This window comes from Coturnix japonica, chromosome 19 (genome assembly GCF_001577835.2).
Source record: "Coturnix japonica isolate 7356 chromosome 19, Coturnix japonica 2.1, whole genome shotgun sequence".
Taxonomy (NCBI): Eukaryota; Metazoa; Chordata; class Aves; order Galliformes; family Phasianidae; genus Coturnix; species Coturnix japonica.
This window is the reverse complement of record NC_029534.1, coordinates 6,157,464-6,445,821: the sequence shown is the minus strand read 5'-3', so window position 1 is coordinate 6,445,821 and position 288,358 is coordinate 6,157,464. Positions and strand designations below refer to the sequence as shown.

The 288,358-nt window shown below is 43.9% G+C and overlaps 6 protein-coding genes across 26 annotated transcripts in view; 3 read left to right on the top strand and 3 right to left on the bottom strand.

The window, feature by feature from the left end:
* Nucleotides 1–43,931, top strand: part of BCAS3 (BCAS3 microtubule associated cell migration factor) — a 299,242-nt gene extending 255,311 nt beyond the window's left edge. For 3 of the 9 annotated variants that reach the window (XM_015880748.2, XM_015880746.2, XM_015880747.2), the window contains 3 exons: nt 25,532–25,699; nt 31,645–31,710; nt 43,049–43,931. In XM_015880748.2, coding sequence (XP_015736234.1) covers nt 25,532–25,699; nt 31,645–31,710; nt 43,049–43,197 — 383 coding nt within the window. In that variant the 3' untranslated portion in view covers nt 43,198–43,931. Of the gene's footprint in view, nt 1–25,531; nt 25,747–31,644; nt 31,711–43,048 lie in introns of those variants that run through there. The other 6 variants (XM_015880750.2, XM_015880749.2, XM_015880753.2 and 3 more) reach the window with 5 other exon arrangements.
* Nucleotides 43,932–46,069: 2,138 nt separating this feature from the next.
* Nucleotides 46,070–61,781, top strand: TBX2 (T-box transcription factor 2). Of its 2 annotated transcripts, XM_015880758.2 has the most exons (8): nt 46,070–46,198; nt 53,070–53,478; nt 53,866–54,133; nt 55,999–56,145; nt 57,218–57,294; nt 57,372–57,541; nt 59,050–59,660; nt 60,374–61,781. In XM_015880758.2, the coding sequence occupies exons 2-8, from the start codon at nt 53,114–53,116 to the stop codon at nt 60,818–60,820; spliced, it is 2,085 nt and encodes a 694-aa protein (XP_015736244.1). In that variant the 5' UTR covers nt 46,070–46,198; nt 53,070–53,113; the 3' UTR covers nt 60,821–61,781. The 2 variants fall into 2 exon arrangements, with proteins under 2 accessions (XP_015736244.1, XP_015736243.1); XM_015880757.2 differs by lacking the exon at nt 46,070–46,198 and having other exon boundaries at nt 52,244–53,478.
* Nucleotides 61,782–81,120: 19,339 nt separating this feature from the next.
* On the top strand, nt 81,121–104,299 carry TBX4 (T-box transcription factor 4). The gene is made up of 8 exons (XM_015880611.2): nt 81,121–81,458; nt 82,227–82,321; nt 91,410–91,529; nt 93,026–93,173; nt 100,262–100,414; nt 101,784–101,872; nt 102,210–102,451; nt 103,654–104,299. The coding sequence occupies exons 1-8, from the start codon at nt 81,303–81,305 to the stop codon at nt 104,274–104,276; spliced, it is 1,626 nt and encodes a 541-aa protein (XP_015736097.1). The 5' UTR covers nt 81,121–81,302; the 3' UTR covers nt 104,277–104,299.
* BRIP1 (BRCA1 interacting protein C-terminal helicase 1) lies at nt 92,526–210,316 on the bottom strand. Of its 11 annotated transcripts, none has more exons than XR_004309329.1 (28): nt 210,203–210,316; nt 209,111–209,236; nt 208,589–208,700; nt 207,845–208,033; nt 207,440–207,567; nt 206,868–206,996; nt 203,083–203,376; nt 202,247–202,468; nt 201,712–201,911; nt 198,621–198,753; nt 197,974–198,125; nt 196,723–196,894; nt 196,487–196,624; nt 195,936–196,097; nt 177,623–177,782; nt 176,762–176,883; nt 166,682–166,794; nt 164,329–164,411; nt 163,333–163,659; nt 161,786–162,601; nt 160,401–160,474; nt 159,566–159,641; nt 157,763–157,984; nt 155,892–156,049; nt 109,264–116,995; nt 103,456–105,784; nt 102,515–102,655; nt 92,526–95,793 (listed from the first exon to the last, which is right to left on the bottom strand). XR_004309329.1 is itself a non-coding variant. In XM_015880606.2 (25 exons), exons 2-25 carry the CDS (start codon nt 209,201–209,203, stop codon nt 116,903–116,905), a joined length of 4,368 nt encoding a protein of 1,455 aa, XP_015736092.1. In that variant the 5' UTR covers nt 209,204–209,236; nt 210,203–210,316; the 3' UTR covers nt 106,114–116,902. The 11 variants fall into 11 exon arrangements, 2 of the variants coding, with proteins under 2 accessions (XP_015736092.1, XP_015736095.1); XR_004309328.1 differs by having other exon boundaries at nt 102,515–103,561; nt 103,695–105,784; XR_004309331.1 differs by having other exon boundaries at nt 102,515–104,889; nt 105,327–105,784.
* A 215-nt stretch (nt 210,317–210,531) lies between these two features.
* Nucleotides 210,532–224,733, bottom strand: INTS2 (integrator complex subunit 2). Its single transcript, XM_015880610.2, has 24 exons — nt 224,403–224,733; nt 224,119–224,257; nt 223,334–223,436; nt 222,965–223,078; nt 222,234–222,364; nt 221,954–222,127; nt 221,296–221,522; nt 220,537–220,662; nt 220,352–220,423; nt 220,147–220,261; nt 219,673–219,741; nt 219,194–219,328; nt 218,836–219,012; nt 218,040–218,148; nt 217,851–217,955; nt 217,273–217,437; nt 216,857–217,058; nt 216,223–216,348; nt 215,291–215,480; nt 214,395–214,640; nt 213,377–213,484; nt 212,529–212,634; nt 212,197–212,373; nt 210,532–212,092 (listed from the first exon to the last, which is right to left on the bottom strand). Exons 1-24 carry the CDS (start codon nt 224,693–224,695, stop codon nt 211,923–211,925), a joined length of 3,579 nt encoding a protein of 1,192 aa, XP_015736096.1. The 5' UTR covers nt 224,696–224,733; the 3' UTR covers nt 210,532–211,922.
* Nucleotides 224,734–226,375: 1,642 nt separating this feature from the next.
* Nucleotides 226,376–275,687, bottom strand: MED13 (mediator complex subunit 13). 2 transcript variants are annotated; one of them, XM_032448468.1, is made up of 31 exons: nt 275,012–275,687; nt 273,055–273,289; nt 264,321–264,489; nt 251,925–252,070; nt 251,429–251,479; nt 250,650–250,847; nt 249,563–249,757; nt 248,846–249,008; nt 248,435–248,545; nt 246,753–247,451; nt 243,093–243,309; nt 242,121–242,205; nt 241,770–241,891; nt 240,578–240,668; nt 240,193–240,407; nt 239,608–239,804; nt 237,493–238,409; nt 236,051–236,218; nt 234,778–235,001; nt 233,997–234,186; nt 233,017–233,479; nt 232,531–232,750; nt 232,076–232,267; nt 231,697–231,920; nt 231,152–231,294; nt 230,789–230,947; nt 230,524–230,709; nt 230,183–230,331; nt 229,741–229,914; nt 229,230–229,330; nt 226,376–228,489 (listed from the first exon to the last, which is right to left on the bottom strand). In XM_032448468.1, the coding sequence occupies exons 1-31, from the start codon at nt 275,075–275,077 to the stop codon at nt 228,357–228,359; spliced, it is 6,603 nt and encodes a 2,200-aa protein (XP_032304359.1). In that variant the 5' UTR covers nt 275,078–275,687; the 3' UTR covers nt 226,376–228,356. The 2 variants fall into 2 exon arrangements, with proteins under 2 accessions (XP_032304359.1, XP_015736091.1); XM_015880605.2 differs by lacking the exon at nt 251,429–251,479 and having other exon boundaries at nt 275,012–275,683.
* Nucleotides 275,688–288,358: the final 12,671 nt, after the last annotated feature.

The window sequence follows — 288,358 nt, the reverse complement described above, 5'->3', positions numbered from 1 at the left end:
TAGCACAGGGGGAAAAAAATAAAGAAGTCCAGAAAAGGATGAATTCGTTTGCATTCATTTCAGTGAGCAATGCTTCTGTTTTTAGACACCCTTTGGCATAATGGGACAGTTCAGAGCCCTTCCTTGCAGTGGGAAGGGCACGGGGTGGTGTTACAGTGCTTGTACCATGAATATGCCTTATTTGGAAGAATCAGAAATCAGGTTATCCCTCTGTCATTGATGATATATTTTACACAATCCCTTTTCATCCCACTCTAGTTATGGCTGTGTGGTGTTTGCAGTTCAGCCCTCTTCTGTTAGTGCTTATTTACTCATAACCATTTGCTGGGCAATAAAGTATGAGTGAAGTCTGTGGCCAGAGGATTTTTATACAGCTGTCCAGGACCTAAGAGCATTTGAGAACATTAGGTGTTGTGCAAATAATAGTAATATAATTTCAGGGATCAGCTGCCATTTAATCAATGTCCGGAAACTGTCAATTGCTTCCATGATTTATGGCTGTGAAAATAACAGAATGGTTTGTGGAATAACAAGAAGCTGACTTAAACTGCATCCCCCCTGAATGGGGTACGTTGAAAGCACCACAGACTGAAGCACAGAACTATTTTGGAAGAATTTTCTCAGGATTTTTAAGTGTTTGCCTTCGCACTGAGCTCCCTGTTGACATAAGTGTTCCTTAGTCCTTTGCAGGTGCTGCCATAGTCTCATGGAGATCTTATGAACCCATTACAGTCTTTTGGCCTCAAAAAAAAAAAAAAAAAAAAAAGGAAAACACTTAAAAACACTGAGTGGCTTCTTCAAAGCCAGAGCACCCTGATAAGTAACCTAAGTGTATGCTTTTCCATGTGTTTTAGCGCTTTCTGCAGTGTAAGAGTCCAGGCCCACAAACACTGCTGGGCTGCAGTCTCTGCTGCCGGTTTCTCACCATGGTAATCGCTTGCCCTCAGCTTGATAATATACTTAAGCATATGCTTAACTTCTTCCATGCTAAGGAGAGCATTTAAGCATGGTTCTTAAATCTCGGTGGCTCTAAATCAAGCATATCTTTAAAGTGCTCTTCTCAGTTGGCTAAGTGTCTGGTGGCAAATCTTTAAAGGAAAGGGTTCTTAAGGACTGTATATAAATAAAATATTGCATACCTTGCAGCAGACCCTTGTACAAGCAGGCACCTAAGCTGTTTGCTGGGCAGGATTCTTAGCTTGTCTATAAGCTCACCCCTACCCCAGGGTGTATCATTTTAGACTCTGTGCTGGTTTGCCCATCTCTGAAGTGGGGCTGATGATTGTATTTTCATACTGTCCTGCTGTTATTTTAGGAATTCATATTTATAGAGTGCTTTGAGGTCGCCAGGTTCTCACCAGATACAGTAAGTGCATACGCTTATTGTATCTGCGTGCATTATTGTATCTTCAAGATACAGCAGCAGAAGCAGCACTTCTCAAAGTAAATACAGTTGTTATTCTTCCTCCTTAGCAGTATTTAAAAGAGAAATTATTAAATTACGCAAGTATTTGAAAAGCAGTTCGACCTGTTTATGGCAGAAGATTAAAAAGCTCACCCTTTTCCAACAGCAGCAAAGCAAAAATTACGACTTGTGTTGCACTCTGCCCAATAAAAGCCCCCTGCTTCCATAATTCTCCCTCTGGTACTTCTGACACCAGCGTGCCGGGGATTTTTGTCTGCATGGAGCCCGGCTTTGGGCTCTTTCTGCAGAGATGTTTCAGACAGAATCTGGAAGAGCTCAGGAATGTGTGCTTTATTAAAAAAAATACAGCGGAGGCAGTTTAGGTATTTAGCCTCTGAAGCATTTTTTGTACCTCTTAATTACTTATAATCTGACTTTTCTTTCTAATTGAGGCTCCCAGCATCTGTCTAGCTACCAATACTCTTAACTACTAATTTACATTGCAGTTGGCACCTGACCTTACATGACACATGTAAGACTCTTAGACAGATAATCCTGGCTTCTTCTTGAGAATTATGTCGCCATGGAAGGGTCAGTGGTGTGAGACAGCACAGCTTGAGGTGCGAAGTGCCGCGGCGGCTAACACACTTTACCTAGCTGAGTCTGGGAATCCCTTAACAGGCTGATCCGGGCTTTTACGCTGCGAGTCCTCCTGCGTTTGTCCCGGGCAGGCATTTCTCTGCCTGTCACTTACAGGCCTTAAAGTGGCGTGTCTACGGTGGTTAATTTGCAGACATCAGTAGACACATTTCACACTGAATTCCACCCTGTGGGGCTGTGTCTAATTGGACAAATTTGAGCAGCAGGCAGAAAAGCCACCGCAGCATGGAGCATTGATATATGGGCACAGGCAGAGGGTTGTAGTCTTAAAGACACAGCTCCTCCACTCACCGGCCCACGTCCACCAGGCCCCCAAATTCAAGGCAGAGCTGTCACATTGAGCAAGGCTTAACATCCATACCCAGAGCATCAGCTGGGTGCTGCAGGGCTGCTGCCGCATTTCTCACCTCTTATTCACTCTGCTAACTTAGAAGTATGCTCCAAACGATCAGGAAAGTGTTTGCAACTTCGCAGTGTGTCAAGGTAGCGTTCAGTCCAGACCGAGCCTCTGAAATCAGAGGTTTGTTTGGCTTTAAACTGCACAGCTGCAATCCACATTAAGGTTTCTTTCTGGGAATTTCCTGCAATATCGCAGAAGGCAAGGTGGAGCAAGGAGGCACTGTTATTAGCAAAAACAACAAAAAAAAGGGATTTCAGATCCTTGGCAATAAAAGTGAGTTTAGGGGTTGTTTCTGGTCATAGATGTTTCTTTTCCATTTTATGTTTCTTAAGCATAATAAATGTCAGATGGCTCGAGTAGCATGTTTTATTAAAATAAGTGAATTTGGAGTTCATGAAAGAGTGCAGCATCGATAACATTGCATGCAGGATGGCTTTGTTTGTGTGGGGAATAGGGAGTGGGGTCTGGTCTGCCCCTCACCCAAACTCACAGAGACCATTTTTAGAAGGGAGAATTTAGATTAAAATCCGTGTGTTTGCTTCGTGTTTGTATCTCTGCTGAGATCACAATCAAAGGTGCCATCTAATGACAAATGTGAAATGGAACAGAAGGTTGAAGACCACTCTGTGGTTTGGTTGGGTTTTGGTTGGTGGGTATTTTGGACACTTTCATTAAGAAATTAATGGAGACTTCAACTTCTTTTCCATACCTTGTGAAAGGATGATTATTTTCCATTGTCGTTCCTGTGTGTTGTGTTTAGGGTACTGATATTGTTGCGTGGTGCTGCTCAGCAGAAGTAGCTCCTGTGAGAATTGCAATTCCCGAGTGTCTTAGTTTGGGTTTAATCAAAGGAAATTGTTAAATATCAACTCCCTTTCCCACTGTAATTGTTTCTCAGAATGCATAGCTCCATTTTCTGATTTTTTCACAGATAATGGTTGCTTGGAAAAATATCTTCTTAAGTACAAAAGAGAAGTGCTGAAACAGCTTCCCATGGTATGACTTCGGGGACAAGTTTGACATCAGTCAGACTGCTAAGTCTGAGTCTGAACAGTCTGAACTTGTACTGAAAATCTCTGTCCATTCAGGGGGACCTCTGGGTGCAGCAAGCTGCTCCAGAGGGAAAGCATAGAGGAAAAAAGAGGTGGGTGATGGCTGTGAAGCCATCTGGGCAGAGATGTGTGGTAGCACTGTAACACACGGATGCTCAGGGATGCCTTAGTGAACCATGGTGCAGAGTGTGTCCCAGGGAAGGCTCCTCAGTGCCAGTGATGTGGGTATGGTGGTAACATTTCTGCCAGATGGTATGGAAGGAATGGCTCCTGTTGGCAGAAGTAGAAATCGTTCTTTTTTCACCATGGCTGATGTGTGTTTGTATCTAATGTAGTCACCAGAAGAAAAAGGAGGTCTCTTTGTTGTCAGATTCTGTAACCTTCATGTGGAAGTGGTTGAGTGTCCTCCTCTCCTTGCAACCTGTTCCTTCAGTCCTGTAGCATAGATCTGAGGGTTTGCTTTACTTAACCTTTTCCAAACTGGAATAAAAAGTAGCTTACTTTAACTCATACCATGGGAGTACTGTGAATTTTTCCCCTCTGGGTTACTCAAACAAGCCCTAGGCCTGGCAACTCCGAGCACTTACAAGAAGCTGCAAGTGTGAGATTTAATGCCTTGTAACTTTAATCTGCCTCCACAATAAATTATTTATGCGGAGCGTGTCAGCAGCGCTGTGTTATGAGGCAGGAAGGCTCCAGTGAAGTCAGGCAGGCCTCGCCGCCATGTTGGCGCGTTGATAGGTGAGACACACAGGCCTGCATGAGGAAGAAGCCCAGTGAGGAGCCCAGCTGGAACCTGACCACGCTGTCCTTCAGGGGTGCTCAGACCTCTCCTGCCCTTTCCATTGCATTTTTCTCCTTCTATAAGTTCTATGCACTCAAGTGGCTGAGGAGGGTGCCAGGCCTGTGCCCGTGTGCCCCCTAGGCCGGCAGCCCCAGCTGTGTGCATCAATCGGAGGGTGCGTGAGTAGCTTGCATTGAGGTTTGTAAATAGGAGTCGTTGCTTAAGTGCCAGAATTATAATTAAAAAGGTTTTCTCTTTTGGCTTTTGTCTACATACTTTCCTAATATTGTCATTTGGCAGAGCCAGGGTGTCTCTCACAATGTAATTGCCACAGAACATTTCCTTGAAAGAGCAGCAACACCCCGCCTCCTCCTAACACTTGCATGTGGAAAGCACCAACTGTTTTATAGGCATTAGTGAGTTATGCTGTTCAGTGCAAGGATGTATTAACTGTCTGTGCAGCTGAGACAGCTGTAGAACAGCTTCGGAGATGAAGTGACCTGCCCAAGGCTGCACGGCGGGTGCTGTAGCAGAGGCAGGGCTGCGGTTCTGCCTCTTCCACAGGAGAAATAAAGTGTGTGCATATGTCATTCCTCCTCCCGTCCTCCTCTGTCATGGCCATAGGTTACAAACAAGCAGTAGGTGTCAATGCATAGCAGAGGACCATGCTGTATGTCCATGCTGAGCAGCAGGACTGCTGTGCCACTGTCCCACAGACAGAGCCACCCCAGCTCCTGCTGTCAGTGCTTCTCTGCCCGGTTATGGTAGGGGAAGCCACCTTGAAGCATCATGTTTTTAAAGGGCCGTAGCGATAATAGCGGAATTAGAAAATAAATAAATAAACAGGTCTTGAAAATCAGTTGCAGAACATACTTTCTATTTTTGGGCAGAACTTGGAAGATCTGGAAATTTTCCAGTTGTTTTGAAATGAAACCTTAAATTAAAACAGTAGCTTAGTGAGGGTGGGGGGAGTTGGTTTTTTTTTTGTTTAATCTTTAGTATCAAGAAAATTAATCTTTTAGACAGGTATTACATTTGTGGGAACAGTAGTGCAGGGCAATTAGGAACTTGTCCCCATTCAGACTGGTGAGAACTAAGTTTGGGTAATACAAGCTCAGGTCTTCAGCTGGCCTAAATTAGCACAGCTCCATTCTGGCTCCAGCTGCAGTCCCATATTACTGTTCCATTGCAGCAGATCTCATTTATGACATGTTTTTAAAGCAGATCTGAAATGATCCAGCTTTAAAAAAATAACACTAATAAGGGTGTAGTTACATGAGCATCTTATCCTGCAGCAAAGCCAGTTTAAGAGGCTCCCAGCCCTTCCCTGACCCTGCCTTCTCCTTTCAACCCCACAGTTCATTTCCCCTCTGCTGCTGGAAGCTTTTGGTGTTTGTGGGTTTGGGTGTTGTTTTTTTTTTCCCCTTTCTTGCATTGTTTCAGTCATCAAGTGGAACGCGTTTCCTTAACACATGTACGAGCAGAACCGTGTGGTGAGCTGTCGCAATGGGATGGCAATCAGGGGAAGGGCTGGGAAGCTCATGGCGTGGGGAATCTTTCAAACTGGCTCTGGTGCCAGAGCGGATGCTCCCGCTGCTACCACTAAACCCCGGCGGCTTTGCAGGGTTTTTACTCAAAGACCCAGCCATGCAAACAGCTCAGCGGGCACTCACTGCTGGGCAGGCAGCAGCCTGTGGCAGTGGGCAAGAGCTCACATCCCAAAGAGCGACGTTGGCTTAAGGTTTAGCTCATGAATTCAGCAAGGCATGTAGCATGGTCTTAATCAGCTCCCGAAGCTCTGATGAATTAAAGCCATAGTCATGATGAGATTATTAAGGAAATTGTGCTGATTCTTTGCTCATCACAGTGATTTGGTCTTACCAGAGCAGTGCTTGTGCTATCACTGGAGTAGCTGAGAGCAAGTCAGGATTTCAAGGAATCTAAGAATAGTTCACTGTACCAGGAAATCTAGTCTACAGGGATTCTGCACTACATAGCAATGAGATCAAATGCCTTCCTAACCTATTTACTTTAAATGTATCTTGAATGTTAGTAATGATGGAGTCAACAGACAGATCTTTAAAAAGCACGGTGCCTGCTGAATGTCTGACACGATGTTTAATGAGCTCAGGAAGGTTTTTTGTCCAACTGCCTTCAGTCTGTGGAATGTGTTTTCTCCGTGTCGTTTTGGCTGGATGGATCTTGTGGCCAATCTATTCCAAAGTAATTAATTGAACATTTGCAGAAACAACATGGTATCTTGGTCCCGCACATGGTATGGATTAGGTGGAAACTCCAAGCTTTTCTTCATATGTGGTGTGGTTATCAGTAGCCCTCCAAACAATGCCTGCTGATATCCTTCCTTACGCATCTTTTTTAAAGGAATTGAAAAACATGATGACATGTAATGAAACCTCCCTGGGGGCTGTGCTTTGTTACCCGGTGGGAAGCAGCGCTGTCTGCAGTGCAGGGACAAGGAGCTTCGCTGGGCTGCTCAGGGAGCAGGGAGCTCACTGCACCTTGTAGTACACGGTCCTGGCAACGACAACCCAGTGTGAGTTTGTTTGTCTGCTGCTTTCTGAGTGCAAGTTATATTACTTGCTCCTCTTCTTTCTTTATACATTACACAGGCAGGAAACAAAAATTGGATACAAACACAAAGTCTGTCAATGATTACTAACCTGGAAGATAGACCATAGTAATAAATCTTCTTTCTTTCCTTACACACAACAGTGCAAAATGCCATGCAACATGAGGAGAACTAAGATGCTCACACACTCAGAGGAGTGTAGAAACAGCCCTTCAGGCATCCCTTGGCCACCACTCTTGCTGCTGCTCGCGTGGGGTACAACAAGGTTTCTCAAGTGGTCTGGTTGGCCCAACAGGACTGAGAGGCAAAGCACAGCAGTTCTGTTTTAGCTGAATCAGGAATAAAACATTGAACCACACGTCCAGGTGGAGGCAATGCTTAGAATAGATCGCTAAGTACAGATCCATGCTGGTGGCTTTGCCATTTGTGGTTCTTTTAGTAATAATTTTTGCAGTAGTGCCAACGAGATTATCGTGGTAAGAGGTGCTTGTTTACATTTGGTGGTTGTTAGTGTCATTTATTTTTTGATTAACCTTTTGTGTACTGCAGCTGCTCACTGCAGTCCCGCAGGGGTTTTATGATTTGAGAATTTACGACAAAAGCACTCTAACACGAGGAACTTGAGCTCATAGGATTATGCTGGACATGCATAGGTCACTGCAGGAGCATTCGCTGGTTTTCCTTCTTCCTGTAACTCTGATAACAGTTCTGTGATCAAAAAATTCAAATGAGAGCATTAGCAAATGCAAACATGCAGCCGCGTTCTCATCATTGAGACTAATTTTAAACCTTTGGATAAAGTGCTCCGGTTTTATCAGCTCACAGATAGGGAAGTGACAAGCCCGTTTATAACTATCTGTGATACAGAGCAGCAGCATCAGAGAAGCCATGGGATTTTGGAATCGGCACCAAGAAACTTTTCCATAAATGCCAGGAATAATATTATATTTGAATATTTAACCCTTCTACAGGCAATTTGAGGACTGTAAACCATATGTGCTTTTCATAATGGGAGCCAAGATGACCCTACATAAAGATAAATATAACTACATAAAGGCATTCAGGAAGGATGGTGGTGCGGTTGGGAGCTGGGCAAGTACCGTCCAGCCGAGGGTCTGATCCCTGTGCAGCCACAGGCTTCTTGGGTGATCCTAGGCACGTAACCTAATCTCTGCCTGCTTCAGTTTTTCCATTTGGGAATGAGAGATAATAATACTGCCCCACAGCCACACTTGGGGAAAACACATTGCTGCCTGTGGGGTGTGTGCTGCAAGATGGAGCCATCAGCCCGAGCTGGATCTCACCCTGAGCCCTGCTGCCCTGGGCAGCTTCACCTCTGCTTCCTTTAGAGTCCTGCCAGGCCTGTGCAGCACACCTGGGGCTTCTTCCAGGAAGTCACATCTCCAGCAAATGTTCCTGTTTTGAGCATAATTTAAGTTCAAAAACAATGAAAGGAAAATAGGAGAAAAGGGAAATCTGCAGTAGATGAGAGTATCTGGTTTTGTTTGAGTGCTACCTAAGTAACTTGTGTTTACTGGTTATAGACGGGTGTTTTCTTTATATGGGCTCTGGCCAGGTACCTGGTGTGGTGCTCGTGACTTGGCGTCCACTTCTGGCCTTTGTGAGTGTGCTCAGGAGAGATAAATCCCAATTCCCTTACGATCCATTGGAAAAACAGGGTACTTCAAAGTAATCACTTACAGGCAGGTCTTAATGCAAGGGGGGGAATGATGCTTAAGGATGACAGCCCCACTCCGATGCCATCCATGCTCTGAGTAGGTCCATAAGAATCCAAGGAAGACTCCATGCACTGACAGCACAGCGCAAGGTGCGGCCGGCGTAATCGCCCCTCTTTGGAAGGAAGAGTTTTGATGTAATTGCACCCTTCAGCCATTGCCACACTTTCCTCTCTTTCAACTTCAGGCAGGTCCACACATTGAGATGCGATGCTGGAAATGAAACACATCTGGATATCCAAAAATGACAACAGACTTTTATTTGCTATTTTTGGTATACAACAAAAGCTTTGTATCTTGCTAATTGAACATATGGGCTCTCGGTTGCTTTTTTCCCCTGCAAAACTCCACTTTTCCATGTGTCATCGTATGATTCCAACATTTGATCTGTCGAGTCCATCTTGGCCATGTGTTTGTTGTAATCTGCTACACATGTAGGCTTGTTTTCGTGTGCGTCCTGACCTCCAGTGAGAGCTGCAGTTGTTTCCATCATGGGTAGTGTTGAGGAGTTACACATCCTTTTTATCAGTATATTTGGCCACCGGCAGCTCCTCGCAGCGCAGAGCAGCAATCCTGCCAAGCCTCTGAAAGCTCCGTGGCTGGGGCAGCCCTGTCTGTTTGCATTGTGATACCAGATGCTGCTGCTTTTCACTGGAATAGGAGTAGAAGGGAGCTCACCAGAAATAGCAAATAGCCCCGTGGGTACAGTCCAGCATCTCACCAAGGAAAGTGGTGGGGATCGGGGTGCAGGGTGAACAGGGTGAGTGCTATATCTGACATGGAGAGCTGAGACCTTCAGAGCTGTCCATGCCATGCATTCCCAGTGGGAACTTGGCCCTGCTGCTCATACGTTCTTGAGACACGATGCATTGCAGAGGCAGGATCTCTTGATTAGCTTGAGTGATTCGTCATCGGGATTTTTTGTGCCTGTGGGGGATCCACTTACTTATTTCAAACTGCAGTCCTAAATTGTTCCCATGCTTCATCGTGCTTTGATTAGCTAAGAAGTTAGAGTAACTGTTTGAGGAACTTGGCATAACTGAAAAACAGGTGATGCTGATCAGAGCACGGGCACGGAGAGGCATGCTGCTGCTCTGGGTGTTGTGTCTGAGTGCAAGCAGAGTGCCTGTGCAGCACCTCCTGAGCAGTGCAATGCCCAGTACTGCTGCATTTCATCCTCCAGGATAAAGGACAAATTGAAGCAAAAAAGAAAGAGGACAACTGTTCACTTATTTGCTAGCACCCCTGTCTGTTAGCCCTGTGCCACCTTCCAGCTGTGCTAATAGTCACCTTTCTTGCAATAAATATTGGGTCAGTTTCATCACATTTGGGTTATGTTTATCAGCACAGCGCTTAGGCAATGGGGTTTGGTTGCAGTGGGGAAGTGTTTCATTCCTGCCCAGCGGTGAGGTGAGGCGATGAGAAGCTGCATGCAACAGCGTGCTGCTGGAGGCAGCCCCGTGTCTGTGTTGCAACACTGCACCGTGCTGCCGTGAACATCAAATATTTGTACTCGAAGTCAGGGCTGAAGCAGCTTCCAGTAGGAGTATGCTGTCCCTCCCTGGTTGAAAAACATCACACACGCATCCTGCTGTCACCCTGTTCAGCTCCTGACATGCGCTGCCTGGTGATTCTCTTCCAAACTCCCCTTTTCTTTGAGCCAAGAGCATAACGTTCAACAAACGTGAGGTTGCGTTGGAGAACTTGGATGGCCTTAGAGGTCTTTTCCAACCTGAATGATTCTGTGCCTTCCCAATCAACTGAAGAATGAACTCTGAAGCAGAAGTTGTTTTTAACAAAACAAGCTTACAATTATTATTCATAAATGCACATGTTATGGCTGCAGTTGTTCCACTTCTTTCTTTTACAGCCCTATAAATTGTATACAGAACATGAAGGCTTTACTTCTTAAATAAATGTTTTGCAGCCGCCATAAATTATCTTTCTTGCATTCATAATGAAAAAAAAAAAAAAAAAAGAAAATCCCTGTTTGATGTTTTATATCCTCTTCCCTAAAATGTAAAATATGGTAGTTGGAGCCAGATTTTATCTCATTTGAAAATAAAAGAAGGCTCATTTCCTACTAATTTTTTTCAGTCTTGGGTTTGGAGTTCCCATGAAATGCTGCCCGATCTGCGGAGCAGTGCTACAATAAACTCTGCCTTATCCAAGTTTGACTTGTACCACCACGAATAGTTGTCGCCTTTAAGTGAGTTACGAACACAACCTGAACCTCCTGTATTTCTTTTAATCCCTAATGGTGGTTATATTTCATCTCCCATTGCACCCTGGTCGCTGGCTGGATATTGGATTGTTGAACTTTCCTGGACACAAACCTACGAGGACCCTGCCCCAGCATTGCCGTCCTGGAAGCGGGCCGTGCTGAACTCCCAGCTCACTGGTTTGCAAAGCAAACTTCAGCCTTGTACTATTTACCTTGGCAAGTGCCCGACCAGATTGATGATCTGTAAAGTGGATTTGTTATTTGGCTGTTTGCTTTGGCAGCTCTTGAAAGCAGTTTGCTGATTACAGTCCCAGATGTCATTGCATACATTACTGCTCTGTATAAGTTTCTTTTAAAGTTTTAATTTCGGCTACAAATACTATTAAGCTTTTTGCACCTTTCTGTCTTTTAAGTCGTGGATATTAAATATCAAGACCCGGCAGCCTTCATTTCTGTCACTTTCCCTGTTATTATCTCTGTCAGCCTCCTCTGGGCATCTCTGTAGCACCAGCATCCGGGAGGAGAGCCCCAGATCAGCACTGTCCCATCCACAGCACAGCTGTTTGCAAGTTGCTCACGTGTGCTGATTGTAGGTCACCTGAAATTTTGGCATTGCACTTTTGCAAATGGTCAGGCTTCAAATGTGCAAAGATTCAGGTCGGAGGAGTTGACAAGGGTAGTAATAACGGTAACTAAAGTTGTGTTGCACCCTGTTTGTATGAGGGTAGACAAGAAACAGAGTGTGTGTCTCCAGATGTGCTTTACTTAGCTTACATCCATCTCCTCTTAACCACGATCCAGGTCTCCAAGGCCCCCACACCCAACCACTCAGCAGGTTGGTGCATAGATGGGTGCAGTTGGGCTCAGAGAAACAATTGGGGTCCTGGTCTGGAACAGGCAAACCATGCTTCACCAACAGCAGCTTCCCTTTTTGTTTGCCGGGGGCACTTTCAGCTTTGAAATATTCAAGTTGAAGAAATTAATTCACTTTAAGTAAGTTTACTTTTCAAGAGGAGGATATCATTGTAGTATTTTTGGCCACTGCTTGAGAATTCCTCTAACCCTTTACTATAATAAGCAAATTGGGCAGATTAAAGACACATTACGCTGCCAAATGGTTTTTCTGAACTGTGCAGAGCTACCCAGGGTGACATGGATTTTTCTCTGTGGAAGAGGTTGTGGGGTTTTTGTGAGCTGCTATGCTTTTTTTAGCGCTTCCTGTTTTATTGTGTTTGAAGTGTCTTTGTGGTGACCTGTTGGGGTAAGATTCTTCCATATGGAAGTGTTTCTTCAACTTTTAATCATTTTTGTTGTTTCTTTTTTTCTTTTTTTTTTTTTTTTAAAGAAAGATTTTAAATCCGATTTGCAGATGTCTCTGCTTTGGTGTGCAGAGAGCGAGTCCAACTCACTGCAGTGTCGTAGAAACACAAGTTGTGATGAATTGATCGTAAATGGTGTAAAAATGACATCTGCGTATTTGCACCCAATTAATTAAGTTTCATCCCTTCTATAAAATCTGTTCCAAATAGCCTTAGAAGAGCATTTGTGTTTTAATCTACGCTTCTCTTCAGCAAACGGTGCCCCTTTCAGCTGTGGGGTGAAATCCTGCCCTCGCTGAGCACCTTGGCACAGCTCCCATTGGCTTCAGAGACCCCTGCTCTGTTGTGGGCATGGTCGAATCATATCGGGATAGCAAACAATTCTGTCCTTGGCCCATACCTGCAGAAAATCTTGCTGGGATTTTACATAGGGTCAGAAAAGGTTACGAGTTTATTTTTAAGTCTACAAGACAAAATTCCTCATTAATGTGCAACAGAATGCGTTTTCCCTGCCCTCACGTTGGACTTACTGCGTTGTAACCGAGTACAGGGTTTGGACCACTGTATGAGCATTACAACTGCATCCTGTTTCCTATTAGTTTTGACACTAACATCTGAATTTCAGATTTCTCCTTGTTTAGGTTTAACTGCTTGATCAGTGCTTGCAAAAGACATCCTGGGAACTCTCTGCAGTTGTCTGACTTGCGCAGGGTACGCGGGCAGAGCCTGGCATCTGCCCTGGGAGCCGCAGCAGCCCACAGAAGGGCTGGCAAAGCACAGCATGGCCCTGCAGACAGCTGGGGCTGTCCATCAGCCGTCTCCGGGCCTTCTCTCTGCATCATATCCTCAGTGTTTTAACCAGAAGAAAACTCTCTTTGACAGCATTTTTGAGCCCACATGTGAATACCACATGTTGAGGTCTCATGTCTGCAGTTTCCCTCCTAATTAAGTGTAGATGTAAGTACTGGGTATCTTATAAGGTCCTTGGCTCTCTGCAGTTCACCACAGGCATCTAATTTCCACTTCCTTTGTCTTGGACCCTTTATTTTTAGGAGAGGGGTAGGTGGACTCAGTGGTTACGAGTCGATTGGATTATGGGGCTCCTGCAGCCATCAGCCTGTCAGAGGTCCTGCAGGCAGTTGTGCTCTTGGCTCTCGCTCATTCATTATGGGTGAAATCCCCTTCCGTGCCGAAGGCTAGCCCAGGCTCTGCGCACCACTTAAGTCATACTAAGCCCTGAAAATGGATCTTAAATGGTATATTGGCCTTGTGCCTGTTCTCAGCACGGAGGTGAATTTCATTCTTTATGAACAGTGAGATTTCCAGTTCGGCTTAGGCTGTTTATCTTCACTGCTATGAGTATTAGCATGGTTTCTCTAAATCTCTCTAAAACTTTTGATGCCTGCAGAAGCGAAGGCTTTCTGACCTAACAACAGGATGGCTGGAAAAACAGCAGCTTTTTGATGTAGATGGGCACAGCACTCATCTGGTTTGGATTTTCAAGGTGTTCCTAAGTCATATTGTTAGCTGCAGGGGGTCTTCTGTGAGCAGTGATCTGTGCTGACTTGCTACTGAGCCCTCAGAGCATTCCCAGAGACTTCTTCAGGAAAACCAAAGGCAAGGAGCTGTACTGTCCTTTGTACCGATGGAGAAACAAAGGAGGAGGAACTGGTGCAACCTCTTCAGGTGGTGCTGTCTCTTGTCCCACCTGACAAACACCTATAAAGATACTGGTACAGGCGTTGCTTCCAGTGCAGTGGCAGCTCTCCAGCATGAGGTGCTTCACAGAAAGTTAGGATAGATCCACTTCCTCTGTTGTTTTCAAACAGTGTCCAACTAAATGAAAATTAGCCAGTGTTTGGTTCAGTGGAGATAGAGAGGTCAGGGGTTGGAGGTGCTGAGATGCTCATTCCCCACCTTGGAATGAGAAGGCAGCAGCTCTTGGCTTGAGGAAGCAGAAAATACAGGTCATCTGAAACATCCCTAATCTTACCTCCTGTTTTGGTTGTATATAAACAAAATCTGTGGGGATTGCAGGGAGGCAACCAGCTTCCAGCATGTGCCCCTGTCCCACCCCAGTCAGGGGTGCAGTTCAGGAAGCGGATGGAAGCATGGATGTGGTCCATGGGTCCCCGTTTGCCCTGGGTGCAGGAGGCCAACCCCAGCCTCTGCTCTCTCCACACCTCCTACCCTTCTCTTGGAATCTTGCTTTCCACTTCTTGCAGATTTGTGGAACACATGCTCTGGAGGAGTCCCAGTTTTTATTATTTTTATATTATTTTTTTTCGCACCAAGAAAAGAATTACTCTTTGCATTGTAAAATGCCTCACGGAAAAGTATGCTCCTACTTCATAACGGCCTCGTCTGGCCCAACTCAGCAATCCGCATTTCTCATCACTTCACAGTGTGCTTTTATAGGGTATAAAAGCAGTGTTATGATCCATGTTCCCAAACCGTGCCTGGGCTAGCAAGAACATCCATAAACACGGCAGACAGGCAGCAGAGCTGTGCCGCCATCTCCTCACATTGGACCGCTCCCCAGCATCACTTCTGCATCTCTGCTGCACTGAGGAAACCACTCGTGCCTCTGTTGACCTTTTTAATGATCAGAGGTACCTCATCGTGCTGGCGTGCTTAAGAGAAGCTGCTTCTCCCAGGATGTGTTTCCAGTGTGTTCACTTGTTGCACTTAGAAGTAGTTTTTCATTTAATGTCCCCCTTTTTTTTTCTTCTCTTTCCCTCGATTTAAATCAGTCTGCACACAGAGAGAAGATTGTACCTGGCATTGGCAAAGATTTGACTTCATTTCCCCCCTTTCCTTTTTCTCTCAGTCTGTGAAATGGTGATTGTTGTGTCTTTGCTTCACTGCTTGATGGCTGGTTTATGTTTGAACAGCTATGTGCTCCGTTCCAGGAAAGTCTGTCTTTGTTCCAGGGCTTCCAGAGCAGAGGCTTTTTCCACCTTGATCTTTCAGCAGCACACTAAAACATTTGGCAAGTTTTTTGTCACATTTTTTGCTGCTGTCCAGGGTTTCTGAGAGATTCCCTTTGGACGGCTTCCACCATTCAGCTTGCCCACTGCAGGAAGCACCGTGCCTGAATGTAGGCAGCCCCATGCCAGAAGCACCGTGTTGCTCTCAGGTCTCCATCAGCCGTTGCCAAACCTTTCGGGTCTCCTTGGCCATCTCAGGAGTGAGTTTCCCTCCCATGAGGGCATGTGAGCAGCTCCCGCCTGAGCCGGAGGATCCCCCTAATAGTCAGATCTCTATTCTGTGTTAAGTTCCCCAGAACCTCGCGATTAGCCCCACTTCTGAGAGTTCAGAGAGGCTTAATTCTACTGTAAAGCTGTCAGCAGTGGTTTTATTTTTATTTTTTATTTTTAAGATGGATTTTGGTTCTTGTACAGATCTACTTCTCTCTAAATTCCTTTTCAACCAAACACACTTGTCATTTCTCAGCCATTAAAGACAATAAACTCCATCTTTGGATTTTTACATGCTGAACTTAGTTTATAATGATAGATACTTGTTTATAACACACTGAAGATTTTTGTTAGCTTTCTGGCATAAAAATCAGAATCTTCTCTTTTGATTCCTAGTTATTACTAGCAGGTTTATCCTTTAAAATATGCTTGAGTTATGATTTCAGTAGAATATTTATTGCCCACCACCATGGCAGGCTGCAGCGCTCTGACTCCGTCTTGCTGTGTCCAGCAGCGTGGCAAGGATCATATCCAGCTATTTGCAGCAGTCAAGGAGAGTTTGCAGGGGGGTTTAGGGATTGCATCAGGACTTAAGGTACCTGATGGAGCTGTGGGGTTTTCATGAGGTTGGACAGCTTTCCTGCCCAGTGAAGGGACTTTGTGAGAGAGAGGACAGCGTCATCATTGGGTTTAAATGCTCTGGAAGTTTGCAGAGTTGGGTGGCTGCATCAGCCCTCCTTGGGGAGCCTGACTGATCCCAGAGTAGCTGGGAGGGGAAAGCTTGGGTCGGACTTCCCAGCACTGTGCAGGATGGGGCCTGTGGGATCAGGGAGGGGTCTGGGGCATCGAGGTTCAGCCGTGCAGACACTGTGGTTCCTCCTTTGTCTCTTTGTATCCCTGATTCCTTTGGGCTTTCAGTGGCTTCTGGTTGAATGGTCAATCCCAAATTACATTATAGGTTACACTGCTCCATAAATCACAGCAAAGCATGCCCTTGCTGTCAGTGCTCCAAAATGGCTTTTCCTGAAGGAGGAAATAAGAACGTTGGCTATAAAAACCCATTTGTCATGCTTCACAGTTAGAGCACGCTGCGTTTCGTGAATTAACAGCACAATAGGAATGCCCAGACCTTCCTCTTACACTTGGTTCCTTTGCTTTGGTTGGGGCTATATACCCACTTTCTCTCCTTCCAAGAGCAGCAGACCATATTCGCCGCAGTCCTGCTTGGGTTGGAGTTGTTGCTGTAAATTGCCGAGCGCAAACAGGAGGCATGTGGAGGGGTGAACCTCCTGCCCTTTGCGTACTGCCGTGTCTGAGGATGAGAGCGCGATGAGTTAAGTGACCGAAAGCTGTAGGCTAGGACACGCCAGCCGCAATAATTTTTTCACTCCATCATCTCACCTTGCAGTGTCACTCTGCCTTATGCAGCCAGCAGAGCTCTGATGGATAACACAAGTGACAAGGGCAGAACCTCCGGAGCGTGTTCGGAGCAGCCGTCGGGCCATGTGGATGGGGTCCCTCCATCCTGCAGCCGTCGGTGGGGAGGCAGCCCTGCTGCTGAGAGCCGCCGCGCGCTCTGGCCGTGCTCCAGAGCACATTTGAGCACACCCATAACCTTCAGTATATATACTATCTTTCAAGTCGCTGTGGCCGTTTGCATGCTAAGAATGAAGTATATACTTAAGCTGGCTTGCGACCAGAGATTTCAGTGCTTTGTAGGTCCAGTCCTTGTTGGAGCTAAGATAGCTCATGCAGCTTGGCACGCGCTTTTAATGAAGTCAAAATCAGGCCAAAAGAATTTATCTATCCTGACTTGGAAGGCTTGCATGGAAACAAGTTGAACGTTTTTTGAAATTTTATTATTTTCTAAACACAAAATTTCACATTTCATTCTAGGCCTTAAAGAAGCACTTCTTAATGTTCTCTTCATGTTCTTGGAGGGACGTACAGACTTGGGTTGGGCCATTTCCAGATCGCCCTGAGTTGGGTGGGGGTGTCTGCTCAGCACTGCATGGCCCCTTCCAACACTGTCCAGCACAGGCTATGTGGGGCACTGCCCACCCTGCTGCCCTGGGGGCTGCACCTCTATCTTCCAGCTCTCCCCAGCTGTGAGCAGCACAACTCCTTGTTTCAGCACTCATAGCTCATAGGATTTGTCTGTGGGTATGTTTTGTACACCCGCCTCCATTCTCTGCTCTTGGTTAGCTCAGTTAATAAGTAGCAAGAGTGAGTTTCCAAAGCAGTTTTGACATTGGCAGCACTGTGCTGTTACATCAGCCCTGAACATGGGCATCTCTGTCATTCCAGTTCAGTAAAGGGATCCATCTCATGCTATTTGTGAAATATTGCAGAATAAGAGCAGGGAAGCTGTGGTTCCAGCAGGCTGCACACCTGGTGCTGGATGCAGTTCTAATACCCTGAATGTTAACATGGGAAATTTGCTGCAGAAATCATCATAAGGATGGTATTTTTTCCTCAGTCATAGGCATCTGGCTGGGAGGTGCATTACTGACATGGAAACTCCTACTACAGAAGACTCAGATTCAATGGTTTCTGCAAAGGGGTTGGAAACCACAAGAGCCTGGTGCTTGCTAACATCTGGGCGCAGAGCTGGCTGTGCTGTGCTGTGCTCCTAGGCAGCAACTAGCCCAGGGCATCACTGCAGCCCAGATGAAACTGCCCTTTCCAAGTATTACATTCTCTGTTTCTATTACACAAAAAAAAGAAGATTCTCTTATTACAGAGTGAGTGATATATTAGTACATAGCACAGTTCCAATGTTTTTTCAACACTAGGATTTTTTTAATTCAAATGAAACAATCAGAATTAAATTCCCTGGCTCAGACAGTTACCACTAATTCTCAAGTAATACGACAAATCCACACTTGTCTCTCAAAGTGTAACATAAGATCTTGGTTATCCAGAAAACCCCAATGAGTTGTCAAGCCTTTAGTTACACATGGGCAAACGTGGGCCCTCTGTGGTCTGTGTCACAGATACACATGTACATGCGTGTGTGTGTTTGCACGTGCCACAAGGTTGATAGTGAGCACTGTGAGTCTTGCTGTTTTCTTAAGGGAATTAACAGTGTTCCCTCCAATGGATTTGGGCAATTTCTGCCTTGTGAGATGAGGGCCCTGGGGCAGGGCAGGGCTGCAGACAGCCACACAGAGTTGGGAAGTATGTTGTCCTATGGATGGGAAGCCAGTAGTGATCACTGCGTGCATCATAAATGGATCCTCCTTGCGTCTTACACAGTTTTTCCCATTGGAGCCAATGTAGAGTCTGGAACATCGTAAAACTGCAGGTTTTATTCAGGTGGGAAGCGAAATGAAACAGCAGCTAAAAATGCTTTCGCTGAGGTTTAATGGAGTTCATTGTGCATGTAAATTTCCGAGGCACTGTTGCAAATCTCAGCCATCAACGTGCTGTAAGCTTAACTAAGTCCTGGGTCTGTGAGAGTGGGAAATTTCACCAGGAGGAAAAAAAAAGTCACTGGATTTTCTAATTTTAACTGGGACTGAGAATTATAAGTATGTGAATACCACAAGAAAACACTTCCAACTCTGCTACAACTAAAAAGTGCCGCAGATCTCTTGTGAATCCTTTTTTAATGAAATTTCCAGAGCTGGAGGTTGCAGGAGCACCAGGTGGAGTGTCTGGTGTGCAGGGCACGGCCCACAGCCACCCCAGCCCCACAGCCTCATGCAGAGCCACCCGGCTTTGGGATGCTCCATGAGCATTGGGTTAGAGACACACTGGGGGCAGCTTGGCACTGCCTGGAGCATTCTGGATATTTTCCAGGCATTCTGATGTTGCAGAGCTGTGAAGAGTTAAAATAGGCAAGAATCCTGCTATGCCAGGGGGAAAAATATTTCCCTGATAATTTATTTTATTATGAAAGGGATATTTTGTTCTTCAAATGGTATCCAGTTCTATTGTAGTCACTCCATCCCAACAGCAGAGCCAGCGCTCACCTCCACCCTCCACAAGATAGCAAAGCCAACCTCTGTGCCACAAAGTTACAGCACAAACAGCCCCAGACCCCCATTTCTTGGCTTTTGTTCTTTAAGTCCTGCTTTGGAGGGGCATCACATCCTGCCATGGCTTTTTGCCTTGTCTTTGTGCCACCTGTGAGAAGTCTGAGCTCAGCTTCTGTGCTGAGTCTGTGGCACTTGGGGTCAGAGCTGCGGTGCCACATGGGTGCTTGGGTTCAGTGCGGTGATGCCACTCAGGTCCCTTGATCCCACCACGCTGGCATGGAGCAAATTGCAGGGAGCGTCCGAGGCAAAGGCAGCTGTAATAAATGCACTGAATCATTTGTGTTCTGACCTTAGCCCAGACGCAGAGCTGGAAGTTGGATGCGTCCTCCGTCAAGGCTCCTTTGGCTGATGGTAACGCGGGGCAGCCTTGCTCTGAGGAAAGGCAGATCCTTCAGAAAGGAGAGTAAAAGGTCAGAGCTAATCCAAAAGGACAAGCAGTGTATGTCTGTGTGTATATTGGGTTTCACATATGAAATCCAGTCATGATAAATCTGATGGCTTTAGAAACATCTACTTTGATTAATGAAAACATAGTTCCCATAGACCGTGGGTTTCATACTTCAAAGTTCTCCTGGATTTAGGACCTTAGGTTTTGCTTATTCATATAACATGCAGGAAACTATTTTTAAATGAATAAGGGAGTTTAAAAAAAAAAAAAAATAAGGCAAATGTTTCAACATCGGAGGCAGAGATAGACTGGATAATAAGGAGCAAAATTAACAAACAGCAGACGTTTTATTATGCATTTTACAATAATGTTTACATTCTTTCCTCCATATTTGTTTTTCCCTGAAAAGATTTATGTATTTATAAAAATATCTCACTGTTCCAGCTCTGAAAATCACAGCCTCTTCCCTCTGTTCTAAAGCCTTCACCGTAGCTGTGATCGCTGGCCCCATTCCTGGGCTTGGAACACTTACCCTGAGCCCAGGGTTAACCCTTTGTGCAGGAGGAAGGAGCTGGGCAGGAGGAGGAGGAAGAAGAGGAAGAGTGAAGTGAGGCAGTCTGAAGCTTTCACCTTGCAGGCCTGGGCACTGTGATGCACTGTCAGCTCCCTTGTCCCAGTGCTGCGTCTTTGCTTGAAACCCATTTAGAACCAATGGCAGAGGAATAAGTAGTGTCTTTGTTTGCAACCTGTTGTGCACCCAGGAGGCACGCGGGAGCCTCGCAGCATCACTCATATCACAGTCCAATGGGATCTGAGTGTTTGCTGCCCATGAGATCGGGCATCCCAGCAGAAAGCTCCATTAGTTAAATGCCTTTGCAGGAGACAGAGCTGGTGAGTAATGCTCTGTTCATGGCAGAAGTGAGTGGTTCTGGAAAAAAACAACACTGTGGGAGGGACAGTGGTAGGGAAATAGAGTTCCTCACAAAGGCTCTTGCTTCTGCCATCGTGTCCAGGGGCAGCGGTCAGCACACACACCTCGGTTCACAGCCAGACATGGGTGAGTTGTTGCAGTTTGCCAGCTAGGATGTGTTCTGCCCAGCAGAGATCAGCACAAAGCAGGGACAGCAGCACAGGGCACTGCAGGTCAGAGCATCCCTTCCCACCGCAGCCAAGGAGGGGATCTGTGCAGCTCCCAGGCAGCGCTCTGCGGCATTCCCCCCCGCACTAACAAGGTTATGGCATGGAAGCAAATTGGCAAACCCTGTAGGAAAGTTCAGCCACTCATATTTAAACAGGCTGTATTATAATTTGACTCACAGCTCTGGGCAAGGAATTTCCACGCATGGTTCCTAACACCCCATAGGGTTCTCACTCACAGCCGAGGCGGTGCTGAGCAGCTCAGTACATCCCCTCTGCTCCTCCATGTCCAGCACAGCAGCCCCCAGCCTACATCTCCTTGGATGCATCTTCCATTGCTTCAAATGGGTAGGTCGTTTCCTTTGCTGTTTACTCAGTTATTTTTGCACACACCTCTGTTGCAATATGCAAGGTGAGGCTCAAAACTGTCAAGCGCTTTAATAGAACCATTACAGTATTTTTGGAGAACGTATTCCTTTTGATTTACTGTTCCTCAGAAGACAGGAAATGGAGCTACTTGATTTCATACTTTAAACAAAGCCGTCCAGAGTTTTAATGAAAAAAATTTCCCCTGGCTTTCGAATTAAAGCACTATGGTGAAAGATTTAGCTTGGCTTTTTTGACTTAGAAAAATAACATACTCAAGGCATTAAAATCTTTTGTAAAAATACTTTTTAGCACTAGATTTTTTGGAGGAGAAAATAACCCAGTTTTCTCAACCTCTGTCAGTAGTTCTAGCTGTGAAACAAAAGGACGCTTCCAAGGCTGGGGTGTTTTTCTTTCCTTCTGTAGAATTTATTTTCCTTTTCTATTAAAAGCCTTGAAACAATTGCAATGTGAAAGATAAATCCTGTGCTTCTAAGCAAGGTAATTTGGTATGAGTGATGGCAGAGCCTCTGCCATTAGGAAAACGTGAGGCGTGTTGGGCAGAAGGATGGAGGGCCCAATCCCATCCTGCAGCACTCAGGGCAGCTCTGCTGGGCAGCCAACATCAGCGGGAGGATGCGGGTGGGAGATCGGAACTGGGAGGGAATGGATTCTAGTGGGAAAGTTGTGTGTATGGAGCAGGATCAGCTGGGAGTGATTGGGGCAGGGGAAAGCTAAACATGCCGGGATTGCAACACAGAGCACTTTCGACCTAAATGTTCAAGCCAAGGTTTCTGCTTGTTCCCTTTGGTTTGGTTTGACGTTGCTTTGTGTTTGTAGTGCAGTGGGTCTGGGAGGCGGGGGGGCATGGCACAGAGCAGCCCATGGTCTTCATTTCCACCTGATTTCATCCTCAGTAAGTAAGGGGAGAAGGAAACATCCTGTTGGCGTGAAAGCACCATGCCGTGGGGTGAAGCAATCGCACACATTTAGTCAATGCCATTTTATTCAGTGACTTCAGTGAGCTTTCACCAGGATTTCATAAGCTGCTTGGCTACAGTAGCACCTGATTTACCTTTTCTTGAGTTGTTTCTGCCCAAATTGCTGCTTGTAGGTGGAAGTCGTCCCGCCATCAGGTGCCAGCTTTGGGGACAGCAGAAAGGTGGGGTGTCACACTGCGGCTCATACACCCATGGCTGGCTCTAGGGTTCAGCAGTTGGTTGGGGATGTACCTGTAACCACCTGCCTCCCCTCAGCCTTCATAATCCCAGCTCTGCAGGCAGTGGGACTTGGGGAGAGGGACACTGCCCTGAGAATGATCTGTACGCTTCCCTCTGAGCAGCGATGAGGAATTTGATACGTTATCAGCTGAGATGCTGGGACTGACAAAGGGAGAGCAAGGCAGCCAGAGAGAGATTACATTTTAATAAATAGCAAAGATAGGGTTAGCCACTATCAGTTTAAGTTTAATACCATTAGCCCTTGTGCTGGTGGTAGTGATGTATGTAGGACAAAGCACCCAGAGGCTCCAGGGAGTAACCAGCCCGTCTGAGGTTTCAGGCACTTGGCAGGAGAGTTTCCCAAGGTGTAAAAACACCCAGGATGAATCAAAATGATAAAAATGATTTCCCTCTGATACATCTGCTGGCCATTGGCTCAGCAAGAAAAACAGGAAGAGCCATCCTAAATAGTCTCTTTTTTCCCCAAACAGATTTTTTTTAGTTTTTGGGTTTTTTTATACATAGGAGAAGCACAGAGGCAGTGCTTGGTGCTGTGTGGGACCTGCCTTCTCTGAGCAAGGTCCCGTTCGGTCACCCACAGCAGCTGGGGAATCATCACAGGACACCCAGATGGGAATCACGCTGCCAGACCTGTGCTCGTAACACGGAAAGGGAGTGCGAAGGGAGGCAAGATAAAAACCCGAGCGTCAGCAGCCTTTCAGTTTTTTACAAGAAAGCTTTCTGTGCAGTTAATCCCTCCAACCTGCATCTACATTAACACTTGCACCTCACACGTTGCTGCTAAGAAGTTTTGGCAGCTCCTGGCCCTGATTGCAGAGGTAACGCTACACTTGTCTCCTTTGCTCTCACTCAAGTATCTCTGGAACCAGAGACCGGCACTCTACGAAGTTTCTCCTTGTACACGTATGCAGTCAGCTTGGCAGAGCTTCAAAAGCCATTTGCCTTATTATTCATATGTCTGCTTATAGGAGCAGAAATGCTCCCATTTCTCACTTTCAAAATAAGAGCAGACCCCAGCAGAGAAGAGATTTCTCGTCGGTGTTCCTGGCACAGCAGTGTGAGCTCATCACTGCCCTGCTGGGTATGGGGAGCAGGGTTAGAAGCCCCCAACAGAAGCCAGGTGGATACATGAACGGCCTATGGAGAATACCCCAAATCAGCAGGCTCCTGGGGTATGGGCAGAGCCAGGTCTGGGGGTCTCACAAACCCCAATGAAGGATGACTTGAAATAGGAGGCCTCAAAAAAGACCAGATTTTGCTTCTTCTCCTGCAGCAAGGATAGCTGACAATGTGGAAATGTTGCAGAGACTCAGACATAATAGAAATTGCTTAGCCTCCTTACTGCATTTTCTCAAACAAACTTCAAGAACCCTTGCCTTTAAACAAATTAGGAGACTGAAGCAACCTTATAAATCCAAAGATCCATTAAAAGTTGAAATATTTGGTCATTCCTCCTCTCGGTTCAAACTGGGATTCATCCAGAGTTCAAGTGCATGTATCGCACGAGAGCCACGGTCCCATTTTGTAGAGGTCCATTTCAGTGTTGATGGTTTTCTAGTGCCAGGAATCTACTCTGCAGCCAGGCAGGGAGATAAATCAAAGCTGTGTGCGCTGATGAAATTCAGGAGCCAGAAGTCACCATTGCAGCCCATATAAATCCCTGGATGCCAGCCCTTGTGCTTTTGTCCGTGCCATTAGAGTTCAAAATTATCTGCCCCTCTTTGCTGATGTATGGATTAACCGACTGCCCGAGTGTTTACTAACGGTTATCACCCAGTACTTTGGATGTTATCAGAGGAAGGGACGCCTGCCGCAGGGCTCGGTCTCTCACCCTTTCTATTACCACCTGTCAGTGGCAGAGAGTGTGCTGTGAAGCTGTACAGTCACAGAGCACAAGTGTAGATAGTTTCTGACGGCTGATCAAAGGGGAAAACCAAAGGCCTGATAACAAGGACGTGTTTCATGTACTTTTAACTTTGAGAAACACTGGCATTTGCATTTTTTTCCCCTCTGCAGGCTGGCAGAAACCAGGCACAATAAATGCTGCATATTCAGTTACCTAATAGTGGGGTAAATGGTATGTGCTTGAAGAAACAAAGCCTGACTGCAGCCTCGCTCCAAGTGGGAATGGTTTCAGTCAGCCTCAGCGGAAGACTTGCTGTATAACAAAGCAGAATGATTTTAATTTGTACTTTGAGGTGATCTTAAATTCAGAATCTAATCTTTGCATTCAGCAGAGCATCTTACACTGCAGTGAATGAGGTAATTACTGTAAGCCAAGGGGTTCCTTTCAGTGTCTCTAGAGGTGTGTGCACTCCATCGTAGCCAGCATCCTGGTAAAGCTCTGCTGATCAAAGCGTCTCTGTTAGCTCCAGTTTCAGGTAACATTTCCCTGAGCAGGGACAGAAAATCCACACAGCCAGGTTGAAAGCGGGGCTCGCTGTTTTCCTTCAGCAGCTGTACCTCGTGCAGCAAACAAAGCAAGCAAGCTCCGTGCACTTCCCACACCGGTGCATCTCTTCACAAGAGCAAGAATGGGACAGAAACTGCAGTTTGTGGCCAGCAGAGCACAGGGGAAAGTGATTGACAGCAAAGCAGTGAAAGACAAATCAACTTTCAGATGGATTTCTACTTGCCTGATGTACTTAATAACCTCTGTGGGTATCATTACAGTTCCTGATTCTCTTGCCATTGGCATCGGGGTCATTTTGCTGGTTGCAGTGGAGCTTCTCCCAGCTCTCACTAGCAACAGACCAGAACTGGGACTGTGTTTGTGATTTAACGTATTTGCTTAAAGCTGCCGAGTACCTGGATCCCCGCTTGCTCCTCCTGTGCTGTTAACACCAACATTTTAACTAATGTGCTAAAATCAGCTTTTCAGGAACTCCAGACGCGAGACCTCCTTTCTTTCAAGTGCCGTAACTATTATACATGGAAGTGCTGTGGTCCCAGGGTCTCCCGAACATCTCCCGTTTGTTTGTTGAAGGTGCCTTTGACCGGAGCGTGACCCTGCTGGAGGTGTGCGGGAGCTGGCCCGAGAACTTCGGTCTCCGTCACATGTCTTCCATGGAACACACTGACGAGGGCCTCCGGGAGCGCCTGGCCGATGCGATGTGCGAATCCCCCAGCAGGGACATAGTGGGATCAGGAACAGGTACAAAGAAGAGGTGTGATCAGAGATCACGTACATCTCACCCAATGGTGATTTTTATTTTTATTTTAAGCTTTGCTTCTCCTTTCCTCTGCGCTCTACCTCTGACTTTATGGGGGTCTCGGTGGTGAGAATAGTCAGAAACCTCTGGTAGGTCACATAGACGTAGTCAGGGAAGCCTAAAGGGACGTGAAGAAGAACTCTGGCTTTAAGCTCCCTCGCTGTACCGCAGTGATGAGGATGCTCCTCCCTCCCCAACAAACACAGGAGCATCCCCAGGCTCTGTGCAGATTGCTGCCCTTGCCCACACTGATCCAAACAATGTCATAATCGCACACATCCTAATTTTGTGTCCTGAATAGAGCCGTTGTGAAACTGGTTCTGTAATCCAAATTAATCCATCTTCATCAGTGTCCATTATATTGATAAATTATATCATCTGTTTAAGTAAATGGAATGGCACGTCAGAGATTATGCTGCTCAGAAGGGGCCCAGCGGTAGGAGATGTTCAGAAATGTGAAAGCTCAGTTATTGTGGTTTTATTGTCTCCATTAATTCTGACTTGTGTTACAAATGCCCTCTAGTAAAAGGCCTAGGCCCATCTTTGATGTGTGCACCATTTGTGTTGTGACCAGCAGCTCACGGCAAGGGTGGCTTCTAACATCAGCTGCCAGCACACTTGTCATTCTTCTGGCAAACTGCCTGGGAAGTAGGAAAGGAGGAACTCAAGCAGTAACGTAGGGGTATGCCAACCTCCTGACATCACAGAAAGGCTGTGTAGGGCAGGAGCTGCCCTTCTTTGCCTTGCTCTGAGCACTCTTAGCTCTGCGCTGCTCCAGCTGGAAGAGGTTCAAGGGCTTTCCCATCAGGGCTTGTCCTTCACTTTGCAGATCTCACAATCGTAGCAGGTCACCATGCTGCTACCACCTCCCACCGTCTGGAGGAGATTAAAAATCAGCAGCTTAAGCCCCTGCATGTAGGTGCAAGTAGCGGTAAGCAAGCTGCCGCATGGTGCAGAGCACCCTTTGTACCCCAGCTTGTCATCTCTCAAACTCTTTCCTGAGTTGCTACTGCTGGAAAAGATGCAGTGATGGGACAGTTGAAGATTAGTATTAACAAACACTAAATATGGGTCTCAGTTACAAATCTGGTGCACGTTCTTAGTAGCTTGCTGCCTTGGACGAGGCACGAAACATGCCCATGGTTGCTCCATCACTGCAGCAGGAATAGAGATGCTTCACGTTGCAAGTGTGGAGTTTAGGAGGCTGCTGTTTGCAGAGGGCTGTGAAGATGGAAAACCAGGCTGTACAAATGGAGAAATGCACTTATTTCATCACTTATTGACCCATACTGAGAGCAGAATCAACTTCCTCAGATGGATTGGCTCCCCTCAGGTTGGGTACCTTAGGGGGAAGGTGAAGGGAATAATTTCTCTGGAAGCTGAAGCTATCTAGATGTGACAAGTTGAGGTTACCGACTGCCCCAGAGACTTCATATTACACTATAAATCAAGGATTTTGTCGGTGTATTTTCCTTCCTGTATTTTCCTTCCATTTTCACCAGTGCAGGCCAGCTAACACCAGTGAGTGCCAACTTCTTTGCTGTAAGATTAGGCTCAGAATACTGCAGGTGTAAAGACAGAAGGGGACTGTTTACAGAGATGCCATCAATCAGCTAAGATTTCCCCCTGCTATTGCTCTAGACACATAAATCTTCATAGTGAGTGTAAGATAGATGCCATCTCAAAGCAACAAATGTAATCACCATCGCACAGTAGTGAGTAACATGAGCACTGACCCAGCTCACCCCACCCCACTGCCCTGCTCACACTCTCGTCATGCTCTGTGTTCTTCTGCCTGTTGTGGGATTCTCTCTATCACTAACGTACATTATTCTTAGGATATGGGCATGTGGTGACTCAACGCAGCTGAGAAAACCTAGTGATAAGGCTGTGAACTCCCATGCCCTTTCCACTTCCATCCCCTAGCAGCTCTTGAACTGTTCTTCTTAACCAGATGCCCATAAAAAGTACTCTCCTGCTTTGCTGATACCTGGAAAGCTGCACTTGCCCAGGGAGTCGACTGGTGCTCATGCAGCATGCGTGACTGCACTCCCGGCAGGCTGCCAGCGGCCGTTTGTCAAACCGGGGATCGCATTAAAGCACTAGCATCTGTCTGCTGCTTAATAAATGGGAAAAGATAAGTTCGGAGGTCCATTACCCCTGCTTCAAAGAAGAGGTGTCTTTGTTGACTCCTAACGAGTGGGATAGTTTTAACTTCCCCCAAACCACTTACGTGTTAACAAGCACAGGCTGAATTGGATTTATCTTTGGATAACATTCTGTTTTCTGGCCCAGCTCTTCCTTCCTTGGATTCCCTTCCACCCACTCACTTCAATGAAACGATAGCAAGGAGCTCAGCAGAGAAGATGCCATAAATTTGCTTGTTGGTAGTTGATTTCTGTGTTAGTGCTGCTTCCAAAGACAGTAATTACATTTCTGCATTGGACTCAAAATTATGTAATTTATGAACCTCACTCTAATAATCCTAAAATGACTTACTGTAGCTCGGAGTTGTGCATGCCTTTAACTCTTACATGTGCTCCTTTAACTCTTTTTAGCCCTTGAACACATTAGTGGAATTTACAAAGTCTTTTTTGAACTGAAACATAATTAAATATCTCACCCTGAATGTGAAAGTACATGTCTGCATAGTGCTCAGGTCCACAGTGTGGACAAAGAAAAAATGGGCAATCGGGTGGACACTGAGACTTTATCAAGTGCTCAGCTGAGCCTGACATGCACTTAATGGCAAGAGATAAATAGATTCTTTTAATGCCTTAACTGTTAGGACATAGCTGACACGTAGATTTATATAGTAATCAGGGCTGATATGCAGCAGTAGTGCAGAGGAAGCGCATGCTCATAGTACCCAGACCACTTTGGGAAGCAGATATTAATGGTATCTTTGTTCCTTACCTACCCCATTGCATTGCAAAGCTGGATCAGCAACACCTCACTGGTTCAGCATTCCAAGCCACTGGCTGTGGTAGAAATCACCCAAAAGTGGATTATATAGGAAACATCAAGCTGGAGGACACAAAAAGCATGAGTTGTAATCCAGCCTTTGCAAGGAAGGGGAATTAGATGGCCTGATAGGTCCTTCCCATCCCTGACTCCGACTAGTTGCCAAGGGCTGTCGGGCAGTGGATGGGAGAAGAATCGGGTCTGGAAAATGACCCCCAAAAAGTCTACTTTCCTTCTGACCTAAACGATAACTCCAGTCATGCAGCTAGTTGACTTGATTGGGAAACCAGCTTTGCTCCTTGTTATGCAATTATCCAGACGACCCATGTCTATCTTAAGTGGAGTCTGCTGTACATAAGCTGTCATCCTAGATACACATTTAATTCCAAAGGAGGCATAAATTGGCAAAGATGCAAAAGCATGTTTTTGCTGTTTCACTTTCTGCCAAACTCTAACTGAAAAAAAAATAATTGAAAATCTACTCACCAAATGTTAGTGGTCAGTGACCTCTTGCTTGCAAAGCTTTGTTTTCAAGCAGCTACAGTGTTTACATTCGCAGTATAGTTTCTGAGTATGTGCTGGAGCTCCACATTGCATTTTCAATAACAAAAGCAAAGCTAGTATTGTGATTTATGAAACTGTGCTTCCAGGGGACAAATCTCAAACTGGACATGCAGAAATCTCCAGCCCAGGCTGGGGCTCTTTGCCTCCAAAAGTGCCATAATTGGTAAATCCTCTGACTCATACAGTCCTTCAACAAGTAGGTTTCTTATATTTTCAGATGCACGGTGGTCACCTTTAGGCATAGGGCTGAAAATCAGCTGTAGCACAGGACCAGGCCTTTACAGTCTGGTGGAGGGGAGGTGTTCCGAAATACACCTATGGAGGACCATTTCTGTGCATGTGCTGAACCTGACAGGACAGATTCCTCTTGCACCGTGCTGCTGGTGTGGTTTCTTCCCATAGAGGTATAGCATGGGAAGGCCTGTGTGCATCCTAGGAACCCAAGTTCATTAAGTCTTTGACCACATCCACTTTGGGTGTAGGCTGGACTTAAAGAAAAGCAGTGGATCTGAACTCCTTGGCTGCAGAGCAGCAGGAGGGAACGTAAAACCTTATGGCTGTGGCCCTAAGGAGAGGTGCTCCCTCAAGCTGGGTGTCAGCCTAGTTCCACTGTGTTCCACTGGGTGTGCTCTGCTGTCCTGTGGCTTAGCAAATCAAAACCCATCCTTTCCAGGCTTATTACTACAAAGCACACAGCACAGTGTCAGCAGGGTAGATTTATTCTTCAGGAGACTTCACCCAACACCCAAGTTTCCAATGGAGAATTGTCAGTATATACAATAAGTAAACATCACTGTGCAGGTTACTGTCAGGACAGGCAATGCTGCAGACTTTGTGTGCAATAGTTGTGCTGCTGCAGCTGTCAACCTCTGCTTTTTCTGCCAGGAACTCTCAAGGTTTGCATCTCACAACCTATGCAGTTAGTTCTGAACAGGGAAAGATGCAACCGTGGCACCGCTGTGTTGAATAAAAGCCCACAAGAGCCGAAGACTTGCCACAACATGTAAAGGAAGGTCTTTCAAGCCCTTTGTAGAGTTCCCTTTAAAAAAAAAAAAAAAAAAAAATCTATTTATTTTCACTTGAAAACCCCTGAAAACAGTGTCAGCTACCAGCAGTGGCACGTCAGTGGCAGCAGAGGTGTGAGCACAGCAGAGCCCCGTGCAGGCCCTGCATGGGAACCTTCTGGATTCCTTCCAGATGTCATCAACAAACTCCTAATGCAATGAAGGAGGCTCATATGTTGAAGCAAACTCTTTAACCTGATTAATGGGGTGTAAGTAAGTGGAGCTAATTAGAGTTGCTGGTAGGGAATGCCCGTCCGAGCGCTGAGAGCTGCGCTCAGGCCACTTTGGCTCCTGGCCGCCACACAGGGCCGAGCTGCAGCCATCCCTCTGATGGATGCCACGGCCCAAAGCCTCACAACAGCTCTTGGCACCTCCAAGCTTGGCAAGCAAAAGCTTCACTTGGTGCTTTTCCTTCCTTCCTTACTCCTTTCTTTCCTCTTCCTTCTAATCTCTGCAAGGAACACGAGAGCGCAGATCAATTGGTTTTCCCTTTGAAAAGCATTTCTTGCAAAGAGATTTCTGCATAGGTTCAATGCAAAATCAGCTCAGGCAGCAAACACAGTGGCGTATCAAATAACATTGATGCTAAAAGCAGCCTTTGAACTTTCAGAATATTCATCCCAGGGTCAGAGATTAAATTACCCCCTCAATTAAGTCTAAGAGCTCAATGTTCTTCCTACAAAAGGTTTATTTGGATGAGACTCTTTAAAAATAAATAAATAAATAAGAAATGAAACTTCAGGACTCTTGAGGAGCCGCCATTTTTAAAGTGCCAGCTAAGAAGAGCAGTGTTTGCACTATGCACATCTCAGTGTTCTTTTGTCACTTGTTTCCTACGTGCAAGGTGCATCAACCAAGGCACTCAGGGCTCTTCCTGCCTTGCTCACACAGCTGCCAGCCCCACGGCGGGGCTCTGTAGGCCAGTGGGTGCATTCAGACCCCACTGCTGCCCTGTGCTCCACTCCTCAACCAGAGCTGCATGAGGCCCACATCCAGCTTAGGGCTCAGATTTGGATTTCCTCATGGTCATACATCCTTTTGGTGGGAGGGGGAGGGAATGTGGATACCACAGATGTCTTTGGTGTGAATTCGGGTTCATTGCTGCTTGTAGAAAATAACCCACTGATGTTTCTGAGGGTCACACTGATGCTGAGAGACAACTGACTTCCTGCCATTTGATAGCAGCTTGGTTGGCTGTGCTTATTTCTTCTTGCTCGTGGTCTGGGGAGATGACTTGTATCTTTCTTCTTATTAAATCAAGGCACTTTTTAAGAAATATTTTATTTTTGATGCAGAAACAGCCGGTGAAGTAGCAGTAAAAAACATCACCGCAAAGAGGCACATGGCTTTGAAATGTTTTGGTATGTAACACGACTGTATTGTTCTCAGGTCTGAACTTCTGCACAAAGGCTATTTCTCCTTGCTATAAAAGCAAACCCTCTGTCAGGTTTCCAGGGGTTACTCACATAGCGTGGTCATAGAGGAACAAAACAAAAAAAATCTAAGTGTTTCAAATCATTTTGCAAATAACATTGTCCTGTTTCTCTCCTTAAATGAACAAGAGTTCCTTTGATATATATATATATATATTTTTTTTTTTTTAAGTCAAATTTAGGATTCTGCTGTTCAGAGCAGAGAGGTCACAAGGCCCTAATGTATTTAGCATTGACTGCCCTCTCTTGTAGTGCGTCTATTAGTCAGTAATTTGATTTGTACCTATTCATTTGCAGTCCCTGCAGGAGCTCTGAGCTGGCCCCAAGTATAATTGGTGCTGTCTCTATTTTTACATCATTAGATTAGCCCCGACTCCTGGCCACTTGTTGTCTGCGCTTGTCTGTCCATTTATACAACCTAATGTAACACAAAATTCATTACTGATCACATTACTTTCAACTCTGAAGCCAGCTTTGTGATAAACATTTTGTTAACCCTTTCTTGCCAGCACACAGACCTGGGGGATAAATGCACTTTCCCTTTGCAGAAAAATCGATACCATAATAAAACAAAGTGCAGTCACATTTCTAGATTTGTCATTCCTCCCAGAGAAAGTAATGGGGAGAAACACACACAAGATGACTAAATGTTGTCTGTACCCAGGCATCTCAGGCTGCTCTATGTGAAATGAGCTCAGCGGTGTCCTTTCTGCTGGAATATAAAGACGTGACACCAGATAGGGCCAGCACTCAATTTAAAACTTAATTTCTTAGTCATTGTTCTGCAAGTGTTTGAGCTCTTCTGTGCAGGCTGTAATCAGGTTATGACATTATTGGAACTGGACATTTTTCTTCCAGTGCTTTGTCTCCAAGTAGTTAACAGAGAAACAATTCCCTTTCTCCTTAGAGATTTGTTATTATGTTGGGGTTTGGTTTGGTTTGGGTTGTGGTTTTCCTTGCTAATGATTAAGCAAATTAATTTTCCTTCTGCAATACTCCAGCACTTCACAGAAAAAAAATATGTGCAGCTCCCTTCTGTCTAGCTTGGTTTTGCTCATGTATGAGTGTTTTGCTGAGCACCTTGTAAAGCATTGAGCTTTTTGCATCACTGAGGCTTCTGCTATTGATTTCAGTGGGAGCAAGAGGAAAGCAAGGTAGGTATTCATTTAGGGCTGATTCTGCAGAGGGCTGAGCATCCTAACAGCACTGTTTGCAGCGTCCTGACCATGAGGTGATGCTTTGATGCTTGCTATTCAGAGAGATGTGGTTTGGTGCATGCAAAAGCTGTGGATTTTTAACAGTTTTGTTGTTGTTGCTGTTTTATAATTGATTTTCTGTTTGTACAGCTCAGCTCCGGAATCTCTTATTTGGGGATTTCTAAATATTTAGAAACATTTCTCAAGTGTTTGTTAAATGTTCCCTTTAAAAGCCGGAGTTCTGGAGCTTGCCCCACACCGAGGAGTCCTGCACTGAGCAGGGTGCAGGAGGCGAGACGGCCACGTGGGATTTTTCCATCTCTAATTTCTGTAATTACCCTGCTGTTCATTTTACAGTCTCCACGTCATATTTCTGTGTAGGATACAACTTAAGGCAAGCACGTATTTCTTTAGTAAGTACAAGATCCCCCATCTCCCACCGTGTGAAGCGGGTATTTTCACAGCTGTTTGTGAGCCAAAGCATGTTGCAGCTGCTGATGTGATGGCAGAACGAGGACGAGACAGTTCCTCTCAGTCCTCCCAAAGCCAGCAGCCCTGGAGCAGCTCTGGGATAGAGGCTGGGGGTGTTTCGCTGGTCGGGGATGGTTGGGCACACTCTGCTCCTGTTTCTGCTTGTTGTGTGGTGCAGATCTGCCATACATTTGGCGTTAACTCTTTGAAAGTTTGATCCTTTTGTTATCTCAGCACGTGGCCGATCTGCCCACTCCCTGTCCTGGCCATGTAGAACATCAGTGTCACACCAGCGTTGAGGGCATCTCCTCTTCCCTTGGTTTGGGAAGCAGGGTGGCCAAAGTCATGGCAGAGCTCGCATCAGGGGAAACAGGAGAGGAAACTGGAGCACGGAAACCCGTTGCTGCAACAAATCGTTTAGTAGTCAAGCTGTTCAATGAATGCTTCTTATTAGAGAGATGCAATGAAGGATGAGTCACCAAACAGCAAAATATGCATTAACACAGCGAAACTCCCATCAGTAAAGTCCAGGTCAAAAGCTGGACCAATTAAAATGTTCCAGCATGTTCCAGCCCTTTGGCCCTGCAGCTCTCAGCCCACAGAGATCCATCACCACATCTGCTGCTCAGCTCCAGGAGGCAGCAGTGGCTCAGCACGCTCCTGGAGTGCCACCTCGGTGACTCTGAGTCCTTCTTCCATCCTTTTGTATCATTTCCTATCATCATACTGTGTTCCTGCCATCGCCTCTCATCACCCCCTACGTTTCCCTAACAGAGTATCAGACAAATAGTAACCTGATTGCTCTGATAATCTAACCTCACTATCCGCATTGGAGTCTCAGAGTATCAAGGCTGGGAGTCGTGCCCTTGCTTAACAGCTATGTTGTTGGCTATCTGATGCTTGTCTAGTGATGGTCAGACAGAACACAAGGAGCAGGGAGAGGCAGCAAGGAAAAGAAAGGAAAAAAAGGGGATTTTAGCTGGGGCAGCATTTCCTGCATGGCTCCCATGGGGGCAGGGTCAGTGGCAGCCCCAGGAGCAGGCAGTGTTGTGCCAGCCCACGGCAGTGCTTGGAATGCTTAGCTCTCCTTCAGGTATCTATCCTAATTCACAGTATGAAAATATTATCTTTCTTTCCATTCCTAGCCAGCTGTCTCCCCACCATGGATAATACATAAAACGGTAGACTTTTATTCATTAACATTTATGGGAAAATGTTAATATTAAACTGTAAGTGAAAAGCCCTATCTTATTGAATTCTTCTGCTGTGTTATTGGGAGCCTAATTACATTTTGCATTTAAATAAAAACCAGATGACGTTCAGGACGGTCAGGCAAGCATTCTGTAAGTGAGAATTTATCTTGCGATCTGGGTAAACAATGTCTCATCATTTAACAGTTATTATAAATAATGGGTTTTTAAGCACTTTGCTGGGAGTTCATATTGGCTCCACACGGGTTGCTCTGAGAGAATCTCCGTGACATCTTCCAGGCATCCGGTGAGGAGGATTCACATCTTCAGCTCACGTCTCAGGCTGCAGCAGTTTTCATCCTGCTCTCCTCTTACTGAATTCATGCACAGCTGACCAAAAAAAAACCAAATTCGCATTGAGAACAACTGCAGATCGGTTGGCAGCATTTTGCAAATGGAGGGACCAACGAGTTACATCATTGGCAACCGCAGCCCTGGTAGAGCCTGAGCCGCTCCAGAAGAAGATTTAAACTTCTTTAAAATGCAGATTGCTTTTTCCCCACTCCTGCTGTTTATATTCTGCATTTCTCTCCTGCCCCTTCAGGCAGGGTGGCTGTGCCTTTGGTGCCTGCTGCCTTTTCCCCTTTGCTTTGTGTTTCTCAGATGTCAGCAAGAGTTTTAGTGACTTCTGCTCAACGTATCCCAGCATGGAAATCTGTCCCACATAGAATCATGGGATGGTTTGGGTTGGAAAGGCCCTTTAAGATCATCTAATTCCAACCCCCATTCTGCAGGCTCTACACCTCCCACTAGACCAGATTGCTCACAGCCCCATCAGGCCTTACTCTGCATGCTGCCTTTTGAGTGAGATGTTCTAGCTCATGTTTCAAGATCAGCCTTGCAGCCAAGATACTGTATTTTGGGGCAAGGTGGTGGGGGGGAGGTTGTATTTATTTATTATTTCCTTGGTCAGGAACTTTCTTAGCATCTGCCCAACACATGAACTCTATGTTCACTTCTGAAGCCGATGGTGTTGTGAAAGACAAATTCTCTGACCATTTCCAAAGATTAACCCAGCAGCCTTCCTCCCTAATCTGGAGGCAGCAGCAGGCAGATGAACTGCATAGAGACAGGTCATTAACCTGAAGTCTGGACTTGAGCTTCAGATGTCACTTCTCTCAAGACTCCATATTTATGTCTAACATCAGGATTTGGAGCTACATAGCAATGCAGGGTGTACTGAGAGCCCGAAGCGGTAATGTTAGCAAGGAGCCCACCAGGTGGGCTGTGGTTTTCCAGCTACTACCCAAAGCAAGACTTGATTTTATGAGTGCTCCTGCAAGCTCTGAGTACCTCATAGAATTGGGTCTGTGTTTAGAAAACAAGTTTGCTTAAAGCAACTTCATCTTTAAAATAATTGGCTAAATAGACCGAATGAATTCTGTTTGGAACTTGAATTGCTGGGATGTTTGGAGTTTCTCAGTGATTCTGAGATCTGCTCGTAGGGGGATGGAAGGAGGAGACCTCTGCTCCATAGGTTCCCACCTGAGCTGCTGGGGCTGGAAAGCCTTGAAGTGCTTAGAGGAGCAGACGAGGCTCATCCTGGGTGACATCATTTGTGTGGCTGCGTGCACTTCAGAACAGACCTTCTGATTTGGACCAGCTGGGCATCTGCTCCCCCCAAACATTCAACTTCTCCCTGTGAATCAGACCCAATTTCCAGTCCATTCCAGCTTCTTCATCATCATTCCTCTGCACTGGGGAGACAGCCCAGAGCCACTCAGCAGCTTTCCTCACTGTCCAGAGATCCACTTTGTGTCAGAAGTGCTACAAGTGGTGCCAGAATGATTTTCTTTGTAATATTATACTTTTAAAATGAACTCAGCAATGTGTTTTTGTCAGAAGCACATAATCCTCCCAACACCTGCAGGGTGCACAGAGGGCCACGCACTGATGTCTACTCATCACCTTATCTTCCTCAAGGTGAACTTATAAGGAAACCCAATAACCAATGCAACCTCATTAGAGGAGAAGAAGTAGGTCTTAGACATGAAATGGAAACAAAAGAGGTTTATCTCCTCCGTAACTCCCAAAGGCTGCAGGTGCCATGGACTCCAGGCATGGTGTGCACTGGGTGTAGTGAACACACAATTCCATGGCTGCTGGGTATAGTGAATGCACAGATTCCATTTTGTTCCTGCTTCCCTTTGTGGAGGCAGAGGCTGACAGAGGGGTCACTGTTGAGCAACCCGTAACCTTGGGAATGAGAGCCCAAACCCAGGAATTTTAATACAGTGTTTTCTCAGCGAATGCTTTTGGTCTGACCTACACAGATGTGCTGCTTGCGTAAGTGAAGAGACACAATCATTTGCCTAAATACATTCACAAATGTGTGTGCTCTGGCCTGCACAGGGCAGTGTGTGCTCCGTGTAAGGCACATGCTGGGCCTGACACCAGCAACATGCTGCAGCTTTCAGGGTGGGATAGGAGGGAGTGCCTTTACACCACAACAAATGAGTGTTGGCATCCCCGTGTTTAAAACCCAACTGGAAGTCTTGCATGCGAGCTGTGGGCATACACCATGAACATGGGCCACTGTAACCATTCCAGTTCTTGAAATTACACATACTGGCTGTAATGGGCGACTCATCCTCCTCAAATGCCATTTAGATAGGAAAATACCCTAACCCTCCTCCTAAAAATATATACGGCTCAAAGGAACTTGAGATTAGTTTTTGAAAGCTCTACAGTCGCTGTGGAAGTGCCTCTCATGGAGAATATTGTCTCTCTAAATGCTCGTCCTTTATCTGCTGCACTTTTCACCTTCCATAAAATGTTTGGCGTCAGGTCTGGCAGGGTGCTGGAGCCTTGGGGCTCAGAATGCAGCACTGTGGAGCTTTGGGGTTTCTCTTCTTAAGCAAAAAACCAAGTTTTATTATTATTGTTGTTGTTGTTGTCTTTTAAAGAGTTTTGTAAATTCTTTGAAAGTTCACACACTGTAACCTTTTGTCGGTATCTCATCCATCTCTCCATGTGTGGAGTAAACCCAGCATTTCTGTAGGTTCAGCTCTGTGCGTGTTGTATGTTTGGCATCCTAGCATTGAAATAAGGCACTTGATATGAAATGTGCAGTCTCCATGGGGCTCTGATATGCAGAAGTCTCAGTCTCTGTCCCTCTGGCGATCCCCTGCCTTCCATACCCCTGCTCTACCTGCTGCATCCTACACCTGCTTTCCGAGATGCCAGCTTCCATCTCCAAGTGCATCACGTTAATGAACTCTATGTGGACTCAGCATTAGAGTTACCATAAGGTAGTCTGACAGCAGCTAATATTTTACATAGGCCACAGAGCTTCAGTGGAGCTGTACAGGCAGCGTTTGCAAGTCTTCTTGACTTTGCAAATTTAATGTGGGTGCTCCTGTGGTGTCTCAACGTTTTGAAAGGTGCAGCGGGATGAAATGCTTTTAATACAGGGATTGATTTTCAGTGTTCAGGTGCCATAATGCTGCATTTCTTCTTGTGAAGGGAGTGTGGAAAAATGAGTTCTTTGGAGCAGGTCTGCACATGGAGCACTGCAGGGAATGATCCCTGAACTGCCTCCACCTGAGTGCAGGGAGAGCGGGTTGAATGGGCTTGGAGACATGGCATTGACCACCCTCCTTTTTAAGGGTTAAAAGAGATATATTGAGTGTTCAGTGCTCGCACTTCAATATTCAAGCTCATTGTGTGTCAGTGTACCCAGCCCTGCTGGTCCTGCTGCAGGGTGCAGGTTGAATAGGGCTGTATGCTGAGCTCCCTTCTTTGCATGGTAGTACATTGCAGGCAGCAAAATGAAAATGTTTAATGTAACCCATTCATTGGGAAGCATTGTGTAAATTACAAACAGTTTAAGAGATCCTCAGGACATGCATTGTGTTAATATAAACTGCTTTTTAGTGTTGGCTCTATATAGGATCCTTTTGAATGAGAATCCAGATGGCAGAAGCTACATAATTATTATTAATTACAGTTAATAAGGAACATTCGGCAGCCCCAGTCTGCTCTGGAAGTCCCTCTGATGGGCACTGTGCAAATATACAAGTAACAATTAGTCCCTGCTGCAGAGTACTTCACAGTTTCAGTTCCAGAGAAGGAGGTGAGAGGAACCTGAGCATTCACCTGGGAGCGAGGAGCGGGCCATGACTTGGGGCACATCTGCAGGGAGTGCTCTGCCAGGGAAAGGAGGGGAGGAAGAAGTTATCTGTGGTTGTAAAATCTCACTTTGGCCTTGTACCTGCTGCTGCAAAATGTGCCTGGGGAGAGGCATGGTGTGCCTGCTGTTTCCCCATACATACCCCATGGGAAATGCCTGCTTTGCCCTGCACCCTGTGCCCAGCTCACATCCTACATCCACCCCATGCCCAGGCACAGGGTCCAGGAAGCTGCTGCCCAGTAGCCCTGGCTCATAGGGGAGCCCAAAAACTTCCCCAGAACAATTGCGATGAATGACAGCACCAAAATCAAGGAGATGCAAGCCCTGCCGGCCATTACCCCACTTCCTGCATTCCTACTTGTTAATTGTGTAATTCCTAACGAGTCTTGATGCATCCGATGGACTTTCCAATGCGCGCTCACTCTGACGCTTCCTCCCCTCCCCTCCCTCAGCAGAGACCTCGTTCCTTTAAAAACCCATCCTTAAAAATCAGAAATACTCAGCCCAGAGAAAGGAAAAGGGAACTTGACATTAGTTGAGCTTGAAAGGCTTGGTGCTGTGAAAAGTGACTGACGTGTGAAAAGAGGCTACAATTAGTTCTTTCCCCGAGCGCTCTCCCATTCAGCGCAGGGTCACTCCTTCAGCGAGCCGCGGCTTTGAGGGTAATGTGTTGTGACAGTTTGAGATGATGAAGAATAATTCTTGTATTCAGAGTTGCTGCCGCTTCCCCGCTGCCCCGACACATCAGGCTGCTGTCGTTGGATCACTCATCCCGGCCGGGGCTCGCACAGCGCTGGGGACGAGAGGGGAAGGGCGGCTGTGCCGGCACAGGGGGCTCTGGGGGGGGTCTGAAACGGTGCGTGACCGCCTGGCTTAGGGGAGGGGGCCGGGGAGAAAGGGAAAACCATTAGAAGAAATAATGCACTGAAGAGGAGATTTTTGAGTAGGCATAAAGGAGATACCACGGCTTGGAGTGGACCGCTGCGGCGAGAGCACAAATCAGAAAGGCAGCATAATTTATGAGTGTTCCGGGCAAAAGAGGGCTATATAGATTTTCTCCAGGCATTGAATTAATGCGCCATATAAAATGGTTTCACATTTAGGCTTGGCAGGACTTTCTCCTTTTCTAATCCGTTGACAGTTCCTAGAGCTTTCTGGAAGCGGACAGCAGTCTCTGTGGGATGGGGGGTCATCGTGCCCTCACACCCCAAGCATCCCAGGCTGCTCCTCATGCTCCTCATCCCCACTTCGTCTCTGTGTGCTGAGCAGGCACAGTGGATCATCTGCCAGGACAAGGACAGGATCACAAGGGGTGATGCTGCTGGTGTTGCTGCCCTGGCATCACACTCACTGCGGGCTGCGGGGTAACAGCAGGGGTTCCCCCATGGCAGGCACGGCGCTGCCTGCTGCCCTGCAGTGACTCTCCTCATGGCTTCAGCAGATGTTGCTGCTGCTGCTCCTTCATCTTTTTTTCCTGTCTGTGGTTTTTTTCTCCTTTTTTTTAGGCCAGGCAGAACTCTGCAAGCCGTTTCCTCCGGGGACACGGGGCAGGTTTTAGTATTTACGTTTCCAGTATTAGCATCTATTTGTATTTGTGTTTGTTTTTCACGGGCTTTTGAATGCCTCGGGGAGCCATTTCTGGGGCCAAAATCATGCAAGTGCTGGTCTTCTCACAGTATTTCATTTCCTTGATGGTGGAAACGCAAGGAGAAGAGCAGGTCTCATGTTATTTTGACCCCATAAATAGCTCCCAGGGGCCCCTTTCTTCCTTCTCCCACCCACTCTCCCCCCAAATCAAATATTTAGGTTTCTGCAAAGCCTGACTTCTCAACCCTGGTTATCTTGCTTCAGCAGAAGCAAATTGCAGTTATTACAAAATAGCCAGAGAGTCTATAAGGCAGAATGGGTTTGATATGATGCACAATTTGTTGGCTACCGTACAAGTTCGTTATAGTGCATCATAAGCAGTTGTTTTACTGGTACATTTAAGGAAGTTAATGCATCTCGACAGTGTGTGCACAGGGGAGCACAGACACAATAACCCTCAGACATGCTGGGGCCAAGGCTGTCCATAGCAGAACTCAGCCACAGCTGCACAGCCCTCACCGTGCGCTGCATCCTTGGCTCTCCTGGGTGCGTTCCTTCCCAGCGGGTGTTCTCCTGGCATACAGGGCTGGTGGGGTCACCTCCTCCCAGTGGTGTGAGGCTGTGCCACGGGGCTCAGCTGCTCCTTCTGATGGCCAGAACCTGAGCACCTGGCTGGAATGGTGCTGACCCTGCATGCACCTTGCCCTGGTTGTGGCAGGTCTGGGCCAAGGGCTGTGCTTGGCACTGGACTTCCTTTTTTAAATATATATATATATATTATTAATGAAATAAATGGAAGAAAAAAAGGGCTGGTTGGAGGGAACATAGGACAGCTCACTGAGGGGTCATATTAGCAGAGCAAGGTGCCCCTGGTGACCACTAATATCTCCTTGCCCATCCTGCACAACCAGGTGCCGTGGTGTGACCCATCCCTGCCCAGCAGTGCTGGCTGCTGCCTGGGCCAGGCCTTGTGCAGTGGCTCCTTGATGTCTGAATGCACAGTCCTCTGCCCGGTGTGTAATTGCTTCCAGAGTGTGCACGTTGCAGCCAGGAGAACTTTGGGAGCACTCGGACACCGTGTCCGGAGCAGTGTGTGCAGGGTCATGCTGTTGGGCTGCAGCTCAAGTATGGGGGCTGCTCCCCTCTGAACCCAGAGCGGGCTTTAGGGCTGGAAAACTTGCCTGGAAGCAGCCAGGGGAGATCACTGCACCCAGCAAAGCCCTGTGCCCATCCTGTGCCTCTCACCCTGTTTCTCTGGCTGGCATCAGCCTCTGCAGTGCCACCCCCTGGCAGGCCCCGTAGAGGTGACACTGCTGCCACAGCCCCAGTATGCAGCATCCCCACATCCCATCCCATGGCCAACAGCGAGGCCACGGTGATGTGCAGGATGGGATGGCGTGCAAGAAACGCACCCCTGCTGCCTTCTGTTCCAGTTCCTGCAAAAACAACACAAGCCTGAAAATCAGTTATAGCCAGGAAAGAGTTGGAGGACATCAGGAGCAGCCTCACAGTGTTGGACTGGGATGCAGTGAGCTGGTGGCTCTGCCCAGGGCTGCCTGGTGCAGGCGATGACGTGGGACAGTAACCAGAGCCAGCTGTGCTCAGGAGAGATAAAAGTGCCAAATCAGATGGGATAAGCACAACATTAGTGTGGGATATGCTGCTCGTTTCTGATTTAAATTACTGTTTTTACTTCCTGAACTTATGGGAGAGTGAGGATGTGAGGAAAATGAGGAGGATTATGCATGCACATTCCTTAACCAAACATTGGTGAGGAATGGTGATTAATACCACTGAGGTCATTATCAGCGCTGCTTGGAGAGTGACCCATTTCCTGCAGGTTTGTTCTCCACCTACCCTGGGCACACTGTCCCCTCTGCAGGGCACTTATCCCCACTACAGTACCTCCGGGACACAGGGCTGTGTCCCCCAGCCCTAGTGGTGGCCCTGGGGGATGCTTTTTGTTTAGGTGACTTTCTGCTTTCACCATACACTTTGCCTATGGACACATCCCTTATCTCACAGTTCCATTGCAGCAAATATCTGCAGAGAACTGTGCCCAAACCTCCAGCCTGTGCCCTGTCCCCAGTGTGTGCTTAAGTTCTGCCTGATCTCATGCCTATGTGCCTCCACCGAGTGCCGGGCAGGGTGATGCTGCCCAGCTGCACGCTGCCTCTGAGTCAGCTGTGGGGTTCAGGTGGCTCACAGAGAGGGCACGGCTGCAGACAGTGCTCTGTGCACATAAAGATCCTCCTGCTGCAAGATTTGGGAGCAGGAAGGGCTTTGGGTGGTCAGCAGGGGCAGGATGTGGCACAGTGTGTGCAAATGGGAGAAGGAGAGCTTCAGTGAGTGCTGTTTTGCTGTAGGATGCATAGCAATGGGGGCATTTTCTTCTCCCTCCAAGAAGCAGGCACTGATACCTGGTTTTGTAGAAAGTCCTTGCTGGGGAGGAAGGATGTTCCCTCGTCTGCCTCCCTGCCCTTCGCACCCTGCTCAGTTCAGCCGTGAGCACACCCACACCTGGATCCTGCAGGCCCCAAGTGGTTAACCACACTGATGCCCACCTAACAGCACTCAGGGTTCTTTAATCTGAAACACTAACCAGGGCCTCTTCTCTCTTCCTGTTGCAGAGCTTCAGCGAGAGGGAAGCATAGAGACGCTCAGTAACAGCTCCGGGTCCACCAGTGGAAGTATTCCTCGTAATTTCGATGGCTACAGATCGCCCCTCCCGACTAATGAGAACCAGCCCCTCAGCCTCTTCCCCACGGGCTTCCCCTGAGTTTGTCAAACACAAGAGGAGAGATGGGGACAGGGTAACGAGCCGCCTCTCCGCCCAAGCAATCCGATGTGCCCGCTGCCCGCTGCGCGCTGGATGGTTCTTGTTACCCTGATCGATATCAACGACTCTTCCACGTAAACCTTCCTGGAACGTACTCACAAAACCCTGACTTTGTTTTCTGTGCAATATGAAGAGACTCCATCTTCAATCCCGCTAGCTCCGCAGACGCTTTGTTCGCTGTGTTCAGGAAGAGATTGGTTGAGGAGGAACCTGTCTGAGCCGTTCTTGGCCCAAGCATGTGGTGTCACAGCCGCTCTCTGCTTTCTGTGTTCTGAGACGAACGGAATCTCTGCACTGTGGGTGTGCACCCACCAGGAGCTGCAGCCCTCTGCAAAGTGCTGAGCGGTAACGAGTCAGCTCCAGAGAGTGGGAGGTCAGGGGCGTTTGTGGACAGGGCTGATGGTGTTTTCTCTCCCCGGTTGCGCTCCTTGCTGCCCTTCTTCCCCCCATACTGATGCTGGGAGTATTACAAATGGAAAATGTTTCTTTTTGTTCTTTGGAAGAATGATCTCTCTTGCTCCAGTTTTATTCTAGTCATGTATTCTAGAAACGTACTTAAATGACTAACTGCAGTCACAGATTTCTCATCTTTGGTTATAAACGTTGTTCACTGGAACTCAGCTGTCTGTCCAGAAATGCATGTGTCATTGAATAAATCGAAGTTAAACCCAAAACTGCTCAGACGTTCGTGTTGGGGCACCGTGTGCTGTGGCTGTGCCCATTGCCGCCTGCAGCACTGCAGGGCTGCGGGGAAGGGCTGTGCACAGCCCCTAGAGCACACCACGCAGTAACAACACAGGCTCACCCTGTAACCACACGAATTCCTACATCCATCTCAGCCAGCTCCTGTTGGGAACAGAGGGTGAGCTGGGACTGTCGGCTCATGACATTTCCTTCCCACAGCTTGTTTGGAATAGACACCGTTTGAGTCATGGAAATGAGAGGAAACCATCGAAAGCCACAAATCTTTGTGCGCTCCTAAAGCCGCCTCCAGCAGCACTGAGCACTGCAGGACCGGCCACCCTCTTCCTCCTCCATCCCTAAACTCCAAAGATCAAATTCACTCCTGGGCTGGAGATTTCTCTTGTTTCAGCTGTAATGCCATTCCTCACATCTCCAAAGCTTTTTTTCTTTCCTTTTTTTCCCCCCCTCTATCTTCAGGTTTGGAAACTGGTAATAAAAGCTGTGAGTCTGCGGTCTGCAGCCACCACTTTGGTTTCTTGCTTCAGTTTTCAGTCTGTCCTTTCTCAGGCATAAAAGAAAAAAGAAAACTTCTTCGGGATGGAATCAGAGGAGAGTTTGTCCATTGGTGCAGCACACAGCTCCAGCCCAGTGGCTATATGCTATATCTGCACTCGCAGGCTCAGCTGTAATGCTGTGTTTCTTTTATGTCCATAAAGTAATGGATGGAAGCGAGCGCGCTGGAGCAGGGCTGCCATTGTGAGCAAATGGAACCGCGAGGTCAAGTCAGTCCACACCAGTTGGGGTTTTGAACACGGTTCAAGCCAAGGTCAGCTCCAAAAGTTCAAATGAAATCCAGATTAACACATACAGAAGGGATTGTGCTGTCACCGCCATCCTTGCTTCCTTTCAGCCTTCCCAAAGAGTGAACGTAAGGGACAACTTAAGGGCTTCTCCCGAGCAGCAGCCGCCGCTCGTCCTCTATGTGAGCACACGGACGGCCGGGTGGTGTCATTGGAAATGTATTTGTTGTTGGCAGGCATTAAATCACTTTTTATAAGTGCTGCAAGAAGGCCATGTGGAAATTCCCGGCCTGCGAGAAGCTCCTTTGAATAGGGATGTTTTGTTTAAAGGCAGGAGGGGGGTAAAAAAAAAACTACAAACTGGGGCTGTACCAAAATATTTTCAGTCTGGTTCATTGAAAAGAATGTCCTACATTCCCTGCTGCCGATAGCCCCATTGCCAAAGGGGGAAGAAAACCAAGAGCTTAGCAAAAACAAGACCTAGACCGGCACTGCAGCGAGGTGGCTGTTTCCCTCCGGTGCAGTGCTGGCAGAGGTGACCCAGCAAAGAACTGAGCCCAGTTCCCTGAAAGCCAGCACTGTGTTATGGCAATAGGCACACACTCCAGTCCAGCACTCTCCTAATGCTGTGCACAGCAGCAGAATGGGGCCAAATGGTGCCCTGCGCTGGGAGCAGCTGGCTCTGGGTGAGGCTGTGGTCTGAGACGCCTCCAAGCCTGGTTCCTATTGATGGAGGTTCTCAGCTCACAGACACGATGCAGAGCTCAGTGGGAGGCACGCAGGACTTCAGCTGAGCGCATCCCACAGCAGCGGTGGACATGTGGGTGAAGGTCTGCAGTGCCATTGCTGCACCCTGATAAGAAACACTGCCTCGCAAAGACCCTGCAAGACAGGAGGGACGGCGGGGTCTGAAACTGCTTCCAGTAGTGGTGAGCGGCGGCCTCCTGCCGAGTTCAAAAGGCAAAACGTCTCATTTGGAGCAGGGCAGACTGTATATCACTCCGCGCATAAAGTGGAGCTCTTCTATTAAAAGTTTGAGTTCGGGTTTCAGGAATTAATGTGAATTATTGCTTTCTCCTCCCGGCCCTCTCCCTACATCGAGCACACACGCACCGCACGCTTCGGATGGAAGCAGCAGCCCTTCTCACAGGGCTCCATCTCTCCATTTCGGAGGATCCAAGCGCTGTCCGCGTTCCTCCTCTCGCTGCTTTCCTTGGCCCGTTGCTGCGCAGGGTAGGAACGTTTGCGCCATTTCCTGTTGTCTTTCTCTTCTGCTCCTGAGATATTGTAAAAATGCTCGGTATCCTGCAGTAGGTTGTAATCACTTCTTCCCTAATGTTTCGCAGCTGCGAAGCGTAACTTTAAACCCGGCCATTTGGACGCTCGCAATTAGCGGCTCAATGGGGGCCGAGAGCGCGTCTTTGTGATTGCAAAAGGAGGAAAGGAAACTTTGTCAGGTTGGTTGTGGGGTTTTTGTTTCAATTGAAATGGGGAAGGGGGTGAACCATGGAACAGAAGGGCTGGAAGTGAGGGGTGTTTGGTGGCTGATGTGCTAGGGAGAAATAACCAAACCAGCCCTGCCCCGGCTCTCCCTGCTTCCTGCCCAGTGCTGGCACTGCTGTCCTGTACAGGGACCAGGAGAGGTGTTGCATTGCAAGGGATGCCAAAAAGTGCTGTGAGAGGCACTGACTGGGCCAGAGTGTGTGGTGTGGGGCGAAGGGGAGCACTGTGGGTGGAGGAGGGCAGCTCAGCCCCACCGTCTCCACACTGCCCAGCTGTCCTGCAGCACTGCCTCCCCATGCAGCCAACACTATGTGTGTGAGCAGAGGATGCGATTCAGAGTCACCACGGCAGAGACAGAGCTGGTGTCTGCCCATCCCTGTGGGTCACCACTGCTGCTGGGGATGAACCCAGCTCTGACCCCTGGGGATTTCAGCTCTGGATTCCAGTTTCCCTTTGTGCAGCAGTGTCCTGTATGAGCCGGATGCCACAGCACGGCCACGCTCTGCCCATGGGGACTGTCTCTGTCCCCATCTCCTGCCATCTCCTCCCCACAGCCCCTCCTCCATGCCTACCCCACCACCTGGCCACACATACTAATGAATAATGAAGCCCTGCCCTCCACCAAGGAGAAGGCTTGGAATTTCCTTGGTAACTTTGCTGTCTGACAGGTGTCTTCAGTATTCCCCCACACTCAGCCCCTCCATGGGTCAATTACACAGTGAGCAGTCAGACAGAGTTAATTTCTAATTTAATACAATGTTAAAAGGTTGTCAGGTTAAAATCTAATCTATAAACAAGGCACGAAACATCTCTTTAAAATGGGTGTCACGGAGCAGCCCTGGCTCTGACCATAGGCTGCTGCTCCTTTTATGGAGTGTAATTACTTCCCAGTGAGGATTTACAATATTATTATAGGGTCGTAAGATGAGGCCGGTGCCAAATGCACCTCGGTGCCAGGAGAGTGCCAGAGCACACAGCCCTTGTGTGGGAGGGCACAGTAAGTGAGTGGGGGACCCTGATGTGGGGATGGAGGGAGGATGGGAGACAGATGGCAAGTGGGGAGGACAGACGGATCAAGGAAAGGGTTTCAGCATGGAGGGGAAATGCAGAGCGGCTCAGGGCAGCGCTGCTCCCTGGAGATGTGAATCAGAGCAATGATGGACGGTTGTCCATGTAGTGTTGGGTCCCAGAGACTGAGAGCAGTGTGAGGACAGGTGCAGCACTGAGTGCTGTCACTGCCGCGGGCAGCAGTGATTTGTTTGGGCTGCCTTTGTTTTCTCAGTGCTCTCCTTCAAACCCAGGGCAGTGCTGTTCTGCAGCCCTAAAGCTGACGGAGAGCAAAAGAAAACAAACAAACATGAACATGATATGAGAGCAGTGGTGTCGGCTCCTGGTTCAGCTCCATCCCAGGTGCATTCCCAAATCTCATTTGGAGCAGAAGGGCCCAAGGTGTGAGCCCAGGAGCGCTGCACTCAGGTGCTGCAACTCCTGCCCCAAACATTTTGGGGTTTAAAGGGTCCGTGCCCTGCAGAGGGGCCAGGACCAGGCCAGCTTGGCTGCCGAGGGGCCTGTGGTTCACCCTCTGCCCACCACTGTCCACTCTCAGGTCCCATCTGACGTGCAGAGCTGCCCCTTTGCCCACATCTCCCATTTCTGCTGCTTTTTTTTATTCCTTTCAGCCCATCCCGGCGGCTGTTCCCACAGCGATCCAGGTCAGACTGTTGGACAGCCTAAAACCCTCACTTTTAATCCCACAGGGGAAGGGGGTGGTGGCCATAACAGCATTATTTTATCAAATAACGGTGCTTACTAATCTCTTTTATTTAAGAGATGAACCGACCACGAAGGGCAGCTCTTGCTCTCCCCTCCCGAGATGGGTTTTGCTTCGGGAACGGGGGGCTCCGCTCACCTACAGACACTGGGGTCTGGGAGGGTCGGCCGGGAGCGGGGGGGAGAGAGGGAGGGCAGCGGGGCCCCGACGGGCGGGGACTATGTGGCTGCGGTCACGCGTAGCGGAGGGTCCGGGGGATGCTCGCCCCCGGCCCCATCCCATTACGCCGATGAGGCGGCGGTAATACCATTAGCCCGGGGATTACACGCCCGCGCCGGGATGTGACACACTTTCTCAAATGGAAGTTTTTTAAACAGAGGGATTTGCATGATCCTCCCCACCTCCCCCCGCCCCGCCCCGCGCCGCCGCCCGCCCCCCGCAGCGCCGCTCGGGTTTCACGCCGCGTTCTCCCCCCCCCTGCACAGCGCGGGGCTCCCGTCGCCTTTTAAGGGAACGGGCTCTGAGCGGCCGAGGCGCCGCGCCCCGACGTGAGCAGCCCCGGGGTGTGCGGGGTTATGGCCGCCCCCCCCCCCCGCTCCTTAATTGCAAAAACTCAATCAAGCGGTGGAGCTCGGAAGGCTCCGGATCAAAGCGGCGCGGAGGTAACGAGGGCGGAACGCGGTGCAGCCCCGGTGCCGTGTAGGGGTCACTCAACGCCAGCCCCGCCGAACGGGCTGCAAATGTGTTTATACGTTGGTGGAACTCCGGATAAACTTCAGCGGCGTTCGTGGCCGCGTCTGCCCGAGTGTAGTTATTTTCCAGAAATCTGGATTACGGGAAACAGTCGGAGAAAAAAATTAAACAGGCTGAGGGTGGGGGGAGCTCAGGGGGTGCCAGGGGTTCCCCCTGCACGGACGGGGCTCACAGCGGGAGGAGTGGCTGGGCCGGGAGTCGTTATCCATAAAGGTGCATCCCACGGGACCCGGGATGGAGCGAGCAATGGGTCCCTGCCCGACCCACCTGTGCGGCCGCCGCCGCCCCTCGACGGGCACCTGAGCGCGGGGTGGGGGCGTTTCCTCGCGTCTCTTCTCCAGGTGGAGAGGGAGAAAAGTGGCAGAGTTTCGGGTCCGCTCCTCCGAGAGCGAAGGGCTCTTTCCACGAGCTCCCAGCCCGCACCTGCGGGGTTGCTCTGCACGGCACACGCCGAGGAGTCTGGTGTCCCACGTCCGGGCTGAGAAACCCCCCCCGCAGCGGGCCAGGCTCTTTCCATACCCGGCCTTTTCTCACCTCTGGAAGGTGCACAGCGGCCGCTGCTGCCCGGCCCCGTTAGGGTCCATGAGTACAACACCCCTCATCTCTGCCGAGAAGCGAACCCCGACGGCTCTCTCGCAGCGCGAGAAAACCCATTTTTGCCTCAACCCGAGAGCCACTCCAAAGGCGGCCGGCGGCGGTTCGTGGGGCGGCCCCGCACCGTCGAGGGGAGAACCCTGGGGCGTAGAGCAGCCTCAGCCCGGAGGAGCCGGGAGGAGGGGAAGACGGAGGCCCGACTGCTTGGGAGAATTGTTATTTTTCATCAATCAGCCGCAATTTGTGTAAGTGCCCCGGACAGGACACCAGCCGTCCTGCTGGCTGGGGTCACGGAGACAACGCAGCGATGGAGAAGAGCAAATTGCATTTGCTCACCAGCTCACAGATCCAAATTACGGCCCTCGCATGGCGCGGGGAAGGGAGCGAAAGGTCCATGTGACATGAGGGAAATATGAAGGACTTTGACAGGTCTTAAACGGCCTGGCGCCAAGGCCTAAGTCTACCGGCTAAAAATAGAAAAGAGATGATGAGTGGAGATGGGCAGAGATGAAAGGGAAGAGGGAGCGGGGCCGCAGCGCGGGGGCGGCTGGGCCGGGCCCGTTTCTCGGAGCTGATCCCCGGGGTGGTTCCTCGGAGGAGCCCGGCTGATGCCGCCCGGCCCGAGGAATGCCGTCGGGGCCGCGCACGGAGCCCCAACGGAAGCAGTGCCCGCGGACAGGAGGCACTGTGAGATGGATGGTGCCGGGACCTTTCTCCCCACTCATGTGGGAAAGGGCCAACGGGCTCGGGAGGGGCTCGAGGAGGCGACTCCCCCTGCCCAGGGCCCGGCTGTGGCCGAGGAGCGTGTCTCGAGGTCCGGCTGTGCCCACCCCGTCCACGAACATGGGTTCCCTGTTGCCGTTTCACAGACGGAGCTGCCCCGGGGAATAGATGCGCGGCGTCCCCGCGTGCCCCACCTCGGCTGTCGCACCGACGGGAGCTGCCACAGAGGCTCGGGGAGACGAGGCGGCTCTGGATCGGTTTTTATTCTGCAGGCGCGGGCATTCGTGTCGTTACAGCTGTACCGGGGGGGTCCCAGAACCTGGGCCCAGGGCGAGGCGACGCTTCTTTACGGGACCATGCGCTGCCCCTCAAAGCTGCGGGTTCGGTGTCCGCGGGTCTGCGCAGTGCCCTGGAGCGGGGTGATGCCGCCGTGGGGCAACGTGAGGATCCGGGTGTGCTTAAAGGGGGGAAAAGAAGGGAAAAAGAAAAAAAAGAAAAAAAAAAAAAAGGAAAAAAAAGCCCAAGCAAACCCCATTTTTGCCAAATCTGCTGTCAGCACATTTCCGCGGTGGCGAGGAAGCAAAGTCCAGATGAGGTCTAAATTTCAATCCCCGCTCGCCACCTCGCCCCGTTCAATGGTCAGCGGGACCGATCCTCCCCCCCCAGCCCGCCTCCCCCCCACACACCAGCCCCTCAGCCCCGTGCTGTGACCGGGACGGTGAGGGCAGCCCCGCTGTGTCCGCCCCGTCGGGAGGCGGCGGCTGGAGGTGAACCTGCCGCGGGACGGGGCGGGATGTGGCCGCCTCTGGTGCTTCTCCTCGGGCCCTTCACAGCACCGAGGTTTGCTGGCAGCACGATGAGCCACGATGTGGGGAGAAACAGCGGAGAGGTGGCGATGCAGAGAGGACTGCCGGGGGTTCCAGCGTCCTACCCTCCTCGGGGAGCGGCCCAACGCAGTCCCCAGGAAATCATCGCGTCGCTGCGCGCCCGCGGAGCCGCGGGCAGAGGAGGGGGCCGCCTCAGCCCCCCCCGTCCTCGTCCCGTCTGGCCGCAGTGCAGGCGGCAGGGGCAGGAACCTTGTAAGGATCGCAGGGCGCTTTTTGAAGATTTGGGGGTAAATATGAAGTGACAAGAGACGGGTCTTTATTGTGAGGGCTCAGCCGCCTGGCGCCAGGGCCCTCTTCAGCCACCGCAGCCCTCAGTTAATCAGCGCAGATCTCCAAACGGACCTCTCCGCGGGGACACCCACCGCGCCCGCCGCCCCCCCACCCCACCCCCATCCCGGGCCCCGGCGCGGCGGGACCGGCCCTAATCCCTCAGCAAACAGTCCCGGCATTTCCCCTCCGCCTTATCTGCCTCCCCCCGCCCGGGTAAACAGCCCCCTCGGGCCGGGCAGCGCAGCGCGGCCCCGACGGGAGGGCACCTCGCGGGGCGCCCCGACGGCGGGGTCCGCGCGGAGCTCCCAGCGGGACATTCCCCCCATTGGAGCGGCCTCGCGGGGCCGGGAGCGAGAGCAGGGCGCGGGTCTCCGCCACTCACCCGCTGTGGATGGAGCTCGCCGCTCCGGGCCTCGCCGCCTGCAGCTCTCCGCCGTGCTCCCGGCGGCCGAGCCTCGGCCTCCCCGTCGGTTGTCGGCGGTGCGCGGCGGGGCGGGCCCCACCTTGATCCTCTTTCCAGGATCTGTCGTAAGACGGCGGACGCCGAGCTCTCCCGGCCGCTCCCCCCCGGCCCTACGCCCCCGCCCGCGGAAACCGACGGCACGGCCCCCGCCTCTCCCCCCCTCCTCCCCCCCAACCCAACTCCCACCCCCCGGACACCCCCCGGCTCCGAGCGGCCCCGCACTCCCCGCACCCCCCGGTCCGGCCCCGGCTCCGCGCTGTCCCCGCACCGGCGTTGGCCGCTCCCCGGCCGCGGCGCAGCCAGGGCTGACCCGGTATGCGGAAAGGAGCCGGGGGTGGGATTTCGAGCACTTTTCTCTGTCATTGGTTAATATTTTATTCTGTTGACATGTTTTCTTACTGCCGATGCTTCCGACACCTTTGCTTTTTTTTTTTTTTTTTTTTTTTTCTCTCTCTCTTCTTTTTTTTTCCTTCTTCCCGTCCTCCCTCCCCCCCCTCCTCCCCCCCCCCCTACCCCTCCTCCCCGCGCCCGGAGCTTGGCCGGAGCTGTCAAAACCACGCCTATGCAGATCCACAATTGGTCTGAAACGCGTAAAATCAGCAATCAAGGGGGCTTGGCTCATTAGCGGGCGGATCAGAGCAGGAAGGACATGTGAGATAGTCACAGTTTTACAGAGATCACGACAAGATCCGACCGTTCCCCACTCCGGCTCCTCGAGCCATGAGCGGCGCTCGGCCGAACCGCGGAGCGCTCAGCGGTGCGGAGCCCTCCGGGGCGCAGTCGGAGCCCGCGGGGGTGTGAGCGGTGCGGCCCTCACTCCCTCCCTCCCTCCCTCCCCGACCGCCGTTCCGCTCCGCTCCGGCGCCGCTTCAGTGCCGGGAAGGACTTCTCCGAAAGGGTTTCGCCCCCGCTCGCTTCTCCCTTCGCCGCAACAACAACAACAAAAAAAAAGAAGGACGTAACTCTCTGCCCTCCGCAGACCGGGAGTCCCAGGAGCCGGGAGCTGCCTTGTTTTGTTTTCTTTTTTCTTTTATTTTTTTTTTCATTCTTATTTTTTTTTCTTTTATTTTTTAATATATATATATATATTTTTCCCCCCACATTTTATTCCGCTGTTTTTCACTTTATTGGGGTGTTTTTTCTTTTTTTCCTTGTGTGCGTCGTTGGGTTTGTGGGGTATTTTTCTATCAATTTTTGCTGTCCGTTTTCCCTTCCTCTTCCAGTGCGAATTCACTGGGCGGGAGAGAGGAGAAAAAGAATAGAAATAAACAAGCCGACTCGCACACCCCTTTTTGATTCTTGTTCTTATTATCGGGGTTCTTTTTTGTTGTTGTTGTTATTATATATATATATATTTTTTTAAGAAAAGGGAAACCCTCTTTTTTCTCCTGGATTTGTGGATGCACCGATGAGAGATCCAGCCTTCCCAGGGACTGCCATGGCTTACCACCCCTTCCACGCTCCCCGGCCGGCCGATTTCCCTATGTCTGCTTTCCTCGCCGCCGCTCAGCCCTCCTTTTTCCCCGCTCTGGCTCTGCCCCCGGCGGCTTTGGCCAAGCCCATGCCGGACCCGGGGCTGGCCGGGGCGGCCGAGGCCGGGCTGCACGTCTCGGCTCTGGGCCACCACCACCAGGCAGCCCATCTGCGCTCCCTTAAGAGCCTGGAGCCCGAGGAGGAGGTAGAGGACGACCCCAAAGTGACGCTGGAAGCCAAAGAGCTTTGGGACCAATTCCACAAACTGGGCACCGAGATGGTGATCACCAAATCCGGGAGGTAAGAACCGAGATTTTTTTACATGTATTTCGCTTCCCCCCCCCCTCGCCCCCCCTCCTCCTTCGCCCCCGTTCCCCATAATTATGCGCGATCCCAAATTAAATCTGTGCGCGCTCATTGAGCACCGCCGTATTTATTTACATCGCTCTCTGCCTTCTCTCGCTGCCAAATTTTCCCCACCCCCGGCCCCGGTTCCGGGAGGGGGACCCTAAAGAAGCTCAGAGAAAAAAGGATTCGCGTTTTCTTTTCTACCCCTTCATTCTCTCAATGGGACTCGGAGATTTTTACCCAAGAGCTGAGCACCCCTCGGGCCGGGGTTGGGCCGTGGGGGTGGGGGGATGCGGCCGTCGATGGTCGCTCTCTGCAGCGCTGCGTGTCTCTCCGCAGGAGGATGTTCCCCCCATTCAAGGTGCGAGTGAGCGGCCTGGACAAGAAGGCCAAATACATTTTGCTCATGGATATAGTTGCGGCCGACGACTGCCGGTATAAATTCCACAACTCCCGCTGGATGGTGGCCGGGAAGGCCGACCCGGAGATGCCCAAACGCATGTACATCCACCCCGACAGCCCGGCCACCGGCGAGCAGTGGATGGCCAAACCCGTTGCCTTTCACAAACTCAAGCTCACCAACAACATCTCGGACAAACACGGCTTTGTAAGTGTGACCGCGGGGCAGAGCGGCCCGGGTCCGTCCGGGAGCAGCGGCCGGGATTTAGCGGCCCCTTCCCGGCGTCGCGCCGCGTTGTGGTCCCCGCTCCTCTCCGGGGGATAATGAGGCCGAGCTGCGGGAGGCCGGGCCGGAGAGACGGCGGGGACGGCCCCGATGGAGCTGCCGGGCTGTGGCAGTGTGATAGGGCAGGAATGGGCAGGGAAGTCACCTCGGTCCGGGCCGGGCGGTGCGGGGCCGGAGGTGGCACCTGTGCGGGGTTTGTGCGGTGGGAGCGGAGCCAAAGAGGTTGGCAGCGGCCGCTCCACACCGGCTGTGCTTGGAAGGCTCCCGAACGCCTCTATTTCCTTATTGATCACATCCGCATCACCTTCCGGAGGGAGAAAAATAGAAAGAAAGAAAAAAATAAATAAAATAACCCACCAAAGCAAAATAATAATAATATTAAAGAGAGAGAGGGAAAAGGAAAGAAACGCAGCAATCGAAGCCAGCCGTCTTCGGAGGAGCGCAGAAAGAGGGACCACAACTCGATCCTGAGGGGAAAAATACCAGCGGGCGGCGGGGTGAGATGGGGGGCAACGGGGGCGAACGCTGAGCTCATACGGGGCCGGCGGCACCGAACCCCCCAGAAGGGACGGTCGGGGACAGCGGCCACGAGAAACTTTTCTCTCTTTCTGATCTTTTCGTACAATTTAGAGAGGAAACGGTGTGTTGGATAAATCGAACACCGCACGGCTATTTAGAGACAGCGAAGGGAATCGATAGAGAGGCTCGGAAATTGCTTTCTTCTTATTATATATTTGGATCGTGGGGAAAAAGCGGTTCGGTTCAGCGCTCGGTCCGACTCTCACATGGAAAGATTTCAGCGCCGTCTGAGCTGCGGGTGTAGGCAGTGTCCATCTGCTCGGGGAGGGAGGAGGATTTGGGTAAAGGACCGCTGCTCCGAGAGCCTGAACGAGGCGTTTTTGCACTATTTTCACGCTAAATCCCTCCTAGATGATATCGGTGTCCTCGCGACCCGACAGCCCCTCAGCAGGTGATTATTGCCGGGCTTAAAAAACACAAGGAGGATGTTGTTGTTTTCTTTTTTATTGCCTTCTAAAACGAAATGAAGTGATAATTATTCGGTGGTTTCGGACAACAATCACAGCAGATTTCGACGTTCCCCGACCCGAAGCGGAGCGGGGAGAGCCGCGCTGCGGCCCGAACTCTGCACGTCGGGAATTATCGTCGCGTTAGATTGAGGGAAGAGCCGAAGGGACAGAACTGGGAACTGCCCCAGGGGCTGAAAATGGTGTTGATTTGTTTAAAACAGGGAAAGGCTGAGTTGGGGTGACAGAAGGGTTTGGATACCTGGACGGGGAAAGAAGTCCGACCGCTCCCGGCGCCGCTCTGAGCCGCGCGTTGCTTTGCGCGATGCGATGCGCTTCGTTTGGGGTTTTTTAGTGGAGGGTTGGTGGTTTTTTTTGGTAGAAGGGGGTTTAAAATTAATTTTTTAAAGGAAAAAAAAAAAGACAAGAAAAAAAGGACGGAAATATTAAAAGAGGCTGAAAATACGTGGCAAATTCACCTGGCGTTGTCAGGGCGGTGATAAATCGGGGGGATCCCTGAGCGCTGCTTTCTTGCTGTGCCTTCCCCCTGACCTCCTTCTTTGGGGGCAGATCGGGCCATGGCACCAACGAAAAAAGAGATCTCCCTCTCTGGCAGCTGCTGCCGTTCTCTCCTCACTGTGAATTCGGAGGTTTCTTTTTCTTTTTCTTTTTTTTTTTTCCTGGGGAGAAATGAAGGGTTTTGCAGTGAGGTGGTGGCGGTGGGGCTGACCGCGGGTTCTTCTCTCTCTCCCCCCACCCCAGACCATCCTGAACTCCATGCACAAATACCAGCCCCGCTTCCACATCGTGCGGGCCAACGACATCCTCAAGCTGCCCTACAGCACCTTCCGCACCTACGTGTTCCCCGAGACCGACTTCATCGCCGTCACCGCCTACCAGAACGACAAGGTAGGGCCGGCAGCACCCGACCCCAACCCCTGTACCGATCCTCAGCCCCACACACCAACCTGAACTCCTACACCCCAACCCCTGCCCCTTTTTGGGTCTGTTTTCACGATGCTGCCCAACGCCAGTGGCTGCTGACAGAACATTTTGGGCAGAGTGGCAAAAAGGCAGCAACGGGAGAATGGTTGGAGCCCAAATCCTCAAAGCAGGCACTCTCCATATTACCATCATTATTATCACTGTAGCAATGGTTCCTGTTATTAATTTCGCCCTGGGCTCAGTAGCACCTTCCCTGCACGGGTGGCCTCATACAGAAGATGCCACGGAAGAGCCAAAAAATCAGAGCTGGAGAAGCCCATTTCAGTCACCTTCTGTGATTTAGCGATTGTCACCCATTGAGCCGTGGGGGGGGGGAGCGGCCCCTCCGAGGGCTCCATGCGCGCGTGTGTGCCTTAACCCAAAAGCTGACCCCCACCTCCCCCCCCCCGGCTGCTGATGCTAATTGACAGCTCTGTCTGAGGGTCCTGGTGGGCTTGTTTCCCTCGTAAAGTTTATGACGAAGAGTCACAATCGATTAACGAGCACTCTGTCTGCCCGCCCGCCGCACGCTGCCTGCCGGTGGGCTCCGTCGGGCGGGTGGGGGCCCCGTCGGGCCGGGCCATGCATTTTTAAAGCGTCCCTCTCGGGGCCGTGTTTCAGAGCCATGCATTATTGAGCGCCCTAATGTCGCCGGCCCCAGCAGCCCGTCGCGGAGAGGGATAAGAATAGCTTTTAACCAGCGCAGCGCGGCTCAGTCGCCATCTTCCCTCCGGGGGGCCGTGAAAAATAACTTCCTATCATTAAGACGCTATTAATAATTCAGGCGAAACCTCAGCATCATTTTTAATAAAGCATGTGCTGTGTTAAAGCGGGGACGCGGTGCGTTTCGCAACGTGTGCCTCGCACCCCCGCCCGGCCGCGACCCCCCGATGGCCCCGAGGGGACGGACGGGTCTGAGGGCGCCGCGCGGGCGGGCAGGGGGCGCCGGGATGGGGGGGGTGCAAGGAGTCAGTCGCTTCTCTTCGCGTCCCCGCAGATCACGCAGCTGAAGATCGATAGGAACCCCTTCGCCAAAGGCTTTCGGGACCCTGGCAACGGCCGTCGGGAGAAGAGGTAAGGGTGGCTCTGCGCCCCGCTCCGCGCCCGCGGAGGTCTCCGCGGAGGGCTGAGCCGCTTCTCCCCTTGCGCAGGAAGCAGCTCTCGCTGCCATCGCTGCGGATGTACGAGGAGCCCTGCAAACCCGACAGAGACGGCGGCGAATCAGACGCGTCCTCCTGCGAACCATCGGCGGTGCGCGACGCTCTGCACTCCCCCGTGGGCCCCCTCCCCAGCCCCCTGCGCCTGAAGGGCAGCGGCAGAGGTAACGCGACCCCACTCCCCCCACATCGCTTTGTCCGCGCCGTCGGGGCTGAGCACACACCGCTGCCCCACTCCCTCTCCTGACGGCGCCTGCACGGGGTGGGTTGGATTGGGTGGGAGTGGGGGAGCAGCTCCCAAATGATCAACAGTTTCAGGGCGTTCTCAGGGTTCGCTGTTAGTGGGGGGAACCAGCAAAATGCCTCCACTGTTGTGGCTGCAGCGCTTGTAGGGAAAAGCCGTGGATGGGCACAGAGGGGATGAAGGGCTGCAAGGACAGGAACAGCCCCAGCAGATGCGAATGGCATTCACGGTTTGCAACATTTTCCTGTTTATACACCGGTGTAAACAGGGAGCATTGGTGGGCAGGCCCTGTGCTGAGCTGCTGTAAGGCCTCGCTCTGCCTTTCATAGCCAGGGCAAGGCTTCCCACCCCCCTCAAAAAATTCATACATTTACAAGGGAAAATAATGCTGGAACACCAGGCCTCAGAGCTGGGCAATGAAAATAACCCAACAGTTCCCACGTTGTGGTTTTTAGATGCAGGACTTTGTCTCGCCGCGCTGTCCATCCGCTGCTCTTTCAACTTCCCACCAACCCGATTCCCTGCAAACCTTCATCAAAACCACAGCCTCCCTCCCCGCCCCGACCAGGGCTGAGCTGCTGGGAGGCTTTATGACACCCTCTCTTTTTTCAATGGGTTCTCAGTAGGTTCTCCCTGGCCTCAACCCGTCAGCACTAGGGGCTTCTGCTGGGCACAGGCTGCGGCCGTGCCGGATGGGCACCATGAGGCTCCCACCATTTCATGCCCACCACCATCCCCTCACCTCAATTCCCCCTTCCTCTGAGAGTGAGATACCCATTTTAAAAGAAACTAAATTAAATTAAAATCCCCTATAGCAAAGACGGAGGTGAATGTTTCCCCTGAAGCTCCCTCCTTCGCCTCACCCAAGCTGTGTGTTCAGAGTGTATCCACAGAGCACTATTGATCAGCCTGGCGTAATTAAATCTGTACAGTCCCACTCCTCAGCACTGTCCCGTGTTCTCCATCTCTCACCCCACCGCCCGCTTTGGGTTCACAGCTGATGGGAGCGATGCTGGAGCCTCCAGCAAACGTGTTTTTCCTGTTTGGCAGAGCAATGGGGCTGTTGCTGTTAATCCCTGCAAACCCCCATGATGACCACAGCAGGAGAGCACATTTGGTCCCTTCCAACTCCATTCCATGATTCCTTGATTTCTACTTTCTAATTTAATGAAGTTCTCCTATTAATTGCAATGGGGCTTTACCTCTGCCAGATTTCCCTAGCTTGGGGACAATCAACTGCAGGCTCTCTCTGATCTCTCCATCCCTTTGCAGGCGAGATACTGTGATTCTACAAGTCTATGATTTCTGCCTTCCCATTTAACCGAGCTCTCCCACTAATAGTGATGGAGTTTCACCTCTGCCACGTTTCCCCGTGGCAAGGTCTGTTGACCCTCTCGTTGCCTCTCTGACCTCTCCATCCTTTTGCAGAGGAGAAGCCGGGGGCTGACAGCGATGCAGAGGTGGAGAAGGTGCCCGAGGAGCGGCCAGTGGGTGGCAGCCCTGGTGGGGAGGATACATCACCCCGTGGCAGCCCACGGTGCCCCAGCGAGCAAAGCAAGGAGAGGCGCAGCCCGGAGAAAGCCAAGGATGGAGCATCCCCGGGGGACGGCCCTGGTGAGGGTCTGTTTGGAGCACGGGGCATGGAAAAGGACAAAGTGGAAGGGAGGAGGAAAGAGCCGGAGCAGGGCAAGAAGGACGCAGAAGGGATCGGGCTCGGCAAGGAGGCCTTTGCCCCACTGATGGTGCACACGGACAGCCCCCCGCACCTGAGCGCCGGGCACCTGCAGAGCCTCGCACTCTCTGGGCTCCATGGGCAGCAGTTCTTCAGCCCGCTGGGTGCCGGGCAGCCCCTCTTCATCCACCCAGGACAGTTTGCCATGGCCCCTGGGGCTTTCTCCGCTATGGGCATGGGACATTTGCTGGCCTCAGTGACCGGCGGCAGCAGCCTGGAGAATGGGGCCCTCTCATCCGCCCCAGGTGCAGCGGGAACAGCCACCCCCTTCCCATTCCACCTCTCCCAGCACATGCTGGCCTCTCAGGTAAGCACCCACCCTTGGCCCTATCCCCATCCCCATTGTGCTGAAGACCTCCTGTGTTCTTCCACCAAACCCCTGAAATCAGCCAAGCGCATTGGGGCACAGACACATAGAGTGGCCCCAGTGTGGCTCTCATGGAGCCTTCCCCAGCCCATGGGGACAGGCAGTGACACCAGTTGTGGTGTGACATGGGCAGGATGTGGGGGGATGCTCAGAATGGAGGTCCCAGAGCTGATTTAAGGAGGAATTCTGATTTATCTGTGGTTCCACCATGGGCAGGGCAGTGTGAGGAGCCTCTGCCTGCTGTCCCCATCCAGCACTCCTCAAGCTCCCCCCCAGCCCCACGGCACCAACAGCTCTGTTGTGTCCCTGTGCTGAAATGCACAAAGATACCTTGAACTCACCTCATTTCTTGATGTGACCCAACAACGGGTTGATACCAGTTGATACCAGTGATACCATGCAGACAAGCATCGGTACCGAGCTCTCATGGAGGCCAGTCCCCATTGCTGCCCTATAGCACAGTGCCTCTGGCAGGTCCCAGAGAGAACCCCATGCCTGACAGCATGTGCTCGGTTGGCAGACAGGTGTCCCCAGCCGTACCCACCCAACAGCAGGGATACCCCATGCTGCATTCACATTACTTCTGCTTTTCCACCGGGCAGGCACCGTGCAGCTCTCACCTCTCACCTCTCCCCTCTCTCCTCTCTCCGCAGGGAATCCCGATGCCCACTTTTGGCGGCCTCTTCCCCTACCCCTACACCTACATGGCAGCAGCAGCAGCAGCCGCCTCGGCCATGCCGGCCACCAGCGCAGCTGCCGCCGCCGCCGCCGGGCCGCTGTCCCGCAATCCGTTCCTGAGCAGCAGCCGCCCCCGCCTGCGTTTCAGCCCCTACCAGCTCCCGGTCAGCATCCCGCCCAGCACCAACCTGCTCACCACCGGCCTCCCCTCCAGCCTCAACCCCGGCTCCGAGGGCTCCAAGGCGGGCAGCAGCCGCGAGCCCAGCCCCATCCCCGACGTGCACAAAGCCCAGCGCCCCGCTGCCTCCCCCCCAAAAGGTTCCCTGAAGGAATCTCTCAACGAACTGCAGAACATCCAGAGACTGGTGAGCGGGTTGGAGAGCCAGCGGGATCTGTCGCCCGGCAGGGAGTCCCCCAAGTGACCGACGGGGGCAGGCAGCGCACCCGCCCCCCCCCCCCGGGGCTGAGAAGCACTGGTCTTTTGTACAGCACAGTATAAATATTTATTAAAGGTGGGGGCGGATGGGGAGAGGGCTCTCCTAAATAGCCGCCCCCCAACCCCTCCACCCTTAGTTCCACCCCCCATCCCTGCTCCCCGCCGCGGGGCACGGGGCCGCCCTACGTGCGCTGTTGGAAGGGGCGGGCGGAGCGGCCGTGGGGCTGAGACCTCCGTGCAAAGGGTGTTTGTGGGGAGGGGAGGGGCGGGCGAGGTAAAACTAAAACACAAAGGAAAAGAAGAAGAGAAGCATGGAATGGAGCCGCCTTGGAGCTGCGCTGCCGCCGCCACGCAGGGAGCGAGCGGCAGGGCAGATATTTATGAAATAAATGGTAATTTGTGTAAATAAGCTATAAGGATCCCAGAATATGCAAATTGGTATTAATTTATTCAGAGTTGTACATTGGTGTGTACATAATATTTAGAGTTTAACTCATCGCATTTAAGTTTTTGTTTTTTCCTTTTACATGAACATATATATTGTAAATGCAAACTATTTAGCTCTTTGTGATTGAAGGAGATATTGGTTTCTTTAACCGTGTTTAAAATATTGTTTATCCCTCCTGCTCTCCAGGACAATCAGTGCCACCGGTACCGCAATGTTTGGAGTCATTGGAACCAAGAGTTCAATTCTTTAATGGGCTTTTGCAAGGAAATCATCATAATAATAATTAATAATAATAATAACAAATCGAATCCAAAATGTAGGAAAATGTCCCTCCAGAGCGGGGTATGCAGAATGCAGGAATAAACCTCAGGTTTTTATTTTTCACTCCAGAACAAAGCAAAACAACAACAATAAAAGAAGAAGTATAATAAATCTAAATATCACAGGACTGTGCTCTATATTTGTTTTAAAATAAAAAGATACAATGATTTGAAACGTGCTGGTCGTTCAGGCGTCCCTCTGTTTGGTTCCATTCCCTTCTCTCGCGTCTTTCAATGTAAAAACACCAGGAGAAGCACTGCCGGCTCCTGATTCATTCCCGGTGCTGCGGTGGGATCACGCCCAGAGCCGGACCGCCCCGTCGGGGCCGCCCCGTCCGCAGGTGCGCAGAGCTCTGTTCTCCACGGCGGCGGCGGAAGGGCCGCTCTTTCCCCACAGTTCTCCCGACCCCAGCACGGAGCCGCGACCCCTGCCCACCCCAACGGAAACCCGACCGACGGAAACCCCCGACGTGCACACGCAGCGCTGGGAGGCGCTTCGGTGCTTCGGTGCTTCTGTCCCTGTCCCAGCCGCAGGTGCGCAGCGCGGAGCTGCCTGTCCGCGTAAACTCTGCGGGAAGGCACCGGCACCGCCGCGCCGTCGGGGATGGTTCCGCGGGTCGCCCCCCACTCCCGGCCCCGGCGGCCCTTTTCTTCACCAATTACCCTTCTGCGGCGCCGGGGAAGATTTACGGCCCGCGGAGGAGCACGGGCTGCTCAGCGCCGTGCGCGGGGCTCCCTCTGGCGGTATCGCCGCGCTCCTCCGTGCCCGGCCTTATAGGGGCGCTCCCCCCTGGCGCTGCCCCGGCCCCTAATGGCGGTGCGGGGTGGTGGGGGGGGTCAGGGGAGAAGGAGGGGTTTGGGCCGGGCTCCCCGACGGCGGGAGAGGAGCGCTGCTCCCGCTGAGCACCGCGGTTGTTTCTGCTGGGAGAGGGGTGGAGTGTGACAGAATGGGAACGGCTTCGACAAGGGGAGGCCCTAAAAGAGGGTTGGTGGGATTATTTCCGGATAAACACAGCTCCTGAGGAGCATCTAACGGGCTCTGGTTTTAACGGGGATGCACGTTGGGGTCTCGCTGTCTTGGGGGCAGCCTAGGCTGGGGGATACAGGAGTTTAAATGGATCAAATGCCATTTCATTGGTGGGGTGGGGGTTAATGACCTCTGCAGAGGTGGTGACAGTGACCTGGGGATGGTCTGCAGCTCTACATGGAGGTGGGAGTAGAGTGTGCAGGAGCTGAGCTGCTCTACGCCCCCCCACCATGGCCAAACCCAGGTGTGAGGAACCCACATCACTCACATTGCAGTAGGATCATGCTGTGACACAGAAGGTTTCTTTGGTTCCAGCTGAAGTTCTTACCCACACCACCGGCCTGGAACAACCCTGCCCTGTTCCATTTGTCCCAGGGGCCAAACCTGGGCAGGGATTTGGGAATGGGATACAAACCCAGCGTGGTTCTGCTGCCCTGTGTGTGTTATCCCAGCACCATCACACTCCTAAACACATTGGGTCCACATTGTGTGGCTGCAGGGGACAGGGTGGCAGCACCCATAGTGCTGCTAAGTTGAGAGGATGAGGGGGAACATCGCTTTTGGTCACTGCTCTGTGGGGTTTGTAGGATTTCACCACTTCCACGGGCCACCCCTGCAGCCCCATCCTTGGCACCGAGGGGATCACTGTGTCCCGATGCAGGGGGGTCTTTTTGTGCCATCCCGGCGCCCGCCAGCCGGGCGCGCAGCCCCGCGGCAGCCACAATGCGCAGTGTCCCCCAGCCACCCCCCCCCCCAGCTCCCAATTAGGCTCCGCTCGCTCCGCTGCGCTCACGGCCCCGTAGCCCCAATTACCCGCGGGGTCGCCGCTCTGTCTACCGGCCCCGATGGCGGGGAGAGGCACAAAGGGCAGCGCCGAAGCCTCCGTTGGGCTCCACTGCGCACCCTCAGCCCCACCAGCGCAGGGCTCTGCGCACCCGCGCACCTGTGCTCCGTGCGGGATGCGCCCCGACGACAATCCTCGGTCCCGCACCTGCGGCCGTAAGCGATATACGGGGCAGCACCCGGTGCCAGCTCGCTCTGTGCTGCCCCTGTTTGTCTGGGGAAGGTCAGTACTGGCTGCTCTGGCCCCGTTTTCCTTCTCCTCCATTTCTTTTTCCTCTTTGCCCAGCGCTGGGGTTGCAAAGCCTATCCCCGACGTGGTGGGGGTGTGGGCAGCCTGGCTTTGTAGCAGGATGTTTGGTCATGAGATGGTGGTGTGGGAGCTGCAGTCCGGGCTGTCCGCTCCCCCCTGTTCCCAGCGCTGCTTTGATCTGTGCGGTGTCAGGAATGGGGCGGCGGGGGGGGGGGGGGGGATGGAAACGCTATTTGGAAAAGATTGCTGTTTATTTGGATGTAGAGCTGCCTGTGAGCTGCAGACATGGGCTGCTCCGGCTTTGCTATAAGGATAGGGTGGGAAAGGGGAAAGGGGAGGCTCTCGGTTTATTCCCGTCGCCTGCAGCAGCGGGTGATGCTGAGGGAAAGCCGGGCACGACGCCCCGCGGCGCCCACCCGGCCCTTTCCCAGGACGGCCCGGAGCCGAGCATCCGACGGGGTTGGACGGGGGCTGCCAGAACAAAGGCTGCACTGCTCCTCTCTTCGCGGTCACGGGCGCTGCTAAGGGGCAGTGGGGCGGGAGCAGGAAGAATATATATATATTTTAAAGTGGGGTGGGGGAAGAAAAGGGAGAAAAGAAGCTTTTTCCCGCAGGCCCGGCCGCCTTACGCCGCCGCCAGGTGGTGCCGTCGCTCCGCGCCGCGGGCAGACCCGAGGGGGCGGGCAGCCGGGTGGGGCTTCCCCGATGGGGCGGACAGACGGACCTCGAGCAGCCTCGCTGTCCTCTCGCTGTGGGTTTGGCTGTGCCCACCCCGCCGCAGGGAGCAGAGAACGCTCGCTCCGAGGCAGTTAAGTGGAAGTGAGCAGCCAGAGGTGGGGCTGCTCTGCCTTCTGCACACTGGGTTTTATATTGCCTGGAGTATTAAGGGATGAAGTCATGCAGAAGGGCTGTTTTTATTCCCCATCGAATTGGCATCGCTGTGAGCGGTGACATAAGCACAGGTACAGCTGTCCTTTGCCTCCCGTTGATTTCGGTAAATGGCCGTTGCCTCCAGCCCTGGGCCTGGCATGCTCTGTAATTCTTAGGAAATGAGATCTAATTAAAATGAGACAGAGCTGTCAGGGGAGCACCTAATTGTCTTTGCAAAATGACTTTGTGGGGATGCTGGCTCCGTTCCCAGCTGAAAGGTGTTGTCGGTGCAAAATCCCGTACAGCTGGGAGAATCAGTTAAAGACTTTTGGGAAATAAATCCCTGGGCTGGGAAGTAATGAGCTGCAGCACCACTCAGCTCTGCAACCCTCCCTCTGCCCCAGGTGATGTCAGTGCTCAGGGACACCCCTGAGAATGGCTTTAAAAGAGAAATGGCACCCAGCAGGGATGGGTCAAGGTAAGCACCTACAGGTGTCTCTCCCTTCCCAATCCTGCACCTTCCTCACTCCCCAGTAGGAAATGAGGGTGATTTGGCCATTAAAGCATCAAAGTAATGGGGCTGGGCAATGGGATGAACCTCCACGAGAGGGAGTGCTTGCAGGGATTTCCATCCTAGATGTGCATTCTTTATATCTATTTTCCATCTCTTTGCTCAGTTGTTATTTTCAGGCCCATCCCTGCCCACAGCCCTATGAGCCCATTTCCTTCTTATGGGGGAAGAACTGAGCAGAAATCTCAGCTTTCCACAGCAAATTGCTGTGCTGCTGTCATGTCATGGTTGCAACACACTGGGAAACTCTGCTCCTTTGTAGGGTGGTCCTGTCCCTGTGTCCCACCATGAGGACATGATCCTCCTTTTGACCCTATTGGTCCAACTGAGGAAGAAGTCTCTTGCTGGACTTGAGTACTCCTCTGTTTTGGGGCTCCTCCAATGCCTCCAGAAAGGTGAAAGGATGGAGGTGATTGTGATCTGCTGTCAGATCTGCAGCCCAAACTCTGTGTTCTGTGGCTGCAGGAGCTCTGGGTGCTTTGTAATAAAGATGCTCAAAGGGGACCTCACCCCCTGCCCCATCCCTGGAGACTCCGCTGCCCTATCTGCAAATTGCAGAGCAGATTATCAGGCAGCAGTGAGGAGATTAGAGCCCTGTGGTCATCTGCTTCCCCCAGAGCCCGGGCTGAGGCCAGAGCAGACTGTTTGGCACCACAGGGCTGGGGCCAGGGTAACTTCTCCTCTTCTGGGAGCTCCTTGAGGAACATTCAGATTTGCAATTAAGGAGGAGGAGGGAAAAAAAAGAGAAAGAAAAGGGATTGCATCATAGCAGCCAGCTGAGTCCACCAGGGCTGGAAGGAAAGCCAGGCAGTGCACCAGCTGTGCCCTGTGGTCAAGCAAGGAGGCACTGGTGGGTCTGACCTCAGGTGCTGCAAGATTTCCATCAGGGAGAAGTCCACAGATGGGGGACCTGTGCCTCATGCAGGAGCTGGATGCAGAAGGGCTGCTCTGTGGGTGCCCAGCACAGTGTGTGTGGATGCAGTGCTTGGCCTGTGATGCTCATCATACCTGAATGGTTTTTCAGGGGATGCACCCAGAGAGAAATGGTGAAGCCACAGCTCTGCTCACTGGGTTCTCCTGGGCAGAATGTCTGCCCACTGCTTCGAGCCCAACCTGGTCTGTGGTGGGTGCAGATGAGCAGCAGCTTTGCTAGGCAGTCCAGTGCTGCAGAGCCCTGATGAGCCCTAATGGCTTAATGGGCTTAGGGAGGGGTTGCTCCTATAAACAATCACGTGCATTAGTGCAGATCTCATTAATCCCTGTCTCCTGCATTCCTAATACCTGGGCATCCCCTGTGTCAGGAGTGAGGGGTCCTGGGGCTGCCATCCCTGTGGTGCTGAGGAGTTTGGGGTTTCAGTTCAGCCATGTCCATTAAGCTTAGCTGGAGCAGGAGGAGGAACCCAAGAGGTAAAAAGCCATCTGAGGTCCTCAGCTATTTTAAACCTGGTTTGCAGCTTTGCTCTCTCTGCTAGCAGGGAAGAAGCTAATGCTGCCCGTGGGTGTTCCTGCTCCTCAGTGCTGAGCTTTGTGGGAAGGGAATTTTTTCTTCTTCCATTTGTTCAGTAGCAGCAATCAGCTCTGGCATCCTGCACCTCTGTTTAGGGTGAGCACTGGTTTGGGTAGCGAGCACCCCCAGCATCTTCAGCTGGAAGCCGTCTGCAGCCTCACCTCTGGGGAAAGGAATAGGGCAGGCAACGGAGCTTGAGCGAGCAGCTCCCAGGGGGGAGAGAGGCTCTGGCAGAGCAGCCCGGGCTCAGCAGACTGAGAGCAGCAGCCTTGGCCCCGCAGTCACCCGTTGGATGCGCTTCCGGCTGCTTTTCATCTCGCTCCGAGTTTCAAAGCCGTCCATCCCTTCCAGCCCCGGCGCTGCCGCCAGCCCCGGCATGGCTTCAAAGCAGGGATGTGTGGGGCGGCTGGGGGGGACGGCGCCGGCAGGACGGGGGCTTCAGCTCCCCCCCAAGCTGGGTGCTGGCAGGGATGGGACCCCCGCACCTCCCTGTGTGCTGGGTGGGATCCCACGGGGAAGCTGAGGGCTGCCCTCCGCTCTTGGCCTCGGGGTGGCGGTGGGCACTGCTGGTGATGCTCCTGGTCTGAATCCCTCTTGTCCTATGCTGAGAAGGGGCGCAGTGCTCAGAGGTGAGCAGCAAACCTCAGGCTGGGACTCAGTGCCCACACTGCTCCCTTACAGCTCAGTGTCTGCAGAGCTCTCAGCAGTGCTGCTCTGCTGTTTCTGGGAGCTCTTGCTGCAGCAAATCTGTTTGGAGAGCTCTCAGTGCCCAGTGACAGAACGCATTCCTGAGATGGAAAAAGCTCTTCTTGAGGAAAACATGACATTTCAATGGAAAAGTAACTTTGAGCACTGTTTCTAATTTTAAAGCTCTGCTTCGGAATGCTACCATGGACTTTGAAATCAGAGCCGGCCCTTATGCTTTCCAGGTTTTATCCACCTTTCCCATAGAATTTCAAATCACTCCCCCTGTTAATGAGACAATATTCAGTCTCCCTCAGTGGATGTTGTATCTGTTGCTCCCAAAGCTCAGCTTTCCTTATCCTGTCCCTTCTTTTTCCAGCCTCTGCCTATCAATACTTTGAGGTAGAACCTGGGAACCTCACAGGATGCTGTACCTGGCTGCTGCCCCCTGGGCTGGGAATGTATCAATGATGGAAGGAAGGAATGAAGCCCCCTCTCAGCCCAACTGCTCTCTGAGATCAACTCTCATGGTTTTATACTTCAAATCCACGTGTCTACTTGTTTTGTCCCTGTTAGATGAGGGAATTTAATGTGTGTTTACCTGAGCTGTGTTAAGGGAGAAATGCAGTGTTCCCTCTGTGTTCGGAACGCTCTCAGTTGGGCTCTTTGCAGCTGGGTGCTGCAGCAGGATGGAGCCAGCAGAGGGAATGCGAGAGCACTAGATGCAGCTCCATGGTGAGCCTCAGAAATGGCCGCTGGGTGACTCCTGTTATTATGATTATTCCTAAGCAACTGCAATCCAGTCATGTCAATGAGAGCAATGTCCCAACAGCCGTCAATCCAGTAATGCTGAGGATGCAGCTATTGGAGAAGTGGGAGCCCATCTCATAGCACACCTGTCCTAAAATTGGTGCCATCGTGACCCCCCCAGCCACAATGCCACCACACTGTACCATCCCACCTGATGCAGAGCATCCCTGTCTCCCCATGCCATGGGGCACAGCAATCTCTTTGGGGCTGAGAGCCCCTAGTAAAGCCCAGCACCCACCAGTGACACCAGTTTGGGACCCATCACTGAGGGGCAGTGGTGACAGTGCCCCTCTCCTGGCTCAGTTCCTTATATCCCATCCCTGTGGATGTTTGGGACTATTTAGCCTGGCAGATGGTATCTCAGTGCTGTCCTTTTGGGTGACAAACAGGGCCAGTTAAACGCTGTCATCCCTCAAACAGGTTTAAGTGGGTTTCACTGTAAAATAAATTTATTTCAACAAAACCTTTTTTGATAAATTAAACCAGCACCGCTCTGTATATAATTTCTATAAACAATCTTCCCCAGTGTTTACCTAACCTGGGCACACAGAAACTCTCGCACATTAAATATGAGATGAAAAGGAGCTATGAAAGCTTTACATGCATCTTTTCAAGTCGGTGTGCAATGGGAAAGTGCTTGGCTGCTTTGGGGCTGCTGCTGGAGGAGCAGGATTTCTTTCCTGGGGATGCTATGTGTGCACAGTGCCATATATCTATACCCACCTCTGTATTTGGAGCTTGCTGTGGTCACTCATGGCTTTCCCCAGCTTTATTTTGTGGGTTGCTGGTGAAGAAGCATCGCTGTGCCCTGGGCTGGTGATACATGATGGAGCAGTTCAGTCTGTGCTGGTTCAGTGCTGAGCAATTCGGGTTATTCCCTTTGAACACCGCTGTGCAGAGCACTGTTTTAATGAGGACAGGTGCTTTCCTGGTGCTTTTCAGCATTGTTTTTCACGGTGCTGTGTTAGCAGAGATCACTTCTGGTGCACAACAGTGTGTTTGTGGAGAAACCAACTGCTCAATCTGGTTATCATTGAAGTCTCTTATGTAATATATGCAGCAATTGAGATAATGACCACGGTGGTAAGTTGCGACTATATTGAAAACACAAAGAATTTTTTTCAATTTATTGGTAATATACAAAAATATTAGGGTATTTTTCTGTCCCCATTAAGAATAAAGATAGAGAAGCTGATGTCGAGGGATCTATAGTAGCACTGCTCTGGATCTTGGTGGGGTGTTTGTGGGATTGCAGATAGCAAACAGGCTGCATGGAGCACGCCAAACGCATGGATACGGAGCAAGGAATGGGGCTGGCAGTGCTGCTGGGTTGGTATGGGGACAAAGAATGGGACTTCACCCTCTGGTGCCAGCCCAGGGCACAGGGGCTGACCCCCAACCACTGCTGGTAAGTGTAAAAATCTTAATAATGCTGCAGTGGGTCTCCAAGAATGGGAATTTACGGTGGTAGTCAAAGCCAATGTTTCGGATCAATGCAACATCCCTACTCAGAATGAAAAAATAAATTAAACAGACTGTCATGTGGAGGGTATGTAACCAAATCAATCATATTTATGGCGTTTAATCAAAACTTGGTTTGGTTAAATGTATTCCATATGATGGCCACGGGTTGCGGGATGCTCAACTGAAGGAAGCCACCATTGGCGTTGCTGTTGAGCAGAGGGCTCAGCCCTGGGCTGTTGCCTTCAGATCAGGTGTTCATTTGCTGATGATGCTTATGTGTGTGTGCACCTAGGGCAATGCTGATGGACTCCTGTGGAATAAATGATGCCCATTCTGTAACTTGAGGGTGGGATGCTGCCATGCACAGGTAGGTGTGAGGGGTCCAAACCTGCAAGAATCTCCCACCCCTAACTGTGGTGTGGGCTGTGCTCCCATCCTGGAAGGAGGATCCCATTGCTCTGACCTTTCCTTTCCTCCTGGAAGCTGGATATTGGAATTCCTCCTAGCTGCATACATAATGCACAACATTAATCTTCCCTTAAAGCATGCTCCTTCCACAAAGCCTCTCTGTATTGATCCAACAAAGACAATTATATATTATAGGGGGGAGGAGGGAAGGAGCTGAAATATTTGAGATTGGCCCCTCCACTTGGATTTATGATGTGTCTGCCCCACAGTGTCTGCCTATTTTTTACTCTAAGCCTCCACGACAGGGGTCATGTCTTCTTCCACATCCAGCACCGATGGAGCTGCATGGAACACTGCACTGGTGGACTGGTGTGCCAGCAACATGTTGGATTGGAGTTGTGCAATTTGCTACCTGGGTACAGTCCCCATGGCCAAACCCAATGATGATGTAGGGCAAAAGGGTTGGTGCTCATCACCGCTCCCTCCAGAAAGCAGCCAGATAGGAAAGAAATCACTGCTGTCCCATATCCCAAAATCAAGATGTGAGGTGGACAAGGTAACAGAGTTTGTGTAGGGAAGGAGAAAATAATGTATTACTGGGACTGGCCATTCGTAAACGCACGTGAGATTAATGAGCAAAGTCTTCTCCATAACACAGAAGGCATGAAATCAATCCTGCGCCCGGAGAATAATGAGGGAATCAATAGGATTATGAGGTTAAGGCTGGAGTAAACCTGAATGACAGCTGCAAAATAAATTTTATTTGGAGGACGTGGCTGGGGTTAAATGAAACATAATAAATAATGTAAAGTATTTAAGGGGTGGGGAAATGGCTCTGAGATGTAAGGAAGAACAGAAGGCCCCACAGTTGCTAAACCTGTCCCGTTGCTATTTGCTGTGTGTGACAAAGCCCTTGGCACTGTAGGGCTGCCCTCATCCCAGTGCCACAATGGGGACACTGAATGGGGCAGCAATGGGTGTGTGGAAGCCATGGCACCCATCTGATGCTGTGGGTACATCACCTGTGTGTTACAGGATTGTGATCCTGACCCATCATGCCCTTCTTGCTCTGGGGACGCTGCTGCTCTCCTGGTGTCTGGGGAAGGTGATCCCATGTAAAGTAAACCAACAAATAATCAGTCCCTATTCAATGGCCTTGGGATGGTCTACTGTAGAGGCTGAGCTCCCTGTGACTGTGGTTTGGGGATGGGGTTCCAACTGGTGTGTGGCCCCGGGGGGGCTGTGGAGCTCAGCCCCCATGCAGCAGATTGCTTTAGGTCAGGGGCTTCCCATAAGAAGGGAGCTAGATCTGCCTGTTGCATTGGGTTGCAGTGATTTGTCTTACGTGGCTGAGTTCTGCTAATACTCCTCTCCAACAGGCTCTGTCCTGCTGTTCCCCCTGCTGAGGTGTCAGAAGGGCTCCCCAAGCATCCATCCACACTGAGCACAAGGAAACCCAGCAATGGGCTATGCATAGCCTCATGTGTTCACATCCAGCTGTGCCCCAAGCAGCAGCCCCTTGAGGTGAGCAAGCTTCCATCAAGACCAGCATCATGCAGACATGGGTGGAATAGAGTCCCACCTCCGCTCTGGGCTGGGAATGGATGGGAATCTCCACTTGAAAACACCATTTCCTTCTGGGGCCAGCTCCCAGGTGGGTCCCCATGGGTATAACCAAGGTCTGCCTCTTGCAAATAACCCCCTCTGTCTCAAGTCACCTCTCCTACCTGTAGGGTGGAATAATATAAAGATGGTAATAGATATTCAAAAGGTTATTTATTGGGGGAAAACTCACCAATACAGATGCCTCCACTAGGAAACAACGAGGCAATCTCCAAGAGATGCTGCCTTAGTGGTGGTCAGCCCTTAAATGGGATTTAGGAGAGGTTGAGTCAATCTCCACCCCTTCTGGGAGCACAGCTGAATTACTCTCACCTGTGCTCCCACAGCTGACCCTACACTTGCCTGAGCTGATTAATCAGTGGTTCAGGCTGTGATTACCAATTTCCCATACACCCACCCCAAGCCCATGTGACTATGTCAACTTCGATGCCACCAGTGAGGGCTGTGGGCACTCCATTCCAATGCTATTTGCTTCAGCCCCAACTGCCACCTCCACGAGACCTCTCTGCCCCAGGATGCAGGAAGATGCCTTTATACATCCCCTTTCAACAGCTCCTGCAAACTTCTTTCATGCTAAAGCTAAATACATATTTATTATTGATGTAAAGGAGGAGGAACTGCTGCTGCTCTGAGCAGCCTGGGGTTGTCCTTCACCATCTGGCACATATGGGGACACAACTGGGGCCAGCGATGCTGCTGAGCACCCCAGTGCAGCCCATGAGTCCTGGGGGCCAAACAGCATCCCCTGTTGGTTGGCTCACATCCCCTGTGAGCATCCCCTGTGGGTTTCACTCCAGCATCCTCTTTGCCACAGGAGAACAGCACTAAGAGGCTGTTTTGCAGGGTGTATGTTTTATTATTGTTATTATCTTCATTAATACTTCTGAAACATTGCACAGACACTCTCTGCCCCAAATCCCAGTGGGGAGTGGGCCCCACACCTGCAGCCAGCCCTGTGCTGGTGGCTGCTGCCCTACAGTGCTGCTGGTGTTTCTTTTTGCCTTTATTTTGCGGAGCTGTTTTGGAACAGAGCAGCCAAGAGTGGGGATTTTATACAGTAAACAGAAAAGCTGTTCTGAAGTTATTTATTGGTTCTGTTTTCCAGCACGTGGACCCGCGTTGATTTATTTAGCAGTGTCTCTGGAGGCTTCTTCAAGGTTAAGATGTAGACATCGCATGTTAGGCTGGGTTGAATGCTGGCAGGAAAAGACATTTGGCTCTTCTAATTGGAAAAACACGCTGCTTTTATCACCCTGAGGCCAAGCCTCTACCACAGCCACACAGCACAGGGGAACACAGCGGCTCAGCCCTGGGTCCCCAGAAAGGAGGAACTGTCCCTTTGCCGCCTTCCAGGTGCCTTCCAGCCCATGTTTTGCAGATTGCATCCATTTATTTGGCAGGGTGTGGGGCTCTCCCTAAGGCATGGCATGGCAGGAGGTGGAGGTCGGGCAGTGATGGGCCATGTCCCCTTCCCTGTGTCCCCATCTCCATTGCTCCCAGTGCTGGCGGGCTGGAGGTAGGGAGCCGCGACAAGAAGGTGCGGGCTGAGGTTTAGAAATCATGATGTGTGAATTGAAATGGGAAGCAATGGATCTCAGGAATCACCGCAACTGCTACAAGGTGTTCCTGAAGCTGTCAGCAAGACATCTGCCCGCTCGCTGCGGCCGCGGGAGGATGGGGAGTGGAGGAGCACCGAGAGCGTGGGGTCCTGCAGTGGGGCTGGGGTGACCCCAGTGGGGCACCAGTGTGGTTTTGGGTGGAAAAAGGGGGAGAACGGCTCTTGGGAGGGCCCTGGAGCAAAGCCCTGACTGCAGAGCTCACTCCTCGTAACTCATCCCGGGGCGACCACGAGAGGGATGCCACCAGCCCCAGCCCACGATTTACTGCTCAGGGGGAAAAAAATGCAGCCGCTCTGTGAATGCACTCCAAACAGCTGCTGCTGTCTTCCTCTGTCCGGAGCTCAGCATTCACGCTGACCATCGCAAGGTGGATGTAGTGGGGCATATATGGGGGCTACAGGGCAAAAAGTCAGCCCCGACCCCATCCCGCTGCACATCCCAGCACCTTGTGAGTCCCACTCCCAGGCCATGTGGTTCCATGCAGTCCTTTGACTTCAGCCATGTGCGCATCACAGCACCGAGAGGGCTCTGAGGCCACAAGGAGCAAGAAATAACCCAGTCCTGAGATGCTGAAGGGACATGAACTGGGACTGATGGCAGATCAGCCCTGCTGCGTGCTCAGCACTGTTCATGGAGCAGTCAGCCAAGCTGTGCCTCGGTTTCCCCACTGCTGCTGGCTGCAATAGGCCATGAGCTGAGTTTCAGTAAGTTCTGATTGAGAAAAGCAAAAGAGTAAATCTGCACAATGGGGTGCTGAGGTCCACCTGATGGGTGCACTGTGATTTCAGGGCTGGGGGTGCTGTCAGTGCCAGCCTGTGCCCACAGCCATCCCTTTCACTCACAGCTCCAAACAAACCCAGGGAGCACACATGACCTTCAGTGTATAGCTGAAGGCTTTTAAAGCTCTGCTCTAATTCTTCTCACTCCCCACACATCCATCCCCTGCACCAGCCTCCTCATTTCTCTTTCCCTACCGTAAACTTATCCCCTTTCTAAAGTGCCCGGAGAAGATGCTGTGGATGAAATGTTACTTTAGCTTAATTTCCTATTCCTAACATATGCTTTAATTAATGTCATTTTCTTTGATTCGCTGCCAACATGCCAGCACAGCACTTCCTTCTTTTCCCAACCTTTACCATAACCCTGCAGCGAGGAAAGGGTGCTCATGTGCAAAGCACTCACCCAAGTCTCTCAGTGGGGATTCTTGCAGCTGAAGCTTTAGTGCAGAATGGCAAAGCAGGGGAATGGGGCAGGGACACCCAGCTGCTGATTTCCCTCTGCATTGAGCACTGGGAACGCAGTGGGAGAGAACAGCACCTCCTGCCACCCCATGGACTGTAAAAATTCCATCTTATCCATTTATTTCAGGTGCAGTGTGACTAAAAAGCCCCTTCCCTGTCCATCTCTGTGTTCCCTCTGCACAACACGGATCATGCCCACTGATGCAGGCACACAGCATCCCTGTCTGGCCAGGCTGCCCCAGCTACATCAGTACCCAGAGCTACAGATACGGAGGTAAGGCCACATTTTTTGTGATCCTTTGTCCTCTGTTTTGCAGCAGCCAACTGGGTCTCCCACCATAGGCAGGGAATTGCTGTGCCCCAGAGCAGCACTGAGGCATTGTGCCATTGCCCCTCCTGACCCCAGACCCGGCCCCCGCACACAGCAGAGCCTGAAACAGCCCTTTCCCAGACATCTCTGTAAGCAATGCCTTCAATCTCTGCTTAATGACTCCCAGCCATCCTTCCTCCTTGCAGGAGCCAGCAGCACAGCAGGCAGAGCAGACCCTTCCATTCCAAACAGCAACTTTGGGGTTTCATAGCAAACCCCATCCCACCAGCAGCAAACCCCCTACTTCCAGGCCTGGCCCTCATTTGTTCTCATTTCCTTTCCCTATTGAGCCTCTCCCCAGGAATGAGAGGGTGCCTTTTACAGCCCACCCTGCTTACAGTGTGGCAGAAGCAACCCAAAACATTGTCTTCTCCTAGAGGTGAGGAGCAAAGTGCCCAACATGGAGATAAGAACTGATCTACTGCTGCTGCAGCTGAGGGGCACAGTACGGGGCCACAGCCACATGGGGACTGGGATTGAACCTGGTGTGAGAAGCCTGGGAGGAAATCCTGTCCCAGTGCCATGGGGCAGAAACCCAGTGCTTCCCCTAGAGCCCTTCCCCACAGCCCCCATCCCGCTGCCTTCCTCCCCAGTCTTTCTTCTCTCACCTTGCCTTCCTCCATTGCATCCATCCTCCTCTCTGGTGCCTCTTGCTCCATCTCTGGGCACTGCTTTCCCTTCTCCCCTCCTCCCTCCCCAATCCCTGAGCTCCAGCTAGTTTAGATCTGCCCCGGAGTGATGTAGGGGGAAACAGGGGCAGCACTGACCCCTCTCCATACTCTCAGTTTGGTTCATTGTGAGTCCTATTGGTTGGGATGTCCCTTCCATCATAGCTAGGGCTGCTGGCAGCATCTGGCCCTGCTTCAGAGAGGAAGAAAAGGTTTGCCCATGGGCAGCACCATACTGAAAAAGGCTGAAAAGAGCTCCAGATGGGAGCAGGGCCTTGTGTGGAGCTGGTGGGTGTGAAGATGGCTGAAGATGCTTTTGCCTAAAAAGTAGTGGGATGCAAAGGTAAACAGTGGGAGCATTGCTCCTGGGGTGCTGCCCAGACACTGCTCTGCTCTGCCTGTGAGCACTGGGACTCAGCCCATGCTGTGAGTGCAGCTGGTGCTGCAGAGCAGTGCTGGGGCTCACCATGCGTCCTTGCTCAGTGCCAGGCTGTGCACAATGCTGGGTATGGCTCGTACTGTTCATTCTCTGCAGGACAGGGATTGCCCATAGCAAAAAATTACCTCCATATAGCAAAAACACAACAATCTCTACAGGCAAGACTCGTTCTGAGCCCTCCATCCCAACATGGCGATGACCACAGTGCTCCCACAGCACCACAAGGCAGTTCAGTGCTCTGCTGCAGGGCTTTGGGATGAGGGTCCCCTCTTCTCCTCCTGCTCAGTGAGCGGTGCCTTCACATTGCAGCCCCAAAGCTCCGGGCTCACTCAGCCCCACGCTGCAAAGCACAGAGCCAGAACAAAGCCGTGCTGCCTCAAATTCCTCCAGCACTGGGCTCGGGGCTCTGGGCTGCTTTCATTTCCTAAAGCCAACTTTGCGTTGTTGCCCTGTCGGCCCAATCCCACGCTCAGGATCGGAGTAGCTTGAAAGATTCATTGTTTGTTTCTTTGTTTGTTTGCTATTTTAAATTAAAAGGAAAAGCGATTGCAAAGCAGAAAGGACCGTTTTGGGGGTACATTTGGCAGCGAAATCAGTGCTCAGGATGGAACCAGTGGGGCAGCCTCCCTGCGATGCTCTCCAGGCACCAATCCCTGCACCAGCCCTTCCTACACCGTCCCCACACTCACAGCAAAGACTTTTATTTTCGTACATCGAAAAAGAAAATGTACAACGGCTTGAGAAGCCCCTTTAAAGAGTAAAAATCTAACAGCATAAATCCGGAGCATCGTAACAAAATCCGACTTCTGGTTAAAAACTAAAAGGATTTTGCAATTATTTCTTTTCGTTTGTGAAATAACGAAACCCTCACGAATATTCCGGGTAGATGAGAAGTCGTTCGCCGTTTTATCTCACAGCGGTCGCACAACGAACTGAGATTCCGAGGGAGGTGAGAGCGCTCGGCCCGATGTAACTATCAAATATCCCCCAAAGATTTAAAGCAAACCACACGTGGCTGCTCCTCTCGCTGCCCCGCTGCCCGCAGCCATCGGTGCGGGACGGAGAACCGCAGCTCTTTCGCAGCGTCATTAAACATTCGTTAAAACATTTACTCGATGGTCCGTGACGAAGCGCTGGAGCTGCGGGCGCACGCAACGACTCCATCGGACGGTTCTGCGGTGCAAAACCATCGCATTTAGAGCCTCGCAGCCCTCAGTCCCCTCTCATCGCATCTCTTTCAGGCAGATGCTGGAGCTGGAAGGGCTGCAGCTTACCCCGCTTTCTGCCGTCGGTTCTGGGCGTTCCGATTTCGGGTTTCCCTCTCGGCTCGGAGCGCAGTGCCCGGCCCGTGGCATCAGAGCCCGAGGGATGGATGGGGAAAGCGACGTGAGCCGGCAGCTCGCAGCGAGGTCTGTAAGTCCTTGTATGGCAGAAATAAACGTATTACACGGTTATTAGTAATTTGGCGCTGGCCCTGTCGAGAAGCCCGGCTCTGGTGCTCTGTAAATTCCTCCCAAGAACAGAACTCAGCGGTTTCTCTCCGTGCTCGCCGCGTTTTCACTGGCCAAATCCTGCCACTTTTTCTCAGCCCTCAGCCATTCAAACCCACAGCGGCGGGGCGAACCGCTGCGTTCCCTCTCCAGCCGACAGCTCCGTGCCAAAGCGCACGGCCGCGGCTCCCCACCCCCCGTCAGGGCGGCCGTCGGGGCTGGCAGCTCCGCAAGGTTCATCGGATTTGGGGGGGAAAAAGAAACAATAAAAGAGAGCCGCATCGGTAAGGGCTGCGCGGCGGGGCATCCCGGCAGGTAGCGCGCAGCCGCAGCCCTTTCGGGTTTTGTTTTGTTTGGTTCTTTCTTTTTTTTTTTCTTTTTTTTTTTGTTCCCCTTTTTCTTTTTTTCTTTCTTTTTCGTTTCTTTTTTTCCCCCCTCCCTGCCCGCCAGTGTAATTATTAGAGAAAAGCGACAGTGAGCTTTTATTAATCGCCGGTGTTCGGGGCCAAGGCATGAGCTCGGTGACAGTGATGAGTGGTGTGGAGAGCCGGTCCCTGGAAGCAGGGCTTTATCCTCCCCCTTTGCCTGCTCCCTGGACTCGGCGATGATGAGCCACGAATAGGAGCCACCCTGCCGTCGGGGATCCGGCCGTTTATCTGCCGGGTGATGACAGTCGGGGTGGGTTGGAGCCTCGCCGTGGATTGTCGGAGCCTCTTGGAAGCACCGCGGATACGGGGACGCTGAGGTGGTGGGAACGGCCGCGGCCTCTCCCAGCCCCGACGGCCCCGACGTGTGTCGGAGAGCAGCGGAGCGCTGACCGCAGGGCGCAGGTGGACGGTGCTCCGGGCACGGACAACCCCGGCCCGAGAAAGGCCCGAAGCGGCCCCACTTCTACAAACGGGGAGTGCCGGGGCTGAGGGGAGGAGGGAGAGGGGGGGGGGAACTTCGGCTTTGTTTTAATCAAATCCTCCCCACTCGGGATCGCCCCCCCAACAGCCGTTTTTGCTTGAGAGACAAAAACAGCTCTGAACGTAGGAAAGAGGAGGAAACGCCCGTGATTGCAGCTGCGGGAGGAAGGGGTGGAGGGAGGTAAAACCCAAACAAAGCCGAGCACCGGCACACAGCCGACACCGAGATCACATCACCGCGCAGCCGCTGGTCCCGGGCAGAGCCACGAGCCCGGCTCCGAGGTCCGGTACCGCTCTCCCGGCTCCCCCAGGCTCACGTCGGGGCCCGTTCTCACCTGCCATCGGCTCCGCGCTGCTCCCCCGCCCTCACGGCCCACTCTGCCCGGCCCTGGTCGATCTTTTTTCCATTTATTTTTTCCTATTTCTTTCTTTCTTTTTTTCTTTCCTTTTTTCCCCCTCCTTTTTCTGTCCGAGTGGAGAAAAGGTTCATTAAGAGGTTGACCCCCACTTTACTTTTTATTCCGCTCCTGTTCCCAATTTCGGCACCACGTGACGGTGGGAGTTTGGGTTGAAATTCACTTTTAGGAAAAGAAAAACAAAAAAATCAAACCGTGTTTAAAAAACTATAAAAAAAAAAAAGAAGTAAAACTCCTGCCCCAGAAAGGCCTGATAGCCCATGGCTGCAGCACATTGAGCCCTGTTTGTGCAAGAGGCCCCCGGTTCCGGAGGGGCTGTCGCGATATAGGGCACTTCAAAGCACTGTGGGTTGTCGCGACATGGGGCAACACATCCCTATGGGTACACATTTCGGCTGCGGGTGAGTGCGAGGTAAATGGGGTTGCTTTTAGTAATCGCGACAGCAGAGAGAGGTGATGCATTGAGTAGCGACAGCCCTCGGTGACTGTCTCTGCTCTCTGTGTTTCTCCCGGCGGTGGGAACCCCAAGAAGGCCGCGGTCAGGGGCTGTGGGGGCTCCGGCCCTGCGCTGTGTGGGACAGGCAGAGCATCCCCGCTGCCACGCTCACCTCGGGGCAGCCCCAGAGGAGCGGCCCGGGCCCTGCAGCCACCGCTTCATCTGTGCCGTGTGCGGAGCCACAGCACGTCCCCTCCACAGCAGGAGATCCGCTGGGGAGACCCGCACCCCAAATCCATCCCTATTCCCCTGCTCGGAGCGGCAGGGACGGTTCTCAGTGCAGCAGGTCCAGAGGTCTCAAACCCGACCTCCTACCCGTGGCCTCTGTTCTACAGCCCTCGGCCCTCCTTCCCCCGCGTTCGGGGAGCACCGGGCCCTCAGGGGTCTGGAGGGGTCTGCGGGGCCGGGGGTGCACCCTCCTTCCCCAGTGCCTTCCCGCAGCAGGACGCAGCCTGGGAAGCCCCGGTCGCCGCAGGCCCCGTGCAGAGCTGAGGGGAGGCCTCGTGCTGAGCCCGGTGCGCCGTGAGCCGGTGCTCGGTACCCAGGACCGGTGCCCAGCGCTGGGCCGGGGCCGTCGGGAGGGAGCGGGGCCGGGGCGAGCGGAACGGGCCCGGCGGAGCGGGCCGGAGCTGCTCAGTGGGGACGTGATTGACAGCGGCAACGTCAGCAACAGGAGGGGAAGGGAAAAGGGAGGGGGGAGACAAAGAGGGAGGGAGTCGAAAGGCCCCAAACTGGATCTTTATGGAACATTTTTCGCGAAGATCAAGGGAAAGTGAATCCGCGCAGTGGGGGATGCCCCGCACGCCGCTGCCATCGGGGGCCGCCGCGCCTCGCCCGGCCTGAGCGCCCCGCGCAGCCCCGCGCTGCCCCGTGCTCCCTTCATGCCGCAGCCGCCCCGAGGCGAAGCCAGGAGCCCCCCGCTGCGCCCGCTGCCCCCCGGCCGGCAGTGTGAGTCCGGGGCTCGGCGGAGGGAGGGAGGCAGGGAACGGAGGGAGGGAGCGCGATGCGGTTCAGCCCCGCAGCACGCCGGGCCCCGGCCTCTGTCCCCGCGGCCTGCGCCGTCTCTGTACCCGGCTGCTGCCCCTGCTCCTGCCGCCCCGTCCGAGGGAAGGGGTGCGGAGCTCGGGCAGAGGATACAGAGCTGCATACGGTGCTGCTCGTGCAGAACCGAACGAGCCGCGTGTCCCCTTGCACGGCCCTGCGAAGCACCGCTGAGACGGGAGCTGGAGCTCCGTGGTCCTCAGCCCTTCCTATGGAGGAGTGGGGCTGGCAGCGGAGCGCTCCGTCGGTGCTACAGCTCCGGGGGACGTCAGCCGGTGTCGGGGCGAGCACGGCAGGGGCTGGGAACCCGCAGCTCCCCGCGTCCGTCCGTCCCTCCGCGCAGTAAAAGTCGGGCTTGATGCGCGGCAGCCCCGGCGGAGCTGTCAGGCCTTATCTTTATTGGCTTTTCCCAGTCTCCTTCCAAGTTTAAGAGGGGCCCTTTTATCTCAAGCCCTGCACTCCGCCTGTTTACGCTGCCCGGCTCCGCCGCAGCGCTTTGCCCGCAGCCCCGAGCGCCGTCGCGGAGCCCCGACGGGACGGGGACAGAGTAACCGCCGGGCCGGGCCGCTCTCCCCGGCGGGTATCGGCCTCGTACGGTGACAAAAAGCGGGGAGGGGAGGAGAAGTGAGTAAGGGTCGGGGCGGGGAGGCTGCGGTCACATCTAAACTGAGCTGCCGAGGCCTCGATCTGGAGCACGGCCACGCGTGGGCGGCCCCCCCCGGGAGGGCAGGCGGGTCCGGCCCGGCTCGTCCAGGCTCTACCGGGCACAACGGCTTCCCCCGGGGCCCGGGGTGTCACGTCCCAGTCTGCCGAGCTCAGGCGGAGGGACCGCCGCCTAAAGAAGCACCTTCGGGCCTGACCCCGTCGGTGGCAGCGGCCGGGTAGGGGGACTCGAGCTGGACGAAGCACCCAGTGCTGCGAGCTAACGGTGCACCTCTCTTCACCCCCTAAGGAAATGCTCCAGGAGAAAAGCCTGTCTGAAACCGAGGAAGGGTTTCCAACAGCCCCCGCACCCGGCCATGCGGACTCCTCCGCGGGCTCCCCCGTCCTCGGCGTAGCCGGGGGCAGCAACACGCCGCTCAGCAGCCCGCAGCTCCCCGACCCCGAGCAGGTACGCACGGACCGCGCCGTCGAGCAAACGGGCACCGCTGCCCATCGTGTCCTGCCGGGCCGGGAAAGCCGCTTCTGCTCTTGGTGAGGTGCCGGAGCTTCTCTCGGCCGCGCTTCTTTCCAGGCAATGGGTCGGAGGATCGCAAGGAAATCGCTATTTTCAATTACTATAATTTTTTCCCACTTGGTTTATTTATGTCGTTTCGCCCCTCGGTGCGGTTATTCTGCACGGACACATTCTGAGCAGCGTCCTGCCCGGCGGTGCCTTTCGGTGCCGGTTTTGGAGTTGCTGCTTTATTTTGGTCTTTTATTTTAGCTAAATGAAACCTCCGCCGTCGCTGCTGCTCAGCCCCCATCCCGCGGAAAGTAACGCGTTCGCTCCGCTCTCAGCCGAGCAGAGCCGGGCGGCCCAGCCGTGTCCCTACGGCCATTCCCGGTTCGTTTAGGGAACCCTCGGGCGCCGTCGGGGACCGCCTGTGCCGTCGGGGCACAGAAACCCCTATAGAAAAACGATAATAATACCAAAACCTCTCAGAAATCCCTTTGGCCGCGGTGCCCGGCCTGGATGTAAAGCTCTGCAATTCCAAGCGAGCTCCGTTTGTTGCTTTGATTTTTGGCAAAGGGCGGTGGAATTTTCGGTACCTTCTCCTACCCTGAGCTTCAGCTCTCCCCGTTGCCCCGGTGCCGTCGGACGGCCCTTCCCCGGTCTATCCTCGGCCTCTCGTTGTTATTCTCATCCTGTTTATTTTATTTCACTTTATATTTGCAGACGATAGAAAATATCAAAGTCTATCTCCACGAGAAGGAGCTATGGAAGAAGTTCCATGAAGCGGGCACCGAAATGATCATAACCAAAGCAGGCAGGTCAGTGAGCATCCCCGCGGCTCTTTTGTTTCTGATCCGTCCGAAATGCCCCCATCCCTTGTCCCCATCGCTGCGGTGCCGCAGTCGGTGCCGTTAATAGAATTATTTTGTCACCGTGAGGCCGGATTTCAGGGCGATCGTTTTCTCTCTGCAAACTCTGAGTGTGCTGGAATGGGGCAGCAGCGAAGAGTGGCTGCAGGGAAGCGCTGGATGCATTTAATCCCCGCTCTCTTTGGTGCTGCTTCTCTTTATTATTTTTAGTTTCCTTATCAATTGGGTTTTTTAAAAGGACTTTATCGTAATTGCGGCTCAACTTTTAGGTTATTTTTTACCCCTCTACTCTGCACAATGGGACGTTTGGTACCAAAACGGTGCGAAGGTTTAGGATGTGCTTTTAGGTTCAAAACTGGGATATTGAGAGGTGACGCTTCCCAGGCCATCGTGAGCAAATCCTGTCATTCCTTAGAAGCGAAATGGGTCCGAATTGGATCCAAATCACAGCGCCTTCACTCGAGGCCCGGTCGGGGGAGGGGTTGGGGGTGCACAGGGCCCGTCCGGGCTCGGAGAGCTGCAGGGATGGCGGAGTGGGACACAAAGCACAGAGTCCCCCCCACTCCTCCATCCTCCCAGCCCTCCATGAGCAGAATACAACCGCTGTGAGCATTCGGCACCGAAATACGTTCCTTTCCAACAAAGCTGCGCGGTGCCGGGCTGCGGCGGAGAACCCGAATTGCCGAACTTGGGTGTTTAAATGAGTTTAATTCATTTTAACTCATCGAAACTTCAGTGGGCGCAGAGCTGGGGGCTCGGGGGCTGGGGAGGGGGTTGGGGGATGTTTCCCTTCTCCCGGTGCCTCCCAGCCCACGGCCCACGTTCGGAGCCACTCGCTGCCCCATCCGCACCTTGGGAGGAGGTGCCGGGCCGGAGCTGCTCCCTTCTGTCGCTCTTTGTTTTGTATACGAAGCGATCGGTCAGGTAAATGCCCTTATCGCGTTGTGTAGGGCTCGTTCTGTGGCTTCGGCTGATGGGAAGAACCGGATCCGTTCTGATAGGGCCGCTACTTGAGGCAGCCGAGGCGGGGGGGATCAAGACCTCAAATATTTTACCCTTAATTTATAGTATCTGAGCGTGTCTGCTCGGGACGTGTAATATCTTTACCAAATTCTAGACCCTAAGCATCCCAAATGTGCATGTTATCTCTTTGTAAGTCTTAACGTGGATTGTTTAAACAAATCCATATGGGTAGGGCTCAGCCCCACATTCTTTGTCCGGAGGAGCTGGCACTGCACCCCACACCTTCGCCCCGAGATGGGGCGGCAAGGGGGTGAGGAGGACAAGGCAGTGGTGGGACACAGCGTTGCTGGGTGACAACCAGAGCGGCTTCTAAAATTCGGATCAGTGAAATAAATAGAGACATAGACGCAGCGTTAACAGGAAATTAATAGTATAGATGTGTTTAATAATAATAATATTAATAATAAAGCAAAAAGAAAGAAAACCAAAAGAAAAACCCTCGTGCCGAAATCCCCCAAATTCCCCAAAACAAAACGGTGATTTTAGTTCTTTTCCCTGCGTCCAACTGAAAACAGCCTCAAAATGCGGGGCGAGGTTTTGTCGGCGAGGGCCGAGCAGCTCAGGTCCCTTCCTTTCCCCTTCATCCCATCTCATTCCGTCCCATTCGGCCCCGTCCAATCCCGCAGACCCCCCCTCCCCCCCCAATGTCGGTACCGGGATCAGAGCTGTCCTGCGTTGCGAAAGGCAAAACGCAAACCGAGATCTACAGCAGGTTTCATTCCCCCTTCCATGCGAGCCGTTTAATAACAAACAGTGCCAATAACGAGCCTCCCCTCGACCCAATTAAAAAGAAAAAGAGGGTTGATGGAGGATTGTGTGTATTTGTATTTAGCGCTGAGGTGGAAGGGGGGGAGGGAAAGCGGCGGATTGCAGGCATTGATGGGGCCCGCATCCCCTCCCAACAGGCTCAGGGATGCTCCGCGGATGGGACCCCGGATGGTGGGGGCTGCTCAGCCCCAAAGGCACAAACGAAAAGGGATCGAGTCCCAATATTTCAGTTTGCGACCCCTCCAAAAAGAATACATACATATATATGTATATAAAGGAGACTTTCGTGACAAGTTCGCTCCGTGGGGAGGAAACGCAAAGCTCAGCGGAAGCGCTAATTCGGCGGCCGCGGTGTAAAATGGGCTCTCTGTCTAAACAAGGCAAATATCGATAACGTGGGGTTGGGGGGAAGCGGGGCAGTCATCGGGTTCGTTCTTTGCGGCGCTCCGCAGAACGCGGCTACTATAAATTATGGGGAATTTAGGGCTGAGAATTACTTTGGGGGATTATTACTCCCTCTCAGGGCTGATCTGTAGGAGACATTAGGAGAGCGCAGCGAACTCAGCGCTGCAATAGGAATCGCGTTGTTGCCAAGAAAGCGTGATTTATAAAGTGGAAACATCTTTAAAATGCGCTCGCTATCTTTTTAATGTTCGGCTGCTTCATTGTGGGAGGGAAGAGGGAAAAAAAAAAAAGAGAAAAGGAGAGAGATTATTTTATATTAAAAGGATCATCATAAGATAAAAAGTTTATGTTAGTGAAGTTCGCTGAACTCTGCATCCAGCCGCGCTTCCTTCGGCCGTAAAACCCCGCACCTTTCGGGCCGAAGCCGTGGGGCTCTGAGCTCCGTATATCGGGGCTCTGAGCTCCGTATATCAGCGCTCCGTCCCCGTCCTCCCCCCCAGAGCTTCGCCCTAATTACGAATTTGCCCTCGGGAGAATTTTCTCGTGCCGCTTTTTAGAGGATGAAGACGCTGCTCCGTGGGCCAAAGCGGGTTGAGGGGCTGCGTAGGGACGGGGGGAAGAAGAAGGGGGCCGGGAACGGCCTTGTCGGATCCCCAGTCCCAGCCCCGACGGGGCGGCTGCTGCCGCTGCCCCGCGTGGTGCCATGCGGGGCCCCGCGCCCTCATTGCTCCAGCAGCCCCGACGGGGCGGCCGCTGTTCAGGCTGCGAGCACCCACTGGCCGTTCCTTTTATTTCTATAGGACACGAATATCCCCAAATCTTCCCCGAAAAATAGTTTTCCGGGCTGTTGTGTTCAGACAAATGAATGAAATCGAGCTGGAAGGGGCTAAAGGAGACACGCGGGGTTATGGCGTGGTGTAGAGCAGCGGGGTCCTCGCAACAGCCCCGTGCTACGTGCGGGGCTTTGCAGGGGGTGGGCAGTGAGGGGGCTGCGCTGGGTGTGTGGGTACGGCTGTTCAGGGCAGGGAGAACACGGGGTACTTCGCTCTAATTCCTCTTTCCCAATGTGACTTCATTTAAGTGAACAATTGCTGTTGGTGGTGTTGGGTTTTGTTGTTGTTGTTTGTTTTTTAACCTCGCGGCAAAACCCTCTGCAAAACTCCTCATTCTGTGTTCGATCTCTCCTTCCAAGTGCTGTTTTCGCAGGAAATGAATGTTCCCGTACACACTCGGGGCTCTCCTTTCTGCCAGCCTTCATTTAGCTTTGGCTGTTTGCTGGGGTTTCCAGGTGCCAATCCCTGTAGCTCTGCAGTTTCTATCCAGATATTGCAAGGGACAAAGAGTTTGATGCAGCCTAAAGGCAAATCTGTAATAAATAGCAGCTCACGTTTACCATGAAGAAAAATAAGTCGTTATTATATAGCAGCACCACCTGCTCAGGGATGGGAGCAGGAGATCATAGAATCGTTTGAGTTGGAAGGAACCCGAAAAGGTCACCCCGTCCAACTCTCCTATGATGAACAGGGAGATGCTGACCCTGAGTTCTGGGGGTGTAACAGGGACAGCCTCAGCCCAATGGTGGCAGGTTCTGAGGAGCATATGTAGGAAAATATTGCACAGGAAAAAGAAAAAAGAAAGGACTCAATAAAGTGGTTTGCATGTGTGGAAAAGACGCCCCCCCAGCCCCCCCCCCCCTTTAGATGTTCAGGTTTCATTTTAAAAGTGGCTCGTTTCAGTTTTAAAAAGAAACAAAATCTGTTCCCAATCAACTTTAGTAAACCAAAATAAAAGTAGTTTTTAGGACATCAAGGTCTGAAGAAGTATAACTGCTTTGGCTGAGCTGGTGCAGCTTTCCTCTGCGAATAATCCCTTAAAGGTTCAATTTTCCATGGCTCCGTAGGGCATGTGGATGCCCAGTTCTCATTACAATTAAAGGGAAACTTTAGTCCAGAACCTTCTGAGGCAGCTACAAGAATCTCTCCTGAAGGTTTTTGGTCCAAAAGTAAACCTTAATATCCGAGCAGAGCGCTGGAATGTGAGCCATCAACTTAAAACTTGGAAATAAAGCGGATATTTCAGGAATGTTTGAGCTGTTCAGCCCTACATTTGGGGTCCCGGAATTACCCTCTTAGGGCAAAGTCCTGCTTGAGGGGAATGGAGATCATTGCTGTGCTGTTGGCCGTCCTGCTAACGATGTCGACAGCTTTGGCAAAGGGATGGAGTTCTGGCACGCCGGGCAGGGCAGGGATGGGATTTTGTTTTTCATTCTGTGATCCTCACTGTTGGGCTCATGAAGATTTGGGATGCTCAGAGCTACGCCCGTTCCCAAAGCCTTCCCCGTGATGGCTGTTGGGTTTGGCCATGCACAGAGTAGAGGATGGAGGTCCCAGCACCACCTCGACACCCACGCAGGGGAGGACATGTTCCTCAGCTGTGGACGCAGCCGTGCAGTTAACCAAGTCCTCAAGTACGTGAGAAACAATGTTTTATTTAAAAACTGGATGCCAGAAAAAGGGGAAGAAAAAAAAAACCCAAAGAATGAAATTAAGCCTCGCCATCCCAAAATATAAAAATCCCTTAACTGTCTGACCTCTTCATCACTAGGTCATGGTCCTGCCACCAGATAAATCTCTCCTATCTGCCCATAGACTGAGAGTTCAATGTTGCTTGTGTTAGTGACAGTGAATTTGGGGCTGAAAAATGAACTACTGATGAGAACTCCTGTTGAACCTGTATTGTTTGTTATTCTGAGGCAAGGATCTGGCATGGGCTAATCCAGCACTTCAAAGTTAACTGCTCTTACTTTGTATACAGAGCGTCATAGCGGAGTGGCGTGGGTGATAAGAGAAATAAGGGACTGAGGTTAGGAGACACTGGGAAAATGGGACCCTGTTGGAAAACTCTTTGATCTCTTTAAAGTATTTTCTGAAAGCAAGAATCTATCAAAAAGGAAATGCCATTTAAAAGCCTAAAAGAAACAGCTGACATCCCCAAATTTGTTTTAATCTGCCCCGGAGAATATTATTTTTAAAGATGCGTGAAGTCAATGGAAGAAATATTTGTCAAAAGAAGGGAAATTAGGAAAAAGAGGAAAGTTCATCAGAATGAGAACGTGGTTCTTGGGGCCTCCACTCACCATTCCTTTCTCTCGTAACCATGAAGACAAGCGGTAACATCCATAGGCAGCCGTGACCAACTCTGGTGGGGAATTTAGTGCCGTGTTCTTTGTTCTTGGGGTTTTAGGTGTGCAGTCTGCATTGGTGCTTTGGGAGCATCACTGGGGGCATCTCTGCCCACTTCTGAGGAGGTGGCCTTCAACACGTTGGCCAAAATGCTGAGTGATTTTTGTTTTGTTTTTCAGATTGTTTTACACCCCCGACGTGCCACAGGGATCCCTTCCCAGATAGGGCTGTGCTTAAGTGTCTGAGTGCCCAATCCCTGCACTTTTCTTGCCCACCCCAATACCAAGGACTGCAAAATCACTGCCTGTCCTTGAAACCTTCATCCTATTGTAAGTGCTGTTGAAAAACAAGCCTTCACCTTCTGAGCAGCTGAAGGACTTTGGCACATTTTTGCCCCAAGGAGACAGAAGGGAGCCCTTGGCAGTACCAGGGCCAGCACAGGATGCAGGGAGAGCTCCAGTTCCTCTGTTCCCATGTGCTCCAGAGGGCACTGACTCAACCTTTAGCAGGACATGGTTGGGGCTTCACAGGGCTGTTGTCCCCTGTTCCCTGTTACCATGTCCCAGTTCTCCTACACCGACCTGGACTGAGATATGGGTCAGATGCCCATGAGCCTGAAGGGAATTTCTACCCCAAATAATGAAAGCAAAGCTTTCCTCTTATTGCTCTGATCCAAATCCAACCAACCAATTACACATTAATTAAATTTTGTTTGAACATAATAGGAGCCTTGGCTCCATGTCAGTAACTGCTCCACAGCTGAGGGGACTGGGTAGCAATAGAATAAATAAATAAACAAGGGATGCTTATTCTAACAGTTCATTTTAAAACAATTTGTGAATATCACATAGAGATAAAATGTGCCTTGCATAAACTTAGCTAAGCAGTGACTGCTTCATTATCAGAACAAATAATTCACCAGCACATCATCTTTGAAGCTTGGGAGGGCTCTGGAATCATGCTGCTTGTTTATTTTCCTGGCTTTTGCTGTTTTTGGTACATTTCATCTGCACCAGAGCTGTGCCAGAGCCCTGCTTGTGGGACACAGAAATGTCCCCATCCATGTCCTGATGTCCAACAGAAGGGTTCAGGAGCCCCTCAAGGTTTGGTCTGCATGGTCCCTTCTGCACTGAGAGGGGATGGGGAAGGGGAGAAGAGCATTTGGATGTGTCCAAAATTGAGGTCTGTCAACCCAGCTCTTGCTGGGTGCTTGTGCAGGGCCATTCCCATGTTGGGCCTTTCAAAAATAGGGCATAAAGGGGAAAAAACTCAATGTGGGGGCAGTGGTGGCATTTGCACACATCAGGGGCTTGCTGCATGCTGGGACACCTCATCCCAGGGCTTTGGATCCAAACTGAAGGTGGACAGGCAATGCCTGAAGCTCTACTCGATGTTGGTTTTGCCCTTTGCTGCATACCCAGCACAGAATCCCACCAAGATCCCCAGAAACCCCAAATTTACCATTTTCATAACCAGTCCTGGCAGGATCGAGTGCGGCAAAGCAGCCGGTGGAACTCTTGGCCGCTCTCAATGATCAAGTGAGCTATTGTCGGGGAAAGTTGGCCAACATGCCCCATCCTCTGCGAGAACGCCCATCCACAGGGGAGCTCCTGCCCAGAGCCATGAATCGAGCAGGCAGATGCTGGCTGTGTCCCAGCGCGCGCCGGGAGCTGCACGGAGCCACACAGGTTCTGTGCTCCGTGCACTTTTATTCCTAAGCAAAGCTCTGGGATGGCTTTGAGTTGGATGCGGTGCTCCGCTTTGCCATGCCTCCCCACCAGCAACGCACAGCCTGTGTTTGTATCCTATTGCAAGGATGTATTTACTAAACCAGCCCCTGCCAAGGGGTTGAGAAATATGTTTTCATTAAGAAAATTAAGCTGACAAGTCCCTGGACGGCGCATTAGTTGCATATATATATATATATATAATTTTTTTTAAAGGCCAGAATGCAGCAGCTAATAATAATGATGAAATGGTCATGAGCAGCCAAATTACTAAAACCTACCCCGTGTTTTCCTGGAAAAGAATGTGGGGAGTTGGCAAACGTGGCGGCGGCTGCTGACGGCTGAGCCCAACGCTACCACCGTGAGATAGCGAGCGGCGCGCAAGTTAAGCAACACCTCCCATCAGATGCGGGTCCCCATTTGTTATCCTTAAAGAATTCCGGCTGTATATATTATAGTAGTACTTTGGCTCTTTGTATTTATTTTAGAGGGCTATACGAAAGAACATTATAAACTCAGGCATGTCCATGCTGTATGAACTCCATATGCTGAAGCTTAATTTTAAACGCCATTAAAAAAGCACTTAACATTTACAATATATCAGTCCGGCTACTTTAGCAGCTTGGATGGGCTTTGGTAAATGAAATGATTGAGGGAAAAAAGAAAATCAGAAGCTCAGTGTTATAAAACTTGGGTACAGCGCAGCGATCATCAGATCGCATCATTCCCTTTGCTGGTTTTTAATCTGTTCCTCCTCTTCTTGGTTTCATTTTTAAATGTAATTTTAAGGCCTATTTTTTAATATTTTTTTTAATTAAAAAAAAAACCAAAACTTTTGGCATTCAGATTGGATTCCTTATGCAATTTTTTTCGATGTGTGAATTGGGCTGTGTATTCACAAATTGAAATGTCCTACTGTATTTATACAGGTGCTTACCTGTATGAGGGCAAGGTTAAGAGGAGCGCAGAGTTTATGAATGAAAATCAAATACGGACATTGGTAAACCACCCCTTTTTAGTCCCGGCTAATTACATGGTAAACATCTGGAATTTATGCAGGGCATGTAAAAGAGTCGATTGAGATGATTTCAAACAGGGCCCATTTTGTTGCCTTCTCCCCATGCTGCTACAAAATGGTGCTTCTGGACCAAGAGGGTGGCAGAATGGCCTCCGGCGGAGCAGCAACATTAGGGCTTAATTAGAACAATCAACGACCCCAGAACAGAAACATTTTCATCTCTCATCCCCTTGTACTGGTGGTAAGGAGATGTCGCAGCCCACTGGGTGGCCATCTTGGCCGACTGATGGAAGAGCATGGTGAGCTGGTTTGCTCCATTGACTTAGTTGGTGCATTTTGTTTTCTAACTGGGTGAGGAGGAGATTGGGAAGATGGAGCCAAGAGAATAGCGGCTCAGAGGATGTGCTGCATAGGAACTCTTGAGTCACGGCCTGAACCACTGATTGATCTCCTGGGGAAGGGACCCAGTGAGCCCTGGCAGCACAGGTGAAGGCAATTCAGCTGTGTGACTGGAAGGGGTGGAGCCAGGCTGCACCTCTCTCAGACCCCAGTTAAGGGATGAGTGCCACTGAGGAAGGGTCTGTTAGATCACATATATATTGGTCATATATACTGATAAAATACCAAAAAATGCTGTTTAATATTGCAAAGATTTCTTAGATAAGTGAGATATGCACAAATATCTTTAAAGATAGATGATTGCAGTGAAGCTCTCCATTCCCATGCACAGCCCCTGCTTGTGAAAGGGCAGTTCTCACTCTGGCATCATATAGACAGCAATCTGCTTTATAGCTCCTTTGTCCCAGCTTGGATTCACCATGCACTGGTGGTGGAGCTGCCGTCTGGGGCACTGCTCTGTGTTTCCATCTACTGTGTGTTGCTCCCTCATGTGTTAATCCTTTGCTTTTCCTAAGGAGGATGTTTCCAAGCTACAAGGTCAAGGTGACTGGAATGAACCCCAAGACCAAGTACATTCTGTTGATTGACATCGTTCCAGCCGACGACCACCGGTACAAATTCTGCGACAATAAATGGTAAGAGGACGCTCCCATGTTTGCTTTCCTTTCATTATGAATCGTAGTTGGATGGATAGTTCCACTGCCCATGGGTGAGGATAGTGTCCTAGAGCTCTGGCACGGAGTGGCCATAGACCCAGTGACCATCAGTGGCTGAAAGTTAAAGCCACAAAATACTAAATAGAGTACTCTGGACAAGTCAGGCAATTACCTGCTGGTACATGTGGATCAACCAGCTCCAAAGGTCTGGAGGTTATCTCAGAGGAGATGCCATAGGTTGCTTGGCCTAATGTAGGCATATGAAAGTGAGCCCACAGCCTGAGTGTGCCAGGGGCTGGAGGGGGTGACCCAATGGTACGTTTTGGCCTTAAAATCACAAATCTATGGGAAATGAGAAAAGTTGTACATTTCTTTCTCCAGCAGCAATATTTTACATTTGGGGATGAGCTATGAAATGTGGGGGAACAGCTCTCCCACCCACCGCCTCTTTCCTCTCCATTCAGTGTTCTTCCACCAGAGCTTCTCCCTCTTTTGTAATTCCCTGACTTTGCTGTGTCTTTGATAGTAAAGTTTCTTACCCCAGAGGCAGATGGGTTTTGCTTTCTGACAAAGGGAGCATGTTTTTTTCCCTTTTGTTTTTCCCCAAAACAATGCCCAGCAGCCTCCCTCACTGAGAATGGGCTGTGCTGGTCTTTTCACCATGCAGCAGTAAGCAGAAAGTCAGGACAAGCCATGGAAATCTTGGTATTCATTTCAATGGGAACAGCAACATCCTATAAAGCTGCAGTAATTCACTTGCACATTAGGGCTGCTCTAGATTACAAAAATTCCTTTTCTGCTCCCTTTTGTCCTGCAGTGCCGTTGGGTAAGAGGAGTAGATGGAGCGCGCAGCCCACTTTGTGCCTTAACCATTAAGCCCAGGATGATGGATAGTTGTTAACTTTGTTTAATTTAGCTTTTGCCAGCCCTAGAGCTGTTTCCCCTTTTCATTTTATTGCTGCTGGAAAGTCTCTGTTGTTTTTGGTCATAATGCTTTTATTGGTGTTTTATGAGAAAAGAACAATACACAGTAATGGGGGAGCTGCCACGGAGCGATGCATCGCAGTGAGGTTTCACATCAGTCAGTGCTGGTGGATGGGCTGGATATGTGGGAGAGGAGGGATGTGGGCGCAGAGGGCAGCACCCAACCCTGTCCCATAGGAGCTGACACTGAGTGCTGTCTGCAGAAGTGTCTTCTGCTGGATGGCCTTGAAAGGCTCCATCTGTGTCCAGCCTTCTCCAAAGACCCAAACAAGGTGTCCTCCTTGGTGAATGTCAACACCATGACACGAGGAGATGATGGCTCAGCTCTGCCAGCTGTGACACTGGACAAAGAGCTCCCATGGGCAGTGGGAGCCTCTTGGACACCCAGTATGGCCCCCAGGACACAGCTGCTCTGGGGTTTGCAAGGGGAGGTCGATGGTAATGCTTTGTGTGGGGCTGTCAGTGCTGCAATCTGACTGCTGTGCTTGCAGGATGGTGGCTGGGAAGGCAGAGCCAGCCATGCCCGGCCGGCTGTACGTGCACCCTGACTCACCTGCCACTGGAGCACACTGGATGCGGCAGCTCGTGTCCTTCCAGAAGCTGAAGCTCACCAACAACCACCTGGACCCCTTCGGGCATGTAAGAGAGAAGTTCTTTGAGGGCAATCCTTTGGGTTGGGCCCATAATGAGCATGCTGGGTGGGATGAAGGGATGGATGCTGGATGCAGTGCTGGGTGAGATGCAGGGATGCAGAATAGGCTGTTGCATGGTCACAGGGATTTTGTGGGGTTTTAAGCCCAGCTGTTGCCCCTGAAGCTTGCAGAAACAAGTTGCATGAAGACATTTTTTCTCCAGGCTGGCTTTAGTGGTCCTATAAAAGATGGAGTATTTCATTTGGAATATATTAATTAGTGTCTATGGTGAATGCAGTAGTGAGAAATGGGCAGTTATCTACCCCAGTGTGTTTAACAATACACCTGATGTCTTCTACTGTCCCAGTTGAAAGTCACATAGAAACAAACCAACCTCAGTGGGTGGAGAGAGGGAAATAGGGTCCAGAATGTTCTCTGTGCACACAGTTTTCTGTGAGTTTCCCACTCCCAAAGCCATGTACACATGTCCCGGTGCTGCTGCAGAGCGGCCGTGCCAGCCCTGCCCCTGCCCTGATTGCTGACCCCAAAGGCTCCATGCTGACATTATCAATCACAGCCACCCCCAATCCTTCACTCATCTTTAAGGGTGAAAGCATCATGGCAGTGAAATGGGAACAGCCCTATGGGGTTGTGCAGGAGGAAGCAGAGCCTCATGGCAGAGCTGAAGTGTGCACAGCTGCCCTGTGCCACTCGCTGTGCAGTGTCCCTCCTGCAATCCTATTGCATTTTCCCTTTGCATGGAAGTGTGGCTTAGTATATATTGCTGTTTATGTTGTAAAATGTAAACCATAAAACACACAGGATGTTCGGTGTGACCGTAAAACAAACAGGATGTGTGGTGTTGCTTTTGCAATGCTAAATGGTTGCTTCTCCCAACTGTGTCATTACTTAACTGCAATTTTAACACAGCTTTCGAGTTGGGAAGAGCCTTCCTCCTCCTTCTGTCAGTGCTCTGTCCTGCCACGGAGCTGTACCATGACACGGATGGAGCTCCCTTTGTGTGGGGTTCAGCCACTTCTCCGACAAACCCTCTTGAGGCCGCTCAATGAGCAACTTGCTTTTGAACAACCTGGGCTCAGCACCCACTCCCTGTGAAGGTTCAGGGCAAGAAATACTGCAGACCACAGTCCCACTCCTGCACAGGGCACTGTGTTGTGCCAAATCACTCCTTCTCCTTTCTAGGAATCCATCCCAGCCGTCGCAGCCCCTCTCTTGAAGCAGCCTAAAGCAAACAAGTGCGGAAAGCCTCGTGGTTTGTTTGCTTCTCGCTCTCCAGCGCTGCTGGCAGGCTGTTTCCTTTTGTCATTGATTTCCTCCAAACCTCAAAACCCACAGCTCCAGGCTGCGCTGGGGCAGCACTGCAGGCCATGGGCAGCAGTCCTTGTTCAGTGAGCCGTGCCCTGCTCGGGTGCTGTGACAGCTGTGCAATGGCACAGCTCTGTGCAGTTCGTCAGGGAAGAATAGAATAGAAATTGAATTTTCAAGAAGAAATGAAGTGCAGAGCACTGTGATCTGCCTGCTGACTCCCATGGGGGAGCTGTGGGAGCAGAGGGAACATGCGCCCTCATGCAGTGCCTGCGGGGTGCAGGCTCCATGCTGATTGTGGGAGATTTTCCAACCATGAAAGGTTCCTTTCACATCAGGCTGAGCAACAGAGTTGAGAACGGATTAAGAAATCAGCAGTCAGTGAGATGCTTGGCTTTGGAGAGGTCGCTCTTATGCTGATGAGAGCACTGAGTCACCAGTGCTCTGAGCAAAACCCTGATGCTCATGTTTTGCTAAGCAATGTGTGCTTTGGGTGACTGTCAGTGTGACTGTCTGACAGGGATGGGGATGTGGGGATAAGGATACAAGGACATAGTATAGGGACGTGGGAGCATGAAGACATGGGGATGTGTGATGGGGACATGAAGACAAGGTGGCACCTCCTGCCTGCTGTGCTCCCAGGCACAAGATGAGCATCACTCCTCCCTGGGGAAGCAGGCTGTGCCCTGCCAAATGCTGTTGGAGCCCTCAGCTGTGTGAGCCATCGTTACATCACAAAAACAACCGCTTGCTGGAAGGGACGCGGGACGTTGGTGTGTCTGTCAGGGGTTAGCTCAGGGCACACGGGGAAAAACTGAGCGAGTCTCAACAAGTGCTTCCACAGTGATAAATGCCCATGAATGGAATTCCTCTTTCTCCAGAGGTTTCAAGTATGTAAACAACAAAGCGGAGGGTGCCTGTGAGATGGCCCTTATGGCCGCAGGGTGCTCGCTGCAGGGATCTGCGTTCCTTTGCTGTTGTCTTTCTTGTTGGGTTTCCCTTCATCTCTTGCTACGAGGTGTTGCTGGAGCTGCTCACAATGGTGGCTCTCTGACAGAAAAGTCACTTGTTTTGGTTTTGCACACAGTGCTGAGCAGTGCAGCATCAGAATGAGCGCAGAGCATTGAGGTTTGGTCCTCTATGGTGGTGGTGAGGACCCCTCTGAGATGCAGCTCAGTCCATCCGTTGGGCCAGCTGGGGAAGGGTGAGTGAGTGCATCATGTGGCTATTTCTGGCAGGCTGCGGCCAGGCCCATATTGGTTGGAAATTACACTCTTTTTACAGAATATATAAAAATATTCCTGCGGAAAAACAGACAAGGAAACAGAGATTAGAAGTGGAGATGGGCACAGGAGGCAGCTGAGGCTTAGTTTCATCCCCCAGCACATTGCTGCTGCACCTGCCCCACTCCCCGGGACCTCTGAATCACTGCAGGGCTCTGTTCCTGCTCCTGATCTGGTTTGGTTTTGGAGACGTAATCTCCTGAGGCTTAAGGCTGCGGAGTGCTAGGGGGTGATCCATCACTTCTGCTGACATTTCAAGTGACATTCCTGATTTTTCTTGGCCCCAAACTTCTGTTTTCTGGCTTTACTCTTTAATGCTGATGATTTTTTGTTACTTCTTTCTACATGTATTTTTTGTACCTTTGGTTTTATTTGATTATCACTTGGGTTTTCCTTCTCATTTTTTCTTTCAATTTCATCATATTTCTTTTTGCTTGCCAGGAACACCCAGGCCATTCATGTTCATGCCCTCTTAATCTTACAAAACCCCTCTCTTGTCACTCTCTTGCTGCACGCCATGTGGCCAGGCCAGGTCTGTGCCTTGGGCCACCATGCAATGGCACAGCTGTGGTGACACTGGTGGCACCCAGTGCCCCCTTTCTCTATCCATTTAAAACATTAAAAAAAAAAATGCAACCCTTTTGTCTAAGTCTGAAGTCAGTTTTTAGGGATGGTCATGAAGAAGAGCTCACTCAGAATACCCAAGAGATGATATTGCCTTTCTTATAACCCATCAGCTTTAGGTGACGTCTTCCAGTTGTGTTATGGTTGAATGGTGACGCCCAGCAGAGAGCTTTGTGCTGGTGGCTTTGTTCCTAAACCAAAGCAGCAGTGCTGTGCTGAGGCCATGGCACACGTCCCCATGATCACGGGGCACAGAATGTGTTCCCCTTCCCAGCATCTCTGTGTCAAGAACTCAGGGAACACCACTGCCCATTTCAGTTGATGTTAGGCAACAAAGGACTGAGAAAGAAAGAAAGCAAAAAATATCACATCATTGGCCATCGCACAGGGAACAATTTGTCTGAGCTCATGTTGAATCTTTTCCCAGGATTTTCCAGCCTCCCCCTCCTCTCCCCATTGTGCAAGCTGCCAGGATGCGCTCGGTGTGGGGCGGCTCCTCCAACACAGCCCTGGGTTCTGCTCCTACAGCGGCATCCTGGGGCCAGATGGGAACATGGAGGGTTGGGGCAGGTGTTGATGGAGCTGTGGAGGTTGCACATAGAGTTTGCTTGGGGCTGTTTGTGTTGTCATGGGTAGGATGTGACCCCCAGGCATGGGGCTGGGTGCTTCAGCCTAAAAAGAATAGAAGGAAGAAAGAAAGCAGCAGAAAAATGTATGAAAATGAGAGATTTTCTATTAGTTATGATGTGATCCCCTGGGAGAAGCTATAAAATTATGTGGCTTTTTTCGTAGCCATTTACTATTCAATATAAAAAAGGCAGTTGCCATGGCAACCGCTGCATCATATGATATTTGATACCTTGGAGAAACAGGGAGTGCTCTTAAATCAACTCCCTGAATTTCATATGGAAGTAAATACATTTTACTGCTGATTTTGGGGATGACGATGGGGCCTTGCCTAGCTCTGTCCCTTTGGGCCTCATCCTGCAAAGTGGCAAACTCAGACCCTGCAGGATGAGACACTGAGATGCTCACACAGTGTTTTCCGAGCTGACATTAAATGGAAGGAGCAAATGACACCGTTTTTTGATATTTGCTCTTGAGTGGGGAGTGCCAAAAAAGGGGGAAAAAATGAAAAGAAAAAAAAAGAAGAAGAAACGAACTATATTACGCTTTAAGTTCCAGCTGCCAACAGTGTGATTGCCACAAAGGAGTGAGGCAAGGGGGGTGGAAAATCCCATATCTGTGGGCCTGGACTTGGGGCCATCCATGGCCATCAGTGGGAGCACAGAAGCAATTCTGATCTCAAATCTGAGTTCCGTGTAGCCAAGCCCTGTCCCATCAATTAAAATGCCTCTCATTTTTTGACACAATTCTTTAAGTTAATCTTTCCACTGATGTTCGTCACTGCAGTGGAATTTACATTTGTTTTGCGTATTTTTAGCCAGTGACCGGTTTTCCACAGCAGCCTTTAAAAGTATTTATCCTGAATTGTTGGCGTTCTGATCGCGCAGGCGCAGAGGTTTACAGCTGAGGCCTGGGAGGATTTGTTTTGAATAATTTTCAGGGGCTTTGAGTGCATGGTTCTTAAACCAATGGCAAGCAAGCAGGATGTGTGTGCATTTCTTTCTTTCCAGCTAATTGGTGGTAGAAAAACAGACAGTGGACAGGTCAACCCAAAACTTGTATCCTGCACCTGGGACAAAGTGATGAGTATTTCACCCTGGGGCAAAGGACAAAAGCACATTGCAGTGGCTTAGATTAAGCCATTTTGGTGTTTTTCCCCCTCAAATATCAAGCAGCTCAAAGTGAACCTCCGGGAGGATTTGTAGCCATGGATGTAACCATGAGCATCCGTCAGCAATCCTTCCAAAGGCTTCTTCCAGGATCTGCAAAGTTGTGCTGGAAAAGACTCAGGCAGAAAAAAAAAAAAGGTTTTTAAAGGGATCATTATACCCCAGAGGGCACTGCTTTGGAGAGGAGGTAGGAAACAGGCTGCTCATCTACCCATTGGAAATCTTAAGTTAAATGGGTTTCTTGTTCCACCACTGACTTGCTCTGATTTGGAGCCACACGTTGCTTTGCCAGACCTGGGCAGCTGGGGACAGGAGGTGAGCAAAGCTCAGCACCCCTCAGCTTCTGCTCCAGACAACCCTTATTTATCAACCCTTAATTATTGAAAATTGACGTGCCCTTTCTTATGAGCCTGAGCCTTCTGGCGTTGCTCATCTCGGCTGTTTTACGAGAGGCCGACACATGAAAGCACAGCAAGAGCTGCAACCCAAACCTGAGCCGACCCTCTCAGCTCTACAGCCTGCGTATCAGCAGCCACAAAGTGCTTCAGAGACGTGATGCAAAGCTGATAAAATGCCAAAAATTCCTCATTCTCTCTCTTGGGGAGCAAGGAGGGTTGTCTGGAAAACGTCAACAATAAAAATTGTGTTTAAGTGGTATATAATGCAGCTGGCTACTGTGGGCAGATCCGTGTGGCCGGATGGAGGGGTGTGGGGTGCACAAGCCCTGAGCAGTGCCTCCTGTCCAGCTGGAGTGCAGCACTGCTGGGCTGTGAATGTCCAGTAGATCTCAGGGCAAACTTCTCTTTCTTATTATTTTTCACTTGAAATGGGCTAAATCCACACCTTGGGTAAACTAATGCAAATTGTGATTTTGTCCGTCCGTCCATCCATCCATCCATCCATCCATCCATCCATCCATCCATCCATCCTTCTGTCCTTCTTCCTGTGCACTAGCCTATCCATCCATCTCTCTGCCCATCCATCTGTTCACTGATTCCATCTATCCTCTATTCATCCACCCATCCATCTATATGTCCATCCGTCCACACACCCATCCATTCACCCATCTCTGCACCACCTCTTGCAGACACAACCTGTACAGTGTCTCTGTCGATTCCATATCCCCATAGGGCTGAATGTGTCTTGTGGCTGCTCAAGGTGGTGGCCAGCCTGGGGACAACCCATCCCCAGGAACAACCAGGATGGGGACAGCTCCAGAAGATGGTTTGGGAGTGGGAAGAAGAGGCTGAAGAGTGGTGGGTTGAGGAAACCAGAAGCAAAGAATTTTTTCTTTGCCCAGAGACAGGAATAGAGGCTTTCTTAAAAACCCATCCCACTCCTTAGAAGAAAATCCATTTCTCAAAACCACTTTTTCTCTGTCACATGTGGGTGCAGCCATTCTTGTGGCAGAACAATGCGGCACCAGCCCCTGCGTGCCTTGGCAGAGCCCAGAGCTGTGCCCTGCATATACCAGCTGCCCTGGGGCCAGGGCTGAATAACCGCTGCTTCCCACAGCCCATTTGCACCATGTCCCACCTGCAGGGGTACCCACGGGGTCTGCTGCATGACCTGGTTGAAGCTTTCTCTTAGCAGCAGATGAAAGAAAAACACACATATATGTATATATATTTTTCCCTCTGTGGTTTCTGTGATATATATATATATTTTGCTTTTGCTATTTTTCAGCTCCGTAAAGTATTTTATGAGGAAGCTTTATGGACCAGTCTGTTGGTGAATTATATATATTCTGCAGCTTCAATGTGAGCTGGGAAAAAAATTTACGGCTTTGTTTCCACCCAGGCTGACTCTGTCCAATAGCAATAAGAAAAGGAGCGTTCAGCAGAAAAGCCCCAAGTTCAGTGCAGCAGCGCTTGCCAGAGCAGCAGATGCCCTCTCTGCCGTGGGTTGTACATGTTATACAATGTTGTTTTCCTCCACAGTTTGAGAGCAAAGCTGAAGCGTAGCGTTAGCGCTCTTCAGTGTCTCGCTAGCCAAGCTGTCAAGTGGCCAAGACTTGTCATTTTTACAAGATTGGATTGTTCACTTTAACACCAATTGTTTTCCAGATCATCCTCAATTCAATGCACAAATACCAGCCACGGCTGCATATTGTGAAGGCGGATGAGAACAACGCTTTTGGTTCGAAGAACACGGCCTTCTGCACCCATGTGTTTCCAGAGACGTCCTTTATCTCTGTGACCTCCTACCAGAACCACAAGGTATGGCACTTTGGGATCCAAAGGGGCTCATTTTGGGCTGTGTGCTCCTATAGCTTTGCTTGGGGAGGGCACAGAACTGCTCACAAAGCTGAGTTTCCACTGCGGCCCTTTAACCTTGAAGCACAGCTGATGGGCCAGAGGATGCAGCTAAAGGGAAGCATGACAAGCGCTGGGTAACAGCAGCCTGGCAAGCCCTGATCATTCAGGATCTAATGAATTGGATAATAATAAACTCTAAGATGTCATTCAAAACAGGGAGCAAATCTAATAATGGCTGGGAAAAGATTGCACATAAATCTACAGCAAAAAGTAATTATAGCATGTGTGTTTCGCAAGACACACAAGGAATGCAACCATAAAACCAAGCCTAGGAGCCTGCACTGTGGCTAGGAGGTGAAGACAGGAGGGGGCTCCAGGTGTTTGTGTTTTGTCTGTGGGGGGAACACAAAGCACAAAGGCCTGGGCGCTGTGTGTTGGGTGTGTGGCACAATGATGCATCGATTGCACGACTGGGTTTCTCTGTATCTTTTCCATGCATTGGGTCAGGGCAGCACTGGTTTGCAGTCCCATCTGCTGCAGTTCCTGGGTGTCTCCTTCCCGGCTCCTCCCCTCCTCCTCCTCCCCTGTGGCTGCTCCAGGGAGATCCAGTTGAGGAAGGGTTGGAAGGACCTCTAAGACCATTTGGTCCAACCAGTGACCCATCGCCATAGGCACATTCCCATAGTAAAGCCCTGCAGTGAGATGGTGCTGTTGCTTTGGTTCCCAGTGGGAAACAGGACACGGATGTCCTGGCACCACCTCTTTTTCTGCACTTTAATAGGAAAATCTTCCAGGAATGAAAGTGAACTTCTTCCTGTCCAATAACCTTAGCAGAGCTCTTCCTCCTGAGCAGATGCCTGTGTGTCCTTTGAAGCATGCGGTCCTTGCAAGATTTTGCAATTAGCGAGCAGTTAAAAGGCTCAGAGTAGCAGTCTGGATGTGTGTGGTATGGTAAGACAGGGAAAAAAAAAGGTCTGTGTTTAGGCAAAAGTGAATCCTGTTTGAAAAGTTGTAGTCATTGGTGTAAAATGACCAATTGCCCAAACATGGTTAACCAAAAAGGCTCAAAAGCGCTTATTTAATACCTCCTTAAAATGTCGAGGTCAATGGTGCCTTTCATCCCTGAGGTCCCTGAAGTGCTCCATAAACTTAATACTTCCAGTGTCACTGCTGTGCTTGGGCAGAGGCCGGTGGCTGAGTGGCAGTGCAGATGATGGCTACGTCTTGTTTTGAAGGAACCCACTGGGCACCAGAGAGCTCAGCCCCTCTGCCCATCATTGCTATCCCATCTGTTTTCACATAATTTCTGCTTGCTTTCCTTCTCTTAAAGATTACTCAGCTGAAAATTGAGAACAACCCCTTTGCAAAGGGATTCAGGGGAAGTGACGACAGTGACCTGCGTGTGGCACGGCTGCAAAGGTATGGTTGGAGGACAGATGGGAGGGCTGTGGGTCAGCAGGCTGAATTTGGCTGCTGCACGTGGCCATATGGTGTCCGGCATGCACTACTCAGCCCCTTTGCCCTTGTCTTTTGCCCTCCCTACCTTTGAAAAGCTTTTCCTGTAACCAAGTGACACATTCCATGTGCTGTTGCAGTGCTTGCCCACGCCCGAGGCATGGTGAGGGTTAGCTCATCGTGCTTGGCAAAGGCGTGGAGCCATTGGATGGGGATGCGCTGGGGCAGCCAAACTCATATTTCATCCTCCTGTTCATGTTGATGCTGTCTAACTGGTAATAATTTGTCTCGCCTCCTTCAGCAAAGAATACCCAGTGATTTCCAAAAGCATCATGAGGCAGAGGTTGGTGTCCAGCCATGGCCAGCTCTCTACCAAGCCAGATGTTAACCCACTCCATGGCAGTCACCAGACCCTCCAACACTATCAGTACGAGAACGGTGCTCATATGCAGTTTGCAGCCTCAGATACTCAAGATCTGCCACTCAACACCTTCACAGCACAGAGGGATTCAGGGCTCTTCTATCACTGCCTGAAGAGAAGAGGTAACTTGAGTTTACAGCTAAAAAATATTACAGCATACAGGCCTAGGAGCACTGAAAGCTTACCCATAATCCCAGTTTGTTTTGGATGTGTCTCTTAGGCCTTAATCTGCAAAGTGATCAAAGTGTTTCAGAGGGTCAGGGCTCACAAGCTGGATTTTTGGGTGGTCGTTAGTGGTTTTGTCCCATAGAAGGCAAATTCAGACCCTGAGTTTAAAAAAAAGAACAACAATCAGTACACATAATTCAAATGGAATGAAGCCACACTGAAAAATAATCGCTTGATAAGTCATATGAATTAATAATTGTTTGGTGAAGGCCTTATCTATCCTTAAATGTCCCAACATGGCCATTAGTATTAAGGAAGCGGCACTGGATGAGCACTTAGCAGGAGGAGCCATCATAGTTATCCCAATGCAGAGCAGTGGGGTGGCGGTGGCCACGTGTCCTTCTCCTTATCAGCTGGTCCTAACTTGAAGCGAGCTGTAACCGCATTCTCTTCCTTTTAGTCCAGATCAGATGAGATCATGGCATGTTTCAAGTTAGAAGGAAAATTATTCACGCAGCCAAATCCTTCTTTTCGCATGTCTCATTGGCCACTAATTTATTTAAGCTGTGAGAATCCTCTGATTGTGGGCAAATGAGGAATCCAATACCACCAGAAATAAGGACTGTAAGGGAAATGTGTCCTTCTAGCAGATGTTAATTTGCAGATGAGTTCATAAATGCAGCATTCCAACCAGCTAACGAGCTCCTGCATGTGAGACTGAGGAGAAGGATGGGCAGCTGGAAAAGGTCTCCTTTATCTTGAGATATTTCTGCAGCTTTTGACACAAATATCTGGGAAATGTATAGTGATTTTGGTACTGACAGGAAGGAAGGCTGTGATAAGACCCTTTCAGAGACTTCTTGAGTTTGTCAGGAGTAGTGCTGCAGGAGTGCCATGGACCTCTGTTATCTGGATGAAGGTGAAGTAATCCCTGATGTGAGAACAGTCACTCACTTACACTGATAAATGTCATCAGCATGCTTGGGAGGATGATGGGATTAATCCAATATTTGCAACACGACGCCTTGTTGCTATTGCACGTTTTCTTTCCAAACTGAAATGTTCTGAAAAAGAGCAGTGGTGGTGTATCAGAACAATCCTCCACACTGAAGTCCCATCCCAACCCCATCCCTGAACTCTCTTTCTTCTCCTGCAGAAAGCGCACGGCACCTGGACCTGCCCTGCAAGCGCTCCTACCTGGAGGCCTCATCGTCAGTGGGCGACGATCACTACTTCCGCTCCCCACCGCCCTACGAGCAGCAGATGTTGAGCCCGTCCTACTGCAGCGAGGTGGCCCCGCGGGAAGCCTGCATGTACTCTGGGTCAGGGGCTGAGATCGCAGGCGTGCCGGCAGTGGACGACTTGCCGCCTCCACCTCCCCCGCTGAGCTGCAATATGTGGACTTCTGTCGCACCTTACACCAGCTACAGTGTTCAGACAATGGAAACTGTGCCCTACCAGCCCTTCCCAGCCCATTTCACAGCCACCACCATGATGCCACGGCTCCCATCCATCGCGGGGCAGGGCTCGCAGCCCCCGGGGAACAGCCACTTCAGCGTCTACAACCAGCTGGCCCAGTCTCAGGTTCGGGAGCGTGTCCCCCCATCATCTTTCCCAAGGGAAAGGGTTCACCCATCCGTGTGTGAGAGGAAGCCACCTTCCCCACACCTCAATGCCGCCAATGAATTCCTCTACTCCCAAAGCTTCTCCTTGTCGCGGGAGTCCTCGCTGCAGTACCATTCAGGAATGGGGACGGTGGAGAACTGGACGGATGGGTGACTCCGCGGGCCCAGCGGTGCCGCAGCTTGCGTTACCGCTCCAGGACGGTGCTCGCAGCTTGCGTTACCGCTCCAGGACGGTGCTAAGGCAGCGTTATACCTGTGGGTAACTTGCACTTGGGTGAGACGAGCATGCATTTCCCAGGGGCACGTGTGTGCAGGGAGCGCCCATCTCTGGGCACACTGAGAATTCCAGCTCCTGGATCCATCAGCCTCTGACTGACTGACTTCCGAATGAATTAATACTCACATCTTCATTATGGATCTGGTAGAAACCATCTTCTAGACTAACGAGTGAAGTTGTCTGTCATTCGCTTTTGCCCATAACAGTAAACATCCAAGAGCAGATTTTGGCTTTTTGGGAAAAACACGAGCTTCACCTGTATGGTACTCAGTCTGCGAAGTCACAGAATCCCCCAAACCAAAGGAAGAAGTGATCTGTTGGGCTGTGTAGCTCCAGGACTGCTGTAGCAGCACGTGTTAGGCTCTGTCCACCTGCAGAAATTCCCTTTCCTCTGATGCCAGTGGTGAGGTGCCACTCCAGACTCTCCCGGCGCGGTGCAGAGAGGAGAAGCACCAGTGTGCAAATGTCCCTTCTTACCCATTGATCGTGGCTGTGGGAGACCAAGAAGTGAAGCGTTACGCCCTGGGCCAAACAGCAAATTAATTGCAGCATTAGGAACAGACCCAGCGTCTTCAGACTCTGTTGATCAAATCACACTTGCTTATTGCAATATATTTATGAAGTTTAAGCTTAAAAGTCGCTAATACTTTCCAGAAAGAAGGGTTTCTGTATTTGCTGGTCCTTCATTTCTTTCGCATTCAACTGAAACGCGCCTTTTGTGCTATGTGTTTTTTTGTTTTTTTTTTTTCTTTTGCAGCTAACTTGGGAAGAATTGTTTTCAGCATAAAGGAGGCATAGAGAAGCAGTCTTTAATTGTGGGGTGGGAGCAGGAGGAGTTCCCGTTGCCTGTCAGGCTTTACAGTGTACAACTATTTGTAGAGCAGGTAAAAATCTGTGACCAATGTATAGGTTGTTACCATTGCTTACCGTGGAAGTATCTTGAGCTGACTCCGTCCGTGCTAACTTTGCCTGCAGGGTGCCCCCAGGAGGCACTGAGAATCGCTGAGCTGACTCACGCGGGAGGAAGCTGTGCTCCTTATGGAACAAAACTCCCTCTGATTTCACCTGAAAAGCCCTGCAGCAGGGTCTGCGTCCTTCTCTGCGCTGCTGAGGTGTGCAGCGGTGGTGCTGGGAGCTTTTTCCACTAAAGAGCACAGTACTGAAGCTTTAGTCGTGAATAGGGGGGTTGGGTTTGTTCTTCCCACCCCCTGCTTCCCAGCTGGGCAAAAGGCAAAAGGCTGAAATACACACTTGGAAGTCGGGAGGCACTTCTGCATTTGGATGAATCCATTCCAACGAAGAGAGGCTGATGAACGAGGGTGGCTGCTCGCAGTGAGGAAGTCCTGAGGCCACCGCCATGGAGGTCACGCTCCCACCTGGACAACCTGCACACACATTCAGCAGACAGCGTGAGACCGGTGTGCATTTTGTAATCGGATTTTCAAAATCACTACAATTTTTGCATGCTGAATAGCTATTTATATACATATATATATATATTATATATATAAAGGTATATATATATATATCACAAATGCAGGCCACGTGTCCAATTCAGCTTTGCTTTTTACAAACAAAATACTTAATAAAAATGAATGTTGCAAGTTTTTTTTTTTTTTTGAAAGACATCTATTTAAGATTTTTTTTTTAATTATTATTTTTTTTAATTACACACCTTTGATGTAAAAACTAAGAACTGGTTAGATAAAAAGCATATATACTACAGATAAAGTTTTATTAGAAACCACATTAGATACAGGTGGTGTGGAATTTTCAACTGTTTGTTACATAGCATGGACATTTTATTTTACATATCAGAACATAAAGTCATTTTACTACTATTAACTGCCTCTGCTTGCATTTCAATAACCAGCATAAAGCCGTTCTGTGGTGAATTACTGGATGCCTGCTTGGTCTTCTCCCTCCTTCTGCCCAATTACACCAATCCCACACTTTCTCCAGATGCACACTTGGCCCTTTTTGGGATATTTTGCCTGTTTCACAAATACGACCAATAATAATAATGCCCTCCTCAAGGAGTAATCACTGCTTCTTGTTTTTAACTTTATGTCAATCAATACAATATTTATATATTTAAGGCAGCTTTGGAAGCAGCTCCTACAAGAATCGGCCCAGCAGCTTTCTGTTAAGGGAATACAGATGAACCCCGAACCTGTAAGCAATCCAGGGTGGAAGGGTGAGGCTGAGGATGCACGCAGCAGGCCATGCTGCCAGCATTTCCACAATACTCACAGCCAGGGTTCATTGCCCTGGGAGCCACAGGAGGTGTGCAGGCACTGCATGGAGCCCTGTGGCAAACCGCGAGCTCTGAGAGCTATGAAAATAGTACCTGGTATGGCCACTGCAGGGCCAATCGTAAAAGGCTGAGTGAGCACATACATGTCTAAAATTTGGATATATGCTAATCTGGTCATCCGGGCCCCTTTTATAGTCAATGCTGAGAGATCAGGAGGAAAAAAATGGGATGAATCATTCTGTAGTGCTGATATTTTCCACTCACAGAGGAATCTAGCACAGTCAGACTAGATTTCTCACTTCTAAATGGCTAAAGTTAGGAGGATCCCACTCCTACTTGACCTTTACAAAAACATTTAGATAGCATTAAACAGCATGCTGCTTACAAACCACAGCTGAACTGCGCACAGATTCTCAGCCAGCATGCCCTTGGGGCATGCTTTGGCTGCATTAGGGAATGAACGGGTGGTGGTTTTCATCTCGTTCTTCTCACTGCAAAATGCGTAACCTGTTTTTTTGAATGTAAACCCAGGGAGAGCTCATGGGCAAAGCACAGGTGCGACCAGATGAGGAACCCGAGCCCCAAGGCAGGTCTGCATTTCCCATATGGTTGGTTGATTGTTTGTCTATTTGCTTTACAAACCAGAAACAGTAAACTGCAGGCATCATTAAAAAAACAACCTGTACAGCACTAAAATCAATAAAGTATGCTCACTGTGCCCAGGCTCTATTTACTACAGATTTAATTCTCAAGAATGCAGAGAACTTCACGTGCATGAAGGCTTTTCCAGCTCCAGCTCTGACCTGATGGCTGCATCATAACAGTGAGTAGCAGCCCAAGTGCAGGAAAACTTAGTCTAGTTCAGAGCAGATTAAAGTGAAAATTAGCAAGTGAGGAAAACTTGGCTACACACGAGTTCTGTTTTCCATTGATGTATTCTAATCTGTACCTCAAAGACTGTTTTTCTTTAAGGTATGTGTCCAAATTTAATATTGGCATGAGCAAGATTAGTTCCACCGAGTCCAGCAGCACTGGTGCCAGCAGTGAGTTTGGACTTCACTCTAAATAGAACAAATATTTGTATCAGTTTGCTGAGTATGTGAGTAATACGAATATTTGCCAAAATTTAAACAAGCTAAACTTAAGTCATGCCAGAAACCCCACCGTTCAGTTTGGTATCGTTGGCAGCTCCCAGGCTCAGGAGAGGCCTAAGTCTGGAAGAACTCGGGTGTTTTTGGCAAATGACAATTTTTTTTTTCTCTCTCTCTACATTTTGGAAAAATTGTGCCTCTCTGTATTAATTTATGATGTCATTAAATAATTCTTTTTGCAGCTTGTATAGAAGGAATGTTTCTTTTGAAGATGAGAACTCCCCTGAGGATGGTTATAGTGAAAAATTCCAGCAGGAGGAAAAAATCTCCTCCCCCCTTGGCCACTTGTATTTCTGCAGTACTGCTGTAGCAGCAAAAAAATTTACAATATTTTAATTTAGGGTTCTGCTCCAAGGAGGTGCCACGCACTTGCCTGTGACAAGAGGCAGCCCAAATTCAATGTGATATGAGAGCTTTCATTGCTTTGATAGTTGGATGTAACAGAAGTCATGAGCCAACAACTTGCTGGTGGGGAGAATAAAGTTTTGACCTATTTCCTTTCTACAAAGTACAGGTTCAATATTAAAAATGAAAGAGCAGAAAATGTTGGGAGCTGTACAACAAAAGCAAAAGGCCTTGTCCAACATGAACAAAAACAGTGTCACATGCGAAACTGCTGCCCAGGTGGTGGCCATCACAGAGCCTCTAAGGAAAGGCCTTCAGGGCAGCAGTGTCATGGCAGATCCACTCACTCCTTGCACCAGCACTGGGTGGAACAGTGCAGCCTGTGTTGTGTTTAAACTGAGGTGAAGTATAAAATTAAAATTGGGTCATGCTTCATGGCCTAGCTGAGAACTGTCTGTGCAGTGATGTATCCTAGTGAGGCCTAGCGATGCCAAGTAAGGCCTAGAAAAGCTAGCAAAGTCTAGCAAGGCCTTGCAAATCTTAGTGAGGCCAAATGAAGCGTAGTGAGGCCAGATACCTGTCTGTCTGTGAGGCTCTCCCTGTAATGGCAGCCAGAATGCATCCCTGATGGACAGTTTCTGGCACTGAGATTCAGCAGTCATGGTGGGTTTAAAGTAACAAGATTAAAAGATAACGTAGACCTCCAGACCTTCATGTAGTCCCAGAAAGATGCAACCCCCCTAGGGTCACACACAAAGGCATCTCCTCAGTGCCAGGAGGGCTGGGTAGCAGCCACTCCATGACTGCTGCCACTGCCAGCTGTTCTTCACAGCACAAAGTTTAGAGAAATGCTCCCAAGAGTCCCAGAATCCCAGAGTTATGCCATTAGCAGCCAGCATGGGGCTTAGACACATTTCTTCTTTCCATTTGCATGACCTGGGCAGTGGCCTGGGGCCTCACAGTCCTTGCAATGCTAATTATTCCCATGCGGGTGGAACAGTCTCCACCAGATCATTAACTCTCCCAGCCCATGGTATACCGCAGGCTACGTGTGCATCAGGAGTTGAGGAGTTGAACATGGGAGCCCTTAGCCACAGGGTTCTGTAAGTACCAGGCATGGGTAGAGAAGACGCAGCTGCAGCTCCTTAGGTTTTCTTCCAGAAGAACTGCACTCCAAAAGAGATCTCTCAGCTCAGGCATCTGGTGGTAGTAAGCCCTGAGGCTTTGGGATCTGAGCCTTTTCTGCTTAGCCGCCATATCCTTTGCACAGAGTGCACCAAAGCGCAGCCCCAAGCCGGAGTCTGACCTAAAAAGAGCTTAAAAGAGGAAATAAAAGGGCATATAAATTGGTGCAAAGTGCTGATAACACTAGCTCAATGAAAATATTTTGATTTCTGTTAATTATAAACTTGTTCAAGCAAAGGAAAAATAAAACACACTGAAATGAAAATGGGAGGAATAGCTAGAACAGGTCAAAAGGCTTTAGTTCCACAAATAGTAGAGGGTAAGAGGCAAAAACAAGTATCCTGCAAGTGCCAACAAGCTTTCATCTGGTTTTCTTTTTGTTGCCGTTTTCCTTGGTTTTCAGCAAATACAAATCTTTGGCCTTTAGCCGTGCTTTGTTACAGTTTTGATGAATATTTTCAGTGGGGTTGTACTTACAAGCTGGAGAACGCGTCTTTTTTTAAAGAGTATTTCATCAAATGACCATTTTTTGTCAGCACTATCTACTTGGATAAGAATGATTTTAACAGTTTTGAAAGACAAAACTTGATAAATGCAGCTTCTAGTTGGGAGGTTTGCACTGACAGCAGGAAATCAGGCCAAATTTGTCCAATGCCTCGGACGCTGCCAGCAGGAATGGATGCATCCTTTGATAAATATTTACTAAAGAACAATATGTGCAGAGAACAGTATGTGCAAAACTACTATCTTTCCTTGACAGTCTCTATCTTACGTAAGGTTGACAACAACGTATTCGGGAGTTTTGAATTCAGTAGAGAGTTGTAAAGGAATATTCTCAGATTTTCCTGCCAGAATCATAAGGCTTAGTCCTGTTTCTGTTGAAGTCAGTAGGAAAACTTTTATAGATTTCAGCATGGCAAGACCAGGCCTCTGATCTTCTTTTCAAGGCTTTCAGCCTTGGCTTTGCTGTGCACAGGTTAGGTCTGAGGCAGAGAGTAGTTGTGTTTGATGGATGACGCAGACACACTCTGCAAATTATGATTTAGTCATGCCCAGTGCATCTGAGCAGCTACTGAGGGAATAATAACATTTTAAATTTAACACATTATATTATATTTAATATTAGTTGTGTATCTAATAAATAGATGAATAGTTCATAAGAAGAATAAGTCTTAAACCACTGATTATCCACACTAAATCCAAGCGCTCATTTTAGCCTGAAACTTTAGAGCATATTTCCCCAGACATGAGGAATCAATCACAAGACATTCTGGAAAGGTGATGAACTTGCTTTGTGCTTCAGAGGTAATGGGAAACAGTCAGCACGCAATGGATACCTTGACTGAAAGCAAAGGTGACTGCTACCAAGCAACTATGTGCAGGATAAAATGGAGATGGGAAAGGTAATCAATTAAATTTAAAGTGGAAAATAAAAGTAGCCACATTGTCTTACCTGATGAGACATCTCTGGGTAATGATTTAGCCTTAAACTTACTTATCAGAATGCAAAAAAAAAAGATCAAAATGAGAAAAATATCTAAGGTATTAGCCATATGAAAGTTCTGTTTTAAACGAATCAACATTCTCCTTTCCCATCCTTCTACAGGCACAATCAGTTCAAAGCTTAGATAGTTTCCCTCCTCCCTCAAGCTTTCCCATCATTTATCATTATGAAAGAAAGTAGACAGGTTGGAGGCAGGAAAAACTTCCACTGGGATTTCTGTCCAGCGTCACAGAGAAAGACTGCATTTACACTTACTGCTAGAAGTGAGCACATGCCTGTCACACAAAGTTCTGTATGGATGCCCCTTAGTATTTCTACATTTCTTCATATGGAACATGCAAAGAGAGCGGGGGTTTAACTCTGTATAAATGTTGCCTAAGCACTTCAAGACTGGGAGGTGTTAATGCAAGCAAACTGTACGGATGTGCATGGAAAAGCAAAAAGGCAAATCTCAGCCTTCAACAAATACTGCACATTTAGAGAGTGGCAAGTGAGTGTCTCTGTGGATCCTCTGAGCATTTGCCCCTGTGTGACACAGGTAGGGAGAAGCAGGGTTGGCCACAGGATGGCACCAACGGAGGAACTTGTGGAGCATGCCGTGTTTCCTGTTCCCAGCATAGTACACAAGGAAAAGCTGGTCTTGCAAGCTGTGCAATTAACTCAAAAGATTTCAAAAACAGCTTCAAATGGTTGTCTAAGGACTCCAGTGAAGTTTGAGATTTCCAGTCTGAATATGCTCAGCAATGATTCAGCCTACAGCCATTAATAAACTACTTAATTTTTGCTTTGTATCTGTCATGCACAATGTGAAAATAATCTTTACTCACCTTTGCAAAGCAGTGAATTAGATTGCCTGAAAATCAATATTCATGCTACAGACAGCAAAGGGATGGAAGTGGTAAGTCAACAGCAAGGAACTAAACACAAGGAAATGGTGAACTTGAAAACAAAAAGGAGGAGAGAGAGAGAGAGAAAATGGTAACTTGAAAATAAAAATACTCTTCTTGACAAAGAGCAAAAGCAACTGGCAGCATGCAAACAAATCTTCTGAGAATCTGAGTTTTGATGTGGAACACATGCACTTTTCTTTAATTTCAAAATGACAGGGTATTGTACCACATACACTGCATGCCCCATTCTGAAAGCCTAATGTAGTACTAATTCTTCACTTGGCTCCAGTGCTATGCTCAGATGTTTCTTTGGAAATACTTTCTTCTTTTTTGTTGTTTTTTAGTGCAGATTGAGATTCTCTGGCAATGGTTTTCCATAGCCCAGCTTCTTTTGTGTCTTTCCCAGTTTTCCTTTCCACAGATACTGCAGTGCATCAATTCGATGAATCATGCTTTCTTCTAATAAAACATTGTCTTAATCCAATGCCAAAGGCCAGATTTCTATAATAGAGATTCAGAATGAGTAATAATTACAGTGAGAAGAATTTCTGTTGCGCATTTTCTTTTCCTCTGTTTTTGAGGGCCAGAGACTTCCCAAATTATTATTCTCATTTAAGAGGTACCTTTTCAGCCGGAGCCCATTAGCTCAGCAGGGCAATGTATTGCCTTCAGCCATTGCTCCTGAGCTCCATTGCTACTGACCAGAGTTCTCTAAGTGCTCAGCTCTTTACAGAGCAGCATGCCTGAGCCTGGCTTTCTGGCAACCCTATTGAAGAGCTTGGGTTTAAGGCTGTGGTTACTGGCTGTGAGTATCCATTACCAAAATATCTTCAGTAAAGGGATACAAGTCAGCAGACAGTTCAGTAAGGCTCTGACATATAAAAGTTGTTATAACTTACCAACAGGGATACAAGGGAAGAGTTGCTTCCTGCAACCCACCATGTCAAGGAGCCAAACAAAACTCATTTGTTCAGGTTTTGTACAGACGACCTGGTTGTCTGTGCAATAAGCTTTGTATATCTCACTGCCTAAGTAGGCAAGATCTGAAGATCTTCAGGGTATCAGCAATGGTTTTCATGTGTTGGTGCAATGCACACACAGAGGAACTGCTGGGAACTACCATTATAAAGTGATAATAATGGCTGTCCGCACATTTCATTTAATAGGATGCATTCCTTTTTGCAGTATTACTGAAAATCACTAAAATATAAATGAAATAAGAACCGTTCTTTTACTTACTGCTAATGGCAGCCAGTCATACTACCCTTGATAGCCACATATAATGACATTCAAGAAATATTTTAAAATGCACCGTGGCAAAATACTACACTATAAATGAGACTTCTGGAGATGTTACCTAAATTAGTCTTGCCTTTGTGATATTTAATCATAATAATAAAAGTTAGAGTGCTTTTGCCTTTCCATCAGAAACTGCTCTTATGTGTTTTGCTAGCCCCACTCTCTACTGGCAGCGTGGTGTCGTGGTGTATAATTTCATAGACACAAAGACACTTCACTACCATAGCTCTCATTATTAAACAATATATTTTAATTGTCACCACCTTTCTCATATAGACATGGGCCAAATCTATCCTTATTGGCTACAACTGAGCTCCACAAGGGATGGATTTGGCTCAATATATATAAAAATACAGCAAGTCAAGTCATAAAAAGAAATGTTTGGGTTTCTTTTTTTTATAGCAGTCAATGCTTTTTGCCATAAGAACACACATGCCTGGCCAGTAAAATCCCATGATAAAGGACTAAAGTGTTTAAGACTTCATATTCAGAATAGTCCATGGTGTTTAATTACAATAGCAAAAGATGCCATGTTATAAAAGCATTTCTTACCTGGAGAAGGGATCCATGCTCTCCAATGAAGCTTAATTACCCAAAGCATGCTGAGTTTTTCCCTCCTGGCAATAACCTCTAACACCAATAACTCTGCTGTTTCTTTTGACATCTGAATAGCTGAATATTGTTAATTTTTGTTCTAATTTCCTTATTTGGATTATAGCCTTCCACAGTTTTACTTCCGAGGAAAGATTTGAACGTTATAAGAGCTTAATTCCTGGGACATTCCTCTTTCTTTCTCCTACTTTTCCCCGCTGAATTTCATGCTCTCAGCCCTGTTCTGGCACTCCTGCTCCCCCATCTCTTTACGCCTTCCCAGCATACTTGGCTCCAGATGTAGATTTATGCATTTCCCCTCTCGCGACTCTTTCCAACTCCACTAGAAAGGTTTCAGCTTCATCACAGACCCAGAATATCCGAATTTCTGCAGCAAGAATTTACTTAGAAGCATTAAAGAAAACTCCTTGTCTGCCTCTAAGTCCCAAGCACTCTGGAGTTCTTTGTTTTACAGCTCTCACAAACACAAATACGTGCACAGGGCAATAATGCTCTGAACTGAGCAGTGGAGCTTATAAGGAGTCATGTTTTTCTTGTGCAAAAAAAACACCCACGTCCAACTGATATTGTTTTTGGGAAACCGAGTCTTCATTATTTATTGAGTTATATTAGATTTATAGCTCAGATTTGTGCCAAACTTTTATTAATTCATAAGGAGAAGACTATTTTTATATAGAAAACCTGCTTTCTTCAGGGCGGGGACAGAGTCCCTCCCTTGGAAAACGCTGTGATATTGAGCCATGATTTAGAATCATCACCTGTGTTATCCTCCTCATCCTCACGCCTGCATCCTCAGCTTTTGATGAAGTCAATTTCCTGAGTGCATGTGAAAGCCTGTGGCTGCAGCCTGGAACAATCCTACCTCAGTGCTTCCCTTGTGTTGTTGATCCTTTAATTTCCTCCAGCCGACTCCTGCAGGGGACTAGCTCGAAGTTTTATGCTACTCTTTTGGACTAATCATTTACGACTGACTTAAAAAAAAAAATAAATTCACTCACATACAGCTACTGCGAGATAGAAGGGTCACTAATTGGGATGTACTTCTAGCCAAATGGCAACAGAGGTTTAACAGCAGTTCCCAGGAACCTAAAAATTGCGCCCAAAGCTTTATAACCAGACCAGTTATTTAGAATCTTATTCAGAAATTATGATTGCAATCTATAAAATACCTCTGTGGCGCAAGCTTTCACACCTTTAAAATCTGGGCTAGCAGAAAGTCATATAAAACTGATTAATAGAAGAAATCATAATATCAAGAGAAAGATCTCCTATTCTGCCTAGCTATGGGAGTTACACATGGGGTTTTCATCTGTGTCAAATTCTGTGTTAAAAACACAAAATTTAAGAGTACTTGAAATAACAGATCTGAAAGAAAGATTAGAAGTTTAAAAACGTGTGCCTCAGGGGTTAACTGCTGGCTAACGACACAACAGGAAACAAAGCAGAATACAGAAGGACCATACGTTCATTTACTCAAGATTATCGATGTCAGTGCATAGTTAAATGGAGATCAAAACAATATTGTATGTGAAAAGCAATATTCATTAAACATTTCTTCTGTGAAATCTATTAAATTCCAGCTTAAAGTTGAGAATTTGATGCTCATCTCTCAGACAACATCGCTTTTATTTTTATTAATATTTTTTTAAAACATTAACATTATTACAGGTGCTGTTGTTTGGAAGATGCTCTTTGTAACCAGAGCATCTTTTTTGAGGTATCCAGATCAGGACTACCATGACAGCAGAGATCCAGAAGTTAATACAGAAACAAACGGTCAGCTCTACTTCTTGTTTTTGTATTTGTATACATTATAGGTGATAAAACTGTTCTTGAAGGACAGATTTATATAATTTTGATGCATTATACACACCAGCTATCACTACTGACTAGTGCTATTCCTTACACAGGCATACTACTTCAAGTGAAAGCAAAGTCACACCATGTTTTGGAGAACAGAACTGGGTTCTGTTGCTATTTCTGGCTGCATTTGGCTCAGATTCACTTACACAGTGTGGGCAGGAGCTGGTAATTCAACCCTTTCACATACTCATGATAAAAATTCGAGATTCAATTAAAAAATTATTCTGGCATACTAAGTCAAATGTGTTTCAAACTACTCTAGGAAACAGAAAGAAGGAGATAGAAAGTCTGAAGTGGCCATTTAAATGAATGGTTATGTATGGCAGAAACAGAAAAATCTCGAGCAGCAGCCGATTTATACGCTGCTAATTCCTTCCTTAGACGATCAGACTTAGGCTGGTCTGATTTCAGCAGGAAAATCTCTGCATAGAGATCAACACTGGTCTCTAGCATAAGATCCTAATTATTTGAAAGGCATTTGTTTTCATAGCTTTTTTTTTATGTGTCCAAGTCGATGGCATTTTAATGCCTTATTAAATGGTTGTTTTACAGCAGCCCGTCTGTTCAGTCTCTGTGCCCATGTCTGTACTTTGTGCTGCAGGATTTCACCTTTCATGCTGGCCAAAAAATATTTTCCAAATTCCCTATAAAAGTTTTCGATATTTCCTAAGACAAATAGAGTATTTTTTTTTAACATACTCTAAAATGTCATTGATATGGTAGATATGATATGTGCGCCTCTCCAGTTACTGTGTGCTTGCAAAAAGGTGAAGCCTTGTGTTCATTACAGGGATATTCTCGGCTAGCTCAGGCCCAGCTTTATGTGATTTTTTTTTTTAATTACATAAACAAATGCAAATGTTTTCATTTCTGTTTTTATTTAATTCAATTTAAATCCCAGCAATACAAAATATGTGAACATTCCCCTACTGTGTTCATAGGCCAGACATTGCCACGTGGGGTCTCTAAATACACAAGAAGTAAAAAATGAACCAATTCAAAACCTACCTGGAATAAAATGAAGTTGAAGAGATTTTTTTTGTATCAAATTACCACCAAGCATAAGAAAGGTGAACAAACATTTAAATGTGAAAAAGAAGGGAAATTTTGAAGTGTATGTTTACTACTATGCTGACAACAGTTCCAGCAAAATACTCCTGTTAAACACATGGTGAAACCCTTTGCTTTGTTGAAGGCAAATGGCAAAACCCCTGCTGACTTCAGTGGGGCCAGAATTTGTAACCAGGTAGCTCCTTCCCATCACTCACACACAAAGATTGTACCACCTCTCCGCTTACCCCAGAGTATCTTTATGGAGTTAGCATGTAATAACAAAATCCTTTACTTATCTGTCTCATTAGTCCTGATGAATTTGTGGTAGAGATCAGCAAAATCTTTTAAGATAAAGTATAATCTGAGTTGCCTGTTTTCCGTTTCTGAGGGCTCTGTAGCAGTAAGCAATAATGAACAGACGATGGGAGCAGCCAGACCTACAAAAGAAATAGTATTTTAAGAGTACTGTACCTAAGGGAAAAAAAAAAAGGTTTGCCTTTGTACATAAAGAGCTCTATTCATTAAAAGAAGTTTTTACAAATGTGGTTATTTCAAATAGTCGAAAAGTGTGAAATACACTTAAAATGAGTAACATTTGTGGGCTTTCCTACAGTTTAAATATGTGCCATACTAATAAAGCTCTCCTCACACCTCTTCCTCAATCACAGTCTCCGGCCTCATTCTGCAAGGTGGTTTGCTTTGAGGGAGCTCAGCACTGCACTGGAAATGGAGCACTGGCTGTTTAAGTCCCTCCTCTGCAAAGATAAGCAGAGTTTACAGGGATCCAGAAGGAATGACCCATATCTGACATCTAGCATGGCACACACTGCAGAGCCCAGCACTGAGCCCATCAAGAGCACCATTGCACTGAAGAGCTAAACAGGCACAGTGAAGCTGAAATGAGAATGGAGGTAGAGGCACACAAACCTGAAACCCTACAGGCCCCAGTTGTTAAAGCACAGATTGCTTTGAGTTCTGGAAGCAGAGTCCCAGCTCTTCCAAGCACAGCCAGACCAGAGAGCCCAGCACCAGCACAAATAACAGCTAAGCCTATGGTGTAATGGCAGAGCCTTCCTTCTGCAGGAGGCCTTCCCACATCCCGTCAGTTTTCTTGTCCTTCCCACTCTTGGTTTTAAAATGGACCTGGCACTTACACTGTATACAAAGCATATATCAACCACTTGCACGTGGAACAAAACTGCATCATATGTCATGAAATGTTTCCTCTGCTGATACAGGTCAGTGTTGTTGGACAACCCATAGTAAGTTTGCAACGCTACTGATTTAGATTCAAGCTCATTCAGCTGAAGTTTAACAAAGTGATGAAAATCTTTACAGAACAGATTTTCCAGTATGTGATCCCTCCTGCTGCGTGAAGAAAGCTTTAAATAGCTTTGCAATGAAGCAACCACATTAAAATCAGATTATTCAGAAATACTCTTTCTGCTTTTGTCCTCTCAGTTCTCAGCTCCCTATGATGGACAGCACTTCAGATAGCTGTTTTTAAACAAAATGCTCTCAAAATCATGACCTTATTTGCCTCTCTTTCCAGATCTCTGCTGTCACACTCTGCTGCTGCACATCAAGGGTCTGAGAGGAACGCAACGTGTGAGCTCCACTATGGTCCAAATATGAAAAACATGACATACTATGGAAAGTATTGCTTTAGATACAATAACTTTAAAACTGAAACTGTTTGCTATTGCACAAAAAAACCCTTCAAATTTTGATGTGGTGTAGCAAGGAGGTGATCAGTCTATTACTTAGTTCACATACCCAAGAAAACATCATGAAATTTTACAGACAAACATAAAAAAACATGTGTCAGTCAATATCTATCTTTTACTAAGGCACAGATCTTCTTTGCTTCTCTACAACCAGAGAGAATGAGAACTTAATGTCAAAATTCCTTATTGAACACTAACCAATTAACAAAGCCCAAAATATTCAGCAAACTTCTGTTAGGAGGAAGTTGTGAACAATAAAGCCATGCATTCCTCTAACACAATCATGCTTATCTACTAAAATACCCACAGCTTTGCCCCATAGGAGGGGAGGACACCTTTGCCCCCAGCCTAATGCCTGTACCAGAGAAGACAAATGCCCATCAGGGCAGTGCCTGTCAGATCCCTGCTGCCTGCTGAGCCTCTGTCCAAGACATATATCCTTTTCCAAAGAGACGGCAGTGAAAATGTTCTACAGGTTTAACCACTGTCAGATGTTCTTTGAGCGGAATATTAATTTCTCTCCTGAGAACATAAACGTTTTGTTGTAATAAGCCACCATCCTCTCAAGCCCTTTGATTTGCTCTGTCAGTGCTGCCCTCATCACAGCATCTGTGTCCAGCCTGGAAGGTGTCTGAAATGTGGGAGGCAGGAGTGGGAGCAGGAACATGGCTTTTTTCAAAGACTGAAGATGTTAAATCACACCATGCTGGCCACTGAAATCGTTTCCTTCTCACCAAATGCATGCAGTGGTTTTACAGCGTTAAAAAAGCCACAAATAAGCTGTCTGAAATAGCAGTAGCAGTAACCTGTAAGAAAACCCTAAACCTTTACCTGACTGCCACTGTCTGGGGAGCTGGTTGGGGCTGTCCTGACTCCATTTGCTTTTTGTCTGCGCAAACCATTCCCTGGCTGACTGTGGACTCATAATGAGTTACTTCTGCCTGCAATGATTCACTTGCCTTTGGGTTTGATTTCAGATTGATGACTTTCAGCACATTACAGACCATTTGCCGCTACATCAGGTCCTGTCTGAGTGTTTTCCTTCATACTGAGATACCATCTAGAGATAATGCAGAACAGGCATGCTGCACAATACCTGCTCCCCACCTCCTATGTCTCACAGGTGTGGAGCCAAAACACATCTTTTCAAACTGCAGTAGGTCCGGTCCTGCTCTGGAGGCTGCTCCCTCCCCTGTTGCTGTTATTGGCTCTGCAGGCTCTGGTCAGGCCACCATTTGACTTTAATCAGAACTCAAGTGAGGTCCAAAAATTGTTGAAAGCTCACTTATCCTATCCCCGTTCATTTCCTTGATGTCCAGTAGCACTTCTTACTGCTTTGCTTTTGCTGAACAGCAAGGTGCGGGGTAATGGGCTGCTTTCCCTCAGCATCAATCTGTGGTAGACCACTGTGTGCAGGCTGTGTATTTATTGGATCCAGAGAACTGATTTTTAGCTGGAAAAAACTTTCAGGGAATCTAAAAAGTACGCCAAAGCTTTGACTGTGGCACAGCCATGCCTTTATCCCTGCTAACAGCAGCACTAATGGCAGCAGTGACTCCAGCCTTAGTGGTCCCAGCAGAGCAGGGGGGTCCAGTATGGACCAGTGTAACTTGCAATCGATTCAGCATTTCAGTGCATTAGCATGGGAGATGATTAAGCTCTTCCTCAGATTTTCAAGGGCATGAGCAGCTAACACTTCTGACAAGGCCCCTGCAATGAGATTTCCATCTCTCTGCCACAAGGATCTGCTGTACCAGGAAAATCCACGCAATCTGCAGACGCTGCGCGTCACCTGGGCCACAGAATTAAAGAAAATTTCTAGAGATTTAATTTGTAAGGCAGCATTTCCAGCAGATTTAACTCTGTTACTAAACATAACGAAATCCAAATCCTGTCTTAGCTTATCCATCATTTTAGCCACAGTTCCTGCTCTGAAGCAGAGGTCTAATTTTCAAAACCAATTTTACCACTTTTGAGATGTGTCCTGTCTTCCAGCACACACTGTCTCTGCTTGCAACCAGTTTATCCTTTTTCAGTCTGCCTAGTCCAATAACTTCAGTTTGAGAGAAGGTACTTTATTCTATTCATTTCACAGATCCTCATGTACATTCAAAAAGTAAACTGACCAAATTTAGAGAAAAGCTATGAGCTTTATCCTCATTCCTTTGGAGCTCAGCACTTTCAGCTTCATGTCTTCACATTTCCTGAACTGATTGAAGAACCTTCCCTAGACATTTCTGAGGCCCTGTCCTGGCCAGCCTCAGAACAGCTTTTATGGCCAATTTTTTCATGAGTCTGATATTTAACTGAACTACTTCCTTTAATTTTTCCACAGCTGCCAATTTTCCTTGTTTTACAAACCAAGATTATCACTTTTCCTAATTGTACAGTAAGGCCAGGGATCAGATTAGGATCTCCCCTTTTCATCATTCATTTTATAAAGAGTACTTGAGTTACAGGATTTGGCTGCGAGGAATCCCAATTTCTGTTCATCTTTCCAGTCATTCGCTGGGGTTGGGATTTGAATAGACCATATGTGCTTCTTATGAAGCCCATAGATCAAAAGTAGAGGACGTTCTAGATTTTGAGCTGATTTATTGGTAAATTTCAAATTATGAGTATATTTTCCTCCTAATTTCCTACCTTACAGAGATCATCAGCTCACAATCTCTTTGTTAAACTTTGGATTTCAAAGGTGACCTAAGATTCTTTGATTTCATTCCAAAATGGATATTGTAGCTTATATCTTCATAAGCACTGGGCAGCTAGCTCCAGGCAAGCCAAAATTCTTCCACTAAAATTTCCAAGTGATGGCAGCCAGATTGTTGGACAAGACAGGGGTCTTGTCAATTCATTTTTGGAGGTCTACTCAGCCTTACCATCTGGCCAGAGAATATTGTAGATGGCCCTCACTTCTGAAGAGGACGTCCAGACATTTCAGATTCTTGTTGCAAACATATTCACCCATCTTTGATTTCTGCAAGTCCTGCGTAAAACAAGATACTTGGGAAGAGGAAAAAAGAAAAGAGAAGCACCAGTGTTTCAGATACTGGTGTTTAAAAACGTTGTCTGGATGTTCTGAATTAATATGGTGTCAGAAGCCGCCAAATGGCTGTATGCCAAGACTCAACCCAAGGTGTATTTTTATGGCAAAGCTATAAACCCACAAAATAAGTGCTTTATAATGGAAATTCTGACACACTTTTAATATTAAGAGCAGAAATATACTGGTTGTGGCAAGTAAGTATTTGACAGCTTTGGTACTCCCTTGTCAGCTGTTCTACCTTAGAGAGTCCAGTTTGATGGTGGGATTCCTCCTTTATCTCTCAGCCACATGGTTCTGGGGCTGATGGGCTGAGCTACATTCATTCTGGAGCCTCTCAGTACCCTTTTCTGGGTGATTACAGTGAAAAGCAACAGCTGGGATTCAAGAAGTACTGACATCTGCTGCATTCTGGAGCTCATGGCACTGACCTGGCTCCACGCAGAGAGCAGCTTTCATCAGCCAAGTGACAGGAGGTTTCCTCTGATGTTGTTCCTTTGGAGTGGCACTTGCCACCAGGTGACAAATTACCATGGCTGGGAAGAAGGCTGAGCACAAAGGCATTGTTTTCTACTTGAATCTGACAGGCAGAAACCATCTTGGGATGCTCACTGGTATTAATGCTAATAACCAATCCATGCACAATGGGAGAACGGAGCCACCTCAAGTAATATCAAGGATAGTCCAACAGTTGAAACATCACACAAATAAATACCATCTAATACGAGACTGTTTAAAACTGCTGCACATGGCAGCTCTGCACCTGATCTGTCTGTGTTGCATATGCTAAACCTGAGATTTCCAAATACAGGTAGGGGGATTACGCATACCTTACCATCCCACACTTCTTGATTTGCAGAAATGGTCTTTGGGAAAGCCAAGAAAAGAAATGAGTCAGCCTCTGACTGTCAGAACGGAGTCTGAGACACACACCCACAAACTCGTGTACACATACTGAACTTATTTCATTCTGTACACACAAGTTGGAGAGAAAAAGGTTGCAACTCAAAGTGAGTGAAACCTAAACAGCTGACAAACAAACAATGATGGATTAAACTTTTCAAGTAGCACGTGAGACTCTGTCGTAAAAGTAAGTTTTCCTACTCCTAATGCATAGATTAACTGCAGCAGCTAATAATAATGCAGAAAACTGTTTCTTTTAAATAAAGATTGAGAGGAAATGAAAACCAAATTACACATTACTCAGAAAGAATCTGTCTGGAGATGAAATAAAACATTTGTGCCTATGAACCACGATTCATACCCTTATTTCCAACATCTTCCATTAACGCCCCTAGGAAATTTAACACAATTAATTTAATGTTCTAAGGGGGATGCTGGATGGAGAGAAGCAGAGCCTGGGGCATACTAACTGGATGCAGTCTTTGAAAGAAACTAACAGCTTAAAGACACAAGTAAATTTTACTTGTATCTTGAGGATATTATTCATAAATTTACATTAGCTTAGCTTGGTAGATTCTAAGGGCGTTTATAGAAGGCCTAGAAATCAAAGCATTAAACAAGAGCATTGTTTTGTTTCAAATCACAAGCCGGCTGCTCGTCAGATTTGGAAACTTCTGTGGTACTCCACAGAACTTCCTGTAAAAACAAAATTCTGCATAATGATTTAAGACAGGACTGGAATACCATTGATCAAAACACAAAATAGCACACAAGTCAAGGACTGGATGGCAGCTTCTAGCAAGAGAGAAGATGAACAAATCTTATGGGTACCTCTGGACGCATCAATAATTATGCAATTAAGAGTTTTTAAAGGGCTGCAAATTCAGAAGGAAGTAAGGAATCCCTTACACAACCTTGTGAGTTTTGTGCTGGACAAGTTGGTAGTTAGCTGAACTGCCTGCAATGTATGACAAAGAAGAAATACCTTAGTGACTACCAGTGTTTCTCTTTAGAATTGCATCTGCTATGAGAAACACTAGCTTCAATCTGAATTAGAGGATCATTCATAAAGATACGCACCTTGCAAAAGGGATGGATGATACTGTTTTAAAATGTGGAACAGAGCTCTATTGCTGATGATTTATTAAGTTCACCTAGTCTACCTGTCTTTCAAATCTGCATATTTACACAACTACTCTACATACCTTTCAAGTTTATTATTTTAGTGGCTCGTTTTATGTTGGTAGACAGATAGATAGATAAGGCACTGCTATATTTTCAATGATCTGGTAATGGAGGTTACGTTCAGGCAAACTTCTGTCATGCAGCAGCACGACAAGGTCCTGACTCCTGCCTTCAGATCTCTTTTGAACAAATGGTACCTATCATATTTTGGGCTCTTTATTTCAGTAACCTTTTTGGGTGCTCCAAGTATACACACACACACACACCGTTAAATGTTAACATTCATTATTGCAATAAAATATCAGCTCTGATGCAACTTCACAAGCTGAAGGAAAATATCAATGTGTGGGGAAAGAGCCTTTGGCACGACAGTTTATTTTTCTTGCAGTGAAGATCAGAATTTTCTTTATGATTAGTCTCATATGTTTCTTACTGGTTACCCAGGTTATTTTTTTATTCAATGCAAATTAATGTTTATGTTAGTTTAACATCTCTATTTAGAGGCCATGGGAATGGAGCCTCACTGTGGGTACATGCCCAACAATGCCATGCAATTGAGGATGCAGGAGATGGACAGAAGCTCTTGTTACTTCCCAGACCTGCTCTGCAAATCCACGTTGTCCACAGTGCTTCCTTTGGACAAGCCTTCCTCCTTTTATTAGTTCTTTTCTGCTTTTCTGGGTAAGAAAACCAATGGAAATTTGATTAAAATATTTGGTTTTGGTGTAAAACAAGATAACCTGGGAAAAGTACTTCAGGCAGAACTCCTACAACTGAAAGAATTTAAGGAGTTTTCTCAGATTTACTTTCTTTGGAAGAAACAGAAACTAAGAGGCCCTTTTATTGGTACAGTGATGCACAGGAACCTTGAGGGTCTAAGTGTCTCCTTCTGACATGACTTAAATCAACAAGCTTTTCTTGAAGAGTATCAACTATTAGATTTGAAGAAAGGCATACAGCTTTCAGCAATGTGATGTAAAACCCGTAACTGTTCAGTGGACCTCTACCAGCCAGAGCAGAAGAAGAGCTGGAAAATTTCCACGATGGTTTGGGAGCAGGATGTGGAAAGTTGGAAGGTCACTGGAAAAAAAATATTTGCCATAAGAACTCTGTTTTGGAGTCAGCAGCGAAAAACTGAGGGATGCCAGCCACGAGCGTGAAAGCAACTCCAAGAAGGGGGTTGATGCTGTTGTATATCTGTTGCCTCTCCCCATCTATACTGAGAACTTTGGGTGTTCCCCAGAGTGGCTGCCCTACACCAATGCATAAAACCCATGTACCTGGGTATTACATTGATGCAGATAACTGGTCCAGAATAAATCTATTGTATGTAGTCAGTCTGGAGGGAATAGCAAAAATCCTGAAATCACTCAGACAAAGACAAATCTGCTTCTTCAGCCCTGTCTAGACTGTAAGAAGATGGGTTCTGCCCTGCACTGCCAGGGCTGGAGGGGATGTGGTAAGCTGGTACGTCTGGTCATGTGTGTGGTTGGAATGCGCTAAACTGAGATCGTTTTGCAGAACTGGTGTTTGCTGAAAATATTACTCTAACCCTTGCTGGGCAGACAACGTCAACCTGCCAAATACAAAAAATGAGGTTTTGTTAAGCTACTTGTTATGAGCTGCCCAAACCTTGACTCCAGCTGAATGAAGAAAGCCTAGCATTCCCACGATGAACACAGAGCTTAACCAGAATATGGGAGGTCCTTTCCTCTGAGATGACAAGCCTAGGAATAATTGTTAAAATAAATACTTGAAAACTTGGCTCTCTCTCTTCACCTACACAGAAAGGAACAGCTAAATCCATAAGCCAAAGTTTTTGAGTAACTTTTAAGAAGTATTTCTCCTTTGAAACAGTTAGGAGAATACTTTGATCTTTGCATATGAAATAGTCCAACTTTCAGAGTAGTCACAGTCAATGTCCAGTCTCATTTCAAAGTATAATTTGTGGCTTTAATATTTACAATGTTATTTTGAGGAAATGTGAAAAATATAATTCATTCAGTATGGTTTGAAGTTGCAGACGTTACAAACTGAAGATAAGAAATTCTAATTTTCCATATCTTATGGATTTTAAGTTGTACCTACACGACAAAATTTCCTTCTTCACAAGGTTCCAGACTGAACTTCAATTGATTTCAGGATGATTTGATTTCTACCTCCCATTAGAAGACAGAAATTGTTTAAAAGTAAATTCTGGATCTTATTAAGAACTATTTTACTTTCCAAGTAATACTATCCTATAAGTATATATAGTATAAACCACTGTAGTAAAGGAATATTTATGAGTTATTTCCATACAAAAAGAAAATGATCAAGAAATACAGCACACAACCTTCTTATATTGATGTAACACTACTGAACCACATGTACAGGGCTGTCTGAAACAGCAAAGGTTAAGATAAAGACTGGGATATGCCAACAGGAGAGTCCGCTGGAGCACAGATTAATGGAAAACTAAGAGAATGGAAGAGTTTCATTGTGTCTAGTGCAAAGCACAACAATATAAATACAGATCAATACAAATAGAAGGTTATAGCAACAGAAATCTTACCTCATGTAACACACAGTTTTATATTTAATAATACTTATAATAAAATGCATAGACTCAAACCTGCCAACTTTTTAATGGGAGTACCTATGATCTCTTTTCTTTTTTGTGACTGTTTATAAAAAGTTGGACAAACTGTATTGCCTTCAGTTGCCTTAGAAATAATATCTCTAAATTCTGACAATACAAGCCATGCAATACTGCTCGTGCAAAGAAGGACTAAACTAGAGGGTGGCAGGACCTTTGTTCAGAATAGCTTTAATGCATGTTCCCCAAAAGAAAAGGGGCATGTGCTCCCTAGATGGTAAAATACAACACACCTTCACGTATGAGCCAGTATATTTGTAATAGAACTCAACCAGGTCAGTTTTGAAATAAGCAAATTCAGAGGACTCTATCTTCAGAGCCAAGAGAGAAATGGCTCACATTCCCTAGAATTTTCGCTACCAGAGAGTGAGTTTTCACAGGAAGCACCAACAAAATTAAAAATAGGTGGCAAAGACAGAACTGATTAAATGCTTAGAAAAAGTAACATCCACTATCTCCACTCCTTTCCAACAGACACCCCCATCTGGAATTTATTTTTAGGATGCTCATTCCTTCTCACAGGTTCAATGCTACCCGTTTCACACCATTTAACTATTGAAAGCTCTTGAAATTCCGGACCAGAGCAGCCAGAGCCCAGTGTATTTCAGAGTGATGTAGCTAATGTGTCAGACTTGTAAAATAGCTCTTAGTGGTAGACCTCCATTTAGAGAAAGACGGAAACTAGCTTTAAATACTTAAGGCTTTAATATCTAGTCCATTACGCTGCAGCAAGGTCTTGTAAAGAGTCAATTATGGGATACTTCTGATTTGATCCACATGCAAGGGAAATCCGCTTCTTTGCCTTTAAAGCTCTGTAGTAAGTGTCCTGTTTAAATAATTAGTGACACTTTTTCTTTGATCAAATTGATTCACATTGTTATTCTTTTATGTTAATTTAAAGCTTAATCCACGTAAAATCCAAGACAGATCTTAATCCATCACTCAGAGAGCTTTTACCAAAGGGCACTATCATGAGATTGTCCAGAAAACACGACACGTTAAAGACAGTGGTGAACTAACTTGTAATGCTGGGGTTTTCCCCCCCATCTGTGAATCACCAACTTAGTTGATACCAGTAGCTCAGGTAAACAGTAGGCAATTCAGAAATAATTCTGTCTGGAGACACAAAGCTAGCAGCTACTATTGGACAAATCCTATTCTCCTGCACATTTAACGACTAAACGAAAATCTCAGCATTTCCTTCCATTAAAAGCACGTTTAATCATGGAAAATTTTCTAAAGTAAACTGCTGTTACTTTAACTTATATTCTTCCTACTAAGTTTTCTGCTCAGAGCTTAGTTGTCCAGGTTACGGGGAAGTTAACAGCAACAAAGTTGAAAGGGATTGCAGGCCAGACAGAGCTAGTTAAGATGCTCAGCCAGTAGAGTAGATAGAAGAAAATGTTCCCTCAATATTTATAATTTCTTGTCCATGCTCTTCTGTTTGGTATGAGTAAGACTCTGGTAATGAAGTTACCTACACAAGTAGATAAATATTTAAGCTTTGTCCAAGCTCATAAATTCAACAGACCACGCAAATTCTTTACTTGCTGTACGCACACACGCACAAATTGCATTAGTAACTCTACAGTGAAGTATAAATAAGCTGCGATGTTAAATGAACATGAACTAATCATTTCTGGATAGAAGAGTTAGATATTAGTATAATGTTCTGGATACTTGCATGCTTTCTAACGATAATTTCTCAAAACATAATGTTTTTAGAGAGCAGTGGTGCCCTTTAATGACAAAGTAGACATGGAACTGCTCTGTTAAAAATACTGCTCCATGTTTCTTCTGAAGGCTTGCTGGAGGAGTCAAGTACTGTTCCAAAATGTTACTGCATCACTACAGAAGATTTAAGTTAATATTTCACAAAAATTAAAAATATTTAAGGAAAACAAGATGATCATTTTGTTTAACTTTCTGACAAAATCCTCAAGTAAAAAATTTCTCTATATAATAAGTAATGGAATGTAATCACTGTAAAATTTCCACTTGAGCACAAAGAGCTGGGTCTTGAGGACCTCTGCTGTTCAGACCGTGTACGGTACAATCACGTTCAGATCACCATCTGTTCTCATTAGTAAAAGGGAAGGATTTTGCCTCTTTAGCATTGCTCTAGCTGTGCGTGTCACCGTCGCACTGAAATTGGAGCAATCTCTTTTACGTAGCGTGATAACCTCAACACTTTTGTGAGAGGATCTCTCACTTATCCACCATTTATAAAGTTAGAGGCTATAACAAACACTTAAATGGCTATTATTCCAATCCATATGCCTAAAACTGTACACAGACAATGAAAATGGAATATTTTCCTTTCACCATTTCAGACAGAGAAGAATAAGAGGAAACTCACAAATAACACTGGAGAGATCAAAGTGCCAAAGACAGAGAAGATACAGTCTGATGCGGCCTACACCGAGAAAGCAAATTTAAGGTGAAATCTTTACAGAGTTCTTTTTGTAGAGCAACATTCTCCATCTTCAAGGACAGTAGCAAATCAAAACATGTAACACTCAAAAGCTTGAGACAAGAGCAAAACTGTCTGCAGTGTTTATGGTTGACAGACTGGCACAAGAGCACTGACTGTGACCCGGCCACTTAAATCCATAGATGCCACTGTCTGCAAACTCCTCTCATGTACAAGGGAGAAATACTGAAGCTAGGGTTACAAATGCAAGTGAGAAAAAGAATGCATCATCACTACAGAGGTGCTTTTGGGGAGCACAAGAAAGCCAAGCATTTCATTCTGCCCCCTATGTTTAGTATGTCTGAGCATTGCATACATAGAGCTCTAATAGAATCCACTGACTTCCATGTGCTACGTGCATATAAAAGCTGCTGAGATATACTGCAGTATTAAGCTGCTAATTAGCTTATATTAAGGAATAGGTTTTTTGATTTTTCTGTTAAAGCTGGGCAGCGGATGGCGCCCCAGATGCACTGTCTGCCTTCTGACTATCAGATGGAGGAAGCCCAGCCCGGAGCACAGGCACCGCGCCGGCTCCAGCCACCGTGTCCTGCCCTCAACAAGTATTCTCCTTTTAGAGGTATTAAATCTTGGCAACATCCATCGCAGTTCCCACTTAAGCTGAAGTAAGTACATGTACAGAAGGGCTCTGTCAACATATCTGAGTGGAAAGATGTTTGGATTAGCTAAGAAAACCTATTCCAAATCTCAGATAATAAAATGTCCACCTAAATCCTAATTGCAACTTTCATCTTGTGTCTTAGACCTCGCCACCAGCTGATGTGCCGATACAGATCAAGTGTTTAGTTTGATAAATGCGGCTTACTGGGGTCTTGGTATTGCTGACTGACAGAGTAGCTGAATAGGATCCAGGCTTCTAAAGGTGATTATCTGCCTAAAGAAGGAAGAAGATGAGCACAGGACAACCTTGTTTGTCATTTTGCGCACTTAATCAGACAAAGCTCATAATACCAAGAGCCTCTCTATACTATCAAAAATAAAACAAAAGCAGCTTTAAATAAATTACACTACCATTTTACAGAAGGGAAATCCATATGCATACACTGAGAATTATCTTTGGGTTGCTATTTTCCAGCACTAATGGGTAATGGGAACACTACATCATGCTCCTGAAGAGTCTTTCTTTACTGAGTGCACTGAGCTTGGAGCTTATTGCTGCCAAATTTCACTGTACAGTACACATAAAGCAGCACTCCTATTTTAAACTGCATATCCAGGCAGAAAGTTACTAGATAGCAAGACCTGTCTCATTAGTTTAGTTTGCTACCTAACACACAGAAATGTAATGTCCTTCCAAAGCAGATACCAGACTGATAGGGCTAAAGCACAAATGTCACTTTGGTGTGTAGAGATAACACCAGAGCTACAGAGGCACTGCTTTGTTTTTGTATCCCAACAAGAAATGGATAAAGCAATTCAAACGTAGTGTGACACAGTGGAATATTTCTCACTTGCACTTCGCAAAACTTTGTTATTAAAGAAGGCCAGTGAGCACTGTCCCTTTACACCTTAATTTCAGGCTTATTGTTTTATATGAGAAAGAAAAGAACAAATGGTTTTCATGAGTCATTTTGATTTCACTTCCAAAGGGAAAATCTGAGAAGGGAAAAAGAGAAGAATCATCTCTGGTTCTGCCTTAGGGTTAATGTAACATCTACATCTGTGCCACAAACTTTCGTTATGTTAAAAACTGTTCTATTTAATTTGCATTAGTACAGCTTGCATTGAAATTTAATGCTGCTATAAATGCAAATCGACTATTAAGAGCAGACAATGACCAATTTAAAAGCATTGCAGAGGCATTCCACTGTTTAAATGAGAAATAAAAACAAAAACAAAACCTCAAGCCTGAACAAGTAATAACGATGCTTAAATAACACTGCACTGATACCAGAGCTTCAAAAACAAGAGATCTCAGCTGAAATACAGAAAAAAATCCAGAACACATTCAGAATTGCCAGGCTCTTGTTATCTTCATTTGTATTTCAGCTTAACAGTAACTGTTATCCCTGTTTTGTACTGAGAGCTCTCAGCCTTCACCCCTATCTCCCATACAGCAATTACTGAAACCATCCGTGGTCATAAAACAAATTTCCCAAATAAAGGCCATTTTACTCAGCCTTCACCAAGGATGTGAGTGCAGCCTTGACACTCAGATGGTGCTTTTGGGTTGTTCAGTGCTATCAGAATTCCAAGTATTTAAATTCAGCTTTTTGAAATGTATTTATTATTGGCAGCATTATTTGTTACTATTAATTTCACAGCTGAAGCTTTTGATTGTCGCTTCTGTCAATTCGAGTAATTTCCAAGTGTCTTGTAATCACACCTAATTCTACATGTAGATCATTACAAGGATAAAGCTGTTATACTTGTAATGGTATTTGTCCTACTTTGAACATTACCAAACTGTTTTATCTAATCCGTTAGGAAATACCATAATGAGGCTCATCTAATGGCTTCTAATAGTTAGGAAGGCAAACTAAAAGATTTAGCTCCTCAGTCTGTCTCTAAATCTTCTAAGTGAAAGATGATTTACAGTTAAGCTATGAAAAATGTGACCGCTCTCAAGTCTGGAAAGTCTCAATCTGATTTCAACAAACTTAAATCACGAGAGAAGATTGCGTCTCGCTAACTATGGATTTGCTTACCTAAAGAACCAGCATCTGGTGTGAAACATTCATTAAGTTATAAAAGGTTTATAGGCTTGCCCAAGCTTCTATCAGGAAAAAAAACTGTTAGATTTTTACTGAAAACTCTTGTCTGAAAGGTTATGTTTATAGTTTGTATTTGATATCTGAGATGCTTTTTGGAAGAAGTATAGAAAATGTCATAAAAGCAAACAAAATATAAGTAATTATTATGAGGGGGAAAAAAATAGTAGCATAATCTCAGTAATTTAATACAAATATTAATAAAAATCAGCAGAGAATTGAGGTTGTTTTTGCTGCGGTGAAGCTAAACACCCATCATTATTTAATTACTTGCCCTCCAAAGCATCCAGACAACAAAAGAGAACAGTAGGGACGTTACAGAAGCCACAAGACATTTATAAGGCAACACTATATTTTGCTTAGAACTTAAAAGCAAATATTTAACAGGTAATAACTTCAGAGCTTGCAAATGATGAGGTGAGAAGGGGAATGGAGCTTGTGTAATCAAATTAAAGTACAGGTTTATTTGCACCAAGCTTTTGAAGGACGCTGCTGCCTTCCCCATAGGCGGAGCATATCATACCCCAGTTCCAGTTCCACTCCTCTCCTTCAGGGCTGATACCAAAACATTGCTGGTGTCAGCAAACCCAAAACAACCAGCACCTGACTGTGACCAAAGGCACAGGTCACAGCTTTGTGACAGCACAGAACTGGGCTTCACCTCAAGCCTTATGGGCCAAAATTCCTATGTTACTGCTGTACAGCAAATACTAAATGAAAGCAGCAGCATGGTACTAGAGAACTGCACAGATTATAACAGTATCCCAATAACAAAACTGTCATTTCATGACTGTGTCCTCTCTCACTCCTTGCTCTCCCCTGGGCCCCATGAAGTTCACCACCCCAAGCAGATGAAGGAAAACATAAAGGAATGGTGGAAGGCCCCTATTCACATTTCTATCCACAAAACAAAGAAATCAACTGTCAGAGCCTACAAGTACCAATGGCTTAAGCAAAGCATGACAGTTGCAAATAAAATTACTTCTTCTTTCATTAAATCTCTTGTGGGTCCTCCAGAAATGCACTAAAAAGTACATACTAAACCCCTCAATTAAGGATGAGCTGATGAAGAATCTGAGTTTTGATGAGAAGCTGTGATGACAAATGCATGAAGGAGGTAACAGCTGCCATCCCAAGATGCCATTATTCCACCTATCAGCATACTAGTGTTTGTAATATATCTCTTGTTACCAAAAAAATTGGCTTAAAATATTTATATTTAAATAAAAGAGCTGTGGAAATACAAAAACTACATCTCTGTTAGTTTGGTTTTGATTCTAAGAACCATTCATAATTAGAATGAATTTTCTATTCATTCTAAAATTAGAATAAGAATTTTCTTACAGAAATCGTCTTCTCATTTAAAAAGAAAGTTCCATAAATTAAATGGGCATTTTATTACAGGTTTGGTGGGCAGACGATAATCACCTCGCTATGTAAGCAAGTCAGCTGTAGCTGAAATAAAGGAGAAGGAAAGGGCTAAGGGGAATATCAGAATCTCAGAAGAGAAACTTGAAAAGTTTTGGAACGCAGGTGACTGTGCAACCAATACATTTCTCTGTCAAGCCAATGAGTGTTTGTAGCAGCCACGAGCTCATCGTTCATCACATTCAAATGAAAATTAAAGATTAATATATGCAAGTTTAGTACCATGGGTTAATACACCTATTTTATATTCCTCCCCAAAAACATATTCCAGCAGAAATCTGGGAAAGAAAATGCTTTCATGAACTGTTCCAAGGGCTGAGCTTTGTGCTGAGTGCTTTTCAGCAAGCAGCAATATAAGCACACCTGCTGGAACGTTATTCTGCAGTTAATGTTTACCTGGGGAATAAAAGTTTGGCTTTCAGAGTTTCTTGGTATGACACCATTGAAGATGTGATTTGAAAAGGTTATTTCATGAGTGCCTTTTCAATGATCTGCACCTGACAGTTGATTTGTTCTGTGCTTTTCTCTGTGGTTCCAGCGTGCTATGGAAAGCCTTTGCTATTATGCTTATTATTCATAAAACCTGTGAAAAGTTTGGTGTATCAGCAAGCAAATGAAAGCATCTCAGAGAATACAGTCACTTTTGTGGCCAAGGGTGTGACCTACCTTTGGAAGACCGTTGTGTTATGTGTTGCTACTTCTCCATGCCGGTATTGTAACTAAATTCTATAAGAAACCTTGATCACACATGAAAAAGCCATTTAAGACCTGAAGCTTTATAAGATTGAGCTATTTATGTTCAATGCAGTGAGGACAATAGCAGTACAATGTGGTGTATGACTAAGGCAGATCAAAACGAACATCTGAAATGCTCCATGAAGGCTGTGAACTGCTCACTGATTCTAAAGAATACACTGGTTAGCTTTGAACTTCCCTCAGCTGAAAATGAAGAATAGGAAAAAATACAGGGAGAGAGTAAACAATTCATCCCTTCACTATCAGCTCCATTACCTGAATGCCTGCATTTCTAACTTTGCATTAGGAAGAACACAAATATTAGACAACTTCCCCCCCAGATGGCCATGAAAAAGCTTGATTTGCTGCTACTCTCACATTACAGCACTGTCCATCTATCCACAAGTGAAATAATATAATAATATTATATAAATATTTCACAGAGGCACAAAATGGTCTGGGTTGGAAGGGACCTCGAGGATCATGAATTACCACAGGCAGGACCACCAACCTCCCCATTTAACACTAAACCAGGCTGCCCATGGCCCCATCCAACCTGGCCTTGAACACCACCAGGGACGGGGCATCTACAACCACACTGGGTAGCTGTTCCAGCACCTCACCACTCTCATAGTAACTTAAAGGACTTATTTCTACAGTTAAAAGGGGAAAAATAATGTTTTGCAAAATAGAAAGAAGTAACTCACGTGGCCTGTAACCAACCAAACCAAGCATCATCCGCAGCGGTGTCCGAACCCCCCAGCAGCCTGGGGGCGGGGTGAGCAAAACTGGTGCGCTGCTGCCACCTGCAGCCCAACGAGCTGCTGCCTGAACTCACAGCCCATGTTCAGCTGTTGGAATGATTTCTCCCCGTCGGACTCCTTGAGAAGCTTTATTATCACTCTTCTAAAGGAAAGGCACAGCATTACAAACGGTGCATTTTCATGCTCTCATTTGCTGACAGCAGATCGCAGGCACCTGAGATGCACGCTGCTCTGAGCCGACAGGGGGATCACAAATTCTTCTTCAGCCTCAATTCTCTGCATCAAGTGCTTTAACAATGCCCAGGACATTTTGGAGAAGCTCAAATATTCCAAGATCCAAAAGGAAAAATTATGAATGATGGACATCTTGCTGTTCTGACACTCAGTGGTCACTGAAAACTATTACAAGTCTTCATGCAGGACTCCAGCATAAAACCAACAAGCTGATGGCCAAGAACAGCTCTGAAAGCTGTAGGCTGAAAACTTTGTGTAACAGATCTACAGCTTTGAATGGTCAGTTCTGAATGGCCTCAGTTCTCATATGATAAAAGTCATTTTATATATATATATATATGTATGTATGTATGTATATATATATATATATATAAACAGTTATAACCTTATTCATGTACACATATATATCTGTATGATCATGTTTGTGTACATGTGCACACATTTATATATTTTTAAAGAGACATATAGATACAGTCTAACAGAACACAGACCCAAGGTAGGAGCACCAAAATATTAAGTGGGAAGCATTCTGTGTAACCTTTCACATGACATTTTAAGGAGCTATGAAGGAATATCAGCATTAAATCAGAGGAGTGTCGAAGAACCCAGAAATAATGCACCACCATGACTGAAAAAATATGTTGCAGTAGTATCACATGCTTGAAAATTAGTGTGTAAAATGTGCCCAGACATCAAACAGTGCAACAGGTGGAATCAGTGCATGGACAATGAGCACCTCATGAAGGACCCAGAGAATGAGCAGGGACTGCTTCACATCTCTTTTTCCAAGCATCCCATCCTGTTGGGCACACCAGAACCATGGCTGCCGGCCTCCTTTCTCCCCAGTGTCAGAGCCCTGAGCTCAGCACTGCTCATCAGCTCTCTTGTCAGTCACTATCTACCACATAAAATGCAGTGAGCTCCTAATGGCATTATAATTCAATCACAGCAAAAAGAAGAGTGACTGTCATGCTGACAGGCAGTGATTGACATGGCCTGGATTTCTGCTGTCAAAGATTTGCATGTCAATCAGTACGAACCCATATGGCATCTGTTTACAATGATCATAAGTCATCTGATAGCAGTATTGTAGCAAAGCTCTGACAGAAATGAAATGAGACCCCCGTTCCTTGTTCCCAAGCACACGGACTACAATAGATTCATTTAGAGTTCTCAGCAGCTGAGTTAGTGCACATTAGTGCTGGAAAAGGCTTGAGAACACAAAGGTTTAACAACAAAAACATCAGGCAATGTTTGCTTATTAAATTCAACGAGGATGCCGTGCCCACTCCTGGCACTGTCACATGGCTGCCCCTATTGATTTTGCAGCTCTCCATTTTATGAAATAATACATCTCTAAACGTGTGCGTGTGTGAAACTCATCACCTCTGGTAATGTCATCAGCCGTGAGTTACTGCGGGGCTGCATCAAGACTTCTTTCAGGGTTTCTTTTGGCACTTCAGGCGCTCACTTCCACTTTCTGTCTGAAGCATTGCAAGATCGTTAGCTAAATCTGGAATGCAATTGGAGAACAATCAGGCTGACAGAAGGATCTGAGCGCTGGATTCCAGAGAGAAAAATAACTTATCAGGCAGATATCCTTCTTGCTTTAAATACCTGGCACGGTGCTCGCTGGGAAACCATGTTGGATGAGTGCCACAAAAACTCACATGAACTCATGCTGTTTTTATTGCAAATTCTTGATCGCATAAAAATGCATGTCTGGTAGTAATCACGGCTGGGCACAATACCATCCTGTAATGCAATTCTGTGCACCCAAAAAGTGATAAAAAAGCACCTTGACCCTTTTCTCGTGTGGCTGAGGAGGCTGCAAATTTACCCAAGTGAACTGCCAGAGCAATAGGGCTTTACTCTCCATAAGTGAGATTCGTGTTCTTTACTCTGCCTGCACGTGGGTAGGTCACATTTGAGCATTCTTTCACACTGATATTCTGATTCAAAACAAACATACAAGAGACTCCATCAAGACTGCTGAATGTCTGCAAAACTGATTTTTTTAAAAATTTTTTTGTGGTAAGTTCTTCCTATTTCTTCTCACAAAACCTCTTCTAATGAGCAAGTTGCTCCAGCCAGCTGCTAGTGCCAGTTCTCCCAGATAAACCGAGTATGCGACATTCAGTCTCAGTCTAACCATGCAAAGTGCACTCACGCTGTACACAGCCCTGTTTGGACCGTTCACAGTAAGGCGGAGAACTGTCAGATTTTCCATGTCTCCCTGGGGATACATCCAACCGTACAACCCAATGAGTTATCCAGCAGCACAATAATGATCTGAACCCTTTTTGATGGGAGAGAAAAAAACAAACAACAGAATAACCCCCCAAAAAACTGGAAGAAAAAGAGCTAGGAAAATGGCCACAACCACGTAGCCTTGCTCTGCCCCATCCACACTGCCTTGCTTGTATCAGCTGTTTCCATTTCCTGGATGGTCACTTAGTGAAGTAATTACCTCATCATTTTTAAGTCTAAGTGCTATGTGCCTGGACAAGTTTTGTTTCTGAATATATAATTCCTTTATTCTTTTATTGGCTTTAGCACAATTCAGCAGTGATTCAGTTTATGAAAGGGAGATGCATAGTTTTGGTTTGCATAAGAATTAACTGACTATCCAGTAGCAGCAAGCTTTTCTTCTCTGCACAAAATGTTTTTTCACTCTAGCACACCATTCTTCCATTGTGACCCTCATCAAATAAAGTGATGAATGTAAGCACCTGTAGTTCAGGACGCATTTGATCATGGCTTTCCTCTGCTTTGAACCCAGGGATTCTTTTTACAAGTTAACTGTGCTCTCCCAGGGTGGTACAGATGATTTCCCAATCCCTGTTGTCACAACAGACATGCTTAAACCACCCATTGTGTGCAACATCCATAATGATACCTGCGGTTTTGTATGGAACTCTTTCCTGGTCTGTGAGCTCCTGCTTCTACTAATCCTTCCTCAATGCATGACGCACAGCTCCAAGGGCCAGAGACCTCCTTACCAACAGTAACCAATTTCTCCCTTTTTACAACACTGAAGGAATCAAATGCACAAAGAGGATATTAGGATCTTTCAAATATGGGAATCAATATCTCACATTGTATACACACAGATTAAAAAAATCTATTGGCCCTTTAATAAATCAGGATGCATTAAAACTATGAAATATTACAGTGACCCCAGGTTAAGTACAGGGGAAAACAGATGATGAAATAGGTCTAATGATTGTATTGAATGTGTGCAGAAGAGATGCTAGAGGCTGAAATCGCAGAGCCAGGCGGGTCCCCTTCTCCTTTACCTCATCCTATATGATTATTTTCCTTGCTGTGATATACCACAAATGCTCAGACTGTGAATCTAATTAGAGCAAGAAGCCTACCCTTGGTAACAAAAGGAATCGTAGAGAATCCTTGCATCAGACAGTCTGGTTCTACAGCAGCTTGTCCATTTCATCTTATTTCTCTTACTAAAGCCACCAACCAAGATTCCACTGATTTAAAGGAATCCTTAGAAACAATACATGCTGAGTACATATTTGTTGTAGTTCAGTGAACATCAAGGCACAGTGTCCCTACAATAATATCCATTCCAGAGATTAATATTTTACAGACAGACTTTACAGTACAGTTAGTATATTAACTGCATTCTTTTTCCAAACACAAGAGACAAATTAATACACACATTATGCTGACTACCCCACACACAAAAAGAAGTAGTTAATTTAATTGGAATATCTGGTAGAATAAAAGTATTTAAAAAAAAAAATTGCAGACAGCACAGGAATGCTAACAAAATTTTACAGTCTGCAGTATATTTATTTCCTTATTGCCCAACTCTGATGGTTTTGTTTTCTTCCTTCTATATAGAGCTTTTACATTCAAGTTGGATTGGAGAGATTAGAAACTGGCTGGAGAAATTCATTGCAAGCAGCCAAGTTCTGAAAACCCATACATATTAAATGCATTTTAGAAAGTGTGGGTGGACCTTTATGAGAGTATATATACATGTCAGTCCATGGGAAGAGCCTTAAGATGACAAGCAATATGGAAGTTCAGGTATGCACAAAATCCTAAACAGGTAAAACTGAAAAGGAGCTCAACGTCCACCATTCCTGGAAAGTTTTCAACACAGGACAAAGGCCTAAAAGCAGCATGGGCTGAGCTCAGCTCTGCTCTGCATGAGAGACAGAGACTCTGAGAGATCTCAAGTCCAGTCAACCAGAACAAATCAGCAACATCCGCTGCTCTGGACCAAGCTAGGCACCCATCTGAATCCATCACACCACACTTCTGGGTTACCAGAAGCAAATGGGAAAACTAACAGTGGGACAACTACAGCGGCCCCAACTCATATTCCAGATCATGCATTTTCAAGAGGTGCTGCAGTGTTCTCCTTTATTGACATCTTGCTTTCAGTTCTTGAAACAATTAAATCAGCTCTCATTGAGCTTTCTTCCACAAATATTTCCAATGGAATCCATTTACACAAACGACACATGTAACAACCTGTGTGAAGAAGTCTCACAATTTTAACCAGCAATGCATGAAAAGTATTATAGTCTCAAGTACTTCAAACACTCCTCATGCATTGTCCAGCTCCTCTTCTTCCGCATTAGAAGCCCTTATTTGCCACCTTGTGTACCATCAGCATTCACTGAGCTCACTGTGAGTGCTTTGGAGGGCAGTCCCTGCTGCCTGGCTCAGGCAGGCACATACGTGGGCAGGATCAGGGCACAGAAGCTCCTGCAGGAGCGTGCAGTTGTTCAGGATTTAGTACTGTATGCAATTCCTTATTTTGAATGTATTTATTCTCGTTACGACAAAGAAGAGAGGCTAAACAACAATAAAGGGCTGCCCTTGTCTTTCAACAGTTCTCAGATATTCCTCTTCTGAACATTCTTACTAAATTTAACCTCATATTGTTACCAAATTAGACTCCTCCCAAATCTTTCAACATGTTTTTGATTCCCTGTCATTGGAGAACTGTTCTTTTTCTCTGCTGCTAAACACACAAGAAGAAACTAGCCTAATCTGCAAAGATTAATGTTGCCTATAGGAAACCTCTCAAGTTCTAAAGGGAGTGCAGCACTCGAACAGGCTGCCCAAGGAGCTTATGGAATCTCTTTCACCGTAGAATCTGAAGATGACAAATATCTGTCAGAGATGGTCTAATTACATTTGATCTTGTCTCTGCATAAGGGGCCAAACTAGAATTTTTTTCTAGTCACATCCTTCACTGATTTTTGTGATGGATGGGTTTCTTTCAAGTTCCTTTCACACTGTGCAAATAACATTTTATTTATTATTATTTATTTCAAACCACTCCAATCACTTGCTCATTCAGTCTGAAAGCTTGTAGACATCACAATGCCTAAGCAACAGACAGTGCATGCCATTCAAACTCCAAACACAACTGAAGTTTATGCACTAGTAAATCTCAGGGCATTTTACTCTTTTTAAAGAGAAATAAAGTAAGCCAGTAGAACTTTGTCCTATATCCCTTTAAATGTGGTCTACACATGCTCCTCAGAGACCTACCATTCATGCAGAGACCAATACAGTCCAGGAAGCTGGAAAGACATAGGTTGTTAAAATATAGTTACAGAAACAACGGCATTTATTGGGCTCACTTATTCTACTAAATGAAGTTTGATTAAATGACTGTGGTCCAAAACCTGGCATAAACTATTACAGTGAAAATCATTTGAAAACATTTTACTAACAGCAGATAATTTATTATTTCTAAATGACAGTCTGCTCTAAAACACAATACCTTGATATGGAAAAATGAAACTTTATGTTCAATTAAATCCAAATTCACCAGCTTAGAGCTGGGATTTTTAAGTTTACTGAAAAAGACAAACCTAATCATAATCAAAATGCATATATTTACGTGTATTTCCAGACAATTAATTATTACATCATGTAAGAAAATAAGGCAATTTCAGATACACTGAAATATGGATTTTGTTGATGGCTTCAGCAATGCAGTCGATGTTGATTTAACAAACTCCTAATAGAATTTCAAGCAAACAAAAAAACTGCGTGGTACATCTAAACCTCCGCTGGGAGAACGACTCAATTACCTTCTATGTGTATAATGACACTACATAGTAATAGTGAACTTACATACAAAAGGAGTTTAAGATTTTAACTCGGGATTTAGTCTCACTTCATCAGTATTATATTTACATGAGCTCAGCCAAACACAAGTGAAAGTTTTACTGTCAACTTACTTTGCATGTACTGTTATTAATCCACACAAAGTCCATTGAGGTACTCCCCAAGGCACAATCAGTTTCCAAATACTGTGAAGAGTGTTTAAAATCGAGGCTAAATGGATTTGCCAAGGTATGGATTCTGTCCTACAACAGGTTTAAAACGATGAATGCAATTGAGAACAATCTGCAGTATCAGCTTTAAAGAAGGCGAGTTTTGCGGCATATTGAACATGAGAACATCATGCATCTGTGTGATTCGTGCTTATGTGCACATTGAATTTGTAAATATAAGCATTATATAAATTATATAATGCATTATTATGAATACCATTTTATACTTAGCAGCAAGCTCCCAAAAAAATCAAAGAGAGGAGCAGTCTCATCACACTATATTTGTCTAAGCATAACATCTAATGGGCTTCCAAGGATTTGCCATCGAAACAGACAGGTCCCATCCGTATTGATGGATATATAGATCCTACTGTGCCCCAACTATGGGGCAGTATCATCAGTGGGTGTAATAATGCAAAATATTTTATGCATATTTCTACATTGGAATAGTACTTTTTAGCTCTTTATTATCAATAATCAGAGGGGATGCATACGTGGGAATCCAGGGTTTAAAACGTAGGCGAATATGAGCTACTCTTAAAGCAAGTCACATAAAACTGAGCATTTTAACGCCATAAACTTCCCAGTCTATTAGAAATAAAGCACGTTTGTATTTTAAGAGGTTTTCCAAGTGCAAGTGTGATTTACATTGTTCAGACGCTCGCAGTTATTATTCATTTCCGTGAAGCAATGCCCAGGAGAATGGCTTTGCATGATTCATCTGAAACTTGTGCCATTTCTGCCTTTTCTGTTTATACCTGTGTAGATGGCAGTTTTGCATTGCTTCAGATTCTTTTTTCTCTCCCAAAGCCATATTTTCCCTCTGAAATACCCAAACAAACGCTGTGTCCTTTACGTTACAAATATTAGCAATTCATACACAATTCTTCATACATTCTATCTGTTGGCTCTAAAAAAACATAAAATAATCATATAGTAGTCAGGAACTATTAAGGTCATTTCCTCTAGAAGAATTATGTTTTGACCGGATTTTTCAATTTTTGCTATGGTAACACATGGCCAACCAGAATAAGAAGGCCCATCTGGTTGCAATTGGCTTCAGCTACTATATTTTCGACTGCTGCTAAGATTTTGCATACTAAACTAGGACTTAAGATTTGTTTTAGATAGTCTTCTACAAAGGAGGAGATTCCTAAACAGCTTTAACTCAGTAGTGACATTTTCAAAAATGATTTTAAAGTGGATTTTTTTCCCTTCTACTACTATCAGAATCAGCACGATTGCATTTGTACGGTATCTTAAGTTCTGAAGATAAATGCATAGAGGAAGACAAAAACCCATCCACAAATGTTTCTAATATAAATACTGTGTACCTGCAAGTGTATGTTGTGTTGAGATCAATACTCTTCCCAAGTTTTGATTTGAAATATTTAGAAGAAATAGATTACAACAAAGCATGACTGCTTCTGACACTGAAACTATGTGACAGTGGACCTGTTCAACCAGCTTGGAGTGAAATTTCTCTCTCATCACATCTCAGGAAGACCTCCTGCTAAACAAACACCTGGGTGGGGAACGGAGCTGGTTGAACCAGGACTGCAAGCCTGGGCCTACATCCATTTTTACTGGCTTGCTACAATCCACACCCATTGCTTCTTCCTAGAAGTCTTCCATTTTACATATTCTTAGAAACTTTTAATACAACTTATTGCTACTTTTAAACACAGCAAAGCTGCTTTAACAAACCACAAAGAAACAAGATTGGCAGCAGCCACTGCATGATCAAATGTGAATTTTTGTTTTTATTTTTTAAAGAAGGTAATATTTATCACATACAAGCTTACGTTCACTTCATGGTGTATTATGGACCTCTATACCTTCTGAAGCAATTAACCAAGCAGTACATGAGATGCTGTGAAAGGAGATTTATGAGATTGTTGCACTTACTAAGCGTCAGCTACAACAAGCTGCATATTCGCAGAACAAGGAAGTCTTTTTAAGATTAGTGCCTGATAAGGGAGTAAATAAACCATACACCAAACAGGAATAATAATCTAAGCACTGAAGTTATTAAACCTACTGTGCATCAAATCACCTCACCACTGTACATGATGAAAACTTGTGAAAATAAACACCTGATAAATCATTCATGCAAAGACACTATTAAATATCAACTTATACAACGTACACAATCAAATAAAAATTTCAGGACAGATTTATTAGCTTGTGGATGTTCCTAATTATTTGAAAACCTGTAGTCTTGCTCCCAATAGTAACTGCAATCCGTAATAGGACTCTAAATCTCAAAGGGAGGGGGGGGGAAGAAGTCACTTAGTGAAGCAATGAGGAGTTAAAAGAGAGAAAATTAAAGAAATCTTGTAATATAAACCAAACATATGGTGGGCAAGGGCAGCATCCCTTGCATCAGCACTGTTACCTTGTCACTACCAACAAGCCTTACTATAAGTATGAACTCTAAGGTACAATGCAGAAGGCATAGCAGAAGGAAGGCAGGGGAAGATTTATTGCATTCAATTATTTTTGTTTAAAAGTTTCCTCTGGGGCACAAGCACATAATATATTGTACTTTCCATTACCTGGCGCAAATGTAAAACATACCTGAAAAACACATTTCATGCTTATAACATATTAAAATAACAAGTAAGATGTCATGGCAGCAGTTTGATAGATTAACTGCCAGTTACTGATGTTGTACTATATTAGTTAACAGCAAATTAATATCATCAGGCATATTTCCTCTCTTATACCCAAAAAATATTAGTATGGAAACAATGTTTCCCATAAATTCTTTCCACTAGATTCCAGAATAGGGCTTTTAATCTAATCTGGGACAAGATAAGCAGCTATTTATTCACTTATTATCAAAAGTACTACTCAATTGAAACTTCTACCTCCGTTATCTTTTGCAATTTAAGACCTGTTATGAGACTAAAAACCTACACGGATGTCCCCATGATTTTTTCCCTATGATATTGATTGTACTTGACACACACACACTTGTACTTTATGAAGCAGCCCTTAAAAAGCATTTCAACAAATTGTACCGAGCCGACAACAACTGTACCTGCTATAAAATGAGACCAGATGCTTTCATCAACACCTTTCATTTACATTTATGTAGCACTGTAGATTCACCATTCTTAAAAACAAAAATGAAATGAAAATGTACTTGTTTAGGCTTCATACACCCAGCCTTATTTATGACACAACCCTAATCATCTAGAATGTACTGTCATATTATTCCCTTTGTTTTGTTGTCCACATTCTTTTCCTATGCAAGGAAAGCAAATAAACAAGTATGAAAGACATTTATATAAAACTTAGATGTAAACTAAAGTCTAAAGAATAATCATGTTGAACATCTGCTTAAGCTTGGTTTTTTATGCTTAGCATTCTGCATGCTCTACTGGATGTGCATTTCAATATAACATCAATGAAATAAGTGATACATTGCTACTTGATTTTCCTGTTTCCATCAGCAGAAAAAGTCTGCATGTTAGATACAGCTAATAAACTTCAGCTTCCATTTAGATGAGAATCTGTTAAGCTTCAAACAAGTTCTTCAAAAGTTATCTAAAACTCACCAGGTAACCCTACTGTATTTACTCTGCATTACAAAGCTTTCTCTTCCTCTCTAAAAGAATTCAGTTTCTCAGTTACCAGAATACCATCTTCCACTGTCAAAATTAATAGGTGCAAAGGGAAGTTCTCTAACAGTTGGTACTAGCAGTACCAGATAAGCCAGCCCTTCTAGGTGGGTAACCATAACTACAAATACAGTTGACTTTCATGACTGGATCAGGAGTAGTAATTCTATTTAAGGCAGCCTTGGGACAACAATGCAAGCCTGTGGCTGTGGCTCCAAGCAACACTCCTGACCTGTGACTTACACATCAGTTCCTAGCTTAGGCTTCCATACCCAGGCTGCTATTTTGCTTCCTGTCTGACTCCAGAGCCACTGTCTACAACCCCACTACTTCCACCACTTACTCCTGCTTCCTGGGAGCTCCAGTGAAGGCCTGTTTGTTCCACACATTCACAACTTTTCATCCAGTTACTGTTTTCAGTTGGGAATCAAAGTTCCCTCCGTTGTCCCCAGTTCTGAAGGTTCAAAGCATAGGGTTGATACGATATGGCTGACATGCTTATGTTTCAGTAAAGCATGAGCAGTGAAGAAATTTCATAGCCCAAATTCATTAGTTATGCATACATAATCTCATTAGTGACAGTCCAAAAATCATGACTCAGGTCTCTGAAAGCCTGAGAATGAGACAGTCTACAAGACTGAATTATACATCTCTGTTCTTCTGTTTAAGAATGTTTGGCTTGTTTCAACCTTTACTGTAAAATCCTGAGGACTAAAAAAATCACTTCAAAGAAAGCTGATGTTCATCCACGCCCACTCACTTCTAGGAACTGAAGATTCATCAAAGCAACCAACCGCTCTCCTGCTCCCTGCAAAGAATGCTTCAGAAACTCTGTGCACTTTGTCTCCATAACATCATCTACACAAATGAAGGTAAAAAAAGTACCTTGGCTGTTTAAAAGGAAACAGGCAAAAAAGGCAAACTGAAAGGATATCATGTAAGTGCTAACATTAATACCATTTTCATGTAGCATGTCATGCAGCAGCTAGATGACTGGTATTCATGTTCTTTTGTAGGAGCAGCTAATAATATATCTTACCCCTCCTTTACAAAACAACTTGTTTCCAGGCTTCTAACATAGATTAAGTTATGACAACATAAACCCAACAGACTTCAGAGTCACTCTATTGAAAAACACAGCAAAGAAGGAAGATTCAATCTGCATCCAGGTCATTGAGGACAAATGAGCTACATAAGCTGACATTCCTAGATATTGCCAAAAGAGAAAGAAAATCAATAGTATCTTATGTGACGAGCAATCATCTTTAATCAAACCAAACAACTGCTTGAGAACTCTCCTGTGATAATATGAGACCTGTTAATGCAGTAAAATATGATGTGCTACAAGATAGATAAATGGTTTCCTTTGAAGGATCAGGATGGCATTTATTACAAAAATACTGGTAATAAGATGATATGTAGAGAAGAGAGAATACTTTGGGTACATTCGCTCGTTCTGTAAGCCCAAAGCCATAAATAAGTAAACACATATCTCTATTCAATCCATATTTTAATATTTCACAGATCCAGACCACAAGCAAGGATATATTGAAAGAAGCAGATCTGATAATTAAAAAAGAGGCAACACAAGACTGCAGCTGTTCCTGCTTAAGCACACAGCTTCAGAAAACTTTCTTTGGTTTTGCAACCTTGACTTAAGGCATCTGTCCTGGTTTCCTTCAGCAGAAAAAGAACTTGAAACATGCTGCTCAAGAAAGCTACCTTCCATTCACAGCATCTCTGTTTCTTTCCTTTAATGAAAGAAACGCATTTGTATAGAATTCAGGGGAAATAATCTGATACGTATAAAAACCTAAGTGCTGAACTAAAAATTGTTCTGAGATTATTAATATTTTTTTTTAGTGTTAAGAAAAGACTGTAAAAAAAAAGTCAAAGTGCATTCAGTATATTTTAAATAAAAATGGACTGTGCCTACTTTATTAAGAATCTATTAAGTGTTCTTAATGTAAAGGGGGGGAAGAAAGAAGTTCTGTGCAGGAATCCTAAAAGACCAAGTATCAAAAAACCAGTGGAATGTGTAGCCCAGTGAAAGGTTCAGTATCTAATGATAACAGCACAGCAGTGATTCAAAAGCAAATAAATCCTGCCAGAATGAAAAATCAATGAGCTTTGAGAAATTCTGACAATGAAAAGGTCTCTCTCCGTGTGAGATCAAGTGGAGAAGCCCCATTAACAGAGCAGCCATCTGCTTTTTTTTGCTTCTTACGTACTGTACAACTATTTATGCTACTTTCTCCTACATGAATACAGAGGCATCCACAATTGAGCAAAATAGGTCCAAACTTTGCAAATTAAAAGAGCATTTGCAAATCAGACACAACTTCAGCTGGCTGCACACAAGAACCAACAAATCCACAAGGCTCTGAGCTCACAGATCTCACTGAAGAAACCAATTGTTCACACACCCAGAAACCAAACATTTGTGGAAGTTCTTTTGAAAGAGCACCATCTGACACAACGGTGGGCATGGAGTTTAAGAAATCAGCAGCTTCATGTCAAACAGATAACACGATTTCCATGAACGCTGCTAAGTAAAAACCTCTTTGGAAGTGAAGAAAAAAAGCTGTGTGATCAACTTACATCCTTCTTGAGTTGCCTCCTGTGACTGCCCACCAAGTCATCATCATCATCATCATAGTCTGGTGCGGGTTGGAAGGGACCTTAGAGATCATCGAGTCCAACCCCCGGGATTCGAACCTCCTGTGTAGCAGAGCGGCACTTCTACCACTTGCACCACAGGGGGGATTCGAACCCGGGCCCCGGTGTTGCAAAGCGGCATTCCTACCACTGCGCCACCAGGGCACAAAGTCAATGCCTTTCTCGCTCTACGTTTCTCACGCAGAGACTGATGTGCACAACATGGAGTAAGAAATTTCACAAGAGGTTCAGCATAACAAGAAGGGACTAGATAACAGAAGCTTAAAAGTTTTAAAAATAGAAAAATTAAAAATCCCACACTGTTGTTTACTAAATTGGCTTTGGTTCATTCCCTGAAGGTGACACTCACAATAAACTCCAGCGAAACGAGTGGTTTGGATTTGGTGTCTGTTTTATCTGACGGTTGAGGTCTTGCTATAAGAATGTAAACATTCAAGTTTCATTCCCGGTTATTCCTGCTTTTTATGCCTTTCAAAGCAACAAAATATTTGGGAAATTAATTAATAAAAAGTTAAAGAAATGCATAATATATGCAATATAATTGAACATCTGCATTTACTCAAACACCCCAAATAAAACTGGGTTCTTAATCCCAGTCAGTCATGTGAATGGTACACTGTAGAGGAAAGTAATGAATGTTTTGGCTACAGCGCTAATTCTTTTAAGTGAATAAATACATTTGCTTTAAAAGTAATGCAAAACATGCATATTCCTGTCCACATTCTCAAGAGCTGTCTCTTCTTCCCCATCCTGTATTTAATGTACAAACATTTCTTCAATTTAGTACAGTTACACAGCTAATTAAGAGAGTACACTAGTTCTTTACCACTAGCATTCAGTTCTGTTTCTCTTCAACAAACAATATTCTTCAAAACTGAAAGCATTATATGAGCAGACTGACTTTATAAGGTTCTCGAGTTTATGACATGAGAAAAACATTTTCTCATACTATAAATTCCAATGATTTATTTTAAACTGATTTTTCCAGCCCCGCTGATGAACTTACATGTACAATATTGGTTTACCTTTTAAACAGAAAAAGCAGTAATGCATCAGAAAGAAACAAACCCAACCACCCACCACTGGCTTTATGAGTTACAATAAAAACCCAAACTATCATTCACATAATTGCTGTTTGTATGTCTATTTTTTCCTTTTCCCTGAAATATCCTAAAATGCTGAAGCTAGCCATAGAATATAGATATACATCAAGCAAAACAGTGCTTTATGGTGATAAAAGGGATGACAACGGTTTAAGAGATAAAAGTGCCTGTTTGCGTCCCAGAAGAATGAACTGTAACCTCTTAGTAAGGAGGTTCAAAGTAAAGCTTACTCAAAAAAAAAACAAACCCCAAACTTCTCTGTAAGCTACATATTTCTTACAGCTAAAAAGAATGTACAGTACTATCATGGCTTACTACCATTTCTCAGATGATTTCCAAATGTTTCATTATTCCATAGCATGGGATACAGTTTCTGATCCAGATGCTTAAAAGAACAAATCTAACAAAGAAACTTAATCTGAGCTAGACTTGGCAAATTTTCCAGAAAAAGGAGTAGAATGATGTTTTGGAAGCTGCTCAAACAAAAGCCAAAATAGAAATATGCCTCTTTCAACCATACCCTAGGCTGCTGTTAAAAATAAAAGGACACTTATAGTTTCCACAAGTGTGAACTGCAGCTGAGGTTTATGAAATATAAAATGTAGATGTCAAAACTGCCCAAGAAAAGTTGTTTGCTTTTGGGTGTTTTTTTGTTGTTTTTTTTTTTTAATTTTATCTGAACTTACAACAACCACTTTTTCCACTGCATTTAAAAAAAGTAATATATAATTGAAAGGTCTTATGTGTACAAGAAAAAAAACTTTACTAATTAGAATGAATATACTTTTTAGTTTTATATTAGCATATCTTTAAAAATAGATCACACAGAAGGATATAAACGGGGAAAAACAGCCATAAATCCACTAAATAATCCGCGTGCTTCTATATGAACTTTAACCTGACCGTTTCAAAGCACTTAATGAGCACAAGCTAAATGTATGCAGAAGTTTTTTCCATTTACATATCAGGAAACCATAGGATAGAGAACTCAGAGAAGTTCGGAGTCACGTACAATTTACGTGAATTCAAATGTGCTGAGGTATTGTTTTATCTGATAGTACTCTTTCCTTCCCCGAAGACAGGCATGGCTAAATCTTTGTATAGCCACGCATCTATCTATAAACACCATAAAAATCTTTAAAATCGTGGCCAATTTTTTTATTATTATTATTTCAAGCCCTTCAGAGAGGAGAAAACCGAATTTATCCTTGGCTCCAATGACTTCAGGCAAAGAATTTGGCCAAATGTTTGTATTCCATCAAGAGGAAGAAACTATGAACTTAATAAAAATAACCAATACCATATACAAATTACATATGGAAGAATGGTGGTAATTGTCTGTCTTTCCACCCCCTACCTTATATTATTGCTGTATGGTAGCAATTTAAGGGCTAGAAAAGTTCCCAAACTAGAATTCCTGCACTGAAAGTCCCAGACATAGACACTACATAAAGTATTCCTGCACACTGCACGCCACAGCCTGCATGGGCTGAGATATACATACTGTAGAGTTTAATTATGTAAATCTATCATACTTATGTCACACAACTTAATTTTCTTCTAATTTCCCAGAAATGAGAAATGCTTCACAGAACCCAGAAGTATCCAACTCAGAAAACATCTGCAACAAATCTCATTCACTTTTTCATTCTACTACAGCCACTTGGCTCTTAAAGAGTAAAAAATGGCTTTCACTTAGTAAGATTAGTGTCAAACTACTTGAAAGTACACTCACTTTAAGAATGAAAGTCAAACTGCAAATATTCTTACCTTGACTGGATATTTGCATTTTAAGAGAGAACAGGAATTAACAAAAAGGTAGAGGTTCAGTGTACAGAACTGATGAGAAGTTTCAGTGCATCTGGTGAACGAATGCTTTGTGGCATTCAGATGCTTTAACAGTTTATCATTTAATTATGTAAAAATGTACAGTAAAACTTCAAAAAAGGTCTCATATAATAACGTGTATGAGATGTTTAGACTCATGTCAACGAATCGTGGAGCTTTTAAATTTTTCCTGTGAATGATTGCTATTCTGTTTTGAATTCACACCCATAATGGCCAAGATATTTCCCATACTGATAACAAAGAGAGTTTTTGTTACTGGTGATCGAGGGGTCAGTGGCAGCTGCACTATGTGACTGACATAATCAGTATAAAATACCAGCTTGTCACAATGGATGCTCATTAGAATATAAAACAATCAGAATGTTGAATCTGTAATTTCAGCAGCTGCTACTGTACACTTCCCATAACTCAGTAGGATTCAGCTATCGGTGCAATAGCTTCCTGCTTTCCCAGATCTAGTTTTGATGATAAAACTGTTTGTGGGCTTATACCATAAATCAGATTCCTGAAAATGATCCGGTATAAAAAACACTCCCACAAAACAATGGTAATATCTTTAATCCAAACCATTCCAGAAATACATTTTCCAGTGCAGCTTCACAAAGAGCTGCCCTAACGCAACAGAGGACTACATTGCTGTCAAAGTCCAGCCTTGGAATTTAAGAAAAGAAATAAAAATTGGCCTATGAACTCCAAAGTCTCCCTCCTCTGCCCATGCTCTTTTTCTCATACCAGTTCTACAGCAGCCCCACAGACTGGTGTGGATCCAAGCAGGCCCATTGCCAGTGAACTGGGTCCATCTAAACAATGCAGTCTTAAGATGAGAAGGGTGCAAGATTATGGGTGTAAGACTACATCGAAAGAGCAATTGTCTGTCAGCACCAACGATAAAAGACATCCTTAGGTAAAGTACGTTGCATGGGATGTTATGACATCATCCTACAGTCCTTAAAGAAGCATACATAACTTCATGCCTCTAACCCAAGCAACAAAGAAAACTGGGAAAGAAAACATATCAATGCATTTACCGGTATCTCCTTATTTACCCTCATAATTACTCCTTACATACATGTAGACATTTACAGAAGCTGATGAAATGGTATTTTTGGAAAGTAAATCAACCTGGCTGAGCACCATTAATTGTGCCATGATAACACCTGGAAGAAGAAACAGACTTGGTGACCTAAGAAGTCGGTTCTGTCCCTGTGCTTTGTAAGCCTGATTCTGCAGCCATCCTTATCTAATCAGAAGTTACTCAAGAGTTATTTCTTCTTGCCAGCAGCCATTGTAATATTAATCTGTAAGCTTTAAAGTATCTGGCACTGTAATTCATGAGGCAGAGGAAAATTCAAGTCTTAGAAGACAACAAAAGCACAAACAACTGTAAGGGGGCATTCAGTGCCTGACATGTTTCTCACTAATGAGGATTTAGTTTCACTTAAATATAGCCCTCAAAGAACTCAGTAAACAATAATGTAATCAGTGTCTGATACATAGAGCTTTCAGGCTTATCAAAGAATAACACAAGCACAGACACAACAGAAAGTACAAGGAAGATTTTGCAATGACAACATGGTGTACACACTTGTATCTAAGACAATCATTTACCCTTATTTCCGGAGTCATAAACCCATTTCTTCTTCTTCAATAAGGTACATTCAGCAGCTTTAAGAATATTCACAAAAAGGCTGCAAGCATTCTTTCAATGAGAAGGTAGAGGTATCCTGCTAATACTTTTTTCAGCGTGTTCTATACAATTCAAGATTTAGTGCCATCTGAAAACAGCAAAGACCACAGAGAGAAGAAAAGACAGAAACAGCAGAAATGAATGTATTTTTGTTAAAGTGAAAATAAAAAGCACGGTGGATCCGAGGTTTCTTTCAGCCACACGACCAATAGTGAACAACAGCACAGTAAAAAGTTGGTGTCTGCATTAAAAACTTTCATTTTTATTTTTTGGAAGATATCTGTCATTCATAAATATTCAGGAATGATCCATTAAACATGAAATGTTTAAAGAATAATTTCTGACTAACCTGCTCCATTTATTTTAGCTCTGTATGCAGCAACCACCACACTGAAATAGTGCCAGCTGACATCAGCAACTATTCAAGACCAGCCAAATGCAGTTACGACTCCAAAATTATTTAATGTAAGTAATGTTGGATGAATGGTATCCTCCTGACTCTCAAAGATATACCTATTTTGGTGCTCAAATGTAACAAATAATTGCCAGCTAAGAATGCCTTTCTTCAGAAATACTCACTGCATTTAGGTTAGACTGTCAACAACAGGCTAAGAAAGCATAAGCCGTTGTAATTGTTTTCATGATGCTTTTTGACAACAAATCTTGCATCTAAAATCTGACTACTCACAATTTCTAAACCAGATTATAAAGCTAAACCCATGCAAACCCTTAATGGATCAGGGTTTTATTTCTAGCGCTGCAAAAACTTCAGTTGTGGCCAAGTCTTATCAGCTATGGTGGCAGACAGATTACAGAAGATGTGCCACGGATAAGTACGAAGCACCACCAGCTTAAACCAATTACACACTTAGCATGAAGTTGTCAAACTACAGACAAATGCCAAATCCTAACATTTAATTTCTATAGCGCTTATGAATCTTAAGGAGAATTATACTGAAAAGAGAGCCTGTAATAAATGCAAGGACTGGGAGAACATAAAGGTAGAAGGAACAGTGTTGGGAAATGGAAGCTTTTAATTGTGTGTAAATAAGAGAACCATGCTAACTGAAGAATTACCATTAATGAATCTACACTGTTTTTTATTTTACCGTAAGTCAACAGAGTTCAAGCTTACCTGCATTTATTCATTAGCTGACATACCTACTAAGTTATACCTTAAATTAGGCCAGCTGGCAGTACTTTCTTACACAACAAGGAATAGCGTAAGCACAAAACAATCCATAGCTGTCCTAATTCCTCCTTACGGGCAGGAAAACGTGTGATAAAATGCATGTTTTGTGATTCACTTCCTCTGGTTTACTTGCTTCAGCGCTGTTAACCTGTAGCTTCTGATGGTCTTCCACAGCACTCTTAGACTGGATAAAAAAATCTAGACAATCACTGTACCATTTAAGGCACATAATTAGCAATTATTTCATGCACACTTCACAATAATAATCTGTTACGTACTAAGGGGAAAGAAACATTAATGAGCTACTTCTGGTGCTGCTCTGTGTACTGTGTTTGCATAATAATGAGGTCCAATCTGCTGGAAAACACATAAAGGACAAATTAATAAGGTCGTCATTTTTGTCTAATGATGCTTAATACAGTTTTAGCAATCTGCTCAAGACAAAAGACGGTCACTCAGACATAGCCGATTATGCATTCGCGTGGCAGATGAAATCTTTATTAAACAGAATGATGAATCTGATTAACATGCGATAACAAATATACAGTCTGCGAAAATGACCGTGCCACCTCCTGCAAGCATCCCTCACGTCGACTATTAAGGCTTTACTCAGATTGAGGTCAGACTGGTATTCCCGATAGGCGCATTAAGATAAAAGTTTGCCAAATGTGGTAACATGATGAGCAAAACAATATCCTGTTATATAAAAGCTACTGCCTCAACAGCTGACTGTCTAATCGGTGAGAGCAACAACTCCTTAATAAGTTTAAAAACTTAATTGTCAAAGTTTCATTCACCTTTTAACATAGAGAAGAATTATATTAGCATGGCTCGATCTTAAAAAGCACTCCACTTTGAAGTGCTGTCATCTACCAAGTTGTTCTCAATGCACAAAGACCACCAACATGAATACATGATTCCTAGAGTCGTTTAAGGAAGATAAATAACAATATGAACTTATATGCCACCGATGTCACATAAAGCCTGAATAACCTAATGGAGGTTTCTAGGTCAGTGGTTAGCATGTGATGTAATTGAATTTGTAGAAAGATAACAGCAAATCTAAAAATCTTATTTTCAATATAAATGTGTAATAATATATATATAAGAGTAGGTTCTCAAGAAAAGATTCACAAAATTTAATTTGATAATCACACCTGCAAGTTAACTCATGAAAATACAGCATCACATCTAGTGGGTTACCAGCCCTAGAAGTAAATCACAGATATCAAACCTAGTGATTCTGCATTAAGCTTGCTTTGCTACATGATTTCTATTAAATGAATAATTCCTCATCTTCCAGAACCAACTGTACTTGATTTATAGAGAGCACATGACACGAAGTACTTTAAGATGACATACGATACCTCGTGACAATGTACATGATTTAACATGGGACAGGCAGCAGTACAGACTACAGTGTTAATTTCACTACCAATATATTGCTCATACAGCAGGATCTGGTATTCAAAGATGCATAACTGGGAGCTAAAACTGACTGACTCAGTCACACTTCTTCACTTTAATGCATGTGTGTTTGCTCTGGCATATGGCAGCATATAACAAATCATAATTTCATACTCCCTTTACTCATTCTACATGTCTTCATTTACATTCACATATTCCCAATTCAAGAAAAACAGCCACTTGATTTAAAGCAAGGAGATGATAGAATTAAAGCTGTATTTACCTCTAAGGTCATTCATTCCCAGCCCATTCTACCTTTCTAAATAAGTAACATTTTTACCAAAGAAAAAAACAGAATAGCGGCTTCTCCACAACACTCACATTCAAGTCATCTGCCATATAAATCTAGTCATGGCACATACAGTTTGCAACAGATCCAAAAGGAGAGATGTCAGTTCTGACAATTGTTTCACAGGTCTATTGAAGATAATGGGATTTTTTTTTCCCCCCGAGTCTCTTTGAAACAAAGACTTGCATTAAGAGATTAGATATGTTTCTACTGAAAGCCACCAGCTTGCAGAATGACTCCCCAAAGCCAGATGTGGTCTTTTTTAGCCTGTGTTGCTCTTCCCTAGCCTAGGAGCTTACCAAGATTTCTTTCCACTGGATGGAAATAGAACATAAGAAGAGAAACAGATATATTCAGGAAACATAACAATTAACCACATGTTTCTAGGTAAAGAAACAGAGGAAGTTAAGAGCTGCAGGTAAGCAAAGAGCACAACACTTGTTTATGTTACACTAGCAAAAGCACATACTTGCAAACCCAATACCAGCTGATTACACTTTTGTACCTGCTACACCTGCTATGAAGAGCAGCCCTGTCCCCCTTCAATTGCCTACATGGAGAGCTGCATGAATTAAACCGCTGACACTGTTCAGTTTGCACAGCTAGTATTGAAAAACATCAAAGTGGAATTAAATTTGATTATCATACATTAAATTCATTTATCTTTCTACCCACAATATAAATGGAGGAAAATTCAGGAGACAGGTATCCTAAGGATATTTGCAAAGTTCATTCAGGATGAATCCTGTCTTTATCTTAAAGCAAAGCATTATTAAATGTACAATAAAGTATACATACCTTTCTCATCTAGATTTCAAAGAGTTCTATTGACTCTTTGCTAACAGTGTTTGCTAACCTTAATGGTAACACAGTACATATAATTTTTGTCTTGTTGACTCCTTTAGACCTTATTCATGTTAATGATTCAGGGTCTGATGCATAACTGATGCTTTGTTCTGATTTTCCCTTCATGAAAGACGTGGATAGCTGCTGTCTCTTTTCCTACCCCTCTTCATAAAGCATAATACTACAGACACGGCCTCAAATTAGATGTAAATGATGACAAATGTATTAGGATATCTGAATTCAGTTTTTAATATTGAAAATAATTTCAAATGTGTGTGGTAGAAATAATACATAATTCATCTAGGGAAAATTTTCATTCTGACTTTAAAAAAATTATATTAAAATATTTACTATCATTCAGTAATCATTTTAACATACAAAGTAAACCAATTTACTTACCCATGACTGTACTTCACTGCTGAAATGAGTAACCTCAGCTCCTATCAAAGGGCATGGAGACACTGACTGGAAAAGGCAGTTCCTGCACTGTAAGTAACTTGTCAGAGAATACTCCTTCTCATTCCAAACAGCATTTAAAGATAAACTGGCATTTGTGCCTTTCAGAAAGAAAGAAAGAGATGCTTTACATCATCATTGAGATTTATTCTCAAAATGTTAAGAGATCCTAAGCTGCACTTCACAATTCAGAACTTAATTTTCCTATTTTAGCAGAAAGTTACACGATCAGGAATTCCTGCTCATCTCTGCAAATTCATCAGAATTTAAAATAGAGCCTTTGTGACATAACTGATAGACAATTGTGCCATCCTAATAGTAGAAGTGCCCACACACTTGCAAATATCAGTACTTTCCTCGTGGCTTCTGTCACCTGAATGTTGAAGGATCACACACTGCAAAGTCTGATACCTGGCTTCACTTCCTATCAAACACACAGAGAGACCTACTTTATATATCCAGTGTGGCGGGGTACGCACCTCTAATTCCAGGAGTTTTATTTGTTATAAGGAATGTGAACAATTCTCTACTATCCTTATACATTCTTTTTGATGAGAATATTATGGAAGGATATGAGAAATTTGGGAATGGAGAGGAGCCTGGTGTCCATCGTAAGTGTTTGGTTAAACATAAAGAGTTCCACAGATTTTAGCAGAGTTCTGCTGCTGGCTGGGTGGGAATGTGAGCAGCCTGGTCTAGAGGGAGGTGTCCCTGCTGGTACCAGGAGGGTTAGAATGATGATCTTAAAGATCCCTTCCAACCCAAACAATTTTATGATTCTATGTTATCCAGTCAACAGTTCTCCTCATAAGTTTTGAAGTATTCTCCTCAGTTATCTACAGGTCAAAGACACAGTATGTGGCTGATGTTTTTGTCACTCATGTCTTTCAGCATGGTAGCGCTGCTTTATTGATTGTTTCAACCCTTTGACGTTCCCTGAGATTTTCAGAAATGTTCATAAACATTGGGAGGAGGTCACAAACACTGCATTGTAGATACTGAATATGTGAAAGATGTGATACTTTGATTTAAGTAATAATACCATCTGCTTCAAGGAGAAAGCAAATGGCCAGAGAACTTCCTTCACACCCAGAGAAGCACTGCTGGTCATTGGACTTACTTTGAACTTCTATAAACTTATGCAGAAACAATAGAAGAGCGTTTCAATTAAAGAACCGCTGCAAACTCAACTACCACACTGGCAATAAAATATAACATCATAAAATGAATTATTTCCTAGCAAAAACATAATGAAGCAAGATGCTAGAGAGGTGATGATCAGAAAAATGAAGTCAGGGTTACCCAACAACAGGTAACCAAAAAATCAATACCAAGATCTTACTGACACAAAGAAAGCAGTGATTGCAGCAACCACATTTAGCCAATGGCCAACAAAGAAAACAAGTAGAGGGTACATTTTATAACTTGGTATTGAGTCGCTCAAAAGGAGGAAATTCCCTAATAAGGAAAATTTACAGACAAAGATTTAGTACAGCTTTGAACGTTTTATATAACAATTTAATGAAAGACAGGTTACAGCCTTTTTTGTATGCTCAGATGTTTCTCTTGGCTCATAAACGTTTTCCAGTAAAAATATCTACAAAACTTCTATAAGTGTATATTGGAGAGAAGTATTAATGGGGCAAAAGACTCGTACTGGTCCTCTCAATAGAAGGAAATTTCATATGTAGATCAAGAGATAAAAACACATTACCAAAATCAGGAGTACCTGGAGGAAATGAAAAGTATTCCTTTTAAAGCTAAAGGGCTTGACAAATGCTAAGTGGTATTTACCAGTAATCAGCAAAATTTACCTTTGTTTTTCACTGGCGTCTGATAAATCTTCAAAGTTTCCTTAAGATGACTGAGACTCGCAACATCTGAGATGACCAACATCACGTTATCATCATCTGAAGTGACATCTAGTTTACATGTACATTTATTAGTGGATTCCTTACTTCTTACATGAGTATTTTTGAAGAGTTTCAAGATTATTTTCAGCTCAATATCACCATGACAAGTTTTTCTCAAAATGCCTACAATTTAGAAAGTAGGGTGTAAGACTTACATACACACATGGTTTTGAATACAGCACTGTTCAAACACACTGCAAACTTTCCACATTTACAAGATGGTAATTTAGGCCCCGATCCAATACCGACTGAAGTCAGTGAAAAGACTTCTATTAATGTAAATGGACCTTGGAAGAGGGCCTTATTTTAGTTTTTTTTTAATGCATCCAGAATTTGCTTTTCAACAGATAGTTTTCCTTGTGCTACAGCTTCCAAATTGACTAATGAGTTTGAATTCATTTTGAATAAAGTCACATATTTAAAATGTTCTTCAAACCATGGCAGATTATTATGTTTTAAAATTCTCATCAACTGACATTTAAAATTCAATTTAAACAGCATTAAACTTCTTGCTGACAATGGACACCATGGTAACTGCTAGCATTAAAGTACCTCGGCAATTCTTAGTGACTTTATTTAACACATAGGATTGCTTCAAGAGCTTTTCTTCTCGCTACTATCTCTTCTTTGACGACAGTTCTGCTAATGAGCTTCTGGGGCCTTAAAGAAGGGATGTGTAAAGATCCCATAGCATAGTGGTTGCTGTAAGCATAACTCTGGGTAAGAAACAGGTCTCTGCTTTTGTCTCCATCTCAATCTTCCTATCATTTCCAGTACCACCCAAAAATCCAGCATTCTGGCTTTCCTTCAAGCTCCAGAGATGTACTTCAATGCATAGAAAGCCTTCTTAACTTTCAGTTTGTAAAACTGGGACCAGTTAAATCCACACTAAAACAACTATCACAAAAAAAATCCTACATTCTCCTGGAAGACAATGATTTCATATATTAAGTATATTAAGCCACTATTTCTATTGTTTCTGCATACAACTGATGACAACATCCTATAATTAGATCATTACCACATATGACCTAATTGAAAATACAGGGCGTTTATTTTAAAATAGAAGAGCTATTACCAATACCAACTTTTAGACTTTCCCAACCTGAAGAACAGTAGAGGCAATTTCAGAACACATCTCATTTCTTAAAACATACCAGTGGAGGACAAAAGAGCAAACTGAATTAATATGTAGGTTACATAGTGAAGAACAGCAATGTGATCCTACAGTTCCAGTTTGTAAGTAGAACTCAGGGCAGCTTCATTACAACTTGTGTTAGTTCCCTGGAGTTATTGTGCCTAGATACTACCAACTGGTAGGAAATTAACGCCTAATCCTGAGAAGCAACACACCCCAGTGAATGGGTGATTGTGTTACAAATAAGATCTTTCAGCCTTCCACATAATGCCAGGACCTTCATAATGCCAGTTGCCTTCAGTTAACTATTCAATGCCATTCAGATTCCCATTGCATTTCAAGGTAATATATGAATGTATCTGGAACACAATCAAGTGAGATAAATCTGTCTGGAAAATTACATCAAGAGTAATTTATTTTTACTGAAATATCACTTAGAATTTCCAGTAGAGAAATTAGCCAATTATTTTAAATTAACCCCTGAGTATCCAGCACTATGAAAGTAAAAGGGTTAAGAATCCTACAGTTCCCAGCCTGAAACAACCAACCAGTTGTGTAGGTCTTACCTTCTGCTTTTGGTAGTATTTCTGCCCCGCAGATAATACAATAAAGTCCTCTCTTGCAAGGTCGTTTGTTTTCCTTCTAATAAGCCAACATATGAGTTAATGTGAATAGACCTTTGCATATACTAGCTGTGCATCCATGTACATTTAAAGATTTAAAACATAAACACATTAATAAATTTATCATAACTACTTGAGATATGAAACGCTCACATTTATTCAACTCAACGTTTATCATTTATATTAACTCACAATGTATTAATTTCTAAAATCATTTAACCTAACCTAAATAGAAATAGCTTTGTATAAAATGAGATGTTTTACAGCCAATAATGCAGAAGACTATCAGAGATTTTGACTAGAATTTTGCAGAGAAATCTTGAAAAGTGGTCAACTACTCTTTCAATATGATTATTTTCTTACACTGCAAGTCATAGAATCATGAAGGCTGGAAAAGAACTCATCAACCCTACCCTAAAAATTGCCTTTGAACCAGAAATTGGAAGCATGGCTTATACTGAGGCAGGAATCCCATGTACAGTGGGTTACAATCAGTAACAATACAGTTTGAGTGTATATGCCTGCAATAGCTGTGGCTTCCATCTATGCTAACAGGACTTGGTAACACTCGACCTTTCGTTTCACACGAGAACCAAGGGTTTCTATTGAGTGTAAAGACTTAGAGCAAACCATACAGACTACAAATGATACAGACACACAATGATGCTGTGTGTTTATCTACGTATCATTTAAAAGATTATGTAATAGATACTACTTCCCCTGCACTTTAACACTCAACAGTAACCACTTCAACACTCATACTTGATCTACAAGGTACCTTTCTTTCACAGGTGTTTCCTCTTGCCCTAACAGTAGCTTTTCCTCTTCTGTACTGTCTCTGAACTTTCAATCCTTTAACAAAGTCAAGATATACTGATTAGACATTAGAGATCATGCCAACCTAATAGATACAAGAAGAATAATTTAGCTTTTCTACATTTGGGAAATCAAACAACCGTAGGAAAGTTGGTTCATTGATTTTGCTCCCCTTCCACTTCCAGACAGGGAAGAAGGGTATTTAATTTACTATTCCAAATTGCCATAAATTTTTTAACTAAAGAAAACAAATTCTTACCACTGAGATACTAAATGTTATAATTAGATAGAAGGATGAACAAAAATAGAATTTATACAGCTTTTACACCAAAAGAAACTGCCCCTCTTCCTCCTTCTCCACCTCTCCCCCATTTCCTGTGGGACAGTTCTGTCCAGAAGCCAGTCCCACAGGGAGCTGCAACCACCTTACGATGTCCTGATATTCAATCAACTACTTAAATTTAAATCTAAATTAGCCATGGTTATCTTTAGATATGTTTTATGTTTAAATGGCTCTCAATGCTTGCTTCTACCCTATCAAGTGGGAGCATGGACACAGTTACCATCAGTACCTGATGACTATGAGAATTCCATAAACCTAAATGTGATTCTAACATGGCACCAATAAAAGAAAATGCTTAAACACTGCATCACAGCAAAGGAACAATATTCTCTTCCCAGCCTTGGACCTAATTTTATAAAGTTGTATTTATTGCATAAAGAAGAGAGACAATTTAAATCACTTTTGACATGAACACATTCACAGCTACGTAGAGGTGGACATCAGAATGCTATTTAGATGAGCTGCTATGGAAAATGACCAGTAAAATTTCACTCAGCTCTCAATCAGAACACATAAATAACTATAAAACAGTTGTAAAAAACTTTGCATCTGCATATTAACACATGATGGAAACAAACAATCTTTTCTTGAAAATCATGCCTGACATTTTATTACAGCAAAATCTTGGTTGGTGTTTTGATTGCAGTAAATCAAAGAAATTTGTAAATGATTAAAAAAAAAAAAAAAGTAGAAAATGTGCCTGAAGGGCAAATAAATGAGTCCTCATTTTGATATGAATAGATACAAAACCTGACCCTCAAAGATTATATCCTCTCAAAGGATATAATTCTTATCTTATTTATACCTGCAGTTTGCATAATTTGCACAGTGAAAAACAAAACCAACATGAAATACTGAGCCTGATAACAGCATATGAAATAAAATGTGAACTGGAAAGCAATCTCTGCTCTGCAGTGAGGCTATGTTGTAAAGACTGCTCATTGCATTTCCTATGGAAGCTATCACTATGTGCTAGTATTGTCCAGACAAGAAAGGTGACACACCTTTATGTCGTGATCTAGAAAGACTGATTTTCCGTTTCTTGGTGTCCACCTCTTGAGATTCTACCTGATCTGCTTCTTTTCCATTAGTCATCTTTTCAATATTAACTGCACTGTTCTTACTGATATCACTCGGCATCGTTCCATGTAAACTTCTGTTTCTGCCATCATCATTAATAATTTCTTTTGGTTCATTTAGTGTTTTCGAGGTATTGATTACAAAAAGATCATCAGCTACTGTGGGTTTTCCACATTCAATCTGATTCTCATCTGGATCTGGGGCTTTTATTTTCCCTTCCTCTGATTCTTCACCATCGTAAAGCTCTGGTGTGAAGTAAATACTCTCATCTTCATCCTCAGCTTCTGCCGACATTTCTAACACTGACAATTCAGGTTTCCCTCCTACTGAAGGAAGCCCACTACAGGGTTCGATTTGAAGTTTTTGCTCATCAAGATGCTCCTCAGGAGCCTCTGTATTTTTGACTGAAAAATTAGTTGTTTCCAAATGTGATTCTCGTATATTTGGTTTATGTTCTAAAGTGAATGATGACTGGCATTGATTTACACCACCAATAAGTTCACTAGCTCTGTTCACATTCTCCCTTTGTTCGCTGCTTGCTGTGGACACACAGTTCATGGCTACAGGCGAAGGTGTTGAAGTCAGTGGTTTAAAGCAGCAGCGCCCTTTCATAAAATCAGAATTAGTCCAATCACTCTTTTTCTCTGTTTTAGTTGCAGGCCTTCTGGGTGTGGAGTCCATATGTTTTCTCCTTTGTGTTGCGTTGTGAGAATGACTCTCTACATCAACTTTCTGGCCACCTGTGAAAAATCACAACACATTAATTAATTGTATATGCTTTCCCCCTGCTGATTTACAGCATGTTTAGCACATCAAAATTACCACTGTTTTATTAGGTTTGCAGATATTTTATAATGCTCATTAAGATCCAATACAAACAAAAGCCCAGATGTTACAACTATCTTTGCACATGAATTGTCTTAATGAAATCAATAGATTAACTGGCCCATGTAAAGTGAGAGCATATGTACAACTGGATTTAAAAACCTGTATTTTTTTACTCTTTATTCTCTTACATTATTTACACCTATCTTACTAGAAGTGAAATGACAAGCTTTTCTAAAACTGAGGAATGGATGGATAGTTGCTTGTAAAGCTGTTATAGGAACTGCTTGTACACAAGGAGTCTCACTGTATCTAAACAGCAGACACAGCTTGAATCAAAGCTCTCACCTTGCAATAACGCTCAAAATCAAGTTTCAAGCATATTTTAAATTATCTTCACATTTTTTTCAACGACAAAATCAATTTAAGTGAAAGTCATTGACTGTACTACAAACTTTTCAAACATTATCAGTTGTTTTAAGAGTAATAGCAGTACACTGAGCACAGCTCGTATATGTGAATCATTATTTGGCATCGTAGCATTTCAATACTTGTAAAAAATACTTGGTTCTTCCAAAATAGATACGATTGAACATTTGAAATTGTTAATGAAGCCTTTTTTTCCCCTCACAGGAAATGAACATACTTTGTTGTATTATTGCTGTGATATTACGTGGCTGATTTGATGGTTCAGGATTAATTGAGTCGATGGTTGCAGTTAAATGAGTTTCTTGGACCAAACTTTGCTCCTCACTTTTAACAGGAACATCTGGTGACAGGTGAATAGTTGCCTCCTGTTGAGAAGCCGATGACAGCTCTTTCACATTTAAAGGTACATGGAAAAATTCATTGCTACACTGTGACGAACAATCAATGCCTTTCTGGTTTCTTTCAGCAAATGCGTGTAAGGATTCAAGGGCACTACCAAAATTTTCATGATGCTGGACTTGTTGACGAATCCATTTAGATAATCCTAATTGGGGAGGAAAAAAAGAAGTGTTACCACAAAACTACAGTATATATACCCATTTTTATTATATATGCACTGCTTTTATGCCTGGGTATTCATTTTTCTCGTTAACAAGAATTATTAAAAAGAAACTCACTTACTTAAATTATAGTTATTTATGACTGTAGTCAAAAAGGTATGACAAAAACTAAATTTAAATAAAACAAAGCTTTTACAACTTTATTTCAGATTAAGCAAGATATTCAGATAATCACAACTGTCAATTGCAAAAAAATATATATAATTCAATATGCTTTTATACAGCAATCATTTTTACAGCTCTCAAATAGCCAAATAGATATAAATTTATTTAAGGAAGCAGAAGGTAAATAATTTGAATGCATTTTTTGTGCAGAAGACAGAAAATGGTTTGACTTGTATCATGGCAGCTGAGCTCCACCTGCTGACTAGACAGCAACATTATCTGTTTACTCCTTTATAGATCTCTTTTCCAAACAGATCAGGAACAAAGACACACAGTACATCGTTTCCTAAGCAATTCTTTTTCAACTGCAGATTTTTAGTTTCATGGCTATACTCTGTTACCTTATATTTGTAGAATCATATTTCTGTAAGCTTGATTTGTTAATAGGAACTTTCCCAAAAAATTATCATTATTTAACAACAGCTTACCAGTTATGTACTTGTTAGGGTTATTCCGGAAGCGGTCATCAACTAAGATAAGGGCACCCCAATCACTCCTATGCCTTATACACCTACAGGCAAGCAACAAAAAAAAGAACGTCTGTAAAACTAGAGGCCGTATAGTAAAAAACTGCAGGGATCCGACAGGAGAAATTGGAAAGAGTCAGCCTGTTGGGATACATGCAAAAATACACAAAGAGTTTGCCTTCTCCCTTACAGCAAATGATGTCCATTCTGGATGAATGAACGACACTACCAGAGTATATCACAGAAGCTAAATTTTCCTTCATTTCTATTACTATGTGAAAACAAATTAAAAACAAATACTCAGCATCTAATCAAACCACATATTTGTTCTCAGCTCTTCAACTGGACAAATTAAATACTGAAAGGAGGAAACGTAAGAAAAATGGAGAAAAGAAAATGATCTGGGATGCAATGGCAAGCACATGGGTTTCTTTAAAGTAACTAAGCATTTTCATAATGCAGAGTATAACGGTGCAGATCAAAGCTGTGGGTGATACTGCTTAGTTTGTAGCTGAGGTTTTACAGACTTACAAAAATACTCCAGTATTCACTTCACATGCGTTGGTATTTCTAACATTATTAGGATGCCCCCCAATAATAACATGAGTGAAATATGGAAAAGAATCTGTCAGTGATAGTTCAGGATTATTACCCCATTGCTTAAGAAGAGGACAATTTCTGAAGATGTTTGAAAACATCTTCATGACATACATGAAAACACAAGTGTATCAGCCAGGGCTTAACACAGGAATGGTGACTCTGTAGAAACAGTAATTGTTCGTATTTGAGATCTCTCCACAAGCTATCACAACTTCTTTCAGAAACTTCTTCCCACCTCTCATTTTTATATTGCTTGGATAAGGGTTAACTCATAGTTTAGATGAATGACACGCACTGGAGAGACATCCTGCTCTTCCAGGAGGAGCAGCACTGCAAGGAATTCATTGCACGGTGTCACCTGGCCATACACACCATCTGTGCAATTCCCAAAGGCTGCTATTTCATTTCAAAGACGTGTGTTACTTCATATACTGTGAGAGCACTGAATTAAGAGAAAAGTGTCAGACTGAGGACTAGCATGTTTCTGCTCACTTCCATCCCTGCAGGCATCCACAGCAACTACTGTTTGTGTATCTACAGCAACTACTTCCTCTGGCTGTCACAAGAAGCTGCACTCTGATTTATAACAGCTTAGTGGGCTGTTCTGTTTTTATAAAAATAGACATCATTTGCCGTCATCCTTCACCAAACCTCAGCCAGTAAGGACTTAGTCCAACAATAACGCACGCTATTTACATGTTTATTTCAGAATGGAAGACTATTTTCCCCTGTTAAATTCTGACTAGCATGAAGTTTATTTACACGACAAATGATACAACAAGCAATTTTTACTAGAGCTAGAATTAGGTTGCAATTTATTTCACAATGACGTAGCTTCAAATTCATTTCTTAATACTAGCATTCCACCACTTCCAGTAGTTTTTTTTTTCTTAGCTAATTATAACTAAGAGGAGCTTAAAATACCAGCAACTAGAATTTACAATGAGATTTTATTTACTTACACTATGCTGTCTCAAGTTTGTTTCTAAACCTTGATTCATATCACTAGATGTTGTCTATAAATGTGTCTGTGCATCTACCATACAGATGTATATCATACATACATGCACAGCATCTACACTGGATACAGCTGATAGATAGCTGTGTCTGCGTATGGTAAACATTGCTGGGGAAGGATGAACTAATTCTGTCCTGTTAATAAAATTTGAGGGTATTATTTCATTTGAGAAAGCTAGCTATACCACTTCTAAATCAGGAAAGAGATCAGCAAGCATGATAATTGAATTGACCTTTAGCAAAGGCCTGCAAAAAAAAAAATATATATATATATATTTTTTTTTTATCCCTTTCAAAAATACTGTAGGCTTAACATTAAAAAATATATATTCTAAACTCACCAAGAGTATAATTAGTACATTTAAAAAGACCTAAGAACTTTCATTTGATTTATAAACTCAATAATTATTCCTCCTTTGCAAATACTTTCCTTTCTTTATATCTAGAATAATAACAAATAAACCTGAAGCCTAGCAATGTAGAATGAAAAACTTAAATCCTGAACTCTAACAATGCTCAAATGCACAACAAAAGCAGACAGCTGCCAGTACAGAGCACATGAATAGCTGATTTATGCAACATGAGTTTTCTGGTGTGATTTACCCTGTGTTAATAATGAGGAATCAATCACTGAAGACGTCACATGCAAAAAGTTCTACAAATATGCGTGTTCTTAATCACACAAGGTTTATCTCACCTTCCCAGGGCCTGGTTCAGAGCCCTGTAAGCTTGGATTTCGTACCACTGGCTCCCTGGTAAAAGGCCTCTTGTAGTTTTGTGCTGATCATTGTATTTCCTCTTTAATTCGACCTACAGAAGAAATCACAAAATATTGTTTGTGATTATCATTTTGAAAAGGAAATATGCTAGAATGGAAAAAGAATCCAAGATTTAATCAGTGAATATTATAAGGGGAAAAAAAGAGAGCTTGTTAGATAAAAAAGATTAGAAACAACACCGATTCCATGGGAAGTCTCACAAGTTCTGTCCACAGTTATCATTTATCCACAATTGTGATGCAGTAAAGACATTGTGATGCAGTAAAGACTTCAATGTTGCAAGCTGCCAAATTCAAAATATGCAACTGATTCATACCTGCAGTTTAAATGGACCAAATACAATAAACTGGAAACGTATCGTCAGATTTGCTATGAAGCAATTGGAATTTGAAAACATTCAATACAAATTCCACAACACAGAAGACTGCACCTGTATTACATAAACACTTCAGGAGTGCTTTAGCAACAGTGACTTAATACACAGAACATTTCTAACCATAAAACATTCAAAAGGTCTCAGATATCTGTAGCCAAGAAAGCCCCTTAACTACAAGGCTCAAGTTTGCAATCAGTGGGTTATGAAGTTGGGAATTCCTCTGTTGTGCCAAAAGGAAATGCTGGAAGCTCCAGAAGACAGCAGCTCTATAATCTATTTTGCTGCAGAACCCCCTGAATGTTGGTTGCTAGTAGCTGTACTTCAATTATTAACCAGAATGCATGCCAGGACACTGCCTTATTACCAGCATCAGTACCCAGCATGCAGCAAGCTGCTCCAGCCACAAAAGAATGAATTCCACCACACTCATCAGGACGATCATTAATACCCACATTACTCACAGTTCATATGAGGCAGACGTAGAGTGTTCTAATATTTACTCAGTCTTTCAAGGCATGTTTGAAGTGCAGAAAAATACACTCTAATGGCACAATTTGAAGTAAATTCAGAGCAGCCACGTAATTGGCTTAAGCTGCAACAGTATCCCCGGAGCGAAGCTGCCTTGTTTAGCCTGGTTATGACTGCACTTGCTGAGCTCCTGCTGGCCACTACCTTCTGCTGTATGATGCAATATTAAGCAACTGAGGACTTCGGGCTAGGAAGTATTTAGAAGCAGCAGCCTCTCCCAGCTGCTCCAGAGGTAGCTGCGACAACAACTGTGAAATAAATTCCTCAATTCCCTTTTCTGATCACCTGGACAACTACACATGAACTGCCTGACCTGAACAAGAGTTGGTTAAGTGAACATTATACACAGTTATACAAATGGTAAAAGAATTTCTCATGATGGTGGGGGAGGTGATGGTTGCATTTGTTGAATATTTCTTTTTAAATAAACAAAACTACACCAAAAAGGGCCCTTCCTTTGCTCTTTTGTACAGTATTAACCTTTCTAAACTGACAAGTGAAAGGACACGCTTCAGGAGAGAAAACAGCAGACTTCTAACCTCTTCTGACAGGTAACTTTCAAGTTGGATTTGGATAAGAAATTTTCTTTTATGTACTTATGCCCTTTAAATTGCCTGTCAAATTTACAAATTCAATCTTTACAGCCAGAAAATAAATTCAGTTTGATTTCACAGATTTATTATTTCTTCCAGTCACCCTGAATTTATTGACTGGCATACGAGGTCTCCTTTGTAATGTTCAAAACAGAAGATGATTTCTTCCAAGCAGCTTAGGAGCATTAATACCAATCTTTAAGAAGGAACCAAAGCATAACTGAGCATTTCCACATACGTAAGTGCTAACTGGAGGAACAACAGGGTATTCCTCAACATTGAAAATGAGGTTGGAGACTTCACCGAAGTCTTTAAAGCCTAACCAATGGCAAATGGTAACAGAAGGCAGAACAGGCAGGTCATCTCCATTACAATGTATTATCCCGTAAATAAAATACACTGTTACTACAACCTGATACATATTAGTGTTACGCAAATGTACACGACTTGTAATGCCCATCAACAATGGCATTCCATGTCTCAAATGATAAAAAACAATAAATCAGTATTGCCTTGGTTTAAATGGCTAAAACATCTTTTCTATCTTAATGAATAAAGGGTTAACAGAAAATAAACATTGGGTTTTTTCTCACTTTGATGATCATGTCTCAGCATGAGATGACAACTTACGTTCCTGAGAGTTCAGTTTTCATTATAAGTCTACGAAAGGTAAAAGGCCAGGGCATGTCATTTTAATGCAATCAGAATCTATTTCATTGTATAACTCTTACATTATCAAACATCAAATCAACGCCCGATTCAAAATGACATGTTGCATATGTGAAAAAGCCAGTCTCTCCTGCTAGCAAATATCCTAAATGTGCAGTAAACCACAGGCTAGAAGGGATTAGTTAAAATGTCAAAAGACAGCCTTTTACTTTTACCTGTTCATCCTTAAAAATATACTCTTAGCTATCAGGCATGCTTTACAGACAAATAGCTTCAGCAGGCAGCAGCAGAAGGCCCGTGGCAAGCTCTGCCATCTTGTAGCTGTCAGACAGATTAGGCTTTGATCTATCTGGGAGGTCACGGTCACATTCACATTTACTGAAGTCTAACAGCATTATACCTGCTAACCGCTCGTTCTTTTAATGCTTAATTAGTTCGACATCTTTCAGTACGGAATATCAACTGAGAAATAGCAACAAAAAGTAAATGCCATGAACAAACTTTTCTAATCGTGACTTGGAAAAAGCTTTTGAGGCGAATTCTAATACACCTCCAAAGAATTTTTGAATGTTCTTTTTTTAATCCAACTTAATATAATGAGTTTGCTTTTTTTTCCCAACAACTGCATTGAACATTCTATGATTCTCATTATACTACATCCTAAATGTTGACTACTCAGGAAAATAGGATAAACAACAGTACTTCACCTGAAAAAACTCAGACTAATTCAAGTGATATGTAAATAAGTAACAAAGTGGGTTTATACCGTAGTTACTGTGGACTCTATTTGTCAGAATATGACATGAAGCTTAAAAGAGTAGAGATCATTTCTGACTCCCAAAACAGGCACATGTACCTGCAGAAGCCTGCAGCCTTTGCCAGGCAGAACCAGGTGTATTCAAAATGAACATAATGTGGCTGTATCTAACATTGTACATTGGTACAGCATTTAACTTTTCCCTCCTTGCTTTAAAAGTAGTAACATTATCTGTGAGATTTAAGACTAAATAATGCATGTATACAGACATAGGTGAATCTTGAGCCTCACTCATCTAAACACAACACCTCAACTTCTTAGCCCACAGGAGAAAGTCACTACAGTAAGATTATCTTCAAATGCTCCAGGCATTCCAAGTACAGACAGCAATAACACATATAACATTATGAAATAAGCATATGCTCATCACCTAACGTTTATTAAGCTAGTCTGCGTATTACAATTGCTTCTTAAGGCCATTCTAACCAATTCATGTATCTAAATACTGCAACCAGATACATAAATAACACACTATTCTGCTTTCACACACAATACATTTAAAACAAAAAAAGAAAACAAAATTGTGAGCAAAGGAACACCAAATACTGTGAAAAGCTTGTTGGGGCTGGAGACAGTGCTTAGAGCTGCAGGTCCATCCTGCACAAGTCTCTTTAGCAGGTGAACCACCTGTGCCCCTCCAGGGGCTTCCAATTCAAATCAACAATTCTGAGCAGCAAAGCCACTCTATGGCATATCAGATTCTACCAACTGGCCAGCACTACCTTCAGGGAAGAAAATCAGCAGTACCACTTTATGCAAAGCCGTATTTCCTGCGTTATGTACTCACAGTTTATTTTATGACTATCTGCTTCCCAAGTATTCTCGCTCTTAATCCCAGTGTTAAAGAGATGGGAAGCTTATGTAATGCTGCAGCCTCTGAACACTTTGAGTATTGTCAACTACACCATGTGGCATCTCTGAGATCCTGGAGTTTTACGGTTTGACAAACCTTGTAGCACATTCACCCCAGGCCCATCTACTCATCTCAGTCTTGTAGGCTTGGAGGGACTGTGAACAAGTGACTTGATTAAAATCTAATGCAACCAAAACTCTGCTCTGAAGAGAAAATTCAATCCATTTCCACTGAAGCAGAAGTGAAAAAAAATCAAGCAGCTTCCCCTGAGGTACAACGCTGCTGTGTACGCTCAGTGCCGCTGCGGCAGAGGTGAAGTGGTAAGTGTCAGTCATCCTTACAAATCCCCAAGGTGATAGCTTCACTTTTAAAGCTTTCAACATACTTTGACAGTGAAGTAAAAACTTAAAGGTCAGCGCTACTTGCTAAGGATAAGATAAACACAAGAAAATCACTTCGGAATTTTTTATGGATCATAAAAGTAAACTATTAAAGGTAAAGTTTTGATTTGTGATATTATTTATCCAAAGGCTTAACTTCCAGATATATTCAGAGATGATTTCTGTAATCTATGGCAGCATATTGACATTAGCCTTGCACCAGTAGAAGAAAAATGCCATCCAGCAGCCTTACAAGTAAAGCTGAACTGAAACGTTACCTTGCTTAGCCACAGGAATGCCCTATTCCACAGGATTTTGCAGCTACTCCCATAAATGGAGCCTCCACTTAAGAAAAGAGCAGATAGCTTTGACTTACTACAACCATTCTTGTTTCAGGAAAGGTGGGAATCTTCTGTGATACCTTCTCACTTCCTGCTGATGTAAGCAGCTGCCACGCCATCACCTATTTATTGCATTGCCTGTGAAGCGTTATAGCAAGGCAAAACAAGACCTCACCTCTACCGAACTTTTATTGAGATGAGACATAAAAATAATCTTAAGGAAAAAGCTCATTTCAATATACACTTCCATATACATATTTGGTAACAAGAGTAGCTCCATCTCCTGACCTTTTCCTAAGGGGAGAGGAAGAAAAGTGATGGAGGTGCACAAGATTCAGAGCCAGCCACCTTGTAAAGGTGTGACTCAGCACACTGCCTTACTCCTTCATAAATAACATCAGAGCAGACTGAAATATTGTCGGTATGGTGCTGCAAGATGGGATTGGCCAAATTCTTTTACAAATTGCCCCAGTAAGTGTATTGATATAACTCCTATAGGCTTACTACCTAAAACTGCACATTCCAATGCTCCATTTCTTTCTTACATATTTGTTACTTTAAGAAGCAACTTTACAAATAAAATATAAATTAAAATTGAATAAGAAGTGTGGCATGGAAGAAAGAGATCTAAGTGCACACAAGTGTACAGAATGTACATACATTGCACTTTTACCCCTCTCAGTATGTTCCCCTTAGACATTCAATACATAAAATACTACAAGGCATGGCTTTCCTATGAAAGTTTTACTCATTCATCTCTGCTCCTTACTTTCTATTTCCCCCCCCCCCTCCCCAGTATTGGAGTGAAGGAGAAAGTAAACACAGCTCAGGTTCAGAAAACCATTAAGATAAATAATCACACCAAAAAAAAAAAAAAAGATCATTTCTTACAATCATTTAAATCACATTGATGTCAGGTCATCCAAAAATGGTATCTCGCACATTTTAGGCTCTTATGACATCAAATTTGACAGGAAAGATGAGGCAAAGTTTCTCAGAAACATTTGAAATGGTACAAATATGTCAATTTTTTGATCCCACCAGAAGATGGGAAAAAATTCAGCCCTTACAGCTGCTTGAAGTTGCACGTAACCAAGAGAATTGTAATTGAAATGAAGTCTTCCTTCATGTACTACAAAATACGTCGCTGGAAAAAGCAAAGAAAAAATGTGTTATCATAGTTCATAATCACAGTATGGCAATGATGGGAAATACTTCTCATTAACAGCAAACTCAGCTACATTTTTCAAGTCGTGCCATAGCACAGGAAGTCCAGCCTTATTAAGTTCATTTTTGTTCTGTGCATCTATTGATGTTAAAGGGTTTGACTGTGTTTTCCTCTCTATTTTGCTAAGTTCTCTTTGCTGTTATATGATTATGTACATTCTACTGTACTACGATCAGAAGCATCTGGAAAGGTGGAAGTGAAGAAATGCTCCCTGGGAAAGTTAGCTTAATGCTTGCACTTCAGAGCCGCCCATTATCAACATTTCATAGCGAGTTCCTTTATTTTCAGGTCCCCAAAGTAAAAGCAGTAAATTATGACTTGAACTAAACAAGTCACACTTGGCTCCAAAATCAGATTTTCCTACCTCTAGTTTCAGGTCCCAGAGGTGGGCAGAGGAAATCCTGGTCACAGCCAAAGAAGTCATTTTTGGCTCTGAAATACATTTTCCTGCTTCACAAGAGCCAAACCCCACCATTGAGAGCACCGTAGCTTTAAGCAATACTTCAACATTTCTTTTATATTTTTTGCTTTAGCAACCTGATTCTTCAGCAATATGAAACCATTTTCAATCATACAGAATTACAGGTCTGGCCTCTCTTTCTTAACACAGTATTGTTATTATTAAGTACACTTATGAACCCTAATCATTGCTTTCTTCCTAACACTGACAAAGAGCTTTACTCTTCTCTATGTGACAGTGAGTGAATGTAAGATGTCAAATGCTTAAAATGCTTAAGTGAAGCAACTGGAAAAGAAAAAAAAAATATGTTCCTTAAAGGTTCTACACAAAATAATGCAACATACAAAAGCATACAGTTACTGAAGGAGACCAAACACTCTCCTTTTAACACCTGAAGTTGTACCATATATTTACAACACACATGTGGAGAACATAACTTTGGATATTTTACATCATATTTGGTGATGAGTTTCTTGTCCAAGAATGATGTTTAGATCCAAAATGCTACAATTCAAAACATGTAACAGGAATGAATGAATAGTATGTTAACATCAGATAACATGTACGTGGGATTATGCATCTTTTTCTGCCACGTTATTTATGTTCTCTAATATTAACGTTCACTGGAATCAGCATCGGGTTACAAGCCATAAAACATATTTAGAAAGCAGGTTGATCACAGACAAGTAATATTAGTGGAGATGAGCCAACATCAAGCTGCCAACATAAAATATCGGTCTCCAAAGGCACAATTCAATAAACCCTTATGACTGTGCATAGTCCAGTATTATTAAAGGGATTACTCACACGAGTAAGAGCTATGTGCAGGAGTAAGGGGTTATAGAACTGAGTCTTAAGAGGACTTTTGCTACCCAAAAAGCAGACAAACAAGTGTGGTTTTACACAGAGAATGCACATTTTGTGATTTACACCAATTCCATAATTATCTTGTGAATTTTCCTAGGGAATTGTTAACTACTTGCATTTTCTATTTATAAAGGGATATCATTATTAATAATCTCACCAGTTTCTTCAGTACATCTACTGAGCATCAGCTGCTTTATAAAACAATAGATGCAACTGTTTCCACAGGTGTATGTCTACTTATGTCTAACTTGACTTGTGTCCCTATCTTTAGAATAACCTCCACAGAATCTAAGCACCAGACAAATCTTCAGAGCTGGAAGTTTTACATTTATCACTGTTCAGCCTATCTTCTGATTTAACTAGCCACATACATCATAAGAGCAAATGCCTTAACTATGTGCTCTGAAGCATTTCATTTAGGTACTTGCATTTCATATAATCCCACAAAAAGAAAAAAGATAATAAAACAGTGTCCTCTACTATTTTAAAATCTGGATTCTTAAAACCCAGGAGAAAAAAAAAGGGTTTCAAATGAAGAAATTGTTCATTCAAATGAAGATCAAACACCCTAAAAGAAAGTCACTCACATGTACCTGGAATAGAGAATTGTTGTGTTCTTACTCTGACAAACACAACTGCTATGCCTCAAAAACAATACTGAATAGAAAAAACTATTTTAATAAAATACTGCAATTATGTGTCATGATAATTTTTATTAATTATTTCCACTGTTTAAAGCAAGCATTTGAACATCAACTTTCACTTTAAAACCCTATTCCCATTTCAGTTTCAAAGGATTAAGATCTAATTTTAATAAGCATGGTTAGAAAACGAAGCTGCACCACAAAGAGAATGGTGCAAGTATCATTTAGCCCGCAGCACTTAGATATCACACTGGGTTTTGCATAAAATTTACCTCTTTTTTTTTTTTTTTTTTTAAATGACATAGCACATACTTTTCTATGCCATTTTTATTACATTTTTTTCACCCCAAGCAGCACTACAGCTTCAGCTTTCTGTGTAGCCTTCGTTATCCAGCTGACTACAAGAGCTTCAGTGGTAAAAGCAGCATGCACTAATCCAGAACTTCTTGAGGTACCCACTAAACGAAAGCCTTAGACCAAAGAGAGCATTATTTAACTTGCAGGGAAATGCTGCTAGTTGGATATCACTTTGAATCCAAGCTGTTGAGCAAGAGACACATTCCCAGTAAGAACAGTTTTCCCTAGCACTATTCTAGCAGCAGTACCACACACCAGCCAGCTCCTCAGATCTGATGTTAAGAGACCAGTGCATGCCCTTCTCTCATTTAGAATTGATCAGTGCAGTGCTTTGTGCATTACTGTATCTAAATATACGCATACAAACCTTTAGCCGTGCGCAATTTGGCAGCTACTCTTTCTATCCTTACTTAAAAATTTAGAGGTTTTCTTCAGTCTGATTTAAAAAAAAAAAAAAAAGAGAGAAAGACAAACCTAACATTTGTATTTTGGAACTGTTATCGGTAATGAGGTGCACTGCCCACATTTTTATTATAATACATATTTGGTCATATCCAAAAGAAAAATCTGAAGCAGTATTTTTAACCTGAAAGAACATAATCCATTGTGAGCATAATTCACCGTTGACACATACTTTTCAATTCAATTTTGTATAATTTAGGATAGAAAAATATTGACATTCTGGAAATCATTTATAGCAAAATGTAACTGTTCCAGCTCTACTACAGACCAAGTGTTTCCAAAATATCATTTAAGAGAACACTTCTAAAACAAAGCATTTCTAACTCTAGAAACTGGGATGAATTTTCTTTGAATGTATGTGTTTTTATACTAAAGGACAGGGTATTATGTTTTAGTAGAAGAAAAAATGTTATGGCTGAATAAGCGCCTCAAGAAAGTTATGCAAACATTGAGAGAACACCACACCAGGCAGCCACTGCTAACATAACCCTACTAGTTCTCATAGGATGTGGGTTTTTCCTACCAAGGCTTTAACTAGGCACATGCTGTAGACAACAAAGAAGTCTTTGGCTGTTCACTTAAGCTCAGAACACATCTCTAAAACCAAAGCTTGAGCTTTCCAGTTCAGACCTATGGTTTTCTTGTTTGATTTGGCATTATTAATAACAAGAATCCAGCTGTTTCTTATATTTCTTCTGTGATACTTGTTTCTTATTATCACAAAGAAGTCTAAAAATGCTCTAATAGGTACACAAAAAGATAAAACAGAGAGAGTGGCCATCATACTGAGAAGAAAAGTGTCAGCAGTGAAGCATCACACACTTAGCTTATTTTTAGTGACCTTCCATACAAGTTAATAATATACATTTATTTCATTAAGTAGAAAGAAAGTCTAGGAAAATACTTTTCCATATTCACTGGCTTTCTTTTCCTTAATAAATGCCTGGCCTCAGCTAGAAACTGCCTGCTCTCATGGAACATCATCTAACTACAAGACGAGCTCTGTTGAAGTCAAAAGAAAGGAAGTCTCGACGCGGGTAATTAAACCGCAATGTGGAAGCAACGGGAAGTTGCTTTGGCCATTTCCTGAATAACGCAAATAGTCTTAAGTTTCTTTAATTGGACACACATTAGAATACCACTTTTAGGCAAAGAAAGAAGCACTTCAACAATGTAAAAGCCTTCACAAGCAACATCAAATAAATCTACAATATTTTTACCTAGCAAGATATACTCGTACTTAATATTACAGAAATGGGTCAACAAAACATGCTGAGCTGTTCCTCCTCTTAACTGTATAGAAAGGAATAAAGAATTCAAATACGACTGACAGAAACATTTCCAACAAATGTTGTGTATATTTTGTATTTCAAACAGGATATAAAAAAAACATAACTCTTTCAATTAGATATTGAAATCCTACCTGAAGGTCTTTCACATTTGGAAACGGAATACCTATGGTTATAACTGCTCGGGCATTCTCATCACAGAAATCCAAGCCTTCACTAACTTTTCCTCTGCACACAGCTATTAGGAGTGCTCCATCTTGAAGAAGCCGAAGAGGGATACGCATCATTCCCAGGGGTAAAGTGAACATCAAAAGAAAGTTTCAGCAGTATCTTTTAAAAGTTCAATATAATACAGCATAATACATTGTGTATCTGTCTGGAAAAGGTGAGGGGATTTAATATCTGAAGTGTTTTTTGTTAGAGAGATGAGATCAACTGTATTTTCGTCAATAAAATTGTGATTTTTAATACAAGTAGCAAAATAATTTTCCATAATAGAAGATAGTGGTACTTAACTATGCATAAAGCATATGCATTTACTACAGCGTTTCAAATTTAAAACTTTCAATTCTGCATTCTAAAAACTATGTTGTTGTTGACATGCTACCATCCTTTATTCTTTATACTAATATTCAGGTATTTCAAAAAGAAATCCTACAGTAGCTGTAATATAAGATGAGAAATCAAAGCTGTGCAATGTATCGTAGAAATGATCCTTTGAGAAGCCAGTCTGCACCCTGCTGGTCACACAAGCACACATTCCTACACAGTTCACTGCCTCTTGGATAGCACTATCAGGATTGAGCAGCATTCTTTGTGTCCCTTTATCCGCATGCAACAATGAAAATAGCTCTTAATCTTCCTAATTTATAACAATAATTTATTAAGATAAACTAAACTTAAGTGTTTATCCATATCTTATAACTGTTAAGAATAATATCACTTTTATTTTTAACTTGAAAAGACAGAGTAACTATTTTGTCTGCAGAAAGTACCTTTTTCTCCTTTAAATTTTATTGCATCGTAGTATATTTTCAGCAGTTCATCGAAATCGCTTTTTGCTCCTCCTTGAGGCTCTGCAATGACTGTCTTGACAAGCTCCAGGTTTCTCCACAAGCCAGTGTGTATCCAGCGATCTTTCAATTTGTCCAACAGCTGAAAAAAGAAAAATCCAGAAGAGTTGAAATAAATTGCCAGTTCCTCAAAATGTTCAAATAAAGCACTGACACTTACTGTAGTGCAACTGTACTATTCAGTTCTTGCATTTATGAAAACAAGTTCCACAGCTATGCAACACTGGCATTGATGTAGGTATTTATCAACAGCCTCCTCTGCTACAAGGTCCTGTCAGCTTTGTTATAGCTACCAGATTCTGAACTGCACTATTTTACTCCAAATCAGCACACAGTCAAATCCTGTAAGCTTGTTCTATATATACTGTGAGCATAATAAGAATATGTATTGCATTACATAAAGCTAAGTCTAGAAGCATTACAGAAACTGAATTCAGGTGGGCAGGGGTCAATTTTGTGGTTAGCTGCCATCATGTCTTTTTCCCATCAGTTTCTAGACTGAATATTATGAAAGTAGGGAGCAAAAGTCATTCCTTCACCTAATATATTTGCTTGATGGTGCACAGCACTTTCCCTCAGACCAAAGAAATGCAACCAATACATTTCATCATGAACTGAGTTGATCTGGTTCAGTGGACAGAAAGTAAATACTTGATCTCACTCATCATAGTGTTCAGTGCGCCATCACTGACTGCTGGGCAGTAGAGTTGCTATGCTCTGTAGGTACAGAAGACTTTAAATAAACAGATTCCACAATACGGGTTACACTCCTAATTTGTCCATACTTCCCTCAGCTCCATTCATCGACTTGCTCACTATTTTGCTCCAGGCTGTATAAAGTGTTCCATCTGGAACCAGCACCAGTCCCAACACAGTGCTCAAGAGCTGAAGCATCCCTTGGCTCCTAACCCACTTGCCTCTTTGATGCACTCCAGAAAAGAACCAACAAAGCATTCTGTATGTTTGCTAAATTCATTTCTTAATAGAAGAACACTTACATATTTCACACTCTTAACACTAGATCTGAATTTATTCTCTGCTGTTAAGTACTTGGGTTGGTACCTTTTGAGGCACATCCAGATCAGTGGGGACAAAGCAGGCATTGCTTTTCACATGTTGACTAGCTTTGTTCAAGCTCCTATTCAGGAAACCCTGATTACCCACTGGTGTTGGGACACTATTCCCAAACAACCACAGAAGGATCAAATGATGAACAGTACTAACATTTCCTACACATACAGATGTCACTGCAAAAGAAAGCGTCTCTTCTAAAAGCTCCCGTCACTTCTCTGCCAGCTGGGTCATTTCCTGGCAGCATCCTGTCTGTAATCTCTTTTTGTAGAAAGGGTTATATTATGAGCAAGCAATGACAGTGCATCTGGCCATCCACAGCCTGCCACTAAGTCCTCAGTTCTTGGACATGATGTGGAGATAATTCTGGTAAAGAAGAGAACTGAACAAATGATGCACCTAAGTACATCCACTTAAGGTGTATTAGAGCTGCCACTGACTGTAATATTATCAGCTTTTCAGATTTCATTCTTCCTTCTGCAAAGCTAATGTCTGCCCAGGCACCCACCTGATGGGCTGTGCTAAATTCACTTCTGCCTTCTCTTTGCCGTGTCTGACAAAAGGAAGCTGGGGAGCTACTACAGGCAGGATGCACTTGGTAAAACTGCACTTGAACTTTACACCTATTAAGCTATACATGTTCTGGGGATCATTTGCCCCAGCCTTCTCCTGTTCCTATTACCTCAGCTCCAGAAATCACTGGGTATTTTTCACAGTCGCAGCCTTATAAAGCATTCTTAGCGGAATAATCATTTCTTAATTTAAGTGAACCAAAGCCTCAGAAAGGACAAGATTCCTTACCAGAAGTACTTAACCCCTCAGCTCCACTAGATTTATGAAGATGATCAGGGGGCTGGAGCACCTCCCCTATGAGGACAGGCTGAGGGAGTTGGGTTTGTTCAGCCTGGAGAAGAGAAGGTTGCGGGGTGACCTCACTGCAGCCTTTCAATACCTGAAGGGAACCTATAACCAGGAGGGGAGTAAACTCTTGGAAAGGGCCGATAACAGCAGGGCAAGGGGAAATGGTTTTAAGTTAAAAGAAGGAAGATTTAGGTTGGATGTCAGGGGGAAGTTCTTTACTAGGAGAGTGGTGAGGCCCTGGAACAGGCTGCACAGGGAGGTTGTGGATGCCCCGTCCTTGGAGGTGTTTAAGGCCAGGTTGGACGGGGCCCTGGGCAACCTTATCTAGTAAAGGTGTATGTTTGGTGGCCCTGCCAGGCAGGGGGGTGGAGCTTCATGATCCTTGAGGTCCCTTCCAACCCGGGTCATTGTGTGATTCTGTGTGATTCTGTGATTCTGTGATTTCTCCCACACTTGAAAGGAGCTTAACTTCTACGTATCACCAAAAAGATGGCACTAGAAAACCTTCCTCCAAATTCTTAAGAAAATACCTTTTCTCCTTTGTGTTGGCCTCTCCAGGCACATATCTATTGGACCATACAAGATCCAAGTTTCTTGTTTAATCAATAGCATCACCATCACAGAAAATCTACAGTTTTTGATGAAAGTTATTACCTCTCCCATTTAATGGCACTTCCAGGATATGAAGACTTTCCCATGCGCAGAAAACTATGCACAAGCATATACAATACCCAGGCTATTGCCACAGGCACTAAAACAACCAGAATTATGGACATGACTGCGTACAAATAAATAAAATATAAAACACATACATGGCTCATAAGAGCAATGAATCAAAGGCAAGGTTCTCATAAAAACTTATTTCACTTCAGATTGGAAAAGTGTAAATGGGAGCAAGATATAATGCCAGGAATCACAAGGAGCAACCATTAATGCCCACAGTCAGTCACTTTTTCAACCCAGGGGAATAATAGCTTCTGCAGTGGAAGGCAATCTGCGTATATTTTATTAAATCCCCTAAAAATGGATTCTCAAATGGTTTATTAACAAACACTCTTCCTCCAGGAGAGCAGAAAATCTTGTTAGAAAGAATCTGTCATCTTCCCCATGCACTGAAGGATGTTTACTTTGATAGCTTTCTCCTTGTTTTCCTTTCTGCAACATAAAGACACCTGTAAGCTATGACCCACAGAACTTCTGAGCTCAGTATTTAGATTTACCGTTCATTTTTGTCAGCATTCCCTTTTCAAGGCAGCTTTTGAAGCACTCTTGAAGTTTAGGAATGGAGGAAAAGGTTTTCTTAACATCTCTTGCCATTATGTTGTGCTCCTATGCTAAATCCTCTCATCCTGTGTCCACGAAGGAAAAGCTTTGCCCCTTTCCATTTGCTGTTTTGTTTTATTCGGTGCCAAAAATTGCATTAGGGGTTTCCCATGTCATGAAGCAAGACCAAAGATTTGTTTAATGTGTTTTACCCTGAGGCAAGTTCACTGTAATTTCCAGCATCTTAAAGAAGCCAAGAAGTTAACTTGCAGCACTCACACTGCTGCACTGTAGTTTGGGAATGCACTTTTTTTTTGCAGCATTCAGTAGCACTTGATGGTGATTGTTAAAGCAGCAAATACCTGTAATGAGGAAGGGTCTCATGGAAAACACAATAACACAGTGAGTTACATATTCTGATCTACAGCTCCTTAGCGTATCCCGCTACAACCACCTGTTACTACATTTCTTTATATAGATTATTCCTGCAGTATTTTAGCATTGGTTTATATCACGGCTGCATTGCACCTCACTAATAGATTAAAAAGGGAACATAGAAATAATCCAGCCATCAAAAGAGCTTGGGGAATCTATGGAACACAAGAATAAAGGAGGATGATCAAGAGCAATACAGAAAAGGATAAAAAAGCCATCATGAACCAAGTAGCATCTGATAAAATAAACTTTAGCTTTATTGGTTAGTTTAACAACTATTAACTAATTTAATAACTGTCAGTTATAGCTGCAGTGTATATCCTTGTGCATCTTTATAAGTATGTGCCATCTTGTTACCCATACGTTTATATAATGAACAAAAGGTATTTCAAAGGTCACAAGATTTCCTCAAATCTCTTGTAATCATCTTCAATCTGGCATTAAACACCAAAAAATCACTCCTCCCGAACTTTTTCTCATCCCATTTGCATGTGATTCATTTTCATGATAAAATGTTTGCTTTCAACAGTTAAAGATACTTAACGTTTTCTTTGTTATTTGGATACAAAGGGTAGCTGAGGAGAAAAAGCAGCCATTAGTGTCTTCTTAATAAAAATCACAGTATTGGCACCACTGTTAGTGCAAAAAGTCAGAGATTCTCAAGGGACTAACATTGATCTAAAAGCCTTTTCCCATGCAGAACTCTTCATGTGTTTGCTACTAGAATTTTCTTTTTGAATAAGCACTGCTTCAAATCAAAGTGTGTCTCCAGTGGGCTGGAAATGTGTTTGAAGGGTCAAATAGAAGTTCTACACACAGTCAGCACAAAACTTCAGAAAGGGAAAGCAGGCATATCCAGCCAGCCCTGAGGCTGAGCACCAGGACTGCCATCACTTGGCTCTGCTCTGGTCAAACTAAGAGAGCTTAGGACTAAATGGGAGGTCACTTGCAGAAAACAGGGTTAGTATTTAATCCGCCAACATGTGCAAGTGACACACAAACATTGCTATATAGAGGAATATTTGCATCACCTTTCGAGCATTATTCCAGTAAGGCACTTGTTACTTTGCAGTACCAAAAATTAAGAAACTGCATCGAAATGAAACACAGTTTTCTCATCTTACTACAAAATGCTTCCCACTATTTGGGCTGTCTGCAGGTAAACAACACAGGCTGCTTTATACATCACCAGATAACTCACACTGCATTTGCATTGGCTGCATCCTCTCCTCTTCCTGCCAGTGGCAAATATATACATATACATATATACATGTACACACACACACACATATATACATATTTAATCTATAGGCTGACAGATCCTTCTGCAAATTTAAGCCATTAGGAGAAAGAACATCATAATTTCCACAAAAGTAATCCTCTGAAGATCCCAAGGCACAGATGTTTTTATAATGTATCTAATTCCATAGGCATTGCATTATCTTTAATAAGCTTTCAGGACGAGGCACAGCTTGCTGAATCAACTGCTTAACTACAGCTCTAACTTTTTCTTCAAACCACCCACCTCCTGCTCTCAAAGCTCTCTATTCAGCATGACGGTTAATTACCTGGTCAAATGATTCTACTATTTTGAAAGAATTAAGCCATTTCCATATTAGTGATAATCCCAAAATAAATGCAGTAAATGAATGCATTTAATATGTTGCTTAAACACTAGTGGCCTCAAATTCATGTCATTTCAAAGAAGACTTGGAGACCATCCTTTGCCGGACTCCTCCCACTTTTTCAACATCACTTACATGCTGGTATTACAGGCTCCTATTAAAAATACTTCTTCAAGAACTCAAGACATTCTGGAAATGCACAGAGTTGGCAGAATTCATTCAGAAGTTCTCTGAATGACAATGAACCTCCAGGATCTATTAGAAGCCTTCAGTTTGAGGGAAATGACAAGTCATTGAGGGGGCACAGGAACAGTAGTTTCATTCTTTTTCTATGTTTAAAAGAGCCATTTGAGGTTAAAAGTGAATACAAAGGAAACAGAGAGAACTGGGAATACAAGACTGAAGGGACAAGAGACAGCCAACCGCCTGGAAGGCTTTAGGTGAAAGGAATGAGCTGAGCTTCCTTCCAGAAACAAGAAAGAAAACATTTGGATGAACCGACCAAGAAACTCTGATGAGCATTATACAGGTACTCCAAATGAGTACTATTAATAAACTATTATTATAAACTAAATGAGTGCTATTAATAAACTATTAATAAAGAGCACACTAAAAAGCAGAACATCCTTTAATTAAAAATAACAATAATAATAAAAAAATAAAAAGGACCTGTATGAAAACAATCAAACCCAATGTTCAGGAATATCATCAAAAAATATTACAAGTTTACAAAAGGGCGTTAAGAGAATACACCTCTCAGCCACAAGTCATCTCCTACTTTGTCAGAGCTAATCCATACTTCATTTTCACCTTTTTCTTCTCAGTCTGTGTGATTTTTCAAGCACGATTTTACTATTAATCACATCCATCACCGAAACCCAAAAAACCTCAACTCCTCATGACACTCAGTCACTTGCACTGCACCAGGCTGAGGCTACACCAGCCAAGAATAAGGCAGCCCATTGAATTATTCAAGCAGTTGTTCGCACTCAATTAGATTTTCATGAAAGGTTAAGCAATAGACTGATTCACAGAAATCTCTTCGTGTTTATGGAACGTAGCTAACACAATACAAAGAGGTCTTTAAAATGCATTATTTTGAATGGCTAAGCTAAAACAAAATAATAACTTATCTATTCACACACACACACAAAAAGTAGAAGTATTTTAAGCTTCAAATGGAAGGAGAGCAATAAAATATCTGTGCCCCAAATATTTCACTTGTCAAGTAAAATCTGCTTGCAGAATAGAACATCAATTCGCCACTGTTAATGGGTAACTGGAGAAAAATACCAAATGCACATATAAATGCATATGAAGAGGTACTGTTTTCTTTCCGTGCCAAAAGTAAACTTATTTAATACAGAATTTTAATGGAAACAGGCCACACAAAGATGCTATTCTTGCTCAAGAGAGGCTGTGCCCCCTTTCTACTGCACATTTCCCCTGCTATTTATTATCACTGTGGGGCTACATGCAGCAGTGAAGTGTTGCTTTTAATCAGCCGTCCTTTACAGAATACTAATTCCAGATCAATTTCTATCTCAAAGTGTCATAGAATCTCTGTAATGAAACACTCCATAACTGTAAAACAGAAAATATGAACAAATATTATCAAGCATTTTTATCCAGCCAGGAAAAAGAACATTGTACTTTAAACCCAAAGATTAAACCAGGGAACATAATGTATTTAGAAAATGTAATTTCTTTGTTTTAAGGAACACAATAGGCAATACAGAGAGGACATTTAATGTGGAAAGAGCTTAGAAAAGTCCTGAAATCAAAGTAGATGCTGCAAAGGAACGAGATCTGAAGGTATGCTCAGATGAATGCAACTCCTAAAGGAAAACATCACACACTTTTTTCAGAACCTCTCCTTTTCAGTTGATAAACATTTTCTGATCTGAATTTTACCACTAACCCTTCCCACCTACTACAGCAAAATGCAAATCAAGCGCATAAAACAGGAGTGCATCTATTTAAAGCAAAAGGAGCTGGAAGGAAAGTGACTTCACAGATTCAAACTTGCACCAACAGCCTTGATTCCAAAACTAAAACTGCTGAAGTTGATCAATACTGAGAGTAGGTTAATCCATGAAGAGTCCCATTTCAGCATAAAGACCCCAGCAGGCTGGAGGCAGAACCCAGGAAGCTGTGAAGAGACTTCAACCCAAATCTCACACTTCTTCTGACATTTTGCATTCCTTCCCTGAGTTATGATGAAAGATCACGCAGGCTTTGAGTTTTCTTATCTGCTGCTCTGTGCCATGGAGTCTTTCCTCTACACATCTCCCAGGAGAAAACTGTCCTCAATAGCAAATCTATATTGCTACCATGTGATCTATTTTAAGAGATTTTTCAGCAAAGTCCGATTTGTTATCTTTACAACAGAAAATCAGCTTGAAGAATAAAACCTCATAGGTGTCTATGATTTCCAAGAACTGGTGCAGAAAATGTGTGTTTTTAAGTTTAGAAGACCCAGCTTACTGCCCCAAGCACAATTTTATACAATCATTAGATGGAAAAACAAACATTCAGGACCAAGTTTTGTGTGCTGAGAGAGCAAACATAGGGTAAAAGTTGTTCTTGGCCAGGCAGGCTGGCTGAGACAGGGAGGGACAGGGGGAGGATAAAAACAAACCAAACAGATAAAAGCTGCTGTGCAACTCAACTACTCAACTACATAATTAAACTAAACCCTGAACATGGTGAAAAACTCTGTATTAAGAACAAGATTCTGATCACTATGTGCACACTCCAGCACAATAAAAGGTGAATAATTCATAATCATATTTGAAGGAAAAGTATGCATCACTCAACCTGGGGGAAACACAGGGGATTTCACTGGTATGATTTTTCTTTAGGGACAATGACAAAGTGCCGCTCACCAGCAGGAAACTGAAGCACTGAACTGTGTTCCATGTGCCATAAATCAACACTGCAGCCTACAGGATGTCTCTCTGGTACGAACATGCCATCAATTTTTCAATAACCTCCTTAAATAATGGAATATGTGAACGGCGACAACAGTAATGAAAAACGAAATGTTTTGCACGCCAAAGACTCTCGAATATGACAGTTAATATCTTACTTCTACAATTAAAGAAGGTGTTTTTGTGGTTTTTTTTTCAAATACATAAAATCTCTTTCCAAAACACAACAGCTTGTTTAACCACAAAACAATTTGGAGGCTTTGAGCTCTGTCACAGTTATTTCTAACCAACCTGGTTTGAAACAGTTTTGTTTGCTGCGGTTTAAAATTAACCAAGACAACAGCTTTCTGTGTTACAAGAATTGCTCATACATCCACCCTAGGCTATCGCCACACTACCCAAGGAAAAAACAATCCTTCATGCATAGAAAACTCTTCAGAAAAATCTGTAAATAAAGAAACCGTTTAGATCCTGGTTCTGAACCAAACAGAAAATACGAATGGCTCATTATTGAGGTCAGCATCTTCTATTGCTGTTCTCTTCTTCAGCAGCCCCAAACCACGCTCAGTCATCCCTGACCTCTTTTCCCCAGCCTGAGGAGGAGGAAGGGATGAGCTCGGCAGCAGCGAGGCGCGGGGCCATGAGGGAGAACCGACCCGAAAAAAAAGTTAGGTCATTTTTCCCTCATTAGACTGCAAATCGTGGCATGCAAAAGGACTCGGATAATTTCTCAGCAACAACCACGCAATGTATACGCACTGCTCAGCCCTGAACTGGTGATTATTGGAAAAAAAAAAAAAAGGAATGATTTCAAACAGGGAACCACATCAGCTTTGATTCTCAGAGACATCTGAAACCTCTCCTTTGGGAGCGGACCACGTCCTGACAGATCTGTGCAACCCCAAATCTAAGTGAAAGAATAAAGCAAATGTTAGAGAATGAAGATGCACAGTGACAGAACTTTCTGTAGTCATGGCAATAAAGAATTACTTTCAGAAGTTATGCAATGACTTTAACAGAAGAAAAGTTTTAAACAGTACGCCACAGTTAACCAAGTAGATAACATTCTGATAACAAACGAGATAAGATAGGGTTCCTTAGGCAGAAGAGCAGAGGCTTCTCACAAACTTTCTTCCCTAATTGGAAACTACAATTTGGTTTTCTAAAATACAATTTCATAAGCAACAGGTTACAGTGGTGCAGAACAATACTGTAACCTGCACAAGGTGCACCCTCCTAAAAATGCTTTTTATGTTTATTGTTCCTTATTAATAAGTACTTCTTTCCAGCCCACCTTCTCCTCGCTTCATTTAAAGTTCTTGGAAAAAAGAATTGAGAGTAATTGTTATTTATTATTTGCATTTAATCATTCACAAAGTGGATGCAGTTACTCCTTGAATGCATAAAATAATTTCCAGTGTCATTACTGCCTAATAGGTATGAAAAAATATGGCAGGAAAAACACTTGTTAATTACAACAGAAATGAGAGAATGTGTTAACTAGATACAACAGTTCAGCTTGCAGTACTTTGACAAGTCAGAGCTCAAGGTGAGAAACAGTAATAGATTTTTAGTTTATTTTCCTGATGCTGTATGCTCAGGATATTTAAACTAACAGTGCAATAAAATATTAAACCACACTGCTCTCAGGGTGTGAAATTCACAAGGAAAGCACTCATCTACCAGTATAGCACATAATTTTTTTATGCATTACTCCCAATAATCTGCTGCAGACTGTCGCTGCAGATTCCATTCTCTATCAGATGCAATCAGAAGGCCTATCTGCTCTATGTAAAAAGCAAGTGCCAGAGGGCACTTCATAATTGCAAGTCTCTTGCAATACTGATTTCCACGACCCAGAAGGTACCTCCCAAGCTTATATTCATATTCTGCCTACACCTATTTATTGTGGCACTGCTCTGAGGAGAAGATACTACAGAAATGCTCAGTGAAGAACAACTGAGGGCATCTCATCCTCACTTCTCACAGAAAGCAGCAGTTGTTTGGACAGCTCTGTAACCAAAATGGCTCCTGTTGCTATTTTCCAACAGGATTACATGAAAACTTTGTTAGCCGGTTCCTTTTCCCTGCTCCTCAGGCAAAATTATTTGGCATATAGATTGAAAATGCTATCAAGGTTCGGACTTGGAAGATAATGAGACACTCATTCTGGAAAGCAAGATGTGCTGGAGAGTGGAGACCCATTTATTCAATAGCTCAAACTTTGTTGCTCCTTTAAACTAGTCCTGGGATTCTCACTCCTTCATGTAAGTGGGCTTCCACTGACTGAAGTCAAAACACCCCATTTCTTTCGTATCACTTCACCCAAATTCCCACTCACCCAGAATATCCACCTGAGTAACTCTCTGCTTAAGACAGTCTGAGATTACAACACTACAGTTTGTAACAACTTTATTATAGACAATACTTCATAAAACTATCACACCTCCCAAATGAGTATCTTCACAGATACTCATATTAAGGTCAACCTTTGAAAAAGGCACGTTAAAAAAAGGGAACATTGTTCCATCTCTAAGGCAGAGCTCTAGCTGTAAAAGGGGTGACCACGCTAACATCCATGAGTACACTACATGATCTCCTCCCTGGAGTCATCTCTGACACTTACCTGACCCCATGATGAGCCAACTCAGTTCACAAAGCCAGAAGAAAACTAAGCAGAAAAGAGGAAAAAATATATATACATAAAACGAAAGAAGAAGCCCCTATCCAACGTTCTAGAGATATGAATCACATGAAATTTAGAGCAGCAGGAAAAGGATCACAACGAGAAAGAAGGTCCTTGGTCAGCAGTGAGCTGATCATGTCACACATGGATTATGAATTCAAACAACTCAAAAAGTTAAAAAATTCTAACTGACAACACTGTAATAAATCTTTACAATAAAACAGGCATCAGCTTTGAAAGCTTAGGAGTTATTTGACAGCACTTCAATTATTTGTTTTGAGTGTAATTCAGCACGACTCTGGTTTTCTTATTTTAGGGCAATATTTCTGCCGTAGCCTCCCAGATAATCTAAGAAATGATCCTGCCAAGGTGCGATCCGCGTGCTCCATGCCCAGGTTTAGTTTGGCAAAGCAACTTGACTGAACTGATGACATGAAGGAGGGGGGCCTGCACCAGAACTTGAGGGCAAAGATTGTATACCTGTTTATAGGAAAATCTTTACTTCTCGTATAAACATCAATGTTCCTTCTGCTGCAGTTCTTTCCTATTTAAGGCAATGCCACCTCTGCAGTCTTCAGTGAAGAGCTCTGGCATGCAATGGTTGAACCCTTCCATCACATGCAATGCCTTTCACATACCTCCGCGCTCAAGTCAGTGCGATAAAGTGAAACTGTAGACTTCAGAAATTGCATTAAGATTTAAGTAGCCACTGTAGCTCTCAGAAGACACCTCAGATAATGCACACCAAGCCTGAAAATTGGCCTTTTGGATGAATGCAAGGGCTCCAATATCAAGACAGTTTATATTACAGACATTTAAACTTTTAGATGATGAAAAAAATGGAGAATAAAAATGAAAGAAAAGATACTGTATATGATTAATGGGAGCAACAAAAACCATAAAACATGAGGAAGTTGAGATAAAGATCGGAAGGAAAACTACTAGTACAGAGTGAGAGTAAAAAGCAACGAAAAACCAGTGGTCTACAAGAAAACTCCATCTACATTTATTAGGTACAAATGTTGAAATGTATTGTTCGAGTCATTAAAATTCAGCTTTTTTAGATCACTTATTTTCTGCCCCATCACACGGAAATGAGTCTGCTAAGACTTTCATCAGAGGAGGGCAACAGACACAGCTTTAGAATCTGGCATAAGTCTTTCAAATTAAACCCACACCAAAAGGGTCACTCTGGTGTCACAACAACCCCAGCAGTCTGCAGTCCCTGAAACAAACCTTAGTGACCTCCAGGGGGCATACAGTGGCTCTGTGCAGTGCAAGACAGGCGCACAGAGTTTAACTCCTCTCCCATCATTCTACTCTACCTCAGTTGTTAGGTATCTGCACATAATTTAAGTCAGCAAGGATGACAGAACTCTATTCCCTAAAGCCTTTCCTTGGTTTTAGGGTTTGTTACATACTGTAATAGCAGCATTGCAGCTGTTTGGCTCAAACAAATAAGGCTTCTGAAGTAAGAGAATGCCTTTCCCATGAGAGTAGCAAGCAAATGCTTTGCAGAAAGTGAGTATCATTATTAATTTACAGTTATTTCATAACTTATCTCTGATATGCCAGCCTGCTTAAAGGCCTCCTTTCTTTTAATCCCAATGAATGTGATGCTGGATATTAACTATGGTTATGACATCTAAAACTATAGACACATGGAAATCAGGGGGCTTGGACTAGATGATCTTCAGAGGTCCCTTCCAACACCTGCAATTCTGTGATATGAGAAACAGCATTTTACAGGTTCATTTTAAAGCTGCAGCATTTCTGAATTACATTTTACAATACTAAAATGATGCAGCAAGTTAACACAATTTCAAACTACATATTTGTGCCATAAAACATGTTGGGTGCAAACAGATTTCCGTTTCCCACAAAGATATACACACAAAAACACATCTCTTCCTCAAAACACTCCTACAGTTACCAAACAAAGACAAAAAGGAGAATGCTACTTGTGATAAAGAATATTTATCCCTGCAAACTATACCTAAATGCATCCAACAGATAAATGTAAGCTACCTTATAGAGCCCACCCGGTGGCATTAGGTAATTCCTCTGCTATCAGTGCAGCCGCACCTCAGAGCACCATCTGGGTGCAAATCACAGTTTTCCTCTTTAATTTCAAATTCGCCTTTTAACTGCACAAACCTAATGCTCTCCAATTTTTCCTCCACATACGTTACAAGCAAAAAAGGCATTGTGGAATGTTTATCTCTTATCTGGATATTGTCATTTTACTGTCTCAAACTTCTTAAAACAAGCTTTTTGCTGGGGAGGAAATCAGTCAGCATCAGACCTAGTGGGGAAACCCTGCACTTGCTCAATGTCTATGGCTCTTACTCAGTTCCAGATGTTCAGAACATTAATAATGCACTAACTCAAAACCTCTTTTTGAAACTTTAGAACGTGCAAATTGCATTAAAACCTCTTTGCCCTCATTAATGGTATTGTTACAATCCCAGTACTCTGGAAAATGTTTTTTGGCATTTGTTTAACTTTGTGATATTGCCATTTACTCATTTTAACAGCCAGTGCTCAAATCTTAATGCTTTTAATAGGCCTGGCCAAACAGACTACCATCTTTTGTGAATGTATTGAAGTAATTTATTAAAGAACTACAAGTTGTCAGAAAGCAGCATTTTTTCCTTATTGATGATAGCAAAAATGGGTTTCTTATAATTTGTTTACAAAGCTGTATTTCAAAAAGTTCCAGAAATTGAACTTATTCAGCTTTAAGCCCAATTCATTTTCTGCCACAAAACTTCAAAAACTGTTTTCAACCAATCTCAAACAACTCTCAGTAAAGAAGAAAAAAAAAAGCAACAAAAAAACAGGTCTTGAACTAAGAAGAGGCAGACATTCAGAATTAATACTGAAACCATGTCCCCCATTCAGCCTGTCATATATGGGGGTGGCACATTTATGTCCAGCCTAGCAGACAGAATATCCCAGGATTTGGGCTTATGTCCAATGCAGAAACACTGCTGTGTAATGGCTGGAAAGTGTAATAGTCAGAGGTTAAACAGAGGTCCAAACTACCTACCTAAACCAAATCTGAAGAGTCTGCCTCTTGAAAACAGCCCAAGTTGGACCAATCGCTGTGCTCTGCTCAGGGAGTTAAGTGATGTTGTTGAGATGTGCTTACCTAAAGTCATGTGGCACTGCCAGAACAGAACATCAAAATGAAGGGAAAAAAACACTTGTCTGTAACAGCACCACTGCTTTGGCTGATACCTTAAATGTGAAAAGAGTCAAAGTGATAAAAGTAGGCGTTCCAGTTAAAACAGATTAGCTGGCTGCCTGCTCTGCCTGTCCTTGCTGAAGTCGAGGTGACCAGCTAAGACACTCAAGAAAACAGCATGCAACTGATAGAACTTCCATCAGGATCCATAGAAACTCCAAAAAGAAATTCAGCATTTATTTCTGCCAATGAAAAAGTGACTTTCAGAGTTTAAAACTCATTAAGGATGGAATTCTTTCACGTAGCAGCGTAGCTGTAAACCCCAATCCACTGCCACCTGCATTTTAAAACACACAGCAATGCAAACAGTACAAGAAAAATCTGTGTTACAGACATTTGGATATCAATACTTCATAGATAGTACAGCAAGTAATATTTAAATGGTAGCTTTAGGCCATTCGGCTCCTCTTAGAGGCTCTCAAAAGAGAGAATGAAGTAGTTAATGCTTCTATATTCTTAGGCTTGTATTCCTGGAACTCCCCATTTCCCCGCCTGCCCCCTCCTCAAATCTGTCTGAGGCAGCATAACACGAAATACACAGCGACACCATGCAGCTATCAATTAAAATTGGTGTTTGACTTCAGAAGTTAAAGTTTTTTAAAGGAAAGGAAATACAGAAGAATAATGGTTAATCTAAATCAATAGTGAACACTACTTACCTCTTAAAGGTGCAGAGAAAAAGTAGCAAAAAAATCTGATTCTCAATCTTAAGAATCAAATCATCCAAACCAACTACTTAAAAAATTCTACTTCTAAGTTATGAGTCAATAATTAGCAAATACAAATTAACAAACATCTTAAAAAAATAATAATAAAGAAAAAAAAACATTAACATTATTGTCCAGAGCTTATTTTGTAAAAGAGCTACTAAAGAAAGGTCAGTTAATTCATCATGATGGATTATCACTAAAATTTATAAGCATTAGCATTTTTCTCCTCGCTGGATACCTTGACTTTGATATGACACATATTGAATGAATCATCTAAGATGCAGGCACCAGGCAAGATATATCTTAATGCAGACAGGTCGGCGACATGAACCTTAATGGTCCTTATCTTAATCTTGTTTAAAAGCATCTTAGATTTCTGAGTAATCTTTTCACCTTCTGATATTCTCTTTTATAGAGTGTTTTTCCTGGAGTTGCTACTGATTTTCACATAAATGCATTTTTGTTGCACGGTATCAACAGGACGTTTTTTAGTAGCCCTGAAAAGTATCTTGGTTTGCTATTTAATAACTTTACTTTAAAAAAAAAGTCAACATGCTGGAACTTTGATAATTACAAAAAAAATAATATTACTGGAGACTACTCAGTGTATTAAATATGGCATCACAGCTCTTTATAGCAGAAAACTACAAAATGTGCACTGTTTTCTGCTTGTGCATACATTTTTCTCCACTGTATTATTGATTTCAGATATTTGCTGTGTATATACAGTCAAATGCTTAATCAAGGTAAAGGCAAGTTTCTCTACTACTGTTTTTTGGAGTATTTGACTTAATCGATAGCTCCCATAGCATCATATTCTGGTGACATTTCTATAAGAAGCATCCTGTTCTCTCTTCTTACGATTTGGATGAAGTTCTGACATTTAGAAATTTATTTGCCTTCCATTTATTTGCACATAAAAACTTTCAAGTGCCTCAGCCTCTGTACTTGTTGAGTAGTACTTCTATTAAGCACTTCAGAAGTCTGAAACAAATCACTACATTTATGCTCAAGTTTCACAGGCTCTGACATGAATACACGGCTCATCACTTTCACCTGGAAATGCTGCATTACTTCCTCAGCATTTACAAAGCCACCTGAAACTCTAGGCGAAATATAGAGAAATAAGCTTTACTTATAAAAGCCCCTTAAACTTCCAGAGCAGGAAGATTAAATGGTTTTGATTTGTTCTGCTTCTGCCGCAAATTTATTTTATTTTTGATGTTGTAAAATGACATTGTCCTGTCTAAGAGGACAAGCAGTGAGAAAACACAGCTAGGTCCATGCCCCCAACACAGTTCATCATGACACACCATGACACGCAGACTGGCTGCTCTACCTCTGCTTCCTGTGGGCAGTAGTACATCTCCATTCCTTCTGTTCCAAATGATTCAGGCTAGGAAGCATAAAAGTACCATTCTCACAACAGAAAAGGAAATACACTCATCTTTTATTTAAGCCTGAGATGTGATTTCTGCCTCTTTTTTTTTCTTGTCCTTTTATTTATAAGGAAGTAGAAACTGAAATTCTGAAAGTAACCTAATTTTTGAAGATATCAGACTAACTCATAATCATTAATTCAGTGAGGTACATGACCAGGTGTATTAATCCCATCTCCATAGGCTTGAACGGTTTCTTTAAAAGGTGCAATCTCCCCATAAAAATCTCTGAAAAGCAGTTTTGAAATGCAAAACCATATTCTGTGTGACGATGAAAGAAAAATATCTTCTTTTCCCTGTACTAATATACTTATGCTTACATTATTCTGTATTTTCAACAAATTAATCTCTTAGATTTAAAGGCAACCCAATCCAGAATAAAAGAAGAAGTGGAATGAAAAAGGGCATCCATAGAAAAATATTGGCAATGTGATTTTAAAATATCATCCTTCAATTGTCTACAATTTATATTTATCAATACTTTCGCTGGGTTCATGGAAGTATTCCCACAAAGAAAAAACACTCAACGTGTTTAGCTGGGTGACCTTTAGCGAAGCTTAAGGGCAGTGAGAGGGGGAAGGGTACCAGAGCTGTCCAGCAATCTCTTTCCTTCTTTACTAAATGTCATTACAAAGTCTCACCGTACCTTCAATTCAGACTACTATTCTCATAAAAACTTTCTAAAGCATTCGCCAGGTCTATATATAACAAGATCATCTATTGCATGCTGCTTAACATTAAATGCTAATTAGAACAGCAGTGATAGTGAGAACTGAAATATGCCCTCAAATTCCTTAAGAAAATGAACTGAATGCAAAATTTGTTCTCAGATTGTTGCCTTTGTTGCTTTGGTGAGCTTAGTTCAACAAATTTACAGTCAGTAATCCACTTTTTACACTGACCGTACATTACCTGGTCTAATGTGGTCACCTAATGGTTACAGCCAGTAACTGCACTGATGACTGGAATCCTTTAAAGACACTCAAAGAAAAAAAAGAAGAAAAATCCTTGCTTTGCTAACCCCTGTTGGTTTTATCATTTGTCATTCAGTTAAACGATCAAACTAACATGAAAGGTAGGAAAAAAAAATAATAGACAAGTCTTCTTTCATTTTAAAAAATATTCTATTGCAGGGAACCCTGGAAATGAACAAAATGGCCTGAAACCTTTATTTTTCCATTAGACTGAGGGTCTTTAGTTGTTGTTGTTGTACAACAGGGGCTTTAATGGTTTGAATTTGGTTGGTTGTTGAGTCTGGGTTTTGTTTGTTTAAATATTGATAAGAATTTTTAGAATTTAAAATGAAAAAAAGCCAAATTCTTACAAATATTACCTGAAAAGCAGGCAGGAATAACAGATTAATATTGCAGGTTAATACTTCTGTTCCCTAGAGCTCAGTGAAAATAACCAGAACTAAAGGAGAAGAAAGCAGAACTTGTGTGATGTACAAATTAACCATGATTAGATATCTGTTGTTAGTGAAATTTGATATCACATAGTCTGAAATTGAGAAATTTGATTCTTTTCAGCTGATGCCAGAGAGCAATTCCCATCGGATTCAGGAAAAAATATACCACAATCTTCAGTGCAGTGAAAGCAAATAAGAAACACGGAAAGCAATGAACTGGATAAACACTGCATTCAAATATACCAAGAATATACAGAGTTGTTCTTTTTACTTCAGTTTCAAAGCACTCAGGAAACAATTTAAGAAAAAAATCATAATTACTGAGATACAGACATTGCTGAAAACAAATATGAGCCTGCTGTTTCACAAAAACAAATCAGCACAGCAGCCAACATGAGCCTGAAGAAGTTGCAGTGCAATATAGTTATTTTACTGCAATATATTTATTCTATATGCATTCACATGTTAATGCATAGAACAAGAAAATTCACGGTATGTTTTGCAAATATAGCAGATGGTTCTTAAAGGCAAAATATGAAGAGAGATTTCCTTACCTTGTAGGATGGCAAGAAACACAAAATTCCTTGGCCAACTTTTTGACACACTGAAAGCAGAAGTGCTCCCACCTCATCTTGGAACTCAAAGGTCTCTGTATGCTGGAACGTGGCACACAGCTTCCGACCATTCGGGCCTGCTCCAATGGTGCCAACCCAAACCTTGTGTATTTCACATTTAAAAAGTCAATACTAAAGTAAGTGACACAAAACGTGCTAAATTATGTTATGCTAAACAACAAAACATTAAAGACAGATTAAAATACAGAGACATCTCTCTAAGCAAATGAATCCTGGCACTTAAAACTTCAGAAGAGCACAATAATTGAGACAAAACTGAATTATCAAATAGCACAGTGTTACATTTTCAAATGGAGGGGGTACATTTGAAGATTTACTTTACAATTGCTAATTCCAAGTACCAGCCTGGTCTGTACATTTTATTCATACTCACAGAATGCATCTGTCAGTACCTTTATTTGCAAATTAGCTTTATTTCACAATGGCCAGCATTATACCTCAAAGGAGGGAACAACTCTGTAAGAGTTTACCTGTGAGTTCCGGATAACATGATTTGCCTCCAGCTGAATAGAAAACTTCACACCAAGTTCAGAAGAAAATGAATCCATTGGAGAGAGTGTCCCAGATGTCAGAACAATTGTTCTGACATCATTTAGGTCTGAAAATGCCTAAGTTGGAGAGAGAAATGAAGGGATTCAGAAAACAGATGCAATCATCTACATGTATTTGCTATCATTCAGAATTAGTTTCTTCACATCTAGCTTACCACAGCAGGATTCAAGCACCAAAAATTAAGCATGTGGACTACAGTTTTATGTCGCAAATTCCTTTTGTGTTTGGTCTTTGTAAAGAAAGCACTGCTATCTGAAACGTCAGGTTGGTTTTCATTTGTCCAAGCGTAAGTTTGTTGCAAAGCAACTCTGTAATCATCTGCAAACCTATGAAGAGGCACAGAAATATTAAAACTACAGTTAAGCAAACTGTAAGCATTAAGCTCATAAAAGGCAAAGACAGTATGTTGCTAAAATGCCTTTAAAATTTAAGTATAAAAAGTAACGTTATATGCTGTATTATCTGAAAACAGAAAAGTTGTGGACTGTGCAGGCTGTAATGCCTTCACTAGAAGAAGGTAACGATGGTCAGAGGGCTGGAGCACCTCTCCTATGAGGAAAGGTTAAGGGAATCGGGCTTGTTTCGCTTAGAAAAGCGAAGGCTCCAGGGAGACCCTCACTGCAGTCTTCCAGTACTAGAAGGGAGCACTTAGGAGGGGGAATGCCTGTTTATGAGGATGAATAGGGATAGGGCAAGAGGGAATGGTTTTAAACTAAGACAAGAGGTTTAGGTTAGAGGTTAGGAGAAAGTTTTTCACCCAGAGGGTGGTGGCACACTGGAACAGGCTGCCCAAGGAGGCTGTGGATGCCCCATCCCTGGAGGCATTCAAGGCCAGGCTGGATGTGGTGGTGGTTGGTGGCCCTGCATATGGCAGGGGGTTGAAGCCAGATGATTATTGTGGTCCTTTTCAACCCAGGCCATTCTATGATTCTATGATTCTAACTCAGCAAGAGATACAAAATTTCAAGAGTTGCCAATTCTCCTTTTGGAAAAATAACGAAGCTTCACAGTAATTAATATTTTTAAATATAAGGTTTAAATCAGAAAGCATTAGTAACTGCTGGAATTAGTAGACAGAAGCCAATAATAAATGCTACGTAGAAAAACAAAACCCACGCACATTTAGCTTGGCAGTGCAACAAGAAAATTCATCTCTAACCTTCAAACAAATTTCTTCAATATGTGAATTCATTCCTGAGTGAAACCAATATAATTTGGTAGTATTTAAATTAGTTTTCAATGAATCCTTCCCACATAAGTAAATTTCCCAAAGCTTTTTGAAATGTTTGTTTTTCCTCAGAGTCCAGACACTACAATATAAGTGTTGCACAAATGAAACAGACCGTTTGGCAATGCAGCTGAATTGAACACCACCACCCCGCTCAGGCTACGTATTTACACTGACCTGCTGTTATCTTTAAAAAGATAGAAAAGAACCATGAATAACCCTTTCAGCACAATCTGAGTGGCAGAGCTCACTATAGGTATCTCGACAAGTTCCTCTTTACCAAACATGGATATTTTTTCTTCTTTTTCCAAGACAGCAGAAAGGTGTTTCTATGAGAGGCAAATAAATTCCACATTAACATTGTGATTTATCTTCTCAAAAGCTTAGTACAGATACAAGACAACCAGCACACTGCTTTAAAAGTTCACCTACAACACCTATAAAGTATGACTGAAGATAGCATTGGAAAGGAAAAGTAACAGAGCTTTTAATGTATTTGGCTTACACAAAAAGAAGGGATAGGGTTGAAAATACTCTAAGTACATTTCAACAGTCAATAAAAATTGCAGACAGAACAGACAAAGCTATCAGTGACTAACTGGCTCAATTTAAGATAATTGTACATGATCAATTTTAACCTTTAAAACATGGATTTTCTGCAAGTTGCAGTAGCTCAAATGGATTACTCCTGGTTTTCATCACGTATAATTTTTAGACAGCTTTTCAAAATGGTAGTAAAGTAACAGATGCATCAACATTTAGTTTACGGGTATTTTAAGATGCTTAATAACTCTGGTACTTATTTATATACCTTACAACATTACCTGTAAAATAGGAAAACTAATATTGGTTATTCCCATTTCATGAAAATGGTTGAGCATTTCTTTTCCACTCCAGACCTTGCAGGAGGTTTCATACCCTGTTTCTACCAGCTGACTAGAGCTTTCCCGTAGCCAGCTATAAAAGAAAGAAATCAGAACCAATTTTAGCACCAACTTTGAAATACAATCCAAGTACCAAACAAATTGAACCTTGAATTGCACCACTCTTCTATGATGACCATGATAAATACTTGACCACTTTTTCCTTGTGCCAGCTGTTCTCTTTTGAAATGAGCTGCTCTTGATGCAGCTCAATGACATGAGAGGAAAACTCATCCCTATGCATTTATATTTTATTGTTATGTATTACTTTTACAATAAGGAAAAGAGATTAAAATCTGTTCTTATGATACAAGATGTCAGGCTCATTTGGGAAAGATTTCTGCTGTGCTTTTAAAGCCACTCATTACTCTAACTGATACAAGTCGGTTTGTCATCCTCTCAATTATAAACCTCCCTAAAATAAATAAATCTTGAGGCATGAAATGACTCCCTTTGGTATCTATACAGATGTTTGTAACTCTGCTACAGCTTGAAAATTAAGTGAAATTATAACCACAGTGACAATACAATATAAGATAGGGATTTCTAAAACAGGACCTAAACATACACATCATCTCATTTGTGACAGAGCTAAGATTTCCACTACCTAAATATGTCTTTCATCATCTCTGCACTATTACAAAGCTCTCCCCCTCTGTCTAGAAAAGCAGGCAGGCTCCTTCTTTCTCAGGAAATGCCGAAGCTGTCTGTCTCATCAACCAGCAGGAGGCATCAGAAAGACAGCTGTCATTTCTACAACAGTTCAAAATATGTATCTGTAAAATCAGTTAATCATTATCAAATAAAGCAACAAGGCTTAGTAACTGTTTCAGCTCCAGATTTCCTGTCCTGTCACTGCAAATCATCTGCTCAACAGAACAATTAAAAAACCTTCCTTTTTGCCAGGTTACAAAAAAACCCTCCATAAATACCACCAGAACAATCACTTCTTCAGCCATAATTTGCTTTATCTTGTTAAGGAATGATGATCACTAACACAGGCAGAAGTTCACCACTGTAATACTGAGCCCTAATTCCTCAAATGTAACATCAAAAAGACCTGGAATTAAAATTAGGAAGAGGCCAGCATGACAGAAACGAATAAATGGATAAAACATTTCAGGAAGTGTAAAACTTCTGTTTCTCTGTTCTATACCTTAAACACCATCACATACTTTCAAAATGGTTATGCTATCAATGCAAATACAAACACTTTCCTAATCCAATAAAAAAAAGCATCACTAAAAGGGGCAAATTCTAAAAAGAACAGCCATCCTATTAAATCTAACAGTAAAGCATTAACTTGAAATACCTGTTTGTTATTTTAAATAAGTATTTATTTTCAGAGAGAAGCCTAAGCATAAATAAAACCAGCTTCATTCTCAGATATCTACAGTACTGACGTGGAAACCAGCATACACAACATCTTTAGGAAAAGATGCGTTACAGACTGCCTTCAGTTCTAACATGTTTATCCCTTCCCTTCCTACCAGAAAATCCTACTGTTGACACAGAATGACCAATTGAATGGCTGATTGGTCCTCCACTGACCAACCAATTTGTCCTTTTAAACCTGCATCTCATCAGAAGAGTTTGCTAATTTCCCTCCATTGCTGTATCTTCAAATTCCTCAGAAAGGTCATTTTAGCACCTCAGTGGCACTAAGCCCATTGCTTAAGTGCTGCCTGGAATGAGGGCCCAGGACCTTTCCAAGTGAAATAAGATTTTTCTAATTATCCATGCATTTGGCAAAGCCACTTCACTTTATGCAACAGTACATTACCAATTACTGGCCATTTACACCCAGTCCTCGGCTTTCCAACCCCTTTTCTTATTGTTGGCAGTTGCCAAGGCAATCAACCTTCATTTTTCTGATAAGGTTAAAAGGCTTGGGGCAACCGAGTCTCCAACCTCGCTATTCCCATCTTGTACTAAAATACAGCATTTGAAATATCTAAAGTAGGAGAACTAACTTCTGCAGAAGAGAAAACCAGAAGTTGTTTATTTGACACAAGCATTAACTCTCAGGACAGGGGATAGGAAAATGAGGGACTACTTGCTGCACTGTGCTGCACAATGTATTCCACCAGCTGCTAATGCAACACAACAATGATTTGACATGCACTGCATCAGAGTTCAGGTCACTTCAAGGCCATGTCACTCAACTTTCCCATGTTCCCACTCCACACAAAACATACCCTCGTGCCCTCTTGTTTTCTTCTTTCCTTCTTCCCAAGCTTCTGCCCCTAGTCTACTGGTTTCTATTCCACTTCTATCAAGATTTCCAGCTTCTGTTGAGGTCCCCTCTTCCAATCATCTCTGCGCTTTCTGGATTTTACGTGCTTTTTTCCTCTTACTACCTTTTCCTTTACATGATCAATGATAAAAACAAAGCAGGGGAGAGAACATTTTCTACTTTTTCAGCTTCTTTCTGCCTTACTTTTCAACTCTAGCTCCCAAACCCACACTCTCAGTCATTTCTATTTCTCTGTTCACTGAACTCCATGACATCTGTGTTCCTCCAACAAGGCAGGTGCTAAGAGATTCAGCACATCCTTGGTTTCAACGTCAGTACAAAAGAAAATCATTAAAACCATTTTCTGCTGATATAACATAGAGAGAAAGAATGATCAGTAACAGTGTGTGGACAACTTGTGCCTGAGAGTAATCAGAAAAAAGGACAGGGTCTGCTTGTGCAAAGAGTTTGCTGACTGAATCCTCTAAAGACTCAGCAAGTATCTACTGCAAATTTGTACACGGTGCAGGTTTTCAGAGCTCTCACTCCACCGAAATTCGAGCCAAGTTTTGCAGGGAATACAAAGGGCATGACTGATAAATTCACTTTCAAATATGAAGAATCTACAACCAAATAATGAAGGGACTGAGATTCCTACTAAAGCAGATTATGACCATTTTAAGAAAAAACAAAAGGAGCCTAAATGCTATTATCTAAATACTAATTGACATAAAACAATTAAAAAAATGGTCTTACTTTGTCAAAGAGTAGCACACAGCCCGTAGCTGCTCATGATCCTTTTGCCTGATGTTGTTATTGACCATGAAATCTAGCTCTTCTCGAGCAGCATTCACTTGACTTTCTGTAACACTGTAGCTCACCGCCTCCCGAGCACTATCCTCAATATTATGGGCTTCATCCAGAATGACTACCTGGCCTTTCAAGTTAATTTCCATCTTAAAAAAAACAAACAAACAAAAACAATGGTTATCTGCAGTAAAATGTAGTAATGAAAAATAGCAACTAACAGGATTCTGTTCAAAACTGGTCTCCACGAGCCCAACAAGTGACTGATTAGCTAAGCCATGAACAAAGGAAACATTACTTGGAATACAGGAATATCTGATAGAAAGAAAAAAAAAAAAAGGATAAAAACATTTAATCCAGGAGTTATTTGTAGATTATATATGGATACAAATAGGATTTCAGTTGATCGTGACCACTGAACATTACAGTTTTGGTTTTTTTTTAATTTCACTTATTGCAGTGACCCTATTACAAATATACTTACACTCTCCCGTATCTGTGGGTCTAGGAGATAATTATAAGGACAAAACACAATGTCGGCCCCCACCATGAGTTCTCTGGCTGCAAAGTATGGACAGGCACGAAGCTTCTTTCCCAGGCTCACTAGATCCTCAATGTCCCAAGCCTGGTACGTGTTATGTGCAGAATGCAGGGCAAAGTGTTCACTGAGTTTATGAACACCATGATAGTAAAGGCAGGACTTGCCCTAAAAGCAAATGAGTACAGAACATTACAGGTGGCAAAAATAACAAAAAAACAAGCAAGCATAAAATCCTCAGTCGTTATATACATTTGACTTTATTTCCTATAAACATTTCTAACAGTTATGTTTTTGGTTTTTTTTTTTGTTAAGGGCAACAATGAAAAGCACATCTTGAAGAGCTTAACATGGCCAGATCTATGGTTAATTCAATAAACAAAGGGTACTTTGCATTTATGTATACAATGCAAGAAATTAAGTGCTTACAAAAGTAAAGACAGCTACTTTATTCCACACACTGTAGACAACATTATCAAAGCCTACACATATAGGCCACCAAAATATAGTGTGGAGGTACCAGTCTTCAGTGTGTATCTTCATAATTTAAAGGAAAAAATTCTTTACAGAACTGTTGAAATTATAACTATGCTCACAAATAAGATGAGCAATAAAGATTATTTCTTAGTGTATGTTTTTCAACATAGAAAATGTTGATACACACTGTCAGTCAATTAAAATGCAATTTTACCTTAACCAACATAGCATGAAGAAATAAAAACCCAAAACGTAACTACCTTTCACTCGAATATGTTTATAGTCATATGCCCAAAATTACTCACATTCTTTCCTTCCAGTAATTCTACACACAGTTCATTCCTGTTACCACTACTATTGGACACCACTGGATGAATACAGGTATAATCCCGGCTAGAGAGAATTGTCATAGAGACACCAGAATACGCTGTCCTCTTCAGCTCCCTGGTAATCTGAGCAATTTGTTTGTGTGTTCGTGTTCCAAAAAATATTTTGGGAATGAATGTTTGATCTCCATTTGCTTTCTTCTTTGTGTTACCAGCATCTTTACGAGTTTCTTTTCCAGAGGAACAGGAACACTCCGTGCAAGGGCTGAAAAGCTGTAACCCAAACCAAGAAAAATTAGCAAAATCCCACTGCAAGATGAACAAGCCAAATCATTTACGGTCTATTTAAAAACTGCCCTGTGGGATAGTTCAAGATATCCCATTAAATCATCACACTGGCCTATCAACGTTAAGAAATGTTACAGAACACATCACATCCTCTCATGACTGACAATTCTCATGACTGACTTTCTGCTATCACCATGTTCAACTACATCAGAACCCGATCACAGAGAAAACTGCTGCTCCCACAGAGTATGCACACAGGTAAGACACATGAACAGCATAAAGGAACTTCTGACATTTAAACTTGGGCAGAAGGATACTACTGTCACAAAACAAGAAACATCCAGCAACTTAATGGAAGAAAACTTTGGGACTTGACACCAAAATGGAAATACTGAGAGCAGTTTTCCTTAAAACATGCAAAAGAAATCCAGACAGTTTAATGAAATCTGCAGAAAAAATACCAGACTACCTCACATAGACTCAATTAGGAACAAATTTGATGTGCTACTATGGGAAAGGCCTAATAGCAACTACGAAAAAGACGAAATGAATAATTCTAAGCAAAACCCACAAAGTATTGTTAAAGCATTTTTTCCTTCTTGAGAAGCACCATCTTTATAATGTCTGTCATAATACAAGATACTGGACCAACTGTCTCCAAACTGTAATAATTAACATCAAAAGAAGCACGGAAAACAAGAAACTCATGAGTAACAGTGTCTACGTACAGCTCCCATAAAAATAACTAATTCCTCTAGTGCACAAGGATTTGTATTTGGTTTTCAGCTTGACAGTTCAAGTACCAACATGAAGCTGCCAGCTCCAATATTCCTCCCTCCCTTTTTAATTGTAATCAGTAAGATTATCCATTACAAACAAATGCTAGTCATGCTGTGTGTTACACCACAACTGCAGATCAAGCTGTCTTTTAGCCTCCGCTCCGAGGCAAAGCAAGTTCACATTACCCTCAGCCCCACTCAGCCTTGTCCACCATTAAATATTACAATACATGATAGGATGCATGTAAATGTAACCCTTCTGGGGCTGTCACTCACTGGGATAAAAGGTTCACTGATGTGCCAAATAAACAGGCCTTCAAAGCAGATACAGTTACACCCATGCTGGAATTGTTACATTCCCCTCTCAGGTTGCCACTAGCGGCAGATTTCATTACCCTGTGCTGCCACATTAAATAGCCAGTTCCAAATATCCTGCCTTCGATATTGAATAATTACTTATTCACCAAAAGGATAAAAAGAAGAGTTATGAATGGGGCTCTTGTCAACAGCAAGGCAGGAAACAGCTGACATGTGGTGTATGTTACATATGTGGCAATGCTCAATTCTGTTTGTACTCACACAGAGAGCTGCAAATTGCACCTTGATATTTCTATTTTGCTCTTTGAAGCAGCGAACAGCACATGGACATGCTGACAATTAATGCTTCAGAAGCAGTTTGCCTATTCCATGAATGCACTTGGCTTTTCAATTCAATTCCAGTTGATTTGCAGAATTCAAAGATGATACAGCTATCGCTAATACTTGGTGCCAATGCTAAACTCCATATTTAGTTTATGAAATAAAAGTAACAGAAAAATAATACGGCAAAAACAGCAGCCATTTTGTAACAGTTGCTCTAACAATGGGAAAATGCAGCTCAGAAATATATAGAAATACATGTGCACACAAGGAGAGAAATAGACGTGGGAGTGTATAAATCATTAAGAAAACAGAAAACTATTTCACCGTGGCCACCAGCTTTAAAACTAACGCTGTCTTCAGCTGTTTGAATCTGGGATAGATTTTTAGAGAGAGAAAAAGCATAAAATCCTCTGCACTTCTTCATCAGTAACATCCACTGGCAGACGTTTGAGATCAGATACCGACTATACGGACCTGGGGCAATCCAGCTTGTTTTCCCTTCTGTCAGCAGGCAGATAAAGCTGCCTATCACATCAATATTTATACAGCAAAAACGTCGAAGTCAGATTAATAAAAGAATAATCAAGTCCGCCAACCTGTCCTACGTGTAAAAAGGAGCTAAACAAACACCAAGGCTGTGATCTGTGTAACACAAAGAGATAAGAGGAGTTCTTCATATCTGCATCTACATTTCCCAGTTACAAAGGCATCTAGATGATAAAACAGCGAACACTGCTTGTGTGAAATATCACACAAGCGCAGTCTAGTAAGATATCAGCAGCAACATTAAAGAGCTTTTCAACTCTTCCTTTATGAGCCTCAGAAAGCGCAGCACCCTGAGGCTGCTGCAGCCCCTTGATTAAGGCACACAAAGCAGCTGTTTATCCTCTGCAGTAACCAGCAGGTGAACCCAGTTCAATATTTATCACAGGCTTTCACAGATCACTGCTAACCAAGCAAACGTTTTAATTAAGCTGGAACTTGCTTCAAAGAGCTCATTCAAAACGTCAGTCAGCAGGTAAGGGATCAGATACGGTGTCAGGTGAGAGCGTGTAACACAAATCCACAACTTTCTTCATCCCATTGCGGTAAATTAGTCTATTCTGGAGTCCAGACCCTGATTGTAACAGGCTGCCAGTCTCCTGGAATGTGTAACAGAAGTCACTCAAACTCCATTGTGAAGGTTGTAAGCAATATGTTCGACTGCAATAGGCTAGCACATTAAGACAGATTCTTTTCACAGCTGTTTCTTGATACCCCAAGTGTTTGTTACACTACTCTCCATTTACTGTTTACTTTTCTTTTTTTTTTTAAACCAAGTATAAATGGGGATTCCTTAACCCAGCTGCCCCAGTTTCTCAGACCATATGTTTAAATAGAAGAAATGAAGAGAGCAGCGTAAGGGTATGGTTTCTCAGATGAAGCTCCTGGAGGATTGCCCCCCTCAGCTGGGCACACAGCAGTGGGCACCTGGCTGTGGGTTCTGCAGGTGCACAGCAGCCCACCCTGCCTCTGCTTGGCTACGAAACCAAAACCTGACATGGAGACAAGGAATCTGGTTTTGCTCCGCTCCTTTGCCATTTAGCAACAGTGTTCAACCAATGTGCACGCTTGTACCCAAAGCAAATCCAACAGTCAAATAAGAGAAGCCTTTTTATTTGAAAATCAACAGCACACTCTGCTGGCCTTTTTATTTCAGAGTGCCAATTGAAGATCAGGGGCACAAAGCTTTTCATATCCTGCTCAAAAATCCGTGGAGCTTTCCAGAACTCATGAAAATCATATCAAAAGACCCATAGAACAGCTTCCACTCATGATAAGACTCAGCTCCCACTCTCTCAAAGTGAGACCAAAGCTTTTGGCTTCTTCTGCATTTACAAAAGCAGAGCACATTGGAAAGCAGCTTGTGAAGTGAAAACAAATGGTAAGTAAAACAAAGGCTACCTGGAGTCACACAAAGGATGTGTGTGTCACAATCACACAAGTCAAAATCACTTTAGAAAGCTGCCCTCAAAGTAACAATCATGGCATAAGAGCTGTTACTACATTACTTACCGTTTGGGGAGACGTGTTTCTCACACTTTTTTCACAGTGAACAATCAGCTCCCCGTTTTTTCTCTGATTATAAACTTCTAAAGCATCAACCAGCTGCACCTCTTTTGAAAAGCAGTGACGTTTTCTAACCTGTTGGGGTGAAAAAGAGGCGTCGTGATGAAAGCTATTACAGAAATACTGCGCTCCCCACTGTAGGCTTGTGAGAACTACATTTGCAAGGATACAGTACATAGTTCTAATTATGTATTATTTGTATTTTTAATATATATTTGCAAGAGCACTCAACTCTAAAATCTCACACTTCTTCCACTTCATATTACGCATCTACTAATGATAAATACACGTTGAGGATATGGTGTGTTTAAATACGCAAGAAATCATTTAGCACGTGATATTCTTCATAATATAATGCAACAACGGGCTCTTGTTACAACAAGAATGAACAAAATCTGTCCACCAAAATCAGAGCCATGCCAAGGATTCACTGCGCTTTTCTCTGAAACATTGACTGGTACTTGACAGCCGTTGAGAGCAGCACCTGGATAGCAGCACTGCCAATGAACTCTGCTCACCTGCTGCTCTGTTTCTAAAGGTCGAATCCTCTTCCTGTCTACTTGAAAATCATCACTCTCAGTTCCACCGACCGATGCCCTTTTTTTGGCAGACAGTTTTGAAGCCAGGGTATTGTTGTCCTTGCATTCTGTAAAAATTAAAAGGAAATAATAATTACAAAAAGCACGTTCACTACTGGAAATGCATTAAGCAAGGGCAACACTTAAAATATATACGTTACTACAAGAATGGTTAAGACGCAGCATAGCTGGATTTCTATGTAACCACATCCTTGCAGGGCAGAATAACACAGTACTTTGCTATTATGATGGCAAAAAAATCACTGACTTGAAAACATGAGATATGACATCCATGGCAATGCCTTTTAGTGCTAGAACAGCTTTTTATCTTCTTTTCAAAATTACCTGTGTCTGTTTGTTGGCCTCCAGTTTTTACAGAGCCTCCTGTTTCATAATTAGAACATGCAGCACCACGACTCGCCCCTGCAGCCGCCTCGCTGCTCTCGGATCGGGAATGACACACACAGCGACACGGCGCTGAGGCTGCTGGCTCCCTGTCCTCCTTTTCACATGATGATTTGAGCAGTGATTTCTCTAAGGAAGATAAAGGATGCAGCTGTTTGACTTCCAGAAAACCTATTCAGGCTTGTAGACGAGAATTAGACTTTCGTAACAGTTAAGATGAAAGGTTTCGTGTAGGTACCAGTTATAAAACTCACGTCTCCCTACATGCCACACAATCTGAACAAGCTGTCATCACTCATTCAAGATCTGCAGAGCAAAGAAACTGTAACAACCCGCACAACGGGGAAAAAAAGAACAACCAACCAACCTTACTCTGCAATTCAACCTGCGTAACTGCAAACCACAAGTATTTTCCTTTTAAGTCCAAAAGCCATATAATTCCCATATGATAACAGACAGCTAAATCCACTTTAACATGGAAGTTATTTTGCTCAGTGCTACTGGCCGTTACTCTTGTGTTTGCCTAATGCTACACTGCCAAGGAGGCAATACACGTAACCACAGATGGAGCCCTAGCTGGACTCCTAATACCAAATATTTAAGGACTGAAAAGCAACAAGGGCAATTCATTACAATACATTTTGGTAATTAAAAGCTATGCAGCCAGATGTTACAAAGACTTACCATACAGAGACTGCTGCCATGATAATGCAGAACAAAGCAATGCCAAGCTTTTGCCACTTCCTGTGGGGCTCTCCAACAAACAGTGCTGCTTGTTATTTAAGCCCTTAACAATCTTTAAGGAGAATAAGAAAACTAGAATTATTAGGGGAAAAAAAACCTCAGGAAGATGAAAACTTACTGAAATAGTATTGTTTTGTTTTAGATATGTTTTATTAAATCATTCTCTCCTGATCTATTTGCAGAACTACATAAAATCTAGATTAGAACGCATGCATATAACAAGCACATACATTAGGAATTTACTTCTTAGCATTAATGTTGATAGATCCAAAAGTGCACTTCAACATTCCATACATGGGGCCAGGTATCATTGCACAGCACAAAACCCAGTAAGGTCTGTTATGAGTGTAATTCTCAATTCAGAGCCTCCAGCATCTTAAATATATTACTTTTCTACAAGCTGATGGGTACTGAAAGCTATAAGCTATTTGCTCAGCAGACGGTCATACAAATTGTACTTACAGCATTCATCATAGCAAGCTGCGACGGATAAGCCTTGCAAGGGAACATAATCTTCACTCCCCCAATTGTATATTGAGACACATCAGAAGACATTGCTGCTTTTCCCTGTTTATTTCTGGCTTATAACTGCAGTAAAAGACAGAATCAAGACAATGTTACTAATAAGGAAAGCTTAAAACAAATGACAGCAAACAAAACCAAGCAGGAAAAGGGGTGAAAGCTCTGGACACGAGCAAAACTGACATACAGGAACTTAGACTTTGTGTCTTCTGTTCTGGCTTACTTGTTACAATGAACCGCCATCTGATAAGTAATAGGAGCAGTACAAATAAAAGACACGGGCACAAAAAGGAAGAAAAGCACTGTGAATTAAATGCACACATCATTTTAGAGTCCGTTTCTCAAACTGAGGATTTCTGAGATAACAACCCAAGTCTCATGGGAAGGAAGGCAGAGGTATTTTAGGAGATTGAAGCCCATTAGCTTGAACTTCAACATGTTAACTACAGTGACAGTGTTAAGCCTGCAGTGCTTGTTTCATAGCTATAAGAAAGCAGTGGTAGCACTAACTGGGCTCTGATGTTAAAAAGATGTTTTAAACCAATACCATCTTTACATTAATGGTTACCCAGGGGTAAATGGGCTGCCACTGATTTTGCTGTTCTGCTCGTGTTACCTTGAATTTCCCTTACTCAGAATGATAAAGGAAAGCCTGCTTCATAGAATCTTAGAATCACAGAATGACCCGGGTTGGAAGGGACCTCAAGGATCATGTAGTTCCAACCCCCTGCCTGGCAGGGCCACCAAACATACACCTTTACTACATCAGGTTGCCCATGGCCCCGTCCAACCTGGCCTTGAACACCTCCAAGGACGGGGCATCCACAACCTCCCTGGGCAGCCTGTTCCAGGGCCTAACCACTCTCCTAGTGAAGAACTTCCTCCTAACATCCAATCTAAATCTTCCCTTTTTCAACTTAGATCCATTTCCCCTTGTCCTGCTGAGGCTTTGAATTAAAAGATACTGGGAAAAAAGCCCTAACCCTTCAGGGCCCCGCACACAGCGACGAGCGGCTCCGCGCTGCCGCTCACCTGAGGCGACTGCTCCGTCAGCGTCCGACCTTCCCGCCTCCCGCGCGGCCTCGGCACCGCCCGCCAATCAGCTGACAGGAAAGGACGGGGAGCCACCAATCAGCAAGCCGTATACTAAACAAGCCCCCGTTTCACCCTTAGAGCCAATCGTGGAGGATCTTGCTGGCTTCCGCGTTGTACTCGTCGCTACGCAACGCGGCTCCCCACACAGCGCCCCGACTAACCCCAAATTCACCTCAGTAATCGGCGCAGCTCCGAACTGCTCCCCATCACCCGCTTTTTCTTTCTAAAATTCTTTATTTAAATACCGCATAGAAAACCCAACATCATAAGGAAAAAAATATATATTTACATACATTACATGATAAGAAAAAATACACTCAGTATGGGTGTGTTACCACACGGTTACACACACAAAACGAGCCTGGAATGGCGGTGGGAGCTCAGCATTAACCTCCCATTAACACATATATACATATATAATACAGCATAACCCTCCATTAACACCCAGCAGAGATCAAAGGCAGCGATGGAGGAGCTGCCACAGTAACAATCAGAGCGTTATTGCTGCAATATGAGCTGATTTTAGCTTAAAAAGCAGTATTTTACTTAATGAGAGATGCTGGATGTTGTCAATAATTCCTTAAAGATAGGCTGCCAAGCTTAGCAAGTCAAGAACATCCAGTTCTGGTCAATAATATCTCTCTCTTTGCTGCTTCACACCAAAGCTTGTGCAACCTTGAAGTAAATTGCCCCATAAAGCTCCTCTGCAATGCTACAATACATCCATCAAGGCCAAAAGATCCCACAGCCGTCAATGAAAGCTCATAGACACACATAGATCTTCCTTCCCCTTCTCTGAGCTGTGACTGCTGTGGGCTGGCTGAAATCTGTCAGCCATCTCACTGCTGTGACTTCTGTCACAGTCACCTCCAACGCTCATTTAATCTCATCCCTACGATGACTTCAGTTATCTGAACATTTAATCGTAACAACATTCTCATCTCTTTTAAACTGAGATTTAAAGATACTGAATAATCTGTGCTGCAGTTCAGTTTGGACTACTACACTAGGAGGTTTTTGCTTGGGTTTTCATGTAGTTTGTCTGTTTAAGAAACATCAAGGCTGGTTTCAAACCTTCCATGTAGGCCGGCTGATCTTTCAGTTAATCCATTTTGAAGCTACTGATCCCAAATTGTCAGCCAAGTTCAACCCAGTCCTGTGACTAATTCACACTCTGACCAATGATTCAAAAGGCAAATAAAATGGTTAAAGTTTCTTCTTAGTAATCAACATGATGGTGCAATTTACATCACTTTTCAAGTGTTCCTTGGAAGGTTTTATTCCATCTTGCTCTACAAGGCTCTGAAACAGTAGTTCATTCCAGTTCTAGTAAAGCTCTCCGATATCAAACTTTTCTTACCCATCATTTTGCTCAACAAAAGAAGTCCTCACCTCACAGTGTTACAAAACCCATTGTGGGTGTGTTGCTGTATCAAATCAGAAACAAAGCACACCCGAAAAATCATGCCTACTCTCACTAGAAATGATTTACCAAGCAGAATAAGTCCCTCTGAAGTATCCAACAAGGTTCAGCCATAACTGAATTCGATGAATGGAAAACACAGACTTGTGCTTCAATCCACTTTGGCTGCGCTCTCCAAATCCAGTTACCATAGGCCATGGGACTACCTACAGTACCATTTCATTTGCATTCTTCCTAAACTCCACTTACACTCATGTTAATTATTTCAATTATAGTACTCTCAACACACTGGCATAACTGAACATCGGGGTCCACGCTTGTAATGTCCCTTGAACAACTTTTGTAAGGCGAATCTTTACAAAGTCCCGACACTTCATTTGGTCTCTCCTTTAGTTGCTGGAGACCTAAAAAGAATTAAGTTAGAAAAACAAAGTACATGTAAATAAATAGTTATATTACATCTATAACACCATGAAATTACTTGTGAAATACAAGCTGTCTTACTTACGTGTAATTATTGGGTCAAAGTCTCTTGTCTGCGTAGCAACATCAGAGGCACAAACTTGCCCTATTTGTATCAGCAGAGACATAATATCCTCATACAAAGGAGGGAAGGCTTGACAGAATGACACCAAACAAGGCAGGGTTGGCATGAAAAAGGCATAGCGCTTCGACTGGGTTAAAACTATGGAGGAAAAGGAAATAGTTAAGTAAAAAGGAACTATTACCAAAATCTAGTCAAGAATTGTTTTGCCACCTTTACAGTTATAATTAACTTGTTTGTATTTTGGTACAACCGTAATTGACAAATCTAACTTCAGGTGTTGCAGAACAGCTCACCTGTGAGTAGGGTCCCCATCACATTGATGGCCAAACGAGCCACGCTGAGAGATTTCGGTAGAGCATATTGAATGCACAAGAACGAGAGTAACTGGATGGCAAATATCTGTTAAGTAGGTGAAAGGCAAACAAGAAATAAACAGCGAGTTATACATTGCTTTGCAATTATGATCCTAAGCTCTTCACATAACTTAGGAGTTAGTAAATATTCTCTATTTCACAATAAGAGAAGCCTTAAGAATAGTTATTGCAAAATTTTTCTGCTGACATTAAAAAAAGCACAACACAGATGTTTAACATTAGCCAGGCATCAGTTTGGCTTTCAGAATCTCCCTCATAGACACAATTTGTTCCAACATCTCAACAAGCAACAAAGGAACAAACAATTTACAATGTAATCCTTGTAAAAGCTGTTAAATATCCCATGTGTTCTAGCTTAAACTTCAGCTGAACGCCATCTCATGAGCAGTATTTAAAAGGGATTAAATAAAAGCAAACAAGAAATTTGTTTAACACAGAAAACAGTGGAATCTTTAGCTCCCAAATATCCAGCTACCTACGACTAGACAAATATCTAATCTACCCATGTCACACTACACCAAATAAACATCTATCATTGCTTTAGGAACAACTAATCAACAATTTTTTGCTGTTTTTTTTTCACAACCATCATAAGACCACCCAGATTTGGTGGCAGGGCCTTTAATTTAAGGTAAATATGCTACAGATACTATGTTAATATACTGGGCAGGTTAGAGCAAGTGATCTTTTTCTTCTCTCCCCCTAACCAATACTACATTGTGGTTAACTACGTACAGTGATTCCCTGACTAGCTGACTGCACAGTACCTGTTTTTCAAGTTCAGGCTGGGCAATGAGCTCAGGTATGAAATCCAGACAGATGTGCATCGATGGAATCCCTGCCACTGTCAGTGCCAGCAGTTCACATGGATAACCCTGGCGGAGTAAGGAAAGAAAGCAGCCATAACAAAGATGTTTTCAAAATTGCTTCAATGCTTTTTTCTAAACAAATACACCATTTCAACTTTCTTTTGTTCACAAAGACTAGCAACGAGTCTGCACCTCTAAGGCAACTCGAAAGGGAATGAATCTATTCTTTATCCACAGAAATCTAACATTTATTAATTGCATATAAGCTGCCCCTTGGCTCCCCAAACTCAACCAGGCTGCAGTGACCCTCCCCTTTTGTGTCTTTGCCCTGTGTTCCAGACACCACTATAGGCTCTAACTTGCTTATTTCACAACAGAACCATTAGGACTTTTCCAGCCACTTAATCAATTCCAGGTTGAGGCAAATTAGCTGCTTTTAAAGAGACTGCCATCTGGCAATGCACAATTTAACACACACTAAAAAACATACTTATATTTAAAGAATAGCTAAGCTTCCTAGGCTTCCTTTTTTGAAGGCCTACGGTTGCCCTGACAGGGGCATTCTTTATCCTTCAACCCTGAAGAGATTAAGAGTGTCCTAACAAAAATGAAAGATAAGAGGCTTACATTTGAAAGCAAACTATGCTTTTTGAATAACAGATAGATGAACTTAAGACCACTGCCAGAAAAAAAACAGTAAGCCCACACAATATGTGGAACAAGTAATTAAAAGATGTTCATGCCAGTTTTCCTTGGCCTAGAATGGACACGCTATTACAGTATGTAACAGGGCAAAGGCACAATCAAAGCGTGTGTTTAATGATGAGGAACAGACATGGCTTTGCTGCTCCCCACTCAGCTACAACAGCGAGTGAGAGCACTGAAATTTGGAGGGAATGTGGTTACTTCAGAGTTGGAAGGACCCAACGTCCTCTGAACGCTTTGGTTTGAAAAACTAAAATGATGCAAACCAGACCTGGAAATGAACCAGCTTTACTATGTTGGGGTCAGCTATATACATCTGATGCAGCAGACAGCAGATCAGACACTGGACCTCTCGAAGGTTACACAGCAGGCTATCTTCTTCTTCCTCTACATCTGAACTCTTAGGAGCCGTGGTACTCTGAACACTCTTTAGCAAACTGTAGGTACTACTGCTCTGGGTTTTCTCTTCTTCTGTTGGTAAGCAGATCTCTAAAAGAATCTGCACGGCAGCGCTGTCCTGTGAAGAAAAGCAGCAGGAGAACATAAATAACAGAGAAACAAACAAGCCACAAAATAAAATACAAAATAAAGACAATTGCAGAAACTAAAAGCAATTGGTTTAATTGGATTGCTGCAATTTCTGGCTATTGAACTGATTTTCTATAGAGAAAAACAAAAAGATCAGGAAATACAAATCTCAGCAAACATTAAAACGTTACCTGAATAAAAACCTAAATCCAGAACATTGACATCATTACAGATCAGAGCAGTCATTTCACTTGAGTCAAGTCTTATTTCAAAATATACCTTCCACGCTCCATCACAGCACCCAGCTCAAACACAATATGCATATGCCATACGATCCACAGTATTCAGAGGAGACTACGATACTCATTTAAATATAAAAGCTTCTATCAACCAAAAAACCATTCTCTAAGACACACTGTGTGTGACGTTCTGCCAGACAAAGGTAAGGAAAGAATGCCTGTAAAACGTGGTTAGTCCAGCACTCCCCAGAAAGTATTCAACAATCAGAGACTGCAGCTTCTTTGAACAACCAACTGAAACAAAACAACCTATTAGCTCTCCTGGTTTTCCTTTCTTTAATTTTCTATTTCTGTATTCCCGCTTGCTTCATGGCATTGACTAACCGTTCTTTTTCTTTACCTGAGCAGCAAGCAATGCATTTTTCAATTCTTCCCTTGTAACTTCTGGGGTTTCCGGCCCCATGGCGTTGTTCTGGGATGGCCTCATGTCTTGCTCTGCTGTTTCTTTCAGGTGAGCATTGAGGTAAGCTTTTGAAGCAAGAAGATATCCATTCAACATGTGCAAAGTTATATCCATCAGAGGGGGGCTCCTGGCATGAGAACACATCAAATGAAGCCTTTTCAGTAGGCAGAACATATGAATTCTGACTTAATTTTTTGCATTATTTATTTCAAGTTCTCCTTAAAAGCTGCTCTGTTGCCATCAGTTACAATCATTTCCACTACTAAAATTCTCAGCTGCTTCTTCTGCATCAAAGCCATCACTCAGCTTTGCACATCCTCCTCTGTCACCACAACAGCTACTGGAACAGATTTCTGAGTGCTGCTTAAAGAGTCAGTCGAGAAATGAAGCAAATCTACCTTTGCTAGATACACCAAACACCCTCTGGCAGAAACCATCACCCAAAAAGATGCAACATCTACAGGCCCATAAAGGGTGCTAGGAGACATCTGTGAAGAGGCAGGATGTTGCAGTGACAACCCCCCCCACCATGTGGCAGCAGCCATTTTAAGCATATTGCAAGATCTACAACAAATTCACACACATTTATCTAAAATGGATAATCTATGTGTAAACCCCAGAGCTTCCAGAACAGAGCTACGTGTAAGATTAACAAGACACTCGGCTGGACAGTAAGACAAGCCCAAGCAGTGCACATGATTCACTCGGTCCTCAAACCAACAAGTTCAGCACAAAACCATGGTGCACCCAAAGCTGGAACTTAGTAGCTCACGTGAAAAGTCTGAAAATATGTTGTGAAGTACTGAAAGTTTTTGGTTTTTTTTTTTAATCAGACACCTCAGGGCATAAGAACTAATGGAGCTGCTTACCTATGAACTCTCTGATCACACCTCAGCACAATCAAAGGATCGATCATCAGATCATTCTGGGTGTACTTCTGCTGTCGGACTATTTTCACTGAAGGCTGCAGAGCGTTAACAGTCATCACCCACAACCTAAAATGAGATTATCTGTAAGATTTTCTTTAAATACAGAGAGAGCAAAAGGCTCACATAAGCATCCAGGTACTCACTTACTACAGTCAGCTGTATTTTTCTGCTCCCTGACAGGCCTACAGAAACCCACACCGCATTTGCAGATGTTGAAGTTAACTGTGATAAAGTCAACTTACATTCAGACCAGAAACACAGCACTCTGTTTTCACTGCAGTGGTGTATATGCTTCCTCAAGAAAGGCAAATTCTTACTAGAGTGAGTTCCTACTTCAGAAAACATCTTTCTATACTGTAAGCAAATGAGAGACTTCCTTACTCCTGAAAACAAGAACCAATTTCCTCTTCAATACAATCAGTTAAACATTTTAACAAAGCAAAAAGGAATGCAACCGCAGCACATCTGATTCAATCACAAACTGCACGTCCTCAGACAAAGGAATGAAGTTATTACTTTTAGAATAAAAACTGGCATTCCACTTCTATCAGCACTAACAGCATCTCAAACCTACCTTCTTGGCATCACAGTGTTAAGAACCATCCACAGTTTGTTGACGGTCTGAAGAATCCTCCGTGGGACTCCAGCATTCAGTAAGCAATTCATATTTGATGTCAATACTTCTGCATATGGGATCAATTCACCAGCTGAGAGAAGTGTTAAGTGCTCTAAAATCTGCATCAGCTGGGTATGATTTCCAGGCAGCATGGAAAATGCTATAAGAGAAAGACAATGGGATCTCAGTGAAACTGTACTTCTAACATTCTCTCTGACTTTGTGACCTGAAGACTCATACATTAACAAGGCTGCAGCAGAACATCCTCATTACACAAATGCAGTATTATGGTCAGACCAATTGAATAACTACACACCTCCAAACCCCCTACATTCTACCCATTTGGAAAGAACACTGCACAGTGCAGCTGTTACCTTCCTGGAGCTGGCTGGGAGAATGATTCTTCGCGATGGTTGTGAGAAGCATCCTCCTCAGTAAGGCATCAGTGCCTGTGATCTGCTCCTCGCAGATCCAGTCTTCCACAATGCAGAGGTGTGGATAGTTAGTTGCAAGAAGGCGTAACAGCGCAGAGTGCAGACCTGTAAGAGCATTAGGGAAATACACACCTTTGATTTAAACAGCTCCATCACTCACCTGAACATAATTATGCCAATTGTTTCAACAAGAGACCTTAAAAGGCACAGCTGAGCACTGCAATGAGCTCTGCACATTTACTGCCTGGAGTTCTATCTCCAACACAAAGGAAAAGTTCTATTTAGGAGACGTGAGAGGACCCTACAGTAACACTTCAATTCAACCTGTATTAAAAACTTAATCCTGAGGTCATTTCTACTTTAAAAACTAGTCCCTTACTCTTTAAATTTACCTCTTATCTCACTAGTTACTACTGATGTTTCAAAGGAAGCAGAAAGGCAAGCACACTATGAAACAGACAACAGCAGCAGAGCTAGAAACAAGCTGATGCACATTAGGCTTTCACAGACAGCTGTACCTCCCAGTTCCTGCTGTAGTCCCTGTGCCTGCCGGATGAGGTACTTGATGGGAATCTGATCCATTAATGCTGAAGAGTAAGACTTGGGTTTTCTTTGCATGGCAGCTATAAAGGAACAGGAAAAGAAACCACTTGTCACAGCTGCAACACTGCACCTAATACAAAAAATCTAACCATATTCATAAATACCCAGGATCTTTGTGTTTGCCAGAAGTGCTTCTTCATATGACAGGACATAGTAGAGGACAAGCAATTGCGTGGTGATGCTGTACCGCTGAGCAGGACGAGTGTTTTCTCCCTGCATAGAAAACCACACATAAAGGTCATATCACATTCCCAACACTAGGGAACACAAATTGGGATTTACCTCCAAATACTGAGGAGGGTAAGGCAGCAAAGCTTGTATAGAACTGTCAAGCCATACGAGGTCCAGGCTGAAAGGTGTAGGGAAGTTTGTTTCTAAACTACCTTCAAATGTAAAATGTATTTTTGATTTCTTGGAGCCCCGGGATTCTAACACATGTCAATGCTTGCCACTCATTCTACATGTATTCACATGACTCACACTTCTATCAAAACGAAGGTGTTTCTTACAAGAACAGCTAGAATGATTCCATTAACTAATATTTTTCATCTAAGAAGGCCGATAATACAAACTTTAGACAAGCACTTCTCCTTTTCAATCCGTTTTAATGCTAGAAAGAGTTCATGATTGTGTTTTAGTGTTTTAGTTTCTATTCTGAATAGCACAAATTGATCACTGCCAAAGGAGAAATGTGAAAGGGGGACGAACAGCAATCCTCCTAGAGCACCGGGCAGCACTAACCAGATTCACTTCTGTACACATGACCATCACTGCAGGGCAAAGCAATTGACTACACAGAGATTAAAGACAAAAATACAGCTTTCACAGTGTAAAACAAGCATAAATACAATGTACTGAACCACGTTGACATGAAAGTACATAAAAAAATTAATAGTTTACCCCAGTGAGTCCTTGAAAAACGTTCAGTATCTCCTGTTCAGTGACGGGCTGGTTTGTGGCTTCAGGGTTGGATTTTGATGCAGGAGTGAGAATGGAGTTAATGTAGACATCAATAAGAGGAAGCAGCTGAGGGTGGAGCGGAGTGGTGGTTTCACAGAGCTGCCGATAAATCCAGTCCTGGAAAAAAAAACAAACAAATCCATGTCATCATGCTTCATTCCAGAGCTGAAAATAAGCAAATTGCTTTGTTGGTAATGGGCTGTAATAATCACAAATAACTCTGGTCATATTTCAGTTTTCTAAGCAATTCTTATTGGAAAAGCCAAACTTGAGAACGGAAATAAAATGAAGGTCATACCTTAATGGATACTTTGTGCTTGGTGAATGATCGGCTTCTTAAGAGCTGGTAAATGCAGTGAATGGGTAGAAAACCAGTAATGTTGGCACTGAGACTGCCCGTAACGGGCACACGAACTGCGTGGGCTGTGACAACCTAAAGGAAAGAAAGAACTGTCATGCAAAATAACACAAATAAGCACAGCTGAACGTGACAAGGCTGCAGAGCTACATCCTTCCGGACATTTACACATGTTTGATTGTTTGGAAACTAACAAACATTTTTATGTAGTTTAACACAATACACGTGGGATGTAAAACTGAAGCACAAATACAGTTAAGAATAATTTCCCACTACTACATTATTTATGTAATCGCATTGATGTACAAAAGAAAAGGCTGAAGTTTTTCAGTCCTGGGAGGGCACGAATTCTTGTAGCTCAAACTGAAGTGACTGAAGAGCAACAGAATGAAACATAAAAAGGCTAAAACCTAAAATACCTGCTCAGTGAAGATCTCCTGTGTGAAGATTGTCTTCATTCTGCTCAGAGAGCTGGGCTTTATAACAATCTGAAACACAGGATGAAGCATTTGCAATGTTAAGTTCTGGCTTTAGCAATCCAAAGACAGATATTTCTTCCAAGTATTTCAAACAAAGCCTTTGCAGCACAGTTTGGAAATGACTTCAACCAGTCTTCTTAAAAAGATCGTTTCTTGCAAATGATGATTTCGACAAGAGCACTCAATAACGTGGTGGTATCTTTTATCATAACATTCCTCTGCTCTGATTTCACACACAGTGCGACATTTTCTAGATGAGCTCAGATACTCTCTTCTTCGGTATACATTTATTGAGATACAACAGCAAAACCGAAGCTTTTGTATAAAAGCAAATGTAAGAGTTTAAAAACACAGTAAAAAAAAAAGCTCATTTTAACAGAGAAAGTTATGTGTCAGAAACAGCTGAGGGTTTACCTTCATTCCCAGCGTGGAGCAGACCAAATCAATGATAGCGCTGAGCTGATTGCTGTGGAAATACATGGCTACCAAGAGAAGCATCTCTCCAAAGGAAGCAGACACACCAGAAATGCTACAACAGCAAAGAGGAAGAGTTAATTTCCAATACAAATAAAAAATGAGGTTACTGGAATCATTATAAACAAAAGAAGCCGCCTCTCACCTTTCAAAGTAAGCTTCTTCCTTTATCATCCAGCTAAGCCACATCACCATGAGCTGCTCCTGTTCCGGTGTACTGCGCAAAGGAATCACATAAAAGATTCTCTGTCCACAAATGACAATTGGTTTTACTACCCATTTCTAGCAGAAAGAAGAAATCACTTAAAAATGCATTAAGTGGGGAAGTACCTGACAAGAGTGGAGAAGGCCAGAAGCATACAGAAGGAGAGAGATACAAAGCGAACGCCAGCAGGGGTTGCGGGCGGCCGACTGGTCATCAGCTGCAGCAGCTGCTCAGCTTCTTCATCTGTTGGTCTGAATGGGAGGGGAAAAACCACACTGATCATTTCACAGTGATTTCCAATCTCATTACAATGGTTACACATGAAGTTTTCTCTATTATTTCATCTATTTATCAGGTTACCATCAATACAGGATTATTGAAATTAAATGGGACTTCCCTCGAATTTAAGAATCACAATACAAACTCAACATTCATAGGGTGCGTGTTGCTACAGCCCCCTGTTCCACGTGCTGCTCCAAAAGCTCAGGCTTCTTTTAATGAGTCTGTAGGACTGATTTTGTGGCTTTAAACAGAGCAGCACATTTCCCACATTAATATTTTAGATTAAACAAAATATCGGTGAAGTTCATACGTGGATCTTCATCAAGGAAAAACATTTCTGCTAAGAACAGTACCAGAAATTAAAGCACATATAACGCCTCTGAGGGCCTTTAGCATTAAATAATATTCACTCTCAGCAGCGTAAAGAAATTTCTATCAGCCGTCAGTCCTGAGCACACAAGAAGTGCCTCCTTCAGTACTCAGACAGCCTGATTCTACCAAGAACAGTTTAAGGACATTAAGATACAGAGACGTTAGAAGTGCCCAAAGCTCTCATCCTCTGTTTAAATGAGCAGACAGTGAGTAAAAGCACAGCTCATTACTTCAGCCCAGCAATTCCCATCAAGGCACAATAGAGCCGTAGCAGCGCGCTGGCTTTCACAACGTGCTCCTCCTTCAGTCCAGAATACACAGACACGTTTGGCTCCGTATCAACATCTGCTTCTTCAACAATGTGTGTGCTGCGAACCGTGGGAAGGATTCCCATGAGCTCCAGGAGCAGCTGCCTCCTCATTTGCCAAAGCACAGAACTGATATTATCTCTTTTTCTCTGTGAGAGAAGTTAAAAAATGAGAACAACATAAAACTTAGCAGACATTGCATGAGAGAAGAGCTTCCACAGTGATGAACTCGAGAAATGGAATGAAAATGAATGAGAGCAGGGAAAGGAGGGGAACAGGCAGGACATGCTCACAGCACACTGCTTTATATCAACACATTGGCTATCATCTGCAAGTTGGGATTCAACTCCCTATCGTGAACACTGAGCACAAACAGTAAGCACTGACACTTTGCCACTCACCCATTTCATGGCCTGCTTAATTATGTACCTAAAAATCTCCCATAAGCACAACTGAACAACTGCCTTCAGTGACAGCAACTGCAGACCTGAGGATCCCTGACCAGCAAACAGCCTTGTGAAGGGACAGCATAGATGTACATTCTACTTCCTAAAAGCAGTTTACTCAATGACTGCCTCACCTGTTGGCCATTTCGGATAAAAGTTCCAAACCAAGTTCGAACTTTGGCATTTGTTCCTAGTAGCAAACCGCTCACAAAACACACCAGGTCGCTCACTCCATCATCTGAAGATTCATTTTTGGTGTGATCCAATGTCAAAGCCACACCAAGACCTGGTAGATGGCACTCTTCCACCTAGATGAAAAGTCCCCATTAATCACCTTTGTTGTTTGCAACATTCCAATGAGGACCCCAACGAAGCCTCAGATCTTGTCTCACAACAGATGTGTGTCGGACTCACCACCATGCCTCGCACCCTCAGAGCCTGGGAAGGGTTCATCTTACAGAGGTGACGCAGCGCTTCTGTCCTGCGACGGCCTCCAACGCTTTCCTCATCTTGCCGTTCTCCGTTCTTAATCAAACCTCTACAGACTGAACAACCAACAGGAGGTGTAACTTAACCTCATCTTTCCAATAGAAAGCCACAAACACACAGAGCCAAAACGTTCTGCTCAGCTCACTGTGATCTATCAGCTGGATTGCGCCAAATAGCAATCAACACTGAGTAAAAAGAACAAGGAAACAGTCTTTCCTTTCTTCTCTAAGAATGCTTACAGATTTATGCATCACCCAATCACTGCTTACACTCTACGTAATGCAAGCCGTGCATCTGGCAGCACTGGAGAATGAAACCTTATTGTGTGGTAATAGATAGTATGCAGGCATTGTCACTGCAGATGTTTCACCTTGTAGTATGGCTCAGTCTGAGGGGCAGTACTAACAGCAAGGCTACAACAGGTTCATAATTCCAATAGCAGCTGTTGGAATCAGCCTTTAGAAAACTGGCCTAAAAACAGGAATGCTCACACAGTGATAACTACAATTAGGCTGTAAAAAGGGGGATGGACATACTGAGAAGGAAAGATCCATCAATATCCCAGTTCTAATACCTACAATAAATAACAGCCCAGAATCAACGTTATTACAGATCTCCAGAAAAAGTAAGTTATACAAGGAGAAACCACAGCTCACCCTCATTGAAGCTATCAGGAACATTGGCCACCAGCAGGCAGAGGAACCAGGCTCCATTCTTCACATGCAGCAGCGCTTCGGCTACATCAACTATAGGCAACAGCGATGGCAGCTCTGGACAAAGAGAGTTCTCACAGTTAGAAAGTTTCACTACAAAACAAATACAAACGTGCTCAAAAGTAGGAAGGTAAACAAATGTGTCAGTCTGTGGTTTATTCCCCTTTCAAAGAGAAAGAGAGCCTCGATTAATAGTAAAATCAGCAGCTCAGAAAGAAGGTTTTTGTGTTGGTTTTTTTTTGACGTTTCTAAGGAGTTATAGATACGAAAGCAAAGCAGCATTAATGAACATGGTACCACAGGGCGCTGTACCTGCTTGCAAGATGCAGAGAACATCCGCTGCCTCCTCCAGGTAGACGGGGCTCTCAAAGAGCTCAGAAGACTTGAGAAAAAACTCCCCATTTGATTCTGACACCTACGAGACATTTCACATCAGCAAACAGCACCCAGAAGTTTGTCTGATCAGACTTCCACAGCACTGACTTCAATAGATACAACATATCAAAGTTACCCAGAATGGACAGTTCCAATCACACAATGGTCGAGATGAATGTTTAAGTAATTAATGTTTACAAGAAGTACTCCAATAAAACCAGCATTATTGTTTCTTTCCAGCTGAAAAACAACTCTAGAAATACAGGAAGTTTGCACAGGGAAAATAAAATGCAGGCAGCAAAAATAAGAGGAATGCGTTGGTTAACACCACACTGCAGTAAAACTGGTGAATAAGACAGAAACAAGAGGCAGAATTTCATTTTCAGGTTTGGTTTCTGCACTGAAAGCTCACAAAATCCCATTTGAATAAAGAGATCACGAGATACGCTGAGTTTGGGTCATATCAGAAAAGACTATCCGTGTTTGTTCTGAGGAAGAAATGTTTCCTCTAAGGAAATCTGAAACTTCAAACTGAATCTTTCAACCTTGGGGAAGCGGATAAGAACCAGATTCACACTGACACAACAGCAGCAGTAACTGCAGCCTGCAGGCTCCTCACTTCGCTACCAGGAAACCCAGCGCTGCCTGGAGCTGCAGACACACACAGACACATACAGACACATACAGACACCATGTTCATTCATTCACACACGCACACGCACCTTGTTCATGATGGCCAGCAGTTCGCTGAGCACCAGCCGGAGCCGTCGGGGTGAATCGCTGTGCTCGAACTCCAGCGTCAGCCCGTGCTGCAGCTGCGACACCAGGACGCTTTCCCCGCTGCCTCCTCCCAACTTGTGCCTGCCGGACAACGAAACACAGCGATGCCATTTCATTCAAATTACGGCCATTGCAGCAGGGATTTCTTGTACAGCATCGTAACCGTACGGTACAAAGCCATAATTAACATAAAGCTGTGGGAAAGCGGCCCCGTGACCGCCGTTACCGGAGCTGCTGCTCTTTGCTGGCGTCCTGCTCCAGCGCGTGGAAGTCGACGGACAGCAGAGCCACGATGGAGTTGACGGCCTCCACCCCCGAGAGGAGCCGCAGGATGAGCTTCTTGTCCTGGGCCCAGCTCTGGCTCTGGTCCGCGGGGGCGCACAGGGCCATGCGAACCAGGCAGGGGAGCAGCAGCCGCAGCTCGGGGTCGCTGAGCGCGGCCAGACGCACCACGTCCACCTTCTGCATCGCCTCGAAGGCGAACGGGCTGACAGACTGCAGCCCCGAGCACTCCGCCATGGCGGCCCCACCACCACGCCCACTGCGGCGCGCGGTGATGACGTTAAGGGCGGACGCGGTGCGGGCGGGCAGGCTGGGCGTGGGGTGTAGGCCGCAACCAGGCCCTGCTCCCCACAAGGAGGAGGAGATCACGCAATTAATCAGGGCTTTATGAGCAATTTATTCCATCGCAATTCTTTTCTGCCTTTAAAAAGTATCAACCTTCTTTCCTTCCCCCCCCCATCCCGAGACAAACCTGCCCTGGGAGCGACCAGCGCTGCACCAACAACCCTTAATAGAGCGCATGAGGAGCGCAGCAGTAAATATCCCATCATATAAATTAAATACAGCCCATACACAGCAATGAATGACTAAAATCCAGCAGCCCCTGAAGGATGAAGCGCAGCCCTTCAAAGCAGGAAGAAGGCGTTGGTTAGAGCTGTGATACAGCACCGTGCCCCTATCACTGCAGTGCTGCAGCAAAGCAGCTGGGCAATCAGACTTTAACACACATCTTACTGTCATTGAAAGCTTTAAAATAACACAACTACATTGATGGCACAGCGTTAACAAACACAGCAGCCCATCTTCATAGCAACACGTGAAGTTAAAATTACCATTGGAGGTAAATATAGCGATAGAGCGATGTGGGCCACGCTGACAGCTAAGGAGGAACGTGCTGAGGGTTGAAATATCGATTCATTTTTAACTATTTAAGTAAACAACAAAGATCGACACGTGAGAGCTGCTTTAGAAGGGAAGCAGTGCTGACAAATAGTGGTGGCTGCAGGACACACTGTGTGCTCAGAACTGACCCAGGCAGCAACAAGACAGACATTACTACATGACCATTACTGTGTGACCAGATTCCTGTTGATCTCAATTTAAATACCTATTTTCAATTGGAATGGAAGGAGATCTCAGCTCCATTGGATTCATTGGATACATAGGAGGGGAAATTCCACATCTACTCAATAGAGCGCTGCCAGAACTACATGTTTTCTCAAAACCACTTTAAGAAGCCAGAGATGAGGCTTTCAAATATTTAAGATTGCACTTTCTAAAGAACCCGAGTTATTGGCTCACAATGGCTTTATTTATAAATCAGCAATTATGTGCACTTAAAAGAATGAAAGTAACTAATGGAAAGGTATGTTCAATGGAGTAGTTGCTCTATGGCATTGGCAGTTTTGATACGTACACCTCCGGCTTTGACTCGCTTCAGAAACAGCCCTCATCATTTTTTTAGTGATTACAGTATTAAATTAATTATCATTTAACTGCACTGGAGAGGGAAGGGGATCATGTGGGAAACTGGCAGCTTTTGCAATTGGAGAGCTTCATGGGGAATGTTATGGCCCAGGTAACAGAATGGGGCTGTATCACGATTTAGGCAGCTGATTCACTTACCTGTATGAACAACACAAAGCGCCACACCAGCCCCAGCCCTTGGAACTTAAGCAACCACTTAAGGAACAAAACACCAAAAGAAAACCCAACATAAAACTGGGACGTACACTTTGAAGCTGCAGTTTTAGGAGCACTTCTCCACTTCAAAAGGGGAAAACCCTCCGTAAGACCAAAACGTGCTGCTCCATCAAGGTGAGTGAACAGACAGACCCCGTTATTAACCATTAATCAAAACCTGCTACTGCTGATTGCACTCAAGTTAAGTTGAAGAAATGACTGAAAGTTTCATCATCAATTGTACAACTGCTTTATACAAAACAAAAAAGGCGCCGCTATTGTATATACATCATTCAAGGAGACTTTATAAGAAAAAAAAAATTCTCAGGCAGGTATTTTGCATTTACAAAACCATAATCTTCATTAACATGATACGTTTTGTAAATACAAGTGATTTCTTCCTTGTAGAGGATTAACAGTGGGTGCAAAAAATGGATCTTAACTTGCTCCTGTACAGGTTTAACCAGCTCGACGGACAGCGTTAAGACCCAGGACATGATTACAGCAACAGACTCACGTGAGCACTTCAGGAGTTAAGCTTTCAATCTAGCAGTCAGAAGATGAGGAACCAAGGAAAAGCAGATGCAGTTGCTCTTCAGCACCCGTAGGGGCTATTTTAGAGCACCATCAGACATTTGGCGGCTGCGAGAAGAAAGGAAGGAAACTACAGAGGGAAAAAAATGGTGAAGGAGGAGAGGTTTAACCAAAGTCCCATGATTTAGTCAGGAACAAGTCAGGCCCTTCCTCAGGGAGGGCTGTCACCTCCCAACAGGCTGAGCCGCCTTAAACACAAAGTCTGAAAAGGGGCTGTGGGGATGGCCATACACTGAAACTTGGAACCTTCACCACAGTGCCAAAAATACATGAAAAAGGAAAACGTTTGGGGCATTTTGTTGTTGTTTTTTGAGGGGTTGGGATTTTTATTTTTAAGGGTTTTTTTTTTTTTTTAGTCCTCCTCCACCCCCCACCCCACCTAAGGGAATAAAATCTGAATACCAGAATTCACTGAGAATCTATATACATCACATCTTAGTTAAACACACACCAATCTTAAAGTCAAGATTGACTGCTTTTGCATTTGTAAAATGGTTAGAGCTGGGCTAAATTTCAGCCTAACGGGACACTTTGGGCAACATTTGTGTTCTGTGCCTTCCACTTTAGGTTTGTGTTTTATCACAAGCAGGAGAAAATAATGCGCTCAACACAGTGCCAAGAATATCCAGCAACAACAATGCACAATAGATATTCTTGTAATAATTAAACTAGGATACTGGAAGTAGATCTGAGAATCTAGCCACAGCCCTGAACCATAACACAAACTTCAGTTGAAGAGTTTATTCGTTTTATTCTCGCTACAAGTTAAACCACCTACAATATCACTGATATATTGCCATTGTTACTCTGTAAAGGTGTGATATAAAATGCTGTAAGACCCGGTACCTTTTCAATTTATATAAACACAGTGAACTTCATTACTGTACATGTACTCTGCAACTACAGCTTAGCTGTAAATCCCCCACACACAATGGTATGGACATTAACCCCTCTATACCCATTAAACTGTACATCAAGACAATACAAATTTACTGTCCCCGCCCACCCCCTTACAAAAAAATAATACTCTAAAAGCAACCTACTGCAACTTTTAATTAAGACGATTACATATATTTTAGACCAATTGCTTTAAAGCAAGAAGGCAGTATAAACCTTCTAGGAAAATTTTTATAAAAGAGGTTAAGAAATATAAGACAATTTATACATTTAAAAACTTACAATAAATAAGAGATGCAGGCATTTTTGAATACTAGGTACTATAATCCAATACAAGAACATCTTGATGTTCCGAAGCCATAGGTTGAAACTCATTGTTCCTCACGTTTCTTCTCATCTCCATGCCTTTAATATTCATTAACTGTGACTGGGTACTATGGCTCATTACTCTTCACAAATACTGTGACCGGGGAAAAATGGTTAATTTTGCTACTAAAAATGTTATAATACACTTTCTGATCATCATTCTAAAGCATCCCCCATAGTCAACGACTCCAAGACAGCAGGTGATAAGTACCCCCTCTCACAAGTCAAACCAATATTTGCTGGAAGTAACAAGATTCATACCCCATCACAAACAACTCGCACTGAGAAGAATCATAACTTAGTCCTGCAGTGAAATATCCTTTTTCCTCATTTTTGTCTTGCAAAATTCAGGTGAAGATCACAGCATATTCATGATAAAGTTATACAACTGATTCAGCACCACAAAATGAATCGGGAGACATGACCGTCTGTCCTGGGTTGCAGGATCACAGGTTAGCCAGGAGAGTGCATTGTACTGTTCCAGAACAAACCTGAAAAGCAAACAAGCTTCCATCAAGCCAACAGATTTTCCTCAGCAGCATTTTACAGCACCGGCTTAACGTAACATGGTTGCTGTGGTATTCAGCACATAAAACAGGTCTGCCAATGTTTTGCAGTAACACAACTATAGAATCGTTGCGAGCAGATTAAAGCTGAACTTCAGTAGAAAATACTGTAGTATTTTAAGCAATAATCTAATCAAATCTAATCAATAATTAACCCAATCCTAGTTGACAATGATAATTAATGCTAAGAGATTCACATACTAATGTGAACATATATATGAATGTGAACATATATATGTGAATACTAACACAACCATGACGCTGCTTTCTCATTAACAAGTGTCTTATGTGTACACAACTACCTGCATGCCCTTGGACTTCAGTATTCCCACAGCTTACATGAGATTCTGGCTCAAGTCTAACCACCCTCCTCCCATTTATGCACTATTTTTTAATGAATTTCACGTTTTTTTCAAATATTTTTAGTTGTAATCAATCTTAATTAGTTAAATCAGAGTTCAGATATTTGTATTAAACCGCAGCGTCTTGTGGTGAGGAAGTCTTTTCATCCCTCAGTGCACAGCAATGTGTTTTGTTTGCTATGTATGAAGGGCAGTGACACAATGAGAAAACTAATGGCAAGGAAAACAAACCTCCAGATCCCCTGCAGTAGTATTAAAAAAAGAAATGCACAGCTGTTTTTGCAAGCAATAGATCATAAATACCTGAGCACATCAGAAGTTTGATTAGAATCAAGTGGATGGGAGTGTTTACTGTGGAGTAGCTCGTCTGATTGCACTGAAGGCACGTGGAGGTGCAAAGAGGCCTGAGGAAGGAGGAGAGATGTGAGCAGTCAGCGTCTGATTCAACTGCAACTTCCTTCCCCTTGTTCCGCTGACCCAAATATCGCAGCCACTTCACTTAGTTCTCTAACACATGAGTTAAATAAAGCTTATCCTTATGCAGCTCATAAGTGCAGGAATCCTTTCTCCTAAAAGCACAATGCTAACAGTGCAATACACCTAAGGAAACTGTTTTAAAACTACTTCTGTGCCTACATTAAATGATGATTAAAAAAGGAGGCAAACTCCAGTGACAAGATTTCTAATAATAAACAGGCTTTAAAGTTCACTGCTGTCCCCATAAGGTCAGACTATTACATACTGAAGGTGCTCAGGGTAAATAAATCCTCTGTTCAATAAAAATGCCAGTGCAGCCCCACTGGAGGTACGGTACCTTAAGAAACAAGGGACACTGATTTTGTGCTTGAGGACACGCTGACCAGAACCAGTCAGGCAAGGGACCTGCTTTGGCAGTTGACACAAAATAACCAAGGGCCAGTGGCTGTTGCAGTATATTTGTTACTTCATCGTGAGATTCCGTTGAAAGCAATCGATCTGTACCTTGACCCTATAAAAAAATTAACAGGCAATGGTTTACTATTAGGAGACCACAAAGATACAAGAAATTACCCACAGCTTTAAAATTACAAAGCGTTTTTGAAGGATCCGAGCATTACATGGATTTTACAGTGGCAATCCAATATCTGATTAATTCAAAATAGTTCATAGGAACCTTTCATTCCAGAAAGGAAATAACCAGATGTCAGAGAGCAAACAACCACACACACATATACACGAACACATACACACCCCTCTATATTTACTCTATCAGTTACCTTGCCCATATCACCTCCATGGGGGTAGTGGGACCCTGGAGAATGTACAGGGGATCCAGTAGGGGATGCAGGAAGTATATTTATAATATCGGGATCAAGATCGTCTCCAGTGTCTAACAAGTCAAAGATGCCCATTCCATCTGCTCCATCTTGAAAAAGAACAACAACACGTGATTTCAGAATGTGCTGTTCCCATAAGTAGGGAAGCAGTAGAAATTAAGTGATTTGCCATATAAATGCTGTGGTTTAGTAGAATAAAGTCTTATTCCTGCTACAGGGGGAGCAATGAAGGGTTTCGGGTTGGTTTGTTTTTGAAACAGGAATAAATCCAATCTGCTCACCATTGTTTGTGTTGAAGGCCAGATCCAGGTTCTCAGTGGTATAAGTTGACGATGCCACTTGCACAGAAGCAGATGTGGGAAACACAAGTATGTGAGTGCACGATGTGTCCTGTGGGGTGTTCAGCTGAGATGTCTGCATGTTTAAAGTGGTGCTGCGTCCGAACACAGAGCCGGTAGATACAGAATCTTTGGAAGAAAAACATTTCCTTAGTTTTGTACAAAACAAACAATTAATTCCCCTGCCAAAATAGCGTTTCTCACATACCTGGCATAATAATGAAGGACCCCTGCGGTTCCATTGCTACCAAACAAGCACTGAGAATGCTGGGAGAGTCTGCAGCAGAGATACCACACATTCTGCACATGTCTTTCAGCCTCTTACTGAGGGACTGAAGGTTTCGGCGACTCAACAAACAACTCCAGTCTGAGGATACAAAGGACATAGATTTGTCTAGAAGAACAACACTTGCTGAAGAATGCTTATTCTATGTATGACATAGTATTTGTGAGTTAACTTAGAGCTCCTTCATATGCTTCACCCAGGTTTTCTTCCAGAAAGAGATTGACACTATACTATTTAAAAAGAAAGCTTCAAATCGACTTTTAGACACTGAAGCACAAACGTTACCTTTTAATTCCCCATGTCCTATTCTTCCTAAGCGGCCTATTACGACTCTCCAAGGCAAAGAGCTCATCTGCACGAGTCCCAGGCACCATTCCCAGAGTTTCTGAAGCCCCAGCCTGCGGGCAGAGCCCTTTTTCCTGCGAGCTCTAGAATTAAAACAGAAGAGAAAACAAAACTGGAATCCATCTGTGACAAACTTCTATTGCCACCTTTGGAACTTGTTTGTACCAACCTGAATGTTCACAGGACACAAGGATTGGTTTGCTTTTCATTCATCACATTGTAACACTAACATCAAAAGCCAGAGGAAGGGGTGGAAGGGGAAATCACACAAACCAAAGCACTCTCCAATCACAGGAGGCCATAGGACATTCCTTCTAGAAATTTAACTCAATATCCACATCATATTGAAATTATCCACTTGGTTTAAATTTGCAGCACAGTGGGTCAACAAAAGCAAGAGATATTCTCACATCATCTTGATAAAAATGATTCTTTGAAAGAAAGAATATATACATGTTAAAAATCAAAAGGAGTTTGGTACTTACCTGTTCGGTACATCTATATTAATTATGCACGTCTCTAACTGTTCTCCATAGAGATCTGTACAGGATGCAAGAAGCCATCTTTGATCATGAGACAAACAGTAGCCGACAAAAAGCACGTTATATTTCTGACCAGCTTCTCCAAAGGTTTCTCCAAGCTCTGTTTGCTTGTCCTTGACAGGAGCCAATATAAAAGGAGGGGTGTACAGTCGAATACACTCAGGTCTCTATAAGGACAACAGAACAGAAAATGAAGTTTCAAGTAGAGATTACTATTAAGAACTCTGTTCAGTTCAAGTAAAAGACACCAATGATTTAATAAAAAGGGACATTTCTCTCATCTGCACATTAACAGAACCACATTAATCATAAGAATACTCACATCAGGGCTCTTAAGAGCTGTTTCCATGGCTAAGCCGGGGCCAAAGCCAGTTAATGTTTTCACATTGGTGGAAGATGGAAGAGGTCTCCGACACTGAGTAAACGCTGAAAACGCTAAAGACTTCAAATGCTGAGTATAAATCTGCCGGTCTTCGTGTTTCACAGGCTGCAGAAGGTACTGACACGGAACGATCTACAACAGGTCACACAGGGAAATAAAATTGATTAATTATTACATTTTTTGAGATAGTATTTGGGTACGCTGCTTTCAGGATTTAACTGTACAATCATCTCTAATTCTTTGAGGTCCTGCCACTTCTAAAGCCACACTGCACTTCAGGTCATCATTCTCATTGAAAATTCCCTCAGTGAATAAAAGAAGGGCATAATCACCTCCAAAACACAGCTAAAGCCAAAGACGCTTTGTTAGGCACGTTTCTGTGGCTGTTGGCTCACCTGCACAGAAATTATATTCTTGATGTTCGGAGGAAGAACCTGAACCATCTCTAAAAAGCAGCGCAGAAGTCCAAGTGTCCATAAACTAGATGAGCTGCTGCTCTCATCCTTTTTCTCATACGTAAAAGGATCGATTATGTAAACTACAATGGCAGGTGGGTAGGTGATAGCGTGTGAATCTCCATCTGTAGGAACTCCAACTTTATCACGATCCATAGTGCTGAAAGTGAAATTTTACAAGCAGTTACAAAACGCTGAGTTTGAGACAGACTTATTTTTACTTACATTAGAACTAAGACCAAACTATCAAAGATTAAAGACCTTTAAAGTTAACTGTGGCATAAGAAATTGTGTTTATAATTCAGTTTTGTATGTGAGCTTGCCAGCAGCTCAGCATCACTTGTTTTTTTTCTTTTGCCTTCCTTCTTACAGCAGCTCATCAGCACACAGTTCTGTTGGCTGAATGAGGTTTAACAGTTCCATTACCTTTCAGAAACCTCTGGGTGGGGCTGTGCAGTTGCTGTAGTAGCATCTCCAGACATCCCTGCTGTTTGCAGCACTGGCTGTTGCTGCTGTCCTCCTGTTTGCCCATTTTGGACCGTTGCAGCCTGAGAGGGCAGAGCAGCAGAAGTGGTATTGTTCATACTGCTAAAAGGTGGAAATGAAGAAGGCTTGCTTGTTGGGATCCCACTGCCTATGTTAGCAGAAGAGGATGACGTGGCAGTAGTAGTCAAAGTTGAGTTAGCTGTAGTAGCTGCAGAAGACATGGCACTGTTTGACGTTGCTGTCATAGTACTACTGGTAGAAGCTGCAGGAGCAGACGGAGTGTTGGGATTTCCAGTGCTGGCTGTCACGGGGGGCAGAGCAGAGGCTGGTTGGCTTGAGGGAGGGACCAGATTTGTTTGGGCAAGTAACGAATTGTCCAAAGGCTGAGAAGCAAGATAAGGACCTAAAAACAAGGGGAAAAAAATCCATACATTTTATACTGCAACTGTTTTGAGCAAACTTAAACTGAACCTATAGCAGTTTTAACAAAACAGTGAATAAAGCTTAAGTGTATGTTTTATCTTTCAAAAGAATGCAAGCATTAACATTACAGTTTTTAATAGTCTTATAACAGTTGCAGAAACACTCAAATCTATTTCAAAAGTAGCTTTTGTTTTCCAGTCATTAGAATTTGAGCAAGAAATCACTGCCTCAGAACACAAGACAGCAATGGAAAAACAGTAGCAGTCTCTATCAAGCAATAGCGCTGCCATTCCCTAACAAATACTGATGATAAGCAGCCATTTTAGAACATATGCAAAGATATGGGATTTCTGCCTTTTTTTGTTTCTAGTTTAAAATCAGAAAACTGCAACAAACAGTAGATTCAGTAAGTAAATTCAATGATTTCTCTTGTTCTGCAATGGATTAGGTGGTAACTCCATGAAATAAGAGTAAAATATATATATATTTATTCATACCCAGCTCATATCTGCAAACTTGGGCATACAGTTTGAGTTTGGAAAATGCTTCATTGTTGGCATTATTTGTCTGTGAGAACCATTCTGTGACCAGCTTCTCAGAAAGTTTCTTTGAAGCAGTGGGTCCAACTCTCATGATTCCATCAGGCAAAAATTTACAGATAGGTCGATGCTGGCCAAGTCTGCATGACTGCAAAGGCAAAATAAGAAGTAAGGTAAGGATTAAAAAATAACAATAACCATAATATATCAAACAAAGGAGCAGAGAGAGATTGAGAGAGAGACTCATAGCTTACTTATGACATTCCTAAGTAACATTTTAATTCTAGAAAACCACGTCAGTATGAAATGCTGTACGATTTTGTAGTACTCCATAATGGTGTTACAGTTTATTTTCATGCTTTCCTAAGAAAAAAGATTGATAGATCATAACCAACCTTAAAGATTTCTAATCTTAGCCACAATCTAAGTAATACAGGTATTCAATGAATTCACTAAACGAAAACTAAAACTGAAGTGGCAATGCACAGTTTTACCACTGAGTGGCGTTTATCTGATACAGATTCTCAAAACATCTATTACTAAAAGGAAAGATGAGCAGCATGAACAACCCTTATCTTTCAAGTGCCCGTTCCTAAAATCCTTTCTAGCAGCTTTCTGAGATAGGATTCTGTGCAAGCATTTATATCACGGGAGACAGGCCTGATAAGTAGTTATGAGTGTGTATTAGGAACAGTTTTTCAAAAACCCATTTCACTGCTAACTGCCATAAATAACGTACCTCATATATTGCAGTCAGATCCCTAAAGAAGCTTTTTGCTCCATTTAGCAGAGCCTCGTTTTCAGGGCACACCACAACATAAGCAACATCTCTTTGAGATCCATAAGGTTCCAGCATCAGCCTCTCCCAGTATGGCAATGCAAACGGAGACAGCACCAGAAAATCATAATCGTATCCCAACAAAAACGTTGGGATTGGCAGTGGTTCTGGGGACTCATCAGTTCCTGGAAAAGCAAAATAGATTTTTCCAATATATTAAACAGCAAAGCTTAAAAATTAACAACCTGCTTCTAGAAAACACAAGAAGAAGTGCTGGCACTCCCAGCATCTAAAAGGAAGTAACACTGATTATAAATGGAATAGTTCTCTTTCTAACAAACAAGAAGCATGGACTGCATGATCCGACCCTCTGAAAATAAGCACACAAAGAAGAAAACCAGCTAATTTTTCACATCTGAAATCTCCCAAGGCCTGAAGAAGTTATGCAGTTGTTTATTATGTCTACCACTATACAATCAGGAACAGATCCTCACTGTCTAGGAAGCCTTCCTCATAGAATCCAATGAATCAGCAACCAAAAAAGAGAGTGAAAGAGATGTAAATAGTCTAAGTGGATACATGAAGGACCGCAGAAGGAAAACAGTTAAGAACACACATTTTCACATATCCCAAATGTGTAATTAGGGTGTTCTAAATATTTGAATAGCTCCAGAAGAGCTGCTGGTGAAAGGTCACTCTTTTCCATGTTGGCAAATGAAAATCTCACACATGTGAACGAAGTCAGAGTTTAAACCTTCTGGTGAGTGCACAGAATTAACTGCCTTATCTGTAAACACGCATCACAAACTATTCCAACAGTTTGTCATAGACACGGCACACTGAATGATCTCAGGTCTTGACTGTAACTCAAACTACTGATCAATAAGGCACACTATCAGCTATTTCATAGCTAATATTTAGCAATCGCTCTATTTTCAACACTAAACCCATCTCTAGAATTCCAGTCCCTCACTTGGAAACATGTCAGACATACACAAGCAGTGCAATTGTCTATTTTAAAGTACACAGACACTTTAAGTTCATTTACTGTTCAAAAAAATATTTTCTGCTTCTGTAAAGAGAAGAATTCTCCCCAATCTAATGGCTCTCATTAGTATAAAGAACGGTCCAGATGCTGTTCAGAATTCCAACAGGCTGGGCAGCATCCAGACAGTGAGGTTTGGTGGCTGGATCAAGCAAAGGTCAACAGACAGGAATCTACACAGCATTTTACCATAAGAGCCTCTGCCAGCCATTTTGTGGAACTGCTGCCACGTGAGAGGGCCTTGCACACCCCACGACCGGACCGTGCGCTTCTTCTGAATGGCGTCTTGAAGAACAGGCTGGAGTGAGAGCAGCATACGAAGGATGTCCTGGGAACACTGCATGCTCACATCCACCACTGAAAGGACAAAAAGAAGCTGTCAAGGCCTGCCACAACAATAGGGTAAAATACAGCCTATCACAGATCCTGAGACACCTTGATGTTAGACAACTTTCTTGTAAAATGCACATGCTGTTCATGCAGGTCAGCCAAGGGACAAGATAGAAGAAGTTTTGTACACAGATTTAGAGTTTTCCTCTTCCTCCCTCAGTTATTTAAGAATAACAAACTGTTTTTTGCCCATACAGTTCCTTCTCCTGAAAGCTTTGTTATCATAGTGTTTGTACTTCTTAGTCTAAGAATCACAAAACAAAATGAACTAACCACCCCATCAAGCTGTGCAAGTTAAAATCTATAGAACTTTCCCCTCCCAACAAGGAGGTTTAGGCAGACCAGCACCCAGTGCTCACTCCAGGGAAGTCAACAGAAGCTTCACACGTGGTCCCTTTCATCAGCTGTGCCATCTAACACACAAACTTTAAGAATAAAAGACTGACACAGAATTTGTTAGGGCCACAGTTTCACAATCCTCCTTTATAAAGCATCTTGACACCTTCACATCCTGAGCACCAAGGTCACATAATACCAAGTCTTCTTTCTCCTGGGTACCTGAAAGCATTGATTTATCCAGAAGCAGGGACTTAATAAACTTTAATGCCCCATCGATACGCAGAAACCCATTTGTGCTTTGCTGTTCATCCTCTTTGCTCTCACCAACAACTATTAGCTGCAGCTAACTTCACTGAGTTCCATGTTTTACTGTTCACCCAGCTATTGCTGCTACTTGAAGGATTGCTACTGAGAGGTGGATATGCAAATATCATAGGCAAGGGTGTTCCGTGAGACACTGCATTAGTAGACAAGGCATGAAAAGAGTCCAAGAGCCTCTGGTAGATCCAACATACTTCAAAGCCACAATGAAGCATTGTTTACCACATACACCATTTAACTACCACCCCCTCTTACAGGGGGCAGAAGCCAACTGAATCATACATCGTTTCACTCTACCACAGTAGCCTTTCATGGTACAGTCCCCATCTGAACCACCTACACTTCCCAACATTCACTAATTCCACAGAACCTCTGTGGATACAGTCACCACAAGCTGCTTTAAAAGAACAAGCCTAAAGAATCATTGTTTCAAACACAGTTCAAACACGTAATGCTGTTCATAACATGTAAGCACGCAGGTAGGAAAACTGTTTTTTAAGTATCCAATAAGCAACAAGTAAAACATACAAATAAAAATTCATAGGTGGACAATCGGTAAAGAAGTTGCTTTCAATATTTACCGTTTCTTTTTGACCAGTGGTGCAAGCAAGTAGTTTTCACAAGTGCTTCATCAACTTTCCCTCCTGACATATTGTCCATGAACTGGCGCCCATGTTCCAAGGCTAAGTAGCAGTCATTGCAACAATCCCTTTCTTCTACACGTACCAGGTTGCTAACTGCACCAACTTTGGGAATAGGATCTTGATCTGCTGCTCCAAACGGTGAGAACAAGTTGGTGCATTGATCTTGCAGCAACAGTATTAACTCATCAGGCAGTTTCTCCGGTTCTTTCAGTCCTGCACTGCCATGTTCAACAGAAGTAGCTCTGAGAGCTTCGAAGCGTTTTTCTGCTTCTTTGCCACACTCTGTGTTACGTCCTAAAATATCCAATTCATCTTCAAGAAACAGTCCAGAACTGTTGCCAAACTTCCTATTCATCACAGCACTGAAACCACAGGTACACCGATACTGGGCCTCTTGTGTTGGATCGGGAATGTAAACTCCAACATCAGCACCTTTGATGTTCATATTGCAAACGCATATGCAGCAGCTGTCAAAGTTACAGTCTTTGAAGAGATTCATTACAGACTCTGAGAGGATGAGATTCACGTACAGACTGTGTGCCTCTGGAATGGAAGGCACAGTTGCAGGTTCAACAGAATTAAGTGGTCTACACGTCGATGGCGTGGAAGCTGGTGAGTATAAATCAGAGTTCTCATATTTGACTGAACCCTGCGCACTTGCCGGTCCACCAGCTCCACGAGGAGTCCGAGGAGTCCTTGGTGTTCTGGGAGTTGGGAAACGAGGGGTAGAAGGAGAAGGGAGAATTCCAGCTCCACCATTACTGGGTGGTGCACTACCCGGGGGCATTCCAAACGGAGTATGAGTTTGTGGTGTGTATGCAGGGCCATACTCTTGATCCATAGTGCTTCCGTCACTGATAGGAGCCACAAGAAGAAAGAAATACTTTAAATTTCAAAGCCAAGAAGTCAAGTCAGTCTCAGATTGCTAAACAAGGACCTCCCTAATTAATATTTGCTTTTTTGAAGTAGTCTTTCACAATCTACAAAAAGATTTTCATTCCCTAAGGAGCTTCTAGAGTGTTTGTTCTAAATGACTTTGCAGAATTCCCATTGTCAGTGCTGTTAAAGAATCCTTCCCCTCCTCCCTTTCTTGCCTTTTTCTTTCCACAAAGCTTCCAGGAAACAAGTGTAGACAGTAAGAACTACGAGTTCTATGGATATACAGAGCCTAAAGGGCACCTCTTCCCTTTCATGTTTTATTTATACGCCGTGTTGACACACAACACTAAGAAAATATACTGGGTGTACCAACAGCAGATTCAGTTCGATCCATGGGGAAAACATCACCTGGAAGTGTTTAAATTCTTTTTCCCCCCTAAGTAGTTGAATAACTCCAAAGACCCGCAAGACCGATGAGACTTGGGAACGTACTGCTTATGAATAGCCTTAATAGAAGGAGCAATTACACATAAATCAGAATTCACACACTTTTTTTCCCAATAAACACACAGCCTCCTTGTTGCCTAATCTCTCTATAGAAGTTAATACTGTAGAAGAGAAGGAGGAATAAGTATTTTCTTCAAGTGCTGCCAACAAAACCATCACAACCAAATGCAGATTATAAGAATGCCTACTGCAGTGCTAGTGTTAGCAGGCAATGTCGTACTGAGTATAGCTTTCAACCAGAGGAAATGTTGTTCTGGCCAAATACAGCTGAGATTATGGCCATTTAAGAAAATAACTTAAGAAACAGAAGAATAACCTATGAAGCCTTTGCAGTACCTACAAAACCACAGCAAAAAAAAAGAAGTCCCAAGTTTACATGCATCTTGATCATTACTTATTTAAACACTGGACTTCCACCAGTAAGCTTCCTCAAAAAGCCTTTAAATGAGACAACAAATAAGATGTACACACAGTTAAGAAGCTATTGGGAAGATCATCTCTTGCTGTAAGGTTTACGTGTAAAGTTTTTTTCAATCTCCTGTCAGTTGTCTGAACAAACTGCCTTGATAAATTTCTTGTTACATGCTTACAAAAGAATAAAACGGAGGAGTACTTTCTATGTTGTCAGTAACTCAAAGTCTCACAAAGATTAAAGATAATTCATACCCATCTTTGATAAATGGCATGGCAGGTCCTGGAGGAAGCAAATCCAGCTTCCCCACAGTCCAGCTCTGGCGATATATGCACTCTTCTGGCAGTTTGATGGGAGGGAGACACTGGCTGGGAAGAGTCTTCAGTGGTGCAAACATGGAACATCCCACTAAGGCTTGGCAGTTCTCAGGTTTATAAACATAGGAATAATCCTAGAAATTACATACGGTAAAGCATCAGCATGTGAATTAGATGATATCAGCAATTAAAACACTTCCTAAAAAGAAGGACTGAATAAAAGTTGAGATTTTCACATTTAACATTTGCACTCAGAAACAATATGGCGATATAAAAGAAGCCATGAATTCAAGTTACCAATATGCATCACTTAAATTTCCTGATGGGTAACTTGAGATTATGCTGTCTTGAAGTTTAAAATAGTTAAATAGTACATGTAGTTTTCTAGATGCATCTTACCTACCCCCTCAGTAGGACACAAATTACAGACTGCACATAATTTCCCACAGTTCTTACTCAGGATTAATTAATAGACTGGGCAGTACCCATAAGAAACATATCAGGGCTATCAACACTACCTACCTTTATTTCAGCAGGTTTGGGGCTGCAGAAACCCTCATCTACTTCAATCCTGAACTGAGCTCCCATACTGGAGCTATTCCCTTCAAGTACTGTTCCTCCAAGTGTAGTGTCCATACTGCCATATTCCTTATTATTCATGTTCATTGGAGAAAATCCCATGATGTGTTGTTCCAAAGAAGGTGGAGTTGGATACATTTTATGGAGATCTGCAGTGCCTAATTTCAGATTAGAAGTAGGCTTTAGAATGCGACAACATTTAGAGTTATTTCCTTTGTCTTAATATTTCAGTAGGGCAAAGGAAGCATATGCTTCCAAATTCCCACAGCATATTAGCAATTAAATGTTTAAAGCTAGTATTCTAATTAGAGAAGAAAATAAAGCTTACTTATGCATGACAGCGGATCTAAATTTCCTGCTTTTGCCTCTTTGCAGTTGGATTTGTCATCAGCACCATTCACTGTTCTTTTAGATCCAGGCTATGAAAAAAAGTATTGCAATAAAATCACTACAGGGACAAACACATTCATTTTTGCCTCTAACAACAGATTTCACATGTAATGGACACCCAAAACTGGGACTATAAGCAAAATAAAATAAGCCAGAAGCCTAACACTGGTACGTGGGGTTACACTTGTCTTTCCTTCACACTTGTATCTCAGAATGCTCCGCCATAAAATCACAGTGCTATTAACTCTCAGCCTGTTAGCAGACATTAAAAAACCAACTAAGTAAGGCTACCTACAATCTCATAGATAAAACATACAAGCTCCCAAAACCATGCTAATATTACTGATTTTACCACATGAATAGGAATAGAATAGAGAAACAATTGCTAGAACAAGAGGTACGGGGAAGAAGCAGCATTGAAATTAAAACAAGAGATATTTTACAATGTTTAGACAGCACTATAACCTACAGAAAATAAGAGTCTCCATGCTGAAAAGCAAATACACTTGCTTTATGCTTAATATAGTAATGACCTTTGATGGCTGTTAAGATCCTTCACACAGCTCCCATTCAAGCTGATGGGTATTTTGTTTGAATAAGGGAATATAGATTTATTAACTGAACAAAGTCCAACTCAAAAAAGACAACTATTACTAACAGTACTGAAACAGAACTGTAAAGATAATGAATTCAGAACCACTGGAGACTGCAGGAGAAACTGCACTAAGAAAATAACAACTGCAGTGAAGCAACTTATTCAGCAGAATGTCCATGTTTAAATCCCTCTTCTCTGTACTGTTTTTGTTACATTTCAGTATCACCCATATTGACAAGTTAAACAGTACCTAGGCCGCAGGAAAAGAGCATCAGGATTACTGCCAGATCTGTGAAACTATAACCAGACGTATGAATGCCAGAGGCATATATGGACTGCGCAGTAAAGATACAAACAAGTTTTTGATCTTGTGGGCCAAAAATGATTGCATGCGTCAATCAGAACAGTGTATCTGCCATAAAGAACTCATATCACTTGCTTATTCACGTGTGTTGCAACCTGTTCAAAACCAACTCATACACACTTCTTGCAGCCTCTTGTTTAGCAGCTGCCATTACTTTTGCACAGCACTTACTGTTAGTTCATCCTCATCAGAATTGAAGAGATTGTCAAGGTCAGTGTAAGAGACCACCAAGTCTGTTTCATGGATCAGGCTAGTTGATGCAGTGCGAGCATGAGCAGCAATACGTTGGGCATCTATAAAGAGTAACAGATTGCAGAAATGCTGGTGATAAACAAAATGAAACCACATTCCAATAACTACTTTGACAGACAAATGTAAGATACTTGAGTGATCCTGAGAACATCAGTGACATCCCTACAACTTCATCACATTCAGATTTTATAGCCATCTTTTATTTGCAAGGCTCAACAAGTAAGGTGTGTTATTGAACGAACTAACCACAAGGAAAAAAAAACTCTTTACCTTGCTTGACAGAAGGACTAAACAAAGACATAGCATCCTCTCCTTCATGGGACAGAACTGTAACACCAGATGTACCGTCCTCAGCCTATTAAAGAAAGATGTAGAAAAGTTTGCTTAAAATCAGTCTGGGTGAAGGACACTTCATCTCCCTATGGGAATTCCTGCATGTAGCAGAAGGATCAGGTTCTCATTAGCCTTCTAGCTCAGTAAGGTGTAGCCTGGGGGTCTGCTTAGCAGTACTTGCTCAGGGAAAAGGAAGTCTGCAACACACTGCTATCAACACACAGAGGGAGAGTGAAGATAAGAACATAAATCGTAGCTTTTGTCACAGGGATAAACACTTAAAATTTAAAAAGCAGGCTGTGAATTCATGCTACAACACCTCATTGAAAAAAGCACATTATATCAAACGCAATAAATTAACTATACTGGTAATTATCAATGAAACTCTCGATACCAGGAGAGCATATGATAAAGAAACAGTCCTAATAAACAAACTTATTTCATATGCAACCTCCCAACACAGTTGTATTTTCTCCCTTTTTGGAGGTGTAGGGAAGTAGATGGTCCTTCTGCTTTAAAAACAGCCTCACCTAGTCAGTATTAGCTAAAATACAACTAAAAGTGTAATCCACTTCCCAGGCAAATATTCAGAGTTCACCTCAGCTACCCTCAATATTTCTACACATGGACAAAGCATTTGCCTTGGTTTTAGCCTCTTGCACAAGCACCCGCTAACACCCATGTCTAGTTAAGAGCATCTCTGTTGGGATTCAGCAGCGTTCTCCTAGCACAAGCCATCAGCCCCAGTGTGCCAGCACTGAGGGAATGCTGCTTACTTCCATTGGCTACTTCTGCTTGAATCCATGTCTTTAAATGTACTTCTAAACATATAAGAGAAGGACTAAAACTGTATTTAGTGAGTAAAGCAATTTTTCAATCCCTGGTTCGCATTCTCACTCCCTTACTCACCTTGTGTTTCTTCCCAGTTTCCCTCTCAATGTTCTGTCGATCTTTTTTGCTGTCAGGAAATAAGAACTCCACATCACCTTCAACGAAGGCATAGGGATCAATTTCAGGTTCCTGGTCAGCTTCCGACACTACTGCTGCTAGGTACTGGTTTTTACTCTGATACTGTTGCACCAGTTCATCCGAAACCTTTAAAGGCTTCCTACATTGCACCATTAATCTGCACAGATGAAAAAGGACAAAATATTATTTATCACTAAGGTGAGAATGATTTTGCTGTCATGCAGCCTTTTACAAAAGCAACTTAATATCTTTCCTTCCCCCTTTCTTCCCTTCCACTCCAGCTTCAAAAAAAACTTTTTGGGAAAAAGACAAGATCATTAGTCATGTAATTCATCCTCCATACACACGTCAGATCCAGCACTGTGACTCATTCTGACCAGCTCTCCTCGAGCATTGTCAACCCAGATAAAGATTAGTAATTCATCCCAGGCTATAGCTGTCATTTATTATGAAGTACAAATGGATTAAACAGTCCATAGCCACTGAAAGAAACTCTCTGGGTTAAGAAATAACTTATTGCCATTCCCCATTCGCACCTAAACAAACAGTCAGAAAGAAGCGGCTATCCAAAAATCCCGAGAAATAACTGCACAAATGCTGCTACGTTTGGTGGTCATTTATATCACTTCTATAAATACCACTGGAAGGTCACAGCAAACCAATATCTAATTTACTAATGAGAAGATTTCTTACTGTCAGCGTTTTTCTTTTTGTCATACTTGGAGCCAAAAATGGAGTAGATAAGTACACAAATTAAGTTTTTGTTACATTTATTGGTTTCACCAACATAATGCTGCACAAGCAAAAAGAATTTGGCAAATATGAAGCTATGTTATGAATATTAGCTGCAGATATGCCTCTCTATTACCTGCTTTACATATCACCGTGCACAAGGGGTACCATGGGATGAAGGCATTTTTTCAACAAGACAACCATTCCAGCAGTGCCACGCAAACACGGCTGCACAATTTCTTCTTGCTCAGAGACCCTCCTAATGCCAGCCTAACACAGAACAGTAAGAAGCATTCACAGGGATTTCACACATGAAATCAAAAGGTATTTTCCAAGAATGAAGATTGCAGGTACTAGGAGTGCAAACAGGTTCCAGTCCATCTATTCTTTACTTGCTTAAGTCACTACAAAACAAGGGAAATGCTGTCCCAGAGGAAATTAATGCCCCTCACAGTAAGCAGGGCTTGGTTTTGACTGCCTAGATACTATCGGGAGGTCAGAATAAGGCTTGCATTCCTCCCTTAGGAGACCAGAAAGCAAGAAAAGTGCTACAGAACAATTCAAACACGTAGACCTTGAAATGCTGTATAGAAAGATACACAGTGATTTCTGACAAGCTTCCTCACTGCCTTGTACATCCCCATCAACTTCAGTAGTCTGCAAAAGGACACGGTGGCAGCTCTACTCTGTCAAGCCTTCCTAGAAATAAGCTTTCCAAAGAAACATCTCACAGCCAACAACATCAAATCCATCTCTGCTGGTCATGGCAACAGCCCCAGTAAAATCTTTAACACCACCACCACCCCCAGCCAACAGCACAATGAGCGTGGATTCGTGTCAAGATCCACTGGCATTTATGTCTGGAGTAGCATTCAGGGCTGAGCATTTCGTCTTCTATAAATCCCACAGAAGGAAGAGATAGAAGACAGCTTTCTAGGAACAAGGAATTAAACACCGAGAAAAGTACACAGCAAAAGTGAGCAGCAGCTTCCAGTATTTTCTGATAAGCAGAAAGGAAATTAATGGTAAAATACTCCAGGAGAAAATACAGACACACAGGTAATAAATCATTAAATCAAACTACAGACCATGCAAGGAAAGATCATTTCTTGAATAGAAAATGGTAAATACTGAAGTTAAGCACGTCCTCAGCTGGCTGGAATAAATTCAGGAGTGAAAAACGCTAAAATCCTATAAATTCACAACTTGAAAAAGCCGCAAAAAAAACCAACTTAGCTCATGTAAACTCTTAACAGTTAGAAGATACGGCTTAGAACATGTGTATGACAACAGACCAACAGCTACAGCAAACGTATCTCTTCTCACAGCTTTCCTATGCAGCAAATGCGACACAACTGCTCTCTGTAGCTTTCCACTGCCAGCAGTGAACCAGAAAAACCACACCAATTTTCTGCTTTGCAAGGAGCTGCTTCAGCTCCATCACAAATTAAAGCACACCATGTCCTGGGGGGTGGAAGGGAACTCAATTTGATAACGGTCTCGCTGAGATTCTCCTTTCACCTCAACAGCACTATTCTGGATCAAAATAATCCACAGCAATCCTGTTGGCAGAGGCAGTTCTTGGTGCGCTCACAATGATTTCTTTTTGGCCCCAGATCAAACCCCTAAACTAAAGTTTGTCACCTCTGCACCCACGGCTGCATCCTGTTAAGTTTACACAGCTATTCGCAGCCCTATCAGCACCTGTTGCTTCCCATTACCACCCTTATCCTGCAGCATTCCCACTTCAAGCTACATGTCCTCACGGGGAAGTGAAGTAAGAGGGATGACAGGAAGAATTTCTTAAGCAGTTTGACAGCAAAGGAGACAACACAGAACCAAGAGGCTTTGGGGGGGGGGGGATGGTTCTGTTAAGCTGTTTTTTTTTTTGTTGGCTCGTTTGTTTTTAATTGTTATTGGTGCTGGTTGTTTTAGGGTTGTTATTTTGCTTTAACTGGAGGGGAAAAAAAAACAACACATTGATTAATTCTGCAGCAAAACAAAACTCACACAGCTCCCCCTGCTTTGATGGAATCAATACAAGTTTTAACACTAAAAACACCATTGTTGTTTTTCCTCAATTGCCTCTAAGCTTCACAGTTTATCAACACTCAGACAATAAACCACCATAATATCAGCTTGAGTGAAAACACAAAGAATTCCAAGATCCCAGACATATTTCCTGTAGCTTCAAGGCTGTGGTTTTAAGACTCTCAATTTAAACATGTTTCATTTAATGAATGGGGGTTTCCCATACGATCTGAGGCCCAAAACATTAAGAGCAGACAAACACTGGTCATTTGTTCCATTTGAATGATAACCTCAAGCCCTTCAGCCTGCTGAGCTACAAACCCAAGTCACAGCAAGAACATCAGTTTATATGTTACGTACTCCTGAGAAATTTTGGTATTAGAAAGTAGTTCTCATCCATATTAGAGTTAACGTCTTCCAGGAAAGCAGATTAGCTTCTTCACTGTTCTCAGTCATTTAAATAACCAGCTTTCAAAATTAAAGAATAAAGACAAGAGCAGAAGTGTTTGGGACCGTGGGTCCCAAATGGGCATAATTTGGCTACAGATTAATCTTTGAGTAGAACAATAATATTCATTATCATCAGCTAATTCAGAGTTCTAACAAAGAAAAGCTGGAAAGTTTTACTACGTATTTGACTGTGCTTCGTGCCCGCATCTCACAAGTATTATATTCTTATGGACGGACAGCACTGAAAACAAGGCTCACTTGGCAACTGCTGATGAGAGCAACATTATGCTTTACTGTCAAGCTTCTTTATTAGGAGAAACTACTGCCTTTGGCCTTTCACTTTCCTCACTTTCTCGCATTATTACTGTAACTTCAAGTACTACTTACTCTGTAACTGATGTTATGTTCTCCTGTCCAGCAGGTATTACTGGATCATCTCTCAACTTATCATTTGGAAGCTGAGGTGGTAAGAAGTCCATATCCTTTTTCTTTGGAACTTTGTAATACTTCCAAGTAGTATCAGCTTCATCTTCCTCCAAATTCACTGCAGTACCAATATACATCGTAGGCTCTATAACTTCAGGAAACTGAGCTGGAAAAGGCTGGGACAAGCCATCGAGTCTGTCTTCCATTGTTTTGGTGGGAACCAAGGGATCTGGCGTTGGCATCTGGTAGAAATGTTGACTCTGAGGAGTAGAAGGAGCTTTAGTTACCCCTTCATCAACTACATCACACGGGTGAGGACTAAGTGGTGGTGGCTGAGGTGAATTTGCCATTTCAGCATTATGCATTTCAGCATTATGCATCTGAGGAGTCTTTGCTACATCATTAGTTCGGATATTTGAAAATCTCACTTGACTGTCTGGTGCAGTCATCACAAGCCTCTGACTTGCTGAATCTGCCTCCATGGCAACATCATCACTGATAGATACACGATGATGAAAAGGAGTCAAAGGGCGTTTCTGTGGCTTATCCCCTTTGTCTTGCTTCTCATTTGTCTTGTGCTTTGGAGCTGCTTGCTGTTGCTGGCCCACAGGTGGTGCCTGCCCCTGTTGACCTGAATTCCTTGGTTTGAGATTTTTGTGCCTGTAGAATTAACATAGGGGAAAAGACTTCACGTTAATCTTTCAAATATGCCTATAGTGGCTTTTTCACTAGGTAAGAATTTGCTTCCAAGTCATTAAATGGGTGATTAGGGAAGTCTGAAACAGATACTATTTTGAAACGAAGCTGCCTCTGACCATAACTTCATTTGAATGACTGGAGTATCACTATAATATCTCAGAATACCAACCTAAATAAAATGGGAAATGCTGTCCTATGAGCCCAACACACACACAACCCTCAAATGCAGTTATAAAATATCATATTCCTTTAACAGAAATAGATAGTTATATGAGCAAAATGTTGATTTTAACTTCCACCAACACTGCTGAATCAATAGAAAAGCTAAGAATTAACAAGTGACTTCTTGGATTCAAGCACCAGTGTGTTGTGCAAACCTCTGTGTTTAGGAGTTCAATGTCAAGCTGTCAGTTCCACAAAAGCTACCAAATATTTTGCACCTTTTGTAGCCATTTACCCCAAGAAAGTTTTCATGCCTCCACTGTACTAATATAGTTGTTTCTTTCCCCCCCCCCCAGGCCCCACTTTAAATGCACTTGATTTTGATTAAGATTAAACATTTCAACTTCCAGTTCAAGAGACCAACTTTCAGGGTGATATATCAGAATGGGTGATACAAAATAAAAAAGCCCAGAATAAAACAGGCAGGCTTATGCTACTGAACTCTATGAACATCCTTAGGGCCTGGGTATTCTATGCCACTCTATTAGGAGAGTTACAAAATACACAGCTCACACTGAAACCAGAAAGCTAAAACATATTTCAATAAAGGAGAAAAATGCATTTCTTTCAGCACTCTACACCCTCCAGACATTAATTCTGAATATTCTAATACTCAATTTGCAATGTTTTGAGCCTTTGCAACACTTCTGTCACCTAAGGACCAACATTCTACAAGAGTGAAACTTCGTTAAAATGAAGTGTGAGTCTGCTGAGTACCATACCTTGAACAATTGCAATTTGTCCTTTGTGTAGCTTCAACAAAATCCCAGGATGCTACCTTGTCAGCTGTCTCTTCGTCACACAAGCCATTTGATGTAGCAGAATATTTCCGCCTATGATTCAGTATGGGAGAGTTATTTGAGATCAGCACATATTCTTATCTTCTGTCAGGCCTCAAGAACAGTTTTGTGACACAGGATGCAGCAAAGAAATTATAAATAACCATTTTATGAACGCATTAAACTTAAGAGATAAGCAATCCACTAGTTAGGAACCAATTAGCCTTAAAATGTGCTTTAACAAGAAGAAAAACCACCTCCTACTAGCAATCATAACATATTTACCAGAGCTACTTTCTACAGTGCACACAAAATAACATATTTCCTTCTGTATCACAAAGGGAGAGTACATACTTGTTCTGTGTTCTGTTCATATTGCATTCTTGCCAAACTCTGTCCACCACCTGATTAGCCAGCTTTCTAGGTATTTTGCCACCATGATGGCTAGTACTGTCAGAGATAAATCCATCAGAAACTGAAGAAAACTTCACCCACTTCTGGGCAGAGTGAGCGTCAACTGAAAAGCAGTACAAAGGAAAGAGTTTTAGGCAATGAAGTAATAAAACTCACAACCACTTTTAGTTCAATTCAACCAACACTGGAACATCAGGGAAATAAGCATCTTCTTCAATTATAGGTGACCAAAACAGACAGAAAATTTAAATATAGCAGGAAAAAAAGAAAAAGACAAAACCCAAACCCACAACCCCCCACCACAAACTGCTCACACATCCCTCTTCCGAAAAAGAAAAACAAAACAAAAACCAACAATGCTATTTGTAAAGCTGTCTGAAACAACTAAGTTGACATAAAGCAGATTTCTATATTCACTGCTCACACACAGCCTATTGGAATCTCAACTACAAAGAAATGTCCGAGGACTGTGAAAAGGCTGAATACCAGCTTACCAATTTCTGAGCTACACAGCAGTGCTTATAGAGCTGGTCCAAATTGTTTAGACACACACCACACACACAGAGGAGGAAAGTACTGGACTACAGCATCAGGTACAAAAGCTCGATCTAAAGAAGCAGCCATCAGAATGTCCACAAGAAGCCAGTTGCATTGTACCTGTTTGAACTTCCTCGGGGGATGTCGGAGGAGTCAAAGTTACTGAGGACATGGCAGGATCTCGTGTGGAAGCAGGCACTTGGTGGACACCCAAGCAAGTAGTTGAACAGTGAGACGTCCCAACGGTACTAGGAGCAGGGATGTCTGTTTGGGGAACTAGAACGAAGCACGCTGGATACACCATTCGCACACCAGCTAATAAGGAAAAAAACAAAAAGCAGGCCTATTTTACAGTTGTTCACCAACAACTTACATTGAAGACAGCCAACAGAAGGATCACCTCACCAGCTGCACTTACATTTACCTACCTCGCACAAGTAAGTCTGCTATCATCATTACTTAATGCTTTGATTTATTTTATATGGAAGATTTAGGTGAGTGAGTCAAAGAGGGGTTTTTTGTGTAGCTGGAGGCAACCCTGTCATACACATACAACTATGTGTTTATCTTTTTATTTATAAAGAAAACCCAAGAAAACATTTTTAAGTATAATATGAAACTGCCAAGATTCCTATCCCCATCAACATAACGGTCTGCAACTACCACTGTGATACAAGTTCGTAGTACTTATTACAGAGACATTAGTTGGCAAATCAAAGGTCAGTAGCCCACCACAGACAAACAAACTACTGTGTCCCAGGAGCTCACACTTTAGGAACAGTGACAGATAAATGCAGTGCTTGAGTACATTAAGTTCTTTAGGATTGTGGTTTTGAAGAAATCCCTGAAAGGAATGTCTGTTCTGTTTGAATTTGCAGAGATTCTGAAACAGCACAACATGCTTTTGAAGCATCTCAGACGCCAAGAGTGATAGTCCAGTGATTTGTTTGTTTTGGGAGGAGGTTTTGTTTTGTTTATAATATAAAAATCAACAGTTTCACTTCTAAGGGTGCCAGCTAGAACACCTCATCTACTAGGTCTGCAGAACCCAGTTTAAGTAGCCATTCATTTTAGACAGGCCTAAGAATAAACTGGAAGAGCAAAACGGTCACAGTCGCAACAGAATGGAATACGGTCAAGTTTGCATTCAGAGTTTTCAAACCTAAGCTGTTAATTTCAGTAATTAAAGGGTAATGAGAGGACGTACCAACAAGGACTTCAACAGCAGCTAAAGAATCATCCTCCCAATCCATATCTTCTTGTTTTTCCTCAGACCCCTCCTTCAAGTTCGAAGTGACAGGATAGAATTGTTTCCATTCACCAATAAGCTTTTTTGTAGATGAATCAGAAAGTTTGAATGACTGCCCTGTGAGCGTGCCATTTAATCCAAAGGGACTTAGGATAACTAAAAAGATAAATAGAAATAAATTAGATTGTATCTAACCAAAACTTGCACTTGCCCATTAAAACAGCATTAGTGTTATTTCAGCCACACCAAATTAACAACTTACCACTGGCAAGTCAGAATGCAACCTGATCACATTTTACTACGTGGCACAAGTTGTAGGCAGTGTGTATGTATTGTTAAATGTACGTGTACTGTAAGAATCAAGTTACCACAGTTACAAATTAATCTGTTTAAACAAGCAGCAATCTAGTTTTGATCTCGACCAGCAAAGACTCCACAATACACAGGTGGGATAAAGACCATCTGAAATTCTGACAAGAGTTAAGGTGTTTCCCCATCCTTTTGTTCTGCTGGGTACTGTTACAACAATGCCACATATACAGAAGGAAGTAATCTGTTTCATGTTTAGTCTTGTCCATATTAGGAAAGCACAGCTGCTGTTAAATTGTATTCAAAGAAAGCAAGTTTGGACAATGAGCATTAATAAACAAGGGCAGCACGTGGTCATGCAGGAGAAGTGATTTCTGTAGCCAACAGTAGTGTGTCTAACACAGGGAATGATCAAACAGCCCACTAACCAGACTCAGGCCCCATCGCTCCTTTGTCTTCGAGAGCATAGCCTGCATCTGCTGGTGGAACCAAAGGAATTTACAGGCAAGGGAGAGCCAAATAAAAAGGGAAGGGGAGTGAATAGATTAAGTAAGTCAGGTCAGAAATGGACTTCTAAAATAGAAGTTGAGGGAGGTACTTGGGGTTTTAAAGCACATTGAAAACACTGTTGTAACAGCTAGATATTTGAGTCACAGATAGGACAGTACTTGGAAATCAAATTTACTGTGCCATAAATCATATTATTGGGCAACATGCCATAAGGGGAATATGGAAATCATCCACCTGCAGATGAGCTGAGACCAAATGACTTAACTAGCTAGCTATGTCAATACAGCAGACATTTGAGTAGCACACAACATAGAACGTCCCTGCTCTCACTCCCAGCCTCTATCAGAAATCCTTGTTCTGATCAACTCAAAGGACTGATTTATTTCAAGAGACTTAGTGATCAGGAAAACCTACCTTGAAAAGGGCTGTTAGACTGCTGGGCAAGGGTGAGGTGCTCTTCACTAAGCAGGTACACAGGCTGATGCTGACTGATCTCCACACTGGTGCAAACATTACTATCCCCATGTAAGAAGAAGGTGAATGAGCAGGACAGGTGCTCACTGTGGAGAGAAAGAAAACAAACACTAAGTAAAGATCTTAAAACAGTAGGTCGATAAGTTTTATCACTGACTTGAAATTCCTTTTCATTTTAGGAATTTCATTCCTAAAGTCTTACCTAATTAGCATAAAATAACATAAATCCATTCTATCTGAATTAACAAGGAAATGCTAAATACACATTCCTTGAAGTACTTACAAAGTATTTCAGTTTAAAGATTAAAAACCAAAGATCAATCAGGAAGATTGATCAAACAGGAGATGTTCAGTTTTCAGTCTCTTTACACTGAGACTTCGTATTTTGATTTCTGGAAGAAATTTAAACTGTGCTTTTTGCAAATCAATTAAAAGTAAAGTCTGGCAGTATTTGTATAGTGTATTTATTTAAAAGCTGCAAATGTATTTCTGAACATTCATTAATTTTAATGAGGTCGTATCTAGTCCTCCTGCCACAGATTCAGTCAGCAGAATTTATACTTTAACATTTATATATATTTTAACTAAATGGCGGGCAGAAATTGGGAAGGAAAGGAAAGAAAAGCAGAACCCAGCAAGCTACAGAAATTGTACATTTAACTATACAGTTACATCTGAAAAATCACTTAAATATATATATACACTCATGACAATTTGAGTTCTCTAGCTATAAGTTATCTCAAGCGTGTGACAGACCATAGGAAAAGGCGGGTGTTAAAAGAAGATGCTGTTCATACAGGACATCAGATTAGGGCCAACATTTCAGCAATAGAAGGATGAAAGTCAAGGAGAAGCTTAAAAAATTCTTCATAAACTACTGATCAGAAAATAAATCTTTCTCTTTAAGGAGGGCAGCATCAAGCACCTGCTCAGTCTCAGGAAAAGAAAAGATACAGGTCAAGGGAAACAGACTAAATGAAGCGAGTCAAAATAGCAGATGGCAGTGCATTTTTGCAAGGTCAAATGGAAAGACACTTCATGAACTACCATACCCTAAAAAGACCGTATGAATACAACATCACCTTTTGCCCCCAAAACGAAATTAGATTCTGTCGATTGAATAAAAAAAGTCTCCGGGTCATGGAAGAACTGAAGTATCCCTATTAAAATAAAACCTCCACAGGCGTGGTTACCAGATACACGAGTGTCATTGCCAAGGCATTTCCTCCAGCAGGAGGTAGATGGTAAGAGACTAAACTGTATGGGGAAAAATATTTCTGAAACTGGCACAGTCTGTTCAGCCTGCAGCAGCAGAGATAAATTGGTTTAGTGATCACCACCCCAAAGAGCAGCCACCAGGATGGGCACCGCAACAAAATCAGCACTGCAGTGTAAAATACATGGCTTTGACTATCAGCAAATTGAATTTAGGGACCTAAAACTCTTCAAGGATGAGAAAACCCACAGACTGTTTGAGGAGGAAGAGCAACTGAAGCACGATATTTTTTATTACAGTAACTGAAAGCTACAGGCCATGAAGTGAACCAACAGAAACCTCAATGGGAGTTTGCTCTGACTGCACCAGCACCATTTTCAAGGTGCATCAAGAACACTTACCTGCTCTACAAGTTTATTTCTTGTACTTTTAAAGAACAACAACAAAAAAAAGACAGGATCCAGACATACAAATAAATTGTCACAATTCATTGACAACTACTTAGCGTAATTGCTTCAGTAATCCAGCTCAGGACAACCTACTTCCCCCTCCACCCCCCCCACAGATGAAAAGCTGCCCAGGAATCCCAATAAAGATAGTTGACAAAATCCTGTGGTGATGGAGCTCAGCATCATCTTGATGATTTCAAGTTCAAGCCAATCCACACGGTTATCAAACACCACTGAATTCCTATATAGAAATCTCATTAAACTTTAATCCTTATGCAAATAGTTGAAGACTGATCTCATCCAATTGAATTCTACTTTAAAAATACTGGGTGGTTTCAACTGAAATAGTGGATAGTGCAGTTGGTCCCAAGTGACAGCTACCGATTCAGAAGCTTAGCATACATGAGGAAGAGTTAAAAATAAAAGCACATATTCTTTAAATACACTTTAAATGGGATTAAGCTATGTCTCTAGTTAGCTCTACATTATTACACAGATAAAGGGCAGACATCTGTACCATTATCTGAGAGAATTCAGATAAACCAAGACAAAAGAGAAGAATCAGCATGATAACAGAAGCATGTCAATTCATTATGCTGCAAAACTACTCCTAAATAGAAGCAAAAATTCAAGGTCATCATGCAAAAGCCACATTAAAATAAAGAAACTCAAGAATTTTTTTAATGGTAAAAGAATCCCTCCCCACATTCAGCAGGTGGGAAGTTTCCATCCAAATTTCATTAGTTAGACTGTAGCCATTGTTGGCACCAACATTATTCAAACAGCTTCGGCATGAAAGCTGCAAGCAAGCTGTTTGTATGGGAGGAAAGCAGACCCCGCTATGCCACAATTGATTCTTGCAAACCTGAACATCAATCTGTAACCAGGACTTGTGAATAGTCTACACATGAATTAGAAACTACGCACATCACCTTTGATTTTTGCTCCAGTACGTGCAGTGATGTCATTTCATGCAGAACAGAATAACGCTGCTACATAGTAGAAATACAGCAAAATACTGCTCCTTGAACATGAGCAAAGGGAAAGATTTCCACATGCTGTCGTCTGAAAACACAAATCTTCTTATCTAAAGGTTAAAGTGAAGGGTAAAACTAACGCTTCATGTACTCAAGCTCTGCATTATTGTCCTAACTAGTCACACTCAGAAACCCTTTCTTCACACGTAACACCATCAGTACTATGATGTTACAGAACTGTAGGAAATACTGGTGCTTGTAAAGAAGTCACAACAAATACAACAATAAAGCCAGAAACAAACTGAAGTTCTTTGTAAAGAGGTGGAGAAATGATGGAAGGGAACACAGAACCAGAGCTGTAAGTTACCAGCAGTACCTTCCTACTCCATTTTACAGACTAAGCAAGATACTCCAAGCATGCTTGCTTTTTGTCAAGGTTTTTAACACATCTGCATGTTCTCCAACTCTCTGCATTTCCAGAGATTCATTGCTGCCTCCACCTCAGCTTCAGAGGACTCTCCTCAAACCCTTCCAAAAGCTATTCAAAAGATCCCACTATTTCTCTAAACTCCTCTCCTGTTCTCAATGATTCACACTGCAGCCAAAAATCCCAATCAAACAAACAAAACAAAAAAAGCACAGCAGCCCCTTCAGTAATTAGCAAGTCCACTTAATTGGTCAAAAAGGATTTCACTTAAGGGTAAATAGGCAAATTGCCTTTATAATTTAGTCAAGTACACAAGAACAGTGAGAAAATTGGTAGTTTCCTGCCCACCAATACAGAGTTCATCCTATGCTCCTATTTGCAGACCTGTTTGTTGTTTAAAGTAGCTGAAAAGATCACTAGATAATCTGTGCAGAGCATCTCATGATTGCAGTATAAAGAACACCTGTACCACTGCACTAAGAACTTCTGCTGTATGTGCAGAGGGCAGCTGTTGAGGTGCAGACAGATTGTAGAGTCATAGAATGGCCTGGGCCGAAAAGGACCACAATGATCATCTAGTTTCAATCCCTCTGCCATATACAGGGCCGCCAACCACCAGCCCAGGCTGACCAGAGCCACATCCAGCCTGGCCTTGAATGCTTCCAGAGATGGGGCACCCATGACCTCCCTGAGCAACCTGTTCCAGTGCATCACCACCCAACTTTGTCCTAATCTCTAACCTAAACCTCCTGTCTTAGTTTAAATCCACTCCCCTTTGTCCCACCACTACCCACCCTCGTAAACAGATGTCCCTTCCCAACACCAGAAGCTTGTCTTAAAGCTCCTATTCATAGTCCACTTGCTTTCTGTTAGTTTTACACTATGATCATGCTTTGCCACATGTCCATATGTAAGAGCAGTGCACAGAATTTTAAATAAAGTCCTGAAAACAAAACCCTAATTCTGCTCAAATATCCCATCATAGTGCCCAACCCTGAACATCAGGTTAATTTCAAGGGAGTCCTAACTATAGAACATTAATACTTATCATCCAAGCTTCAATACTGACAACAGGTCACTGAAATATGAAACGCCATCAGAACGAGCATTCCTGATGAATGAGAAAAATAAAATCCTTCAGAGATGGAAGATTATGTGAAAAGCAACTGGAATTCAAATGGACTATTTCAATAAATTCCCATTTCTACCTTTGTAAGAGAAGTGGAAGGAAAAGAGGGGAAAGCATGTAAAAGAAGTGCATATACACAGCATTTCTGCATCTCCATTAGCAAATAAGAATGTATCTCCTTGATAAAGAGATACTTGGTCTGGTTTTTTTTCCCTCCATGTTAGTACTACTATGGTTATGCATCTTCAAAACGCTTCATGCACATCAGCTGCAGCAGAACACTTCAGTGGATTAAATCAAGTCAGCACTGTGCTATGGCTGAAAGGCAAGGAGGCTGCAACATCAAAAGCAACGAGGAAGTCTCCAATTAAAAAAAAACAAACAACCTACAGCACATTTGATGGTAAATTCAAGAAAGTTTCCACTGAAAGTGTGAATGCTTTTGTTTTTATAACTACCACCACTCTTCCTCCTGGACTGCCTTTCTCTGTTACTTCAGAGCTGAACTAAATAGCTCATCACACCAGAGGGCTGCCAGCCTAACAAAACACCTACCATAATACCTACCATATTCTCACTTTGTATTTTTCTATTCCCATTTTGTAGATGAGGAAAATGGACACCATAAAGCTAAAATTACTCTTCCAGAACTAATGACTTACACAATTACTTTTCAATTGGGAAGAACAGTTCATTCAGGAGCACAAACACACCAGATAGAGTTAATATCCGATTAATATGCTTCACTGTTTCTGTTATGTTTGCTAAAAATCAGTATGTAATGGCCAACAATCTGAAACTTCGAGCTGCTTTGACCACGAATCATTGCACTGTGACTGGCTGACAATGGTGCACAGCAGCAACTGCCCAGGGAACTCCCAACCAATGCATTTCATCTGCCTGAATGAAAGCATCTCCCAGCAGCTATTCCTCATCACAGCCAACCAGGGGTGGTATGTTATTTAAATAAACCTCAGTGTCAAGAAGTTATTTTTAAAAGGTTACAGTTGCTTTCTATAGCGAATTAAATAACTAAATAGGTTATTTCTGAAAGAAAATCCTTCTGTATTCAGTTATCCAGTTTTTGGATAGCACATTGTCTGTTTTTGTTGGGGCTTTTTAGGTTAGTTTGTTGTTGTTTGAGTTTCTCCCCCCCTTTATAACTTGGTTGAAAAACAACACCACAGCAACAAGGGTAGAACAGAAAACAAAACCACTGCCAAAGAGCAAGTCTGGAGGAATTATGTACCTGAGCACATGCTCAACCTGCACTACCACTGTACTCTGATCTCTGCTTTACGTTCTGTTATTCATCAGGCAGCCCTTCAGGCTTTTCATTGTGGGGAAGGAGCAAAGCTGCTGAGCCACCTGAGTGTGTCTGGGCTCATTGAACACAACAGGAGCTACTCCCTCAACACAACCCACCTACCACCCTGCATTTATAAGTGCTTGCTCAAAATAGTTCCTGGGGACTATATCCATCTTCCAGGAATAGCCACAAACCCGAAATGCACTGATACAGAGCAGCTTCCCATGCTGCCACATTCACACCTTCACAGCTATTTTAAGTGTGAAGTCTTCAATTCCTGCTCACTATGCCATAATCCTGATTTAGGAGACTCCAAAACCTTCATTCAGACTAGAAAGAACAGGAAATTAAATATGCATTTGCTGTAATAAGCAAAACATGAATGTAATTAAAATACTAAAATTAGATCGTTCTATTAAATCAGCATTATAAAAAAAAAGACATGAAAAATATGTGGTGGTTGTGGGTTTTTGCTGTCTTACAATTTAAGAAATGAAAGCAAAAACCCTTAAGTCTGTGTACCTGCCAATCTCAATTGCAGAACACCCTACGAGCTTTCCTTGCTTTTGTTGTTGTCATCTTATTCTGGGGTGTTGTTTTTGCTTGTTTAAGTGCTGGGGGGTGAAGGACACAGAGGATAAGGCTCCTGGTTCTCCAGGAAGAACATGCTAACATACATACTCATTATCACAGAAAGTCGTGCTGCTATGTAAGAGCTGGAATCATCATTAATCAAGTTCACAAACATGCCTTTCTTGCCCTTGGCTACAAGTTTCCCCGTAACATCAGGGTTTGCATCAGCCCCTATCACAGGGTCTGCACTTCAAGCACACACAATGGCACTAATATCAATGTGAAAGCTCAAGGAACTCTAAACAAATGCACATCTACATTTTTCCAGCAAGTTACATATTCTGTTTCTTAACGTGAAGTAATAGTATCTCAAAACACAGATGCTTCTCTAACGACTGACACAAAGATGGCACAGCACACATCTTCCTAAGCGCCTCCAAATAACTCCCTATGGTCATGAAGGTAAATACAGCAGAAAGCTGATTTTGATGATAATACAGAGCAAAAAAAAAACAAACACACATAGCTAATAGCTAAGCAGAAAAACTTCCAGTTCAAAGCACATCATTAATGACTACTGTCAAAGGCTCTCCAAAACATTTTTCACATTGCTAAGGACGTTTTGATGTTAGCTAGAAGTTAAGATGGATCAATTTGTTTATTCCATAACCCAGCTGTGTAATCTACAACAAATACAAACATAGTACCTCGTTACACAATAAGTCCCAGCCACCTTAAAGACTTCCACATTTAGTTATTAATTACATTATTAATGAGCTGAGCTTCACCCCCTATAAAAAGGGTTGAAACAAAAATCTTATTTTTATACACTAACAACCATAGAAGCAAAGCTGGTTCTTTCAGAATGCAACTTCAGAACTTAGATGAGACCAACAAAGCTGTTACCTTAGATTTTCGCATCCTTGCGTTATTCACAATGCAAATCTCAGTTACCTAAACTTGTGCTTCCACAAAGAAACGTGTATGTGCTATAAAGAGTCCAGAATTTATTTGGAAAACTGATAACAATCAGATTTTACACTATTCCAAAGCAACAGTTTTCAGTGGATCACTCAGCCCCATTCTGAAACACTTAGAAACCATCTTGTCAAGGCAGATTGTTCCAAGCTGAAAACTGAAAAGAGTTATAAAATTCTTGTTTAACAAAATTTGATGCATCTGTATGGTTTTTCTATTACCTTACTGCTCAGTGAGCAAATAAATAGGAATTTATTGTTGAAAGCTAAAAACACAGAGCCATATCACTACCAGCTTTTCCTGATGAGCCAAACTAGCATCGCAACTTAAGCCAAATAAGAGAAAACTGCTTTCTGATGTAAAGTGCTAAATTTGTCTGCTTGTAGTCTCTGTAGCAACCCAATATTCCAAAGAGACAATCATGTGATCAATGCTCTCAGCTCCTGCTGTTTATCCTGCACTGTCCTACTTACAGCAGCTCTCAATTCCAGCTGTCTACAGTAAAAGGAAAAACATCACCTGCTCTCCTGCCGGTACACGATGCCAGAACAGCCTCATTATAGCTGTTGTAAAAAAAAAACGTTGACTTTGTTTGACTTCAAGATTAACATAGGGAGGAAATTTACACAGCAAAAAGAGTTGAGCAGACTTAAAAGATGGCAGAAAACGCTAGCAAAGAAAAGCCACTTCATTTCAGGTCTTAAGGTTTCAAGTTAAATATACAGAAATAAAGGTAAAACCCATGAGTACAGGTTATACTTGTACAGTTAATTCTCAAGTACGAACAAGATTTGAGCTTTAGCACTCAGAAATCTCCTCATCCTGCTCCTGAAAAGAATTATTATTAATAGTAATTTGGAGCATTCTCCTAGAGGAAGCAAGAAGAACTATTTCACTGCTACTGAAAGAAGTCCCCATGGAAAACAGGAAAGAAACCAAAGAAGGAATGCGGCAGGAACCTGGGCTGAAGCAAAGCATTCCCTTTGTCCTAAGGGCAGCAAAGACCAAACAGACAAGAGTGATTGCTTTGAGTAACTGCTGTTACATTATCAGCGCTCCTGAAGAAGGCAGCACTCACTACGATCCAGTTAAAAAACTGCTCCCCTACACAAACCATGGGCATTTGGGACTGCTCAACTACCAACACAATTATGAAAGATGTCCACTATGGCTGGTTTTACCTTTTCCTCTTGGTAAGATAATGCAGAGGAAAAAAGTCTGTGTGCGTATAGACACACACGTACATACACAAAATACAGGCAAACACACACAATATTTCTCAGCAGTCATTTCCCTTGAAGTTACTTGCATTATATAATCCTGTACCCAGGCTAAGGTCGAACAGCACAACTTGTGAAACTTGTGCAGCAAGTTTTATTTTGTAAGCTATGATAAGCTTATCGCTTATGTTTTTCCAAGTGGTGGGAGTGTTGTGTTTGTGGGGTTTTCTTTTTTTTTCCCCCCTCCACGTCAACAGTTCAACTCATTTACTATTTAAAAGGAATCCCACCAAATCAGTATTGCTCAATTATTTGCTTACCTGCGTTCCAATTACGTTAAAATTTAGCAAGTTTTACTTATTACCTAATAAACTTCAGCAGATGTGCTCCGTGTAGGCTCTTCATACTCTCCAGTAGGAGTGTCAGATTTAATCTTCATTAAGGAATTTTGCCTAGAATAGCATTTACTCTGACAAGTTTGCTAATAATATTTATGTTAGGTATATGCCACTATTTTATCATCCAGCTGGCAGGAGGAAAAGCCTCATCCAAAGGCTGGTGTTTCCAACCAGAAACGGCAGAGTTGGATGTGGCAGATCACAGTGCCCGTCTCATATTCTTAAAGTGTGGAGTTTTGAATAAAACATGTACAGCTATTTCTGAACGTGACAGTAACAACACAACAGGTGGGAAAGGAGAAAAGAGAAAGACGTGTTTATTTGTCAAGCTTTGTAATTTAATATGTGGTCACCTTAAAGGTAGATTACAAAAGCTCAATATGTGATTGAGGAAGGATGTGAGAAACACTGCAGCAATTTTTCCCCATTTGGTTACAACTGGGGCTATTAACAAAACCTTCACTTCAGTCTTTCATTCTACTGTTAGCCCTGTAACTCCCACCACCCCTTCCTGAATGTTCTGGAAATCCCTTCCTTACATACTAAGAGCAGCAACAAAGAAAAAAGAAAGAAAAAACAAAAACAATCACCATAAATGCACCCACTTGATGGAGTGAGCCACTCCATCCCCCTGTCTCTATAAACAGCAGTGGAACCAACATGCTCAAAAGCTTCCAACAGTTTCCCCAGGCATGGCAATCGTGACTTGCACTGGCAGATCCAATTTCACCAAATACATGACAGTCTCACTTTTCCCAGTGCTGGCTTTAGGCTGGGGTGAAACAGGGGGAGGGGAAGGGAAGAGCAGGTCATGGCGACTGCCTTGCAGCCCAGTTAGTGTGCAGCGTGTGACCCCGCAATGCAAACATTTGACTTTTTTGCTTTACCAGAAACATCTTTTTTTCATCCCCAGCCTCCTGCCCTGCTGCACTGCACCGCACTGCCCAGCAGAGTCCTTCAGTCCCTGCTGCACTGCCACAGACAGGAAAACACAGCACTGATCTTCATAGTTGGGACAATGGGTAACAAAACCCCAAAGTTCAGGGGACAATCACACATGCAAAGAGCTCTATCTGTATATGACTTAAAGAGAAATAAAGTGAAGAAGTGGGGTTGGAGTTCTACACAGCCAACTCTAGCTCCAACACACTGAGGTTAGCCAGTTACATTCGCAGTCAAGAGCATCAACTATTCAGTCTCTAATCAAAGTCTTTTGAGATTGCCTACAAGAACAACAAACCTTATCTAAATCTGTAGTTATACCACACAGAAATCCAGTCTACATAGTAACTAGCCATATCCCAAAGTAGAGTAGTATAAACTCTGATCTGAAACAGACTGGTAGCAGATTTCATACCCAAGTTAATAGGCATCTCTAAGTTATATAGTTATATATCTATATATATAAGTTATATAGGCACACTGATTCTATACTCAGGGTTTCTGAAAGTCAATGCAAAGCACAGTCCCACAGAACACAAAGCACAGAGGATGAAAGCAGCCACTAGAGATAACAGCAACAAGGGCTGAAATGAAGCAAAGCGATGTTCATTCACTGACTCTACAGAGGAAGGAAAATCCTCCCTCACCTTGGGTATGTGCCCTTTCTCCTGTATTTCTCCCATTACTTCCTATTATCTAGGACCAAAGGGAGGAATAAAGATATACCAACATCATCACAAGGTAACTTTTTTTCATTCTTAAAAACAAGATAGGCATTTAATGCACACAAACAATATAGAGAAGCAATTACAACCTTCCTGAATAGAAATGCTTTCTTCTTCATGACAGGTGCAGTACCTGCCACATTCATCCATGACCACCTCCACACAGGAGGAGCACTGATGTTCCAAAGGGAAATATATGCACGTAAGAAAAAAGCAGCCTTCTGAAAAAGGACTCTACTCTTTCCACACCAAGAAGTGAGTATGACATGCTTTTGAAATCAGTGTTATGAATTGCTGCTCTTATTACTAGAAAGATGGAGAAAATGTAAAAGAAAAATAGAGCTTCAAAAAGAATGTTATGATTTCTATGTTAAGAGCATCTGTTGGAGCAACTGAGGCCCTAGCAGATACCTCTGAACAACCTAACAAAACTAAAGACATTTGTAGAAGGGATGAGCAAAATATGCCAGGAGTATGCACACCTGTTAATTACTGCCCCCACTTTAGTGGTTTATTTTACACAAACCACTACTCAGAATATCAAGTGGTTGAGGTATCTGGTAGAAAACCCAGATTTCTCGGTATTAAAATCATTTTATGCAGATCGTCTTATTTTTCCCCTCTATTTTTCCAGTAGTTCTGAACTACTTATGGTGAAGTGGTGTGGTGGGTAAGCTCACAATTCCTTCAGTTACTCTCATCAAGCACGTTGACCTTCTGAGCTTCTTAAAAAAAAAGAATCAGTTTCCAAATTAAACAAATGCTGCTATTTTATTTTAAAAGCTTTCATCAGCTTTTCCAGCTGCTGCAAAGAGCTTTTTAGAATTACTCCAAGAGATGCCATGACATAACGAATGCTGGTTTCAGACAGCAATTTGGAAAACTAATTCCTTAACTGAAGAAAACCCAGATTGTGCCAAGACACTATCAGTTTAAATAGGTAAAAGTAAACTCTTTATTATTGATTTATGGCACCGAAGAGAGAAGTAATGGGTGGGCAAGGACACTGAAGAAAGGAAATATCTTTCCCTTACTAAGGGGGACAAAGGGATGCCTGGAACCAGGATAAGTTTGCCCATAAATTAAAAGCAGCAGTCCACAACTGATAGAAACACACACAAACATATGCTTCTGCTGCAAAGCAGATCTAGATTTCTTTCAGGTTTAAATTTATTGCACAGGATACCAACAAAGAGCAGCCCCACGTCCAAAAAGCAGAGCCACCAATCCCCAAATATTCTACATGCAAGATTTAACATGTGCACTAAAACAAACAAACAAAAACAGATAAAAACAAATAAGAAAACCCATCGCCATTCACTAAGCTTTAAATTACTTTGGATTTTAAAAGCTGATTTGGGAACAGAGATTACACTTGTTCCAGATAACCTAGTTTTTATTCATTTCATTACTTATTGCTAGGCAACATAGACCGTGTCAAACCATGTTAGAACCATGAGGAGTTCTTCCAATCCAGACCAGAAATCTGCTCCTCGCCCTCCTCCCTCCCAGTGTGGAGGCCATATGTATTCCCCTACCAATAACGTCCCCAGATGCAACTTTCTTGCTAAAGAGGAGCTAACAAACTCTCTTCCCAAAGTCCTCTCTGCATGTGACGCCTGTAAATGGCTCTCCAGATTCCACTTCCTCAAAGAACAAGTACTATTTACAGTTAGAATTAGTCCTGGCCACTATATTGGTAGCTTCACAGCAGCTGTACTTTTCCTCACTTCTAAATGACTCTAGCTTCTTTTTCAACTCTTCCTATCCATGGTGTCCAGTAGAGAGCAGACAGATTATTATCTTCAGTATTACTGCCTTTCTTCATAAGAAAGTTTTGAAGAACTCCCAAAAGGCAGAAAAACAAGAAAGATCAGAGATTCAGGATCCCAAGCAACCCATAAATTGAGTGCTCTTAATTAAATGTTTCTTCTAGCATACAGCTTAAACAAACTCCACAGCTTCTTTAATAAAGCAAAATAAAGCATCCTACCTTTTGTTTATAGGTTTTTCATCTTTCTCATAAGGCTTCACAAACCATTTCCCAATGCGTACAAAATTCCGGTTCATTAAGCACCTCTCCAACAGGTTGTGAACAGCTTTGAAAAGCAGAGTGCGACATTCATAAGAAAGTCCATTCTCCCAAACACCATCTTCTTCTTCTACAAAGCAAAGAAAAAAAAAACAGAAATTAACACTGAACTACATTCTATTCTTTCACATAGTAGGCATTTCATGAGATGCTTTCCTCTCCCACAATCTCGTAAGACAGTCACAGTATAACATACAACCAAAGGAAGCCTATAGCATGAGCAAGTAATTTGAATGTTACAAGAGTACATCTGCTAAAAGTAATCAGTTATAAAGTCTCTCCCCCACACTCCTTCCTTAAAAAAAAAGGAAAAAGAGATCCTATTTGTAAACAGAAGGAAACAACCAGTGCCAGTATGTTACGTATTTCAGTCTGCAAAACCATGTATCTGTTTGCAGGGTGGCTCATGTTTTCAGTATTTTGAACTAGTTATCCTGCAATGCTAAATGACAGTTATGTTTAATAAAAAAAGAAATTAAATTGCCCACAGCCACATTTGTTAAATATCCATGTGTGTTTAGCTACTGCTCATTGAGGAGCTGGGCAAAAGCAGTAATGATTAACTGACCCATAATGGTCATCCATCTCCTAATGAGGAAGGAAGGTGGTGTTTTTCCCCCCACCTAGATACAGAAAGCAGTGGTAGGAACCACCTGAACCCTCTCCTCAGAAGATTCACACAACTGGAATTTTCTTTAAGATTTTAAAATAAGCAAATATACAGAACAGGCAGAAAATCAGGCTAGTGCCACTTTCAGATCTATACACGGAACGGCAAACAGAAAGACGAAGCCTAGTTCATACTGATAGGATTCTCAAGTGAAACACCAAGATCTGGTCTGTGATGCATGTACATAAAATGCAGTGAGCCAAGCTGATTTCCCAAATCAGAAAGCAAGATTCGTTACAAGAAGCTGCAATTTCTCCAACCACTCTGGCTTGCACGTAGTGCTTCAGCACACACCACAGGCCCTAGGAGTGGTGATCCCAAAGAAATACAGTGGCAGCCACACCACACAAGTGAGAGACATTTCATGGTTCCCGTTAACATCTCTCAGTGGTTCATTCTATTCAAAGAATGAGCTCAGATAGAGAGGATAATATAGGAAAACTCAAGATCTTCTCCTTCCATTATGGCAGTCAGGTCCTACCTTTACACCTACAACCCTTAAACATGTGTTTGACAGATATCCCCAAAGACCCGCTACTCATTAACCTTGGCCTAGCTTAGCACAGTTACTCTTACAGTTCCATTGCTTTGGCACTCCAGGCAACAGCACAGACTAAAATGACTACCTGAAATGGATAAGGAGACATTTCTACTTCAGTCTCTGGGTAGTTCTAGAACAACACAGGTTGAAAGTGATGTGTAGAAGTCACTTGCTCCCACCTATACTCAGCGTTCAAGGCTAGACTAAGCCATCCATATCCCTTCTTATCCATCACCTGTTGCACCTCCAAAAAGTGAGTCTGGATTCAGACTTCAGTTCCACACACGAGGTCTTACAGGAGCAACCTGTCTGTTCATCATTTCAGAGAGGTTTTGGGTTCAAATAGCTTCCCATGGATTGCTTTATGGTCAGAAAACCTCAGCAAAGCAGCCAAGTCCTTGCATTGTAAATCGCCCTTTGAAATAAGCCCCTCTACCTTTATCTGGAAGCCACTTAGAAGCTTAAAAGGTTGCAGTGGTATTAAGTAAAGTCTCAATATCCTTAAATTAGAGAGCACATAGAAAACCAAACACCTAAGGGTTTTATTTAGAAGGAAACCCTACAGCTTAATACAACAAGCAACGTTTAAGACAGGGGTGAAGAAAATGGAATCTCAAGGCATTAGTGCAACTAGAAAATGGGGGGACACATCTGTGTCCTGTTTAATTCCACACTAATAAGTGCATGTTTCCATTCCACATCACTGCTGTGAGTTACAGCAGATTAATCACCGTCCCAGAATCCTTCTCGAAGGGACGGAAGAAGAGTAAACAGACCTGCCCCATAATTTGTAAAGGAAGAGATGCACATCACTACAGATGAATCATTACATTAAATACTCTCCTGGTAAAGGCAAGGAAAAGCAAGGAACTGCATTTCCTGAGACCCAATGTGAGTTTTTCCCCTTCTATCACCTTATTCCAGTGTTGAAATTAGCAAAAACTTGTTTTGCAAACCATAAGGCTACAAGATAATACAGTAACTCACTGAGGAAACATCATACAAGAAGCTTGCAACAAAAAAGCAACAAAGGTCCAAAGTCAAAGGGCATAAAACACCAGTGCCAAGAGGATGCGTTTTTCCCTGGCTCAGAGATTTGGAGACACACACAAACAAGCAGTTCTGTCCTACAGGCAGCTTTGTTGCTCAGCACATACTGCTCAACTGGTGGCAAACAAGCAGCTCAATAGAGCAAACATTAACTACAAGGCTTAATGATACTGGACTTTAACTGCACTATAAACTCCACACCATTTCAAAGGTTAAATACTTGGTTCCTATATAGCTTTTGTAATTAAAAAAATCATTCCAAGAAGGCCCCCTGCATCAATTACCCACTATAGGAGGGTAACAAAGACAAACAATTATTTCCAGCCTTTACGCCCAGTTTTGTTTTGACATTAGTGCGTATCAATGAGCAGAAAGATGCTGAAGTTGCACATACACTGAGTATAATCATTTGGATGGTCATTCTACAGGCACAAAGGAGAAGTTTCAGTTTTCAGAGGATACTACAAAGCACTGAGAATTCCATTTAACATTAATAGTTGTGCTGACAACCAAGTTATTAACAAAAGTTTGCATGCAAGAACTTGCCACAAGATTGTTTCAGCGGCAAACTAAGCTAGGAGAGCTCTTAGGAATTACAAAAGAGGAGCATATTACGTGGGGTGAGTGTAAGGCTCTGGTGCAAATCACTATTAGATCTCTAGAATTTGAAGACAGCCTGCTATAAAGATGCCTGCTGATCAGAAACACCTGGGACTGACAACACACTTGCTGTGGAAAGGATGGGGGTTAAAGATACTCTCACTTCAGAGCATTATTCAAATTAGTGCAGAAAAACAGCAGTAAGTGTTCTGCATTGTTTTGAAGTCTATTTAGCCACCCCCCCCCCACCCCTCTTATTTTGGTGGTAGATGGTAGGAGTGAAATACACAGGAGGTCTGATCCTATGTCATGTTTTTCTTCTTTATTTAAATGTTTGTTTCTCAACATCTTAAAAACCCTCTTATTTAATAGGAATCGTAATAAATAAACCATAAAAAAATGCTTTTTGTGAGAGGGAAAGGAAGAGATGGTTTCATCTTCTAATCTTTCTTAGACTGAATAACAGTAAATGTTCAACCCGATAATAGCAATAGACCAAAATAAGTCGCTGATTCATTTTAAGAGGTGTTGAGCCACAGCTTTACTTCAGACAAGCGTTACCCACACAAGTGCTCTGGTAATCCACAGGTTACAAACCTTTTGTTGTTCATTACAAATACTTTTGGTTAGTCCTCTTGCTCTCCGATTCAGTCACTGCTCTGTAGCATACATACCAACCCCGCAGACAAGCATTTACACAAACTGTGCTCTTGTAATAAATTTTCTTCCTCTCCCATTATACTATGTGGAGAGATTGCTTTACCTGAACCTAAAGTCAAGCCAACACTGTGGACTTAAGCTCCATTCCCTCCCTCCCAGCCCCCTATTACTTTAAGTACACAAGGAAAAAAAATCCATTCCTTCATATCACGATTCAGAAGCATTTATAAAGCACTGTTTACTTTCACGGGCTTCCTTTCTGTCACCATTTGACAGCAAGCCAATTATAGAAATAGACAGATGCAAAACTGATTTATACGATCAAATCCCACTTCCTATGTAAGTGTCAGACTACAATTGTTGCTGTATATTGTAATTACACGATAGTAACACAGGGTGATATTTCCTTTTAAAAGAATGAAAGAATTGAAAATTCCAAATACTTTAAGAGGAAATTAAATTGTTCAGAAGTAAGAATTATCCTGCTAACCTACTGCAAAATAGTTTTCAGGGCCTATATCCCTTATAAAACTAAGTGAGAAGAACCAATTTGTGCTTAGAGCTGCTAACTAGAACTCAATACCAACTTCAACATATGTTTTCTTACTTGGATTCTGCAGGGTTGTATCTCATCTACATTCACCGAAAACACTCCAGTTATCCAAACTTGTTGCAAAATTTCATCAACTGAGAGACAAGCCAAAACATGAGCTACTGTCCCAAATACCATCCTCAGAATACTCAGCACCACTACAAGTCAGCATGAGCCCTTCTCCAGCACCACAAGAATGCATTCTATGCTTTTTCTACTCAGCAAAAGCGGTTTGTTTTCTAAGCATTAAAAGCCTGAAGGTATGACCTTTTTTGTAAGTACATAACTATGCTTGCCTACAAATTGCCTTCAGAATCTGCTAGCTCTAAGCTCCCTTGCACAGAGACCCATGGCATGGCCATAACCAAGTAAAAGCTGAACACCTTTCTCACTGCGTGTTTCATTAATATCCTCCTCCACACCACCTTTAAGTAACCCCATAAGCAGATAAATTGTTAAATGTCACCCTCAGCAATGCAGGCTCACTGCTCTCATCTATGCAGGTATGTTATGCACGTGATGCTGTACCTGTCACCAGTTGCAGAATTTTTAAGGAATGCATCATTTTCATAGTAGCTGTAGTAGTAAAATGGGCTTAGGAAGCAAATGGTATCTAAAAAAAACAAAACCAAACCAGCACACCACCAGCTGAGCTGTTTTCCAAGCTCACTTTGCTGCATAGTTGCAAGCAGCAGGCTTTTCTGCAGAGCTCACAGTATGGTAACTGGCTTGGACTCCGGTTTCCATTGTATTAGAAGTAATGAGACACCCGATGCTGACATCAGCACAAACCAAGCTGCTCTCAGATCTGTTTGGAGACAAGGATATGACCTATAATGCACATAACACCGAGAACCAGACAACACACAGAAAGAAGCCCACACTGCCATTGCTGTTGCTGTTTTTCCCAGTCAGGATCAGCAACAAGCCATTGTCACACAGACCTCACTCCTCCTTCCTTAAAGCTCTCCTGGAGGCTCAGCACGGAGCTAAGACCAGCATTATGCTCATACATTTATCCTTCACAGAAGTGGGAGGAAGACTGCTCAGCAAACAAAAAACGGATTAACTCGATATATGACAGACACGAGGAAAACACTCTAAAGTAAATTAATGAGATTTAACAGACACCAGAAGGAAAAAGCTGCATCTTACAGCTCACCATTTCAAAAATGCAACTTGAAGGTCAATGGCACATTGAAGCTTTCCCCTACCCAAGCATTAATCAAAACGTAACCATTTCCTTGGGACTATGTCTTGTGCATAATTCATGCCCAACTGTTCTCAGGTTTGAAACTGCTACCAATTCTACCAATTTAAAAACATATAGGCAAGCACTTCAGTGGAATTTAAAAAGAAAAGAACTTATCTAATTAAAAAAAAAGAAAACAAAAAACCAACAACTGTTGATTAAACCAGTGAGAGATCAGTGCCTTCTGAAATGCTCCAATCTGTCTTATGTTAAGGTTTGAGTTGCAGAAATTACTATAATCAAGCCTCACCGTCACAACAGAACCGTAACCTTTGAGGTTGTTGGAGGATAAAATAACATTTCACTAACTTCTGTCTGCCTCTGGCTATGTTATGGGAGAAACAGACCGATGGGTTTTTTGGTAATACATACAATAAGTAGCTTCTTAGGGAAGGAAGAGAGAAATGATTGAGTGAAGTCAATATTACTGATCAATTACTAACTCTGAACAAGTCTCCTTTTGACATGCCCCCAGGCAACAACAATCCCTGACCATCAACAAGACTGTTACCCAAGGCTCGATATGAGCATCCAGATATAGCCAGTAGCAGTCATTCAGACATACCTCTAGGGCAAAGGCAGAACTTCTAGAACATACTGGCTGAAGAGAGAGAAAGAAAGAAATATCTTTTTTTTATCTGATATGCACAGATGTACACCCACAAAACTGTATGTTCCCTTTTGAAGTGATCTTGGGAAGGTGCTTCTGCAGAGGATGAAGAGATTCTCAAAGGCTGCCATATTTCAGGTACTGAGAGTTGATGACTGAGATGTGTTCCAGACACTGAGCATCCATTATTCATTGGAACAAGTCACAAAGAAATCATCAAAAAACTGCCAAAGTACTGACCTCTCCCTAACAGGCACAGCTTCATGCCAAAGGAAGCCAAAACCAAAGCTGCCCCCCTTCCCTATGTGTAGGCAGTAAAAGCCATGCCAGCAGCAGGAAGCTGCTCCTACTCCACTCCTGCACCCGGTTCTTTAGGACAATTCCTCTCCTACTGAATAGAAAAACTCTAAATGAGGCAGCACCTCAACCATCAGCAGCAAACAATTTCCAATCAATTTTGAAGGTAACAAGCCTCAGCCAGGAAGTAATTTATCTTTTCCATTGAAAATGGGACAAGCAATCATTGGGAGAACAGGGCAATGTGAATTACTAGGAGAAATTGTCCACCAATGAAAAAATCCATTAGGTCTATGACAAAGGTCAGATAACATTGTTTGGGTTCAGCCGTAATTCTTTCCTATATGAGGTTCACATTAAGATTTTGTGTAATGGGGGAGAAAAAAAAGTGCAGATGTGGGTACTCCTCAGACAACTCAGCTGTTGAATATCAGGAGCTTCTGGTCATGTAAAAACCAAACAGACTAATATATTATAGCATCCCCTTTTAATTAAGATGAGACAAAGAAAATTTCCTGCTAAAGCTACGATGTCAGTACCTCTACACATGGGCACAGGTAACAAGTATTTAACAGCAAAACATATTGAATAACCCATCTGGAAGGGCAGACCTGAGCAAAGACAAGACCTGAGCAATGGAAAAGACAGCCCTGGGAGACATTCACCCACTGCTACATCTCCCTGACTGCATAGGAGGGGTTTGGAGTTGATAAACACGCATCACCCTCAGTGCTTATCTACCTGCACAGAAGAGCACATCCCTAAATACAAACACAAGCTGACCTAAAAGCTCAGCTACCAAACACCCTGTTTCAAAAGGTACCTCAACATTAGTAGGTAGACTTCAAGGGAACGCAGAATGGAAGCTGCTCAGACAAGACTTGGATGGCCACCTAGCGCAGAAACAAAGTCTCCAAATGGCTTCACTTGTAACACACGGACACAAATGTAACACGCCGGGCTCACTTTAATCTCACCAGCCAACTGCACACACAAGTTCTACAGATACTCTCCCACAACAGTTGGTCTTTGCTCAGGGCAGGCCCAGGCCAAAAATAGCCTTTAGTCTAAGTTACATCTCAGCCGTACAAAGGATGTTTCCTGCAGGTCAAGACCGAGGTTACTCATAGGGCAAAAATAAGGAAGCCATCAATGCACTGAAATACCAAGCAACCTACAACACCGATAACATTTAAAGATGCAGAACTTTTATTTCCAGGACAGACAGGAATACCAGCAGCATCCTAACTCTGAAGCCTAATATTCAAACAAATAAGCACTATCTCAGTATGTCGATTCTTTTCCAGATCCCATCACGGGTACCAAAACCCACACGTTAAATCATTTCAAGTCACCTGCCTCAGCAGCACTTCAAATTCATGTTTGTTCTTCAGCTTATCCACAAACACAGCATTAACAATGTCTGGTCAGCAGGTCACCAAACCTTGGTCTCATTTTACACTTCAGTAACTCAAATACTGTACATTATTTCAAAGGAAGTTACGGCAATGCAATTCTCCCCCCCTCCACCCTGAATCAGTGTAGTCTCACCAACAGATTTACACATTGTCTAAATGCTGAATTTTGTCACATTGCTTTCCAGTTGCTTATCGTACTTTTGGAACTGACATCAACAAGTAAATGTTTTCAAAAGAAAGTGCCAAGTCTCAAATAGAACAGCATTGAGAAATATAGATACTGTTAAGTCTTTCAGAAGCAGCAGGTCTGAGTTTGAAAGCATACATGGGTTCAGAGCACTGGTAAAGGGTGAGAAAACACAAGGTCTAAGGATTCTCGCACAAAACCATGAAGCAAATTGTCTTCTTTTGAGGCCTCCCCACCAACAACTTGATTTCCAGCCCAAACAACTCCCCAAGGTTCAGAATTGCCCAAATCTCTACAATTTTTATTACATAATAAAATGGGATTTCGGTTTGAATTTTCAAGTTCCAGTTACCCAACAAAATGGACCTGATCAGAACACGTTTAAGGCATCATTTGAATCACAGGCACAGCCTTGGGCACAAGAAGCCCAAAGAAGTTACCAAAATTCATAGGCCTACTGATGGTTTTGTGTATTTCCTCCCACCCTCCACAAAAAAGAAGAAAGTAGGGAGGAAAAACTTGTTTCTTTATTACCCAGCAGACCAGGACCACCTAAGCTGTTTGATCTGCGCTGCCATCGTAATTTGGCTTCTGACAGTTCTTCCCATTATCACCATAAAATCAAAGTTGTAGATTATGGGAATACATTTATCTTATCTCTAGACAACAGTTTATCTCACACAGACTTCTGTAAGGGCTGGCAGGAGAACACCAGGAGTAACAGCACTGACCAAAAGAAGGTATTCGTTTCTTCCTACCTGAGAGATCATGATGGATAAGGTCAGCAAAATTGGGGTCATCACCCCACCAAAATATCCACAGCTCCCTGCGTCCAGGTCTCTGGTCTCGGCGCCAAACACTGAGCACATCTGCCTTCAGACAGCGACTGAAGCTGCTCAAAATAGGGTCCTCTTCCGTCACCGGAAAGAGAATGGGGGCAGACGTTGGACCCTGCCATACGTATCGCTTCCATTTAATCCCAGTTAGATCAGCCTAAGGGAAGGAAAAAAAGAAACCATCAGACATCGGGGTATGTTCCCAATAGAAACAGCCAGCTGTAACAGGAACCACGCTTCTAAGCTCTGCGCACCTGAGAAGGTAAATTGGAAATAACCAGGCACCTGGTTTCTAAATCTCCTAATAGCTGCAGTAAAGTGAGAGCTGAGCGTTTTCACTGCAGCTTTAAAGCGACAGAGAAAAAAAACACCCCATTTGATTTAAAACAAAAAATGAAAAACGAGCAACAATTAGCTAATTCTTTGCAGGCTCCAAATGTCCAATCTTAGAAGCGCTCGCCTTAGCAAATAACCACTCACTTCATGCTCACTTCTGCTTACGCTGCCTTTTGAAATCCAAGATTACTCTGAGGATACAGGAAATAGGGAAAAAAAACCCAGCTCAGCCACACGTTCTGCCACTCCTCTGCTACTTCAGAAGATTTCACTGCTTCCCTATTGTAAAATTCCCTATCGTGTGCAGGAAGCTCCTCAAGCTCACTTATTTCACTCTGAGCCATCACGCTTTTCATTTCCCACCCCACGTTTTAAGAATTTAAATCCTGTTTCTCTCATTAAATTACACATCATTGGTTATGATCCACTAAATCCCCTTCTGGGCAAAGCTTCATCCGACTTTATAGAGCGAAGAGCTACCACCATACCTAGAGGGAAAGCGACAATTCCTGGATTATCCCCAACCCAGCACCACACTAAGTTCTAACACTGAGCTTCTCCCCCTCAAGCACTTCAGCCTTAAGGCCCTTTGGGGCTGCAATGCCCCTTAGTTCCCATCAAGAAGGCAGCACGGAGGCGAGGTGCTACTTGCCAACAAGTTACTGATTTCCACCTAAGATCACTGCAACATTTAAACCTAACATGGCAGCCTTCTACCTTGAGGAGGAGAAACAATTTAGATGGAAGCTACGGGGGCTGCAACAGTTGACATTCAGACAGCCTGGATTTACAAAGGTGGCAGCAGAATGGGTTGCAGGCCCCAAAGGGGTTCCCCCATCCAGCAGCTCCCACAGCCTGGCATAGGTTTTGTTGGTTCGGTGGATGCTTTTACTTATAATGATTTCAATAACAATGATGATAAAATACATCGGGCAGCCATCTGATATCGGCCGATTTGCATTAAGCCGATGAAGGAGGTGAGTGCAGCACCCAAATTGCATCACAGCCCAATGAAATCCAATCTGCGCTACCAAAAGGAAAAAAATCCCAACAATTTCGTACTGAGGTTGAATGAGGGGGGAAGGAAAAATAAAGAGCACAAAATGGTGCACAACGCATAGAAGGCTTTTGCAGAGTGCTTGGGGGTCTCGGGGTAAAGGCGGCGGGGGGTGGCTTAAAGGCAGGGAGAAGGGTTTGGGCCGTGGGATGCGTGCAGCGGGAAGGGAAAGGAGAAAGTTGGCCGAGGGGAGAAGGCACAGCTCCCTTCAGTAAAGAGGTAAAAGAAAGCCCAAAAAGTTGAGGGCAGGGCCGGAGCCGCGAAGCCCGGGCTGAAAGCGGAGGGAGGGGCGAGGCGAGGCGGCGGGGGGGCACGGAGAGAGCTGGGCTGCCGCCCGGCTGGGCCTGCTCCGAGGGCTCCTCCAGCAGAAGCTCTGCTAAAAATGGCTGCTTTGCTGCCACTGCCCGGCCTCCTCCTCCCCTCCCCCGGCCGCCTCCCGTTCCCACTCCGCTCACGTCGCGCGTGTGCGCGGCCTCGGGCGCTCACCAGGCAGAAGAGGTTGGAATGGCAATCCTCCAGGCTGGCCCCGTTCGGCACGAAGCAGGAACTCATCCTCACAGCCACAACCCACACGCCATTATCCCACAGCCTCCGACAAGAAAGAAAGAGACAGACAGAGAGAGAGGGAGAGGGAGACAGACACTGCGAGGGGACGGGGGAGGGGGCGAGGCACACGCACAAATAATAATGCAGTTAAATAAGGGCTTTACGTACACACATACACACACGGAATAGTGGTAGGATAAATAACCCGGGAGGGTGTAAGAGAGAGGAATGGGGGGGGGAGGGGGTTAAAAATTATTGTTATTATTTTTTAAAGAGAAACTCAGAGCGTTTTCTCGTCTGGATATGAAATAAGAAGGAGGGGGTGGAGGATAAGGGGAGGCAAAGGGGAGGACAGAGGGAGGCGGTGGGTAACGCAGCGCAGATTGGGATCAATCCCCGCTCCTCTTCTGGAGGGGTGATGTATCCAACAGGAGAAAATGGGGTAACGAATCCTGGGGGGGGGTTAATGGGAGAACCCGGCCGGCATCTCTCCTTCCTCTGATCGCGGGGAAATAAATAATCCAACGGGGTAATGAATCCTCCTCTTCCTTCGGGGAGAAAAGGGGCAACAGCGCAGCGCTCGGGTAGGGCCCGATCCTGGGCTCGTGGCTTCGCAGTCCGAGGGCAACAGGGTATATGTGCGTAAAGGGGGGGGGGGAAAGGAGGGGGGCTTGGGGGGGTTCTTCGTTTTCCCCCCCTCCAAAAAAAAAATAATAATAATAATAAAAAATTGCCAATAAATTAAAAATGTAAAATCATCAAAACAAACGCGAGGGGCCGGCGGTGAGGAGAGCCGGAAGGGTTGGAGAAGGCCGAAGAGAGGAGATCGTCCTGGGGGGGGGAGACCCCAAAAACCATCTGCGGGAGCTGATGGGGGGGGGGAAAGGAAAAGGAAGGGAAGGGGGGGATCCTGGAGAGGGAAAGGCCGCAAAAGTCTCCTCGGGGGGATGGGGGGAAACGGCCCCGTCCCCGAAATCAGCGCTGATCGTGGAGAGGGTGAGAATCCGTCCGTGGGGGGAAGGAGGGGGAGGGGGCTGGAACTGCGGGCGGCCCTCGGAGTCTCGTCGGGCGCGGACGGAGCGTCCCAATGGAGCCGTCGGGGGGAATCGCTGAGTCTTCAGGGGGCGGCCAACCCCCCCCCAACCCGGCGCCGGGTCACGGCGGGCAGCGAGGGGCCTCTGGGCCGCAACGAAACCCTCACAAGCCTCAACCCTTCACCCCCCCCAATTCCTTCCCGAGGTGGAAGGCGAGGAGGGACTGGTCCCTTAAAAAATAATGGTTAAATAAGAGAAAAAAAAAAGGAAAAAAAAAAAAGCGGGGGGAGAGGGAGGGAGGGGGAGAATAAAAATATCAAATGATGATCTTCAGCCGGTTGGTTTCTTCTGCGATGGGGGGGGATGTGTGTGGAGGAATAAGGGGGGGGCTCTTGCCGCCGCTCTCCTCAGGTGCGGGGGGCTCGGGGGGCTCCGGGCGCTGCGCGGGGGCGGTGGGCGGAGGAGCCCCCTCCTCCTCCTCCTCCTGTGGATGAAGTCTCTCGTCAGGAGGGCGGGGAGGCGGCGGCCGAGCCCCGGGCTGTGCTCCTCAGCACGAAGGGAACGGGCTCGGAGCCCCCCCACCCCCCAACCCCGACTGAAGGACGAGTCGGCCGCTGATCGATCGCTGATTGATTGATTGATCGCTGATTGATTATCGCTGCTGCTGGGCTGCCCCGGAGCCCCCGGCTCTGCTCCTCCTCCTCGCTGTCCCTCAGCGGTGCCTCTGTCGGCGGCTGCCCGGCCGCGGCATCGTGTTCATCATCCGGCTGCCCCCCCTCAGCGCGTGTCCCCCATGTCGAATGTCGGCCGGGTCGGGGCTCAGGGCACGATCCTCCCGCCGTGTAATTCTGAGCCCCTTTTTCTTTAATGGCGGACACAGGGACGAAAGTCGGGGCCCCCTGCCGCAAGCTCATTGGGCGACGTGCCGTCACGTGGGTCCGCCCGGCCATGGCCGCCGTCGCCGCCGGGGGAAGCAGGGCGCCGCGCCGCGGACACCGGGCGGCTTCACAGCGCCATCTAGCGGCCGTACCGCGCACTGCAGCAGAGGAGGCTTAAGACGCAGGTTCGAATCCCGCCGCCCCGCTCTCAGCGCGCACCCTGAGCCATAGGGGTGCTCTCCTCCTATCAAAGCGAGCTCCAAATCGCAGCCCGTTGTCTGAGCTCCAGTTCTGTGTCAGAACCGTGCTCCAAAATCACCATCTTCTCCATTTAGTGCAGCCCATATAGGCAAAGCAGGTGTCTTTTCAGCTGGTCTCTTTTCAGTAGTGCGTGGGGACAGGACTAGGGGTAATGGGATGAAAGTACAGCATAGGAAGTTCTGCATGAATGTGAGGAAGAACTTCTTTACAGTGAGAGTGACAGAGCACTGGAACAGGCTGCACAGGGAGGTGGTGGAGTCTCATTATCTGGAGATATTTAAGACCCACCTGGACGCCGACCTGTGTGACATGGTGTAGGGAGCCTGCTTTGGCAGGGGGGTTGGACTCGATGATCTCTAGAGGTCCCTTCCAACCCCTACGATTCTGTGATTCTGTGATTCTGTGATTCTGTGTGCTGGTTTTTAGTGCAGCCTATAGTGTGCTGGTTTCTCTGTCCTCATGCACAAGACTTAGGGATAACTCCATATTAAGTTGCTACAGCCACAGCAAAATCTACTTTCAAAACATCCTCATAAAGCAAACTCATCCTCTTCACCCTCTCCTATTCCACATTCATTGCTTAATATATACAGAAGGTAAAACTTTACATTCCCCTTTTGCTGACTTATTTTGCTGGTGAAGTAAGTTGGATTTCAGAGTGCCTGCAGAGAGAGGGGAAGCTGTAATGCCACTGTTAATAATATGACATTCACATGAAAACCTGATCTGCTCCCGCAGCAGCCGGCGCCGCATCGCAGCTATGAAACGCGATGATGTTTCAAAGGCACGGCAAAGTATTTCAGGGCTGGCAAAGGAGACGAGTGGCAACCTCCTGCCTGGGGGAGTGGGAGGGAAGGAGCTCTATAAATACATCTGTATGGTGAGATGGGAGGAAAACTGTGCCGATGGGTGTTTTCATGGGGAGAAACTTTGGAGATTTACTCACACTCGGACTATTTTTGTACGGCGGTGTAGGCACAAGGGATCCTTCTCTTTATCTAAATAGCAGCAGAGTATTCTTATCACAGGAGGTTCACTCCCTCGTTGGAACATAGAGCCCTTTTCATGTGGTGGGTTTCTCTCTGCGGTGGCTGTTCTGTGCCACCAAGAGGCAGGGAGAGGCCTCCAAAGCTTTGGTCAGAAGAGCCATTCTTGCTGCTTGGAGAAGTGCAGTGTTATTGGGTTACACCTCTCCATTGGGGAACCCAAAACTTCAGGAGGAATAAAAGAGGCATTTGGCATTAGTAGATACAATCCTCTTCATTTCATAGAATCACAGAACTGCTGTAGTTGGAAATGATTGCCAAGAGCCCTCAGATTGCCAAGGCCATGCCCTGCACACCCCCACCATGACCGTGTCCCTCAGTGCCACATGTGAACAACCTGGAACACCCCCAGGGATGGGACTCCACCACTCCCTGGCTATCCAATAGGTGCCAATATGATGACACCAATAGGGTGACACCAATAGGGTGACACCAATAGGGTGACACCAATAGGGTGACACCAAATCATCACTGGAAGAGAATCCATTGCTCTTGCCTGCATGCATGACAGTGTCTGGAGGAGATTAACCCAGTGTCTAGTGCAGGTCTGGGCACTGTTTCACTCCACAAGTCCACAGAAGAATCCAACCTCTATGTAGGTTGCTCCAAAAGTAATGCTTCCTATTTATTTCCATGGAAACTACCTCAAAGGGCTCAGTAATGCTGTTTGGCAGGGCAAAGTCTCAGCTACAAAACACCGATTTGCAACACATTCACCAGCGTTAGTTGTGCATCTTCACCAGTGATGAAAAACATCCTGTATGCCATGGAGACACAACAATCTGCACCAGCGGAGGTGCTCTGTTCTCACTGTTGCTAATGCTGAAGCACACAGCCATTACATCACTGTGCTTACATCCACTGTTTGGTCCCCATGAACACTCAGCAAGTGCTGATGAATGTCCATGTGTGGGAAGGTTCAGCCCGTAGTGCTGTACCACTACTACCCACCTTTCAAGCTGTGGGCCAGTGTGAACAAATAGGAGGCATTACTTTCAGAGCAGCCCTTGTATGTAAAGTGCACTTTAGGATCCAGTCTGTGAGCACAACAAATACCTCTACAAGACCCCAACACAGCCAAGTGCAGAGCATAAATATAGGACCAAGAATGCAGAAAACTCTGCCAAAAGAGGAAGCAAAACTAACCCACCAACTGGAGATGTGTTTCAGGACTCATCCCCTTCCTGTCTCTGGGTTACAGAACCTTCAGGTCACCACCTTCCTACTGACACAAGCACTCAATGACATTAAGACACGGAGGTAATGGGAAACATTGGATGTGAGGCAGCGCGTTGCCCTTTGAACACAGCAGCTGCTGTTTGAGAAACGAAACCTCCTTAAAAAGGGGGGGGAGACAGATTTGAAAAGGAAATGGTGGAGAAAAAAAGGAACCATGGAAATATGCCATTTCTCAGAGAGCTTCTCACGTCGTTCTCATCTCTGCAACTTCCAGAGGTGCATTAGGAGGCAGCATTAGCAGCTGTCACATGCAGCCACCTTCTTCTTCCCCTTTCCCCTCCCCAGAGGAGGGCTGCACTGAGGAAATTTACCATGAATTTCTGTGTATACATTTTGCATTGGGTTTGTATTGCAAGTGATAGGGCCAAGTGAGGTTGTGCTTGTTCTGGGTTAATCTTTCTGCAATATAAACTCCACCTGATTAGGAAGAAAAAAAAAAGAGGAAGAAGAAGAAAAGCTACCATTCAGATTTAAATATTAACCAGTGCTTTGGAAAGAACAGAGTGGGGGTGGGATGATGGAATTGCATTATATTGAAGCCAATGGAGTTGTTGGGAACTGGACTGTTATAGTCCCTTGTCCCAGTAACAGAGTCACAGGGAAACATCCATCCAAGGGAAGGAAGGGATGGGTAATTTCCCCTTTGGTCAGAAGTCTTCATTTGGACAGGAATGCAGCAAAACAAAACACCAAAACATGGGGTTTTCTATCTTGTTTCTATTCCTGCTCTGTTCTTGTTTGTTGCTTTTTCATTCACACTCAAAGAGATTCCCCTGTTAGAGAGAGGAGTCAATGGAGAGTCGATGGTCTGCAGCATCTCCTCCTGCATCCCTGTGGACCAAGAGGTGCCACCTTTTAGAACCACAGACTAAAAAGAAAGAAATGCAGCTTAAAGGCAGCACGACATGAAGAAGAACGCCATCATCGAGCCCCTGCTTTCCATTCAGACTCCCAATTTTTCCAAGTATTTATTTTCTGCTTAATTAGTTCAAAGAAAACTGAGATTATAGGATGGAATACAGTGCCAGCAACCTGAGGTATGGTGTGGAGAATGACTGCTTAAACCTCAGCTATTGTAGTGGTAATTATTGTAATTGGCCCACGTGAAGGAAATATATCAGCAGTGCAGAGTTCAGGCTTGTGCCAGCAGCCCCGGCTGGCACTCAGAGTTCTATCGGGAGGATACAGAGGTCTCAACAGGCCTTGTTGTTGGCAACTGCTCAACAGTTCTCTTCTCCAAATGGTTTCAAGGGGACTTGGGTGGGAAGGAAGATAATTTTTAACAAATTAAACTACCTCAAAATGGCTGAATGCCCAGAGCCATTTCATCTGCAGAGTCACCGCTACCAAACAACTGGCAAAAGATTACAAATATCATTGCTGGAAAGAAATGCCTGTCAGGCTTTAGCAATATGATGAGATCTGACAAAGTTACCCCAACCTGTGCTGTATGTGATGCTGCAAGTGTGTATACAAATGGTACAGCGGGGCATTTACATTAATACTATGTATTCTTCTTGGAAATAGCTCACCACAGTTACAGGAATCCATGTGTTCCTATAAGGCCATGCCATATAGTTGCATGAATTTAGAAGACCAGTTACTTTTTAATTACAAAAGACAACAGCAATACTCCCACAGGAGATTAGATTAGGGGCACTGTTTGTTTCTCGTTAGTCACATACTTACAAATCCTACAGTGTTTGTAACGTGTCCATAACTGCAGTGTGAAACATAGTTTGGATTTGCACTGTTTTCACAAGAGACATCTGTCGGTGGCACACTGATGCTCAGCTGCTCTGTTTAGATTATTGCAGGAATGCTTTTCTGTCCAATGATGATGATGTCAGTTTTATCAGAGGCCTGTAAGAGAAGAGCTGAACTCAATGCATGGCGATAAGAAGAGGAATACGAGAATTTCTGCTCTCTTTGGTGTCAGCTTTGGTTAAGGCGTTTGAATGCACATGAATGGTCCCATCGGGATCTCTGGGGGTGCTGACATTCAGGATCTAACATGTTATTGCTTCTGGCCACAGCATTAGCTGCTGTTCAGGAAGAAGGAAAGAGAAAAAGATACGACCATCCCACCATCAAAGAGAAATCTTTCTGCATTTCATGGCTTGGACAGAACTCTGCTGTGAAAATATTGCACTTATCATCTCCAGAATGGGATGAATGACTGTGCACACACCTTAAATCAGCAGCAGGAAAACCAAAACAAATCATCACTGCATGTCTGATCTTCAACCTTTTGCTCACAGAGAGGATTCTGCTTAATTCATATGAATAAAGATCGTACGGCCAAGTGTGATATCCTTCATGGGAGGTATCCCTATCAGAAAAAATACCCTAAAAATACTCTAAAAAATTGAGCTGACAGATAAAAATAAGGCAACTGAAGAACTTGTCAAAACATCTTCATTCAGGTGTGAGTCTATGTCAGATCTGGATGCCACTACAATGGATGGGTTTGTTTGCCAGAAGCAAAAGCCTTACAATGTGCTTATGGAGTAGACCTCATATTTTTCCCATTATTGGCATTTCCTGACAAATAAGTGGAAATTACTTTAAAGCAATGAAATGAATTTAATCACTGTATGTTTCTCTTCTGAAATTGGAGATGAATGGTGACCATTTGTAGTTCGATGTCTCACACTTTGCAATGGAACTCATGCAATCCCCATTTGTGAGTTACAACATGTCAGAACAAGAAAGAGATTTGTTTGATCCAACAAATGATAGCAAGACCCCTCTCTGTCTGAAGTGCAACAGACGAACCTCCAAGAAGAGCACACTGAGTGGCAGTACTTCATTAGAGTGGCTTGGAACATCATCAGCAATTATGCAGAGAACTCTGCAGGGGGAACCTCTCTCATCCTTGTGTTCCTCTCCCTTAAATAGTGGTTATTTCCCTGTTAGATGCTAACAGGTTGCATCATCCACAGCCAGAAGAGCTGGGCAAAGGACTGGAAATGGAAACACCTTTGGCTCTCCCAGTGCTATGCAAAGTGAGGCACCCAAAATGGTGTCACTTGTGAAAAAAAAGGATATAAATAGTAAAGTAATTAGCACGAAGAGGAAACAAGTCAGGGCACATGACTGTAAAACCACCCATCCGCAGCCAAGTGTTCCATGGAAATATAACTTATGAGAAAGAGGAAGAGTTAAAACAGTGTCCATCAGACTTGTAGAGCTGGGAGGTCTGCAGATATGCAGAATCTCCAGGAAAAAAAACAACAACAATGACAAAAATGCATAGTTTCTCAATGGCAACCTCCTTCCTTTAGGAAATGGAGTGACTACAGCAACTTCAAAGAGCTGACATGAAATGCTGCAGCTCTGCAGTGTGGGGTAAGGTGAGATTTGGGGGTTGTGATGGTGTGTTTCCATCTTTATAGATAAGCTGCTCTCCAAGTTAGCAATTGAGTATACAGCAATACGTTGAGAGTTATAATAAACAAAAAGAGGAGCGATGTGTTGGCCATTTAGCTTCCCTCTCTCCCCTCTACTCCTTGAGTTTGTCTTTTCTGTTACAAAATCCTCTCTACTCTGAGTAAAACTTGATGTGGTGGCATAAACACAACCAAAATGTGTCCTTTAGTGCTGTAACTTAAATGTTGATGGACTCGTAACTGCATCGCTCTCTCCCCAATGAGCAGCGGTTTCTTTATGTTTGCTTATGAAGCGTAAACCATCCGCTTGTCGCTACAAAGACCTTCTGTAGAGGACTTTGGAAAACATCCCCAGCAATTAAAGTGACATCAACAGAGGTGGACTGGTCACATCACAGCAGAAAATGCCCAGCTGTGTCCTTCCAGCCAAGCAGCCTTGGAGGGTTCTGCAGCAAAACAGAAGAGCTCAGATGTGGAAGATGTGAAAGCTCCACCCCAGGATGACTGCAAAATGCAGGCAGAGCTTTAAGCTGTGACTGCAGTGTAGATGTGGAGTTGAAGGACCAGCTGGAGGCTGAATCAAATCACCACTGTTTAATATCATAGTGAAGAAAACAGAGAAATCAACTATCTGACCACTGCACAGCTGGGTTTGGTGTGTTAAGATATCAAAAGCTCCAACAGGCACAGTTGAAAGAATTCTTCTCATAATAACTTCCAGGAAGATTGATTGGTGTTTGAGCAGTGCTACATACAGTCTGGATATTACCCCATCTTGCCAAGGCATAACTTTGCAGTGTAATTCCAGCAAGGCTGCAGACCTTGTAGAGCTCAAAGAGCAGGAAGCTGGGGATAAAACAAAACACTTCCCTTACCATAGAGACCCTAAAGATTCAAAGAAACCAATGGAATTGCCCTTCATCTGAAGGCAGATAACTGCAGTAACAGCAGTGACACAGCCCAAGGACAAGGCAGTAGAGCAGCCATAAAGCAGTACATTCCAATGGCAGTTGGGTCTAGAAACACAAACTTCTGGGTTATGGTGTCTGGAGGGCACCAGAGAATGAAAACTCACCTTGGTCAGGCAGATCTACGTCAGCAAGGATCACGTGCTCAAATTATTACTCAACAGAGGTACTTGGACTAGAGAGATAAAAGGGACACTTAGGGAATGCAGGGGATGTGTGTGCAAACTTGTGCAATCCCGTCGTCGTAGAGGAGCTGGGATTCTGAGTTCCTTATTCTGTAGTAAGAGAAGAAAACTGAGTAAGGGGAGTCTTGTCAGCACACAACCATCAGGGTGTTGTGAGGAGATGGAGAGACAACCTTGGTGAAGCACAAGCACAGATAAACCCAATATATGTAGAAATTAGTACAGTAAGTACACTTAGCACTGGAAAAATGAGAACTGAAAGAAATTTCTCCCCTAAGGAAATCTTTACACTATTTTCCCTTTCTTCATATCAACGAAGCAGTGAAGCCCCACAGGTGAATGCTCTCTTGCAAATAAAGCTGTTGTCTTCACTTTTTTTGCCACTGCAGTGGAGAACTGCCTTAAAAAATACCCAGATCTTGTAAGTAGGCTTTATTCCTGTGAGTAATCTCCTCAAAGGGGGGAAAACATGAGCTAAAATTGCTTGCACAATCACGTTGCATAACTGTGCCTACCCAGTGGCGCTGGTCCTCCCTTTTCCCAAGTGCAAAAACACACAAACTTTTCTCTCTCTTTTACTAAGTGGAAAAAAACCCCACACACACTTGAATACTTGCAGAGTAGCTCGGAACAACAGGGCACTGTGTGCCCCACTCATCACATTGGTGATGTAAGGAGAAGAATGCCTGAAGTATGTAATGATTCTTTCACGATGTAATTTCATTATGAATACATCCCCTAAGACAGCACGCGCTGTGCTGCTGCTTAATTAGGTGTTCACTGGAAGGGGGGGTCGAATTTACGAGGTAATAAGTATATTTTGGACTAATAAACACTGAGGCTGAAACGTTTGTTTATTTAGAATATAAAGATTATAAAGCTGGTGGGAGACACGCTCAGGTTGTGCTGAGCTGCTGTTGTTTACCCACTGACTCCACAAATTGATATTTTCCTTCTTTTGGGATTTAGAGCCAAGAGTGCTATGGATGCTACTGAGAAACCATCCAGCAACTCTGTGTTCTCATAGGCAGAGACTATTAATGCTTATAAAGATGTTAGGGTATCAGAAGACTATTCTGTGCCGCACATATAAGGTGCACACTGTGCCTTCTGGTGGCTGCCAGAGTCTTACCATGATGGGGAGGAAGGACCGATTTCCTCCTGCAGTAACCACAGCCTGAACAAGTCCAACAGATCCCCCACATCCCTTGAATTTGGGGTATGTTTGGCCTGGATGATCTTAGTGTTCTTTTTCAGCCCCAATAATTCTATGATTCTCTGAATTCTCCATTCTATCCATTTTCTGCTTGTAGTTTCTCCTTTCAAGGCTACACCGAACTGTTGGCCACCGTGAGGATTTCCATCCCAAATAGCTGTGCCAAAAAGGAGGAATCAAATGGTGCAATGCATTAACTCATCCTCAGACAGTCAAAACCAGAGCTTCATGAATTGCCACAGTTCTGCTCATCCAAGGAACATTTCTGTTATGTTAAAGGTGTCAATGTGCCACACAGACGAGGCAGATCAGATTTAGTTCTGGCAAAAGGGGCGTACAGCTGAAGTAAAAGAGTGGGTTGCTTCTGCCAGAGCTAAAACTAGGCCTGAGAGAACCACAGAGGAGAAAAGCAAGAGGAAAAGTCTGCAGTACCGAGGAAGCAAGACTGAGACATGCAAGGGAACCCATAAGGAGAATGACTGCTGTGGCACCAGTGGATAAAATCAGGGAAACCCACATTATGAGGCAGGCAAAAGGAGTAGGACAAACCACGCTGTCCATCTGTGAATAAGGAGAATCATAGAGTCACAGGTCCTGCTTCTCTGGGCCCATCCGTGTTGAGTGATGACAGTGTGAAAGCTGTGCTACTGAGGGCTGGGAAGACTTAAACATGTACATACATATATAGGAAAGAAGGAGAAATAAAAGGAAAGTGCTTATGAATTGACTTGTATGATCCAACTGAAATTGGCCATGGGTTCAGGCATGGGTTCAGTCCAGTCTGACTCCACAGGTTCAAAGCAAAGACCTCAGTGCTACTCTTGAGGAGACTCAGTGGATAATTAATGGAAGATGACGACAGCCATTCCCAAACTCCTGCTTTTAATTCCCAGACCTGAAAGCTCTCCCCAAATGAAACAAGCAATGGAGAGAACTTTCCAGCATGAAGTCTCAAGGCAGCGTGTTACTCATACAGCTCATGTTGACATCTTTACCCTCTGAATAAACAAAGTTTAAGAAAAATGGTTCTATCTTTGGGGAACAGTTTAAGACTCGAGATAACTACGTTAGGAAATCTAGCTCTATTACTTTGTATCTTATATTTTATTACCAGATTGGTGATAGGAAATTACCAAATAAAATTGGTATTTTACTCGGTAATTTCTTACTGTGGGCCTCGTCTAATATAAAAGATGGAGATCATCAAATTTATTCAAGTTTTCCTGTCAACAACATCATTAACCAAATCCCTCAATTTCAAAGTAAATAAAAGCATCTGGGTTTCTCGCACAGCAAGACTGACTTGCATATTTAAGCCTCATATATAGATGAATTTGCACCGGGCTGAATTTGCATATTAATGAAGGACTAATTGCTCTTTGCAGTCAATTTTATGCAAATGAATTTACTCCTCTCAGTACAATTTTCATCATGTGCAGAAAGGACCAAAGACAAAACAACCCAAAAACCATGTGAAACTTTCTTAAAAGTACATAAATGTGAGACAACCAGGGGAGGAAAATCATAATGGCATCAAACAGCTTTACCTTACATTGTATATAACTCCTCTGTTATACCTCAGCTTTGTTCTAACAGCCTCCCACAAGTATGTTAACATTGTTCCTACCTGGTTTTGAATCATTGATAGCTGAAGGTCCAAATCCTGCTTTAGTCTGCAGGAGAAGTATGTGGGGAAGACAGATATCAACCAGTCCTGGGGGTGAAATTAGGTAGGAAAGGGGAAAATATGGGTACTGGGGGTGAAAAGTGGAAATGGAAGGGGTGAAAGTGGTGTTTCAATGTGTATATTTGGGTCTAGCTGAGAGTAAAATGGGTTTGGGAGAAGGTTCAAGGCAAAGAAAACAACTGAAAAAGTGCAAACAGAGAATGGAAAGAATGGGACAGATGAGAAAACAATGAAGTGAGAATCAATGAAGATGCTTAAAGAAAGAGATAAAAGGAAGCAGTGAAAAGGAGAACATAAGGGGGACACGCAGGTGTGTGTGGTGTAGGTGATGGGCTGAAGGTTGGGCTCCGTGGTCTCAGTGCTCCTTCCCTACCTTAATTATTCTGTGATCCTTCCATGTTTTGTGGTATCAGCACTTTCCTTGTGCCATTTCTCTTTTCTTTTTGTTCTTATCATCCTATTTGCTTCCTGGATTCCAAAGCATTTTGTCAGCAGATCTCCCATAGTCCCAACACTTTGTTTCTGACCACAGCACTTGGAGGATTTCTTAGGGACGTGCTCCTCCCATGAGCAATACAGCACCTGAAAAATAAGGCTTCAGGTCAAAAGGGATGGAGTTATAGTAACAAATGATTGACAAGAATAAAATAACAACAATAAAAAAGGACAAAAGCCATCACTTCACCAGGAAAACATCACAGTGCCCCACTTAAACAATTGTCACCAGAGAAACAAGGTTTTGGTTTGGATGAGCAGCACACAGGACTTGTATTGTGGGTTATTTGAAAGGAAGCTGCAAGTCTTTGTGTAGCATGAAGCTACGGCTTATATTCTGAACTGTGAATGGAGGACATCTTCCAGTTTCTCTGATAAAGAAGAATGGAGGGGAATGCATCCTCTTTTATCACTTATGGGTACAGCATTTGAAAGCCTGCTCTGGGCATTGCCCTGTTTTTTTCTTCCAAATGATGTCAGGCCCAAGCGATGAACGCTGTGTGAATGTAAATTACTCAAACAAGAACAAGACGTTCCACCTTTAAAGGATGTTTTTCAGCTGATGAGGTGCCTACTTCTGATTGTCAATAAAGGTTAATGTGACCAGATGTAATTAGAAGCTGAATATACTGATAATAATGCAATCTTAAGGAGAAGACTGCAGGATCAGGGCTGAATCCAAGTGCAATGTCTCCATCATACAGCCTGAAACCACACAAGCTGCTGTTACACGATGGCACTGCTGCAAGAATTGTTCTGTACTGCAGTAACAGAACAACCTGCAAGCATGAGGAGTGCTTAAAAATGTATTCAGATAATGGCAGGAACGTTCCCTGGCTTTGTGACTCTGGGTAACATCTGCAGCTCTCGCTGTCTGAGATGGGCT

What these genes read in the sequence shown, in the direction of transcription:
- TBX2 (XM_015880758.2), top strand. Translation starts at nt 53,114, where the DNA reads ATGAGAGATCCAGCCTTCCCAGGGACTGCCATGGCTTACCACCCCTTC. An exon ending in TCTCGGACAAACACGGCTTT is followed by an intron (nt 54,134 to 55,998) that starts GTAAGTGTGACC and finishes CCCCCACCCCAG; the next exon opens with ACCATCCTGAACTCCATGCA. An exon ending in CCGCCTACCAGAACGACAAG is followed by an intron (nt 56,146 to 57,217) that starts GTAGGGCCGGCA and finishes GCGTCCCCGCAG; the next exon opens with ATCACGCAGCTGAAGATCGA.
- TBX4 (XM_015880611.2), top strand. Translation starts at nt 81,303, where the DNA reads ATGCTCCAGGAGAAAAGCCTGTCTGAAACCGAGGAAGGGTTTCCAACA. An exon ending in AGCTCCCCGACCCCGAGCAG is followed by an intron (nt 81,459 to 82,226) that starts GTACGCACGGAC and finishes TTATATTTGCAG; the next exon opens with ACGATAGAAAATATCAAAGT. An exon ending in ATCATAACCAAAGCAGGCAG is followed by an intron (nt 82,322 to 91,409) that starts GTCAGTGAGCAT and finishes GCTTTTCCTAAG; the next exon opens with GAGGATGTTTCCAAGCTACA.
- BRIP1 (XM_015880606.2), bottom strand. Translation starts at nt 209,203, where the DNA reads ATGTCTTCTGATGTGTCTCAATATACAATTGGGGGAGTGAAGATTATG. An exon ending in CAAATGTGAAAGACCTTCAG is followed by an intron (nt 166,795 to 176,761) that starts GTAGGATTTCAA and finishes TTTCTTCTGTAG; the next exon opens with GTCGAATTAAAGAGGAAATA. An exon ending in CACAGCAATAATACAACAAA is followed by an intron (nt 162,602 to 163,332) that starts GTATGTTCATTT and finishes GATTTTTCACAG; the next exon opens with GTGGCCAGAAAGTTGATGTA.
- INTS2 (XM_015880610.2), bottom strand. Translation starts at nt 224,695, where the DNA reads ATGGCGGAGTGCTCGGGGCTGCAGTCTGTCAGCCCGTTCGCCTTCGAG. An exon ending in TCTCTGCATCTTGCAAGCAG is followed by an intron (nt 223,079 to 223,333) that starts GTACAGCGCCCT and finishes CTCTTTGTCCAG; the next exon opens with AGCTGCCATCGCTGTTGCCT. An exon ending in CTTTGACCCAATAATTACAC is followed by an intron (nt 212,093 to 212,196) that starts GTAAGTAAGACA and finishes AATTCTTTTTAG; the next exon opens with GTCTCCAGCAACTAAAGGAG.
- MED13 (XM_032448468.1), bottom strand. Translation starts at nt 275,077, where the DNA reads ATGAGTTCCTGCTTCGTGCCGAACGGGGCCAGCCTGGAGGATTGCCAT. An exon ending in GTCCTTCATTATTATGCCAG is followed by an intron (nt 230,710 to 230,788) that starts GTATGTGAGAAA and finishes TTTCTTCCAAAG; the next exon opens with ATTCTGTATCTACCGGCTCT. An exon ending in ATGGAGGTGATATGGGCAAG is followed by an intron (nt 229,915 to 230,182) that starts GTAACTGATAGA and finishes ATTTTTTTATAG; the next exon opens with GGTCAAGGTACAGATCGATT.